At 38.2% G+C, this 251,975-nt stretch overlaps 1 protein-coding gene and 1 pseudogene across 1 annotated transcript; both read left to right on the plus strand.

Annotated features, from left to right (window-relative positions):
* The first annotated feature begins 36,376 nt into the window (after positions 1 to 36,376).
* Positions 36,377 to 243,590, plus strand: Frmd3 (FERM domain containing 3). The gene is made up of 14 exons (XM_052176669.1): positions 36,377 to 36,877; positions 88,425 to 88,529; positions 104,709 to 104,751; positions 140,068 to 140,146; positions 155,377 to 155,474; positions 168,806 to 168,929; positions 178,260 to 178,347; positions 184,663 to 184,751; positions 201,596 to 201,659; positions 203,117 to 203,205; positions 210,151 to 210,225; positions 210,495 to 210,563; positions 225,401 to 225,525; positions 241,492 to 243,590. The coding sequence occupies exons 1-14, from the start codon at positions 36,731 to 36,733 to the stop codon at positions 242,082 to 242,084; spliced, it is 1,788 nt and encodes a 595-aa protein (XP_052032629.1). The 5' UTR covers positions 36,377 to 36,730; the 3' UTR covers positions 242,085 to 243,590.
* Positions 243,591 to 251,468: 7,878 nt separating this feature from the next.
* The window catches only part of LOC127680268 (glyceraldehyde-3-phosphate dehydrogenase-like), a 17,661-nt pseudogene continuing 17,154 nt past the window's right edge, over positions 251,469 to 251,975 (plus strand).

Genomic DNA, 251,975 nt, shown 5'->3' on the forward strand with positions numbered 1-251,975 from the left:
TCTGCCTTTATATGTTACTTGCCCTTTTTACTTTGCTACTTTTAATATTCTTTCTTTGTTTAGTGCATTTGGTGTCTTGATTATTATGTGCTGGGAGGACTTTCTGGTCTAGTCAAGTCTGTTTTGAGTTCTTTAGGCTTCTTGTATGTTCATGGGCATCTCTTTCTCTAGGTTAGGGAAGTTTTCTTCTATAATTTTGTTGAAGATATTTACTGACCCTTTAAGTTGCAAATCTTCCCTCTCCTCTAAACCTACCATCCTTAGGTTTGGTCTTCTCATTGTGTCCTACATTTCCTGGATGTTTTGGGCTACAAGGTTTTTGAATTTTTCATTTTCTTTGACTGTTGAGTCAATGTTTTCTATGGTATCTTTAGCACCTGAGATTCTTTCTTCTTTCTCTTGTATTCTGTTGTTGATGTTTGCAACTATGACCCCTAAATTCTTTCCAAGGTTTTCTATCTCCAAAGATGTCTCACTTTGTGGTGTCTTTATTGTTTCTACTTCTACTTTTAGATCCTGGATGGCTTTGTTCAGTTCTTTTACCTGATTGTTTGTGTTTTCCTGAAATTCTTTAAGGGATTTTTGTATTTACTCTTCAAGGGCTTCTGCCTCTTGACTCTTGTTCTCCTGTATTTCTTTAAGGGACTTTTGTGTTTCCTCTTTAAAGGCCTTTATCTGTTGACCCGTGTTCTCCTGTATTTCTTTAAGGGAATTATTTAAGTCCTTCTTGAAGCCCTCTATCAGCATCATGAGATATGATTTTAAATCCAACTCTTGCTTTTCCTGTGTGTTGGTGTATCCAGAACTTGTTGTGGTGGGAGAACTGGATTCTGATGTTGCCATGTGGCCTTGGTTTCTGTTGGTAAGGCATGCCTTTCACCATCTGTCTATCTCTGGTGCTGGTTGGTCTTGCTGTCTCTGGCTGGAGCTTATCCTTCATGCGGGCCAGTAAGCCTCTGTCCATACTCCTGGGAAACCAACTCTCTTCTGGCAAGGTCTGTGCACAGAATTCTGTGGAGCCCCCTGACTCCCTGGTGCAAATGGCAGCCTGAAGACCTCTGTCCCACTTGCTCCACTGAGCATATATCCTGTGCACTCCTAGCTGTTCTCCTCCAGAGAGAAGTTAGAGATCTTACCTCCAAGCTCAGAAGTGAAAGGGCTGCTACAAGTTCACTCTCTCCTGGCAGGCCATGCACAGAAGGCTGTGGAGCACTCTTCACATTACTGTATGAGAAAGGTAATCATCAATATTTCCAAGTTTTAAATCTTGGGATGTACCACAGTGATCTATGGTATCCAAATGACTGGTAAAATTGACTGATAAAATTCTCAACCTGAGAATTGATAGATCATGGACCCTATCATTCTGCTCCTTTGTGTTAAATAATGGCCAGAGGAAAATAGGCACAATGCCAGGAGTAGACTCAGATCTCGTGATACCAAAAGACAACCTAGAAGAAAACCTACTATTACTATGCAAAAAGAACATACCAATAAAATTATTTCTAATAATGTACTGATGTACTCATATATCAGTGCATTGAGCAGCCCCCATCAGAAAAGCTTCATTTGCAGTAGATGATAATTAGCACAGAGGTCAACAATTGGACAATGTGCAAAGAGGGAGAGACTTTGGAACACTCTCTCCTAAATGAAATGTGTTTATCAAGTCCTTCTCAATGTTCAAAGGTCTAAGTGAAAGAGGAGGTAGAAATTTTTAAGATCAAAATATAGAGACAATAGGGTGGATAGACATACAAACTCAAAGAGACTATGAACATATGCACAAAACCTGCTCATGTTGAAACCAGACAAAGTCCCAGTACTGTGGAGTGAAAATGGACAGAATATCTTAGCCATAACTAGATTTTCTCCAATGGAGTATTACTGAGCATGCTTACGACAAATAAGAATGGACTCCATGCCCAGGGTAGTTGGTCAACACAAAATGAACTCAATTATGTTTTTGAAGTCTTTTTTTATCACTTTGCTTTGTTTTGCATTTTTTGTTATTTGCTTGCCTATTTTGATTTCCATTTTAGTGTTTTTGTGAGAGATTTTGTGTGTATATGTTTGTTAATTTATTTATTATTGGGATTTTTTGTTTGTTATTTTTAAAAAGAGATAAAGAGAACATAACATTGGGTAGGTAGGGAAATAGCACATATACAGGAGGAATTGGAGGAAAGGAAAAACATTATTAAAATATATTGTATATTTTTTAATATTAAAAAATATAGGAAATGGGAACAGAAAGCCAATGAATGCAGTGACACATGAACCAAAAGAAGAAAATAATGTTTTCTTCTAACTGGATCTGAGTTTCACTTGTACAGAATCATTCTGCTCCTTTGTGTTAAATAATGGCCAGAGGAAAATAGGCACAATGCCAGGGGTAGACTCAGATCTCATGATACCAAAAGACAATAACTCAGGTAGGACAAAGCAATAGGGCAGGCTGTTGAGTTTAATTATAATAAGCAATGAAGCAACAATTTACACTTTAGAACAAGAATGGGTTAAGAGTTGCAACCATCGGCCAATTCTAGAACCTATAAAGCTAATATTTTAGCTTCTTCTTCTTCTTACCTTCTTTATGGGCATTACCAAGTAAAGAAAAATTGAAAGCACCTAGTCACATCCAGAGTCCAGAGCAGACAAAATGAATAAGTGCTACTCTTATCTACATTTATATGGTCCAAGATCCCCTGCTGTTGGAATGGTGCCTCACACATTGACTCACAAGGACCAAGTCTTCCCAACTTCAATTAGTACATTCAATACAGTCTTCCATAGACATACTCCCAGGCCAAAGTGATACTGACAATCACTCATTGAAAGTTCCCAGTTAACCTTACCATCACAGAGCTAAATGGTAAGTGCCTCTTGCTGAAGATATTGCAGGCACTTTTTGGTTGATGTAAATAGAAATGCGATGCTGGAATTATCTTCTTTCCAGTTCATTAGCTTTCATAGTTCAGAAATATGCTATGTAGGGTGCTTAGGGAGGAAAGCCATCAACAGTTTAGTTTGACCTAGATTTGAATCATGTGACTTTTAAAACCAGCCTCCAAAGCAAGATGTGCTCAGAGGTGCTGTCAGGAATGGGACTTAAGTCTTACTTCTTATTATCCATTCATTTTTCTTTTTCTCCAAGAGTAGACCTTCCAAAAAAAAGTTATGTTTTTCTTCAAAGTCTATTCTGGATAGAATTTAGTCTATGTTGGTGTACAAGATCCAGGAATATGCATATTGTTTGTATCCTATTTGAGAGGCTCTGAACTGACCCATCTTGAAAGTCTATCACCAGATTCATTTGTTATTTTGGAAAATTTGAGATGGCTTCGTGAAAAAGATCACTGCCACCTATTATGTACTATTCACTATCAACCCATTAGTCAGTCCTTGTTAGAATTAGTCTTCTGCCTAATATAGTCAGGTTAGCACTATGGTAGTGAATTTGTGATAGACTTAGAAAGCTAAAGTGAATAGAATTTTATGAATACATTTGACAATTAAGCCCATAGCCAGTGGTCAATAGGAAGAGCTTAACTATGGGACTTGAAAATCTGACTTCTCTTCAGAATTGTCTGAACAGACTTCCTATATGAAGATAACATGACCCTGAAAGACAGAGGACAAAACAGAAGGCTAGGCAAGCTATCAATCACCGAGAAGAGGTAAGTCTCTGATAACAGTTCAACATCAGGAGCAAAACCCAACCCAGCAAGAAACAGTTAGTTACTGGGGCCCAGAACACTGGAGACCACAGAGAAATTAGGAACAAAAATGAGATGTTATGAGGGCTAGAAGACAGGACAGAACAATAAGAAAAGCTAGACTAAGATCATAATCTAAACAGGTTTGCTTGCCTGGATAAACCTTGTCCTGTGAATGTATGATTCATTCAAAATTTGCTGGACAGCCAGATCTGTATTCAGAGACCAAATGATACAGTCTATTAGTGACAATCTTTTTGGCACAAGACTTTTCATTGTCACTGGCTAGTAAAGGACTCACTACACTCTTAATTAGTTTACTAAGATCTATGACTTTCTCACATAGGTTATTTTATATCACCATGAAAAGTCAATATATTTCCCTTTAGACAAAGCAACTGGACATTGTCACACCTGTTCTGTTGAAATGGAGATTTTAATAAAGTTGTCAACCAAATTTCATTTAAGGAGTTCCTTCAGATGTTAAATCCAGCAAGTCATTAGTGAAACATCAGCCAGGCAGTAGAGCTGCTTTGGACACTATTTCAGTAACTATTATCCTTCACTAATACACTAGGTACACTGCCACCTAACCCAGGCATCATTCATCATTTTATAAAGGCACAAATCCAAACTATAGTTGTAGAACCACACCATAACTATCACCTTGGGTTTTCACAACATCAATATATTCTTTACTGGACCTAATTCTTATCAACTACATGCATTCATCCCATTAGCTCTAAAAGTTGAGGTTTATTCCAACATGAATTCAGAATGTAAGAGTCTCATCTAAATATAATCTAAATGAGGTATGTATGGAAGGCATAGCTCCACCTAAGGCAAACTGCTTTTTAGGTTTAAACTTACCAGAACAAATGTATGCTCCTAAAGCACAGGTAGACATGTAACAAAATAGTCCTTTTTGTGCCTACTTCTCACGAAGAATAAAATAACCAATACCAAAGAAACTAAAACCCCAATATTAAATTTTGAAGCATATGATTAAACTTTTTTGACTCCATGTACAGCTGTCTGAATACACTAGATGTAAGGTAGGGCCACCAAGGCTTCAGGCAGCTTCAATGAATGGTCTTGCAGATATGTTAAATTCATGTGACAATGACTCTTCCAGGATATCAGTGCATATGCCACTACAATTCTGACATTTCTGCATGGTTCCAATTCCTTGGGCCCCAGTGGCTTTGTTCAAGTTCCTTAGTACTACTCTGAGGCTAGAATTTTCAAAGGCATCTTTCAATACCTAGCTGGAAGTATCCATGTGATGAGATGTGCCCACAGAAGCAGAACAATGTAAACACTGTCACACTGTCACACTGTCACACTGCCTATGCCCTCAGAAGAGTAAAATGAACTGCATCTTGGCCCACTACAGTTTTGTCAGAGGTGGCCAAATAGTACTGTGTTGAATGAATAGAGCCAAGTTCAGATGTAGCACTGGCAGCAAAATCCAAAATGTTATGGAACCCTGCCCACAAAGCCCTGGCATGAGAGACGTGTGATGGAAGCAGAAGTTCCAAGGATCTCCAAACTGCCATTGGCATTAGTCTCTTACCATCAAGATAGATGATATGTTGCTTCTTTTTTTTTAATACTAATTTTGTCAAGTGATCCTTGTCTCTATCCTAAGTACTGTGTCAATTAGTTTAACACCATCACATGAAATTTTAAGCATATCTAGTGGCCTTCCCATTTATTTTTTGTATGTAGAATATTTAATATTTTATACATGTCAATTCCTAGCCTCTTTTTTCATTAAGTGCCTCTTTGGTCAACAGATGTGTTCTTGCATGCTTTATTACTATGACTTTGTAGTGAAGAATGAAAAAGTTCCTTTCTTTTTCTCTTCATTTTTTCTCTGCAGAGATGGTATGCATGATAGAAGGTCGAAGTCTAAGTAATGCTGTCCAAAGCTTGCATTTGGCAGAGACCTCATTGTGTACTAGAAGTTCTCTACTGGCAATCTGTGATGGAGGAGTTTGATCAGCTATATTTCATAGACACCTTCATTCCTATAAAGGATGCATGTTTATCTCCATTTGTAGATTCCAATGACTTCAGTCTTCCCTTCTTCAGCTCCCTTTTTCAGGTAATCCCACAAGTGTTTTTCATTCTAAGATTACTGCCTTTTGTGTGACCATGATGACACATAGACAGCACCAGTGTGTCTTCATTCTTTCAAGGTCCAAAGAGGTGAGAATACATAGGATATCCTGGCCTCTGAGTTTGACTGAAGTCTTTTATTCTCAGACTTTCATACTATATTGGACTTCAATATGAGATGGTTGACTTAGTAAAAGAAGAAAATATAGATCAATTTCCTCCTCTCATGGAACAAGAAAGGTGCTAAGTTAATGACCACACAGAGGTGGTCTTGGTAATATAAATATTAAAGAGGCCTTGATACATTTATGTGGAAATACAGCAAACAGACTCTATAACTAGAGAAGATTCACCTTTCGGTTCAAGAATTTGAGGTGTTCAAATTTTGAATAACGTCCCAGCAAAGCCATCATATTCCTCCCATTGGGCTGTAATGTCTAGCCATGATATGACTGAGGGTTTGTGCCCAGCCTTTTTTTTTAAGTTTCTTTTTAAATGTTTATTTTATTTATAAATTATTTTTTCTTTATTGATATATTTTTAATTTACATTTCAAATGATTTCCCCTTTTCTGGGTCCCCACTCCCCGCAAGTCCCATAAGCCCTCTTCCCTCCCCCTATTCCTCCATCTACCCTTTCCCATTTCCCTGTTCTGGTATTCCCCTATACTGTTGCATTGAGTCTTTCCAGAACCAGGGGCCACTCCTCTATTCTTTTTGGAAATCATTAAATATGTGGATTATGTCTTGGGTATTCAAAGTTTCTAGGCTAATATCCACTTATCAGTAAGTGCATACCATGATTGATCTTTTGAGACTGTGTTACCTCACTTAGTATGATGTTCTCCAGCTCCATACATTTGTCTAAGAATTTCATGAATTCATTGTTTCTAATGGCTGAATAGTACTCCATTGTGTAAATATACCACATTTTTTTGTATCCATTCCTCCGTTGAAGGACACCTGGGTTCTTTCCCGCTTCTGGCTACTACAAATAGGGCTGCTATGAACATAGTGGAGCATGTGTCCTTATTGCATGCTGAAGAATCCTCTGGGTATATGCCCAGGAGTGGTATAGCAGGGTCCTCAGGAAGTGTCATGACCAGTTTTCTGAGGAACCACCAGACTGATTTCCAAAGTGGTTGCACCATCTTGCAATCCCACCAGCAGTGATGGAGTGTTCCTCTTTCTCCACATCCTCGCCAACAACTGCTGTCTCCTGAGTTTTTGACCTTAGCCATTCTGACTGGTGTGAGGTAAAATCTCAGGGTTGTTTTGATTTGCAATTCCCTTAGATTAATGATGTTGAACATTTCTAAAGGTGTTTCTCATCCCTCCGAAGTTCTTCATGTGAAAATTCTTTGTTTAGCTCCACACCCCACTTTTTAATGGGGTTATTTGGTTCTCTGGATTCTACCTTCTTGAGTTCTTTGTATATATTAGATATTAGCCCTCTGTCGGATTTAGGATTGGTGAAGATCCTTCCCCAATCTGTTGGTTGACGTTTTGTCCTTTTAACAGTGTCCTTTGCCTTACAGAAACTTTGTAGTTTTATGAGGTCCCATTTGTCAATTCTTGATCTTAGAGCATAAGATATTGGTGTTCTATTCAGGAACTTTCCCCCTGTGCCCATGTCCTCAAGGGTCTTCCCCAGTTTCTTTTCTATTAGTTTCGGTGTGTCAGGTTTTATGTGGAGGTCCTTGATCCATTTGGAGTTGAGCTTGGTACAAGGAGATAAGAATGGATCAATTCACATTCTTCTGCATGCTGACCTCCAATTGAACCAGTACCATTTGTTGAAAAGACTATCTTTTTTCCACTGGATGCTTTCAGCTCCTTTGTCGAAGATCAAGCCATGCAGTTTTTATCACTATTGCTCTGTAGTAAAGTTTGAGGTCTGGGATACTGAATCCCCCTGAAGTTCTTTTATTGTTGAGAATAGTTTTAGCTATCCTGTGTTTTTTGTGATTCCAGATGAATTTGAGAATTGCTCTTTCTAGCTCTATGAAGAACTGCGTTGGGATTTTTATGGGAATAACATTGAATCTGTAGATTGCCTTTGGCAAGATAGCCATTTTAACTATATTAATCCTGCCAATCCACAAGCATGGAAGATTTTTCCATTTTCTGAGATCTTCTTCGATTTCCTTCTTCAGAGATCTGAAGTTCTTGTCATATAGGTCTTTCACTTGTTTAGTTAGAGTCACCCCAAGATACTTTTTGCTGTTTGCGGCTATTGTGAAGGGTGTCATTTCCCTAATTTCTTTCTCAGTCTGCTTATCCTTTGAGTATATAAAAGCTACTGATTTGCTTGCATTAATTTTGTAGCCAGCCACATTGCTGAAGTTGTTTATCAGCGGTAGGAGTTCTCTAGTAGAGTTTTGGGGGTCACTTAAGTATACTATCATATCATCTGCAAATAGTGATACTTTGACTTCTTCCTTTCCGATTTGTATCACTTTGACCTCCTTATGTTGTCTAATTGCTCTAGCTAGGACTTCAAGAACAATATTGAAAAGATATGGAGAGAGGGGTAGCCTTGTCTAGTCCCTGATTTTAGTGGGATTACTTCAAGTTTCTCTCCATTTAGTTTGATGTTGGCTACCGGTTTGCTGTATATTGCTTTTACTATGTTTAGATATGGGCCTTGAATTCCTGTCCTTTCCAAGACTTTTAGCATGAAAGGATGCTGAATTTTGTCAAATGCTTTTTCTGCATCTAATGAGATGATCATGTGGTTTTTTTTCTTTGAGTTTGTTTATGTAGTAGATAGCATTTAAGGATTTCCTTATATTGAACCATCCCTGAATCCCTGGGATGAAGCCTACTTGATCATGGTGGATGATCATTTTGATGTGTTCTTGGATTTGGTTGGCAAGAATTTTATTGAGTATTTTTGCAACGATGTTCATAAGCAAACAGACTCTATAACTAGAGAAGATTCACCTTTCAGTTGAAGAATTTGAGGTGTTCAAATTTTGAATAAAGTCCCAGCAAAGCCATCATATTCCTCCCATTGGGCTGTAATGTCTAGCCATGATATGACTAAGGGTTTGTGCCCAGTCTTATTGTTAGGTCATGTTTGGTGGATGTCCCTGTGAGATCTCTTTTTTTAAATTTCTTATTTTAGAGAAACATAGAAGGAGTTGATCTAGAAGAGAGAGGAGGTGGGGGCAAAGACTTGGAGAAGAGGAGTGAAGGGAATGTAATGTGTGAGTGAAGAATAAATGTTTTAAAAATAAAATAAAAAATTTCATCCTTGTTCCTCCTCACCTCGGCCATCAGGTTAGCCAACCTCACTAATCATTTACTAGGAAGACAGCAAGGCCTTTCTGACATGTCTTCCTTTTCTGTGAATTTCTATATAACTGGAAACATGAATATAATCTGATAATATTTGTTCTAGATTCATTTCTGTTGTTGCAATAAAATACTCTGACTTGAAAAGGTTAAAAAGAAAATGAAAAAAAAACCCATTACTTCTCATGTGTATAGAAAAATAAAATCCATAATTGTCAGGCTTACTGTTTTATTCCAATATGTGAAGAAAAAAAAGAATACATATACCAATACCAAATTTTGCACACTGTTGATGAAATGTTCCTGTCAACTATAGGATGCATCAAGAAACAAGAAAGATCTGCTCTAAAAGAAACAGGTCAATTGTGACACATACTAGTCTATAAGTTCTTCAGTGATGGGATTCTGATTCAAGGCTCCTCCTTTTCCCTGTGCATCCTGGCCCAGGACCCCACTACCTTGCCAAAATGAAGAATACATCCTTTCATTCTCAAAAACATGAATCCTTTACTTTGTAAAGCTAATTTTTAGGTGACATATTAGGAAACTGTGGTGAGATCCATGCAAACACCATAGATAGACATGTATTTTGGTTTTTTGGATTTGTTTTTTTTGTTGTTATTTTGGTTTTTTTTTTTGTTTGTTTGTTTGTTTTGAGACAGGGTTTCTTTGTATAGCCCTGGCTGTCCTGGAATTAACACTGTAGACCAGGATGGCCTCAAACTCAGAAATCCACCTGCCTCTGCCTCCCAGAGTGCTGGGACTAGAGGAGTGTGCCACCACCGCCCAGCTTGATAGACATGTATTTTTATTAAAATCCTTTACCTGGGCAAAGGGAGTTCATGGACTCCTTCAGCCTAGAAGGCACTCCAATAGTTTGTCATTTTGAAGGTTTATGCCTGTAACCTGTTATAAAATTCTTAGTTAATCTCCCTGGCAGAGAAATTTTGTTTGAGGATGTCTTGGTTTCTAATCCATGTTTTCATATTGTCTCCATCATTGCCTCCAAAATTGCTTATACAGATATTTTATCAAGAGACAGGTTTTCATACCCAAAGGATTCCCCGGCATGCAATAAAGACATATGCTCCATTATGTTCATAGCAGCCTTATTTATAACAGCCAGAAGCTGGGAAGAACCCAGATGTCCCTCAAAGGAGGAATGGATACAGAAAATGTGGTTTTACACAATGGAATACTACACAATGGAATACTACTCAGCAATTAGAAACAATGAATTCACAAAATTTTTAGGCAAATGGTTTGATCTGGAAAATATCATCCTAAGTGAGGTAACCCAATCACAAAAGAATACACATGGAATGCAATCTCTGATAAGGGGATATTAATTAGCCCAGAAGCCCTGAATACCCAAGGCACAAATCGCATAACAAATGACTCCCATGAAGAAGTATGGAGAGGATCCTGATCCTGGAAAGGATTGATCTAGCATTGGAGGAGAACATAAGGACAGAGAAAAAGGAGGGAGGTAATTGGAGAATGGGTGGAGAGAAGTAGATTTATGGGACATATGGTGAGGGGGGATCTGGGAAAGGGGAAATCATTTGGAATGTAAACAAAGAATATAGAAAATAAAAATATTTAAAAAAAGAAAGAGGTTTTCACTTGATTTTTTTTATTATTTGTAAGGACGGTATTAATTTTTATAGAAACCACCACTACCATTAGTTTTCTCCCTCCTTTCTTCCCTCCATCCCTCCTTTCTTCCTTCCATCCACCCTCCCCTTTTGACTACCTGTTTAGCTCCTTAGCAACTGCAAATAGTTCTGGTATATATAAGCTGTTGTCTAATGATTGTGGTATCAATTTATTTTCACCATATGGAACATTTTTGCTCTCTTGCATCAGTATCTCAGAAAGGTCTTCCCACATGGTATATGAAAAGATGATCAATACCACATATGTATACATCATCACTTTACTAACTTTTGGGAAAGTTGTTTTCTAGATCCATCCAGTGAGGTCTATGTCCATGTAAAATTCTTTACATCTACTCTGGGATGACAGTTTTCTATACTAGGCCTCTTCTACCCTGGGAAAGTACTTCTGTGCCAAGTATATATGACAGAATTATTAGTATTTACATAACTCTCACCAGAAATTCTGATGACTCAGTTTAAGCACCATTTCTTTATGAAAGTTATTTTAGGGACTACTAATTGCAGCCAGTTTCTTTTCTTTTCTTTTTTTTTTAATTAGATATTTTCTTTATTTACATTTTAGATGCTATCACCTTTCCTTGTTTCCCCTCTGAAAATCAGGTATCCCATTCCTACTCCCCCAACTCACTAACCCACCCACTCCAGCTTCCCTGTCCTGGCATTTCCCTACCGTGGGGCAATGAGCCTTCAAGGGTCCCAGGGCCTATCCTATCATTGGTTTCCAACCAGGCCATCCTCTGCTATTCATGTGGCTGGAGCCATGGGCCCCTCTGTGTGTACTCTGGTTGGTGGTTAAGTCCCTGGAAGCTCTGGGGGTACTGGTTGGTTCATATTGTTGTTCCTCCTAAGGTGCTATAAACCCCTTCAGCTCCTTGGGTCCTTTCTCTAGCTCCTCAGTTGGGGACCCTGTGCTCAGTTCAATGGTTGGCTGAGAGTATCTCCCTCTGTATTTGTCAGGTACTGGCAGGGCATCTCTGAAATCAGCTACATAAGGCTCCTGTCAGCAAGCCCTTGTTAGCATCCACAGAAGTGTCTGGGTTTGGTAACTGTGTATGGGGCCTTTTGTACCTTCTATACTACCTTTTGGTTTATGAGATCTCAAGGTTATGAATTTGGCTCTAGAGTTTTAGTTTCCTGGGAGAAAACAGGCATAGAAAATACTTTGGGCACATTCACTTTAGAAATGAAATAGATTGCATCTTTACAACCACCTCAATTGTTTAGTTCCTCAAAAACAAGCTGTAGCACAACCCAACATAGCAAGGATTGATGGATACTCACTATCAATGTGTCCCTTATTTCAAACTGTAATACACCAATTATCAAGATTTTTGTAGGCATATATAACTTCTTACTACAAGTATTGTAAAGACTTAATATTAAAATATTCTTTATTAATGCTTAAATTACATAGGATGAAACTTTAAAATGCAATTCAAAAACTATATTGCTACATCCTTACAACTGCTATTTATATCAAAATATGCTGTTTCTAGAACTCTACTTTGCTCTAATATTTCCTTGCTCTAAATTGATACTATGTGTGACAAAAGTTACCTGTTTTTTATAGAATGCAAAAGTAAACTTTTTATTGATTCTTTTATTTTGACCAACTTTATATCTATCAAAGTCATTCTACTTAATTTATGTTGTAGTAGTTTGTCTTTCATTGCTGTGCAGTATATCAGTGAATAACAATATTAGAATTTATTTATTCATATTCTTTTTTTGTGACTTTTTTATTCGATATAATTTATTTACATTTCAAATGATTTCCCCTTTTCTAGCCCCCCCCACTCCCCGAAAGTCCCGTAAGCCCCCTTCTCTTCCCCTGTCCTCCCACCCACCCCTTCCCACTTCCCCATTCTGGTTTTGCTGAATACTGTTTCACTGAGTCTTTCCAGAACCAGGGGCCACTCCTCCTTTCTTCTTGTACCTCATTTGATGTATGGATTATGTTTTGGGTATTCCAGTTTTCTAGGTTAATATCCACTTATTAGTGAGTGCATACCATGATTCACCTTTTGAGTCTGGGTTACCTCACTTAGTATGATATTCTCTAGCTCCATCCATTTGCCTAAGAATTTCATGAATTCATTGTTTCTAATGGCTGAATAGTACTCCATTGTGTATATATACCACATTTTTTGCATCCACTCTTCTGTTGAGGGATACCTGGGTTCTTTCCAGCATCTGGCAATTAAAAATAGGGCTGCTATGAACATAGTAGAACATGTATCCTTATTACATGTTGGGGAGTCTTCTGGGTATATGCCACAAACAGTATAAAGTATCTTGGGGTGACTCTTACCAAACATGTGAAAGATCTGTATGACAAGAACTTCAAGGCTCTGAAGAAGGAAATGGAAGAAGACCTCAAAAAATGGGAAAACCTCCCATGCTCATGGATCGGTAGAATCAATATAGTTAAAATGGCCATTTTGCCTAAAGCACTATACAGATTCAATGCAATACCCATCAAAATCCCAACTCAATTCTTCACAGAGTTAGAAAGAGCAATTATCAAATTCATCTGGAACAACAAAAAACCCAGGATAGCTAAAACTATTCTCAGCAACAAAAGAAAATCTGGGGGAATCAGTATCCCTGACCTCAAGCAATACTACAGAGCAATAGTGTTAAAAACTGCATGGTATTGGTACAGTGACAGGCAGGAGGATCAATGGAACAGGATTGAAGATCCAGAAATGAACCCACACACCTATGGCCACTTGATCCTCGACAAAGAGGCTGAAAACATCCAATGGAAAAAAGACAGCCTTTTCAACAAATGGTGCTGGTTCAACTGGAGGTCAGCATGCAGAAGAATGCGAATTGATCCATCCTTGTCTCCTTGTACTAAGCTCAAATCCAAATGGATCAAGGACCTCCACATAAAGCCAGACACTCTGAAGCTAATAGAAAAGAAACTGGGGAAGACCCTTGAGGACATCGGTACAGGGAGAAAGTTTCTGAACAGAACACCAATAGCGTATGCTCTAAGAGCAAGAATTGACAAATGGGACCTCATAAGGTTACAGAGTTTCTGTAAGGCAAAGGACACCATCAAGAGGACAAATCGGCAACCAACAAATTAGGAAAAGATCTTCACCAATCCTACATCAGATAGAGGGCTAATATCCAATATATATAAAGAACTCAAGAAGTTAGACTCCAGAAAACCAAACAACCCTATTAAAAATGGGGTACAGAGTTAAACAAAGAATTCACACCTGAAGAACTTCGGATGGCGGAGAAGCATCTTAAAAAATGTTCAACTTCATTAGTCATTAGGGAAATGCAAATCAAAACAACCCTAAGATTTCATCTTACACCAGTCAGAATGGCTAAGATTAAAAATTCAGGAGACAGCAGGTATTGGAGAGGGTGTGGAGAAAGAGGAACACTCCTCCACTGCTGGTGGGGTTGCAAATTGGTACAACCACTCTGGAAATCAGTCTGGCGGTTCCTCCGAAAACTGAGCACCTCACTTCCAGAAGATCATATTCTTATTTATGGACATTACAAATATGTTCTTGTTTCATTTTATTTGCTATCATAAAATACTTGGACAATAATAGGTTATGGAAATGTGGCTTATTTTAGCCTATAATTACTAGTTACAGTTCCTCCTTGTGGAGAAATCAAAGCAGGAACTTCAAACAACTAGATGACAGTCAAAAGCAGATAGAAACACATGCTTACTTAACTGCTTTTATGTACACCATTTTATTTTCTATTCATCTAAAATTGAAGAACTCTGCATATGGAATGAGTTGCTCTCAATGAGCTGGGTCTTCCCACTTCAATTTATGATGGCAACCTCCCAAAAATATACTCACAGCCCCACCCAATCTAGGTAATTCTAGATTGTGTCAAGTTGTCAGTTAAATATAATGAAGTTATTTATTATATTATCATTTCTTTTATGGGTACTATATTTAGCAAAATGAGTTGTTTTTTATTAGATTATATATTGTTGTTCAATACTGAAATAGTAATTCAGAACCAAGCTAATAATAAACACCTCATAGGAACATACTTGACTGCTTAAAAATATTTGCTATAAAGCATTAGTTTGTTTTAATGTGAGACTAATGTAGAATAAGTTTCATAGTTAAATTCTATCCTACAGAGGTGAGAATTGAACCCAGGGTTTTGTACATGGTTGACCTGTGCTCTACTAAGTTTATCCTATTTTAGGCTCCAAATATTTAAGAAATAAAATGAGCCTAAAGAATGATCTGTAAGTCCACACATTCCTGAAGTCAATCAATAATACCTAGCAGAATACTGCACTACTATATTATCTTCTCTATAAGCTAAGCAGAGAAACCACCCACTCCTGATGTCAGTAGCCATAATTTCATGGAACTCTGGTACCCAATACTTCATCACAATCCATGAAGAGAACTTGCCTGTATTTGAGATAATTAATAATAATAATAATAGTAATAATAATAAGAGTAATAATAATAATAGTAATAATAATCATAATAACGAAGGCACATAATTGGGAGACAGATGAGTTGTGGGACCTAAAGGAGTTAAAAGGAAGAAGTGATTTTTTATATATGAATATATATAAAAGCTTCAAAAACTTTTATGTTTTTTATAATTAATTAATACGTTTTTTAAGTAGCAGAATTAGATAATTAAATAAGGGAAAAATAGAATTCAAAATAAATGCATGAGTGGAACATGAGCACCTTTAGGTTATCTGTCCATTCTGGTCAAAGAAAGTGAAAAATCCCTTGCCAAAGACCCAGAAAATATTTTCAATAAAATCATAGAAGAAAAAGTTACAAATCAAGACAAGATACCCATCCAGGTACCTTTTTCTATCTCTTAGTGAATTCTATATGTTTTCTTGAAATGTGTTCAGCTTTTCTACTTAGAACATAAAATAGACAGAACCAAAAAAGAAACTTCCTGTATCATGTTGCACTCAAACACTAACGTACAACAACAACAAAAGAAAAATGTTAAAAGCTGCAAGAGATAAGGGCCAAGGCACAAGCCCATTAAACTAACAGCTGTGTTTTCAATAGACACTGTATAATTCAAAAGAGTTCAGGAGGATATTTTTCAAAATCTGAAATCCCTCAGCTGCCAACTTAGAGTACTATACCCAGTTAAATTATTCATTCTAATTTGAAAGAGAATTTTTTATAATTTCATAATTGAAACAGAGTGAAGGATATTATGACCATTAGTCTATCTCATAAAAGATTCTGGAAAGAATACAGCATATTAAAAAGAAAGATAAACTTATCCAAGAGGCTAAAGCAGGAATAAAAAAACAATTATTGTATAAAGGAACCCACCAAACAACACAAAATAATGCCATGACAGGTCTCAATCTCTCAGCTATATGGGAAATACAAAGTACACCCAATGGGAAAAGAAGAACAAACAAACAAACAAAACCCAGAAACTAATAATTGAAAATTAGTGAAAAGACACAAACTAGTATACTGGATTAGAAAACAAGATCCCTGTTTTTGTTCTTGTCCTTGCCTCTAGGAAAAATATCTTATGAACAAAGATAGGTAAATACTGCTTTACAAAGAGCAAGTATGTTTCAAGCAAACTGACAATCATTTCTCAGTATTCTAATATGTGACAAAATATATCCCAAATTAAAACTAGCCAGAGGAAGCAGGTCACTTCATACCTATCAAAAGGTCATTGCAATTCTAAAAATATATGTGCAGAACACAAATGTTATAAACTTTACAAAACAAATAGTGCAAGATATAAAGCCAGGAATAAATCACAACACAATGCTCATAGGTGACTTCATTACTCAACTCTTTTTTTAAAAAAGATTTATTTATTTATTTATTTAATGTATATAAGTACACTCTAACTGTCTTCAGACATACCAGAAGAGGGCATCGGATCCCATTACAAATGGTTGTGAGCCTCCATGTGGCTGCTGGGAATTGAGCTCAGGACTTCTGGAAGGGCAGTGAGTGCTCTTAACCACTGAGCCATCTCTCCAGCCCCATTATTCAACTCTGACTAAGAGACAAATAACCTCTTAGAAAAAACTATGTCAACAGAAGAACGTGGGAGGTAAATGACAGCAGAGAGCAAATTGAGTTCCCATACACCTCAAGAACATTCCACCCAAATACTACAGACATAAAACTCACTCTAAAAATATATCACATACTAGTAATGAAAGAAAGTTCAATAAATTCAGGAAAATTAAAATAACTACTTGTTATACATGACCATAGTAGAACAAAGTTAGAAATCAACTGCAAGAGAAATTCCAGAAAATATACAGACTCAAGGAGTTTAAGCAAGCACAACTGAAGAAATTTAGAAAGAATTTAAAATTAAATGAAAATAAAAATAACATATCAAAACCAAGTTCACTTTTAAAGCCACGCTATAGGAAAGTAGATACTTATAAGTATCTACTTTGTGAAATCAGAACTATAGCAAATAAATATTTTGTTTACTTGTTTTTGTTTGTTTGTTTTTCCAGACAGGTTTTCTCCATGTAGTCCTGGCTGTATGGAACTTACTCTGGCCTCAAACTCACAAGAGATCTGCTTGCCTCTGTCTCCCAAGTGCTGAGATTAATGGTGTGGCCAACCACTGCCTGGCCAAATAAATAACTTAATATAAGGAGCAGTCAGTGCTCTTAACCACTGTCAAGGCACTGGAACTTAAAAAGTACACACTGAATCCAAAATATTAGACATAAAAAAGAGCAGTAAGGCAAAAATTAATGAACTAGAAACAATGAACATAGAAAAAAATCTATATAGAAGATTTTTTTTAATGTAAAAAGAGTTTTTGGGAGGAGATAAATAAAATAAATAAACTATCATCTAAATTAAATGAAAAAGAAAAGAAATACAAATTAATAAGACTAGACATAGAAATGGAGTCATTACAATAGATAAAAGTGGAATTATGAAAATCATAAGGATATACATTTTGAACTCTATATTATACCAAATTGGAAACTCTGAAATAAATGAAGGTCTCAAAGCCTGTTATTATGAATGTTAGACTAAGATGAGGTAAACAATTTAAACAGAGCTATAAAAGCAACAAGACTGAAGCAGTAATGAAAACAAAATCCCTAGAGTAAAATGTAGGTTGTGTCCAGATCTATTCAGTACAGAATTCTGGTAGACATTTACAGAAGAACAAAAGCCAATGATTCTCAAATTATTCTAGAAGGATAACAACTTTTTTTTTTTTAGAAAGTTAACATTTCACCAAAACCAAAACCAAAACCAGACAAAGAAACAGTGAAACAATACATTAATTTATCTGGTGAGCATAGATATTAAAATTCCTCTAGGTGAGAGAAATTTTCTTCTACAATTTTGTTGAAGATATTTACTGAGCCTTTAAGATGTAAATCCTCACTCTCTTCCATAACTATAATCCTTAGGTATGGATTATAGGTCTTCTCATTGTGTCCTGGAGTTCCTGGATGTTTTGAGTTACCAGCTTTATGCATTTTGCATTTTCTTTGACTGTTGAGTCAATGTTTTCTATGGTCTCTTCAGCACCTGAGCTTCTTTCTTCTATCTCTTGTATTCTGTTGTTGATGCTTGCATCTATGACTCCTGAATTCTTTCCAGGGTTTTCTATCTCCAGAGACATCTCATTTTGTGATGTCTTTATTGTTTCTACTTCTACTTTTAGATCCTGAATGGTTTAGTTAAGTTCCTTCATTTGATTGTGTTTTCCTGAAATTCTTTAAGGGATTTTTGTGTTTCCTCTTTAAGGACTTTTACCTGTTGACTGATGTTCTCCTGTATTTCCTTGAGGGAGTTATTTAAGTCTTTCTTGAAGCCCTCTTTCAGCATCATGAGATATTTTAAATCCAACTCTTGATTTTCTGGTATGTTGGGGTATCCAGGACTTGTTGTGGTGGGAGAACTGGGTTCTGATGTTGCCATGTGGCCTTGGTTTGTATTGATAGGGTTCTTGTGCTTGCCTTTTGCCATCTGGTTATCTCTGGTGTTAGTTGGTATTGTCTCTGGCTGGAGTTTATTCTGAGAGACCCCAACTCAATGTTTTTAGACCCCTAAACAACTAGCCCAGCATTGAATAACTTGTTTTTCTGCTTTCAGCTTGAGAAAGATAGCCCACCCTATTCTAGTTCCAATGTTTAACTATACACTCACTGCCCCAAGGATGTTTGCGCCAGATAATCTCTAACCTTCGTTAAGGCATAAACTATTGCCTGACTTCCTCATTCTGTACTTTCCCCATTCCTTGCATGTTTTGTCCTCCACCCCTTACTTTGTGACTTTTTCCCTTTAAATACCCCTGACTTCAGTTGCACGGGGTCCCACAGTCCTCTGCCCCTGCGTGGTGTGTGACTATGTACCCCAGAGCTCTGGAATAAAAATCCTCTTGCTTATTGCATCGAGATCGCGGGTGTCACCTTCCGAGGCATGGGGCGCTGGGGCGCCCTCATTTTTTGGGTCTTACATTTTCTCCTGTGGGCCTGTAAGCCTGTGTCCTTACGCCTCTGAGTTCAAAAGTGAAAGCACTCCTGGGAGATCTCTCTCTCTCTCCTGGAGGGCTATTCACAGAAGGCTGTGGAGTTTCCCAGCTCCCTGGTACCAATGGCAGCAGGAAGACTTCAGTCCCAGCTGATCCACTGATCTTATGCCCTGTGTGCTCCTAGCTCTTCCCCTCCAGAGAGAAGGTGGAGGTCTCATCTCTGCTCTCAGAAGTGAAAGTGCTGCTGGAAGATCACTCTCTCCTGGTGAGCTATGCACAGAAGGCTGTGGAGATGCTCATGATCATAGAAGAAGCCTTCAGAACTCCAAACAGACTGGACCAGAATAGAAAGTTCTCCTATGAGAACCCTGTCAGAAACAGCAGGTCAGTTCCCTGTTACCCAGAATGGGGTCTCAAAGCTGGACCTAAAATTTGCAGTCTGCCCAGGATTGCCTCAGGGAGGATAAGGCCTAAACAGAACCACCCTGCCTTAGGTGAGGCCAGAGAGGGAAGTGACTAGTCAAAAAGAGACAATGCCAGGAAATACCACAAATACTTCAAGGTGGGCAGGACAGGGCCAAAAGGCAGAGGCAACCTCCTCATTCAGGTTGACCAATAATTTTGAATGTTGCACAGGGTAGTCAATCATAGTCATTCAACTCAGGTGACCTGCTAAACTTCCCACCAAAATGTTCATGAAAAGGGTGTGCTTTGTGAGCTCAGGGTCTCCTCTTGCCTATGTGCTGAGGGACCCCAGTATACATTAGAACAATAAACCTCTTGCAGATTGCCATGATTCCCATCTCTGTGGACTTATTGAGTGGGGGTCTTCCGACAGACTCTTATATCCCCGGCACATAATAATCAAAACATCAAATGCACTAAACAAAGAAAGAATATTAAAAGCAGTAAGGGAAAAAGGGCAAGAAACTTACATAGGCAGACCTATCAGAATCATACCAGACTTCTCACCAGAGATGATGAAAGATAGAAGATCTTGGGTAGACCTCATACAGACCCTAAGAGAACACAAATGCTAGCCCAGGCTACTATACCCAGCAAAACTCTCAATCATCATAAATGGAGAAACCAAGATATTCCATGATAAAGCCAAATTTACACAATATTTGTCCACAAATCCAGCCCTACAAAGGATAATTGATGGAAAATGCCAACACAAGGAGGGAAACTACACCCTAGAAAAAGAAAGTAATCTTCCTCCACAAACCCAAAAGAAGATACCCATACAAACATAAAAATAACACCAAAAATAACAGGAAGCAACACTCACTATTCCCTAATATCTCTTAACAACAATGGACTCAACTCCCCTATAAAAAGACATAGACTAACAAATATTTCTCATGTAAATTTTCAATTTTATCAGAAAATGTTTATAATTCCCCTTTTAATTAGTATTGTTTTTATGTCTACCATTTTATCTGCATTATTTTTCATGATACTCTTCATTTTAATGTCTTTCTATATACTTCCTCTATTTTATCAGAAATGTTTTCTATGTAAATCTTTGATTTTATCACAAATGTTTCTAATTCTACCTTCAATTAATTTAGAAAGAGTTTTTGGATGTACCATTTTATATGTAAAGTTTTCCATGGCATAGTCAATTTTAACATGTTTGTCTATTTATTTCTTGAATTTTACCAGAAATATTTTTCATCTAAATCTTCAATGTTATCTGAAAATGTTTATAATTCCACTTTCAATCAACTTAGAATTATCCTTATGTCTATCATTTTATCTATATAATTTCAATGATAATCTTTAATTTTAACATGTTTTTCTATATAGTTCTTTAATTTTATCAGAAATATTTTCCATTAAATCTTCAAGTTTATCAGAAATGTTTATAATTCCATTTTCAATCAACTTAGGAATACTTTTATACCTACCATTATTATATCTATATAAAATTTTCTATGATAATCTTCAATTCTAACATGTTTTTCTACATTTTTCTACAATTTTTATCAGAAATATTTTTACATAAATCTTCAATTCTATCATAAAATGTTTCTATCCCATATTTCAATTAATTTAACAATATGTCTACTACTTTACTCTTTAATTTTCCATGAAAATTGTCAATTTTAACTTGTTTATCTGAAATATTTTTCATGTAAATCTTTAATTTTATCATAAAGTGTTTTTTATTTCCCTTTACTTCCCTTTCTAATAAAAAATATTTTAAAAATCCAATAAAAAATAAAAAAATAAAATAAAATTCCTGCAAACTGAATTGGAGAACATACAAAAAACACCAGGAAAAAAATACCAGCATACACAACAAATGCTGTTGAGAAAAGTAGGCATCAAGTTGTAGAAAGATGAAATAAAATCCTTGTCTGTTGCATTACACAAAAATCAGCATCAAATGGTTTGGAGACCTCAATATAAAACACAAGCTGCTGTCATGGATAGCGAAAAGTGTGTGTTTGTGTGTGTGTGTGTGTGTGTGTGTGTGTGTGTGTGTGTGTTGGGGGTGGGCTCCCTACATAACACAGGTATACATAAAATACTTTCCAAATAGGACTGTTGATGCTAAGGAAATGGGACTTCATGGAATTGAAATTCTTCTGTACAGCAAAGGAAACTTAAAGAGAAGACAGCTTATGAAAAGTAAAAAAAAATGCAACTTGTCTTCTGTATTTCACTTACTGCTAGGCACACATTTGAGTTGGAAGTCTTGCTACATCTCATGGAATTCACAGATGGACAAAAAGTAGATACAGGATCACAAAAATTAAGGGAAATAGGGGCAGGTACAGACAGTTTGGAACAGTGCTGAGGCCAGAAGAAACAGAGTCAACCATTGACTTTTCCCATTCCTCTACTCAAAGCTGAACTTTAAATTGGCTTATTTAAATATCTAATCTTTTTCTCCTTAAAAATTGGTTACCTCGCTTATTATGGGCGGCGGCGGCGGCGGCGGCGGCGGCGGTAGCAGTGGCTGCTCCAGCTGAAGGGCCATCAGCGGTGGAACCAAGGCGACACAGGGTCCAGTTAGGCCCTGCGCCCACGACCACTGACCTTCGCTGACCAGCCGGGCGGCAAGCAACTGCGGTTCTGCGGAGCCTTTCGCTGCACGGAAGCCACTTCAGAACTCGGCTTCCCGCCAGTCAGGAGAGACTCACCTCCATCTTGATCCCGGGCTCCAGAGATCGGTCAGACTGAGGTACACAAACATAATCCTAGGCCCAACACCGCAGGGGTCTGAGCCAGACGGGCGTTGGCCTGCACCCAGGCCCTGGGCTGTTCGAGTAGCCATCGGGGCGCCAACCCAGCCAGGAGGTTTTTTTTGCCCCGGCCGGCGCACGCGCCGCCATTTTGCCTACAGGAGCCAGAGTGCTCGGGAGGGCAGAGACTGCTAACAAGCGTAGCCTGAGGCTAACAAAACGGGGGTCTAGGCCCCAAAAGGCACAGGACTGACCCCAAGAACTGGGCGGCTTGGTGGGCCATCTGTGTGGCAACCCGCCCAGGAGGTTATTAGCACAACAGACTCTCCCGGTGCTTTCGGGGAGCGCGGACGCGCACGCCCGCCATCCGGGTCACCTGGCGGACCCAAATAACAGCCATAGCCCTAGGGGAACTTTGCTCGGACCTTGGCCTCCCAGGCGTTTGCCTGGACTCAGGGCCCGGGCGACAAGGCTAACCTAGTGTGCGCCAGCCCAGTTGGGGAAATCGGCTGCCCAGCGGAGTGAGCGGAGCACAGGGGAGGTCACAGCAACATTCACCTTCGGAGCTCCCTGGGGGTGCACACGGGTTCCACCTGGTCCACAGACACAATCTGGGGCAAGGCCTCAGGCAGAAGCCCCCAGCTCAACTCTCTCCGCTTCAGATCAGCCTGGGTGGCCACCACATCTCCAGGTCCCTCAAGAGGCTAGTGGGGGCTTCCGGGCGGCCAGCTGGGAGAAGTCGGTGTGCTCCAATAAATCCTGCGGGCCCCAGCGGGAGCCTTCAGGTGCCTGCTTCGGGATCTGAACAGCCTGGACAACAGCACCCTGTCTACAGGCAGTGCAGAGTGTAAGCTGTGCACCAGAGGCCAACGGGGAAGGGGCAGCTTGCACTGGTGAGTCCAGCACTGACAAGACCAAGTAACACCAGTGAGAGCTAGATGGCAAAAGGCAAACGCAGGAACGTCACAAACAGAAATCAAGGCAATATGGCAACATCTGAACCAAATTCTCCTCTACCAGCAAGTCCTGGATACCCCATCACACCAGTAAAACAAGATTTGGATTTAAAATCACTGGTCATGATGCTGGTACAGGAACACATGAAGGACATTCAGGAGAAAATGGATCAAAAGTTAGAAGCCCTTGCAAGGGAAACACAGAAATCATTGAAAGAAATCCAGGAGAATACAAAAGCCAACAAGGAGGAAATGCAAAAAACACTTAAAGAAATACAGGAGAACTTTGGTCAACAGGCTGAGGTCATGAAAGACGAAACACAAAAATCTCTTAAAGAAATACAGGAGAACTTTGGTCAACAGGCTGAGGTCATGAAAGAAAAAACACAAAAATCTCTTAAAGAATTACAGGAAAGCACAAACAAGCAAGTGAAGGAGCTAAGCAAAACCATCCAGGATCTAAAAACAGAAGTAGAAACAACTAAGAAAACTCAAAAGGAGACAACTTTGGAGATAGAAAGCCTTGGGAAGAAATCAGGGGACAGAGATGCAAATATCAACAACAGAATACAAGAAATAGAAGAAAGAATCTCAGATGCTGAAGATTCCATAGAAACCATGGACTCAACAGTTAAAGAAAATGCAAAATGCAAAAAGCTTGTAACCCAAAATATCCAGGAAATCCAGGACACAATGAGAAAACCAAACCTAAGGATTATAGGCATAGATGAGAGTGAAGATTTAAAACTTAAAGGGCCAGCAAATATCTTCAATAAAATTATGGAAGAAAACTTCCCTAGCCTAAAGAGAGAGATGCCCATGAATATACAAGAAGCCTACAGAACTCCAAACAGACTGGACCAGAACAGAAATACTTCCCGTCACATAATAATCAAAACACCAAATGTTCTAAACAAAGAAAGAATATTAAAGGCAGTAAGAGAAAAAGGCCAAGTAACATATAAAGGAAGACCTATCAGAATCACAGCAGACTTTTCACCTGAGACTATGAAGGCTAGAAGGTCCTGGGCAGATCTCATGCAGACTCTAAGAGAACACAAATGCCAACCAAAACTACTATATCCAGCAAAACTCTCAATCACCATAGATGGAGAAACTAAGATATTTCACGACAAAACCAAGTTCACCCAATATCTATCCACAAACCCAGCCCTAAAAAGGATAATAGGAGGACAACACCAATACAAGGAGGGAAACTTCACCCTGAAAAAAGCAAGATAGTAACCTTTCATCAAACCCAAAAGAAGTTAAGCAATCAAATTTAAAAAATAACGTCAAAAATGATAGGAAGTAACAATCACTATTCCTTAATATCTCTTAACATCAATGGACTCAATGCCCCAATAAAAAGACACAGACTAACTGACTGGATACGTAAACAGGACCCTACATTTTGCTGCTTACAGGAAACACACCTCAGGGTCAAAGACAAACACTACCTTAGAGTAAAAGGCTGGAAGACAATTTTACAAGCAAATGGTCTCAGGAAACAAGCTGGAGTAGCCATTTTAATATCAGATAAAATTGACTTTCAACCCAAAGTCATCAAAAGAGACTCTGAGGGACACTTCTTGCTGGTCAAAGGAAAAATACAACAAGAAGAACTCTCAATCCTGAACATCTATGCTCCAAATGCAAGGGCACCCTCTTTCATAAAAGAAACTTTATTAAAACTCAAAGCACACATTGCACCTAACACAATAATTGTGGGTGACTTCAACACTGCACTTTCCTCAATGGACCGATCAGGAAAACAGAAACTAAACAAGGACACAATGAAACTAATTGAAGCTTTGGACCAATTAGATTTAACTGATATATATAGAACATTCTATCCTAAAACAAAAGAATATACCTTTTTTTCAGCACCTCATGGTACCTTCTCCAAAATCGACCATATAATTGGTCACAAGACAGACCTCAACAAATATAAGAAGATAGAACTAATCCCATGCCTCCTATCTGATCACTATGGAATAAAAGTGGTCTTCAATAGCAACAGAAACAACAGAAAACCCACATACACGTGGAAATTGAACAATACTCTACTCAATGACACCTTGGTCAAGGAAGAAATAAAGAAAGAAATTAAAGACTTTTTAGAACACAATGAAAATGAAAACACAACATACCCAAATCTATGGGACACAATGAAAGCAGTGCTAAGAGGAAAACTCATAGCCCTGAGTGCCTCCAAAAAGAAAATGGAGAGAGCATACATTACCAACTTAATGACACACCTGAAAGCCCTAGAACAAAAAGAAGCTATTTCACCCAGGAGGAGTAGAAGGCAGGAAATCATCAAACTCAGGGCCGAAATCAATCAAGTAGAAACAAAGAGAACCATACAAAAAATCAACAAAACCAGGAGCTGGTTCTTTGAGAAAATCAACAAGATAGATAAACCCTTAGCCAGACTGACCAAAGGGCACAGAGAAAGTATCCAAATTAACAAACTTAGAAATGAAAAGGGAGACATAACAACGGAAACTGAGGAAATCCAAAAAATCATCAGATCCTACTACAAGAGCCTGTACTCAACACAACTGGAGAATCTGGAGGAAATGGACAATTTCCTTGACAGATACCAAATACCAAAATTAAATCAGGACCAACTAGACCATCTAAACAGTCCCATAAAGCCTAAAGAAATAGAAGGAGTCATAGAAAGTCTTCCAACCAAAAAAAGCACAGGACCAGATGGTTTCAGTGCAGAATTCTACCAGACCTTCAAAGAAGAGTTAACACCAATACTCTTCAAACTATTCCACAAAATAGAAACAGAAGGAACACTACCCAGTTCCTTCTACGAAGCCACAATTACGCTGATACCAAAGCCACACAAAGATCCAACAAAGAAAGAGAACTTCAGACCAATTTCCCTTATGAACATCGATGCAAAAATACTCAATAAAATTCTTGCCATCCGAATCCAAGAACACATCAAAACGATCATCCACCATGATCAAGTAGGCTTTATCCCGGGAATGCAGGGTTGGTTCAATATACGGAAATCCATCAATACAATCCACTACATAAACAAACTCAAAGAACAAAACCACATGGTCATTTCATTGGATGCTGAAAAAGCATTTGACAAAATTCAGCATCCTTTCATGCTTAAAGTCTTGGAGAGAACAGGAATTCAAGGCCCATACCTAAACATAGTAAAAGCAATATACAGCAAACCGGTAGCTAGCATCAAACTAAACGGAGAGAAACTTGAAGCAATCCCACTGAAATCAGGGACCAGACAAGGCTGCCCCCTTTCTCCTTATCTTTTCAATATTGTACTTGAGGTACTAGCTCGGGCAATTCGACAACATAAGGAGGTCAAAGGGATACAAATTGGAAAGGAGGAAGTCAAACTATCATTATTTGCAGACGACATGATCGTCTACCTAAGTGACCCAAAGAACTCCACTAGAGAGCTCCTACAGCTGATAAACAACTTCAGCAAAGTGGCAGGTTACAAAATCAACTCAAGCAAATCAGTGGCCTTCCTATACTCAAAGGATAAGCAGGCTGAGAAAGAAATTAGGGAAATGACCCCCTTCACAATAGCCACAAACAGTATAAAGTATCTTGGGGTGACTCTTACCAAACATGCGAAAGATCTGTATGACAAGAACTTCAAGACTCTGAAGAAGGAAATGGAAGAAGACCTCAAAAAATGGGAAAACCTCCCATGCTCATGGATCGGTAGAATCAATATAGTTAAAATGGCCATTTTGCCTAAAGCACTATACAGATTCAATGCAATACCCATCAAAATCCCAACTCAATTCTTCACAGAGTTAGAAAGAGCAATTATCAAATTCATCTGGAACAACAAAAAACCCAGGATAGCTAAAACTATTCTCAGCAACAAAAGAAAATCTGGGGGAATCAGTATCCCTGACCTCAAGCAATACTACAGAACAATAGTGTTAAAAACTGCATGGTATTGGTACAGTGACAGGCAGGAGGATCAATGGAACAGGATGGAAGATCCAGGAAATGAACCCACACACCTATGGCCACTTGATCCTCGACAAAGAGGCTGAAAACATCCAATGGAAAAAAGATAGTCTTTTCAACAAATGGTGCTGGTTCAACTGGAGGTCAGCATGCAGAGGAATGCGAATTGATCCATCCTTGTCTCCTTGTACTAAGCTCAAATCCAAATGGATCAAGGACCTCCACATAAAGCCAGACACTCTGAAGCTAATAGAAAAGAACCTGGGGAAGACCCTTGAGGACATCGGTACAGGGAGAAAGTTTCTGAACAGAACACCAATAGCGTATGCTCTAAGAGCAAGAATTGACAAATGGGACCTCATAAGGTTACAGAGTTTCTGTAAGGCAAAGGACACCATCAAGAGGACAGATCGGCAACCAACAAATTGGGAAAAGATCTTCACCAATCCTACATCAGATAGAGGGCTAATATCCAATATATATAAAGAACTCAAGAAGTTAGACTCCAGAAAACCGAACAACCCTATTAAAAAATGGGGTACAGAGTTAAACAAAGAATTCTCACCTGAAGAACTTCGGATGGCGGAGAAGCATCTTAAAAAATGCTCAACTTCATTAGTCATTAGGGAAATGCAAATCAAAACAACACTAAGATTTCATCTTACACCAGTCAGAATGGCTAAGATTAAAAATTCAGGAGACAGCAGGTGTTGGAGAGGGTGTGGAGAAAGAGGAACACTCCTCCACTGCTGGTGGGGTTGCAAATTGGTACAACCACTCTGGAAAGCAGTCTGGCGGTTCCTTCGAAAACTGGGCACCTCACTTCCAGAAGATCCTGCTATACCACTCCTGGCCATATACCCAGAGGATTCCCCACCATGTAATAAGGATACATGCTCTACTATGTTCATAGCAGCCCTATTTATAATTGCCAAATGCTGGAAAGAACCCAGGTATCCCTCAACAGAAGAGTGGATACAAAAAATGTGGTATATCTACACAATGGAGTACTATTCAGCCATTAGAAACAATGAATTCATGAAATTCTTAGGCAAATGGATGGAGCTAGAGAACATCATACTAAGTGAGGTAACCCAGACTCAAAAGGTGAATCATGGTATGCACTCACTAATAAGTGGTTATTAACCTAGAAAACTGGAATACCCAAAACATAATCCACACATCAAATGAGATACAAGAAGAAAGCAGGAGTGGTCCCTGGTTCTGGAAAGACTCAGTGAAACAGTATTTGGCAAAACCAGAACGGGGAACTGGGAAGGGGTGGGAGGGAGGACAGGGGAAGAGAAGGGGGCTTACGGGACTTTCGGGGAGTGGGGGGGGGGCTAGAAAAGGGGAAATCATTTGAAATGTAAATAAATTATATCGAATAAAAAAAAAAAAGAATGTGGAGAAAGAGGAACACTCCTCCACTGCTGGTGGGGTTGCAAATTGGTACAACCACTCTGGAAATCAGTCTGGCGGTTCTTCAGAAATCTGGGAATGATACTTCCAGAGGACCCCACTATACCACTCCTGGGCATATATCCAGAGGATTCCCTAGCATGTAATAAGAATACATGCTCTACTATGTTCATAGCAGCCCTATTTATAATAGCCAGAAGCTGGAAAGAACCCAGATGTCCCTCAATGGAGGAATGGATACAGAAAATGTGGTGTGTTTACACTATGGAATATTACTCAGCTATTAAAAACAATGAATTCATTAAATTCTTAGGCAAGTGGGTGGAACTGGAGAACCTCATCCTGAGTGAGGTGACCCAATCACAAAAGAACACAGATGGTATGCACTCACTGATAAGCAGATATTAACTCAGAAGCTCGGAATCCCAAGAAACAATTCACATATCAAATGATGCCCAAGAAGAAGGAAGGAGAGGTCCCTGGTCCTGGAAATGTTCAGTGCAGCAGTGTAGGGGAATACCAGGACAGGGAAGCAGGAAGGGGGAGGGAAGAGTGCTTATGGGATTTTTGAGGAGCCGGGATCCAGGAAAGGGAAAATAATTTGAAATGGTACTAAGCTCAACTCCAAATGGATCAAGGACCTCCACATAAAGCCAGACACTCTGAAGCTAATAGAAAAGAAACTGGGGAAGACCCTTGAGGACATCGGTACAGGGGGAAAGTTCCTGAACAGAACACCAATAGCTTATGCTCTAAGATCAAGAATTGACAAATGGGACCTCATAAAATTACAAAGTTTCTGTAAGGCAAGGGACACCATCAAAAGGGCAAATCAGCAACCAACAAATTGGGAAAAGATCTTCACCAACCCTACATCAGATAGAGGGCTAATATCCAATATATATAAAGAACTCAAGAAGTTAGACTCCAGAAAACCAAACAACCCTATTTTAAAAATGGAGTACAGAGTTAAACAAAGAATTTTTACCTGAAGAACTTCAGATGGCAGAGAAGCATCTTAAAAAATGCTCAACTTCATTAGTCATTAGGGAAATGCAAATCAAAGAAACCCTGAGATTTCACCTTACTCCAGTCAGAATGGCTAAGATTAAAAATTCAGGAGACAGCAGATGTTGGCGAGGATGTGCAGAAAGAGGAACACTCCTCCACTGCTGGTGGGGTTGCAAATTGGTACAGCCCCTCTGGAAATCAGTCTGGCGGTTCCTCTGAAAACTGGGCACCTCTCTTCCAGAAGATCCTACTATACCACTCCTGGGCATATACTCAGAAGATTCCCCAGCATGTAATAAGGATACATGTTCCACTATGTTCATAGCAGCCCTATTTATAATTGCCAGAAGCTGGAAAGAATCCAGATATTCCTCAACAGAAGAGTGGATGCAAAAAATGTGGTATATCTACACAATAGAGTACTATTCAGCCATTAGAAACAATGAACTCATGAAATTCTTAAGCAAATGGATGGAGCTGGAGAATATCATACTAAGTGAGGTAACCCAGACTCAAAAGATGAATCATGGTATGCACTCACTAATAAGTGGGTGTTAACCTAGAAAACTGGGATACCCAAAATATAATCCACACATCAAATGAGGTACAAGAAGAACGGAGGAGTGGCCCCTTGTTTTGGAAAGACTCAGTGAAGCAGTATAGGGCAAAACCAGAACAGGGAAGTGGGAAGTGTTGGGTGGGAAAACAGGGGGAGGGAAGGGGGCTGATGGGATTTTCGGGGAGTGGGAGTCTAGAAAGGGGGAAATCATTTGAAATGTAAATAAAAAATTTATCGAATAAAAAAAAAAGAAAAAATAATACCTAAAAAAAGAATTTATTGAATAAAAAATTAAAATTAAAATTAAAAAGAAAGAGATTCCTCTGTTGAGAATTCTCTGTTTAGCTCTATACCCCATTTTAATTGGGTTATTTGGTTTGTTGGTGTCTTAAATTCTTTATATATTTTAGATATTTGCCCTCTGTTGGATATTCCCTGCCATTGGATCCCCTTTCCTCTTCCTGGACTGCTTGGTTGTGCCTCAGTGGGAGATGATGTGCCCAATCCTGCTGGGACTAGACATCACAGAATGGTGCGGTATACAAGAGAGATGTCCCCTTCTCTGAGGAGAACAGGAGGGGAGATTAGGGTGAGGGATTTGTAAGGGTGGGACTAGGAGGAAAAGAGGGAGGAGGGTCTGTGATCGAGATGCAAAATTAATTAAAAAATAAATTATTGTTAAAAAAGCATCTGGTAACCTGTTGAGCATTTCTGATCTAGATTGTTAGCAAAAGACCTGGCTACTGTCAACATGAGGAGCATCAGCTGCAGTGGAAGGACTGGTGGCTCCACGCCAGTAGCTGGAGCTCCAGCAGCAGGGAATCCTGACTCTGCTGTCCTAGCTGAAAAGAAGAAAGTTGGAACAAAGAATCTGAGGTGTCTGGCGAAGACATGGGTTTGGTCTTTTTCATGTCTAATCTCTTTACTCACTGAGATAGCTTGCCACCACTCCCCCCTTTCTTTTTTTATGTTCCACTAAAGAGAATTAACATAAGCAATATCTACAATACCCATGAAACCTTATAAAGGTAAAATATTGTAGCAGAGTAGAATACAGAAGAGTGTCTACTCATAGTGATGGCAGAGAGGAATACCACAACATGGTAGATTGTGTTCTTGTTTCAAAGCATATACTGTTCATCTTACAGGAATAAATTATGTTTCTCAGTTTGGTGGTTTAAATAGAATGACATTCATAGGCCAACAGATTAGAAAACCTAATTCCCAGTTGCTACTGTTTGGGAAGGATTGTGAGTTGTGGCTTTGCTTGAGGAAGCAAGTAATTGGGAGTGCTTTTAAGATTTCAGAAGCCTCCCCAAACCCCCAGTGCCTTTTCTTTGTCTTTTAGAGATAAATTTCAGCTATACCTGCCACCATGCCTTCATTCTGCCACTGTACTCTCTGAAACTGTAAGCACAATTAGATGTTCTACTTTATGTAGAACCTTGTACATAGTCATTTAACACAGAAATGGAAAACTAAGACAAAAATTGGTAGCAGGAAGTAGGCTGTTCATGGGAAGAAACTGACAAGCTGACAACGTTGTTTTTGAGGAACTGTAAAAGATGTTGGGAATTTAGATTACAAAAGCAGTTGAATGTTGTGGAAAGAGCTTAATAAAGGCATCCTAATAGGAGCTGGAAAGGGAGTAGCACTGAGAGCTATGTAGACAAGAGGTTTGAGAAGAGAAGAATATTGGCCATTGGCTGGGGAACATTCTTGTATTTTAACAACAACAACAAAAAAAAAAGTACTACTTGAAGAGAAAAAGAGCACCAGGAAATGTAAATTGGAGCCAAGGTTTGTTCTGACAGAGATGAGGAGATGAAGGATAGGCCTGACCTGCATTGGAATAAAGGGACAAGACATCACCTAACTAAAATTACAACTTCTGAAAGAAAAAGGCACAAGGAATTTTCTATTTGTTAAAAGCAATAATCAATTGGCTGCAAGTGTAATTGGATGGGACCAAGTTAGTAGCCAGACTTGACTGTGCCACACGTGTGGTGCTGGTTTCAGAGTCATGAAGGCTATCCAAGTGAAGGGGCCATGCTCCCTTCCTCCATGGTTACAGAGAACCACAGAGGCCGTGCCTGTGGCTGGGGAATCCCTGAATGGAGGCCCTGAGAAGACATTTTGTGAATCTGTGTAAGTGAAGCCTAGACTGGATCGGAGACCCGAAGCTTTTGGATATGCCGTAGTTGGGGAATATCTGCTGTGTACCGGGAGTTGAACCAGCCAAGAGAGGGAGAAAAGCCAGAAGAGTAAAGCTGTCTAAGCTCGTTGACTTTGTTCATTGCCCAAAGCAAATTGACAAATCCCATTGGGATTTGATGTCTGCTCTGCTGGTTTTCAGTACAGCTTTGATCCAGTATTTTCTTACTATGCCCCCCTCCTTTAGAATGGTAATGTACATTCTGTGCAATTGTATGCTGGATGTATGTGATTTTCTCTTTGATTTTACAGGAGTTTGCAATAAAGAGACTACTTTGAGTCTCAGAAGAAACTTTGGACTTTTAACTGTGTTAAGCATGTGAAAGGTTATAAAAATGTTTGAAGTTGAACCGAATGCATTTTGCATTAAGATGTGGCTGTGAGCATGTGGAGACCAGAGAGCTTTGAATGTGGTTGTTTGAATGAGAATTCCCTGATATGTTCATATGTTTGCATACTTGATTCCCTGTTTGTGGATCTGCTTGGGAAGTTTCTTCCTTAGGGTTTCTAATGCTGTGATGATGAAACACCTTGACTAAAAGAAAGTTGGGAACAAAAGCATTCATTTCACAGTTCCATAGTTCAGCAAAGGAAGTGAGGGCAAGAACTCAGACAGGGCAGGAACCTGGAAGCAGGAGCTGATGCAAAGGTCATGAACGGGTGCTTTTTACTGGTTTATTCACCTTGGGTGGTTCAGCCTGCTTTGTTATATAGCCAAGGCCAGGTAAAACCACCCACAATGGGACGGGCCATCCCAAATGAATCACTATGTTAAAACTTCCCTTCCATGTGTGTTCTTTTGTGAATGAGTTACCTCACTTAGGATGATATTTTCCAGTTCCAACAATTTGCCTAAGAATTTCATGAATTCATTGTTTTTAATTGCTGAGTAGTATTCCATAGTGTAAATATACCACATTTTCTGTATCCATTCCTCCACTGAGGGCCATCTGGGTTCTTTCCAGCTTCTGGCTATTATAAATAAGGCTGCTATAAACATAGTGGAGCATGTGTCCTTATTGCATGCCAGGGAATCCTTTGGGTATATACCTAGGAGTGGTATAGCAGGGTGCTCCAGAAATGTCATGCCCAGTTTTCTGAGGAAGTGCCAGACTGATTTCCAGAGTGGTTGTACCAGCTTGCAATCCCACCAGCAGTGGAGGAATGTTCTTCTTTCTCCACATCCTTGCCAACACCTGCTGTCTCCTGAGTTCTTAATCTTAGTCATTTTGACTGGTGTGAGGTGAAATCTCAGGGTTGTTTTGATTTGTGCAGTCACTGATAAATGGATATTAGCCCAGAAGCTCTGAATACCCAAGACACAACTCACATATCAAATTATTCCCACGAAGAAGGAAGGAGAGGGCCCTGGTCCTGGAAAGGCTTGATGCAACATTGTAAGGGATTACCAGGACAGAGAAGTGGGAGGCGGAGGGATTTATGGGACTTATGATGAGGGGGGAATTGGGAAAGGGAAAACCATTTGTAATGTAAGCAAAGAATATAGAAAATAAAAAAAAGAGTATTACCCACCACTGATATGCTTAAAATATTTAACAGATAGACCCACTGAGGTTGTACACTACTAAATTAGCATGTGAAAACTGGTTGTGTTTCTGTAAAGTACCAATGAACTATCTGAAAAAAAAAATCCCTTCCAGTTGGATCTTACAGAGAAATTTTCTCAACTGTGATTCTTTTCTATCAGATTATTTGAGATTCTATCAGGCTGACATAGGACTAGGCAGCACAGGAAGGATTAAGATGTATGTGTGCGACATTGTTGAAGGGGATGGAGGTAGGCTTTGAGGTTTAGTCTGGTGCTGTTGCCAGTGTACTCTATGCTTCCCAGTTGTGGTTCAGAGAAGTAAGCTTTAAGCTGTTCCTGCTGCCATGCTTTTACTCTGTCATCCTGGACTCTAACCTGCTCAAATTGTAAACCCGACTAAATACGTTCCTTTACTAGCTGCCTTGCCTGCAGTATTTTATCACGGTAATAAAGAAGTAACTAATACGTCATCTTCACCTGACTATATGTAGGAATGTATCATGGGCTCATATACCATTGCATTGACATCTATAATTTCTATCCTCCCATGATCCTCAAATCTGATCTATCAGATCCTAGTCTATGGTAGCTCATAAACAATTAACTAAATATTTCAAAGTCATAATTCAGCTATGATAATTTGTGTTGAGTTTTAAGAATGGCTTCTATAGGGTTTTTTGAATGCTCAGTTGCCACGGCATGACAGGGAGGCACATCATCTGTCTCTGTCTCTCTCTGTCTTTGTCTGTCTTTCTCTCTGCTACTTACAGATCAAGATGTGGGCTTCAACTGCTCCTGTGCCATTCATGTTGTCAATGCTCCCTCCGTGCTCCCTCCATGATAACAGACTACCCTCTGAAACTGCAAGCAAGCCCATAATTAAATGCTTCCTTTTGTAAGAGTTGCCTTTCTCATGCTGTGTCTTCATAGCAATAAAACAGTGACTAAGATATAATATACTAAATGCTTGCTCGCTCGCTCTCTCTCTCTCTCTCTCTCTCTCTCTCTCTCTCTCTCTCTCTCCTCTCCTTTCCTCTCCTCTCTTCCTTTTATTTGACACAGTCTCACTAAGCAATCCAGGCTGTCCCTCACACTCTCCATCCTCCTGCATCACCATCTCTAGTGCTCAGGTTCAGACAAGGAGCAGTCAGATTGATAGCTGTTGGAATTTGGAGGAATGAGGAGCAGATGCCTGACTGTAGGGTGATTTCTAGTGCTGGGCGAGCGGAGGAAATAGGGAATAGACAGAGGGAGAACTCCAAGTGCATTGCCAGCCACAACCAATCCCTTCCCAGCCTTTTTCCGTCTGTAGCACAGGGCATCCCTCCAGATGAAGAGGCTGCATATGTAGCAAACCATTAAAGAATCGACAGCTAACAAGTCTTCCTGGTGGCAACCATTCTTTCCTCGCTGAAAAAGAAACAACAGAGCAAAGCAGCTTTCATTTAATTCCTATTTTCTAATTTCCCTCCCTCCGTCTCGAAGTTCTTCCTACCTGTAACTGCTGCAACCTCTCTGCCAACCCTTGAACTTACTCAAGAAAAGCATATCACACAGGGACAGGAGCACGTTGGGATGACAATGAATTCCTGGAGAGCAACAGAGAATTGCAGGGTTTCCAGCACCCAGAGAGGAGACTAAAATAGGATGGGAGCCGTCTTTGTCATTAGACTCCTACTAGATTCCTATGCAGTTGGAGGTGGAGGAGACGCTCTAAAGAGGGTGGGGTACAGTAGGGCTTCTAGTTGTGGTCTAAGGCGATAGTGTCATAAAAAAAATCACACTACTTAAAAAAGGCAATTCCAATTAAAGACAGAAAAGGGGAGCTCATCTCAGTTAATATTAACTTTTAAATCGGCCAGGAATATCCGAGACTGTTACCAAGGCGGTGTGCAAGTGCAATGCTTGTGCCTCCTGCCATTGTTTGATAATCCCTACCAGCCCAACAGTCCTCTCCATCAGCGGAATTCCCTTGAGGGTGTGTGGGTTGTTCTCCACTCTTTGCTGGCCGCCAGGATCCGGGAATTCACAATGCAGGGCGCCTTTGAGTCCCAGGGAAGCAGGGCAGGGACCATCTAGCAACCGCGATGGGAGGAGGGAGGAGACGGCCAGCCTGAGGAAAGCATCAGGGCCTAGCCTGACGCAGCAGCAGCCCTGGAGGTGGCCCCGCCAGAGCTGCTGGGCGTCAGGACACAGTCGCCCCTGCGCTCCTCCAGCCACGAGCCCCCTGGGAGGGTCTCGGGCTCCCACCGCCCTCAGCCTCGAGCCCAAGCCAAGGGAGGTGCCCTCTGAGCTAGCTACTGAAGGAGGCGGGGATTGGAGCTTGTGAAGAGGAGAGGGAGGGACGGGCTCTCCTCGCTACTCGCCGCTGGTGGCCGCAGGCGCCCTGCGCTGTCGCTGCCGCCGTCTCCGGGCGGAGCAGCACCCGGAGCCGCGACTGTATTGAGAACGTGTGAATGTCCGCGTGGACCAGGGCCGCGCGGGCCCCGCGCCTCCCACGGCTGGCTCCCGCCTGCTGCTGTGTATGTTCGCTTCTTGTCACTGTGCGCCGAGGGGCAGAAGGACTATGAAAATGATTCACTTTCGGAGCTCCAGTATCAAATCGCTCAACCAGGAGATGAAATGCACCATCCGACTGCTGGACGACTCGGAGGTCTCCTGCCATATCCAGGTGCGGTGGCACCGGGGGAGGCTGCAGGGCGTGCGGTATTCGCAAGGTGCAGAGTGAATGAGAGGGCTCTGAGGGTAGGCACGCGCTGGTGGGAAACCCATCTCAGTAGAGAAGAGCGGCTAGGATGTGGGATTTGCTTCAGTCCTCGAGATAGGGGCTTTGGCCCTCTGTAGTCATCTGCTGTGTGTTAGCCTTACCTTAGCCCCCTACCCTGACTCCCTGGGCTGTTCCCTGGGCTCACTTCGTGTTGATCCTACACTGAGACTGTAAGCAAATGTCTCTTGCTTGGCGCTGTACTGGTCCCTTTGGAGCCTATCTCACCAGGACATAGAAGCCACAGAGTCAAGGAAGACCCTTGCATGCTACCCACTCGCCTTTTTTCTCATCCACCACGTGGAAAAGGACTTCACCAGCCAGGGTTCGCTCCTGTTTCCCGCTCCCAGGCGGTTTGGGAACCTGCTCCTTGTATCCTGCTGTCTCTCTAATGGGAGTCTGAGTGTGGCAATGGACTTCTCCAAGTTTCCTAGAAATCTTGGGCTCCAGCCTTGAGGGATGGGATGCACTTTGTATAGATTTGGAGCTACCTCAAAAGAAACATGAAATGTGTGTTTCAGAGAAAAGAGAAAGATTCATGAGGCTAGCAAACGGGTCCCGCAGGAAGCTGGGGCTTGGGTTAAAGGGCTTGGAATTCTGGTTACTATTCATGTGGCCAAATTGGAGGAGAAGGTGCATTACATAGTATTTTTATTGACTGCTCCTTTCCTTGGGAGATAATTGTCTTTGGCCTTGCAACTATATTTATAAATTGCTGCTGTTGCTGCTGCTGCCTCAGCTGCTGTTGTTGTTGGTTGTTCTTGTTGGTGATGGTGTGTCTTATGTGTTTCTGTGCACTCAAACAGGCCCTTCAGCTGCACTTGTTCAGATAGGTAGGTGTGAGCCCATGACCTCATATGACATGCACATTCTGCAAAGGTTGTATCAGAACCAAGCACTGTGAACATCAGAGTTTAAAATCTAATTATCTCTAGGATTCCCTCTTCCATCTTGAAGTTTTAAGACCCATGCTTATGGGATGTGAATGGACTAGCACTCAGAGAGGCAGGAATCTGCTTCTAGATTGTGCCTCAATTTTTAAAAAGACATTTCTTAATTAAAATATAATTATATCAGTTTCCTCCTTCCCTTTCCTCTTTCTAACCTCTCCCCCAAGTCTTCACTCTCCAACTTTTTTCATGTACCCCATACACAATCTCAACTGATGACTTTGATCTTTTATCATTATTGTCGTGTGTGTGTGTGTGTGTGTGTGTGTGTGTGTGTGTGTGTGTGCGTCTGTGTCTGTGAACATAAGAATATAAATACAACCTCCGGAGTCTGTTTTTATTGTTTGTGTGTATATGGTTTCAGGGTGGATCACTTCTGTTGAATAAGCAATAAGGGGACTCATCCCTAATTCTCCTTCTATTCCACGATCATAATTGTCCAACGTTCTTTATACAGGGTGAGGTTCTGTAAGGCTTTCGTTCTCCTCAGTTAATATGCATATTGATATTGCCACTGCTCAGGTCTTGTATGTACCCTTTCTATGAGAAATTGTTTCACAGTGGACTTCTGGTGTTCTGCATCTTCTAATTTTTCTGCAACCTTTTACCCAATATTTCCTTAGCAATAGATGCTTTTAAAAAGCTTTTAGGATGTACCCACTGAGGTTAAATTCCCCAAGATCCTTGATCTTTGCATTGTGTTCAATTGTGATTTTCTGTGAGGGTCTCCTTTTGCTTTAAAGAGTTGTTTCTTTAATGAAGGATGGTACCTACATTTGTCTGTGGGTAAATTTTAGAGTATAGGTAGGAGTTTTGTTGACCTAGCAAAGTGGTAGTCATAAATTCTTGTCTAAGATCCATGACCTCACTAGCTCTGGGAAGTTGGCTAGGTTTATAGTAGTGTTCATGATTACATTCCTGTTGAGTGAACTTTATTTACAACAAAACAGCTGTTGTTGCACGTTTGTGGATATCTGTCCTGCTGGTCATTATTATAATTCCTATGTGTTGCAGCTCATTGGGACCATTTTGTTTCCATCCTATAGTGGTTAGCTTTTATGTCAAACTTGAAACAAGATAGAATCATTTAGGAAGATGAAACCTAAATTGGGAAAATGTCTCATCTGATTGGCTTGTAGAAAAGCATGTTGAACATTTTCTTGATTGATGATTAATGTGGGAAGGCCTAGCTAGTTATGGGCAGTGCCACTTCTGGGATGTTCCTAGGTGCTGTAAGAAAGCAGGCTCAGAAAGCCATAAGGAGCAAGCCAGTAAGCCCTGCTATTTCATGGCCTCTACTTCAGTTCTTGCTTCCAGGTCCTTGACCTTCCTTCTTGTCCCTCAGTAATAGACCCTTACTTGGAAGTTTAAAAGATAAATCCTCTCCTCTCCAAGTTACTTCCGATCATGGTTTTACCACAATATTAGAAACTTTACTAAAACACTTCTTTAGAATTATTCCATTGTATTTTCTAGCCTTATGGAAGCTAGAACACAGGAAGGAGGATTTCAGGTCAGATCCAATTTAAATAAAAATAATCTGTGCTCCCTGTAATGAATGTATAGTGTCTTTAGGAATAGAGTGTTACCTTCAACCTCTGAAAGGCAACAGTAGCAACAGCAGTATTCTGACCAACCACTCAAAGAGAGATTTCTCATACCCAATACTGTGATTTTTGTTAGTCTGTAGCTCCCATTATGTATAATTGTATAATTATAGGTAAGTGAAAAGCAATAAGGTTTCTTCAGGCTTTATCAAACAATCTTGGTTTTGTCCATCACCTCTCATTCCTTCTGCTTCTATAATGGCCTCCCCCTGCCCTTCCCAGTTAGTGCCTCCTCTCATTTTTCTGTTTTTGACCTTTATTTTACCCATATCCTGCTATTTGCAGCCCCAACACCTCCTACCCTGTTGTACCATCACACTTTCCTAGATTCTATGTTGCATACTTGTTTCTAAAGATTTGGTGCTAGGGAGATCAAATGAGAGAAAACTTGTGATGTCTTTCTTTCTGGGTCTGAGCTAATTCATTCAATATAATCTTTCCTAAGTCCATTTACTTATCTTCAAATTTTATGACTTCATTTTTCTTTACTGCTGAATAGAATTGCTTAGTATATGTGTACTTCAATTCTATTACCCATTCATCCGTGAAAGGACAATTAAGTTGTTTTCATTTCTTGGCTCTTATAAATGGAGCCCCAGTAAACACAGCTGAGTAAGTATATGTGGAGAATATCAAGTCCTTTGGACATGTGGCAAGGAGTGGTATAGGTTTATGGTACGTGGCATATGGTGTTGTTTTATGAGGACTCACTCATTGATTATTTTAACTCCTGGATAAATGGAGTCCTATTCATAAAGTCCTCTCCCATGGCTATGCTTTATAGTGAACTGCCAATGTTTCAGGTTTCAAATTAAGGTGCTTGAGCAACTTGGAGTTAATTTTTGTGCATGGTGATACACAGATGTCTAACTTCATTCTTCTGCATGCTAATATCTACTTTTCCGAGCATCATTTGTTGAAGATGCTATCCTTTCTCTAGGCTTTTGGCCTCTGTTAAATACCAGATGGTTGTAGTTATGGGCAACTCATGTTTAGGTCTTGTGTATTTGATTCCATTTGTCTACATAACTGGTTTCTTGTACCAATACTTATAGTTTTTATTACTACAACTCTATAATATATCTTTCGAAATGGCAATCCTTCGAATATTACTTTTTGATCAGGATTGCTTGGTATATTTAGCTTCTTTTCTGCTTTCATATGAATTTTAGGAGGTATTTTTTTTTTTACTTCTGTCAAGAATGTTATGGGTATTTGTTAAGGTTTTGTTATTTTGTCCCAGCATGGGTGATCTATTGTAAAGAAGCTTCAATGTACTCCTGAGTAGAGTGTATATTCTTCAGTCTTTAGATAGAATTATCTGTATAGATCTGTTAGACTCATTTGATGTAAGATTTAATTTGCACGTTTCTGTTTATTTTCTAACCAGATGTCCTATCAGTTGGAGAAAGTGGGACACTGAAATAACCTACTATTATTGTGTTTGTTTGAAAATGTCTTTAATTCCATTAGTATGCTTTTTATGAAATTGGGTATACCTGAGTTTGGTGCTTATATGCTTGATATTGTCACATTTTCTTGATTAACTCATCCCTTGACTAGAGTGAAGTACCATTCTTTGTCAAGTTCTATTAGTATTAGTATGGTGTCTGTTCTATCATATGCCAACCACTACTTTCTTCTTTAACCTATTTGCTTGGAATATATATATATATATATATATATATATATATATATATCCTTTAACTTTGGGGTTGATTCCTGTAGACAATAGATACATTGACTTTTGTTTCTTAATACATTCAGCTAACCCATTTCTTTTCATTAGAGAGCTGAGACCATTATTTAGGAGTTATTAAATCATAGAAAGGTATATAGAGATTACATTTGTGTTTTTAGTTTTCTTTTCTCTTTCATGGAAATTTAGCTTCATTTATTTTCTCTCTAGAATTTCTTGAGTGTGCATATTCTTCTCTTCAGATCTAAGTATTGCTTTCAGGGTTCTATTTTCTTTGTTGTGTTTTTTTATATGAGTTGTTTTAACTTTGTAAAATGTTTTCTTCTCTCCTTCAAATATGGCAGACAGTTTTGCTGGGTATAATAGTTGACAGTCATGGTCATTTTGAACTTGTAGTACACTTTTCCAGGCTCTTACGGCTGTCAAAGTTCCCATTGAGAATCAGCTGGTGAACGGGGTGCAATGGTGCATTCTTTTAATTCTAGCACTCAGTAGGCAGATGCAGGAGAATCTCTGTTAGATAGAGGCCAGACTGATCTACATAATGAGACCCTGTCTCAAAACAACAATTATAGCCAAAAAAGAAGGATGAGGGGGAGGAAGAGGAGGAGGAAAAGGAGGAAAAGGAGAAGAAAGGAAGTAAGAAAGAAAGAAGAAAAAAGGAAAAAGATAAATCAGCTGCTATTCTGATGTGTTTGCAATTAGATGTGGCTCATATATTTTTCTCTTGTAGCCTTCAATATTTTTCTTTGTTCAATTTAAAGTAGGATATGTTGTGAGGTGTTACTTTTCTGATCTTGTCTAGTAGGGGTTCTGTTGGCTTCTTCTACCTGTATGAATATGTCTTTCCTTAGTTTATGAATTTTTTTCTATGATCTTGTTGTAAATATGGTCTCCACCATTCATGTGTGATCATCTTATTCATATATGCCTATAATTCAAAGATTTCATCTTTTGATAGTGTCTGTGCTGGTTAGTTTTATATCAACTCTACAAACAAACTAGAGTTGTCTGAAATGAGTGAAACTTAATTGAGAAAATGCTTCCATAAGGTCTGACTGCAAGGTATTTTCTTAATTAGTGATAGATGGGAAGAAAGGGCCCACTCATTGTGGGTGGTTCCATCCATGGGCTGGTGGTCTTCAGTTCTATAAAAAAGCCAACTGAGCAAGCCATGGTAAACAAACCAGTAAGAAGTAGCCCTCATGGCTACTGTCACCAGGTTCCTGCCCTATTTGAGTTCTTGTCCTGAATTCTGTTGGTGAACAACAATGTGGTTGTTTTTCAGGTATAAGCTAAATAAACCCTTTCCTATTCAATTTGCTTTTTTGTTATTTATTATAGCAATAGAAACCCTAAGTAAGACAGTGGCCCACATTTTCCACATGTTCCTTTCCTGGGCTTTAAAAACTTATTCTTTCCTATTTCACCTCAATCCTCTATTGTTGAGTCTTGATAATCTACCTTCTGTTTGATTCATTTTACTTGAAAGAATTTCCTCTGTTTTCTAATTGTAATACTGCATTTTTCAATTTCATCTTCATTTTAGCTTCTGCTCTCCTTAATGTTTCTATCTCCTTATTTAATTCAGCTTTCAAATCCCATATTATCTTTTTCATCTCATTCAGTAGTTTGTTCCATTTTGTTTGTTTTTAACAAAAGCATTTGTTGTTTTCCCCTTGAGGCTCAATGAAGTCTTTGCTTATGTTTTTTTAGCTCCTTGAATTCTTTGGTTCATCTTATGATTGTTTTTTTTTTTAAACTCTGCTTCCTGGGAACAGAGTTTTACATTTTGTCAGGGTAGTTGTTTTCATACTTTGACCTGAGAATATGGATTTCTTTGATTATCTGTCTGGCATGATAATCTAGCCTTCCTTACATTGAATCAGTATAGGAGCTGAATGACTTGAACTAAGACAGCTAAAGCTGATAGAAAAGCTGTTTAACTAACCTAGGCAAAGATGGCTCCCAAACCACAGATCTGGAGCTAGGTCTCTTGGTATGGAGTTGATCATGGGTAACCAGAAAGATGGGAGATCATGACAGTCAGGTGTGGAGCTAAGCTTGTGACAGTGGAGATCATTTGTGATAGGTCTGGAACTAGGCTTCTTGAACTTTTAGTTTCCTTATTTACTGGGGGTATTTATGACAAGAAATTAGTGAAATTTTTGTAAACTAACATCTGGGTATATTTCTGTGCAGGACTATGCTTCCCCATTACATGTCAGGAAAGGTTGCAGCAGCACCAGTGGCTTTGAGTATGTTTACTAACAGAGAGTGCTGCCTCCAGAATAAGTGGGAACACCCAGGTTACAAACGTGAGTTGCTCAGTAGTCTACTTGCCCTAAATCATCCCAGAGAGAAAAAAAATATAAGTTCTGTGAAAGGTTTCACTGCAAGGAGTCCTCAGGATTGTTGTATGAGATCATGTCAATGAATCCCATACCATTTGTCAGTATTTTCTATGTGTTATTATTCCCTTTTAACCTATAATATCCAATACATAATATAAATCTCTTGGGTAAACATTATTTTGATCTTATGAATAAGAAAACTGAGACACTAAATATTAACTTATTTGTCCATAAAAGTATGAGCTGTTGGCATGAAGATCTACAATTGTCTGGATCTGAAGCTTAAGTATGCCTTTGGCTTACTACTTCACATTCAAAATAGTTAGATTTCAGTGAGATTTCCAACACAGGAGCAGATGAATCCATGGAATCCTGCCTGAACTGACTTGAAGACCAGTAGGGAGTCTTGTCTCGCTAATTTGCATATGGATCAAGTTCAGAATTTGGCAGGAAATCTGGCATTCCAGAGCTGACTAGAATGCCTCAATCTAAATACCACTAGAAAACATTTCCACTTCCAGAAAATGCTGTATTTTTCCTCAAGAAAAATGCAGTTAGAGTCTACAAGCTGTATTTTTATGTTTCAGATGAAATAATCTTCAAATTATCTCTGTGAATCAAAAGATGAAGTGTGAACTAAGTTACCAAAGAGATTTCTTGCCTGTGTTCTAACATGTGACTGTGATGGTTAAGTAGCATGTGGGGTCCCAAATGTTTTCCCATGTAGCATTGCCTTTGGAGGGCACTACACAGTGTGTTTTTGTTGTAATGTGAGCTTTGTAGCTCATAAGATTGGTGACATAAGGATATAGGACAAAAGAAGAGGAAAATTTCAGAAAACATGTAGCTCTTTCATGAGATGATTTTTTTGTGTAGTTCTGAAAACTGTATTTTCAAAGATGAATTAATTTTAAAATCATAAATTTAATTTTATGCTAAATATCTTCTATATTTCAAGAAAAGGGCTAGACCTAAAGATTTTTTTAAAAAAAAAATTATATTCGTTAAGAGATCCTTGATCAAATTGAGACAGATAGACAAAATTTTTAATTTGAAAACAAAATGGCATATAGACATAATATAAACCAAGGGAACGTACCTATACAAGGCTGGTAAATTTCTCAGAATGTCTGGCTATACAGGAACTGGTGAATAACTAAAGGATCAGTGGACATCACTTGGAAGCAAGTTAGAAAGCCAAATCTAAAAGTCTTTTTGATTATCTGTTTTAGAATCTTCATTTGAATGGTATAGGCATTAGTCCACATTATTGGGCTCTTATATCTGCCACCCTTCTCCATGCCAATGCCTCCCTCCCACCAACACTAGGTAGGATAGAAAGAAGGTTAGAGAGAAAGGGGGCACAGAGCTCTTTAGACTATTTCCTGCTAATTAGGGGCATTGAGCTCCTTGGGGTAAGTCCTGTCTTTGCTGTCAGGATATCCAATTTCTTATTCTCTTTGATCACTACCATTCCACAAACAGCAGCAACAGAAACCAGCAGCAGGAACAGCAGCCTCCTTAGAGCATGCCTCTAGCCCTGACTAGGCTCAGGGCTCTGGCATTTATTCCCTCTAGAAAGTTCCCAGAATTCCAAATATCACATACTCTCAGAAACTATCTGCAGCTGGAAAAACCACACCTCTAGAGCATGAGGAAAATCATAATCACCCGCAGTGATTATGCTATTTTATCTCACACCTGGGATTAAAACAAAAATGCATTCATGTAACATAACTGGGTTTTTAAAGAAACCAAAATTCTCACTATAGAATGGGAACATAAAGCATTGCCAGTTGACTTCTCTTTATCTTTCTATATGATTTTTTTTTCTTAACACAGTACCATCTTAGGGTTTTATAGCCATGAAGAAACACTAAGGCCAAGACAACTCTTGTAAAGAAAAAAATTAAATTGGGGCTGGCTTCCACGTTCAGAGGTTTAGTCCATTATTGTCATGAGGGAAGCATGGCAGCATACAGGCAGACAGGGTGCTGAAGACAGAACTGAGATATCTACATTTTGATCCATAGGCAACAAAGAGAGACTGTGTACCATAATGGGTGTAGCTTGAAAATATATGACCTCAAAGCCCTCCTTCACAAATGACACACTTCCTCCAACAAGGTAACACCTACTCCCATAAGGTCAAATCTCCTAATATGTTATTCCCCATGATCCAATCATTCAAACACATGGGTCTATGGGAGCCATTTCTATACAAACCAACACAAGTACCATAGGGATAAATAGTATAACTGGATATGGAAATGAAGGCTGAATCTGAGTCCAAGATTGTTAAAATTAGTGACTAAAATATTGATAAAGCTCTTTTAAGGAGTACTCCATATAATGTTTTGTGCCCTTGTACTTATCCTATAGTTTGGAATATGCTTACTTGAAGGCAGGGAAGATAATCAGCATGTTAACAGATCATGACTAGGTTAATTAACTCTTATTCTAAAAGTATAAATAACTGCATTAAGAGAAAAAGATACAGATATCAATATATCAATACAATTCCTCTAAAATGCTTTAAGTTATAGACTTAAGAATGATCCTATAAGTCAGGTCAGTTCTTGTAATGTCAGGCTCTAGTATTTAGTGCCTTCTAGAAAATTAAGAGAACATACTTTTTCGGGGTTGAACATGAGGTACAACTTAGCTTGGCAGTTTCTTGAAGACTCGGGGAGAAAAATAATAAAGTCACTGAATCACTGAAGTTGGAAAAAAGAACAAAGAAAAAAAAAGAAAATTCCTTCATGTTCTTTCATACCACCTGGAACATTATCAGTTTTACCTTCACCTTTTGAATTCTGAAACCTCAAGGGAGATGTGTCTCTCCAGATGGGTGTCCTGCCACATGGTTGAGGGGCACCTTGAGCAATAGATTTTGCTTGCACTTTTGGAAAACATTTTTCCACCAGGTGTAGATAGTACCTCTTGTTCGGTTCTGATAATGAAGGGTAAAGAAAGGAAACGTTGCCCTGTAATTCAAGGACCACTAAAGAAGCTGAGTTTGCAGCTCCAGCTGCAATGTCACCACCCAAGAACAGTAAATTAGAAGAACAAAGCAAGTTTAAACATATGCCACAAAGAGGGTGGCTCAGGTTCCTCTCCAAATTGTGCCTTCATGAGATAGAGTGTGCCTTTTTATGCTAGTATCCAATCCATATATTGTTAAAATAATATAGCCTCACCAGGCTTTCTTCAATATAGTATACTTTGCCATGGTATGTTAAGTAACTATTAAATATGAACTTTTTTTGGGTGTTACTTGAAATAAAATGGGGAGAGGAGGCAGAATTTAGATTTGTAGCTTTCTTTATTCCATTATGAAGGCAAAATTCAACACCTAAGAAATACCTTCATTTATCCATACATCCATCTTTTCTAAAATCAAACACCTATCCCACCCCATCCCTCAGGTGAAGAACATTGGACTTTATAAGTTCTCAGCAAAGGTTTTAAATTTCTATGTGCTGTGTATGTGTGGTGGGGAGATGGTTCCTAAACTTGTGATCGCTGCAAAAGCAATAATTTTCAAATTGCAAATCAGAAAATTGGGAAGCCTTACTGCAGTTACATACCTCTTCGATCTATTAGGGAGGACCTGAGCATGGCTAGAATGTAGAAGTCCCAGGAAATGTGTGCTGACCAGAGTTACAACAGCCTGAAAGGCCTATTGGGTCTTTTCTGGGCATCAGAGATACAAGAAGACATTTTGAGTGTGTTCCATTCCATTCTCATAGGGAATACAGACACATAAACAAATTCAACATAGTACTATTGCTATAGGAAAATCCCAGATTGCTATTGGTATGGGGTGGGGGTGAAGCTAGTGAAGGTGTGAGCTGGAGACGGCATGGACTTTCCATTAAATGTTGTTCCTTTTGTTCAAAGCTACCACTTCTTAAAGGGAAATTTTGAAATAGATCACTGACATTTCTCACTGACATTTCCTTACATCTAACTTTGCTGTTTTTCTTGTAGACATCTCATCAAAACTTACAAGTTATTACTATGAGGACATCTTTAGTTTTTTTTCTGGTTTTCACCTCAACCTTAGTTTTTACTATTGTGTTTTTGAAATAGAAATAGTCCTAGAAGTTTAATTGAAACAAGCAAGAAGCATAAATATCTTTTTAGAAAAAGAAACGGTTGAGCAAAATAAAAACCTCTACACCCTAGCAAACATAAGGTTGTATAGTTCTTCTCTTCCTTTTATACCCTCCCTGTACTTCTACCAAGGTGGGAACTTCCAGAAAAGTGATCAGGATTGTTTTTTGAGCCAATTATACTCAGAATTTAGTTTGCTGTAAGTAGATGTATAAGATATAAGAACATGAATATGGTTTTTTTTTATAAGTATATCTAAGGTTGAAAAGTTTACTACCTGTCTTAGTCAGGGTTTCTATTCTTGCACAAACATCATGACCAAGAAGCAAGTTGGGGGAGGAAAGGGTTTATTGAGCTTACACTTCCATGCTGCTATTCATTACTAAAGGAAGTCAGGACTGGAACTCAAGTAGGTCAGGAAGCAGGAGTTAATGCAAAGGCCTTGAAGGGATGTTTCTTACTGGCTTGGTTTCCCTGGCTTGCTCAATCTGCTCTCTTATAGAACCGGAAGACTAACAGCTCACGGATGGTACCACCCACAAAGGACCTCCCCTCTTGATTACTAATTGAAAAAATGCCCCACAGCTGGATCTCATGGAGGCACTTCCCCAACTGAAGCTCCTTTCTCTGTGATAACTCTATCCTGTGTCAAGTTGACACACAAAAACCAGCCAGTATACTACCTAAAAGGTACAAATATGATCCACGGTCAGATTTTCCTGAAGATAATTTGAGGTTAACTATCTAGAGTTGATCATTACCACTTGTTTTTATTATGCCCTTTTGAGGACCCTGACGTGGCCCATCTGAAGGGACTACCATTACTTGTATTTAAATCCTGTTTGTAGACCACCACTATTCTTACAGCAATCTAGAACCATCCATGCCATCTGTTGTATTGGTTGTTTTGTTTTAGGCATTCTGTACTTCCTAGGCCTAAACTCTTGCCTCACAATATAAAATGTAATTTTAAAATGAAGCCCATGTGTCACTTTCTGCCGGAGTTTCACACTGCTATCATTATTGGAGCAGTGACTAGAATATATGCTCTTGTGTGACATGAAAAAGGACAAAAGAGCTTTTGGCAGAGATGCCAAGTGATACACATTTTGAAGAAAAAGTAGTCATTGTCCAAAATCTGGAGAGGTGGCATGTTGAAGAGGAATAGTTGGGATAACACTCTGGTAGAAGCCTGAGCATAAGGAAAAACATGGAATTTGTGGGGAATTGAAAGAATTGTGCTTCAATTTTATAAAATAGTATAGTCTTAAAAATTCTCAGTATAAATAGATAATGCAATATATTATTAGAATCTTGAATACATTATTGTCCATTTTTACTAGGCAAAAATTTAGACTATTCATCAAGGTATGGTTTGTTTGAGCCAAAGTAAACTGAAGAAGAGTTTCTTCTGAGTAGTTGTTGGGTGCTATTACACCTGGGGAGACAGGAACAAATGTTTGTTTACCACCGATAGGACCAGTGACAGAGCACAGAATATTACCAAAGTCCTACTTGGTAAACCAGTCAGTTTTATTGGGGTTACTTACAGGAACAGGAATGATACAAGCTTCATTACAAGATTTCTCCTACCTTTAGAGCATCCTATGTCTAACAAACTTCCCTCCAATATGAGGTATTTTATCTCAGAGGAAAGTGCTATATAACAGTTATGTAGCTCATATTTTTACAGATACAAGTAAGTTTTGTCTCAGGATTTGAATGTCTTAATGTTTTTTGAAAAGGATAATCTCAGGGCCACGAGAATTGGAAATTCTTAGCTAAGATTTTCAACTCTACCTCCACCATCAGTGAAGCAAGTCATTCTTAATTACTAATCATGAAATGAGTAGATCTTGCCAAAGCAACTTACCCCTCTCACCCCTGACTGATATATGCAATTGTAAGAGCTCCAGGAAATAAGTATCAAAGAGACAGAAGTATAAGAACTTCAAAAAGGCCTCCTTATGCACAGTTTTTCCACAAATAATATGTGAAAATGTTTTTCTACTCTTTCTGTCCTGGCTGGTAGGTACTAGCTCATGTGGGAACTGTGCAACTAGTCTGGAGCTGAATTTTCAAGGATAGTCATCCAAAGTTCCCTGAGGTTTAAGTAGCATCTGTAGCACCTGGTCAGCTCCACAACAGCAATTAATCTTGGAAGTGAAGAGGAAATGATAGTTTCTATACTTATATGTTATTTGGGTCACATTTTAAAACCATAGGAAATTATTCACCTTTAATCTCAGGAGTATTTGGTGTGTGGGGGGGGGGAGGGGGGAATTAGGTAGGATTTTTAGCCTTTCCAGTCCAGTCAATCTTTTTTAAAGTCTTGGAAAGGACAGATCCACTTAGCATGGGAATAACAAAGATTTCTAGAACCTGTTCTCCTTTTCATTGTTCTTTCTCCATTGTGATAGTTATTGTTCATGCATGCTTAGATAATGGGCTATATTTTCTCTTTGTACCTAAATATAAATGACCTACAGTGATTAGATGGAAGAAAATTCACCCTTGTAAATACTGGAAAATAAACAGCACTTTTCAAATTGGTTTTTATTCTCTTATTGATTTTGTAGAAAATACCTCTTATCATTAATTATTAAAGCATAGAGTAAAACTTCAAATAAATGTAGGAGATTATCCAGCAAAAAATGGATTCTCCTTCTGCATATGACACTGGCTGTACTCCTCAGGGGCCCCAATTTCCAGAGAAATGTTTCACAGGACTCAACAACTTAGCACCTGCAGATTCTGTTTTGTGAGATGTTTTGTTTTTTTCTATCAGGTTTTCAAAACCTTCAGTATTTTGGTGCCCATATATATGATATTTTCTTTGTGGACTTATATTTGTGTTAGCTGCTAATACTCATGTTCTGTTTTGATAGGTAATCTCTACTGCTTCAATTATTTTATTTCATTTCACTCCTTTGGAGTATAACTGGACAAGATGAGTAGTCTTTCATGCCCTTCTCTTTCTATTCTCATCTCCCTGTTCTAAAACCTTTGTATATCTTTAAAGAAAACTGCCTACCACCAATGGGCCCTGAATAAAATTCCACTTTTTCTGTGCAGTATGTAATATTGTAAAAGATCTGACTATCTGATGTGTGAGGATCTTCCCAAAGCAGAATGAATTAGTTCCGGCATGACCTGGGAGTAGTGGGAAAAGGAATATAAGCCTGCCCTTCAGAAGGAGGAGAACAGAAAGGAAAGTCCTGAAGATGTGTACCCGTATGCCACTGTACACATAACTCCAGCAGGCCCTGTGGCCTGCTTGTAATCAATTAGTTGATCAACCAGCAAACATTTACTGAAGTAATAATACTTTTGCATTTTGTCTGAATATATTTGCACCATGTGCATGCCTAGTACTCACAGATGTCATAAAAGGATTTGGATTCTCTAGAACTGGAGTTGCAGATGACTGTAAGCTGATCTGTGGGTCCTGGAATATGGACCCAAGTTTTCTAAGAGCAGCAAGAACCCTTACCCACTCCTGCTCCTGAACTAAGGATTTGCTATTAGTGTTTGTTCCTTGCACACAATGTGTATTTCCCCTTGCCACATATTTATAGCCCTCTACTTGTGATTGTTGACCTGCTTCTTTTTTGTGCCCATGCTCACTAACTCTAATCTACGTTGATTAGCAGTTTTGTAAAGGCTGTAATAGAACACTGTAGGGCTTCATACAAATATTGGTGAAATGAAAGAATAAATGAATCACTTGGAAAACTGTAACAACAAAATTAATAAGCACTCTACCACACATCAAACCTTATAGTAAACACCTTCCATCTCACTAAGCCTCAAAAGCTGCCTTGGGAAGTAGTAATTACTATCCTAACTTTACAAGTGCGAAAATGAAAAGACCCAATAAAAATGTTGGGTCTTTTGTCCTAAGACACACAGACAGTGGTAGACTGAGATTTGAACCAGGCTTGGCTAGAGACCCTGAAGTTTAAAAATTATTGTAAAAGTCCAAGAGATACCCAACACCTCAGAAAGTAGCCCTGCAGGGAAAGTTGAGTTTTGCTAGATGTCTGCGGCCGGGGGTAGACTAGGTTGCTGCTCCCACAGCGCTTACGTGGAGCCACTCAGGACATCAGTGTGCAGTGCAAAGTGGGTTTGTTCATGAGCTGGGTGGATATTTTAGCAGTTGTGAATTATTCAGGTGCTGAGACAGAGTGATTCCTTGCACTGAATCCTAAATGCAAACTGGGATGAAATTCAAGCCCAGAGGTACTGCCTCTATAGAGCTTTCTTTCATTTTCCTCCTATTAATAGAAAGAAGGAAGAGAAAGAGATAACCTTGAAGCTACTAAGTTCTCTTTGCGTATTATTTCCCCCTCTGTTTCTCACTCCTTGTGGTGGGAAAAACTATTGTGCATACTAAGCACTTTCTCTACCTCTGGGCCATGTCCTCCATCCCAAGTGCTTCTTTAAAAGTTAGTGCTGAGGGAACTCTTCCCATATCTTTAAAAAATAGCTTATTAGTATAGAATACAAGTAAACCACAAGCTAACATTTAATGTATACAATCCCACCGTTTTTTTACTTTTTATTACATTTACTTATTCATTTAATGTGTGTGCTTCTATGTATATGGGTGGGTGAGTTGGTAAATGTTGGGGAGTAGATATGTGTGGGTGTGGGTGTGTACTCATGCCATGGTATACATGAGGAGTTCAGAGGGCAACTTATGGGAGCCAATTTTCTCCTTCTACCATGTTGGACCTGAGGGTTCACCTCTGATGACAAACACTTTTATCTACTAATTCATCCCACCTGTTCCAGTTGCTTGTTTTTGAGGACAGACACAGAACTGTATGTCCATGACCACAGTCCATTCTAGAATATTTATCACTATTAAAAGTAGTAGAAGGCACTCTGCACACTACTGGAAGAAGATAATCATACATATCTCCTAGTTACAACTTCTGCAACCTGCATCAGTGATCTTCCTGAAAGATATATTAAAGCAATAATGACACAAAATTATGAAAATAACCAACCAGCTTTTTATTGGGCTTAAATCACATTCCATGAAATAGAACTTATGCCTGACATTGCTAATGTGTCTAAGAACCTAAGACTAGATAGTTAGTGGACCTAGAGCAAATAGTACTACTCTGATCAAGGACTATATCAATGAAATGTCTCCTCATGGGATACTAGTATACCCATAGGTCAGTGCCTCATTCAGCCCTCTTCAAAGAAAACTAACAAACACAGAACTGAATGATTTGCAGAGTGAGACACATTGGACTACTCAGCCATAAATGCTATATCTTTATCAAAGCTTAATCTTTAAGTCTCGGAGATATATACAGAAGATGATGTGAAAAAAATTGTAAGAGGCAGTGGTGACACATGACTCCAGTGAAAATGATTATTTGGAAACAACAGGTCTGATGAACACGTGAACTCAGACTGGCACAAGCACAGACCTTCGCTGGTTCTGGATTGATTGGATTCCATCACTGAGAGAAGGAAGAGGACATGGACTCCCAACAGTAACCTGTCTGCAACTGATACCTACTGGCAAAGGAAATAGTAGTTTTCTCCAGTGGAATCTTCCTGGGAATCTCTTCCATACCTCAGGACAGGCCCTGTGTCCACAAGTAGTTTAGTCAATAACATAATGGTACTGTTGTAGACTTTTGGCTGTGTTTTGTTTTGTTTGGGCATTTTTGTCTTGCTTTGTTTTATTGGTCATTTATATTGATTCTTGGGTATATTTTTATATGCATGTTTGTTTTAAGAGAGAAAAGTAGAAGAAAGAGAGAGAGAGACCATAAAGCTGTATGGGTAGGATCTGTGAAGAGTTGTAGAAGAGAAGATATGATCAAAATATATTGTATGAAAAAATTGTTTTTTAATAAAATAAATTAGAAGAAACACGTTTCTTGTAGCTTTGTAGGGCAGGTGTTGAGGGCTCTCAGGTTAATGGCAGCTATGTTATAGATTGCTTAGACCTTCAAGCCTGTAAAATATTCAACATTTGGCCACTTACACAGATGCTTGTTAAAGCCTTTTCTCCTGTATTTTCCCAGTGTGTACATTGCACCCTGTCTTTCAGTATAAAACTATGCCTCTTTAACACTTTTCATACAATATTATCTCAACAATGGACTTGATTTCCATAATGGGGATTGTCTAGGGAAACTGTGTATTGGCAGTTCTTTGGTTCTACAGCTTCATTGGATAGGAAGGTGTCTTTACTGTACCTACTAGTACATAGTTCTACTAGTACATAAACAAGACCCAGGCTTGGCTGCAAACTTGGAACCAAATCAATGGCTCACAGCTGCCTGTAATTCAAGCTCCAGGGGATTTGATGTCTTTCTATGACCTCTGCAGACAGCCACACACATGCAGCACCCTTTGTCATAGAGATGCACAAACAAAAACAAATCTTAAACAAATGTGTCAGTTGAGTCACTACAGAGCTTTGTTACAGGTGATTCTATAAATATTTTCAAGTTTCAAAACTAGAATTTTGTTTTGTTTAGGCAGTTTTGTCTTGTTTTGTTTAATTGGTCATTTTCTTGTTTATTTTGATTCTTGGGTTTTTTTTTTTATACGCATGTTTATATGCAGGTTTAGGATCGTGTACAGGAAGATTATATGATAGAATGATTATAGGAGAAGAAATACTGAAATTAGTTTCTTTTGCAAGCATAAGAACCCATCTTTACAAATTCTAACTAAAAGTAAATGGGGTATAAAACAAAACCCCCCAAAAGAAGTCTATACCTACAATTTATTTTTTTAATTGTATATTTTTATTTTCTCTATTCTTTGTTTACATTCCAAATGATTTCCCCTTTCCCAGTTCCCCCCTCCCCATATGTCCCATAAACCTTCTCTCTGCTCATTCTACAATCACCTCTCTCCTTTCTCTCTGTCCTGATACTCCCCTCCAATGCTAGATCAAGCCTTTCCAGGATCAGGACCCTCTCCTTACTTCTTCATGGGAGTCATTAGTTATGCTAATTGTGCCTTGGGTATTCAGAGCTTCTGGGCTAATTAATATCCACTTATCAGAGATTGCATTCCATATGTATTCTTTTGTGACTGGTGCCTCAGGATGATATTTTCCAGATCCAACCAGTTGCCTAAAAAATTGTGAATTCATTGTTTTTAATTGCTGAGTAGTATTCCATTGTGTAAATATACCACATTTTCTGTATCCATTCCTCCATTGAGGGACATCTGGGTTCTTTCCAGCTTCTGGCTATTATAAATAAGGCTTCTATGAACATAATGGAGCATGTGTCTTTATTGCATGCTGGGGAATGTTTTAGGTATATGCCCAGGACAGGTATAGCAGGGTCCTCCGGAAGTGTCATGTCCAGTTTTCTGAGGAACTGCCAAACTGATTTCCAAAGTGGTTGTACCATCTTACAACCATTTATATCATTATTTTCTTATATATTCAGGATGGTGCCCTTTGCCTTCTTGCTAAATATATTGACTACTACCCCTAATTCCTATCAATATCCAGAGAGGTTCATTAGTGACTTACCCCAACAAATACTAGTTTTCTTCTGTATTTATGGTGCTCTCATAGTTCAGTTAGGCTTTTGGTAGTCAACAAAATTTGTTTCATGCATATTAAAACCTGGGGACCTTTTGGTAGCATCACAGTGAGCTAAACAAGGCTCGAAGGAGGACTAGGAGGTGATAAGAAAGGTTTTTATCCAGACGTAATCTTTAACTTCTTATATTTTTTGTTGTATGCCTAGCCTTTAACAGCTGAGTCAACTCTCCAGCCCTTTCTTTTTACTTCTTGTAGCTCTACCAATAAAGTTGAATAGAATTTGAAGGAGAAGCTGCAAAACAGAGTGAAAGAGAGAGGGGAAAGGAGAGGAGAGAGAGAGAGAGAGAGAGAGAGAGAGAGAGAGAGAGAGAGAGAGAGAGAGAGAGAGAGAGAAAGAGAGAGAGAGAGAGAGAGAGAGGAGAGAAGAGAGAGAGATCGAGGTTAGGATTATTTAAATCACATTAGCCTAAGGGAAACGTGAAATTAAGAACTGATTCAAGCACTGTTTCATCATCTTGGTGAGTGGCTGAATAGTGGATCAAAAGCCTTGATTTACTTGAGTAATTATTATTTGAAGATGTTACAGGGTTTTCAGAATCTCACTGTGTGGTCACTTCCAGAAGGTTGCTAGTGTACCCCCTTGCCAAGTCTCTCTGGCACCATTTGAAGACCTAGGGTTTAATTGTTTAATTCCACAGTCAAAGGTATATCCCCTGGCACAGTAAGGTGGTTGGTTGCTATAAATCTCTGTGTTAAGTTTGATAGGGCATTGTGTACTTTTGTACCTCCTTTCTTGACTGAGTGTCTGCCTTCAGCTTGCTCTTAATCTCAGCTTGTATAGGAGTCTCAGACTGAGCTTTACACATGGCCAGTTAGGAAGATGTTATAGAGACAAGGCAAGAGTGAAGACACAGAGGAAGGCTGCAGGGGATGTGGACAGACTCCTCATCAGATGTTGTTTTCAGCTATGTAATAATTCTCTTAAACAAGTAAGTTTAGAATCATGTACAGGAAAATTATAAGATAGACTGATTACAGGAGAAGAAACACTGAAATTAGATTCTTTTGCAAGCTTAAGAACCCATCTTTACAAATTCTAACTAAAAGTAAATGGGGTATAAAACAAAACCCCCCAAAAGGAGTCTATACCTACAATTTATATTTAGCTTGAACATAGGGTATTTACAATTTCTGAGACAGTATGAAAAGTAAAAAACTATACTTGTCTACCTATTAATTGCAAGACAACATATTGACCTTTTCATAACTATTCTAAGATACAGACATTTTGTGAAGTAGGTTTCATGTCACTCAGTTTTGGTTACAGAGAGGACAAATGGTTTTCTTATGGTTACCCAGTGAAAATGCAGTGGCATGGGAAATTGACACCTTGACTTTTGTCCCTTAGTCCAGAAGCTGCCTCAGTGTCACTGGATACTTATAGTCATTTTCCAATTTTTGGACTCCTGCACTGCTAGTCTGAATGTTTCATTTCACTGGGACCAGTTGTCAGTTGTTACCCACCCCATAATTTCTGGAGGTTCAGCTGCATAGACCTCTGAGAGTTCTGACTATAGGTCTCCTTGCTGATTTCAGGGTAGGACTCACCTGACCCTGGAGTACTTACCCTTCTTGGCTCTACCTTCAGGTGGTGACATTTCAAGCTGGAGTAGATGATGACTAGGCCTGTGGTCAGATCCCTGTTGACTGAGCAACAGTGACATAACTGGAGTTGGAGTAGTAGCTGTCTTGATTCTTATTTATGTCTAACTTCCCTGACATGTTGGAAGGAAGAACTATATGGTTTGGAAGCTAAACTGTCTTAAGCGACAGAGGTATCATTTGCTATATAAGGTTCTATTTTTTTCCCTCATGATTATAAATAAATCAGAACATTTGGAATATAGTAAACTCAGGGCACTTAGAAATGCTGCTAGATATACAGGAGAAAATAAGAATAAATACCCACCCACCATGGACTTTCATAGTTTTCAGGTCATTCTGCTCTATGAATATTTGTGCAGAAGGTTAATTAATTTATTTATGGTTGTCTGTGACAGGATAAGCTGGATAGTTTTTTAACATCTTGACAAAAAAAAAAAAAACAGTATTATATGGGAAAAGGAAAGGTCAACTGAGAAAATCCCTGTATCAGATAGGCCTATATTCAAGTCCGTGGTGGCATTTTCTTGATTAGTGATTGATGTTGGAGGGTCCAATCTACTGTGGGACGTGCCACTCCTGAGCAGATGACCTGGGTATTAGGCCATAAAGAAAATTCCAGGAAGCAGGCCCTCCACTTCAGTTCTAACCGCTAGGTTCCTGCCCTGAGTTCCTACCTTTACTTTCCTTGGTAATGGACTCATGGAAATGTTAAGATAAAATGAGCACTTTACTCCTGGAATTGCTTTTGATTGTAGTGTTTATTAGAACAATAGAAGGGAAACTAAGATACAGGGTCTCATCTCAACATATATTCCAGCACACTCTGATTCTCTAGAGAAACAGAACTGATAGCACGAATCTTTCCTCTCTCTCATCCCTCTTCCCTCTCTCTCATTTATTCTATCCTGTCTATCATCTGTCTATCATCTATCTACCTATCATCTGTCATTCTATTTATCTATTATCTATATATCCTTCTTTTATTATCTAGTATTTATTAGTGTATCTTACAACCAGTGTCACATTCTAACAATGACTGACTCCCTACAGGAAGCCCAAGACTCCAATAGTTGTTTGGTCCAATGCTAGATGTCTAAGGTGGTCTTCTGTATATACCAGAGTTCATAAAAAAGAAGTCTTTAAGGCCAGTGAAGGAATGAAGTTGCCAGTGAAGGAATGAAGTTGCCAGTGAAGGTTAAGCACAATCAGCCAAAGAACAAGAACTTCCTTCCATGTCCTTTATGTAGTCTCCCATCAGAAGTCCTTGCCCAGATTTAAGGGTCTTCCTAACTCTAATAACCTAGATGTAGGGGTGTTCTTCCTTCCTCAAATGATCCAATCAAGAAAACTGTCTCAAGGGTGTACACAGTGTCTTGGAATTTAGTTCATTTCAGATGTGGTCAAAATGACAACCAAGAATAACTGTCACACCCTGGCTGGTCTTCAGTTAAGATCATGTAGACTCCTTACTACTGGCATCCTATACCTCTACTGCCATGCTGGCTAATCTTTGATGGAACAGCAAAAGAGATCATAAAATATTGACCTTGGGAAAAATATCAGTGAGAGGACTTATTTTACCCAGGTTTAAAGTTTTCAGCCATCAACCATCTGCTATGTAAGAGGAATGAGAAGTAGTCTTTGGATGTTTGGGATAAGCATGGAAAAAAATCAATTATCTGCTTGAGATCCAGTCTCCTCACCTAATATATTCTGAATATTTGCTTTCTAAAGAAAATATAATAGTGTAGATTACAGAAAAAAAGAAAAGAGGAACATATGCTAAGCATGTGTTATATTTATATCAGGACAGCAAAAGTGGTGGTAGTTATTCTATACACTGTGATTTCTTCTATGCCAGAAGTGACATACATCTTCAAAGATACAAAGCAGGTTATATTTACAAATATATATATGCACATGTGAATGTAATAATAATAAAATAGGCATGTATTTAAAAAAGAGTAATGAAGGAATATGGGAGGATTTGGGAAGGAAAAGAAAGGAAAAATTACTTCAATATATTATATTCTTAAAAGAAAAAAATGAATTTAGGCTTAGTGCAGCATGTGGTATGCAACCTTTAATTCCAGCACTCAGGAGGCAGAGACAGATCATTTTGTCATTTCAAGGCCAGCGTGATCTACACAGCAAGTTACCAGTGTGTGAGGGATACTCATTGAGGTTCCGTGTACACACGCACTCACACACTCACACACACACACACACATACACACACAGAGAGAGAGAGAAGGTGGATAGGGATAGACTTGAGTTATAAAAATCTGAATTTGTGTCTTGGACCTGGTTACCTTATTAAGACCTATAAAAATACTATACATTAGAATTATTGGGAATATGGAAATATTTGATGCACACAAAGCTTTATGCTTGGTAAATGGAAGCTCACAAATAGAATCTCTTATCATTAATCTTAATATAAGGAAACTCAGTCTCAAAGAAGATGATCAAGATCCCTCACCTTGGAGGTAAGCATAGGATTTGAACTACGATACACTGGAACGTGGAGCTCATGTTTGCTGTATTTGATTAGGTCTGACTAAGACAGTTGGGGTTTTTTTTGTTTGTTTCTTGTTTTGTTTTGTTTACCTTCAGTCCAGTGCCTTTCATGTCTTCTGTGCTAGATGTCTAATAAAGAAGAGGATGTTCACACTTTGAAATTGATGCTGGGCTTTTGGGAATGTGGTGCAGTATCCAGGAGAGTGAAGCATTTTTCTTTTTCTGGATGGAAAATGAGAACCACCATGCATCCTGTGGTGGCATCTACAGCTGAGACATCAACAGAAAAGGACAGTTTAATGTATTTGTTTGTCACAGCTAAGAAAAAAAGCAGGATATTTTTAAGGTGGCTCACCACTATTTAGTAACATGGCTTTATACTCTAGAACAGGAAACAGATGTTTTCTCATCTATTGATGGGCTTTAAGGCTGCAAATACTTAAATTCTATTTTTTTCTGGGCTGTTGACCTTGATTCCTTGGTTAGGGCTATTCTGGCTGATGTGCAGAACTCTTAAGCTTTTAATCTATAGATTATTTTGTGTTTATCCCATGAGGCTTAATGTGAACATTTAAATCCTCACTTTACAGAGGCACAGCACAGAGTCAGGAACTAGGATTTTTTGCCTTTTCCCTTTTTAAGCCCATGTAACTAACATACCAAGGTCCTTCCTTTGTGAACTACCTTGGTATTGGATACCATAGTCACAAAAGCATGTCCAATGTGTATCAGATTATCCTTTCAGCAATGTTTGTCTACACCATGCTATTATAATATCCTTTCCTCTAAATATCATTGGCTCTGTACAACATTTCTCTTTCTGCTTTTACCTCGTGTCCCATGGCAGTTGAAGGTGTATCTTGATCATCATATCACAGAGTGACCAGGTATGCTTGGAGGCTGCATCTCAAACAGTATCACAGTAATTAAAAGATATTGTCATGAATCCCGCAGTGGATCATTGGCCTAAACAAATCATACCTTAAGACACAAGGTTCAATCATATGCTTAGAAGTAAAGGAAAACTGGAATATATAAGTCTATCCCAAATGATCACCATATACCCTCAGACCAGATTCAGTATTCACTGCCACTTATGAACTTTACCCAGGGCACATGTTTATATTACTACATCAAAGGGAGATTTATAGAGGTAAGCCAGCTACTCCAGAACCTATTGGCTGAAAACTGTATCTGTTCTTTTTGATACTCTAAATAAGTTCATTTTCCTCTATTATACTGCCTGAAATAGTTTAGGTTTTCATCTTCTCCTCCAATCTATTAACAAGTTCTGTGCACTATAAACATCATTAAATATCACACACACACACACACACACACACACACACACACACACGCACACACACACATGTATACACACTCATGGAGGGAGAGAGACAGAGAGAGAGGGAGGAGGGATGGAGGAATGGAGGGAGGGAGAGTTTGAGTTCTTATTATGTTGTTGTCTTGACTTTACTAAAACTCATTATGAAGACCAGGCTGCCCTAAAATTTGTGGAGAATTTTCTGGCTCTGCATTCCAAGTACTGGAAATACAGGCATGGGCTGTCACATTGTATATGTTTTCTTCCTTAAGCATGGCAACATCTGGGTCAGTAGCACTGTCTTAAAGATACTTTTCCTAAGGAAGTCTATGCACATCTGGATTCTCAGGCTTTTAGATCTCCCCTGGCTTCCTTTTAAGAACTCCTTTTCTGGAGAGTATCTGTGGAGTCATACACTATGTAAGAGGCAAACAGGGTTGAGATAGAGCTGAGTCTTTGAACAACATTTTATGGCTCTCCCAACAGTGGCAGACAGAGAAAGGCAGAACAAGAAGACTGTTTATTTTTTTTGTTCCCATTGTGGTTGTTTGACCTACTTAGGGGCTGTGCTGTAGTTGTCCATGATGATGAATGCTCCCATTTGTGCAGAAAACAGTCCGTTCTGAAAATCATAGAACAAACAGGCAAAAATTACTTATATTCCTTACTGAACACTCACTTGTAATGGTCCTTTTAGGATGTCCTCTGTCAGTGACAAGCATAGCTATCTACAGATAGAATTTATTTTATCAGTTTAAAAATAGAACTTCTGGGTTTTGCCTATTTGGAGTAATATTATGTGAACGTATCTATCTCATACTCTTGCTTTTCTTTTTTTGGAAGATTCTGTCAGATTGTTTTCTTGATTCAGGCCTTTTCTTAGTATGGTTACTAGTAATTTAGAAAGAATTTTTAGACTTTTCCTGGCACGTCCAGCCTCTCTGTGAGTTTGCTTATAGTATCAGAACAGGCAGTGTGTGGGAGGTGACGCTGAAAGCAGAGGCTGATGCTGAAAAATGAAGCCCTCTTCCCTGTGCCCTCACATGCCCTCCTTATCTCCCACAAGCCTTTTGTGTTCTTGAGGATACCCTTTGCTTCACTTATTTAGCTTTGTTCAGTGACATAAACACTTATTTAAATATAGAAATATGATACAGACTTAATTTCTTGTAGCAATCTATCAATAGGATAGGACACTGGGCAGAATAAGATGTAGATGTGACTTCTGTCTTCTTTCTCTGTGGTGCTTTTTACTTATATAGAGGACTCAGTTCTAGGTATCCAGGTTACATGCCTCAGTTTCAGCCAGGTCAGAGTTGGGTAGACTCCATAAGAGAAACTAGTACCCAGGAAGATCCCAGTGACTGTTGTAAGTGGTGAGGATCTTAGGAAACTTATATGGGCTAAATGGAACCTTGGTTCAAGAATTTTAGAAATTCAGACTTCCATGATATCACAGAATTGGCCTTCATTATAGGGCCGAGATGACTGGGTCAAATGGCAAGGAAAACTCAATGAAAATGAAAATACTGTGTTAACATTTCATAAGATTATATAGTTCCATATATATATAGTGTACACACACACACACACACATATATATATATTCATCACCACTGGCCATGGCCACAGGGGCTCTTCAGCTAGCTATAACCAAACATCTTCTCCTATACAGACACAATTTAAATGCACCAAGGATTTGTTTAGCCCACTAATGAGGGAACTAGAAGGATGACCAAACCAGTTCGGAGCAACATGGTAAGCATACATTTCTCTGAAAGAGAATGATGCTAACCCAAGATGTCCCAAGGAAGAGCTGGGGTAGATCTTAGTGAGGTGATAAAATAATAAACTTTGAGATGCTTTTTCTTAGAAATTATTTGTGGCTTATAAATCTTCAATATGTAAGCAGCAAATTTCATAGTACTTATCCTAAAGGGGAGTTAACATGAAGTTTAGTCAAATGTATATTTCTAAAGAATGAAGTGGCCCTTATGTAGCTATGTTGGAACATCATTTATGTGTCATTGGGATGACACTTAATCATCTCATGCCTGATTTTCAACATTTGGACATTTTTCTTGACAACATGATATGATTATTGCAGAAACTGTTCTTGTACCCAACATTAAAACAACCTTCTTATTTCTCATTTTGATATTTATTCTTTTTATTGAAAAATTTTTTCATATATTTTCCTCCCTCAACTACTCCCAGATGATCCCCACTGATCTAGCTCTACGATTTTTTTCCCTATTTAAAAACAAAACAAACAACAAACAAACCATAATTTAAAAAAAAGAAACATATCCACACAAGCCCAAATTCACATCTAGGTTCAAGCCAAATGGGGCAAGAGGACAAAGGCTTCCATCACTAACCAAGAAGCTATCTCCCTTTGACATCTGTTTGTAAAGGAGAAGTTCATTTTAGCACTGGTCGTATTAACCCCATTTAAAAGTGGGCCTCATGTTCCACAATAGTTACTGGACACCAAATGAATTGAATTGTACTTTTTTGTTTCTTGAGAATGTCTGTCACTTTCTTTCAGTGGAATTAAATTCTAGGAACAAAACATAAGTTTTGTCTCAAGCCATGTTCTAGAGATTTTTTTTTTACCATGATTAAGCATTATACCTTTATTGACTCTAGTGATATAATTTAACCTGTCAAAATAATTATCTTAATTCAGTAAGGACAAAAAATATGGGTATGAGAGGTAGACAGATTGGTATTAAATGTAAATGTCTATAAATAATACATAATTGCAGCTTATATCCATTAAATTTTATTATCATTATTAGACTTCAAATGTACAATTTTATAATGTTCTAGAGATTTTTGAGCAAATAATCTATTCATGTCCTGTGTATTACAGTCTGAAAATCTCATTAAAATTAATAGGGCAACGGAATGCTCAAAAGGAGATTTATGAATTTTTTATTTAAGATTTACTGAATCAGGACCTAAGGATGAAGTAAGGAAACTCCCTTTGGGAGCCTTCCAGGACATCTTTTTAAAAATTGAGAATCCCTCAAATAGATGTTACATTAGTTCTACAGTTCTCCTGCCCTATGTCCAGAATAAAAAACATAGTAAAATATGTAAGAACAGATTCTCTCAGTATAGTCATTTAGACCTCTTGTTAAGCTATCTCGACATACAAAAAATACTATCTAAAGCATAGATATTTAAAAATAACCTTGCTAACAATGATGTTCATGGTTTCATAGTTTCACGGTGTTAGGAAGGACTCTTATTTCCTCCATGACTCTACAGTAAGACTATTGTTAGTGGGATACTTTTATCCTAGACCCTGGGTCTTCTCATTAACTTTCTGGTTTGCAGTGGATCTGACTTAAAGAGGCACAAACTTGTTTTGTACAAAATTACTTGAATTCCTCAGAATCTGACATTTGCAAATAAATAAACTAGACCAGAAGCTTTTCAGGACAGATCTCATTTATAAGGCTCTGAGGAAAAACTATGGAAGTCCCTATGTATATCACTGTCTCCCTAACATCTCTTTAGGTAGCTATAAAATTGAGACACTCTGAATAAGCAATCTTAACTAAGAAATCCCGATGATAGCATCTCAGTTGAAATACGTTAATGTGTTCTAAGGAGAAGCTGTAGACTTCTGACCATACTTTATATCTTATCTTCTTCCACACCTACTCCTTACTCCCCACTAGAAACTATTAAAATATCTAAATTGCAAATCTCTACATTGGGGGAGAACAATTCATTATCAATATTTTATTTGATATTATTTTTGATAATAGGACAGAGGCATAACTCAATATTTTGCTGACAGTCCTCTTGAGAACTTCCTTTCCCCTTAGAAATCCCTATTCACAGGTAAAATCAGAATTTCTTACTTCCAGGAAGAAAAATGAGCCTCTATCAAATATATTTGGAGATTTATTGAGAGATGATTTTTAAGTTCTATGTTAAGAGTAAAAGTTACCTGAAAAACACTCTGGGAAAGAATAAGACATCCAAGCATTAATATAAGTTTCTCAAGGGACAGTTAAAGTTATCTTGCTCTAAAATTAGTGAAGTATAATATAACTTTTGTGGCACTTAAAGTTGCTAAGAACACCTCCTCTTTTCTTTCTATTGTTGTCCAAAACCTGTAGTTTGTAAGATAACTTTATTTTATAAAGGATAATGGTTAGGTTTAAGAAAGAGGTAGAAATGTTCAAGGTTATGTAATGTTTGGCCCTAGGAAGCAGAGTTCATTGGCTGTCTTTGACATCTCTGACATCCTTTGCAAACCTCTCATGGTCAGCATTATTGTTGAGCACACAGGCTTTGACAATGTGACTAAGGGTAACTACTACCAAGCCCTTTATTAATATAGTTTTCATGTAGGACCCCTTCATTTGTTAGCCTTCTGCAGTGTTTGAAAATTAATCATTTTATTAAAAAGATTCCTCTCATATTATGCTTTATATTATTATATTGAACTTGCCAACAAATATTTCATTAGACTTTGGGTGGGTGTTCTCTGACCTTTGCTTTGAATATTGCTCTTTCTGGCCTTTGAAATTCCAGAGGACTTGGAGAAGTGGGTGGTACTTTCCATGGCACAGCAGTGGGTTTTACTGTAGTTCACATAGAAAATCTTGGAATGAGAGTGGGCTTTCTGGTAATAAAGGCAGGCAGACCGTGGGAAGAGAATGACATGAAAGACATATTCACATTCTTCCTGGCCCCTGGGTTATCCTGGTGGATCCTTACCATGTAGCAACTCTTCAGTCTTCTCCCAAAATTGATTCCTGAGTTTTGGAGTAACTCATTATCAGGGATGGTGTAAAAGTAGCTTGTAGGGGACGAGATTGTAGCCAGTAAATAAGTTAACCGGCTTCTATAGGAGGGAATAGACATGAGTTAGAAAAGTATTACCCATTTGATTCTTTTTAATATTTCACTGATTCATTTGTTTGCTTGTTTATTGTATGTATATACACCATGGCTTACATGTGGATTTAAGAGGACAACTTATGGGAGACAGTTCTTTCAACCATGTGAGTGAGTCCCCGAATTTAACTGAGGTACTTATACTTGACGGCATCCGCTTTGCCTGCTGAGTAATGTCACCAGGCTTATGTATTTTCTTTCCAATGCAACATTTATAACTATAATTCATTCATGTACATACAAAATGATCTGTGTAAACACATGACTACATATTTTTATATACACTAAAGTTCAAAATCAGTTCATCGTAATATTATCTGCTGTAATATTATATGTCTGTATTCTTCAGACATTTCATGTTTCCTGCCCATTTAAGAAGGAAACTGATCCCAGCAAACACTTGCTGATATTTTCAAATTCTAGTGTCTCAGAATAAAGAATTTGACCAAGGACACATGGACAGTAACCCGGATAGTTTTATGTCACCTTGATGATACAAGTGGTGTCATCTCACAAAGGTAAATTTAGTTGAAGAAATTCCTCTATCATATTATCTGTATGCAAGTGTGGAGGAAATTTTCTTGATCAGTAATTGATTTGGGAGGGATTAGCTAACTATGGGCAGTGCTACCCTTGGGCGGCTGGTTCTGTGTTATATTAAAAATCTGGATGAGCAACCCAGGAGAAGTAAGCCAATAAACAGTGTTCCTCTATGGGTTCTGCTTTAGTTCCTACCTTGAAATAATGCCTTTAGTTTGGTCAATGAACTCCATATATGTAATCCAAATAAACTCTTTTCTCCTGTAGTTGCCTGTGGTCAGTATCTTGTCATTACTTATAACTAATCTCAAAACCAGAAATCTATTTTTATGCCTTCTAATCTGCTGTTGAGGCTTACCTTCCTTATGAGTTTTCATTTGGGGTTTTGTTTCAGTTCACATTTTCTCTAGTGAGTCTATTTTTTGGGGTTCAATTCTACTTTAACGACATGAATTTTTTTTCCATTATTTCATTCGACTATTTTTACAGTCTTCACTGACACATTCATATTGTTCCTGAGACCCTTGGATATATTCATAATTGCTGTTTTGAATTTCCTTGTTCTGCTTTATATATGTATATGTGCATATACATATATATTCCTTTGTAGTTTGTACCCATGATTGCATGTAACATTTTCCTAACTTTTCTCTGCTAATTAGTAGTGGAAAACCCAAAACAAAGCAAGACAAAAAGCCCTAAAACAAACAAAATGCCAAGCTTCAAGAGGAAAGGGAAGATGATGATTTTCAGACTCTAAACAAATTTAGAGTCTAGTACCAACATTATGACTGTGATACTGTTATGTTCTCTAAGCCTAGACTGAAAGAGTCTGAAATTAAATTTTTGATATGTAAACCTAACTTTCACATCAATCTCCCATTGCAGGATTGATTAGAAATTTTCATGTTTCTCCTATACTTTCTTCTCTATTAGGCATGTGGTGACATGGTTTCCTCCATATGCATATACATGTACCGACACACACACACACACGCATACACACACACACACACACACACACACACACACACAGAGGAGGTGGAATATGCATGGCTACCAGAATGATTTGTTACATGTATTTAAAAACTAGAAGGCTGGACTCCCCAATTATACCTCCTCCTCATTTCAAGGGATTAGTCATGGACAAAGAAAAACATCTTGATTATACTTGTATCTGTTCTGACAACACAGCAACTGAAGCCAAGGTTGTTTTGTTTTTCAGAAACTAAAAATATTCAGAATGCCTGGTAGCACTTTAGTTATTGCTATCAGCTGTTACAAATCCTTTTTTGTTCATTAAGCCTCCTCTGCCTTTTTTACTCTGTGGCAGATGGGAGGTTCCTGGAAAAAAGAAAATATATCCACTCTGCCAGCTTTTTATTCTTGAAGATCTTGCTTGTTCATGTTTCAGCAAGGCGCAATGTAAAATTTACCAGGCTTCATGAATACTGAAAGCACTTTGGGTTCTATGGGCTAGTAATAACTGAGGTTGTACAAAATATCAAATGCAGGAAACATTTAGTTGAGGGATCATCTTGTGTATCCCTTGTTTTGAATCAAACAATTTCCTACAGGCCACTTACCATAAAATCATATGTGTGAAGCTTCTCTGTTTTATAAATATAGTTGTCTCAACTCAATGTTTATTATCTACACTATTTTGAAGTTTGTGATGACTGAGTGTTTGCACTATGTGGAATATTTATTATTAATTTTTTGAGTCTGTGAAATTTCCATGTTCCTGTAGGTCTTCAGTTCATCTGAGCAATTTTAATTGTGAATTAAAATTCTCTTTGATGAAGATGTTCACTAAGGAAAAAGTGAAGATCTTCCTCTTAGGATTCAATCTTCAGAGAGGTGCCTGGTCATGGAAAGGCTCGATGCAGCAGTGTAGGGAAATACCAGGACAGGGTTGACTGGGGAACAGGAGGAGGAAAGAGTGCTTATGGGACTTTCGGGGAGGGGGAACCAGGAAAGGGGAAATCATTTGAAATGTAAATAAAGAATATATCTAATAAAAAAGGATTCAATCTTCAGAAGGCATTCACAGATAAATATTCAAAATTGCACAATATACGTAAAAAGAATTATCTTTTAAAGTGCATGTTTTATACTTGTTATATCTTATATCCACATATAGACATATATACAAGAAAAACTTGTAGGCAATAAAGATAAATGTTGGTAGTGATACCAGTAGAACATAACAAGTTACTCCTACATTCTTGTGTGTTCATTCATATTTTTGAGTGTTCCTATAGCAAAACTAAAACTGAGTTGGTTATCAGTATATTGCATTTCTTTTTAACCATGTAGGGCAGTAGTATGTTTTTGGAAGGTAAAGTGCAGAAAATATTCTTTTAACACACTGTGAGAACACAACATACCCAAATCTATGGGACACAATGAAAGCAGTGCTAAGAGGAAAACTCATAGCCCTGAGTGCCTCCAAAAAGAAAAAGGAGAGATCATACACTAGCAGCTTAATGACACACCCGAAAACCCTGGAACAAAATATAAGAAGATCGAACTAATCCCATGCCTCCTATCAGAGCACTATGGAGTAAAAGTGGTTTTCAATAGCAAGAAAAACAACAGAAAACCCACATACACGTGGAAATTGAACAATATTCTACTCAATGATACCTTGGTCAAGGAAGAAATAAAGAAAGAAATTAAAGACTTTTTAGAACACAATGAAAATGAAGGCACAACATACCCAAATCTTTGGGACACAATGAAAGCAGTGCTAAGAGGAAAACTCATAGCCCTGAGTGCCTCCAAAAAGAAAAAGGAAAGATCATACACTAGCAGCTTAATGACACACCTGAAAGCCCTGGAACAAAAAGAAGCTATTTCACCCAGGAGGAGTAGAAGGCAGGAAATCATCAAACTCAGGGCCTAAATCAATCAAGTAGAAACAAAGAGAACCATACAAAGAATCAACAAAACCAGGAGCTGGTTCTTTGAGAAAATCAACTAGATAGATAAATCCTTAGCCAGACTAACCAAAGGGCACAGAGACAGTATACAGATTAACAAACTTAGAAATGAAAAGGGAGATATAACAACAGAAACTGAGGAAATTCAAAAAATCATTAGATCCTACTACAAAAGCCTATACTCAACACAACTGGAGAATCTAGAGGAAATGGACAGTTTCCTAGACAGATATCCGACACCAAAACTAAATCAGGATCAAATAGATCAACTAAACAGTCCCATAACACCTGAAGAAATAAAAAGGGTCATAGAAAGTCTCCCAACCAAAAAAAGCACAGGACCAGATGGCTTCAGTGCAGAATTCTATCAGACCTTCATAGAAGACCTAACACCAATACTCTTCAAACTCTTCCACAAAATAGAAACAGAAGGAACACTACCCAACTCGTTCTATGAAGCCACAATTATGCTGATACCAAAACCACACAAAGATCCAACAAAGAGAAAATCTCAAGTATTGTTAAAATTTGAAAGCCAGACTGCCAATTATCCTATTAGCTACACGACATCACTAGTTTCAAACAAGAACAAATAGAAGCAAGAGAGTAAGGCAAATGAGAATAACTCTGATCCTAAGGTCCATGATTTCTTACCTCTGCCAACCACTGACCTTGGAAGTTAATAACATCCTGGGGCTCCTCCCAAGTGCCCACATCCACACCAATAGCCTTAGACTGATGCAGGTGAAGGACGATCCCTGACCAAAGCTTTGGAATAGTTTTCTCACTATTCCTTTAGCATTGGGGTTGTTCACTGACTTCTGAATGCAGTTAACTGGGCTCCTTCCAAATTAATAAGGAAATTTGGAGAGATGGGCTTGAGGATGAATAAAAATGATTTTTAACATGTAGCTCAGGTCCAAGTGGATCAAGGACCTCCACATAAAACCAGACACACTGAAACTAATAGAAAAGAAACTGGGGAAGAGCCTTGAACAAATGGGCACAGAGGAAAATTTCCTGAACAGAACACCAATAGCTTGTGCTCTAAGATCAAGAATCAAAAAATGGGACCTCATAAAATTACAAAGTTTCTGTTAGGCAAAGGACATTGTCAATAGGACAAAATGGCAACCAACAGATTGGGAAAAGATCTTTGCCAATCCTACATCCAATAGAGGGCTAATATCCAATATATTCAAAGAAATAAAGAAGTTAGACTCCAGAGAACCAAATAATCCTATTAAAAATGGGGTACAGATCTAAACAAAGAATTTTCGCCTGAGAACTTCGAATGGCTGAGAAACACCTAAAGAAATGTTCAACATCCTTAGTCATCAGGGAAATACAAATTGAAATAACCCTGAGATTTCACCTCACACCAGTCAGAATGGCTAAGATCAAGGTGCTGGCAAGGATGTGGAGAAAGAGCAAATGCTGGAGAGGATGTGGAGAAAGAGGAATACTCCTCCATTGCTAGTGGGATTGCAAGCTGGTACAAACACTCTGAAAATCAATTTGGTGGTTCCTCAGAAAATTGGCCATAGCACTACCTGAGGACCCAGATATACCACTCCTAGGCATATACCCAGAGGATTCTCCAGCATTTAATAAGGACACATGCACCACTATGTTCATAGCAGCCTTATTTATAATAGCCAGAAGCTGGAAAGAACCCAGATGTCTCTCAACAGAGGATTGTATACAGAATGGATACAGTGGTATATTTAATAGCTGAAATACTACTCAGCTATTAAAAATAATGAATTCATGGAACTCTTAGGCAAATTGGTGGAACTGGAAAATATCATCCTGAGTGATGTATTCCAATCACAAAAGAACACACATGGTATGCACTCACTGATAAGTGAATATTAACCCAGAAGCTTGGAATACCCAAGACACAATTCACAGATCAAATGAAGCTCAAGAAGAAGGAAGAACAAAGTATGGATACTCTGGTCCTTCTTAGAAGGGGAACAGAATACCCACAGAAGGAGATACAGAGGCCAAGTGTGGAGCAGAATCTGAGGGAAAGACCATGCAGACTGTCCCACCTAGGAATCCATCCCATATACAGTTATAAAACCCAGACACTATTATGGATGCCCACAAGTGTTTGCTGACAGGAGCCTGATATAGCTGTTACCTTGGAGGCTTTGCTAGTGCAGGACAAATACAGAGGGGGATCTTCTCAGCCAGCCATTGAACTGAGCACCAGTTTCCCAATGGAGGAGCTAGAGAAAGGACTCAAGGAGCTGAAGGGGTTTACAGCACCATAGGAGGAACAACAATATGAGCCACCCAGTACCCTCAGAGCTACCAGGGACTAAACCATCAACCAAAGAGTACACATGGAGTTACCCATAGCTCCAGATGCATAGGCAGCAGAGGATGGCCTTGTTGGACATCAAAGGGACAAGAGGCTCTTAGTCCTGGGAAGGCTAGATGCTGCAGTGTAGGGGAATACCAGGACAGGGAAGTGGGAGGGGGTTGATTGGGGAACAGGGGGAGGAGAGAAGGAGCATGGGAGTTTTTTGGGTAAACCAGGAAAAGAGACACTATTTGAGATGTAAACAAAGAATATATCTAAATAAACAAGCAAACAAACAAGCAAAATGTATATTCTTCTTCCACTTAGAGTCCGGGGATAAAGGTAGACCAGAGACAACAGAGACTTTTAACCTGGCATGTTTGTTAGAATGGGTGCATCTGGATTTTGGTTTATATTTTTGGTTCAAATGAAAATGTTAATACTTGATAGATATGAAATCAAACACCAAATTATGTTTCATTGCACACCAACAACTTATTTTCTTTTCCAGCAATTCCATCCCAAATTCCCCATAAATAAATACTCCTCTATGTAAAAATTCTGAGAACATAACTTTAAGAACTAATGCACAGCTGCTCGGGCTAAGCATAAGAAAGCAAATACGTAGTATTGTTAACTGATTGGCTCTTTGGGTTTTCTAGAAAAACAAACACCGCCTCTACCAGGAGTTCACAACTTCCGTCCTCATAAAGGGCATCCCAATCCTTGTTCTCCATCCAACTTTAGAATATGTGAACAAAACAAGTCAAAGATTACCAAAACCAAAACTGTCACATTTTTAAGGGCACCTATATAAGAATTACTGCACTGCAGTTTATGGTTCTCCCTGGTCTCTTAGAAGGGAGGGGAATCTGCATAGGCTACAGGTATTGAAGGGTTTTCCAGGGCTTAGAAAGAAAGAGAGAAGGTAGTAATCATCTCTTACAAACTAAGAAAAAGGCCTTGGTAACCTTCCCTCAGCCTTCAGTACAGTTTCCCCAAGTTAGATGCTACTCTTCTGAAGGTTGGTTGTTTGGACTTTAAGACACCTACCTAAGGGTCTTCATATGGAGGTCAGTTAATGACACCTGTCTTAGTCAGGGTTTCTATTCCTGCACAAACAACATGACCAAGAAGCAAGTTGGGGAGGAAAGGGTTTATTGAGCTTACACTTCCACGTTTCAGTCCATCACTAAAGGAAGTCAGGACTGAAACTCAAGCAGGTCAGGAAGCAGGAGCTGATGCAGAGGCCATGGAGGGATGTTTCTTACTGGCTTGCTTTCCCTGGCTTGCTCAGCCTGTTCTCTTATAGAACCCAAGAACACCAGCCCAAAGGTGGTACCACCCACAAGGGGCCCTCCCCACTTGATCACTAATTGAGAAAATGCCCAACAACTGGATCTCATGGAGGCACTTCCCCAACTGAAACTCCTTTCTCTGTGATAACTCCAGCCTGTGTCAAGTTGACACATGAAACTAGCCAGTACAACACCCAATTTCTGTGAGAACACATTCCACTGAAGAAAATAGGCATATTCTGAATGTGAATAAATCTACTGCCTAACTTTTTGAGTTTCATTCTTCTGCTAATTCTAGCTTTGTTGTTTAATTTTGTTGTGAGTTTATTGTTAGGTTTTCTTTATTCTCTATACTTTCTTTTCAGTCACTCAATACACTCCACAAAAGTTCCCATCAAACTCTTTATACACTGTCTTTTGGGAACAAAGCCTTTTTCTTCCTGTTACAATTCTGCAATTGGTATGTTAATACATAACTGCAGGCTGGGCACAGTGGCCAGGCTTTTAATTCCAGCACTCAAGAGGCAGAGATCTCTGTGAGCTCAAGGCAAACTTGATCAACAGAGACTTCCAGGATGGCTGGTGCAACATAGAAAAACCTTGTCTGGAAAAACAAAAGCAACAGCAACAATCTTAATAGCAACAAGAAACCAACAACTTCTACAGGACCTGCTCTCATAGCAGAGTGCCCATGTCCAGAGGATAAGGGTCTCATCCCCTGACTTCACAAGCAGTTGGTGAGCCATCATGACCAGCTTCATATTGATCTGAAAGGTTCTGATCTCTTGGACAGAGGCTCACCCCTCTGTTTCTTGACTATAATACAGAAAATATAATATGGAAAAGCAATGGGAAACTTTTCATTTTGTATTTTCTAAGAGTCTCACAAACGAAGAAATAGTTTTTCTGACCATGTTGACCTTGAACAGCACTCAAAGCCACAGTCACATGTCATCCATCTGTATTCACATTTTGTTCTTAACGCTTTTTGGGAGGTGTTGCTGTTAACACCTCACTGTTTCCAGTAAATGGTCTTACAGCTAATCATCTTAGGAACACATAAGTTTCTCTGCATCAGGCCATGGATGGGCAACAAAGAAATAGGGGACATGGTTATAAACTGAAACCAAGCATCCAGCTTAATTTCGTTTATTATATCATGAATACAAATTTACATAAGACTGTTTACATTTTTATCTTCAAAGATTAGTAAATTCTGAAGAGTTCGAATACACAGAATGACACATAAAGTTTCAGCTAGCTCTTATAGTTAATCTTTCAAAAGCAGTCAGCAGCCATGTTGTTTGAACAGTTTCCAGCCACAAGTATCACAGTGTTTTGTGTACAAAACAGAACATGTTACTAAATTTGTTTTAGCAAATTTACCATCAGTTTTGCTGGCCCGCTTTTCAGCTATACCTGTGTGTTATTCCAGCCTGATTGGTTACTAATCAACTGTATTTGGCCTGAGGCTTTCTTTCATTGTTTTCCCTGGGTGAGAAGTTTGAGTACAATAAGCAGAAAAGCAAATTTGCATTAGCTTCAATAATAGTTGGACATCATGACATCTATTTACATTCATATTAATAGTTTAACAATGTGAACACAAAGCCTTCATTTCTCTGCACATTAGATTTTAGCCAATGTGTTTCAGATTGTGGCAGTAGTTATAGGCTGTATGTCCTTGTCTGTTACCTAGAGGCAAGAGAAAGTAAGAAAGTTTCGAGTCTCAGCTAGAACCCAGTACTGCCCCCATTGTTTTTTTTTTTTTGTCTGTCTGACCATGGAGACATACCTTAGCATTCACTGTATTAGTTGCCTTGCTCATAAGACAAAATTCTGATATAATATGACATAAAATTTGACTAAGAAGAGACTTACCCAATAAATGTAAAGTACTTAGTATTAAAAAAAAAAGTAAGAAAGTTTCAAGTTTGTTGAAACTCTTTGAGAAAGTAAACAAACTATACTTAAATCCCTAATAAGTAGCTTCATATGCTATGTTGTACGTGCTTTCTTGAACCCAACAGTCAAGAGAAGGAGAATTATCTTTAGATCAATATAGCCTGTGCCCTGGAGATAGGGATGGGTCCTAGTTCTTTTAGACTATAATGTGAGTTTGCATATCAGTAATCATGCACATAATTGCACAATAGTGGGATGCCATTAGCAGAGACATAGGAGTATTGGTTCCTGGGCAGCCATCCAATGACTTCCTTAGAGTACTTAGCATTTTTTGAAAACACAAAGTTTGCCTTTTCTAGATATTATGTTCTGTTTTGTAGCCCAGTGTTCATTCCTGTCTGTGTCCAAATTCTAATAGCTACCATGGAATAATATTAACTAAATCGGTAGATCATTAGGAGATTAAAGGTGTAGTCTGTGAAAGCAGTTAATGGCATATACTAAGTGCTTAATTAAATAAGTGTAGGATTCTATTATTGTATTTTTACCTTCATTCCTGATGGTAACTATTCCAAACTCTTAGCTTTGGGTTAGAATCATTCTTTTGAGTATTGTCCCTTTTTAGACTTAACCAACATTTAAAAAGTATCAAAATGCCTTAGATTGGAGCTTTAGGAATTGAAAATTAAGGAGTTTTTTGGAAAAAAAACATTGTTAATATAGGGCATTTTTTTATATTTATTTTATTTTTAGGCTAGAGCAATTAGACAACATAAGGAGGTCAAGGGGATACAAGTTGGAAAGAAAGAAGTCAAATTATCACTATTTGCAGATGACATAATATTATAATTAAGTGACCCAAAAAACTCCAACAGAGAACTCCTATAGCTGATAAACAACTTCAGCAAAGTGGCTGGTTACAAAATCAACTCAAGCAAATCAGTTGCCTTCCTATACTCAAAAGATAAGCAGGCTGAAAGGAAGTTAGGGAAATGACACCCTTCACAATAGCCACATGCAATAAAAAGTATCTTCGTGTGACTCTAACCAAACAAGTGAAAGATCTATAGGACAAGAACTTCAGGTCTCTGAAGAAGGACTCAGAAAATGGAAAAATCTTCCCTGCTTGTGGATTGGCAGGATTAATATAGTTAAAATGGCCATCTTGCCAAAAGCAATCTACAGATTCAATGCAATCCCCATCAAAATCCCAACTCAGTTCTTCACAGAGTTAGAAAAAGCAATTCTCAAATTTATCTGGAATAACAAAAATCCCAGGATAGCTAAAACTATTCTCAACAGTAAAAAACTTCTGGGGTAATCAGTATCCCACACCTCAAGCCATACTACAGAGAAATAGTGTTAAAAACTACATGGTATTGGCACAGTGACAGGCAAGTGGACCAGTGGAATAGAATTGAAGACCCAGAAATGAATCCACACATCTATGGTCACTTGATCTTCAACAAAGGAATGGAAAACATCCAATGAAAAAAAGATAGCTTTTTCAACAAATGGTGCTGGTTCAACTGGAGGTCAGCATGCAGAAGAATGCGAATTGATCCATTCTTATCTCCATGTACTAAACTCCACTCCAAGTGGATCAAGGACCTCCAGATAAAACCAGACACAGTGAAACTAATAGAAAAGAAACTGGGGAAAAATATGTAAATGAGCCTTAAAATAACCTGTTGGGTGTAGATCTGGAAATTATTATAATTGCTATCCATTTACCCAGGAAAAACTCAGCTTCAAGATTTCCTGATTTGATGAAAGCTTTTCAGCTAATAAGTGGCAGAAACAAGACTTGACTGAAGTAACTTGTTTATTTGTTTTTGATCTTATGTTTGGAATGGTGAGGTGATATGTAATTTTTTTGAGAAATAATCCAGTTTGTGTTCATAAAATTCAGCTTCTTTGAGGCATTGAGGAAGTAAAACTTAACCCATGAGAGAATAACAAGTTCTGTAGTCAATCTGTGTTCAATAGAAGTGTCTGCTTACTCTAGTCCATGTGAAGGGTGCTTCAAAAAACGACCATATCATCATAAGTAAATATCTTGCTATTACAGCTAGAGTGTTTTTGCAACAATTCATATGTTTCTGTTTTCTGCCTCCTGAGTCCTAAGATCATAGGCATTTACCACCACTCTTGAGTATAGAGTGGTGTACTCTATTTTATTTACTGAACATCTGCTTGTTACCCATCCTTAAATTTATTATTATAATTATTATTTGATTTCTGAATCAGAGACTTTGTATATAATGTAATCTAGTCTAGAGCTATGTAGTTCTGATGTTTCACTATGTAGTCCATGATGAGCCAGAATTTACAATCCTCTTGAGTAGAGGAGTTTTAATGCAGCAATATGGCTATATTGGCAAGGGATCACATACTAAGATATGATACAGCTAGGATGCACACAAGACATATACCTTTTATCCTAGATAGTGCATCTACTTGAGGGGCAGACAAAGTAATAATCAGAGAAAGATTTGATAGAATGAATCAGAGACAGGCTGTACACAACTCTCATGAGTGCAGACAGGAACGAGAGGCTACACACAGAGCAGTGATGGAAAGAGAATTCAGTTCAACTCTGCTCAATTCAGTTCAGAGAATTAAGGTCAGTGCAGTTGAGTACAATTCAGAGCAGAACAGTTGAGTCCACAGGCAGTCTTTCCAAGCAGAACAATTTGATCAGAAGTCAAGAGAAGACAGAGGGGAGCCTGAGCCAGAACAGCTGGGTTGAATCAGACAGCCAAAGTTTACAAAGAGCTTAGAAGAGTGAGATTATTCAGCAATAAGTCTCAGAGGCAGAAACATTCTAGGCCTACACTAGCAGATGGAAGGTACAGAAACTAGAAGTTTCTGGGCCTAGATCCTAGGAACAGTGAGATGGAAACCCTCTGGGCTCAGGCCAAGACATGTAGTCTCACAGCTTGGGCACAGCTCTAATCAACATCATCACATCATCTGAGAAAAATAAAAACAACATTTATATTTGCACTACTACATAAGCATCTGCCTCTGAACCACTGGGATGACAGGTAAACCCAAATTACCATAAAATAGGGAATAACTTACCAAACAGACTAGGTAATAAATTCAGAGAAACTAAGTGACTGTTTTCTTCTCTCAAGATGATTATCAAAAGAATCCAACTGGAATATTATTGCCATGTTAGAATGGGCTAGAAAGGGGAGCTAATTCATGGGCAGCCATTCTAAGTGAGATGTCCAATCGCGTATCATTAGCCATTGAGCTGTTATTTACCACCCTTGGACTGCAGAAAGGGATTCTGTTTACACTCTTGGTGCAAGGGCAAAAGAATTAGGCCTTTCATTAACAAAAGTTTCCTGTTTCTCTGCTCAAACACATATTCGTTTTATACAAGGACTAATTAATTGGCATTTCAATACCACACAGATAAAATTCGGACCCACTTTATTTTGTCTTTTAAGATACCCCAAATTGGTGTCACTGGCCTTGAAAACCAGTGAGGCCTCCCCACTTCCTGGTGCGTGTGGCAGGATACCATTAAGATGAGCAAATATGTTGTGTGAAGGTGGAAAAGAAAGAAAAACAGAGTGGAACATGCATTGAGGAGGGAAGCAGAACTGGAGACGAAGGATCAGGCTGATGCGCGTGGCCTCTGTTGCCATCTTAGGCCAAGGTGGTATCTGTATCCATGCTGCCACAGAGGGCCATGTCTGACTCTACAGTCCTCCTGCGGCCAGGAGCCATTTTCACAGCCTGTGCTGTCACCAGAAACCACATAGAAGCCCATGATCCATGCTCCCACTAACTGTAAAAAATAAGGAAGTTACTTCTTTTTTGTCATCTTTTATTAGATATTTTCTTTATTTACATTTCAAATGTTAGCCCCTTTTCCAGTTTCCCCTCCTAAAATCTCTATGTCACCCCTCCCCCTGCTTATATGTGGGTGTTCCCCCACCCATGCACCCATTTCTGCTTCCCCGTACTGGCATTCCCCTACACTGGGGCATCAAGCTGTCACAAGACCAAGGGTGTCTCCTCTCATTGATGTCTGACAAGACCATCCTTTGCTACATATGCGGATGGAATCGTGTGTACTCTTTGCTTGGTGGTTTAGTCCCTGGGAGCTCTGGGGAGTCTGGTTGGTTGATATTGTTGTTCCTCCTATGGGGTTGCAAACTCCCTTCAGCTCCTTCAATCCTTTCTCTAACTCCTCCATCAGGGACCCTGGGCTCAGTTCAATGGTTGGCTGTGAGCAACCTCCTCTGTATTTGTCAGACTCTGGCAGAGCCTCTCAGGAGACAGTTATATCAGGCTCCTGTCAGCAAGCACTTGGTACTTTAGCACACATAGTTGAGAAAAAGGGACATGGGAAGCTTCTGTGACAACGTCTACCTACTCCCCTTAAAAAAAAAAATAACAGCCTAAACAGTAAGCTATCGAAGAGAGTTAATTCTTTTAAACGTGTACTAAGGATGCTGAGTTAGTTCTCCACAATTGATGGTTTCTGTCAGGAGTACAGAAGGGAAGTAGTATTCAGTTCTATTTAAAGGGCAAGCCACTGAGGGTTTGACTATGTTCCTGTGAATATGCAGATAAAACAAATTGACCTTTTTTTTTTAACTTTCCTTAATTTAAACTTAATTTTTAAATTTATTTTAGTGGAGAGAGGCTATTAGCATTCAGGCAATTCTGCTTGCCTGCCTCAGGGACTTAGCAATTACTTACATCATGACCTGCCACAACCACCAGCTTCTCTAGGGGTGTGCAGACAGATAAAAGGGTTGCCTGGCACCCCAACTCTCCCTTTCTCTCCTTCTCACCACATACCTTTTTCTCTGCTCTCATGCCTCTGCCTGGTCAGTCTGCCTGTCTACATGTCCACTGGCCTGCTTCTACCCTTTCCCAGGTACCCACTGCTATCCATTCTCCCAGTAAACCCCCTTTATACCAGATCTGTTACACAGCATAATTACTCTGTGGCTTACACCACCAGGGCCCAAATTATATTTCATAACAAAAGTCACAAGAAAGTCAGGGTATGGACATGGAAGGACTTGAAAATGAGTATGAACAGGGTGTGCAATGTAAAATTCTGAAAGAATCAATAAAATATCATGTTGAGAAAAAGATACCCCAAATTAGGCCAAGTACTCTCCCATACTCAATGCAAGTTGCAGATCTGCATATATACACTGAGAGCTGTCCCACAGATCAGGAAGAGAATCTGGAAAAAACACCTAGTTCATTCACATTTGGAGGCTTTTGAATTAAAGTTCCAACATGAAACTAAATATGGTGCCACTTTGGATCAGAGTAAACATTTTCTGGAATGGGTTCTACAATGATTTTCCCCATCTGTTGTGAAGCAATTACAATAGAAAACACATTAAAAATAAATGTCTAATTTTACTGAGGATTATAAAAAGCAATTTGTATTATAACATAGACCATGGGAAACCTGTATAATAGCATTGCTTAAAGATTTTTTAAAACAATATTTTACTTGTATTTATATTGTTTTGGTACAATACACATGTCTTAAGGACCTTCAGCCCCACTGGGATGACCTGCTTTTATAGAAATTACTTCATTTAAACTATGCATTTATATTTATGAACTGAATTATATGTATATTAGGCAGTAAATAATATTATAGCTTATTATGAATTTTTTCAGGCATTCTTGCTGTTTTTTTACCTTCACCTCATCTTCTTCTGTATTAATCTATCTCCTTTTCCATATTTAGAGACCCCTACCCATTTTTCCCATTTCCCCCATCAGACCACTTGTACCCTGCTAGCCCCTTTTCTGTTACTCATCTATCTTCCCTCCCAGCAATGGCCCACTTTTATTTACCTGGTTTTTGTTGTTACTCCAGAATAGGTATTCACATGTGAAGATTTTGAAATCTAAATCTCAGGTGAAAAAACATGAAACACTTGTATTTCCCGGTCTGAGTTATATCATTCAATATATCACTCAATAGTTCCCTGATTTCAGTAGGATTGCTTTAAGTTTCCCTCCATTTAGGTTGGTGTGAGCATGTATTGTATAGGCATACATTTTTCAAAATATACTTTTAAGAAGGGCTCTTAAATGTTTTAACCTCCCATCTAGCCCACCACCTACCAGAAGTAGTGGAAAACAAAGGCCACTAGGACACAAGGAAGTAAATCTCTTTAGATGTAGTTCTTTGGAACAAATCTAATCTGCAGTGTCAGGATATCAGCAGTTCAGTTCACAGCAATCAGCAGCAGCAGCTTGATCCCCTTGCAAACACCATCAGGGTACCAGCAGTCCAGGTCAGTAGTGTGAGGATAGCAAACACAACTCAGCAGTGGTGGCACGACACAGAAGAAATGGCCAGCTTCAGCCAAATAAGCAGGAGTAACCAGGACTAGCAGGAACCTCATGAGCAGTTCTCTGCTGTGCCTCTCTCAATGAAGTGAAGATCAACAAAGACAAAGACCAGAGACCAATGAAGTAAAACTAGCTATGCAAGTTCCCTCCCCCATCACTGTCCAATGAGTTCTATTTATACTCTATTCAAACGCTACATGCCTTGCCTCAGCAAAACTCTATGTGAGTCTATCTTAGCAAAACTCTGTGTGTGTTTGTATCAGCTGAAATATCCAGAAACTTCCCCTTCACTCTGCCAATCAGCCCACGTCTGCAGAAGTGGCAAAAAGGCAGTAAAACACCTTCAGAAGTTTTTTTGTTGTGTTTCTTTCTATGAAGTTACAACAATAATGTAACAATGATGACCATTAAGAAATGGCAAGGTGTACAAATACCATCCAGCATCATCCACTGTCTATTGGGTTGTTTATATTCCTTAACATCATGTATCCTTTTACATGTTTCATTAGCAAAATATCCTTTTACTTGTGTCTACTTCAGGAAAACATTCTTACGTGTCTGCTTTGGCAAAACATCCTTTTACCTGTGTGCTCCATGAAAACATCATTTGACATAAGTGGCTCTACAAAGAAACAAGAAGTTTCCATTTCAATACTGTTCATATTACGTTGAACTGTGTTACCTCTACTCCTCTCTCCAGGAATTTTCTCCGGAAAGCATGCTGGATTCTCTCAAAGGTTTTTTTCCTGCATAAGTCCATTTATGTAGTGCGCTGATGCATTCATGGTAATTCCTAAATTTCAGGAATACAGACAACTTGTTCATAGTAAATAATCTTTTTATGTATGTCTCTATTTGGAAAGTATTTTATAAATAATATATGTTCATCAGGGATATTAGTCTATAGTATCATATTTATTGTGTCTTTATCAGATTTTTATATTAGACTTTTATAATCTTACTTTAATAGAAGGGTTTTGTGAGTCCCTCTCCCTCTCCTCTTTTTCCCTCTCCCTCTCCCTCTCCTCCCTCTCCCTCTCCCTCTCCTCCCTTCTCCCTCTCCTCCCTCTCCCTCTCCTCCCTCTCCCTCTCCCTCTCCTCCCTCTCCCTCTCCCTCTCCTCCCTCTCCCTCTCCCTCTCCTCCCTCTCCCTCTCCTCTTTTTCCCTCTCCCTCTCCCTCTCCTCCCTCTCCCTCTCCTCTTTTTCCCTCTCCCTCTCCCTCTCCTCCCTCTCCCTCTCCTCCCTTCTCCCTCTCCTCCCTTCTCCCTCTCCTCCCTCTCCCTCTCCTTCCCCTCCCTCTCCCTCTCCTCCCTCTCCCTCTCCTTCCCCTCCCTCTCCCTTCCCCCTCCCTCTCCCTTCCCTCTCCCCTCCCCCTCCCCTTCCTTTCCTCCTCCCTTTCCCTTTCCCTCTCCCTCTCCCTTTCTCTCTCCACATGAACCTAAAGCTTGTTTTGTAGCTGGAAGAATTTTTAATTATTATTTCAATCTCCAGATTTGTTATAGGTCTGTTTATGTTCTGTACTTCTTGGTTTAATTATATTGATTTAGCAGAATTTAAAAATTTATTCTCCTTTATTGTTTTCTAGCTTAATTGAATACAGGTTTATAAGGTATTTCATACTAATATTCTGAGTTTTCTTTTCGTCTCTTGTAGTGTTTTCCTGTTTAGTTCTCATTCTGATGACTGGTTCCTGTCTTTCATTCTTTCAGTTAATTCCTTTAAAAGTCTGTTAATCTTAAAGAGATAAATTGTAGATTCATTAATTCTTTGTTTTGTTTTCTTTTTTTTCCTATTTCACTAATTTCTACTCAATTTATTATTTAAACTGTCAATTTGGTTCAGACTTGTTTTTATTTTTGCAGATTCTTGAATTACCTCATTAAGTTATCTTATTTTGCTCTGTCTGGTATTTTTGTTGTTATTGTTGTCTGTTTGTTTGTTTTAATGCACACAGTCAAATGTTGTGTATATACCAACAGTTTGCTCAGGAGGACTTTTCCTGTGTTCCATGCCGGGGTTGTGGTGCTGTGTTTTCATTTTCATTTAGTTCCTGGAAAACTTTTCTTTTTTGTTTCTTCTTTGTTTCTTCTTCTTTTTTTTTTTTTTTGTTTCTTTCTGCTGTGCATCATTCACAACTGAATTATCTAATCTCAAAAAGCTATGTATTTACAAAAGATTTGTTTGCCGCTAATTTTGTGGGTTTTTTGGCATCATACTCAGATAGAAGACATTTACTTAATGTTTTTTTATTTTTAGAGATTTATTTCATGTCCCAATATGTAGTCTGTTTTAGGGAAGCTTCAATGTGTTTGGTTGGAAGGTTTCATAGCTTACTGTTAATTCCATTTTGTGTAAAATATCATTTAATTCCAAAGTTTCTGTATAACTTTTATCTAGATGAATTATCTATTAGGAAAAGTTGGAAATTGAAATCACTATTTCTGGTTGATATTACTGTGTGTTTTTAAATCCAGTAGTAGTACATGATTTATAAAATAGGGTACAGTTTGACTCATATTTACATTCATGTTTAGACAGTAAGGCTATCTTCATTAACTATTTCCTTGATTAGAATAACGTGGCTTTCTTTATCTATTCTGATTAGGGTGAGGTCTATTTTGTGAAACATTAGGATAAAGATTTCTCCTTGCTTTCTGGACCCATTTAACAGGAGTCTGTTGTTCCTCCTTCACCTCTAAGATGGTCCTTCTTTTTAAAGCTAAGATGTTTTTCTTATACACAATAGAGTAGATTTTATTTTGATCCATTTAGCTAAACTTGTCCTTTCACTGAACAATTGAGGCAATTGATACTTAATGTTGTTATGAAAATATGTGTGTTAACTGTGGTTATTGTGATATTATTCTCTATATTATGTAGTGTTTTAGTAAATGTAGATTAGTGATTCTTTATACGGTCTAAGTATCCCTTTCTTCAGCCTAAAATAATGCTTCCTGCATTTTCTTTAGTTGTTTCTTGTTGGATATAAATTCTTTTAGAGAATTTTTATCATGGAGAGGTTTTTTTTCTTCTTCAACCACATGGGATGGTTTCCTAATTTGGGGGACATTTTCTTCTATGACTCCTATTCATTAACTTGAGATTCTTGCCTCTCATATACACAAATAATTCACAAGTTTGGTCTTTTCATGGTGTTTTGCCATTCTTGTTTATTCTTTTTATAAATTTTTTCCATATTCTTTGCTTATTTAGTTTACATCTACTACTTATTTGCGTCTGGATATTCTATCTGGTACATAATGCATTTTACTTATTAGATTTCTTTTGAGTATTACAGTAGAGTTACTGGGTTTTTTAATTCCATCTTCATTTGAGATTGAATCCTTTTCTATGTTTCTGTCTTTGTTCTTTCTATGTATTTGTTCACTTAAAGTATTCTTTAATTTCATTGAACTGTTTCTTTGTTTCTTTTTTAAACTCTTTGAAATCTTTGATGAAGTTTATGTTTGTTCTCCTAAGTTTTGTGGTTCATGAAGATAATTCTCACTGGAAGAAATTTCTACAGGACTGACTGTCTTTTTGGTTGGTTGCTTAGCTAGTTGGCTCATTTATTGTGCATGGATTGGGACAGTAGTCCTGTGATGAGTCATGTAACTTGTGGTTTTCCAATGAGTATTGTGCATGTGTACTTCTTGTATAGTTCTGTGTCTGACATGAAAGCAGGTTTGTGTATAACAGAGGATGTACAGAATGAGTTTGACCTAAAGCTTAGATATACCTTAGCTAAAATGAAATAAGGTGTATTAATAGGTATCTGGACTCGTATGCAGAATGTGCATGCCAGTCTAAGCCTGTAGTGTGAAGACAGATCTGACGCTTGGGGAGGCTGTATGGTTTTTAGGAACACAAGGATTCACTCTCTAGACTCTAGAGTAGCAATTGGCTGTCTGACAGGGTGCATACAGTGTGAAATGGACTTGTTCAGGAGCAACCTACAGTTGGCTTGCAGTCTAGTCAAAGATGACTTTTCTAGTCTGTGGTACTGAAAGTGTGACCCTAGCTATCTGGGAGGCTTATGTGTGTGTTTGGAAGAGGGGATCAAAAGGATTTACCCAGCTAGATCCTAGAGAAACATATGCCGAATGTGGTTGGATGGAAATGTTAGAAGTGGTATGGGAGCTGCACATCAGGGTGGTCAGTGTAGGAGGACAGGATCTAGCAAAAGCCTAGAGGTTGGTTGTTACATAGGCAGGGTTAGTACAAAAAAAAAAAAAAAGGCTGGGGCACTGGATGACTGGATGTAAGAACTGGGCTGGCTCTGGGAGCATGGGATGAGTAGAGTATTTGAAGGAGAGAAATAAAAGGGTTTACCCAGCTAGATCCTGATGAATGATGTAAAGAATCTGCATCCCTTTTGGAATCTCAATATGTCAGCCTGGCTGGCCTAGAACTTGATATATACACGAGGCTGGCCTTGAACTAACAGAGAGCATCCTGCTTTGGTCCACAGATTGCTGTGATTGAAGGCACATGTCAAGGCTTGAGTGAGAATGGGGCTCACAGATTAGCAAATTTGAATGTTCGGTTCCTAGTTGGGGAATTGCTTAAGGAAGAATTAAGAGGTGTGTCCTTGTTGGAAGAGATATCATTTGGGGTGGGATTTGAGGTTACAAAAGTCTATACCATGCCGAGTCTCAAGTCTCAATCTCCTTCTCTGTCTCTGTCTCTGTGTGTCTGTCTCTCTGTCTCTTCTCTGTCACTGTCTCTCTCTGTCTCTGTCTAGAATAAGATAGAAGCTCTCAACTACTGCTTCCCTGACTGCTCGTTCGCTTTCCTTCTCCCTGCCATGATATTCATGTACTTACCCTCTGAAACTGTAAACAAGCTTTCTATTAAAGGCTTTCTTTTAGGAGTTGCCTCGGTCATTGTGTCTTTACACAATAGAAAAGGAACTAAGATGACATGTATTTCCATGCTCAACTTAAAACTAATCACTACTATCTTGGAACAATGACTCATTTATCAAATTTTAAAATTTTTATTTATAGGTCACATTGCCCCTAAAGTATTCCATAGATCTGTCAGTAAATAAAACAAATTATTTTTTTAATATTCATATTTTATATTTGCTTATATATTTTATTTATTTATCATCTATATGAATATATAGAAAAAAGAAAGGAACAGCATAATGAAATACATTGTATATGTAAATATATAATTACTTATATAAATATTCATTATTATTTTTTTATTTGATATAATTTATTTACATTTCAAGTGATTTCCCCTTTTCTAGCCCCCCCCCACTCCCCGAAAGTCCCGTAAGCCCCCTTCTCTTCCCCTGTCCTCCCTCCCACCCCTTCCCAGTTCCCCGTTCTGGTTTTGCTGAATACTGTTTCACTGAGTCTTTCCAGAACCAGGGACCACCTGGTTTCTTCTTGTATCTCATTTGATGTGTGGATTATGTTTTGGGTATTCCAGTTTTCTAGGTTAATAACCACTTATTAGTGAGTGCATACCATGATTCACCTTTTGAGTCTGGGTTACCTCACTTAGTATGATGTTCTCTAGCTCCATCCATTTGCCTAAGAATTTCATGAATTCATTGTTTCTAATGGCTGAATAGTACTCCATTGTGTAGATATACCACATTTTTTGCATCCACTCTTCTGTTGAGGGATACCTGGGTTCTTTCCAGCATCTGGCAATTATAAATAGGGCTGCTATGAACATAGTAGAGCATGTATCCTTATTACATGGTGGGGAATCCTCTGGGTATATGCCCAGGAGTGGTATAGCAGGATCTTCTGGAAGTGAGGTGCCCAGTTTTCGGAGGAACCGCCAGACTGATTTCCAGAGTGGTTGTACCAATTTGCAACCCCACCAGCAGTGGAGGAGTGTTCCTCTTTCTCCACATCCTCTCCAACACCTGCTGTCTCCTGAATTTTTAATCTTAGCCATTCTGACTGGTGTAAGATGAAATCTTAGGGTTGTTTTGATTTGCATTTCCCTAATGACTAATGAAGTTGAGCATTTTTATTTTATACATATACATATATATGATATATCCTTTATCTGCTTTTGTATCACATTTATCCCACTGCCAAAAGACACCACTGAGACCAAAAGGACAATGGTTTGCTGGGAACTGAAGTTACATATACTAATGAGCTACCATGTAGGTGCTGGGAGCCATCTCTGGGTCTTTTACAGGAGCAACGAACAATCTTTATTGCTGAGACATCCCTCCAGTCCCTTGTTAGATTGAAGCATGCCCTTCTCTCTTGATTTATCATTCTTCTCAAACCAAATACATTGATTTTCACATTACTAGTGAGAGCCAGGATATTCTAATGCCTTTCAATGTGCATCAATCCCATTCAAACCATGAGTAGTCTCAAAATATTCCAGAAAGACAATGTGGTTGGGCAGAAAGCCATATTCCAAACCCAAGTACTGTGACTGAGATTCAACCTTGATCCATGCAAGTTGAGTGATCTTAAACAACTCAATGAATTCTTTTATAACTCAGTTTTCTCAGAAACCTGAATAAGTAAATAACCGAGACCATTTAGAGCAAAGAGTCAAAGGCACTGTAAATTTGCAAATTGTGGGTTTCTGGATGGTAGTAAAATACGAAATGTTTGCTCAGTTATAAATATCATAAAGAAAATTAAATGACCTATGATAGAATGAAACAGAACACACAAGATCACATTGTACCAATGCAGGACATTGCTGTGTAGCCTATTTATTCCACTTTTGGCTATTCTTGTGATTTCAAGTGTGAATATGTGTGCGCACATCTACAAGCACACATATGCATTTTTGTTGGCTTACTCTTGTGGTTTGCATGTCAGATTTCTCCTGTTGGCTACTGTGTTTGAACATTTGCTTTCTAGATAGTAGTGCTATTTTGAGAGTTTGTGGAACCTTTAGGATTTGAGACTTCACTGGCAGACATGGGTTCTGTGTTTGGAATTTGAGGTAGTTTTAGTGTGTCTGTTTTCCATGGCTGATTTTGATTTTGTTACTGTTGTTGATGGTGACTATGTTTTATTTCACCCTTCCATTTTCTCATTTTCTTGCTTGTGTACAAGTAGACTCACACTCCCTTGCCAGAACATAATATATCCCATACAACCATGATGAAACATAAGCCTTTCCTACTTTAAGTTGCTGCTTGTCACTTCAGTGGTCACAACAACCTAAAAGTTACTAGACTGCTCACTTTATAAAGTTTCTTGCTTGCTGAGGTTGTAATTAATGATATTGGAGACATTTAGGCCAATGTTTGAAGTGACTAAACCCATTGTTCTAAATACAGATCCCACTGGGTAAGTAAGGCCAACTGGGAATACACTGGGAATGCATGTGTGAGCTTTAGCTGTAACTTAAATATGTTTCCTTTACAGAGGGAAACGAAAGGGCAGTTCCTCATTGAATACATCTGCAACTACTATAGCTTGCTGGAGAAGGACTACTTTGGAATTCGATATGTAGACCCAGAGAAGCAAAGGGTAAGAGCCAATCTTGACCTTCAACCTATGGGGGTAAGGGAAGGCCCAGAATGCTGGGTACTGTGGCATCCTTTCCAGAAACTTTATGGTACCTTTATTTTAATGAATTATTGACCTGAGAAATAAAGTATCTGCTGGGTGTGTGACTGGAAGCTATAGGAAAATGAAAAAGCCATTCGGAAAGCTGGGTTCACATGAAGAAAAGTGGGAATGGCCCCATGTTCTTTGAATTTAGACTTTGTAAACCTTCTCAGAGTAGTTGCATAGAATCCAATTATAAGGAAATTCCACCACCATAAGAACTTACTGGCAGGCGTAGAGGAGAGACTTGGTAGAAATTGTGTTTCCTTATGGCATGATGAAAATGTTTGGAGTCTGGCATAGGTGAAACTTAGTCAACACAGTCAATACCATTGAAATGTACTTTTAAAAATGGTTCATTTCACATTATTTATAAGAGACTTTTGGGAAGATGGTGAATTTCTATTTGGAAGCAGGCAAGATAAGCCTGGAAATTTTCTATCAGCAATACATGAGTTTATTGGGGGGGGGGGGCGTCACTAGAAATCACAAAGTGCTTCCCTTCATACTGAGCAACATTGCCACAATAGTAAGCTTTCCAATCATGAACTGTGTATACAGTTATGGATGACAAATAATAGCAGAAGGCATTGAGCTTGTAGACTCCAGAAAAATGTGACTTAGAAACCCTACCTCTTATGGTTAGTAAGCTATTTGACCCAGCAAGTTATTTTGCTTGGTCCTCTGTTCCAATGGAAACAGTAAATGTAATAATTTCTTTTTTGACTCTTAAGAGAATTAGAATAGGTATATAAATGCTTGACACAGTATATATTGACTCTAAGTTACATGTTGTTCTCACTATAAATCAATGCTATTGTTTTTACAATTACTTTGATCTGGCTCGGTCCAGGTAAGTAATTAGAGACATGCTTAGTGCCTGCATAACATTCAAATATTTGTAACGTCTGTTAAAGGCTACTGTTAACAGTCTTTGTGATGAGTTATTTATTTACAGAAGCTAACCAATGAAGAGAAATAGGTAAGCTAGAGAAACAAAGTGTAATTATCTCTATTGTGTAGTTAGTAGTGGGTTACCTGTACTTCTCAGCCTCATTGATGGTAAAACATTATGGAATATTATTTTACCATCTTAATTCCATCATTTTTCTCAGCTAATGAGGGGAAATTCTTTCTGGAATATATATTTTAAACAAGTAACTGAATTTCATAACTCAAAATTCTATTATTATGGTTTCAAATGTAAAGTGTACTGGATCTCCCTTCATATTTTTGTACCTCACCTTCTACTCCAAATATAAGCAAAGAATCATGATATTATTCACCAGAGTTAATGCATACTCCAGCCACCAGCACAACCAAAGAAGAATTCGCCCACACCTAGGTTTTAGATGATTGGTTTATATTCTGGGTACTGGTACTTCCCCTTAATGTAAGCTAACACAGTCCTGAGCTTTTTATATAGCAAGAGATAGTAAACCTATTGCTATCTTATTAATAATGGGAAAGTATCTTGTCTGTATCAGAACAATTCACATTTTTACAAGCACCTTCAGGAGGACACAGAATGGAATAAACTATTGGGATGGTGGCAGAAAGCCAGATGGTATTATGTCCCACCACCTGCTCCTGCTATTGAAAGACTGCTTCCTGCTGCTTTCCTCGGGATAATTGTTTCCCAGATGCTCATCACTGAGAACAGGAAAGAAACCAAAGATTTAGGACAGCCCTGAACAGAACAAGATTTACTGTAAGCAGAAGTCTCTTCCTATGGATTTGCCTGCTTGATACATTTTTAAAGGTCAATGCAGGTTAAATATCATTATTTCAGAAGCCGGAGAGATTGCTCAGTAGTTTCACGTGCTTGCTACCCTTACAGAGAACTTGGGTTTCCAGCACCCACACTGAGCAGGCTACACCTGCACACAAGTCCAGCTTGCGGACATCCTGTGCTCATTTATTGCCTCTACAGACACCTACACTTACATAAACATACACGCAGAGACGCGCACATAAACATAATTTAACTTACAATGAATTATTTTAAAAATTACATTGTCTTGGATGCCTTATGGGATACATACAGATATCGTGTTCTCCTAAGAAGTCTTAATCACTGAAGCCACATAGAACAGAGTGAAGCCTTCAGCTCTTTATGCCATCAAAGATGGATCGTACCAAAAGGTCTAGGTGTGGTTCAAAGAATTAACGTTGCTATATTTTAGAAAATGATCAGAATACTTCAGTAGATAGAAGAACTTCAGTTTAACCATTATTAGACACAATGTAGATATTGGAACACCTGTTAGTATAATTAAAGTGGTGAGACTCTGAAAATGTTTGAAAATTTGAGTCAGGAGGAGCTAAAAAATCAGTTTAGGCCTCTGATATAATTGTTTAGAACCAATAAAATATTTTATTTCCTCAAACTCTGAGATGTAATTGTAGAGCTAAGGAACCGACTTTAAATGGAAGCTAAAGGGCACTCATATTTTGTGATATGGTCTAGAAAACAAAATTAAGAAGACCTAATTAAAGCAGACAGAAAGTTGAGGAAAACATGGCTTCTATAGACTCAGCCCCCAAGAAGACTTGACAGGCTCAAGGGCTATGGCTAGGAAATTTACCAGGTAACACTGGAAGGACTCAGTGAGTAATTTGTCCATTCCATTTGCCTCGTGTACAGCATTCTATCCCATATTTTCCTCATCTATAGGACAAATAGTACCTCTGTTCTTTTAATTAATCATTCATATTATCAATCTTATATAATTAATTTTAGAGTCCAGGTTTTAGAGTTTAAGTAGACCCTTGGCGTTATCTGGCCTTAGAATACTTAAGTAAATCTTACTGAATTTATATGGCGTGACATCTAATGTAATGCATTTTTAAATCATAAACCTGAATGAATTCCACAAGTTCCCTTTTTTTAATTTTGATTTATTTTTATTTATGTGTATATGTGTGCCCCTGTATGTACATATATGTACTACTTATATACTTGGTTTCAGATTCCCTAGAACTGGAGTTATAAGAAGCTGTGAGACACCATGTGGGTGCTGGGAACCAGACCTGGGTCTGCTGTTAGAGGAGCAAGTGCTCTTACAGAAGAATCATTTCCTCAGCACCCATATTTCCATTTTGATTGCTTGTTATTATCCTAATATAGTTTGTAGTAATCACAGATAATTCTTTTACAAGATACTATATTATTATGAGTTTAATTTTTTAGTGTATACTGTGTTATTGACTAAAATGGAAGCTAGAATGAAAGTATGTTTTCACAAGTTATATTTTAATTGAATACAATTATGAATATGAATTGATATATCATATTTTGGCTGATTTGACACTTGAAAAACAGTAGTGTTACAGAGGCCATACCTATACTAAATATATTCTCCTTCTAACTTTCTTAGGTGAATTATAAGGATATAGAGCTGTGTAGACTATTCTGAGCACTGTAGGCATCCCCATAAAGATGGAATACAGACTTGACAAATATTTAAATGGAGGTTTATGTTTTCCTAGCTTACCCTCAACATTTTGTACAACATTTTTTCCCTTAATTACCACTCCTTTTTAAGTTATTCAAGACTGTATGGCTAAAATAGTAAAAACCACTGCACCAAAGCAGTTTAAGTTTTTTTCTGTAGACTTCCAAAGAAATGGACAGTAAGTGACTTCTTATTTGTTCCTGTTTTACATTTGTTCTCATATGTTTTACAGAAATGACTGCAATACTTTTTACTTGTAGGGAAATGACAGAATGTTCTCCATTGCTTTATAATCCAGAAATCTGTTAAGGCCATATCCACTCAGATATTTGTGCCTTTGCAGCAGAGAGCAAAGGGCCCATAAATGGCACAATTTATGTGTATAACACCAGGACTTAGCTGCTTTGGGCATTGCCCTGGTGACATGAGAATTGGGTAACATTTTTCAGGGCCATGGTGGTAACTGTTTAGACGTTTGGATCCCGTTTATATATTTTTTTAATTTATTGATTTATTTATTTACACTTCAAATGATTTCCCCTTTTCTGGACCCCCACTCCCCAAAAGTCCCATCAGTCCCCTTCCCTCCCCCTGTTTTCCCACCCAACCCTTCCCACTTCCATGTTCTGATTTTGCTCTATACTGCTTCACTGAGTCTTTTCAGAACAAGGGGCCACTCCTCCGTTCTTCTTGTACCTCATTTGATGTGTGGATTATGTTTTGGGTATTCCAGTTTTCTAGGTTAATATCCACTTATTAGTGAGTGCATACCATGATTCACCTTTTGAGTCTGGATCACCTCACTTATTAAGAAGAAAGATTTATGGATTGCTGAATGTATGTCCCTGGGTTATACTTTTTCTACTTTACAGCATTAAGATGCTTGAGTAAGATAAGAGATAAGAGTGTAATTTATTATGTAATCATGAGCTAAATCCATGTCAACAGAAACCAAACATTTGAAGATAAATATGTGTTATAATATTTACTTTCTAAGCTGTTTTTAAAATTTTAGGATTCAGCAATTACCAAGTTAAAAATCAAACTGCTTATAAATTAGTTGCCCCTTCACATACCATCTTCCTTCCTAATAATCCAGATTAAAATGCGAGATAAGTGGAGACGAAATGATCTTATTATGTAAAATTGGTTATGAAAGTTATAAAGAAAGAAAAATAGAAAGATTTGGTGACACACTTATACTCCAGGGTCAGAGTGTGGATTGCAGTAGCACAGGATTCCACACTCAGTCTCCTACTCCCCATCCTGCATCCTTTCCTTCTGTCAGTACAGATAAGAAAATTACAATGTAGAAAGTTTTGATATTCTATCTGTATTTTCTTTATTCCGTTTTCTTCTATTTTTCCTATTTTATTTAATCTGCTTTCTGTCAAAAAGAATGTGTTCTAAGAAAGTTTTATGATATTTTCAGGTTTGATTTTGCTGATTCAAAAATATCTTTAATATTGGGACCTCTCAACAAGGCTTTCTTGTGTGGCCTTAAAAGAAGGACGTAAAGTAATATCTTAATATCATAACATTGGGCAAATCCTTTCTTTTATTTCACAGAGGAGCTGAGGAATCAGAGATAAGGCAAAGACATTTATATTCTTGCCTGAATCAATCACTATTTTAAAAAAGAAAACTGGCTTGCAGAAGGTAGGGTAAACTCTAGAGGTTACCCTACAGTAGATTCCAACAAACTAAGAAATAACTTTCCTAAAATGAGATCACTATTGTCTTAGTTAGATATCTGTTATGTCACAAATGCTATTATTAAAAGCCACTTGGTGTGGAAAAAGTTTATTTTAACTTATACTTGTAGTCCATCCTGAAGGGAATTCAGGGAAGGAACTCAAGGCAGTAACCTGGAGGCAAGAACTGACGCAGAAGCCATGGAGGAGCACTGCTTACTGGCTTGCTGTGTAGGCTATGTTCAGCTACATGACCTTTACCTCTGAGGATCCCTTATTCAAAAATGGCAATGTCCACAATATGTGAGCCCTCCTACCTCACTCATTAATAAAGAAATGCCATATAGACTGGTCCTCTTCCCAGGTAACTCTTCCTAGTGTCAATGTCAAAAAGTGCCAATGAGGACAACTGTATAACCCTGATCTCATCTATTGCTGATGATTGATTGGTACTTTCAAGTAACACTAATCAATAATCCTCTGTATTCCCATGTTCCCTCAGTTCATCTTGTAAACCAGTGGTAGGAATTTAGCTTCTGGGCATTTTATCATGGCTTTTATTCTGTAAGAGAATTAAAGAAATGAGGACTTCACCAGCCATGAATTCACATAAGTTTGCAGCTATTACTTTCTGACTTTCTTAAGGAATACTAGTTTTTAGGTATGAAATGGAATTATATATTTTTAAAACCAAAGTGTCATAAATTCCAGATAGCTAATGAATTTAAACAAAATAGGAAAAGTATCTTGGTCCATATCTAACTTCCAAGCAGATCACATAGTACAATATACTTTTACACATCTAGACCTCTAGTAAAAATAGAAGTTGCTGACATTTTTGGCCAGCTCTTAACTCTATTGGAAAGAGCAAGCAAAGGAAGGAAACAAAAGAAGAGAATGGAGAGACAAATGGCTGAAAACTGCCTGGCAAATGCATAAATAATGCCCTTAGGTGGAGGAGAATGAAAAGTGAGACAGGAAGGGGAAAGGGATCAATAACAAATGGATTCACTGAAAGCCACCACTGTACCAGCCAAGGAGAAAGACTGACCCTGAGTGCTGAGCTGAGCTTGACATTTTCTATTATGAGGATTTACTTCTTCATGCAGAAAAAAAAAATCACATGAAATTCACTTTCATCCTCTTAGTAGTCCTTAGTTTTCTCCTTTTTACATCTTATTTTTAATTTTTCATGAGATGTGCCCATACATGGAAAAACGTTAAAATTGAACTATCTCAGATAAAATGCTACATAAAAAGGTGAAGTTCTAAATTCCTTTAACCAACACACTTAAATGTTTGTTCCTCGCCCAAACTATTTACTCATCCACTGATATTACTTTAGTGTACTGCTTCTAAACGTTAAAGAACTGGTTTAGATGCCTATATTTGATCTTCAAATTTTGCACTGTTTTGTACTTTTTATTTTCAAAACAAATCATGCCAATCATGTGATAGATTATTCAAGATTTTCCAAAGTTTTCTCGATGCATTGTTCTCTTAGTATCTTAGTCATTATAGCATTGTTGCCTATAGTCTAAAGAACATTTTCATATAAGTAAGACAAATCTAAACAATATACCACTTACATATTAACAACATAGTTGCACCCTGAAACATTTTTCACATATGTTTCAAGAAAAACACTTATTTTATTTCATTCTAAACAAGGACAATTATTTCATAATGGTAGTTTGTACACTCAAGATCCTAAACCAAACTCCATCAACTTCTTTGTATGTTCCATGCATAATTTTGGATATTATCTGCCTTTGATAACAACATGCAAACTAAACTGACAAAGGAAAGTAATAACAAAAGGAATCAAGTGCAAACTGTTAGCACTATAAGCTCTCTGGAATGGTGTCTGTGGTATTGACACATTTGTTATGGCTATATACCCTTGGGTTGCTAACGGCTGCTACAGTTATACATTTTACAGTTTACTATTTTCATCCCGCACTATTTATAAAATTTTTGTATATGTTAGACATAAGGTTTTATCATATCAACACTCATTTGGAATCATCTAGAATATTAGCAAACTACAGCTTATTTACCTAATTTACTAATGATTGCCTTTGGTGGTATTTGTAACCTTCTATTAATTTATATAAAATTGAAATGAAAATCCTTGCTATAATGGCACATGGTCCACTATGTTCATAGCAGTCTTATTTATAATATCCAGAAGCTGGAAGGAACCCAGTTGCCCCTCAACAGAGGAATGGATACAGAAAATGTGGTACATTTAAGCAATGGAGTACTACTCAGCTATTAAAAACAATGACTTCATGAAATTCTTAGGTAAATGGAGGGAACTAGAAAATATTATTCTGAGTGAGGTAACCAATCACAAAAGAACATAATGCTATGCACTCATTAATAAGTGGATATTAGCCCCAAAGCTCAGAATATTCAAGATACAATTCACAGACCACATAAAGCTCAAGAAGAAGGAAGACCAAAGTGTGGATACTTTGGTCCATCTTAGAAGGGGGAACAAAATACTCACAGGAGGAAGTATAAAGACAAAGTGTAGAGCAGAGACTGAAGGAAAGGCCAGTCAAAGACTGCCCATCTGGGTATTTATCCCATATACAGTCACCAAACCCAGACAATATTATGGATGCTTGCTGACAGGAACCTGATATAGCTGTCTCCTGAGTGGTTCTGCCAGTGCCTGGCAAATACAGATGTGGATGTTTACAGCCAACCTTTGGACTGAGCACAGGGTCCCCAATGGAGGAGCTAGACAAAGGAGCCAAAGAGCTGAAGGGATTTGCATCCCCATAGCGGGAGCAACAATATGAACCAATGAGTACCCCCAGAGCTCCCAGGGACTAAACCATCTATTAATTGATACACATGGAAGGACCCATGGCTCCAGCAGCATATGTCGCAGAGGATGGCATTGTCAGACATCAATGGGAGGAGAGGCCTTCTTGGTCCTGTGAGGCTCTAAGCCCCAGTATAGGGGGATGCAAGGGTAGGGAGGTAGGAGTGGCTGCATGATGGGTAGGGAACACTCTCATAGCAGCAGGGGAAGGGAATAGGGAGTTTGCCGGGGAGGGGGGGGGGAGGGGAAAGGGAGGGGAGGGAAACCAGGAAAGGGGATAACATTTGAAATGTAAATAAAGAAAATATGTAATAAAAAATTTTAAAAACAGAAATTCCTTGCTATGGACTTCTTCGTTTACATGCATGAATTAGAGAATAATGAAATTGCTTAGCCATTGTTTTAACCACTATTAACAGATTAAGCTTAGCCCTCTTTGAAAACATGGTTTCCTATAATCCTTTGTAAGATGATTATTATGTTATTTTCCCTAAGTCTCTCTACCTTGTGATCAACCTTTTTGGAAAGAATAGTTGCCCTAAAAAAGCAAATATATATAATCAGTATGTAATCAAATGTAATAAACAGAACCTGAAAGGAAAGAAAATAGGAACTGATAAGAAACTGTGAGGTGTATTTCTTAAAGCAATGAAGAAACCAGCTTATTTAGAATAAATAATTTATTTAGGGCACAGATGGTAAGTACCTTGAAGGCATTCCTTAAATATTTCCTCTCCTATCCTTGGCATACATAATCCATCCCAAATGACATTTCATTCTCTTTGAGCCTTCATCCAGTACTAGCACCAACTTCACAGTACACAAAAGGCAACAGATTTATCAGTTCACTGAGTAAGAGAGACTTCAGAGCAATGGAATCAAATTCAGGAAGGCAAGTCTGGTACTTCAAGGGATACTAAGGAAAGAGAACATGGAAAAGTTATTTATATTTCAGTCTGTCAAACTGAGTAGTGGTTATCTTTATGAAACAATAATATGGGTAGACCTCTGATTCTTCTTATTTTTCTCACAAGCACAATTCTAAATTAATCTGCTTATTTCTCCCAAAGTGATTTAATCATAATGAAGTCTGTTTATTATTCACTTTCATACAGTCCACTGAAAGATGGTGCCGACCAACTATGCAAATTATGCATAAACAATAAAATCAAGGGCAACCGCAGCAAACCTTTGAAAGATTCTACTTTCTGCTTGAGAAGACTTTACAGATCTGACATATTAGATTGGAAACTACTGCGGAGAAACATCTTAAAAAATGCTCAACTTCATTAGTCATTAGGGAAATGCAAATCAAAACAACCCTAAGATTTCATCTTACACCAGTCAGAATGGCTAAGATTAAAAATTCAGGAGACAGCAGGTGTTGGAGAGGGTGTGGAGAAAGAGGAACACTCCTCCACTGCTGGTGGGGTTGCAAATTGGTACAACCACTCTGGAAATCAGTCTGGCGGTTCCTCCGAAAAATGGGCACCTCACTTCCAGAAGATCCTGCTATACCACTCCTGGGCATATATCCAGAGGATTCCCCACCATGTAATAAGGATACATGCTCTACTATGTTCATAGCAGCCCTATTTATAATTGCCAGATGCTGGAAAGAACCCAGGTATCCCTCAACAGAAGAGTGGATGCAAAAAATGTGGTATATCTACACAATGGAGTACTATTCAGCCATTAGAAACAATGAATTCATGAAATTCTTAGGCAAATGGACGGAGCTAGAGAACATCATACTAAGTGAGGTAACCCAGGCTCAAAAGGTGAATCATGGTATGCACTCACTAATAAGTGGTTGTTAACCTAGAAAACTGGAATACTCAAAACATAATCCACATATCAAATGAGATACAAGAAGAAAGGAGGAGTGGCCCCTGGTTCTGGAAAGACTCAGTGAAACAGTATTCGGCAAAACCAGAATGGGGAAGTGGGAAGGGGTGGGAGGGAGGACAGGGGAAGAGAAGGGGGCTTACGGGACTTTCGGGGAGTGGGGGGGCTAGAAAAGGGGAAATCATTTGAAATGTAAATAAATTATATCGAATAAAAAAAAAGGAAAAAAAAGATTGGAAACTACTGATTTGGCCACTCATTTTTTTCAGTTCTTGAGAAAATAAGAAATATTTATCAAAGAGAATATTGTTTGTTATGGTTAGGAGTACTGATCAGTAGAATGCTAAATACCCTTTCTTTCTGGTATTCCATTATGGTTTAGCTAGGTAACATGAGGCAAATCTTTTCAGATTAAGATCCACAGATTTCTAATTAGCAAATAAGTAGTTGTGAGAACTGAATAAGACACCCTATAGAAGAAGAAATTCTTGAGAGGCACCTGGTATTCAATCAACGCTTTTATTTAATTTTATGAGTATGAATTTACATTAAACAATAAAGATAATGCAGAGCATAGATGTTTATGGAAGACAGAAAGTATTATGGAGAGTCCATCAAAAACTCAGAGACAATTTATAGACATTTGAAAGTCTTTATTCCCCAGCCATCTTGAACTACACTCAGTAGTTTGGGATCTGATTAATCCTAACCATTTAGAGCAAGGGGCTTTTAAAGGCAACATTTGCATTCTGATATCCCAGTTGGCAGCTGCACTGGGAGGTTTTGAAAAAGCAAGCAGTTTTAATGAGCTAAGATAAGTTATCAGAACCTCTTGATTCCAGATTCCTAGAATAGAGTTAGTTTTCCACAGGATTCTTCATCAAGGAGATCAAATTCCAACTAAACTTAAGTGGCCTCAGCAAACAATACAAGTGAGAGGAACCTCTGCACTGGAACAAAAGGAGGTAGAGTAAACTGTTAAACCTTGGTAAGTTTTCTCTGCTTTTTTTTTCTTTCTAATATGGGCAGGTGCCCCTAAAAAGGACTTTGCTGAACTCAAGATATTTTTGACATGGAAATGCAACTCTCACCACAAAAGGGCTAAACAAAATATGAATGACCCAAGAACATAGATTTAGCTTGCTCAAATCCTGTGTTACAACAGCAAAGAAATTAGATTGAGTGTTTATAGTAACAGAAAAAAATAGTCATAAATCAAAACACATTTAAATACATTAATGGAACCATCAGAAAGGCTGAGTTATAGCAAAACAGGGAATGCTCTGCTACAGTCTTTAGATTCTTAGTTCTTTGACTGGTGGAAAATAGAGTTTTGTTAAGTTAATGTATTTATAAAGCTTTTTACCTGTTAGTCACCAGATGTTAGATCCAACAATGGAATAGGAAATAAATAGCTATTTAGTAGTGGAAAGGTGGCCTTAGGTAAATTTTAATTAGGTTTTGGACATACTGTCTCAATCACTAAAGGTCTATCCATCTAATCAGCTTTGTAGAAGGTTTCAGATTGAAGGTATAGCTTTTTTTTTTTTTTGAGACTTTCATTTATCTGTATATTGTTGATGCAAAAATCAACAGTTCTCATCTTAACAAGAATAAGAAATGGTTTATTCTGGAGTTGTTTTGAGTGACCATGGTCTAGGAACACAAATTTAGGTTATCCCAAATTCCTATTGCAAAGTGGAAGCAGTTTCATGAAAACAACTCAAACCTAAACAGAAGCAAATTGTCTGTCTTTTCATTGAAACAATGCAGGGCAACAATCTTTCTGCAGGAATAGAGCTTGAGCCCTCAGGGTAACTTTGGGCAGGTTTATGTCAGGGAATTGAGGGTAGGGAAGTTTTGGGTGTTGAGTCTGGGCTGTCTGTAGCTTTTCTGAGAATATGTAGGGGTGCAGAGTTCCAGTAGGAGCAGAGCTGAATACTTCTGGGCTTCTATGTTTACTTCTATGAATACTTCTATGTTTATTCCAACATATCACAACTCTAAAGGAATAAAAAGTTGGACTGAAGGTTCAAAACAGGAAATTTTGTAAGATGATCGTCATTTAGAAATGGGTTTTTTGTTTGGGAGATGCTTCCAGATGAGTAGGGGGCAAAGACGAACTGTTCAAGGGTGGAGGGACTAATGTGTCCTTAAGTTGGATAGTGTTAATGTCCTTCTGGCCTGATGGAGTTTTTGACCCTCTAGGTGATGAAAATTTGTAATCTTTGTTGGAGGAACTTGGTGAAGCAACTTTGAATGTACGATCAAATAATGAAATTAGCAATTTCATAGCTATTGGGTTCCTGAGTCACCTAAGGATTTCTTTTTATAATAGCCCTAAAGCCCCACTTTGTTGACCAGGATGGCCTTGAACTCATAGATATCTATCTGACTGCATCTGCACTCTGAGTGCAGTGCCACCACTGCCCTGCTGGATTTTTTTTTCTTTAGTCAGATCTAGCTCTCTTTCATTTATCAAGTACAACAGTAACCAAAGAATTCAGTTGGTCCTGATGGATGTTAAGCTGGTATGGAATTTCTTTAAGGTTTTCTGATAGCTAATGTGACAGAGATGTTAACTGATTCAGGGAAGGCTTCAGGGAAGATGATTTGGTTCCGAGACCTGAAAAATAAATGTCCAGAAGAGGGAGTGAATTGAATACCACATTAGTCTCCTGTTTTACATGACTAGATATTCTTTTAGAGGTTTTGGGACACAAATCACTTTGTGATACATGATACCCCCATGATAACGGGGTCATGTAGAAACAGCAACAGCTAACGTGCTTCAGAGGAGGTACAATAATAACACTTAACAGATGGCAAAGATCCAGAACATAAAGCAGTAATCTGATGATATGTATTCTTGAACTGTGTTATGTGAGAAGGATAGTATCTGTAACACATGAAGAGTAAGATCAGTAAGTCTACTGCAATTCCTACTGAGGTCATAGTGAACAAAATATGTAGAATGTGTGTGTGTGTGTGTGTGTGTGTGTGTTGTATATATATATATATATATATGTATATATGTATATATAATCTATATTATATATAATATAAATAATATATATTATATATATGTATGTATGTATATATATACATATATATTCATGTGTATGAAATATACTTATCATTTTAATCTTTGTTATACCTTCCTGCAGGGTGTTTACCACCATGTAGACAAGCAAAATTAGTTTGTCTTTCTGTACTGTTAAGAGCAATTGAGGATCCAGTCCTGAGGAGTCACTTGGGATTGTGAGGAAGGTTTGAGTCCTAGAACCTTTCTTCACCAGTTGTTCATCTATGTGAGAACACACCAAAGCCTTTGCTGGGCCTGACTATGGTTTTCTCTGAAAACCACTGAAAAGTACTGAGGAAGGCTTTCTCATGTGTTGAGCCTCCTTTTTGTAGAGTGGATACTGGTTAGAATTAATTGAATGGGTTCTTCATGGCCTCCCTGAAAAAGAGAGTGAACATTTCCAGAAATTGCCCACAGTTCCCTGGGATCTCACTGATCTTAGAGGTGAAAATGTTCTCCCTCATAATTCCTCTGACCACATTAGACTAGCCCTCAGGTATGGATACCAAATACCCAGAAAGTCAATTCCAGCAATTTGGTACTTATAACTACTGTTTAATATTTTAATAGCTGAAAATGTCTAAATAAACTTTGATTGACTCAACATGCATTCTAGCCAGGTTTTTGTAATTTGTTAATCTTAGATCTTAAAAATTTTGATACATACACACACACACACATATATATATATATATATATATATATATATATATATATATATATATATATATATATATATATGAATTGTTTTCTTAATATTATAAGACATAATAACATTAACAAATGAAATACTATCTGCTTTGATAATATCCTCCAGGCATATGGTAAGGTCCCAATGGCAAACCAAAGTTTAATTTTATCAAAGTTCATCCTGGGAAACCAATGCGTTTCTTGAACTTGCTTATAAGGAGTTGGTAAGGAGTTACTGGTAGCAGTGTGAGTGTCCCTGAAACAATTAGACTGAAAACTCTTTGTATGGATAAGGATGTTTTATAGTCACAGAGATAACTATCACCTCGTCTTACTTTAACCCTTTATCCATATATAATTGACTGAGCTGGACTATTAAGCTCCCTTTTATGTGGAAGAGTATTAACATTTAGTATCTTATGTCAGCATAAACGAAAGTATGAAGATGATACTTAATTGTAACTTGCTATGTGTGTTTTTATATCCCTTTAAAGACTGCTCTTTTCTGAATAGAAACAGAGGAAGAGTGGACCTTGGGAAAGGGGAGGTGATGGTGGAGGGAACTGGGAGGAATGAAAGGAAGAGAAACTGTGGTCAGAATTAATGTATGAAAGAAAAATAAATATTTTTTTTAAATTGATAATCTCATATTTGAAATCAAATGAAAGATTTAGTACCATACTCATAAGTTAACTTGGCATTAAGGAATTATTATTATCATCATTTTCCATTATTATTACTTTTATTAATTGCAGTTTTACTATGAAAAAAATAGAAGTGGAACCATGTCAAAACTTTAGTTTACATGAACACTTATTTATAAATCAATTTTGTGCTATGTTCATGATGTATAAGAACAAACCATAACTACATGTGGTCAGTGTATGTGTGTGTGTGTGTGTGTTCACATACATAATCATATTTAAGACATGTATTAATAAACCAATATATGAACATTATTTTATTTGTTCCAATTGTATTTTCTACAATCCTCATGTGAAAGGGAAGCTTAACACAGATATCTTTGGCAAACACATTGTTAGATTGGGAAGAAGCAAAAGAAAGCATGTGAGGAATAACGGAGAACTGAGGTGGGGGACCTCTTCTTACCCCAGGGTATAATGGGTCTGGAGACCCCAGGCAGAAATGGCAAGCCTTAATACCCAGCAGAGCCTATTGTAGTGGCTCTTCACTGACAGCATCTTGTCCCTCTTAGGATTTATGAATCTTTGTTCCTTGGGCTCTTTTCTGGGTCACAGAATCAAAGCACCAGCATGACCCAGGACAGAGATTTGGAGACCATTCCAAGAAAAACATGCTTGGAGTCTTAAATGGGAGGGCCAGGCCCATAGTCAAGAGCCAGCTTCTCTGATTAAACAGCACAAGACAATTTGACAGTACTGGCTGCTCTACTTTGATAGGAAGGGGCCTATTAGCTAGATTAGCATATGAGAAAGTTTGAGGAATTAGGTTTAGAAGTTTACACTGGTAAAACTGTAGAAATCATGGAATAAAACAAAGGGTCTGAGGGAAGACAGAAAACAGACTTGAAAGTGAAACACTTCCCACCTGTCATTCTGTCACACAAAGTTTTCTGAGTCAGTGAGACGCTGAAGCTAGAAAGTATTATCCAAGTTGTATTGAGTCCAGACCTCAGTACAGTAACATCTTGAGGTTTGTTTCCATACAGTCCAAAGTATCTGAGAATGGAGATCTTGGACATCATTATGGGCAAAATATGAGGATTCTTCCCAGTAATAAGTATCACCTACAACCAGAAAGTGACTGCAAGTGAATGACTAAGGGCTAGAATGGGTTTTTAAAACTTGGTAGACAAAGCCAAATGTAGGAATCTGGAAGAACCCTTGAGGCTCAAAATTCTAGTTACTTTATAGGCAAAGCCAGAGGAACACATATGCCCAGCTATGGTGTCTGTCCAGAGTACCCTTATACTGAACCTGAGCCTTAACTTGTTGTTTGAATATGGGATGGATTCAGTGTAGACAAATGATAAAAAGCTCCTGTTCTGGAGGTGAGAGGGACAACCGAGCTAGATCAATAAGGGAAAGAAAGAAAAGAGCCAAAAACCAAGTTTAATCCTTAACCAATAAAAGTCTCCCAAATGAGAAAATTATTATGGCATTGGAATTTGCACTGTTCACATAGGGGGAGGCCAAAGGAGTTGCTCCTTTGTCATCTTAGCCCATAGGGAGTTTGTGCTGAGGAGATGAGGGCAAGAGAAAGGGAATTAAGGGAAATAAAGTAGTCAGCTGGGGAGGAGTCATTGAAGCCCCTCATTGTTTCCCAAAGTGTTAGATTGGAATGGACTGGGACAACTGGAAAGAAATGAGAGCTCAAGTCCGACCTCAACAGAAGCAGGCAAGAACTTCAGTTCTAATCAGTCAGTCTCTGCAGACACAGCTTTTATTTCATGAGTTTCCATTCATACCACCAATCTTTGTTTTGTTTTTGTTTTCTCCCTAGCACTGGCTTGAGCCTAACAAGTCAATCTTCAAGCAAATGAAATGTAAGTGTCAAGCTATGGTTTTACTTCTGCTTCAATATATTCAAAAATAAATTGTGTTTCCTAACAATGCTGCACCTCTCTAGAGATAAGGGTGGTGAGAAATATATGGGTGACTGGCAGCTTCTTTCTTTGAGAACTATGAATCTTCTCCCCTTTTTCTCTGACCGTGGCTCCCATACACTCATAAATTCAACTGTCCGCAGTACCTCTCTCTATCTGCCTTGCTTGTTCTCATATTTCTTGTTGGAATCGGAGCTTTGAAATTATGTGGTTAAATGTCTGTTTGCCATAAATACTTGCCTCTGGATTGTAGCAATTGGTAGTACAGTTTGTAGAATTGTATGTAGTCTCAAGTGGTGATGTGAGAAGTGGGTGTGTTTGGAAACTGAAATTACACTAACAACCTCACTGGATGGTACTAATTTTTTTCTTTTCCCCCCAACTCAAAAAATAAAAAAAAAGTAAAAAGATTTTCTTTCTGGTAATTATTTTAAAACTCTGGTTTTGTGAACATAACTTCTTTCTAGAATCCTTTGTCTCTCACTATAGGCATTGCGACTAAGTTATTGAATTTTATTCTTAAGGGACATGATTCTTTGTCTAAGTCACCCCATACACACACACACACACACACACACACACACACACACACGTACACACGCGCACACACGCGCACACACGCACACACAATTCCTAGCAGGTACCTCAAAAAACCATAGCCTGCTTTTAAAGTCTACCCCACCCTGTGCTGGCTGGCTGGATTTGTTGTTGTTGTTGTTGTTGTTATTGTTGTTGTTGTTGCTTCCTGTTGTTATTGATTTTTAAATTAACACAAGCTAGGATCATCCAGAAAGGGGAATTACAAATGAGGAAAATGCCTCTATCAGACTAGGCTATAACAAGATCGGTGGGAATTTGTGGGAGATTTTTGTGTGTGTGTGAATGATTAATGAGGGAAGACGCAGCTAACTGTGTGTGGTAACCACCTTCAGCAGGTGGCCTTAAGGTGTATAAGAAATCACACCAGGCAAGATACAGATATCAAGCCAGTAAGTAGAATGCCTCCATGGCCTCTAATTTAGTTTCTACCTTGAGTTCCTATACTGACTTTCCTTCAAGATAGACTATAAACTGTAAGCTGAAAGAAACCCTTTCCTCCCTAAGCTGATTTTGATGATGATGTATTGTCATAGGAATAGAAATCTAACAAAAGCAAAAAAATCAGGATAAGGATCACATGATAATGCTTTGAAGCAGGTGATTTAGTCAAGTTGTTTTTTTGTAGGATTGTGGAATTGTTTAGAAATTCGAGGTACTTAACAGATTGCTGTGGAAACTTAGAAGACAATGCTAGCAGTAATGCGCAGGAAGGGAGACCTGATTTGTTAGCTTTCAGGGGGAAATTTTAGAGTCTCCTAAAGAATATACTAATACTATTCATGTGATAATTTGAATGACAAGCCTGTGGTTTCCAGGCTTTTTAGTAAGGGTTGAAAAATCACATGTTTAAGAAAATTCTCGGACCACTGACATGTAATATTTGCTTTACTGAGAAATTGGAGGCTAATTAGATGAGATTGAAAAATTAGCTATGACTAAGAAGAAATTGGTAACATGATGAAATCTACAGTTTGTCCTCAGGGTCAGCACACAGACTTCTATGTTCCAGATGGTACATCTCATGCTGGCAGATGATCTTGGTAAGGTGTGAGAGTCTCCTTTGTGTTACTGATTTTGGAGGCATGAGAGTTGCCAGACTGAGGGAAAACATGGGGAGCAGTTGTGACATGGTAACAGGAGAGGCCATTGGTGAACATAGAACTATAGTTGCAATGAAGATGTCATGATTAAAAGAACCATTTTTAGGCAAATGGTTTGATCTGGAAAATATCATCCTAAGTGACGTAACCCAATCACAAAAGAATACACATGGAATGCAATCTCTGATAAGTGGATATTAATTAGCCCAGAAACCCTGAATACCCAAGGCACAAATTGCATAACAAATGACTCCCATGAAGAAGTATGGAGAGGGTCCTGATCCTGGAAAGGATTGATCTAGCATTGGAGGGGAATATAAGGACAGAGAAAAAGGAGGGAGGTGTTTGGAGAATGGATGGAGAGAAGAAGGTTTATGGGACATATGGGGAGGGGGGATCCGGGAAAGGGGAAATCATTTGGAATGTAAACAAAGAATATAGAAAATAAAAATATTAAAAAAAAAAAAATAAAAGAATCATGGAGAAAAGCTGAGGTATGGTACTATGAGAAAGACCAAAAGAGGACATGGCAAAATTAGGACCCTGGTTGCCATGGAAACCCAGTATAAAATAAATAAAGGAGAGAAATGGAGGCTTGGAACCATGTGACAGTCTACAGTCTCAGATGAAGGACAAGAAGGGCATTGGGGAATGCTAAATTGTAAGACAACAACTTAAGGAAGCTAGGTCCCTGAACAGCAGCGAAAGATTGTGGCAGCAGTAGTGCATCCAGGGGAGAGGGCTGCCACCAGCAGAACCGAGGCAACAGGGACCAGGCAGGCCCTGCCCCGGCTACCACTGGCCACCACTGGCCAACCAGGCTGCGTGCAGCGCAGTTGCAGCACTTTTTACAGCAGTGAAGCCCCATTAGAGCTCTGCCTACTGCCAGCCATTTATGAGAGGCGCTCCGCCATCTTGGCTCCCAGACACCAGAAAGATCTGACATTGCCAGATACGCAGACATAGTCTGAGGCTAACATCTGTTGGGTCTAAACCTGTCAGGCTTTTGGCTGTACCCAGGCCCTGGGCAGCTCAGTAGGCCATCTGTGTGCCAACCCAGCCAGAAGGTTGTTTGCCCTGCAGACTGCCCAGCACTTGCAGGGGCATGCCCACCATCTTGGCTTCAGGACACCAGAGAGATCTAACAGAAAAAGCCAGCTAGCAGACATAGCCTGAGGCTGACATCGCTTGGGTCTAAGCCTGCAGGCTTTTGCCTGCACCCAGGCCCTGGGCAGCTTGGTGGACCGTCTGTGCTCCAACCCGGTTGGGGGTCATTTGCCCTGCAGACTGCCCAGCACTTGCGGGGGCGTACCTTGCCATCTTGGCTACCTGACAGAACCAGTTATCAGGCATAGCCCGAGGCGAACATCGCACAGGCCTAAGCCTGTCAGGCTTTTACCTGGACTCAGGGCCTGGGCAGTTTGGCAGGCCATTTGTGCACCAACCTGGTTGAGGGATCTTTTGTCCTGCAGAGGGATCAGGACTTGGAAAAAGGTCCCCACAGCATCTGCCATCATCACCCCCTGACGGAAAACATGGGCAACACCAGGTTCACTGAGACAATTTGGGGTAGATCACACTAGGGCTTCAAGGGCACCCAAGAGGAGGGCAGCACATCAGTAGTCTGTGCCAGGGGAAACCCAGTCATCCAAAGGTGCTGAAATAGCCTTACAGCTCACAGGAGGTTCAAACACCAGCCAGTGACAACAAGACCAACTAAGGTCAGAGATGAAAAGATGGCAAAAGTCAAATGTAGGAACGTTACTAACAGAAATCTAGGCAATATGGCAGCATCTGAACCCAATTCTCCAACAATAGCAAGTCCCGGATGTCCCAACACACCAGAAAAACAAGATTTGGATTCAAAATCACTGGTCATGATGCTGCTAGAGGAACACAAAAAGGACATAAATAAATCTCTTAAAGAAATACAGGGGAACATGAATAAGTTAGAAGCCATTACAATGGAAACACAAAAATCACTTAAAGAAATTCAGGAGAATATGAGTCAACAGATAGAAGACAATAAAGAGGAAACACAAAAATCACTTAAAGAAAGGAAGGAGATATTGAGTCAACAGGCAAAAATCATGAAAGATGAAACACAAAAATCTCTTAAAGAATTACAGTAAAACACAAACAAGTGAAGGAACTGAGCAAAACCATCCAGGATCTAAGAACGGGAGTAGAAACAACTAAGAAATCACAAAGGGAGACAATTTTGGAGATAAAAAACCTTGGGAAGAAATCAGGGGCAATAGATGCAAATATCAACAACAGAATACAATAGATAGAAGAAAGAATCTCAGATGTGGAAGATACCATAGGAACCATTGACTCAACAGTGAAAGAAAATGCAAAAAGCAAAAAGCTTGTAACCCAAAACATCCAGGAAATCCAGGACACAATTAGAAGACCAAACCTAAGGATTATAGGAATAGATGAAAATGAAGATTTACAACTTAAAGGGACAGTAAATATCTTCAACAAAATTATGGAAGAACACTTCCGTAACCTAAAGAGGGAGATGTCCATGAATATGCAAGAAGCCTACAGAACTCCTAACAGACTGGGCCAGAACAGAAATACCTCCCGTCACATAATAATCAAAACCCCAAATGCACTAAACAAAGAAAAAATATTAAAGGCAATAAGAGAAAAAGGCCAAGTAACATATAAAGGAAGACCTATCAGAATTACACCAGACTCCTCACCAGAGACCATGAAAGCAAGAAGATCCTGGGCAGAGCTCATGCGGACTCTAAGAGAACACAAATGCCAGCCAAGACTACTATACCCAGCAAAACTCTTAATCACAATAGATGGAGAAACCAAGATATTCTATGACAAAACCAAGTTTACCCAATATCTTTCCACAAACCCAGCCCTACAATGGATAATAGGTAGAAAATGCCAGTACAAGGAGGAAAACTACACCCTGGAAAAAGCAAGATAGTAACCTTCTTTCATCAAACCCAAAAGAAGATAACCACTCAAATATAAAAATAACAACAAAATGACAGGAAGTAATAATCACTATTCCTTAATATCTCTTAACATCATTGGACTCAATAACCCAATAAAAAGGCATAGACTAACAGACTGGATAAGGAAACAGGACCCTACATTTTGCTGCATACAGGAGACACACCTCAGTGTCAAAGACAAAAACTACCTTAGAGTAAAAGGCTGGAAGACAATCTTTCAAGCCAATGGTCTCGGGAAACGAGCCAGAGTAGCCATTCTACTCAATATCAGACAAAATTGACTTTCAACCTAAAGTCATCAGAAGAGACACAGAGGGACACTTCTTGCAGGTCAAAGGAAAAATCTGCCAAGAAGAACTCTCAATTCTTAACATGTAGGCAGCAAATACAAGGGCACCCTCATTCATAAAAGAAACTTTACTAAAGCTCAAAGCACACATTGCACCTAACACAATAATTGTGGGAGACTTCAACACTCCATTCTCCTCAGTGGACCGATCAGGAAAACAGAAACTAAACAGGGACACAATAAAACTAATTGAAGCTTTGGACCAATTGGATTTAACAGATATTTATAGAACATTTCATCCTAAAGCAAAAGAATGTACCTTTTTCTCAGCACCTCATGGTACATTCTCCAAAATCGACCATATAATTGGTCACAAGACATACCTCAACAAATAAATATAAGAAGATAGAACTAATCCCATGCCTCCTATCAGATCACTATGGAGTAAAAGTGGTCTTCAATAGCAACAAAAACAACAGAAAGTCCACATACACATGGAGGCTGAACAATACGCTACTCAATGATATGTTGGCCAAAGAAGAAATAAAGAAACAAATCAAAGACTTTTTATAATTTAACGAAAATGAAGACACAACATATCCAAATCTATGGGACACAATGAAAGCAGTGCTAAGAGGAAAACTCATATCCACTACATAAACAAACTCAAAGAAAAGGACCACATGGTCATTTCATTGGATGCTGAAAACGCATTTGATAAAATTCAGCATCCTTTCATGCTCAATGTCTTGGAAAGAACAGGAATTCAAGGCCCATACCTAAACATAGTAAAAGCAATATGCAGCAAACTGGTAGCCAACATTGAACTAAATGGAGGGAAACTTGAAGCAATCCCACTAAAATCAGGGACTAGACAAGGCTGCCCCCTCTCTCCATATCTTTTCAATATTGGACTCGGAGGTACTAGCTAGGGCAATTAGACAATATAAAGAGCTGAAAGGGATACAAGTTGGAAAGGAAGAAGTCAAACTATCACTATTTGCAGAGATATGATAGTATACTTAAGTGACCCAAAATAACTCCACCAGAAAACTCCTACAGCTGATAAACAATTTAGCAAAGTGGCAGGTTATAAAATCAACTCAAGCAAATCAGTAGCCTTCCTATACTCAATAGTATCCTTCCTATACTCAAAGGATAAGCAGTCTGAGATAGAAATTAGGGAAATTACACATTTCACAATAGCCACAAACAATATAAGGTATCTAGGTGTGACTCTGACCAAACAAGTGAAAGACCTGTATGACAAGAACTTCAAGTCTCTGAAGAAGGAAATGGAAGACCTCAGAAAATGGAAAAATCTTCCATGCTCGTGGATTGGCAGGATTAATATAGTTAAAATGGCCGTCTTGCCAAAAAGCAGTCTACAGATTCAGTGCAATACCCCTAAAAATCCCAACTTAGTTCTTCATAGAGTTAGAAAGAGCAATTCTCAAATTCATCTGGAATAACAAAAAACCCGGGATAGCTAAAACTATTCTCAACAAGAAAAGAAATTGTGGGGGAATTTCAAAAGAAATCCAGAAACTTCTGCGAGGAAGTTTCCCAGACCTCAAGCAATACTACTGAGTAATAGTGTTAAAAACTGCATGGTATTGGTACAGTGACAGGCAGACAGACCAATGGAATAGGATTGAAGATCCAGAAATGAACCCACTCACCTATGGCCACTTGATCTTCGACAAAGGAGCTGAAAATATCCAGTGGAAAAGATAGCCTTTTCAACAAATGGTGCTGGTTCAACTGGAGGTCAGCATGCAGAAGAATGCAAATTGATCCATCCTTATCTCCTTGTACTAAGCTCAACTCCAAGTGGATCAAGGACCTCCACATAAAACCAGACACACTGAAACTAATAGAAAAGAAACTGGGGAAGACCCTTGAGGACATTGGCACAGGGGGAAAGTTCCTGAACAGAACACCAATAGCTTATGCTCTTAGATCAAGAATTGACAAATGGGACCTCATAAAATTACAAAGTTTCTGTAAGGCAAAGAACACCATCAAAAGGACAAATCGGCAACCAACAAATTGGGAAAAGATCTTCACCAACCCTACATCTGACAGAGGACTAATAGCCAATATATACAAAGAACTCAAGAAGTTAGACCCCAGAAAACCAAATAACCCTATTAAAAAATGAGGTACAGAACTAAACAAAGAATTTTCACCTGAAGAACTTCAGATGGCTGAGAAGCATCTTAACAAATGTTCAACATCATTAGTCATTAGAAAAATGCAAATCAAAACAATCCTGAGATTTCACCTCACACAAGTCAGAATGGCTAAGATTAAAAACTCAGGAGACAGCAGGTGTTGGCGAGGAAGTGGAGAAAGAGGAACACTCCTCCACTGCTGGTGGGGTTGCAAATTGGTACAACCACTCTGGAAATCAGACTGGCAGTTCCTCAGAAAACTGGGCATGACACTTCCGGAGGACCCTGCTATTCCACTCCTGGGCATATATCCAGAGGATTCCACAGCATGTAATAAGGATACAGGCTCTACCATGTTCATAGCAATCCTATTTATAATAGCCATAAGCTGGAAAGAACTCAGATGCCCCTCACCGGAGGAATGGATACCAAAAAATGTGGCATATATACACAATGAAGTACTATTCAGCCATTAGAAATAAATGAATTTATGAAATTCTTAGACAAATGGATGGAGCTGGAGAACATCATACTAAGTGAGGTAATCCAGCCTCAAAAGATCAATCATGGTATGCACTCACTGATAAGTGGATATTAGCCTAGGAACTTGGAACACCCAAGACATAATCCACATATCAAATGATGTCCAAGAAGAACGGAGGAGTGGCCCCTGGTTTTGGAAAGGCTCAGTGCTGCAATATAGGGCAATACCAGAACAGGGAAGTGGGAAAAGGTGGATGGGGGAACAGGGGGAGGGAAGAGGGCTTATGGGACTTTAGGGTAGTGGGCAGCCAGGAAAGGGGAAATCATTTGAAATGTAAATAAAAAATATATCGAATAAAAACAATTAAAAAAGACAACAACTTAGGCACAGCAGCAGGTGTGGAGACAGCCTGAGCTTATGATCACGTCTTTTTTATGCCAATACCTTGTGATTTTTTTGTTGTTGTTGTTATTACTATAGTTCTATAGAACGGCTTGAAATCAGAGATGGTAATACCTCCAGAAGTTCTTTACAGTACAGGATTGTTTTCGCTGTCCTGAGTTTTTTGTTTTTCTGTATAAACTTCAGAATTGTTTTTTCAAGTTATGTAAAGAATTGTGATGGAATTTTGATTGGATTCCATTGAATCTGCAGATTGATTTTAGGAGAATGGTCATTTTTGCTATGTTATTCCTACCAAAACATGAGCATAAAAGATCTTTCCATTTGCTGATATTTTCTTCAATTTCTGTTTTTCAAAGACTTGGAGCTTTTATTATTCCAGTTTTTCACTTGCTTTTGTTAGAGTTACCCTGAGATATTTTATATTATTTGAGACTATTGTGAAGGGTGTTTTATGCTGATTTCCCCCACTCCATTTGTTGTTTATATATAAATTGATATTGATATTTTTTGTTGTGGTTGCTGTTGTTGTTTTAGTTAATCTTATATCCAGACACTTTCCTAAAAGTATCTATTCATCAGCTATATGAGTTTCTTAGGAAAAATTTCAGGGTCACTTACATAGACTATATCACATCATCTGCAAATAATAATATGACTTCTTTGTTTCTTATGTATAACCCTCTGATGTCTTTCATTTGTTTTATTGCTCTAGCTACTATATTTAATAGAAATGGAGAGAGTGGACAGTCTTGTCTTGTTCCTGATTTTAGTGAAATTGCTTTGGGTTTTTCTCAAATTAATTTAATAGTGGCTATAAGCTCAGGGTAAATGACTTTATTATGTTTAGGTATGTATCTTTCATTCATTACCACTTCTAGATTTTTATCATGTAGGGGTGTTGGATTTTATCAAATAATTTTTAGCATCTCCTGAGATGATCATGAAGTTTTTCCTTTCATTTTCTTTATATGGTTAGTTGCATTGACTGATTTTCATATATTGAGTCATATCTGAATCTCTGGGTCAAAGTCTACTTGATCATGCTAAATGACCTTTTTGATGTGTTCTTGGGTTTGGTTTGTGAGGATTTTATTGAGTATCATTAGATCAATGTTCTTGAAGGAAATTGGTCTGTAATTCTCTTTGTGGAGTCTTCATGTGGTTTATTTGGTCTCATAAAATGAATTGGGTATATCCTTTCAGTTTCTATGTTGTGGAATAACTTGAGTATTGACATTAGCTCTTCTTTAAAAGCCTGATAGAATTCTTTGCCACAACCTTCTGGCCCTGGGCTTTTATTAGTTAGAATACTTTTAATGACTTCTTCTATTTTACTAGGTGTTTATAGCTCTATTTATATTGTTATTCTGATACTGATTTAACATTGGTTTTACCTGTCAAGAAAATTATCCATTTCTTTTAGAATTCCCTATTTTGTAGAATATAGGATTATTTATTTATTTGCATCCCAAATGTGCCCCTTCCCAGTCCCCCTTCACAGAGTTCCTCCCCCACTCCCTACCCTTCACCTCTGAGGGGGTGCTCCCCAGCATCCTGCTACCCTGGTGCATCAAGTCTCTACAGGATTAGGTACATCCTCTCCCACTAAGGTCAGACAAGGCAGCCCTCTGCAACATTTGTGTCAGGGGCCTCGGACTGTCAGCATTTGCTCTTTGCTCATTCTCTGTGAGCTCCCAGAGGTACAGTGAGTTGACACTATTGGCCTTCCTGTGGGGTTGCCATCGTTCAGGGCCTTCATTCCTTCCTTCCACTTCCATGGGGTCCTCGACCCCAATCCAATATTTGGCTATGGGTATCTGCATCTGTCTCAGACAGCTACTGGGTAGGGCCTCTCAGAGAAAAGCTATCCTAGGTTCTGTCTACAACGATAACATAACATCAGCAATAGTAATAGTGTCAGGTATTGGTGCTTGTTATGAGATGGGTCTCAAGTTTGGCAGGTCACTGATTGGCCATTCCTTCAGTGTCTGTCCCATTTTTGTCACTGTATCTCTTTTATACAGGACCAATTCTGGATCAAAAGTTTTGAAAGTAGGTTGGTGTCCCCATCCCCCCACTCGGGATACTGTATAACTACTGGAGGTGGTCTATTAAGGTTCCATATCCCCACTGTTGGTATTTTGACTAAGGTCACCTGCATTGACTCCTGGGAGCCTCCCCATCCCATGTCTCAAAGGCTTCCTAGAGATTCCCATATCCCCACAAGGGGTAGCTGCATTTTTCCATTCATTCCTTTGGCCACCTGGGCTTCTCCTGGCTCACCCCATACCTGATCCTGTCACCCCTTTCCTTCCTTTAGCTTCTCCTTCTCAGATACCTTGATGGCTTCCTTTCCAATTTGCATCCCTTTGATCTCCTTTTGTTGTCTTAGCTCTCTAGCTAGAACTTCAAGTACTATATTGGAAAGGGAGAAAGGGAGTAGTAGCCTTTTTAACACATTTTTACTGGCATTGTTTCAAATTTGTCTCCATTTAATTTGATGTCATCTATTGGTTTGCTTTATATTGCTTTAATTATGTTTATGCATGGGCCTTGAATCTCTACAAGACTTTTAACATGAAGGGGTGTTTGGATTTTGTCAAAGGCTTTTCACTATCTAGTAACATAAATCATGCGGATTTTTTATTTACTTTGTTTATATAGTAGATTACAATGGTAGATTTTTTTTTTTATATTGAACCATCCGCCTGCATCCCTAGGATAAAGCCTAAATGACTAAGGTGAGTGATATTTGGGATGTGTTCTTGGTTTCGGTTTGTAAGAATTTTATTGGTTATTTATGTATCAATGTTCATACAGGAAATTGGTATGAAGTTATTTTTCTTTGTTGGGTCTTTGTGTTTAGGTTTCAGGGTAACTGTGGCCTCATGGAGTAAATTAGGTAGTGTTCCTTCTGTGATGTTCCTTCCTCTTTTGTGGAATAGTTTAAGGAATAATGGTGTTAGCTCTTCTTGATAATCTGCTCTAAAACCATCTGATCTGGGCTTTTTGGGTTGGGAGATTTTTAATGAATGCTTCCATTTCCTTAGGGGTTATGTGACTGTGTAGGTAGATTATCTGATCTTGATTTATCTTTGGTAAGAAGTATCTGTCTAAAAATTATCTATTTTGTTTAGATTTTCCAATTTTGTTGAGTATAGGCTTTTTAAGTAAGACCTAATGATTTTTTTAAATGCCCTCAGTTTCCGTTGTTATATCTCCTTTTTCATTTCTGAGTTTGTTAATTTGGATACTGTCTTTGTGCCTTTTAGCTAGTTTGTCTAGGATTTGTCTATCTTGTTGATTTTCTCAAAGAACTAGCTTTTGGTTAGACGTGTTTTGTGCTTATTATATGGAGAGGGTTCCATGAGGTGTGAAAAGAAGGTATACTTGTTTCTGAAAAGAAGGTGTATTCATTCTGTTAGTTTCACTCCATCCCTGTTTAGTTTCTGTTTCAGTGACTGTCCATTGGCGAGAATGGTTTGGTGAAGCCTCTCACTATTATTGTGTTAGGCTCAATGGGTGTTTTGGGCTTTAGTAAAGTTTTTTAATGAATGTGGGTGCACTTGCATTTGAGAAACAGATGTTCAGAATTGAGGCATCATTTTAGTGGATTTTTTTTATGAATATGCAGTGTCCTTCTCTATCTATTTGGATTACTTTTGATTGAAAGTCTATTTTATTAGATATTAGAATGGGTGCTCTAGCTTGTGTTCTTCCTGCCAATTTTCTATCTTCTTTTAAAAGCTCTCTGCTCAGATCCATAGCCCAGATTTTGAATACTATTTTTAATAGTATTTACTCTTTGTTTATTCAATTCTTGATATAATCTGGATATTAACCCTGTATCTAACATACACATGGCAAAAGTATTCTCCTACTCTGAGACTTTTACTTTACTAAATTGATTGTTTCCTTAGCTGTACAAAAGTTTTTTAGTATTATGACATCTTACTTTTCATTTGTTTACCTTATATCTTTGGGCAAATGGATGAAATCTTATTCTAAACATACTTTCTTATACCTATATCTTTTCTTCTAGCAGTTTTCTTCCAGTAATTTCAGTGGTTTTGCTTTCACACTGAATTGTTTAAAATATTTGGAGTTTTTATTAAAATGGCTCTGTGATATATCTGAAGATCTGAAATGGAAATCCCCCAAGCAATGGTTTTATTCCCCCAATCAGCATTGCTTTAGCTATGTCAGGTGTTTTGTGAGTTCATGCTAATTTTAATGTGTTTTTCTTTATTCCTGTGAAGAATGTAATCGGGATTTCCATTGGTATACCATAGAATCTGTGAAATACTTTTTCATGAATGGTCATATTTCTCAATATTAATTCTACAATCAGGGCAAATTGGAGATCTTTTCATTGTTCTAACATCTTTCTCTAGTTCTCAAGGATTTAAAAAGTTTCTCTAGTTCTCAAGGATTTTAAAAGATTTGTAGTATTCTTTCACTTTCTTGATTAACTTTATTTCTAGATGTTTTTGAGTTTCTTTGGTTGCTATTGTTAATGTGGGTATATCTATAATCTCCTTGTCATAGTGTTTGTATGCAGAAAAATTACTGATTATTGTATCCTGATACTTTGCTGAAATTATTACTTTTATAATTTTTGTTGAGATCTTCAGATTCTCTTATGTATTTAATAAGATAAAAAATTAGTTTGACTGTGTTTTTTCTTGTTTATATCACTTTAATTTCTTTCTCTTGCTTTATTTCTCCAGCTAATGATTTGTGCACTATATGAAAAAGGACAGAGATAGGGAATGGAGAGATGGCTCAACAGTTAGGAGCACTGACTGCTCTTCCAGTAGTAGTTTCTGAGTTCAATTCCCAGCAACCACATGGTGACTAACAACCATCTGGAATGGGTTACAATGCCCTCTTTGGGTGTGTCTGAAGACAGCTACAGTGTATGCACATATATAAAATAAATTAATAATTTTTTTAAAAAAGGACAGAGATAATGTACAGTCTTTTCTTTTTCCCAACTTTAAAGAGAAAGTGTTTTGCTTCCATTTAGGATACTGTAATCTATGAATTTTGCACGTGGAACCTTTGTTATATTGCAATATAACAAAGTAATATATACAGTACTATATTCTGTGGGGCTTTTTTCATAAAGTCATGTGAGATATTGTCAAAGGGGTTTCTGCATTTGTAGAGATGACCATGCAATTTCAGTCTGTATGTCAATGTCTATGATTCATTACAATTCTTTACAAATACATGTTGTTTTTAAAAAAAAAAAATGCCTGTCTTACAGAGGAAAAAGCCAAAATGGTCGTGTTGAATATCTTTTTAATATATGCCCTTTTAGTTTGCATTTATTTGTTTCCATTGTTTGGGGACATTTGCATCTATGTGCATCAGGGATATTGGACTATACTTTTTGTTGTGACTTTAATGCTTTTGATACTAGGGTCATTATTTCCTCTGCTTCTATTTTTTCTATTTCTTTAATAATTAGGATTGGCTAATTATTTAAAGAAATAGAAAAGAATAGAAGTAGAAAATCTTCTATGAAATACCCATAAAATTCTGCTGTGAATCTATCTGCAAATGGAATTTTATTTTATGTCAGAAGGATTTTTCTTACTGTGCTGTTGTCATCATTAACATTATTGTTGTCTCTATTTCATTAATTTCTTCTCTGATTCTTCACATTTTTTGCAGTGTGACAGTTTCAGTTTCTTTTGCTGCTGAGTTTCCAAATTATTAATTTATATAATAAACTCAATTAAACTTTTTCTTTTAATGCATGTTGAGGTATAAACTTTTTCTCATGTAAAAGTTTTTTTTTAATTTAGAGATTTTAATTATATCTTTTCCCTACCCAAGCTCCCTACAAACTATTCCACAGGTTCCTCCTTGCTCTCATTCAAATTCATGGACGCCTTTAAAAAAACTTATTGTTATATGTATATACATATGCATTCATAAATATAACTTAATGAGATTAATTAATGTTACTTATATGTATGTTTTCAGGACTGACCATTTAGTAATTGGTGTACTATTCCCTAGAGATTACTTTTCTCACCGTCAGTATTCCTTACTCGCTATATAGTTCTTTAGGTTGAGGCATCATGGGCTTTCCTCCATCCAAGTTGGCATATCTATTGTTGTAATTTTGTTCAGTTGTTGTTTAAGCAATCATGTTGGAGGACATTATGGATGTAATTTGTGATATTACTAAGAACCCAATCTCACAGCAAGCCTCCTGATCCAGTGACACAATCTTTCCACACAATGCTCCCTGGGTACAGTTGTTGTTTTGTTTAGCACTTGTAACCTTTTGAAGGTCTATCACTTCAATAGCACTGAATGTTAGCTAGGTTTTCATTACCAAGCATAATGTCTCTCTTCCTGGTCATTGTTATGGTTTGTGGGTACCATAGTTGGGCTGCACTGTTGGTTGTTTCCACCTATGGAAGGTTCCATAATGCTTTTGGCACCATGAAAGCTAGTCCTGATAGAGGAAACTATTTCATTAATTTCTTCTCTGATTTTTCACATGTTTTGCAGTGTGACAGTTAAAATACCCCATTTGAGCTGAGAAGTATCTGGGTGCTATACCTGAAGTATATGAGGCCATCAGCAGTATGGACTTTTCTTCCACCTCTGTTGGGAGAGAGCAACCAAAAGCAACAATAACCTCAAATATTTTAGGAATTTCTTGAACAACCCTGACCAACAACTCAAAAAAAATACTTGACTTACTTAGTGTTGGGATCTTTGTTAGGTGGTTTTTGGTTCTGGGAAGTTGTATTGTTAGCCCATTTGGGAAATTTTCATGAAATTACACATGTATAGACACATGTGCACGTGAGCACACACACACACACACACAAACCTTACATTTTTAACCTTTTAGACAGATAACCAATGATTCCTTATGATTCAAACATTCTTCTTATTATTTTACCCTCCCTCTTGCTTCTTCTGTGTTTATATTTTTCCACCATCCCTAATGAAACTATTCCTATTCCTATTTCCCTAATCAGACCACTCATACACTATTCTCCTCTTTATTGTATTTCAACTATTCACCTCCAACAAGGTCTCTTTTAACATTCCTGGCTTGAGCAATTACTCCACAATACATACTTACATCTGAAAATGAGGAGCTAAGAGCCTCCAGTGAGAGTGAACATAAGATGTCTTGTCCATTTATCTGCAAAGTTCATAGATTCATTTTTCTTCACAATTTATTACAATATGCTGTGGTGTTTATGTACCATATTTTCATTATCCATTCATCAGTTAAAAGATATTTAGATTATTTTCATTTTCTTGCTATTGTGAATAGAGCAGGAATAAAAAAGGCTAAGAAAGTGTCTGAAGTGTAAGATGTCAAATTCCTTAGAAATAATTCAAGGAGTAGGATGTCTGGGTTTTGTGGTAGGTTTATTTGTTTGCTTGGTTACCTGCTTGTTTTTCAGGATTCTACACGCTGATGAGAATTCTAGAGTGCACAAGTTTATAATTGTACATAGTCTCTGATTTGCCTTTTCCCCACACCCCACCCTGCAATTGTTTTTGATATTTTTGTTCATAGCCATTCTGCAAGAAGTAAGATTTAACTTCAAATTTGCCTTCATTTGCATTTCCCTGATTGCACATTCTGAATATTACTTTTAAAGTGTTATGAGCCCCCAGAGAAGCTTGCTGATTTCTCCTTCCATTGCTAAAGCACCAGAATTAAAACTGAAACAAGGCCTCTAATTATCACTTAGAGCCTAAGTCTTTCCCTTTGAGAGAATGTTACAAAGCAGGACTCCATTTCCCTGATAAGTTAGAAGTAAATTGGAGAGGATGAAAGTAGGATGTAGAAATAGCACCAACAGAGAGCTAGCCTCCTGGGAGTGTAGACAAGCCTGTGAGCACAGGTAAAACCAACACTGCTGCTCAAAGGAACTTGTCTGGAATCCTCAAAGCACAGGAACCAAGGAGTGGCCTGAAACAGGAGCTTCCAGTTTTCATCCACAAGCACAGGTAAGACAACCACTTCTCTTCAAATTTCTGGCCCAAGAATGACCCTCCAAAAGCCATCAGGACACAGAAACCAAGAACCATTTGGTGACAGGATCCTTCTGGTTTCTATCTGTACCCCAGAGCTAATCCTGTACCACAGCTCTCCATATCTAAATTCCTCGAGGAGAAAACTGGTCTCCCAGAAGTACTGATACAGAGGCTTGAAGGAGGGACAAGCCACAGTCAGAGACAGCAGGACCAGCTAACAACAGAGATAACCAGATGGTGAAAGACAAACACAAGAACATAAGCAACAGAAACCAAGGCTACTTGGCATCATCAGAAGCCATTTCTTCCAACACAGTGAGTCCTGGTTACCGCAACACACCAGAAAAGCGAGACTTTGATATAAAATCACATCTCATGATGATGAGAAAGGACTTTTAAGAAGGAAATAAAAAATTCCTTTAAAGAAAAACAATAAAACACAGGTAAACAGGTAGAAGATCGTTAAAGAGGAAAAACAAAAATCCCTTAAAGAATTACAGGAAAACACAACCAAACAGGTGAAGGAACTTAATAAAACCAACCAGGATCTAAAAATGGAAATAGAAACAACGAAGAAATCACAAAGGGAGAAAACCCTGGAAATAGAAAACCTAGGACAGAGATCCAGAGTCATAGATGCAATCATTACCAACAGAATACAAGAGACAGAAGAGAGAATTTCAGGTGCAGAAGATACCATAGACAACAGTGGCATAGCAGTCAAAGAAAATGTAAAATGTGGAAAGGTCCTAACCCAAAATATCCAGGACATCCAGGACCCAATGAGAAGACCAAACGTAAGGATAATAAGTATAGAAGAGAGTGAACATTCCCTACTTAAGGGGACAATAAATATCTTCAACAGATTTATAATAGATAACTTCCCTAACCTAAAGAAAGAGATGTATATAAAGATATAAGAAACCAACAGAACTCCAAACAAACTGGTCCAGAAAAGAAATTACTCCCATTGCATAATAGTCAACTCATCAAATGCACAAAACAAAGAAAGAATATTAAAAGCAGTAAGGGAAAATGGCCAAGTAACATATAAAGGCAGACCTATCAGAATTACTCTTGACTTCTCACCAGAGAGTATGAAATCTAGAAAATCCTGGGCAGATATCATACAGACCCTCAGAGAACACAAATGCCAGCCCAGGCTACTATACCCAGCAAAATTCTCAGTTATCATAGATGGAAAAACCAAGATATTCCATGATGAAACCAAATCTACACAATATCTTTCTATAAATCCAGCCCTACAAAGAATAATAGATGGTAGATGGAAAACACCAACACAAGAAGGGAAACTATACTCTGGGGGGATGGGGGGGAGAAAGTAGTCTTCTTTCAACAAACCCAAAAGAAGATAGCCAGACTGTATTAAGGATACATGTTCCACTATGTTAATAGAAGCCCTATCTATAATAGCCAGAAGCTGAAAAGAACTCATGTCCCTCAATGGAGGAATGGATACAGAAAATGTGGTATATTTACATGATGGAATACTACTTAGCTATTAAAAACAATGAATTCATGAAATTCTTAGGCAAGTGAATGGAATTGGAGAATGTCATCCTGAGTAAGGTGACCCAATCACAAAAGAACACACATAGTATGCACTCACTGATAAGCAGATATTAGCCCAGAAGCTTGGAATACCCAAGAAACAATTCACATATCAAATGATTCCCAAGAAGAAGGAAGGAGAGGCCCCTGGTCCTAGAAAGGCTCAGTGCAGCAGTGTAAGGGAATACCAAGACAGGGAAGCAGGAAGGGGTTGATTGGGGAACAGGGGGAGGGAAGAGGGCTTATGGGATGTTTGGGAAGGGTGGATCCTCGAAAGGGGAAATCATTTGAAAAGTAAATAAAGAATACATCAAATAAAAAATAATTAAAAATAAATAATAAATAAATAAAATTAAAATTAAATAAATATAGTTCCTTTTGTCATACAAAACCATAAAAATAACATTAAAAATAACAAGAAACAGCAATCACTATTTTTTAATATTTCTTAACATCAATGGACTCAATTCCCCAATAAAAAGACAGACTAACAGACCGGATACAGAAACAGGACCCAGCATTTTGCTGCTTACAGAAAATGCACCTCAGTGTCAAAGACAAACACTATCTCAGAGTAAAGGGCTGGAAAGCAATTTTCCAAACAAATGGTTCCAAGAAGCAAGCTGGAGTAGCTATTCAATATCAGATAAAATCGACTTTAAAACAAAAGTCATCAAAAAAGATAAAGAAGAACACTTCATACTCAACGAAGGAAAAAATCTACCAAGAAGAACACTCAATTCTGAAAACCTATGCTCCAAATGCAAGGGCACCAACACACATAAAAAATTACTAAAGATCAAAGCACAAATCACACCTCACACAATAATAGTGGGAGACTTCAACACCCCACTCTAATCAATAGACAGATCATGGAACTGACAAACTAAACAGAGACACAGTGAAACTAACAGAAGTTACGAACTAAATGGATTTAACAGATCTATAGAACATTTCATCCTAAATCAAAAGAATATACCTTCTTCTCAGCACCTCACAGTATTTTCTCCAAAACTGACCATATAATCGGTCACAAAACAGACCTCAACAGTTACACGAAGATTGAAGTAATTCCATTCCTCCTATCAGATCACTAGAGATTATGGCTGGTCTTCAATAGCAACAAGAAAACACAGAAAGCCCATATACAAATGGCAGCTGAACAATGCCCTACTCAATGATAACTTGGCCAAGAAAGAAATAAAGAAAGAAATTAAAGACTTTTTAGAATTTAATGAAAATGACGCCACAACAAACCCAAACTTATGGGACACAAGGAAAGAAGTGCTAAGAGGAATACTCATAAAGCTGATAAACAACTTCAGCAAAGTGGCTGGATATAAAACTAACTCAAACTAATAATTAGCCTTCCAATACTCAAAGGATAAACAGACTGAGGAAGAAATTAGGAAAATGACACCCTCCACAAGAGTCACAAACAATATAAAGTATCTAGATGTGACTCTAAGCAAACAAGTGAAAGATCTGTCTCTGAAGAAAGAAATCGAAAAAGACCTCTGAAGATGGAAAGATCTACGAGGCTCATGGTCTGGCAGGATTAATAGAGTAGAAATGGCCATCTTGCCAAAAGCAATCTACATATTCAATGCAATCTCCATATCAAAATTCCAACTCAATTCTTCATAGAGTTAGAAAGAGAAATTCTCAAATTAATTTGAAATAACAAAAAAACCCAGGATATGGAAAACTATTACAGCAATAAAAGAATCTCTAGGGGAATCAGCATCTCTGACCTTAAGGTGTATTACAGAGCAATAGTGAAAAAAAAAGTTACAGTATTGGTACAGTGACAGGCAGATCAAAGGAATAGAATTGAAGACCCAGAAATGAAACCTAGGGCCACTTGATCTTTAACAAAGGAGCGAAAACCATCCAGTAGAAAAAAGATAGCCTTTTCAACAAATGGTTCAACTAGCAACCAACAAGGAGAATAATGCAAATTGATCTATTCTTATCTCCCAATACAAAGCACAAGTCCAAGTGGATCAAGGACCTCCACATAAAACCAGATATGCTGAATCTAATAGGAAAGAAAGTGGAGAAAAGTCTCAAATACTTGGGCACAGGGGAAACGTTCCTGAACAGAACACCAATAGATTATACTCTAAGATCAAGAATTGACAAATGGGACCTCATAAAATTGTAAAGTTTCTTTAAGGCAAAGGATACTGTCAATAAGACAAAATGGCAACCAACAGATTGGGAAAAAATCTTTACCAATCCTACATCTGAGAGAAGACTAATATCCAATATATACAAAGAACTCAAGAAGTTAGACTTCAGAGAACGAAATAATCCTAATAAAAAATTAGGAACAGAACTGAACAGAGAATTCTCATCTGAGGAAACAGGGCCAAGAAACATCTAAAGAAATGTTCGACATCCTTAGTCATCAAGGAAATGCAAATCAAAACAACCTTGAGATTGCACCTCACACCAGTCAGAATGGATAAGATGAAAAGCTCAGGTGACAGCAGATGCTGGAGGGGATATGGAAAAAAAGAAACACTCCTCCATTGCCGGTGGGATTGCATTCTGGTACAATCACTCTGGAAATCGATTTGGTGGTTCCTCAGAAAATTGGACATTGCACTACCTGAGGATCCTGCTATACCATTCCTTGGCATATACCCAGAAGATGCTCCAAAATGTTATAAGGACCCATGATTCTTGTGTTTATAGCAGCCATACTTATAATAGGTAGAAGCTGGAAACAACCTGGATATCCCTCAAATGAGGAATAGATACAGAAGATGTTGTACATTTACACAGTGGTATACCACTCTTGGTATGGAACTTGAGAATATCATTCTGAGTGTGGTGACTCCATTACAAAAGACCAAACATGGTATGTACTCAATGATAAGTAGTTACTTGCCCAAATGTTTGGAATACCCAAGATTCAATTCGCAGACTATATGAAGCCTAAGAAGAAGGAAGACCAAAATGTGGATGCATCAGTGCTTTTTAGAAGAGTGAACAAAATACTCACAGGAGGATATATGGAGACAAAGTGTGGAACAAACTGAAAGAAAGGCCATCGAAAGACTGCCCCACCTTGGGATCCATCTCATACAGAGCCACTAAACCCGGAGGTTATTGTGTATGGCGGGAAGTGCTTGCTGAGGGAAGCCTGATTGTGACCTGAGAGACTCTGCAAGATCCTTACAAATACAGAGGCGGATCCTCAAAGCCAACCATTTGACTGAGCTCTGAAGTTCCTGGTGGAGATGTTAGAAAAGGGACTGAAGGAGCTGAGGGGGTTTGCAGCTTCATGGAGGGAGCAACTGTGTCAATAGGCCAGACCACCCCTCACCCAGAACTGCCAGAGACTGGACCACAAGCCAAAGAATACACATAGTGAGACCCATGGCGGTGGCCACATATGTGGCAGAGAATGGCCTTGTTGGACATCAGTGGGAGAAGAGGCCCTTGGGCCTGAGGGTGTTCGATGCCCCAGTATAGGGTAATGCCAGGGTGGGAAGACAGGCATGGATGGGTGAGGAAACACCCTCATAGAGGCAGGGGTAGGGGTGATGAGGTAGGGGGTTTATGAAGGTGATACATTTGAAATATAAGGGGAAAACATTTGAAATGTAAATAAAGAAAAAATCCAATCCCTCCCCCACAAAAATAGAAGAAAGTAGGATGTAACTATGTGGAGTGGAAGAAGACAGTTTTTTTTAAAGTACCTGAGTCTTTTTTTTTTAAGTATCATTTCTTTATTGGACACATTCTTTATTTACATATCAAATGTCCCCCTTTCTGGTTACCCGCTCCCCCAAAAATCCCATAAAATTCAGGAGACAGCAAGTGTTGGAGAGGATGTGGAGAAAGAGGAACACTTCTTCACTGCTGGTGGGGTTGCAAATTGGTACAACCACTCTGGAAATCAGTCTGGCGGTTCCTCTGAAAACTGGGCACCTCACTTCCAGAAGATCCTGCTATACCACTCCTGGGCATATACCCAGAGGAATCCCCACCATGTAATAAGGATACATGCTCTACTATGTTCATAGCAGCCCTATTTATAATTGCTAGATGCTGGAAAGAACCCAGGTATCCCTCAACAGAAGAGTGGATGCAAAAAATGTGGTATATCTACACAATGGAGTACTATTCAGCCATTAGAAACAATGAATTCATGAAATTCTTAGGCAAATGGATGGAGCTAGAGAACATCATACTAAGTGAGGTAACCCAGACTCAAAAGGTGAATCATGGTATGCACTCACTAATAAGTGGATATTAACCTAGAAAACAGGAATACCCAAAACATAATCCACACATCAAATGAGGTACAAGAAGAAAGGAGGAGTGGCCCCTTGTTCTGGAAAGACTCAGTGAAGCAGTATTCGGCAAAACCAGAACGGGGAAGTGGGAAGGGGTGGGTGGGAGGACAGGGGGAGAGAAGGGGGCTTTATGGGACTTTCAGGGAGTGGGGGGCTAGAAAAGGGGAAATCATTTGAAATGTAAATAAAAAATATATCGAATAAAAAAAATATACATAAAATTTAAAAAAAAAAATCCCATAAGCAATCTCCCCTTCCCCAATCAACCCTTCCCATTTTCTCTGTCCTGGTATTCCTCAACACTATAGCATCAAGTCTTTCCAGGACCAAGAGCCTCTCCTCCCTTTGGTGTCCAGCAAGACCATCCATCCTCTGCTGCCTATGTGTCTGTAGCCATGGGTAGTATAGCCACAAAAACATGCTGGGGAATCCTCTGGGTATATGCCCAAGAGTGGTATTAGTTTGGCTACTCCAGCTTGTTTCCTGGGACCATTTGCTTGGAAAATTGTTTTCCAGCCTTTTACTCTGAAGTAGTATTTTTCTTTGACACTGAGGTGTGTTATTGCCTTTGTCACTCAGGGGGGTTTGTTGTATGCAGCAAAATGCTGGGTCCTGTTTACATATCCAGTCTGTTAGTCTATAACTTTTTTATAGGGGAATGGAATCCATTGATGTTAAGAGATATTAAAGAATAGTGACTGTTGCTTCCTGTTATTTTTGATTTTTTTAAATGTTTGAATGGTTATCTTCTTTTGGCTTTGCTGAAAGAAAATTACTATCTTGCTTTTTCTAGAGTGTAGTTGCCCTCCTTGTATTGGCAATTTCCATCTATTATCCTTTGTAGGGCTGGATTTGTGTAAAGATATTGTGTAAATTTTTTTTATCATGGAACATCTTGGTTTCTCCATCTACGGTGATTGAGAGTTTTGCTGGGTACAGTAGTCTTGGCTGTCATTTGTGTTCTCTTAGAGTCTGTATGAGGCCTGCCCAGGATCTTCTAGCTTTCATGGTCTCTGGTGAGAAGTGGTGCAATTCTGATAGGTCTTCCTTTACATGTTACTTGGCCTTTTTCTCTTACTGCCTTTAATATTCTTTCTTTGTTTAGTACATTTGGTGTTTTGATTATTATGTGACCGGAGGTATTTCTGTTCTGGCCCTGACTGCTTGCAGTTCTATAAGCTTCTTATATGTTCATGGGTATCTCTCTTTTTAGGTTGGGTAAGTTTTCTTCTATAATTTTGTTGAGGATATTTACTAGCTCTTTAAGTTATAAATCTTCACTCTCTTCTATACCTATAATTCTTAGGTTTGGTCTTCTCATTGTGTCCTGAATTTCCTAGATGTTTTGGATTACAAGCCTTTTGCATTTTGCATTTTCTTTGACTTTTGAGACAATGCTTTCTATGGTATTTTTCAGCACCTAAGATTCTTCTATCTTTTGTATTCTGTTGTTGATGTTTGCATCTATGACTCCTGATTTCTTTCCAAAATTTTCTATCTCCAAAGTTGTCTCTCTTTGTGATTTCATAGTTGTTTTTATTTCCGTTTTTTAGATCCTGGATGATTTTGCTCAGATCCTTCACTTGTTTATGTGTGCTTTCCTGTAATTCTTTAAGGTATTTTTGTTTTTCCTCTTTCAGGTCTTCAGCCTGTTGACCTATGTTTGCCTGTATTTCTTTAAGTGAATTTTGTGTTTCCTTTTTAAGGGCTTCTACCTATTGACTCATGTTCTCCTGTACTTCTTTAAGGGAGTTATTTATATCCTTGAAATCCTCTATCAGCATCATGAGATGTGATTTTAAATCCAGGTCATGCTTGTCTGGTGTGTTGGCGTATCCAGGACTTGCTGTTGTTGGAGAACTTGGTTCAGATGGTGTCATGTTGCCTTCATTTCTGTTGGTGATGTTCTTGCATTTGCCTTTTGCTATCTGGTTATTGCTGGTGGTAGCTAGTGTTGCTGTCTCTGACTGTGGCTTATCTTTGCTGCTGAGAGATCTGTTCTTTCTGTGTTCACCGGTATGTAGGTACTCCTGTGAAACCTGCTCTCTGTGTTTGTATTTGCGTATGTAGCTCTGTGGTACTGATCAACTCTGGGTGCAGGCAGTGATCAGAAGACTCCTGTCCTAGGCTGTTCCTAGGCTCTTGTGTACTCAGGGTTTCTGGCTGTTTCCTCTGAGCAGCAGGGGTGGTCCTAACTGTGCTGCCCAGCCTCTCTGCTCTCCTAAGTGTTTAGCTTAGGATATGCATCACTTGGATATGGTACATGGTGGCAAAGGGTGGTCCCAGGCCAGAGAAAGAGAAACCAAAGGATTTCAGCCAGAGAGCTCCGGGTTTGATCCTCTGGGAAGGGGGGTTCTACCTGTGCAGGCAGGCCCCTCCCCACTCCTGAATAGATAGCTAGCTTCCTGCACCACTTGGAGATGGCACGCTCTGGCAGAGCCATCTGAGTCTTATTGCCCATTGTTTTCTGTTTATAAAGGAGAGTATGGATGATAACAGGGCTCATTCAATATCTTACAAATTCTACTCTTTTCTTATATAATCCCTATCATGGTAAATGAATATGAAGGCCTTCAGATCATTTCTCTTTGATTCTTATGGAATAAATCCAACTGAAGGATGATGCTGTGGTTTAGTTTACAGCTGTTGGCCAGACTTCTCCCAACTGTTTTGGAGATTAGATGGTATTGCAGTGAAGTAGCAGGTTTTCTTTAAGGTTTTAAAGATCAAATTTCTGACTCTTGAGTCTGCATAATAGCAGGCATTCAAGGATATTGTACATGGGGTTCTTGTTAGTGAGAGATAACTGCTGAGGGTCTTTGAAATGAAAAAGGTATCTCTCTCATATATACTCAGTCTATTGAAGTGGAAATTTTTGGTTTCTCTGCAAACTCAGTTTTGTGCCCCAGTGTTGCTCAGGCAGACAGGTAAAGGATGTTTTTCAAGCAGACGCAGGTGAGAGGCTGTTTTGCTGAAGTAGACATGTGAGAGGACACATAAATGTTAGAAATAATATAAATAAGACTCACAGTCAGTGGAGGGTCTGGCTTGTCTTGCTATACCTCACTAGTTTTTGCTGACAACACTCTAGCATCAGTTGGCCTTGCCCTGTGTTGTAAATCTTCACTTTTTGCTACTTCACTAAGAGTAACTTGCTAAAGAACTTCTCATGACATTCCAATGGTTTCTTCCTACTTGCAAAAAGATCAAACCTATGAATAATAAGAATAGAGAAAGTAGAAGAAACCTTGGTCAAAGGTACAGAGAATATTTGTGACATGACCACTAAATAAGAATCCAACTCTAATAAAAGAGATGCCTGTCAATATGCAAGATGAAAGAGAAGACCAAACAGATCAGATCAGAAAATCCTACAACACAAAATAATAAAATGTATAAATGTAGCAAACCAAAAAGTATATTAAAAGCTGAAAAACATGAAGTAATGTATGAAGAAAAGCCAATTGGAATAAGACCTGATTTTTCAGTGAGACTGTGAAAGCCAGAATGTCAAGAATGAATGTCCTACAAACTCTGAAAGACCAAAAGTACTAATTTAATTTCTTTTCCATTTCACACATCAGCTTTCTTGCACCCTTGCTATATAACATATGAAAATAAAAACTGAATCACTAAAGAAAAGCAAAACAGTGCTAAAGCAGTATTCTTTTACTAGTCCCTTCTCTATTGTGTGCATGTGCACACACACACACACATGCAAACAATGGTCCATTTTTTAATGTACTGGTTTTTGTAATTGTTCCAGGGTATATACTTAAATCTGAAGATTTGGATCTATGAGCCTCAGAGGAAAGAAAACATGTCACAACTGTCTTTGTAGGTGTGATTTACCTTACCCAATATGATCCTTTCTCAGTCCATCAATTACTTGCAAAGATCATTATTTCATTTTTCTATACAACTTCAAAGTATGGCGATGTGCATATGTACCAATTTTTCATGATCCATTCAGTTGATGGAGATGATGTTCTTTTCATTCCCCACAGCAATGAATATGGCTGAGCAAGTATCTGTGCAGTCAGATGTTAAGCCTTTGGGCATATGCCAATGAAATATATATATGGGTTATGTGGTGGGGTATTTTTTAGTTTTGTCAGGAATCTTCATAATAATATCTGGAGTGGATGGAGTTGTTTGCAGCCTGGCAAAGAGAAAATGAGGTTTTACTTTTGTACAGCTCCCCTTGAGCACTTGTTTTCAGTTGGTTTGCTGATTTTTACCATTCTGATTAGAGGATCATAAATTCTCAACGATCTTTCAATAAGTGTTTTCATAATTTCTAGGGACAGCAAATACTTTTTGATATATTTCTTAGCCATTTTTTCTACTTTGAAAACCCTCTATTCTATTACCAGACTTATTTTTTAATTGATTTGTTTTGTTTTGTTTGAATTCTTTATATACTATGGGTATAATCCTCAGTGAGATGCACAGAAGGCAAAGATTCCAATTCTGTCGAATTTCTGTTCACCCATTTGACTCATTTGGTTGTTTCCTTAGATGTGCAGAAGCTTTTTAATGTTATTAAATTCCACTTGTCAACTGGTAACCTTAAATCTTGAGCAAATTAAGTCTTCTTGAGAAAGTCCTGTTCTAGATCTATCTCCTATGACGAAGCCTATTTCCCCTTCTAGCACTTTCAGGTCTCACATTTATGTGTTGGATCCACTTGCAGTTAGTTTTGGTGCAAGGTGATAAAACTCCAGTGTAATTTCATTCTTTTTTTTTTAATTCTTATATTCTTTATTTTTTTAAGACACATACTCTCCCCATGCTGCTCAGGTTAGCTTCCACATTCTGGAATCCCATCAGTTTCTTCTGGCTTTCTGAGCAGTCAGTATTAACAGGCAACACTGCTCTGGCTTTCGATCAATATTAGAGTTGCCAAAAATTATCACTTAAAAATTAATCTTAAAAACTCTATATTTCAAAATTATCAATAATTGAGAAAATAAATTGTCAGCACTCTGGCTTGACAGAAATAGCAAAACCAGTGACTTAGGCTGAAGGGAAACCAAGGGATGCTGGAATTATGCAACTAAATCCAGCAGACTGTATGTTTGTATTTCTTCTCCCTTCTTAGGTGATATAAAGTTGTAGTCCCATGATACCTCACTCAACTAGCCTCTACACACAAACACATTCATGTCAATGCACACCTCACACACCTGCATGATAGCATTATCACAGAAAGGAATCACCCATGCCCTGCAACCAGGAGAAGGACAGTTAAAATGGTTGTTTTGGAGCATGGAAGTAACATCATCAAATGGCTGCCAACTACAGAGGTTGAAATTAAGAACACAATATAAATGGCACATCAGCATGTGAATATAGCAGACCCTACAAATACACCCTCCCAGTCATTTATTCTGTCAGAGTTTATAAATGGTATGACATTATAACAATTTCTGAGTTGCCCACTCAATTCCAACAAGAACAGAAAGAGAACTATATAAGAGGCAGGATAGTGCAGCAATATCAATGAAGTTTGGAACATTAAACAATCCATAGGTTGTCAAATTAGATTAAAAATTCAGACCTCATGCTGCTTAGAGAGACCAACCATTTCAATATTTAAATACAACTAGTATAGTAAACAGATGGAGGGAAATTGCCACTTACATAGAAATTATAAGAACTATTCCAACTATACCATTACAAGACAAAATAGACTAGACATTTGTATCAAAACTATAACTAAGGATTCCTTAGTATGGCGGTTCCTCTGAAAACTGGGCACCTCACTTCCAGAAGATCCGGCTATACCACTCCTGGGCATATACCCAGAAGATTCCCCAGCATGTAATAAGGATACAGGTTCCACTATGTTCATAGCAGCCCTATTTATAATAGCCAGAAGCTGGAAAGAACCCAGGTATCCCTCAACAGAAGAGTGGATGCAAAAAATGTGGTATATCTACACAATGGAGTACTATTCAGCCATTAGAAACAATGAATTCATGAAATTCTTAGGCAAATGGATGGAGCTGGAGAACATTATACTAAGTGAGGTAACCCAGTCTCAAAAGGTGAATCATGGTATGCACTCACTAATAAGTGGATATTAACCTAGAAAACTGGAATACCAAAAACATAATCCACACATCAAATGAGGTACAAGGAGAATGGAGGAGTGGCCCCTTGTTCTGGAAATACTCAGTGAAGCAGTATAGGGCAAAACCAGAACAGAGAAGTGGGAAGGGTTGGGTGGGAAAACAGGGGGAGGGAAGGGGACTGATGGGACTTTCGGGGAGTAGGGGTCTAGAAAAGGGGAAATCATTTGAAATGTAAATAAAAAATATATCAAATTAAAAAAAAGAATGTGGATTTGGGGACTTTGGATTTGGAAAGCAGTGGAATGCTTTAAATGGGGCTTAATGAGCTATCCTATTGTTACTGAGAGTGATTTAAATGGTGTCGACCTGGCCCACGAGGTTTCTATGGAGAGTTTCAAATGTGGCCTAGAGACCGGTTTTGTGGTACTTTGGTGAAGAATGTGGCTACTTTATGCTCTTGTTGGAAGAGCTGAGGATAAGATGAAGAGATTCAGAATAAACCACATGAAGGAAGTCAGTATTCTGCTAGCAGCATTCAGATGAAATCTAGAACGCTCAGCTCCTCTGCACCATGCCTGTCTGAATGCTGCCATGCTCCTGCCTTGATGATAATGGCCTGTACCTCTGAACCTGTAAGACAGTCCCAATTGAATGTTGCCCTTTGTAAGACTTGCCATGGTCATGGTGTCTGTTTATGGCAGCAAAACTCTAAGATAGTCTTTTAAAGCTTTTTAGTTCACAAGTTGACAAAATATTTAAATTCTTATATTTATGTATATAAACAAATATAGACTACTAAAATCTCTCCTTTTGTTATAGTGTCTATTTCTCTCTTCATTGTTGTCAATTTTTACTTCTTGGGATCTGGGGTTATGTTATTATTTGCCTACATACTGATAATTGTTTCAAAGATTCATCTTTCTAATTTCATTCTTATAACTGTGGGTTCCTGGTTTTCTGAAGAAAGATACCTTTGTTTTTTCAGCATAAGTTTTTAGCATCTCTGTCATATATTAGGGGGCAGAAGTTATATGTTCTCATGATAGGGGCTTTACCAATCCATTAATGTGGGATATTTTTCAATTCCCTAGCATCTTACTTGTCTTTCCTCAGAGCTTTAAAATTTTTTACTAAGTTTATTTCTAGATAATTTTTTATAGTATTCTGGGTAGAAGTATTGATGGCTTCTTTCTGTTTACCAGTGCTGTGTAGAAAAACTACACATTGCTGAATGTTTCCTGATAGAAATTTGGGTGTCTTATGAAAATTTCATTCTTCTGCAAATAGAGATAGCTAAGCTTATATTTTTCCTGTTTGCGATCCTTTTATTCCCCTTGTTTGCTTTATTGTTTTAGATAGTACTTGAGCACAGTATTGAAAAAGGATGTAGACAGTAGAAGACCTGTGGCAGAGGATGGACTTGTAGGACATCAGTGGGAGGAAAGACTCTTGGGCCTGAGGGTACTCGATGCCCCAGTGTAGGGGAATGCCAGTATGGGAGGACAGAAGTTGGTGGGTGGATAGGGGAGCACCCTCATAGAGGCAAGGGGAGGGGGAATTGGATAGGGAGCTTCTGAAGAGGAGACCTGGAAAGGGAAAAACGTTTAAAATGTAAATACAAAAAATATCCAATCAAATAAATGAAAAGAAAAGAAAGGGGGTATGGAGAATAGAAACCCCTCTCTTCTTCCATGTTTCCACAGAATGGTTTCAAGAATACAGTCAAACTGCACTGTATGCATTTTTTTAAGAAACCAAAAAATACATAATAGAAGTCCTAATAATTCCAGAAAGGAATGATTTCCAAAAGAAGGGGACTTGGTGGAAAAGTGGCCAATGATCTACCTTAAGGGGACACTTGACCTGTCATCTGTCTGTGCATCAATCTGTCAGCCAGTAGAGACTCCTGCATTTCCCAGACAAGTTGCTTGATCCTGGCATCTAAAATTGGTGTTTCAGATTCTTCCTTTCACTGCTTCTTCTCAGTAGTAATTCCCACCAACACCACTCCCCAGCACCACACACACACACACACACACACATACACACACACACACACACACACACACACACCACACAATTTACATGACTTAGAACATGTTTTTGAGCTTTTGAGATAAGCAAAATGTATTCATCCCCTTCTATTAACTCCCATTTCTACCTGCTGTTTTTGTCCCTCTACTTAGATGAGTACTTTTCTTAACAAGGAAACCTTACATTAGCTAATGTCCCATGTAAATGTGCCAAAAACCCACTAGATCAATCTAAATACTTCTGGGGTCAACACGCTGGCTAACGTCCCATCTTTCAAAATAGGAAGCAGGAAATTTATATGGCTTGCTCAAGGAAAGTATTTAACAGGAGAATTATTTATTTAGATGGAAATTGAAGTCATTGGACATGTCTCAAGCAGTAAGTGCCAGATGCCATTTGGCACCTAGAAAGATTATGGTCATCACTGATACAGCTGCTATGAACAGATGTCAGAGCTCAACTGCTACCTTCTCACCCTAAGCCAGTGCCTAAGACACTTGAAAATATATAAATGACTCCCCTTTATCTCCTTGTTGAATGAAAAAAATGTTAAATAGCTTTATTTTTCATCTCGTTTTATTTCTCTATTAAAGTGAATTATAGAAACTATTATTTTGTCTACAAGAGACAAGTGATGTTGGTCCAATACTAGTAACATATGATAGGTTATATGATAATTGAAGAAAATTGAAACATTGGGCCTTGAAAAGTAACTCCTACTCTTTTATTCCTATTACCATGTATTACTTCATTTCTAATAAGGGGTCTAGTAAAAACCATCAGTACAACATTAGTTTTTAGGCTGGAGTGATGGCTTGGTAGTTCAGATCACTTTTTAATCTTGTTGCTTTTTCAGAAGACCTGGCATAGTTTCCTAGCATAGTTTCCTAGCATCCACATGCCAGCATAGTCTGTAACACCAGGTCCAGGGCACCCTATGTCCTCTTCTGGCCTCTGCAAGCACCAGCACAGAAGAGATGCACATATGTACATGAAGGCTAACTAGTCATGCACATAAAATAAATATTTTATAAAAAATTAAAAAGAGAAAAGACAATAATACTGGGAGCACTGTTTTCTAATAAAGCAGAATTCTTAGGTGACAGATGCAGCCTTTGCATTAGAGTGAGGGTGACTGGGTGGAAGTATTCCTCCACTCACATGTTTAATGTAGAGCTATGTGTCTCTTTGCAAAATCACTGTAGGCTTAGATTTTTCAAAGCCTATGTTATTTAGGGTTCTTAAATGCTTCAACCTCCTTTTTAGCCCACTGAATTAAAGTAAAGAAGAAAGAAGGTTAATAAGACAAGGGGGTGTAGACCTGCTAAGAAGTAGTTCTGTGGTAAGATTCCAATCTTTGTTGTCAGGAATTCAGTAGCAATGGCCCAATCCAGCAGAAACCTCAAGGCTTCACCAAATTGGCAAAAGTCAGCAGAAGTGGCAAGAATCAACCAAAATACCATGAGAAATTCTTTGGTGAGTTTCTCTCTATGAAGTGAAGACTAGTGAAGACCAGCAAAGATTCAGCAAAGACCAACAAAGACAAACAAAGTCCACTGAAACATTGCATAGATAGTGAATACCAGTGAAGCATTGCAAGGTGTAGCAAAAGCATCCTTTCACTGTCTGTGGGGTTCAATTTACACTCTATCCAAAATGCTATCAAGCACCTGCTCCAGGAAAACAAAACATGCCCTTTCATGTGTCTCCTCCAGCAAAACATCCTCTTACATGTCTATTTCAGGAAAACATACTCTCACAAGGCAGTTTCCAGAAAAACATCATTTGCCCTCTCACAAGACAGCTTCCATTAAAACATGACATGATACAACTGAGTCTCCAAAGAAATTTCCATTTCAGATTACTAGTTTTGATTTGTGTGTGATGTACTTAAATCTGTGCTACACCCAATTGTAGGGCATGGTAAGTTCATCTCATAGAAGATTGTGGCCCAACTTGTAAAAAAAAAAAAGAGAGAGAAAAAGAAAAGAAAGAAAGAAAGAAAGACAGACAGAAAGAAAGAAAGAAAGAAAGAAAGAAAGAAAGAAAGAAAGAAAGAAAGAAAGCATTTGTAATCACATTTTATGTAGTTGCTTCTAGTCAGATAACTTAGTTTTCTATATCTTTGAAGACATTTGCCAATACAATATTGGTCATTGCACTTTTGGACTGTATCATGACATATAAAATAATGCATACCACAAAATATTTTAATTGTAAAAATTTGAAATTAATGTAAATGAAAATTGAAGGCAAATACCTGAATAAACTTGGATTTACACACTATATGACTTATTGCTGCTTATGGGAGGTTGTATAAATATTATATATACTCTACTAGAGAGAGGGACAAATATATCTTTATATGATAAAAATTAAGAAATATGTACAGTTTGATTTAATTTTGACAGAAAAAATAAAAGATAACTCCACATATAATATATATTTATATGGTCATAAAATCTGTTGAAGAATGTAAAGAAATTTCTGATAAAGAGAGGAGAGGTGGCACTTGGTAATCTTGAACAGTGGCAGGTGAGGAACCAAGAAAAACTGAAGGAGGATGGTTGACCTATCATTCTGTTTATTGGCTATTATTCTATGTATTTATGTAAATTTTTAGAAAACATTAATAAAAGATAATTAAGGAAGAAATAGAGAAAATTATCCTCTTAAGTCTTTGGTTCAGTTTTTCTTCTTTAGTAAAAACAGCTTTCTGTTAATAAAGCGTTTGTATAAAAGAATGGGAAGGGAGAAATTATGTAATCATATCCTCAAAAAATGAAATTAAAAATACAACAACAAATGTTTTATAATAAAAAGTTTCATAATTTAAAAATGTTTTCAAAGAATCAAATAGTGATAATGTTCAATGATAAAATATTTTGGGTTCTAAATATGAAAGGGCAATGACTTGAGGCTCACTTGTACTTTTCTAAGCTGCAGTATTGCCATATGAAAAGTGTCCACTTTTCATAGTTCTTAAAAAATATACTACTTCTTATGGTACTTATTTGTGTCTATGGTATGTACAGTATGTGGACATAAATGGATTCCAGAGGAGAATGATGTCTTCTTTCATTGTTTTCTACCTTATTGGGGAACCTGAAGAATACCATTTGTCTATGCTGACTATGCAGAAGCCTCAGGAACCTCCAGTGTCTGCCTGTTGTGAGAAAAATCTGCCCTAGTGGCCTGACTAGCCACGCACTGGCAGGCAATGGCCTACTTGTTTATATCTCATAGAGATTCACTGTCCCAGAGCTCCTGAAATGTCTCCATCCAGCTTGCTAGATTCCCACTGGCAAGTCACTACCAACCCCATGCATCAAATCCCCTACTGCCTTTGTGGAGCACCTTGGGCAAACCCACGCTTGGCTGCCATATCTTTCTCTCTTGAACCCAGACAAGCTGCCATGTGAAAGAAAACACAAGAGAAACTTAGTTCAGAAACAATGGTAACTAAATCTCTGGGCACAACAACTAACACCCAATCTTGCAATCCTTATTAAAATCTGATCCCTCCAGTTTGCAGATCCACCATGATACCAGGAAATTATAGCAGCTACATCTTACCCCTCTGCTGTCACAGCTCCAAAGGAAAGTCCCTCTCTCCTACTTCCTCTCTTCCTCTTTCCAACCCGGAAGCCTCACCTACTCGCTCAGCGATTGGCTCCTTTTTTTTTTCTTATTCTTTTTTTTCTATATTCTTTGTTTACATTTCAAATGATTTTCCCTTTCCCAGTTCCCTCATAAGTCAGAAAAGCCCTCTTCCCTCCGTTCATTAGGGGATTGGTTCACAAGAGCAGCGCCAGGTTTATTCACATCTGCCTATCAGTGCAAGGTTACAGATTTGCCCAACCATGCCGACTTGTGTCTGTGTGTGTGTTGGGGGCGGCGGGGGCGGGGGGGAACGGGACTACTTGATCTCAGGTGTTCTTGCTTTCACAGTAAGTGCTCTTCTCAGTCTTTCTCTTCTTTTATTAGAATTTATTGTTTTAAAGACAGGGTCTCAGTATGTAGCTCTCCTACAAATGAAACTAATGTGGTCTCAAACTAATGGTGATTTTCCTGCCTCAATTTCTTGAGTACACGTAGGCCTCAATGCTTCAAGTCCTTTCTTTCTTAAATATAGTAACATGACCCAGTGTTGGTAGTAATGACTTAGGAAATTTGCTACCATGAAAACAACATACTGACTCCTGTGTGTCTGTAGTAGTAGTAGTAGTGTGTGTGTGTGTGTGTGTGTGTGTGTGTGCGCGCGCACACGCGCGCGTGTGCGCCCATGCTCAGAGTTTTTTAACATAAAGATATTGTTCTTATGATGGCTGTATTTTCTATTAAATTATTTTCATTATAATTATTTTTATAAGGTATAAGACATGTGATAATCAGACAATCACTTGCAGCAGTTGGTTCTCTACTTCACCATGCTAGTCTCAGGGACTGAACTCAGGTCATCAGATTCAGGAGTCAGTTTCTTCACTTGCCAAGCTATCTCACTAACCCAATGAAAACATGATGACAATTATTTCTCATATGAATATTCTTCATTATATAGTCAGACTAGTGCTTCTTTCTATGACACAGATTTGGTTTACATCCTGAATAGTTCAGATACTGTCAGCTCTTTGGTTAAAAGAAGAATTAGAGAATATAATTTCATCTAACCTCATATGTAGATAATAATAAAAAACCTACAAGTGTGCATATGATCGACTTCTTAAAAACAGCAATTGTGTTTCAAAGCCTTCATCTTTTTTATTTAAGAACACATATACAATGGCAATTTTCTAACTCACAGTCAATGGATCTTTCGTGGATCCCAAACCTGAATAGGGCTTCTGGCAGTTTGGCTTTTGCATGAGAGTGGGAAGTGTCAGAGGAGAAAATATTCCTTTGAGCTGTGATCTGGAGAGATGAAAGGGGGAAGATGAGTTGTGATGTAGAGTGATGAGGTTCTTCTTGCCTTGGGTGCTTATACATTTGCTCTGGGTATCCTGTTAAACATTTTCTTTGTTTTTGTCACCATCATGGTATTTTATTGAGCATTCTATTGGCTTCTTTCCTACACTACCCCTACCTTCCCTGCTGGTTGGTTCTTTCATGGCTGACGTCCCAATGTGTGTTTGAGTCTGTGATCTTTTGCCGCGTATCTCATGCCTTTTCTTTATGATGTTTCAGCTCATCCACCATATACCATGTGCTTTAGAGTGAAATTCTACCCACATGAACCCTTGAAGATAAAAGAAGAGCTCACAAGGTATTTTTTTCTTTTTGCATATTTATTCTACCACTTGCATTCAGGCAGAGCCTCTGCTATCTTATAGGCTAGACATTCCTATTTTCAAGATCAGAACACCTCCAGAAAGCAGACTTTGGAGTCAGCATTGTGCTCCTCATATTCTTGGGTTTGGAATACTTTATAGAGAACCAATCTCAGTATTATCTGTACAAGAAAGCAATGATTATGAAAGGGAAGCTTTCTAGAACATTCGACAGTGGAGTGGTAATAAAAGCAGAAGTTGACTATCTTTTTGGTATGGGAAAATGCAGAGAGTAGCCAGTCTGTCTTTTTGAATCAAAGACTTTCTTGAAGGACAAGATTTCTGGACAGAGAGGACAATTAGCTGTTTTGCTTTCCACTTGCTAAATGATAACTTCTGAGCACACTTTACTTCTCTTCTGGATTTATATTCAATTAATCTTAGAGTTTTGTTTCCCTGAAAAACTTGGTACAAGTTGCTGATCATGACCCCAGATGGCCTCCTACTGGATTGTTAGCTGAAGAAGTTGTCATGCACCTAGATTGTGATGAGGATCTAATTTGGTAACATCCAAATTGCCATATGTAATCATAATTGACAATTATCTCCTTAGGTCTGGATCCTATTAAAAGGCAAATACATGGCATCCTGATTGTTGACATGGGGAAAGTGAAGGACTTGGCCCATTCTGTATATGTATATACATGTGTGAATGTATATGAGTGTATATATGTATTTGTACATGTAAAGGTGTGTGCCTGTGTGAAATGTGGAGAAAAATAGTTGACAGATACATTGGATGGTATTGTTTTTAAATCTTTTTCTTCTCACTGAATAAAATTAATAAATGCATAAATTTCACAAGCATATTCATAATGTTATAAAACTAATGTCACTATTGAAGTCCAAAATTCACTACCACAATAAACACACACACACACACACACACACATACACACACAGTATTCAACAGCAGTAATGATCTGTCTCTCAACAGTTTTCCCTGACAACTATTAATTTGCTTTCTGTTTCTATAGATTCATATATTCCAGATATCTCATGTCAGTGAAATTATGGACAAATATGTAACTCTGACCTGATTTGGCCTAAAAATTTGAAATTTTTTTATAATTTATTTGTTTATTTTTTTCTCAGCTCAAGTTATCTACGTAAGTGGAAGAATACAATTAGTTAGAGGAAAATAAAAGTATAACAACAACAACAAATAACACCCATTGACACCACCCCAAACCTGAAATAACAATTGAAAAATAGAAAGAATACACACTCACAAAAAAAACAAAACACTAACAACAACAACAAAAACAACAAAAAGACATACCTAAGGTCACATCAAAACTCCAAGACAATTTTTTAATTGAAAAACTCCTTGAATGTACTAACAGCATACTTAGGAAAATACATAGATAAATATATACGTACATACATACACATTATTTTTGTCCCAGGGACAAAACCATGAACCAAAGGGTACACATGGAGTTACCCATGGCACCAGACATATTGGCAGCAGAGGATGAACTTGTTGAATACCAAATGGGGGAGAGGCCCTTGGTCCTGGAAAGACTTGATGCCATAGTGTGGAGGAATACCAGGACAGGGAAGCAGGGGTGGGTTACCTGGGGAAGGGTAGATGGCTTATGGAATTTTGGGGTGAGGGGGGAAACAGGAAAGGGGACAACATTTGAAGTGTAAATAAAGAATATACTTAATAATAATAAAAAAAGACACACCTAAGGACACATCAAAACTCCAAGACAAATTTTTAATTGAAAAACCATTTGCACCAGGGAGCCAGGAGACTCCACAGCCTTCTGTGCATAGCCCAACAAGAGAGAGAGAGATCTCCCAGCAGTGCTTTCACATCTCTGGAGCGGAACAGCTAGGAACACACAGGGCCTAAGATCAGTGGAGGAGCTGGGACAGAAGTCTTCCCACTGCCATTTTGTACCAGGAAGCCAGGAAACTCCACAGCCTTCTATGCATAGTCTGCTGGTAGAGAGTGATCTCACAGCAGGCTTTCACTTCTGAGCTCAGAGGAGTAAGGACACAGACTTACAGGCCAACAAGAGGAAAAAACTCCAGCCAGAGACAACAATGCCAACTAGTACCAGAGATAGCCAGATGGCGAAAGGCATGCACAAGAGCCCTGCCAACAGAAACAAGTCCTCATGGCAACACCAGAACCCAGTTCTCCTACCATAGCAAGTCCTGGATACCCCAACACACTGGAAAAGCAAAAGTTGGATTTAAAATCATATCTCATGATGCTTATAGAGGACTTCAAGAAAGATTTAAATAGCTCCCTTAAAGAAATACAGGAGAACATCAGTCAACAGGTAAAAGCCCTTAAAGAGGAAACACAAAAATCCCTTAAAGAAATACAGGAGATCATGGGTCAACAGGCAGAAGCCCTTAAAGAAAAGACACAAAAATCCCTTAAAGAATTACAGGAAACATAAACAATCAAGTGAAGGAACTGAACAAAACCATCCAGGATCTAAAGAGTGGAAGTAGAAACAATATAGAAATCACAAAGTGAGACATCTCTGGAGATAGGAAACCTTGGAAAGAATTCAGGAGTCATAGATGCAAGCATCAACAACAGAATACAAGAGATAGAAGAGAAAACCTCCGGTGCTGAAGATACCATAGAAAACATTGACTCAGCAGTCAAAGAAAATGCAAAATGCATAAAGCTGGCAACCCAAAACATCCAGGAACTCCAGGACACAATGAGAAGACCAAATCTAAGGATTATAGGTATAGACAAGAGTGAAGATTTCCAACGTAAAGGGCCAGTGAATATCTTCAACACAATTATAGAAGAAAACTTTCCTAACCTAGAGAAAGAGATGCCCATGAACATACAAGAAGCCTTCAGGACTCTAAACAGACTGGACCAGAACAGAAATTCCTCCCAGCACATAATAATCAAAACACCAAATTCACTAAACAAAGAAAGAATATTAAAAGCAGTAAGGGAAAAAGGGCAAATAACATATAAAGGCAGACCTATCAGAATTATACCAGACTTCTCACCAGAGATGATGAAAGCTAGAAGATCCTGGGCAGACCTCATACAGACCCTAAGAGAACACAAAGGCCAGCCCAGGCTACTATACTCAGCAAAACTCTCAATCACCATAGATGGAGAAACCAAGATATTCCATGATAAAAGCAAATTTACACACTATCTTCCCACAAATCCAGTCCTACAAAGGATAATAGATAGAAAATGCTAACGCAAGGAGGGAAACTACACTCTAGAAAAAACCAGAAAGTAATCTTCTGCCAACAAACCCAAAGGAAGATACCCACACAAACATAAAAATAACATCAAAAGTAACAGACAACAGTCACTATTCCTTAATATCTCAACAACAATGGACTCAACTCTCCAATAAAAAAACATAGAGTAACTGAAGTATTTCTCATGAAAATCTTCGGTTTCATCAGAAAATCTTTGTACTTCCCCTTTTTATTAATTTAGTAATTTTTTTATGTCTATCATTTTTATCTGCATTATTTTTCATCATAATCTTCAATTTTAATATGTCTTTCTATATATTTCTTCTATTTTATCAGAAATGTTTTCAATGTAAATCTTTTTATCACAAACATTTCTAATTCCACCTTCAATTAATTTAGAGTTTTTATATCTACCATTTTATATATAAATTTTTTCATAAAATAGTCAATTTAACGTGTTTGCCTATATATTTCTTGAATTTTAACAGAAATATTTCCATGTAAATCTTCAATTTGATCTGAAATTTTCATAATTCCACCCTCAATCAACTTAGAATCATCTTTATGCCTATCACTTTATCTGTATAATTTCCATGATAATCTTTCATTTTGACTTGTTTTTCTATATATTTCTTCAATTTTATCAGAAATATTTTCCATGTAAATCTCAAAGTTTATCAGAAAATGTTTATAATTCCACTTTCAATGAACTTAGGAATATTTTTATGCCTACCATTATTACATCTATATAAATTTTTGCATGATAATCTTCAATTTTAACATGTTTAAAATTTTTAACACCTAAAATTTTTCTACAATTTTATCAGAAATATTTTCCATGTAAATCTTCAATTCCATTATAAAATGTTTGTATTTCATATTTCAATTAATTTAGCTATGTTTTACATGTCTACCACTTTACTCTTTTATTTCCCATGAAAACTGTCAATTTTAACATGTTTTTCTATGTATCTCTTCTATTTTATCTGAAATATTTTTCATGTAAATCTTTAATTTTATCATAAAGTGTTTCTACTTTCCTTTTCAATAAAAAATAAATAAATAAATAAGAAAAACTCCTTGAATGTACTAACAACATACTTAGGAAAATAAATAGATAAATATATACATACACACACATTATTTTTGTATGCATGAATATATGTATGTATGTAACAATAATAATCAAAGAAAAAATAATATTGGGGAGGGAGGATGGGATAAGGGGTTTTCGTAGGGGAAACAGGGAAAGGGCATAACATTTGAAATGTAAATAAATAAAATATCCAATTTAAAAAAAGGAGAAAGAAAAAATACTATCATGGGAGGGCCATGGAAGGGCTTTGAGGGAAAGCATCAGGGAGGGGCAGGAAGGAGGAAATGGAAAGGGGACAGTGATATCGTATTTCAATTAAAACTGTATAAAATTTTAAAAGTGTATAAAATTTAATGAGTCACTTTTGCTATTTATTTTTTTTCCAAATGTAACCTATGAGCTTTATTGCAGGGTTAATACCATGACATATTAAACTCAATTTTATAAAAAGAAAAATAATTTAGTTTTTTAAAAATGATGATCATTCAGCAAGATTGTGTTAAGGAAGTGAGGTTTCAAGAGACATTTAATGCCTACTAGGAAAGTCAAAGAAGCATTTCTGTATGTAGACTGACTAGTGTTTATAAGACTTTAAAGTTTAACACAATGACAGCCATTCTGCTGTCACCAATCTTTTTTTTTTTTTGAGAATGTTATTAAATCTTTTTTAAATTGCTATTTTCTTTAAAATTATTTTTAGCTTAAATGATAATTACCTTTTGAGGTTGATCAGAAACTCATTGACAAACTAAAATGACTTTTTAGGGTGTTCTTTGAAACCATAGTCTTATATCTGGGGAATAAAATGGCATTAAACCTTAATAGACTAACTTGTATGTTTGTGTAGAAAAAGTTTTCCTTTCTTGATCAAGGTAATTGTTTGCTTTCTGGTGGTATTTGTGTAGAATTCTACACAGTGGTTGGATTTTTTAAAATAAGATTTAAGACAACCTAACTTCTCTTAGAAGTGGTTTTGTATTATTGTAATGCTGTTGGAATGTGATCCTGAGATATAGTACTTAAAATTAAGATTTTTATTTTGTTAATTACAGTATTGACTCTCAGAGATGCAGTATAATATTGATTCATAGCTGCTATCACCTTTCTGGGAGTTCAGAACATATGGCAGCTGTTTGTAAAGCTATTTTTTTTACTGACAAATTTTGATAAGTTTGGCTACTGTGATGGAAAGTAGGCTTTCTCAAGCACTGACTACCTTTGGATTCTTCTACTGTTTGGGTAATACATTCTCATATTACTGCTGGACTTTATGCATTTTGGAGGTACTGCACTATTTTGCACTCTGTTTAAGATTTTTCTGCGGCTTGTGTGTTTGCAACAACTCATTAAAAGAGGTGTGTAGAAAAAATTAAAAATAAATGAATTGGATACTTTATTTACATTTCAAATGTTATCCTCTCCCCAGGTCTCCCCTCCGGAGACCCCCCTGTTACACCTCCTCCTCCTCCTGCCTCTATGAGGGTGCTCCCCCACCCACCCACTCCTGCCTTTCTGCAGCATTCCCCTACACTGGGGCATCAATTTCCTACAGAACCAAGGGCCACTCTTCTCCCTGTTGTCCAACAAGGCCATCCTCTGCCACATATACAGCTGGAGCCATGGGTCTCTCCATGTGTACTTTTTCGTTAGTAGTCCAGTCCCCTGGAGATCCAGAGGGTCTGGCCGGTTAACACTGTTGCTCACACACACACACACACACACACACACACACAGGGCTGAAAACCCCCTCAGCTTCTCCAGTCCCTTCTCTAACTCCTCTATCAGGGACCCCACAACTCAGTCCAGTGGTTGGCTGAAAGCATCAGGCTCCTTTCAGTAAGCACTTCCCAGCATCCATAATAGAGTCTGGGTTCGGTGACTGTATATGGGATGGATCCTCAGGTGGGGCAGTCTCTGGATAGCCTTTCATTCAGTCTCTGCTCCACACTTTGTCTCTGTATTTGCTCCCATGAGTATTTTGTTCCCCCTTCTAAGAAGAACAAAATCAACACCTTGGTCTTCCTTCTTCTTGAACTTCATGTGGTCTGAGAATTGGATCTTGGGGTGTTCTAAGCTTTTGGGCTAATATTCACTTATCAGTGAGTTCTTTTGTGACTGGGTTACCTCACTCAGGATATTTTCAAATGCCATCCATTTGCCTGAGAATTTCGTGAAGTCATTGTTTTTAATAGCTTAGTAGTATTCCACTCACTTTTTTCATTTATTTATCTATATATTGAAGATGTTTTTTGTCTTTTATTTTATTTTACTTTTGAGATTATACTGAATGACTTTTCTCCCTTCTCTTTTCTTCACCTAAGCCATTTTCTATACTCCTTGCTGCTTTCATTCAGATTTATGACCTTATTTTTACTAATTGTTTTGTATGCATGAATATATCTATAGAGGTATATGAATATATATACTCCTAAATATAATAAATTCAGTCCATATAATGTTAATCATATATGTATTTTCAATGCTGACCACCTGATACTGAATAAAGCATTGGTGAAGAAAGTTTGAACATATGGCACAATCTTAAATAAAGGATGAATCTGTTGTTATTGGGAAAGTCTCATAAAATAGTAAAATAATACAAAACTATAGTAAATGACTCTAATTTCTATCAGTATCATATTTTTATACTTATGATATTTTATTGCATCTATATGCCACATTAGTTTTATCTATTCATCAGTTAGTGAGCATTTGAATTGCTAATGTTTTTAGTTATAATGATTAATACCACCATGAACATTTATGTACAAATTTTGATGGTATCCCAGATGCTGATTAGTTGGGTCCAGGTTACCATTTAGAAACAAATAGAATTTGTATTTTCTTTCATTTTAATTTTTAATTCTTTGAAAATTTTGTAAATGAATTTTCAGCATGTCCAACCTTCCTTCTCTAACTATTCCCAGAGCTGCTCCACTTCCCTCCCACCCAATTTTGAGTCTTTTTTTCCCACTTGAGACCAGTTGTGCTGCCTGATATATTCGTATGTATGGACTTTCACTAGAGCATGCTCACTATCCTTATCAGGGGCTACATTCTTAGAAAAAATAATAACCCATTCCCAGGAGATAGCAATTGTCAAAGGCTCTTTGTCTGGTAATTGTTCTTCATATCAATGCCCCCTTTCCATCCTGGAATTGACATGCATTTGGACTTAACATGTCTTATGCATCTTGTCACATTGACTTTGAGTTTGTATGTATAGCTGTGTTCGAAAGACAGTGCTTCTTTGTAGTCATCCACTAAATTTGACTCTGTCATCTTTGGAAGAGGAAGGAGTGATATACTCAATCCATTCAGAATTGAATAGTCTACAGTCTGTTTGTTTTGGCACTTTTGCCAGCTAAGGATCATGGTGACACCATTTACTGAAAAAACAAGCACCTTCTCTGATGAAAGTTGAGAGGTTCTTTAAACGGTGGGTATAATGATAAATCAAAAGGAGATGCCTCAGTTTGATATATATTTAGTGGTGTACAGGTAGTGGTTTCTCTCCTAGGACCTATAACCTGTCCAGTCATAGTTTTTCAATGCCATAACACTACCTAGTATGGATTCATCTTGTGTAGCAGACAATAAATCCAATCATAAAATGGTTCGTTTCTTTATGTTGTTTAAGCCACTATCTCTACAGTGGGAAGGTCTTGTTTGGCCAGTTAGTCTTAAGCAGTGAACAAGTGGCTATAATTAATGTTTATTCTGACCTCTGGTAGATTATACAGCTCTTCCCAGATAAAAGATAGTTAGTAGAGAGGTTTCCTGATCACTACCAGTTTGATTTTTCTGTGTTATAGGACTCAAGTATGTGGTGTTATCAACAGCAGACTCTTACTACCACATTCTGGAGCATACCCAAGAGCATTGTCAACAGCATGCAATGTTTGGGCAGTCTTTGTGACCTCTCTTGTCAACAAGTCCAAAATATATAACCTACTCCTGAGAATAAACTTTGTATTTGTTAGCCTGTCATGTCAGTAAGGGCTGTGTTGCCTTGTATAGGGTGTGCTTTAACTCTTTTTATGTATGTATAAGATATATGATATGAAGCTTCTACAATATTAGTTTTCCATATGATATTTTGGGAAAGTCTTCTTTTTATTGAATATCATCTTCATTTACATTGCCAATGGTAAAACCTTTCCTGATTCCCCCCCCTCCCTAAAGACTCCCAACCCCTCCTCCCTCCCCCTGCCTCCACATATATGCCCCTCCACCAAGCACACTCCCACCTCCCGCCCCCCTTAATTTCCCTTTGTTGGGGCCTCTGTTGAGCCTTTAGCTGACCAAGGACAATTCCTCCCACTGATGCCTAAGAAGGCCTTCCTCTGCCATATTTTTGGCTGGAACCATGTGTGCCCCTTGGTAGATGGTTCAGTCCCTGGGAGTCTTGGGGCATCTGGGTGGATGAAATCATTGTTCTTCCCATAGGGCTGTATACCCCTTCAGCTCGCCCAGACCACTCTCCAGCTTCTCCATTCGGAACCCCATGCCCAGTCCAATAGTTGGTTGCTAGTTTCTGCCTCTGTATTTGTAAGGCTCTGGCAGGGCCTCTCCAGAGACAACCATGTCATGCTTCTTTTGATATACACTTCTTGTCGCCCATAGTAGTGTCCAGGTTTGTTGACTGTTTATAGGATGAATCCCCAGGTAAGGCAGTCTCTGGGTAGCCTTTACTTCAGTCTCTGTTCCATACATAGTCTCCCATTACACCTATGAGTATTTTGTTCCCTTTTTTAGAGGAACCAAAGCACCCTCACTTAAGTCCTCCTTCTTGAGCTTCCTGTGCTGGGTAAATTGTAACTTATTTTTGAGCTTATTATTATTATCTGCTTATTAGTGAGTGCATACCATGTGTGTTCTTTTGTGGTTGGGTTGCCTTGCTCAGGATGACAATTTCTAGTTCCATCCATTTGCCTAAGAATTTCATGAATTCATTGTTTTTAAGAGTTGAATAGTACTCCATTGTGTATATATACCACTTTTCTGTATCTGTTCCTCTGTCGAGGGACATCTAGGTTCTTTCCAGCTTCTGCTATTATAAATAAGGCAGCTATGAACATAGTGGAGCATGTGTCCTTATTACATGTAGGAGCATCTTCTGGGTATATGCCCAGGAGTGGCATAGCTGGGCACATATGAACTATGTCTAATTTTCTGAGGAATCACCAAACTGATTTCCAGAGTGGTTTTACCAGCCTGCAATCTCACCAACAATGGAGAAGTGTTCCTTTTTCCCTACATCCTCTCCAGCATCTGCTGTCCCCTGAGTTTTTCATCTTAGCCATTCTGACTGGTGTAAGATGAAATCTCAGTGTTGTTTTGATTTGCATTTTCCTGATAACTAAGAATGCTGAACATTTGTTTAGGTGCTTTAGAGCCATTCAAGTTTCCTCAGTTGAGAAATCTTTGGGAAATTCTTTTTTTTTATTTATTATTATTATTATTATTATTATTATTATTATTATTATTATTTTGGTTTTACACAACTGCACTTTTCTTTTTTTTTCTTTTTTTTAATTGGATATATTTTTTATTTACATTTCAAATGATTTCCCCTTTTCTGGCCCCCCACTCCCCAAAAGTCCCATAAGCCAGCCCCCTTCCCTCCCCCTGTTCTCCCATCCACCCCTTCCCACTTCCCTCTTCTGGTTTTGCCCTATACTGCTACACTGAGTCTTTCCAGAACAAGGGGCCACTCCTCCTTTCTTCGTGTACCTCATTTGATGTATGGATTATGTTTTGGGTATTCCAGTTTTCTAGGTTACTATCCACTTTTTAGTGAGTGCATACCATGATTGATCTTTTGAGACTGGGTTACCTCACTTAGCATGATGTTCTCCAGCTCCATCCATTTGCCTAAGAATTTCATGAATTCATTGTTTCTAATGGCTGAATAGTACTCCATTGTGTATATATAAAACACATTTTCTGTATCCATTCTTCTATTGAGGGACACCTGGGTTCTTTCCAGCTTCTGGCTATTATACTTTGGGTAAGTCTTATACTCTACATTCATCTTCCTTGTGCCTACTTGACACTTCTCTTTCCATAATTCTCCATTAACTCTTTATACCAATGATTTTATCACAACTCCCTTGAAAGCCCCTTTCTATGAACACTTTAGTTTTCTAACTTCTGTGGATTACTCACACTAACAAAGGAAAAAAATATGTACATCTATAGATTCTAGGCTGATGTCTACATATGAGAGGGAAAATGTGATGTTTTTCTTTTGGGGACAGCTATATCCATTTATTTGTGAATTTTATAATAGCTAATTAATGCTCAACTGTGTAAATATACTATTTTTTATTGTCCATTCTATTCATCTGGGGTTTTTTGTTGTTTTTTGTTTTTGTTTTTTATTTTCTGCATTCTTTGTTTACATTCCGAATGATTTCCCCTTTCCTGGTTCCCCCCTCTCCCTAAGTCTCATAAGCCCTCTTCCCTTAGCCCATTTCCTGATAAAACCCCTCCCACTTCTCTGTCCTGGTAATCCCCTGCATTGTGCATCAAGACTTTCCAGGACCAGGGCCCTCTCCTTCCTTCTTCTTAGGAATCATTTGATATGTTAATTGTGTCTTGGGTATTCAGAGTTTCTGGGCTAATATCCACTTATCAGTGACTGTATTCCATGTGTGTTCTTTTGTGATTGGGTTACCTCACTTAGGATGATATTTTCCAGTTCCAACCATTTGCCTAAGAATTTCATGAATTCATTGTTTTTAATTGCTGAGTAGTATTCCATTGTGTAACTATACCAGATTTTCTGTATCCATTCCTTCATTGAGGGATATCTGGGTTCTTTCCAGGTTCTGGCTATTGTAAATAAGGCTGCTATGAACATAGTGGAGCATGTGTCCTTATTGCATGCTGGGGAATCCTCTGGGCCAGGAGTGGTATGGCAGGGTCCTCCAGAAGTGTCATGCCCAGTTTTCTGAGGAACTGCCATACTGATTTACAGACTGGTTGTACCAGTTTACAATCCCACCAGCAGTGGAGGAGTGTTCCTCTTTCTCCACATCCTCACCAACACCTGTTGTCTCCTGAGTTTTTAATCTTAGCCATTCTGACTAGTGTGAGGTGAAATCTCAGGGTTGTTTTGATTTGCATTTCCCTGATGACTAATGATGTTGAACATTTCTTCAGGTGCTTCTCAACCATTCGAAATTCTTCAGGTGAAAATTCTTTGTTTAGCTCTGTACACCATTTTTAATAAGGTTATTTGGCTCTCTGGAGTCTAACTTCTTGAGTTCTTTGTATATATTGGATATTAGCCCTCTGTTGGATGTAGGGTTAGTGAAGATCTTTTCCCAAAGGAGCTAAAACCATCCAGTGGAAAAAAGATAGCCTTTTCAACAAATGGTGCTGGTTCAACTGGAGGTCAGCATACAGAAGAATGCAATTTGATCCATTTTTATCCCCTTGTACTAAGCTCAACTCCAAGTGGATCAAGAACCTCCACATAAAACCAGACACACTGAAACTAATAGAAAAGTAACTGGGGAAGACCCTTGAGGGCATGGACACAGGGGAAAAGTTCCTGAACAGAACACCAATAGCTTATGCTCTAAGATCAAGAATTGACAAATGGGACCTCATAAAATTACAAAGTTTCTGTAAGGCAAAGGACACTGTCAATTGGACAAAACGGCATCCATTCAAGTGTTTATAAACATCTAGGCTGTTTCCATTCCTGGCTGCTATTAACAGTATGGCAGTGGACATATTTAAAAAGCATCTCTGTAACAGGATATAAGGTCTTTGAAATATATATCCAAGAGAAGTATAATGTGCCATGTATTAGATGTTTTTACAGTTCTTTTAGGAACAACCACAGATTTCTGTAGTGAGTGTGCCAGTTTGCTCCCATCCCCAGTGAGTCCTCATCCCACATCAAACCTGCCATCATTAGTTTTTTGTTTCTTATCCATTCCGAATGGAATAATATTAATTCTCAAAGTACCTCTTAATTTGCATTTGTGTGGTGGTTAATCATGAGTGCCCCCAGGTGGTTCTCCTATTCACTCAAGACTAAGAAACCAATTATTTAAAGTATGGCTCAAGACACAGCATCACCATGTAGCTACTGAATACACAAATATCCTACCTGGCTACTGAATCAGCATAACATTTTAATTTAACATTTAATATCTTGGGTTAATAAATGTGCTCACTAAAGTTTGCAGGCTTCAATGCAAAGATCTAGACTTTCAATTCAAACTGGGTAATAAACTTACTAGGGACTTTATCTCTTTAGTACAATTATGTACTAAAATGGAAAGAGATTGTCTTGTGTACCTGTCCTGTGTCCCTACTACCTTGATGGCTAACACGATGCATAGTGTAAGTATGTGAGATAAAGATCCACTGATCGTTCAGTCAAGTAGCCCCCAACACTGGTTGCTCCCATGTCCTGAACCAAGCCAAACTTTTATGATATTAGCACACAAATCTCCCTCTCTGGCTTTCCATTTCTTTTTCTTTAAAATGAGTAAGTAATACTTAGTATTATGCAAATTACTGAACAATAGAGGTATTAGTCAGGGTTTTTTCCAGAAAAACACACAGTAGGATTTGTGTGTGTGTGTGTGTGTGTGTGTGTGTGTATACACATGTATATATACAGGAGTGACTATGTACATATGTCTGCATAAAGTTTATTTTACTTGCATAATTATGAAGACTGAAAATCCCTACAATCTTCACGTTTAAGAGGCAAAGGGGGCCAGTGGATTCTAGTCCTTTTCTGAAGACCTACGGATGAGAAATTTTTTAAAAAGCAGAATACGTTAGCCCACATTATCAGACAGAATAAATTCATTCTCTCTCTGCATTTCTGTCCCATTCAGTCCTATAATACATTGCATAGTGTCAAGCTCAGATAAGGTAGTCAAGTGTTTTGTTGTATAAGTCATGTCCATACACATAAGAAAACTTTAAGAAACCCAGAAATTATATTTAACTGCATATCTGGTCATCCCATGGCCCAGTAAAACTGATGTCCAAAATTAATTATCTAAAAGTTGTAACTGACAGTTTGAAACATGTTATTAAAGGTTCTGCTAAGGAAGAAAGCAGAACTTTTAACATGGTTCTTTATCCTCTAACCTTTATCCTTCCTGCTATGTGGAAGGTAGGAAGATCTCCTGTGGGTAAACGTTAAAATTGGCATGAATAGAATATGTTACTTTGGTTAAGAAACAAAATAGACCTTAGGATGTGAGTGGGGTGGTGGGAGTTAATTTGGTTAACAAAGAACATGGAACCTGAAAATCATTTGGTCAGCATGTATTGACCCAAAGGACAGTGACAATGGAATAGAGGGCACAGTTAGCATCTAAAAGCTCTTGCCTCTGAGGTTTTGTTGTTTGGCTTTTGGTTTGGTTTGGTTTTGCAGGTCATCGGAAGAGGGAGTGTTGCACTATAATTTTTAAAGTGTCATGATAAAACTTATGAATGTAAAGGCTTTACATGTAAATACAGTCTCCTGAGTTTTCTCATAAGGTGGACACATTTTTTTCTGCTTTTCTACAACATAACACAGGCAGAGTTTCATAGTAGTTGATTCTGATATAATTTACCCCACCTTTCCCTCTGTTCCCCCAGCCCACTTTACCAGCCACATGTGATACAGATACCTGAGCTTGTCCAGGAGAAAAGTGGAGACCAAATACAATGACACAAGAGCCTGATTCAAGTGTTAGTCAACTGGATGTCTGAGCTCATAAGCAAGCTTCTTGCTGTTGTTTGGTTTTTACTGAGTAGTGACTATGATGCCCTGGCTTTTATGCCTCTTCTAGCCATAGAAGAGGATAAAGAGACCATTACATTCTTCAGGAACAATGAGTATATCTTCTTAAAGTAATTGACCCCAGTTCATGATTACATCTTTCAGAAAGAAATTAGAATATTGATGATAAGTTTTGGTTTTACTTGTTTAGGAGTGATAACTGCTAGGCAATGTCTTTCTTGGTTATTCTTGTTTCTTCAAAAGCCCAAAGCCGTTTACATTTAGAAATTCCCCTGGGCACCTCACTTCCAGAAGATCCTGCTATACCACTCCTGGGCATATACCCAGAGGATTCCCCACCATGTAATAAGGATACATGCTCTACTATGTTCATAGCAGCCCTATTTATAATTGCCAGATGCTGGAAAGAACCCAGGTATCCCTCAACAGAAGAGTGGATGCAAAAAATGTGGTATATCTACACAATGGAGTACTATTCAGCCATTAGAAACAATGAATTCATGAAATTCTTAGGCAAATGGATGGAGCTAGAGAACATCATACTAAGTGAGGTAACCCAGACTCAAAAGGTGAATCATGGTATGCACTCACTAATAAGTGGTTATTAACCTAGAAAACTGGAATACCCAAACCATAATCCACACATCAAATGAGATACAAGAAGAAAGCAGGAGTGGTCCCTGGTTCTGGAAAGACTCAGTGAAACAGTATTTGGCAAAACCAGAACGGGGAACTGGGAAGGGGTGGGAGGGAGGACAGGGGAAGAGAAGGGGGCTTACGGGACTTTCGGGGAGTGGGGGGGCTAGAAAAGGGGAAATCATTTGAAATGTAAATAAATTATATCGAATAAAAAAAATAACAATAAAAAAAACAAACAAAAAAAAAAGAAATTCCTATACACTTCTGGTTTCTAAATGCTGAAACTTCTCCACTTCTTTCTACATGTATTAAAGAGAAGCTTGGCATATCCAAGATACTGCATTGAGCTAGGCCTGACATTAGTGGTTCAAGACTATACAAACATTCCTACTTCTGAGCTTCAACTAAACCTTAGGATGATTATTTCTCCATTTGTGTTACAGGTACCTTTTATATTTGCAAATTAAAAGAGACATTTTTCATGGTCGCCTGCTGTGTTCCTTTTCTGATGCTGCCTATCTGGGTGCTTGTATCGTTCAAGGTGAGTCTAGCCCCAGCACACTCATGGGTTGTGGAGCTATATTCTGAGCCTCTTGTCTCGGCTACCAGCAACTATTTTGTCTTTGTTGATGGGGGGGGATCTAGATATGTCTAGATACCATGCAACAGATTTCTCTGTTCACTTTCCAAGCCATTCTTCCTGGCAGATGGTTGAGCTCCAGTGTTCATAGTGCTTCTGTTCACATGTGAAGACTTCCAAAACCCCAAAAAGTGTAGAGTTTTTTTTCAAGGATACAAAATATCATTTTAAAAGACTTTCTACATCGATATGGGTATCCTATATTCTGAGTTCCAACTGTTAAAGTGAGGCATAATACGCATATCAAGGGGGAAAATATCAAAGAAGTAAGTTTTAAATAACTATGGTCACTAAAGTCAAATTTAGTGTGTGCATGTATTTTCTGTAAATTCCTCAGATTTTCTAGTCATAGAAGAGGATGAAGAGACCATTACATTCACAAATCTATTCACTGAATCATTATTCACTTTTCCTAGTTATTTTGTCAGACATGAGTATCATGAGTTCTTTAAGTTTCAGGTTATCCTGAAAGAGTACTTTTTAAAACCTTAAAAATTCAAGAACTTTAAAAGTTCAGTTTTCCCAAGAGTCTCCCCATTCTCAGAGAATGGGACGGGGAGGGAGAAAGGATCTGTGGAGGGAGGTCCTAGGAGAAGGACTGATATTAGGATGTTAAGCAAAAGAATTAATTAATTTTAAAAGTTGTTTCTTTAAAACATTCAAAGTTTCTTTTAAAGTTAAAAGTCTCTCTTAAATATCTAAAATCTCTCCAAATTATCCAGTTTCTATAAAGCTCCAAAGTCTTTTAAACTTCCAATTCTCTTGACCATAGGCTCCTATAAAACATAATTTAAAAAAAAACTGAAATACCTTAACACAAGAAGGAACATTCAGTGTACAGTAAAACCAAATCAAAACTCAACAGTATAAAAAGTTGAGTGCTTATTGATTGAGACCCATTCACTATCTTTTGGGCTACAATGGCTTGGGAATTCTCTTTCTACATTGTTGCCATCTAGAGCACACATAGATTTTCTCCTATACTCAGGCTGGTTCTGCATCACAAATGCCACTGACCATGGCTGTCATCCCAGATACTGACATCTCCAAAATGCTGGAGTCTCTGGACAATTGGGCTGTCCCTTCAGCAAAACTTTCTCTTCAGCTCTCTTCTGGGACTGTAACTATGACACAGGATGCCATAGGAAGCCTTTATTTTCTTCCATGACTGCTTCAATCCTGGAGCTTCTACTGCAACTGAACTGTGTTTTCACCTATAGCCTCACCTGTCCTCACATAGTGCCAATGCTCAGATGTCCTCCATGATACTTTCATGTCCTCAAAACATGTACCATCTGGGTGTGACCAGCAGGAGGTTAAATGTTGGTTGCTTATGACCTAATTCTGTGTGCTGACCCTGAGGGAAATTTTCCCAAAATAATATACCTGAATGATAATTGCCTTTTCTCAAACACAGCTGATTATTCAGACTCTTTTTTTTAATTTTTAATATTAAATTTTTTATTAGATACATTCTTTATATTTCAAATGATTTTCCCTTTCCTGGTCCCCCCACCAAAAGTCCCATAAGCCATCTCCCCTCCCCCTGTTACCCAATCAACCCCTCTCTCACTTTCCTGTCCTGGTATTCCCCTACACTGTTGCAGTAAGCCTTTCTAGGACCAGTGGCTTCTCCTCCCTTTAATGTCCAAAAAGGCCGTCCTCTGCTGCCTATGCATCTGGAGACATGGATAACACCATGTGTACTATCTGGTTGATGTTTTTGTCTCTGAGAACTCTTGGAGTACGGGGTTGTGCATATTGTTGTCTCTCCTATGGTGCTGCAAACCCCTTCACCCCCTGAGGTCCTTTCTCTATTTCCCCTATTGGAGACCCTGTGCTCAGTTCAATGGCTGGCTGGGAGTGTCCCCCTCTGTATTTCATATGCACTGGTAGAACCTCCCAGGTGACAGCTATATCCAGCTCCAGTCAGCAAGTACTTGTGGGCATCCATAATAGTGTCTGGGTTTTGTAACTGTATATGGGATGGATCATTAGGTGGGGTAGTCTTCGGATGCTCTTTCCCTCAGACTCTGCATCACACTATGTCTCTGTATCTCCTTCTGTGAGTATTTTGTTCCCCCTTCTAAGAAGGACTAGAGTATCCATACTTTGTTCTTCCTTCTTCTTGGGCATCATTTGATATGTGAATTGTGTCTTGGGTATTCCAAACTTCTGGTCTAATTTCCACTTATCAGTGAGTGCATGCCATGTGTGTTCTTTTGTGATTGAGTTACCTCACTTAGGATGATATTTTCCAGTTCCACACATTTGCCTAAGGGCAATATACAAAATTTTCTGTATCCATTTCTCCATTGAAGGACATCTAGGTGCTTTCCAGCTACTCACTATTAAAAATAAGACTGCTATGAACATAGTGGACCATGTGTTTATCGCACATGCTGGCAAATCCTCTGGGTATATGCCCAGGAATGGTATAACAGGGTCCTCTGGTAGTATCATGCCCAGTTTTCTGAGGAACCACCAGGCTGATTTCCAGAGTGGTTGTACCAGCTTGCAATCCCACCAGTAGTGGAGGACTGTTCCTTTTCTCTACATCCTTGCCAGTACCTGCTGTCTCCTGAGTATTTTATCTTAGCCATTCTAACTAGTGTGAAATGGAGTCTCAGGGAGCAATAGCATTAAAAACTGCATGGTATTGGTACAGTGACAGGCAGGTAGATCAATGGAATAGAATTGAAGACCCATAAATGAACCCACACACCTATGGTCACTTGATCTTTGACAAAGGAGCTAATACCATCCAATGGAAAAAAGATAGCCTTTTTAACAAATGGTGCTGGTTCAACTGGAGGTCAGCATGCAGAAGAATGCAAATCAATCCATTCTTATCTCCTTGTACTAAGCTCAACTCCAAGTGGATCCACATAAAACCAGACACACTGAAACTAATAGAAAAGAAACTGGAGAAGATCCTTGAGGACATGGGCACAGGGGAAAAGTTCCTAAACAGAACACCAATAGATTATGCTCTAAGATCAAGAATTGACACATGGGACCTCATAAAATTACAAAGTTTCTGTAAGGCAAAGGACACTGTCAATCAGACAAAATGGCAACCAACAAATTGGGAAAAGATCTTTACCGACCCTACATCCAACAGAGGACTAATATCCAATATATACAAAGTGCTCAAGAAATTAGACTCCAGAGAGCCAAATAACCCTATTAAAAATGGGGTACAGAGCTAAACAAAGAGTTTTCGCCTGAAGAATTTTGAATGACTGAGAAGCACCTGAAGAAATGTTCAACACCCTTAGTCATCAGGGAAATGCAAATCAAAACGACCCTGAGATTTCACCTCACACCAATCAGAATGGCTAAGATCAAAAACTCAGGAGAAAACAGGTGCTGGCGAGGATGTGGAGAAAGAGGAACACTCCTCCTCTGCTGGTGGGGTTGCAGCTAGTACTATCACTCTGGAAATCAGTCTGGTGGTTCCTCAGAAACCTGGGAATGATATTTCCAGAGGACCCTGCTATACCACACTTGGGCATATACCCAGAGGATTCCCCAACATGTAATAAGGATAAAGGCTCCACTATGTTCACAGCAGCCCTATTTATAATAGCCAGAAGGTGGAAAGAACCCAAATGTCCCTCAACAGAGGAATGGATACAGAAAATGTGGTATATATACACAATGGAGTACTACTCAGCCATTAAAAACAATGAATTCATGAAATTCTTAGACAAATGGATAGAACTGGAGAATATCATCCTAAGTGAAGTTACCCAGTCTCAAATGAACACTCATGGTATGCACTCACTGATAAGTGGATATTAGCTTAGAAGTTTGGAATACCCAAAACACAATTCACATGTCAAATGATGCCCAAGAAGAAGGAAGGAGGGTCCCCTGGTCCTGGAAATGCTCAGGGCAGCAATGTAGAGGAATAACAAGACAGGGAAGTGGGAAGGGGTGGATTGGGGAACAGGGGGACAGAAGAGGGCTTATGGGACTTATGTGGGGGAGGGAATCCAGTAAAGGGGAAATCATTTGAAATGTAAATAAATAATATATCAAATAAAAAAAGAAGAGGGGAAAACACTACAATAACAAAATAATAGTAATCAACAAGCACTGCTCATCAATATCTCTTAGCATTAATGGTCTCAATTCCCAAATAAAAAGATAAAGCCTAACAGACTGTAGTAGAAAACAGGGTACATCTTTGCATGACATCTAAAAACCACAGTTTCACATGAAAGACAGAATCAAGGTAAAATAATAAAAAAAAAATGTTCCAAGAAAATAAACATAAGATAAGCTAGTGTTGCCTTTTTAATATCTGAAATAGGCATAGATTTCAAACAAAAAATAATATGAGAGATATAGAAAGACATTACATGCTCATCAAAGAAAAAAATTCAGCAAGAGGATATTTCAGTTCATAGCAACTACTCACCAAGCACAAAGGCCCCATGTTGATTATTACACAATCATTATTGCACATTATTATTGATGATTGTAATAATGTAGAAACATTATTACACAATCACATATTGATCCTCACAAATTGATAGTGGATGATTTCAATACATCACTCTTCCCTATAGATAGGTGTACTGGCTGGTTTTATGTGTCAACCTGACACAGGCTGGAGATATCACAGAGAAAGGAACTTCAGTTGGGGAAGTGCCTCCATGAGATCCAGCTGTGGGGCATTTTCTCAATTAGTGATCAAGGGGGAGGGCCCCTTGTGTGTGGTACCACCTTTGGGCTAGTGTTCTTGGATTCTATAAGAGAGCAGGCTGAGCAAGCCAGGGGAAGCAAGCCAGTAAGAAACATCCCTCCATGGCCTCTGCATCGGCTCCTGCTTCCTGACCTGCTTGAGCTCCAGCCCTGACTTCCTTTAGTGATGAACTACAATGTGGAAGTATAAGCTCAATAAAGCCTTTCCTCCACAACTTGCTTCTTGGTCATGATGTTTGTGCAGGAATAGAAACCCTGACTAAGCCAAATTGGTACCAGTGTAGTGTGGTATTCCTGTGACAACCTGAGCATGTTTTGGGGAGGACTGTGGAAGGACTTTGGAACTTTGAGCTAGAAAAGCCATTAGAATATTAAAAGCTCAGTGGAAAGTGCTGTAGGAGCTTGGAAGACAATGTTAAGAACAGTGCAAAAGATGGAGGCCTGGCTTGTGAAATTTCAGAAGGAAGATTAAAGACTCTTATAGTGGCCATGTTTTGATTGTGAAGATTCTGTGGTTTTGATTGGCTGGGGCTGAAGAATCAGCTGTGAGTAACAAGATACCAGAACCACAAAAGCAAACCTTTGTGTTACTGGGACTATTGATGCTGGTTAGCTGGAGCTAAGAAATTAGCAGTGATTAAAAAGAGACCAGCATCACTGAGATGAAATCTTCTTGGAAGTGTTTTCTGAGAGCACAGAGTGTGTGTTCCTGAGATAGCCACAGTTGTGCTTTGTGCTGTGTCTGGACTTGATACTGTGTAAGAATCACCCAGATGGTACTGGTTTTGAAGGCATGAAGGGGTCATGAAGAGCAGCTGAGGCTCTTGGCACAGTGAGAGGCCATGGAAGGCCATTGGTAAAGGTGCAGCCTCAGTTGCAATTGATGTCCCAGGACTTGAAGGGGTCATACATAGGAGCAGAGGCTTGTCACCCTGATGAGAGCCTATGAGAGGCTATTGGTAAAGCCTAATTACAGGGAAATCATTTGCAATGTAAATAAAAAAAAGGAAAAAAAATAAACATTTTTGAAATGTTAAAAAAAAAAAGCCTAATTACAGTGGAAGATAGCAGCATTTTGGCAATGCCAGTACCATGTGATAACCACCAAGAACAGCAGCAGCAGTGGAGTACAGGCAGCTGGAGCCTAGAAGACAAGCTGTGTGCTACAAAGGGCAGAGCTGGAGAAGTGACCCATGCCCTTGGAGGAGCCCGGAAGATTGTGAGTTGGATCCCAGACATTGGATGATTGGAGTTTTGAGTTTTGCTTTTGTTTGTGACTGTGCCCTGATATGTTTCGCTCTTGAAGGAAGAAAATATTTTAGTGGAGCCCACAGTTAAGAGACTTTGAACTTTTAAAAGACTTTGAATTTTAAAAGATATTGTACATTTTAAAGTGATTGAACTTTTAATATGTAAAGACTGTGAGACTTTTAAAGTAATTTAGATCTTGGGGATGAATAAGAAAGTAAGGTTTGAGGCTTAATAGTGATGTGTTTGTGTGTCAAGTTGACAAGGGGTCAAGTGTACTGGCTGGTTTTATGTGTCAACTTGACACAGGCTGGAGATATCACAGAGAAAGGAACTTCAGTTGGGGAAGTGCCTCCATGAGATCCAGCTGTGGGGCATTTTCTCAATTAGTGATCAAGGGGGAGGGCCCCTTGTGGGTGGTACCACCTTTGGGCTGGTGTTCTTGGATTCTATAAGAGAGCAGGCTGAGCAAGCCAGGGGAAGCAAGCCAGTAAGAAACATCCCTCCATGGCCTCTGCATCAGCTCCTGCTTCCTGACCTGCTTGAGTTCCAGTCCTGACTTCCTTTAGTAATGAACTGCAATGTGGAAGTGTAAGCTCAATAAACCCTTTCCTCCCCAACTTGCTTCTTGGTCATGATGTTTGTGCAGGAATAGAAACCCTGACTAAGACAATAGGTCATCCAGAGAAAACCAAACAGAGAAATACTGAATCTAACTGACATCATAAACCAAATAGATTTAACAGATAACTTTAAAAAATATTTCTTTCACCAAAACAGCAAAGAAAAATTATAACTTCTTCTTGCCAGGTTATGAAGCTTCCATAACTGACTTTATACTTGGACACAAACCAAGTATCAACAGATACCAAAAAATTAAATACAACCTTGCATCCTATCCAACCACCATATAGAAAGCTGGGTGTCAACAAAAACAAACAACATAAACCCTTCAAACTCATGAAAACTGAAGATCTCACTGCTGAATAAAAAAAAACAGTAAAGACAGAATTAACAAAGAAAATAAATAATTTTAAGATTAAATAAAAATGGAAATACAACATACCCAGTCTTATGATGGCAATCCAAAGAGGCAAGTTTATAGTACTAAGTGCCTACATAGAATAATTGGGGGATCTAATACTAGTAATTAAACAGCACACATGAAATCTCTAAAACAAAAAGAAGAAATAGCACCCAAAAGAAATAGAAGCCAAAACTCAGAGCTGTAATCAATATACTAGACGGAAACAAACAGAAAAACAATGCAAAGACTCAAAGAAATCAAGTGTTGGTTCTTTGGAAAAATCAGTAAGTTTGACAAATCCTTAACCAAAGTAACCAAAAGGATGACAGAGAATATTTATGTTTACAGAGTTAGAAATTACAAATGGGAACAAAATAACAGATACCAAGGAAGCTAAGAGATTCGTAAGGACATACTTTAAAAACCTGTACCCCAAATCGAAAAACTTGAAAGTAATAAATAATTTTCTCAAGAGGTACCACTTACCAAAGTTAAATCAAGCTTAGGCAAGAAGTTTACACAAAGTTATAACCACTGGTGAAATAGAAGCAGTCATTACAATTCTCCCACCCAAAAAAGAGCACGGAGTTACGTGGCTTTAATATAGAGTTCTACCAGATTTTCAAAGAAAAGCTAACCCCAATACTCTACAAAAGTAGTTGTCTATCTTCCTAATGCTATAACCCTTTAATATAGTTTCTCATGTTGTGTTGACCTCCAATTATATAATTATTTTCATTGCTACTTCATAACCGTAATTTTGCTATTGTTAAAACCATAATGTAAATATCTAATATGCCAGATATCTAATATGCAATTCCTATGTAAAGGTCATTTGACCTCCCCTCCAACAAAAAAATTGTGGCCCATGGGTTTAGAACTGCTACTGTACAAATTATTTCATAAAATAGAAACAGAAGGAAGATTGCCCAATTCTTTTTCAAGCCCTCAGTTCCCCTAATATCTAATTCACCTAATAATCCAACAAAGAAAGAGCAATCTCCCTTATGGACAAAAATGCTAAAATTTTTCAATAAAATACTTGCAGATCATCAACCTGAGGAAGTAAGTTTCATCCCAGAGATGCAGAAATAATTCAACATACATAAATATAATCCAGCATGAAAACAAACTGAAAGTCAAAAGCCAAGTGATCATCTCATTAAATACTACAAAGGTCTATGACAAAACCAACAACCCTTTATCATATCCTGGAGAAATGAGGGATACAGATCATAACTCACTGTAATAAAGGCCAAAGTGATCATCAACTTAAATGGAGAGAAACTCAAAATATGTCCACTAAAATTAAAAAGACAAAGTTGTTCATTCATTCCATACTTATTCAATATAGTACTTGACAGCTAGAGCAATAAGACACTGGAAGACATCAAGGGGTGTAAAAAGGAAGAGTAAAAGTTAAAGTATGTTTATTTTAAGATGATATGATAGTACATGTAAATGACCCTAAAAATTCTACCAGAAAACACTTTTAGAAAACTACCAGGATATAGAAGTAAGTCACAGAAATCAGTAGCTTTCCTCTGCTTCCTATATATAAATGACAGATGGACTGAGAAAACAATCACAGAAATTCCTTTTCACAATGTTGTTAAAATTATAAAATATCTTGGAGTAACTCTAATCAAGCAGTTGAAAAGTTTTAAGATAAAAACATTAAGACATTAAAGAGAGAGACTAAAGAAATTATTAGAACACAGAAAAGATCTCACATGCTCATGGATCACTAGCATTAATATTGTGAAAATGGCCATCCTACTAAAAGCAAACTAGAGATTCAATGCAATTCCCATCAAACATCTAACATAATTTCTTACAGAACTTAAAAGGACAATGTTCAGTTTCATATGGAGACAAAAATCCCAAGGTAGCTAAAACAATCCTGAATAATGAAAGAACTACTGGGGGTCTCACAATTCCTGATCTCTAATTGTACCACAAAGCTACAGTAATAAAACTACACAGAAAAACATTCCTGAGTCTCAAAGGACCAGTTTAGCAGGTATCTAGGCTTTTGTTCTTTCTTCCTGACAAGTTATGGGTAATAAAGTGCAAGTGGCTGGTGATGCTGTGTCATAAGACAGTCTTTAATCATCCTTTTCAACCCTTACTAAATATTAGATTCGCAAGGGGGAGCTCTCATCCTTATAATCCACTATATACACAAACTCAAAGGAAAAAAATACACACAAGATCATTTCATTAGGTGCTGAGAAAGCATTGACAAAACCCAATAACCCTTCACCATAAAAGTCTTGGAAAGATCAGGAATTGAAGGCCCATGCCTAAACATAGTAAAAACAATATACAGCAAATCAGTAGCCATCAAACTAAATGGAAAGAAACCTGAAGCAATCCTACTAAAATCAGGGACTAGACAAGGCTGCCCACTCTCTCCTTATCTATTTAATATAGTACTCAAGTCCTAGCCAGAGCAATTACACAATAAAAGAGAATTAAAGGGATACAAATTGGAAAGGAAGAAGTATACTTAAGTATAGTATATTTAAGTGACCCCAAAACTCTACCAGAGAACTCCTAAACCTGATAAACAACTTCAGCAAAGTGATTGGATATAAAATTAAGTCAAACAAAACTGTAGCCTTCCTAAACTCAAAGGATAAACAGGCTGAGAAAGAAATTAAGGAAATGACACCCTTCACAATAGCCAAAACAATATATAGTATCTTGGTATGACTAACCAAACAAGTGAAAGATCTGTATGAGAAAAACTTCAAGTCTTTGAAGAAAGAAATTGAAGAAAATCTTAGAAGATGGAAAGATTGCCCATGCTCATGGATTGCCAAGATTAATATAGTAAAAATGGCCATCTTGCTGAAAGCAATCTAGAGATTCAATGCAATCCCCATCAAAGTTCCAACTCAATTCTTCACAGAGTTAGAAAGAGCAATTTCCAAATTTATCTGAAATAACAAAAAAACCCAGGATAGCAAAAACTATTCTCAACAATGAAAGAACTTCTAGGGGAATCACCATCCCTGACCTCAAACTGTACTACAGAGCAAATGTGTTAAAACTGCATGGTATTGCTACAATGACAGGCAGGTAGATCAATGGAATAGAATTGAAACCTCAGAAATGAACCCACACGCCTACAGTCACTTGATCTTTGACAAAAGAGCTAAAACATCTAGTGGAAAAAAGACAGCATTTTCAACAAATGGTGCTGGTTCATTTGGCAATTAGCATGTAGAAGAATGCAAATTGATCCATTCTTTTTCATTTATTAGATATTTTCTTTATTTACATTTCAAATGTTTCCCCTCTCCTCTTTTCCTCACTGAAAAACCCTATCCCATCCCCCTCCCTTTGCTCACGAACACACCTACTCCCTGTTCCCTATACTGGCATTTCCCTACACTAGGGCAATGAGCCTTCACAGGTCCAAGGGCCTCTCCTCTCATTTATATCTGACAAGGCCATCCTCTGCTACACATGCATCTGATATCAACCAAGTAGAAACAAAAAAATTGATCCATTCTTATCTCCCTGTACAAAGCTCAAGTCCAAGTGTATCAAGGACCTCCACATAAAACCACATACACTGAATCTAATAGAAGAGAAACACATGGGAAAAGGGGAAAGTTCCTGAGCAGAACACCAGTAACTTATGCTCTAAGATCAAGAATCGACAAATGTGACCTCATAAAATTGCAAAGATCCTGTAAGGCAAAAGACACTGTCAATTGGACAAAACCACAACCAACAGATTGGGAAAAGACCTTTATCAACCCTACATCTGATAGAGGGCTAATATCCAATATAAACAAAGAACTCAAGAAGTTAGACTCCAGAGAACCAAATAACCCTATTGAAAAATGGGGAACAGAACTAAACAAAGAAATCTCAACTGAGGAAACTCAAAGGGCTGAGAAGCACCTAATGAAATGTTCAACCTCCTTAGTCATCAGGGAAATGCAAATCAAAACAACCCCGAGATTCCACCTCACACAAGTCAGAATGGCTAAGATGAAAAACTCAGGAGACAGCAGGAACACTCCTCAATTGCTGGTGGGATTACAAGCTGGAAATCAGTTTAGTGGTTCCTTAAAAACTGGATATAGTACTACCTGAGAACCCAGCTATACTACTCCTGGGAATATACACAGAAGATGCTCCAACATATCACAAGGACACATGCTCTACTATGTTCACAGAAGCCATATTTATAGTAGCCAGAAGCTGGAATGAACCCAGATGTCCCTCAGTAGAGGAATGGATACAGAAAATGTGGTATATTACTCAGCAATTAAAAACAATGAATTCATGAAATTCTTAGGCAAATGGTTGGATCTGGAAAATATCATCCTAAGTGAGGTAACCTAATCACAAAAGAATACACATGGAATGCAGTCACTCATAAGTGGCTATTAGCTCAGAAGCTCTGAATACCCAAGACACAATACATATATCAAATGATTCCCAAGGAGAATAAAGGAGAGGGCTCTGGTCCTGGAAAAGCTTGATGCAGCAATGTAGGGGATTACCAGGACAGAGAAATGGGAGGGAGTTGATTGGGGAATGGACAGAGGGAAGAGGGCTTATGGGACTTATGGGGAGGGAGGAACCAGGAAAGGGGAAATCATTTGGAATGTAAACAAAGAATGTAGAAAATAAAATAAAATAAAATAAAGACCTTCAGTAATGATTTTTTAAAAAAGAAGAAGAAGAAGGGCAACAAAATACCCATGGGAGGAGATTTAGAGACAAATTGTGGAGCAGAGACTGAAGGAAAGGCCATCCAGAGACTGCCCCTCCTGGGGATCCATCCCATATACAGTTACCAAACCCAGACCTTATTGTGGATGTCAACAAGTGCTTGCTGACAGGAGCCTGATATAGCTGGCTCCTGAGAGGCTCTGCCAGTGCCTGACAAATACAGAGGTAAATGTTCTCAGCCAACCATTGGACTGAGCACAGGGTTCCCAATGGACAAGTTAGAGGAAAGACTGAAGGAGCTGAAGGGGTTTGCAAACCAGAGGATGAACAATAATATCAACCAACCAGACCCCCAAACTCCCAGGGACTAAGCTACCAACTTAGGAGTACACATGTGGGACCCATGGCTCCAGCCACATATGTAGCAGAGGATGGCTTTGTTGATCATCAATGGGAGGAAAGGCCCTTGGTCCTGTGAAGGTTTGACGCTCCAGTGTAGGGGAATGTAAGGACAGGGAAGCAGGAATAGGTGAGTTGGTGAGCATGGGGAGGGAGGATGGGATGGGGGGTTTTTGGAGGGGGAATGAGAAAAGGGGATAACATTTGAAATGTAAATAAAGAAAATATCTAATAAAGAATAAATTACAAATACTTTGAGATATCATCATCTTATCGTGATTAGAATGGCTAATATTAAAAAAAAAAAAAAAAAAAAAAAGCAAGTGGTGTTGACCAATGCTGGGGAAAGGGGAACATTTAACTCACTGCTCATGAGGCTGCAAACTGCTGCAGCCAATATGGAAATCAGAGGAGGTTCCTCAAAGAGCTCTAAAAGGTCTATCTTAAAGCCTTATATAAATACCTTATGTAATAACAACATGGGGTTTTGATGTTTGGATTTTATTGTTTCCAAATTCAGGATGGGGGAGGTGGGGTGTGGGGGGGGGATGTGTGTGTCTGTGTCTGTCTGTGTATGTGTTTGTGTGTGTGTGTGTGTATGTGTTATGACCTTCATATATAATTTTATGAGAACACTCAAAATCTATTCTACTAAGTTTTAAAAATAGTATACATTCTTCTAAGTCTATTCACAATGTAGTGTAACAGATCTATTGACTATCTCTTGTACATGATTTTGTACCCTTTGACTAGTTCTGAAGGATGCTATTTTGAATAATAACTGATTTAACTACTAACATTTAGTGGCTAAAAAGTCCCGTGAATCTCAAGAAACATGAAAGAATAAAATGAATTACTCAGCATCCTAAGTGCCAATAGTGCCCTAATAAAAAACAACAATGATTTAAACTATTTTATGACATAGAAAATGAGGCACAGGAAGGATTAACCACCACCCACACTCACATAGCCAGATATGAATATGAATATGTCTCTGGAAACAGAGGCTGGTGCTTCTCCCATAAGTACAAATGAATGTAAGTTCAATTTATTTTATTGTGAATGGTGGAAGAGAGTGTATATGTTTGTGATTGCGTTGTTTTTCATTTCGCTCTTTTTCTCCCATTTTTGATGGTGACAGCGGAGTTTGGTGATTACTACCCTGATGAGCATCCAGAGAATTATCTCAGTGAGTTTGAGATTTTTCCCAAGCAGTCACAGAAGTTGGAAAGAAAAATCATGGAAATTCATAACAATGAACTCAGGTAATTTGAGTGAAAATCTAAAGATGAAAAGCATCCTTACAATGTAGAAAGTGGAAATCATGTGAACCCAAATTATTTGAACAGTGAAAAGGCAGCTTGAGATTACAGAGAAATGTTTCTGAGATGCTAAATGACGACTTTAGCTAAATGACGACTTTAGCTAAAGTCGTCATTTAGCATCTCAGTAGTATAAGACTTTTCCAAGATAGCCATCAGAAGTTAGAAAAGTCATATATTTTATTATATAAATACATTCCTAACTCGAGTTTTTGAAAATAATTCTGATGTTAATAAGCTATCTTTTTAATGTAAATTTTGTTTTTTCCTTTTTTTTATTGAATCTCATCTTCATTTACATTGCCAAAACCTTTCCCGATTTCCCCTCTTCCCAAAGACCCCCAACCCCTCCTATCTTCCCCTTGCCACCACATATATGCCCCTCCTCAAAGCACACTCCCACCTCCCCCCATTGGTTTCCCTTTGTTGGGGCCTCTGTTGAGCCTTTACCTGACCAAGGACCACGCCTCCCACTGATGCCTAAGAAAGCCTTCCTCTGCCATAGTTTTGACTGGAAACATGTGTACCCCTTGGTTCATGTTCAGTTCCTGGGAGTCCTTGGGCATCTGGGTGGATGAAATCGTTGTTCTTCCCATGGAGCTATAAGCTCCTCCTGACCATCCTCCAGCTCCTCCATTGGGGACCCCACACCCAGTCCAATAGTTGGCTGCTAGCATCTGCCTTTGTATTTGTAAGGCTCTGGCAGGGCTCCTCCAGAGACAACTATTGCATCCTCCTTTTGGTATGCACTTCTTGTCATCTATAGTAGTGTTTGGGTTTGGTGACTGTTTATAGGATGAATCCCCAAATAGGGCAGTTTCTGTGTGGTCTTTACTTCAGTCTCTGTTCCACACATTGTCTCCCTTATTGCTCTTGTGACTATTTTGTTCCCTTTCTTAGAGGAACTGAAGCACCCTCACTTAAGCCCTCCTTAAACTTCCTGGGCTGGGTGAATTGTAACTTGTATATTTTAAGCTTTTGGGCTAACATCTGCTTATTAGTGAGTGCACACCATGTGCATTCTTTTGTGATTGGGTTACCTCCATCAGAATGACACTTTCTAGTTCCATCCATTTGCCTAAGAATTTCATGAATTCATTGTTTTTAATAGCTGAATAGTACTCCATTGTGTATATATACCACATTTTCTGTATCCATTCCTCTGTTGAGGGACATCTGGGTTCTTTCCAGCTTCTGGCTATTATAAATAAGGCAGCTATGAACATAGTGGAGCGTGTGTACTTATTACATGTAGGAGCATCTTCTGGGTATATGCCCAGGAATAGTATAGCTGGGTCCTCAGGTAGTACATTGTCTAATTTTCTGAAGAATTTCAAAATTGATTTCCAGAGTTTTTAACCAGCTTAAAAGCCTACTAAAAATGGAGAAGAGTTCCTTTTTCCCCACATCCTCTCCAGCAGCTGCTGTCCTGGGTTTTTCACCTTAGCCATTCTGACCTATGTGAGGTGGAATCTCAATGTTGCTTTGGTTTTCATTTCCCTGATATCTAAGGATGTTGAACATTTCTTTAGGTGCTTTTGAGACATGTGAATTTCCTGAGTTGAGAATTCCCCGTTTAGCTCTGTACTCCATTTTAATAGGGTTATTGACTCTCTGGAGACTAACTTCTTGAGTTCTTTGTATACACTGAATATTAACCCTCTATCGGATGTAGGATTAGTAAAGATCTTTTTGCAATTTGTTGGTTGCCATTTTGTCCTACCGACCTTGTCCTTTGCCTTACAGAAGCTTTGCAGTTTTCTGTGGTCCCATTTGTCGATTCTTGTTCTTAGAGCATAAGCCATTGGTGTTCTGTTCAGGAACTTTCCCCCTGTGCCCATGTGTTCAAGATTCTTCCCCCACTTTCTCCTCTATAAGCTTCAGTGTGTCTGGTTTTATGTGTAGATCCTTGATCCACTTGGACTTGAGCTTAGTACAAGGAAATAAGAATGGGTCAATTTGCATTTTTCTGCATGCTGACATCCAGTTGATCCAGCAGCATTTGTTTAAAATGCTCTCGATTTTCCACTGGCTGTTTTTAGCTTCTTTGTCAAATATCAAGTGGCCTTATGTGTGTGGGTTCTTTTCTGGGTCTTCAATTCTATTCCATTGATCTTCCTGCCTGTCTGCATACCAATACCATTTTTTTTAATCACTATTGCTCTGAGGTAGAGCTTGACTTCAGGGATGATGATTCCCCCAGGAGATCTTTTGTTATGGAGAATAGTTTTTGCTATCCTAGGTTTTTTTTTGTTATTCCAGATGAATTTGAGAATTGCTCTTTCTAAATCTATGAAGAATTGATTTGGGACTTTGATGGGGATTGCATTGAATCTGTAGATTGCTTTCAGCAAGATGGCCATTTTTACTATATTGATCCTGCCAATCCATGAACATGGGAGATCTTTCCATCTTCTGAGACCTTCTTCAATTTCTTTCTTCAGAGGCTTGAAGTTCCGTCATATAGATCTTTCACTTGCTTCATTAGGGTCACACCTAGGTATGAAATATTATTTGTGTCTATTGTGAAGGGTTTCATTTCCCTAATTTCTTCCTCAGCCTGCTTATCCTTTGAGTAAAGGAAGGTTACTGATTTGCTTGAGTTACTTTTATATCAAGCCACTTTGATGAAGTTGTTTATCAGCTTTAGGAGTTCTCTGGTGGAGTCTTGGGGTCACTTAAGTATACTATCGTATCATCTTCAAATAGTGATACTTTGACTTCTTCCTTTCCAAATTGTACACCCTTGACCTCCTTTTGCTGCCTAATTGCTCTGGCTAGAACTTCAAGTACTATATTGAATAGATAGGGAGAGAGTGGGCAGCCTTGTCTGGTCCCCGATTTTAGTGGGATTGCTTCAAGTTTCTCTTCGTTTAACTTGATGCTGCCTACCGGTTTGCAGTATATTGCTTTCACTATGTTTAGGTATGGGCCTTGGATTCCTGATCTCTCCAAGACTTTTATCATGAAGGGATGCTACCTTTTGTCAAAAGCCTTTTCGGCATCTAATGAAATGACCATGTGGTTTTTTCCTTTAGTTTGTTTATGTTGTGGATTACATTGACGGATTTCTGTATATTGAACCATCCCTGCATCCCTGGGATGAAGCCTACCTGATGGTGATTAATTATAGTTTTGATGCATTCTTGGATTTGATTGGTCAGGATTTTGTTCAGTATTTTTACATCAATGTTCATGAGGGAGATTGTTCTGAAGTTCTCCTTCCTTGTATGGTCTTTGTTTGGTTTAGGTATAACCATTATTGTGGCTTCATAGAATGAGTTGGGTAGTGTTCCTTGAGTTTCTATTTCATTGAATAGTTTGAAGATTATCAGTATTAACTATTCTTTGAAGATCTGATAGAATTCCCCGCTAAACCCATCTGGTCCTGGGCTTTTTGTTGTTGTTGTTTGATGGGAGACTATTAATAACTGTTTCCTCAGGACTTATGGGACTATTTAGATGGTTTATCTGATCCTGTTTTAATTTTAGCACCTGGTATGTATCTAGAAAGATGTCCATTTTGTTCACATTTTCAAACTTTTATGAGTATAAACTCTTGTAGTAGGTTCTGATGATTTTTTGATTTTCCACAGTTTCTGTTGTTATGTCTCCCTTTTCATTTCTGATTTTATTAGTTTGGATACTATCTCTGTGCCCTCTGGTTAGTCTAGCTAAGGGTTTATCTATCCTGATGATTTTTTCAAAGAACCAGCTCCTTGTTTTGTTGTTTCTTTGTATAATTCTTCTTGTTTCTTTTTGGTTGATTTCGGCCTTAAGTTTGATTATTTCCTGCAGTCTACTCCTCTTGGGGGTATTTGCTTCCTTTTGTTCTAGAGCTTTCAAGTGCACTGTCAAGCTGTTAGTGTAAGTTCTCTCCATTCTCTTTTTGGAGGCACTCAGAGCTATGAGTTTTCCTCTTAGCACTACTTTCATTATGTCCCACAAATTTTGGTATGATATATCTTTATTTTAGTTCTTCATTAAGTTCTAAAAAGTCTTCAATTTATTTCTTTATTTCTTCCTTGACCAAGCTATCATTGAGAAGAGCACTGTTTAAAGTCCATGTGTATGTGTGTTTTCCATTGCTTTTTGTTTGAGCTTAAGACCAGCCTTAGGCCATGGTGATCTGATAAGATACATGGAATAATTTCAATATTTCTATATCTGTTGAGGCCTGTCTTATGACCAATTATATGGTCAGTTTTGGAGAAGGCACCATGAGGTGCTGAGAAGAAGGTATATTCTTTTTCATTAGGGTGGAATGTTCTATAAATATCTGTTAGATCTATTTGGTCCATAACTTCAGTTAGTTTCACTGTATATCTGTTTAGTTTCTGATTCCATAATTTCTCCATTTTTGAGAGTGGGATGTTGAAGTCTCCCACTATTATTGTGTGGGGTACAATGTGTGCTTTGAGCTTTATTAAACTTTCTTTTATGAATGTGAGTGCCCTTGTATTCAGAACATAGATGTTCAGAATTGAGAGTTCATCTTGGTAGACTTTACTTTGACCAGTATGTAGTATCCCTCCTTGTCTTTTTTGAAAACTGTTGATTGAAAGTCAATTTTATCCTATATAAGAATGACCACTCCAGCTTGTTTCTTGGGACCATTTGCTTGGAAAATTGTTTTCCAACCTTTGACTTAAATAGTGACTGTCTTTGACACTGAGGTGTGTTTCTTATATGCAGCAAAACGTTGGGTCCTATCTATGTATCCAGTCTGTTAGTCAATGTCTTTTTATAGGGGAATCAAGACCACTGATATAAAGAGAGATTAAGGAAAAGTGATTGTTGCTTACTGTTATCTTCTTAGTTAAAGGTGAAATTCTGGTTGTGAAGCTATCTTCTATTGGGTTTGTTGAAAGATTACCTTATTGATTTTTCTAAGGTGTGGTTTCCTGCCTTGTGTTGGTATTTTCCACCCGTTATCCTTTGCAGGACTGGATTTGTGGAAAGATATTGTGTAAATTTGCTTTTGTCATGGAATTTCTTGTTTTCTCCATCTATGGTAATTGAGAGTTTTGCTGGGTATAGTAGTCTGGGCTGACATTTATGCTCTCTTAGGTCTATAAGACAACTACCCAGGCTCTTCTGGCTTTCATAGTCTCTGGTGAGAAGTCTGGTGTAATTCTGATAGGTCTGCCTTTATATGTTACTTGACCTTTTTCTCTCACTGCTTTCAATATTCTTTGTTTAGTGCATTTGGTGTTTTGATTATTATGTGACGAGGGGAGTTTCTGCTCTGGTCCAATCTGTTTGGGGTTCTGTAGGCTTCCTGTATGTTCATGGGCATCTCTTTTTTTAGGTTAGGGAAGTTTTCTTCTATAATTTTGTTGAAGATATTTATTGGGCCTTTAAGATGTAAATCCTTGCCTTCTTCTATACCTACAATCCTTAGGTTTGGTCTTCTCATTGTGTCCTGGAGTTCCTGGATGTTTTGGGTTACAAGCTCTTTGCATTTTGTGTTTTCTTTGACTGTTGTCAATGTTTTCTATAGAATCATCAGCATCAGAGATTCTTTCTTTTATCTCTTGTATTCTGTTGTTGATGCTTGCATATATGACTTCTGAATTCTTTCCAAGGATTTCTATCTTCAGAGATGTCTCAATTTGTGATTTCTTTATTGTTTCTATTTCCATTTTTAGATCCTGGATAGTTTTTTTTCAGTTCCTTCACTTGTTTGTTTTTTTCCTGAAATTCTTTAAGGAATCTTTGTGTTTCCTCTTTAAGGGCTTCTACCTTTTGACCCATGTTCTCCTGTGTTTCTTTTAGGGATTTTTGTGTTTCCTCTTTAAGGATTTCTACATATCGGCCCACGTTCTCCCGTATTTCTTTAAGGGATTTTTGTGTTTCTTCTTTAATGGATTCTACCTTTTGATCCATATTCTCTTGTATTTCTTTAAGGGATCTTTGTGCTTCCTCTTTAATGGCTACTACCTGTTGACCAATGTTCTCCTGTATTTCTTTAAGGGAGTTATGTCCTTCTTGAAGTCCTCCATCAGCAATATGAGATGTGATTTTAAATCTAGCTCTTGCTTTTCTGATGTGATGGAGTATCCAGGATGTGCTGTTGTGGGAGAACTGGGTTCTGATTTTGCCGTGTTGCCTTGGTTTCTGTTGGTAATGATCTTGCATTTGCCTTTGGCCATCTCATTATCTCTGGTGTTAGCTAGTCTTGCTGTCTCTATCTTCTCTGTCCTGCAGGCTTATGCTTCTGTACTCATGGGGTTCCCTTTCTCTCCAATGCCCTGCAAACAGCTGGTTCTCCAGGAAGTATCAGGTGATGGGATCTCCCCTATGGCAGACTTGGCAAGGGTCAAATGTCCTGCAGGCTGCTAGTTCTCAAATGTTCTGCTGCTCCTGGATCTCTAATGCCCTGCTGATGCTGGTTCTCGAATGCCCTGCTCCTGCCAGTTCTCTAGAGACTATCAGGAAGCAGAAGTGGCACAGATCTACCACATCCAACAGAATGGGGCAGTGGTGGGGAAGGAAGGATGGGTAGAAGGGGACAGAAAGGGAGTGGTGATCTAGAGGTTGCTGGGTAGTGAGTCCCAGAGAGGCTCTGGGCCTCTAGGGGTTGGGGGGGGGGTGATTCTCACCGAATGCCCTGCTCCTGCCAGTTCTCTAAAGAGTATCAGGAAGTAGGATCCTCCCTGTGTCAGAAGTGGCAGGTCTGCCACATCCAACCAGAATGGGGCAGTGGCGGGAAACTTCATCTTTACACTTTACCATCAATGGAAGCCAGGAGAGGACCTTAAACAGAGCAGAACCTAGAGACAAGAGCTGATGCAGAGGCCATGGAGGAGTGCTGCTTACTTACTGGCTTGTAACTTGTGACTTTTCCAGTGTGTTTTCTTATAAAACATACAGCTACTAGCCCATGGATGGCCCCACCTGGATAGTCTGACCACTCCCCCACTGATCACTAAGTAAAAAATTTCCACACAGGCTTACCTACAGCCTATTTTCCTGGAGGTACTTTCTTAATTGAAGTGTCCTCCTCTCTGCTGACACTAGCTTGGTTCAACTTGGCATAAAGCTATCCAGGATAACTACATAAAAATAAATTCAAATCATATTAAATTTAAATTTAAGACCTGACACTATGATGCATATGGATTTTAATATTTTAGTTTTATCTTCAGTTTTCTTTTGTCTTAAACTTATGGAAACAGAGTCATTCAGTACTTAGTAGTGTGTCTAGGTTCTTTGGTTCTTTATACTTGTGATATTAACCCATTTTCTGTATGTCAGTTCTTTTGATTTATTTATTTTTATGGCTGTGCAATATTACATCTTATATCTACTCTACTCTTAATAGATGTACATTCACATTGCTTTCTCTATTTTTCTATTACAAATACTACAACATGAAGCATATATTTCTTAGAATAATGCATACAATTAATTGTGTTGCTTATAGAACTATAAGTGGAATTATAATAATTTATCATAAATATATTTTAGCAAATAATGCCAGAATTGTTTTTATGTTAGTTATACCAATTTGCTTTTCCTAATCAGCACAGGGAATTTGTTTTTGTTGTGTACCATCACCTGTGCTAGCTTTTGTAGTCATTTCAGTTTTAGTATGCTCAGATATGTTAATGGTTTCTTATAGTTGTAAGTTATGTTTTGTTTATTGTAAAGAGGCTGAGTATATTTTTATACAGTTGTTGACTATTTATACTGCCTACTTGTTTAGTGTTTGTCATGACATTGGTCCATTTTTCCTTCATTATTTGTATATTTTTTAATGCTTTTTATCATCATTAGGAGTTTTTAACGTGTTTTAGATACTAGTACAGATTGCTGATATTTTCTCCCATGCTGTGACGTGCCTGTTCATATGTTGGATATCAATCTCTGATTAGTAGAGATCCATGAGTTTAATATCCTCTGCAGTTGGGCAGCCCTGGAACTCACTGTCATTTAATATTAAGTTTGGTGGTTATAAATTAGGTATCCATCAGACATAAAAAGGGTGGAGGCATAGTCACAAAAATACCATGTAGGAAAGGGAAAGTTAATCACCTTCCATTTTAATCTATTTCATTTCCTATTGTTAATACAAAATACTAGAGGCTGGGTGCAATATTTAGAAATAGATTTAGCTCCCACTATTATAGATTCAAGAACATGGCGTGATCATGTTTACCTCTTGCTGTGTTGCCACACTAGAGATGTGCTAAGCACATGTCTGGGAGTGCAATGAAGCAGAACAAGAGGCAAGTTATTCAGGGGCTAGGCTCTCTGTTTCTGTCTCTCTGTATGTGTGTGAGAGTGGGGTGTGTGTGTGTGTGTGTGTGTGTGTGTGTGTTTCTTTGTGTGAGTATAGTTGCATGCTTGCAGAATGGCACAGAACTGTGCAGAAACAACACTGGTATCTCTACTTGCTTTCCAAATTATTTGAGAAAGAGTCTTATTTTTTCCCTGTTATGTACACCGTACTAGCTGTATGTCTGGGAGATTTTTCAGGGATTTTTCTCTCTCCACCACCCATGTTGCAATAGGTGCATACTATTATGTCTGTCTTTTACATGAGTTCTATGAATTCAAACTCAAGTCCTCATCCTTTAACAACAAGAAAATTATACAGAAAGCCATCATGCTTAGTGATGGGAGTAGCTTGGATTCTCTGTAGTACCTGTGAGACATTCGTGTGAGTCAGAACATAGTCCCAGTGGACAAGCCAATTCTTCCTGAATCTGTATTTTCTAACCCCACTTTCTCTGTAGCTTGTTTACCTAAATAGGGGACAGTTCTAGAATTAATATTTGAAATTTTCTCCTATGATTCTGGGCTCTTTGTATAATTGTTTATACTTTTTGTACCTAGAAGGTTCTGTTTAGAATCATTGACAGAAGAACAAGATTACCAACTTTTTAGTCTGAATAAGAAATATTCATCCTGAATAGTCTTTTGAAATATGTAGTAAAGAAGAGATTTTGAATTTTGTTTTATATTAGTATTTAATTTGTTTGGGACATCCTTACTGTTAACTTGATAACACTGACTAACTGTATACTCATTAGAGTGGAAAATATACAGCAGTATATTTTTGAACAATTAGCTACCAAATATGACATTCATAAAGGGTTCTACATGGTGAGAAATACTGATAGATGTACCCAGTGATATTGATGTAAGGGTCTTTATTCTATATTTAACTTATAAAATAGCATTTGATTGATTAAAGGGACTACTTGCTTCTATTGATTGTATTACACTTGAATTCTCTAATTTGTTTTGTGTGTGTCATTTTAGAGGGCAAAGCCCAGCAATGGCTGAATTCAACTTACTCCTGAAAGCTCACACATTGGAAACTTATGGGGTGGACCCTCACCCATGCAAGGTAACTGCATCACACAACAGGTTATACCATATAATCATCATTTTGTCCAAAAAGAAATTATTGGCATGTAGGCCTCGCAGAACACACTTAGGAAATTTATACAGCCATACCACAACAATAAGAATTATGGCTTATGGGACTTTCAGGGAGGACCAGGAAAGGGGAAATCATTTGAAATGTAAATAAAGAATATATCTAATAAAAAAAAGAATTAAACTATGGTCACATGTTTTAGAGATGATTGGAATCTATGCCAGAGACCTAGAAATGTTCACTAATTGTATTGAAGTATCCACATTTTTCAAAATATGTACCCATTTATTCATCTAATTGATGATTTCTATCATAATGCAAGCATATTCAAACAAGTTTACTTTTAAGGTCTTCACCAACAAAAAGTATAGTCTTAAAGTCACTCTACAGCCTTTCCATCAAGCCCATATCCACTCTTTTTTGTGTCCACCTATCTACAATGTCTCTCTGTACCATGGGACCCAATGAGTAGGGTAGACTAGCACTGAGGTAGGTAAATTTTATTATAAGTATAAGGAAGAATCCTGTCTTCCATTCTGGATTCTCCAGATGTACTCTTAGTACTACAGCAGCCTGCACACATGAGTTACTCCTCCAACCCCACCTTCATTCCATAGAAACTTTACCTCTTTATGCAGACCCAGGTTACTCCTAATGCAGTCCTACAGCCTTTTCACCTTTTCCTTCCAGCCCATCTCCATTTCTTTGTGATACCTACCCACTCACCAAAATATTCTCTTCCATGGATTCTACAGCAATTGCTTTCCTGAGTGGAAAACAGCACACACAGAATGAAATCCCCATTCAACAAAGATAGGACCATCTCTGCCAGGACCACTTCAGTGTTAGAATTCCAGATGTCTAGATCTCAACACCAGAACACAAACATGAACAGAAAAAATAATGTGCCTCTTCCAGAAGCCACCAACCTTATTGTGTTATGACTAGGAAAAGCAATTTAGTTGAAACATATGACATGGAACTCAAAATATCAATTATATGAATGACTTAATAAAGATTGTGAAAACAGGAACAGATGAATAAAATAATGAAAAACCTCAATAAATGAAAGTAGAATTTAACAAAGAAATATAAACATGCACATACACAACAAAAAATGAAAAAAGAGGATGTAAAAAATACAGGAAGTCAAAATGAAGCTCAGATGTAATGCTTACCAATAGATGGAAAGACAGAAGAGAGACTCAGATCTGAAGACAAGGTGGAAGAAATTGATAAGTTAGTCAAAGAAAATGTGAAATCTAGAAAATAAAAATAATCTTGGTACAAAGCATCCAGAAATGCTGGACAATAAAAATAACAAGTACAGAGGAAGGGAAACAAAACCAGGGCAGAGTCAAAGAAAAGACAATTTTTGAGAAAAATTACCCCAAGCTAAAGAAAGAGCTATCAAAATACAAGAAACATCCAGTACACCAAAATAGACAGTACTAGAAAATATATTTTCCATGACAAATAATAATCAGAACACTAAATGTATAGAACAAGAGGATGTTATAATCTGCAAAAAAAGAAAACAAAAGAAAGAAAGAAAAAAAGAAAGAAAAAGAAAGAAAGAAAGAGAAAGAAAGATAGAGAGAGAAAGATAGAGAGAGAAAGAAAGAAAGAAAGAAAGAAAGAAAGAAAGAAAGAAAGAAAGAAAGAAAGAAAGAAAGAAAGAAAGAAAGAAAGAAAGAAAAAGAAAGAAAGATGTAGAGGAAATTTCCTCTAATTGATTAAATAAAGACAACAAAAAGCCAATCACTGGGTGAAGAGGAGGCAGGATTTCCAGGTCTGGAGAGAAAGAGAAACTTGTTTTTGGACTGCAGGAACAAGGCAGACACAATGTAGGAGAATGGAAGCTATTAGTTCGGGTGGCGGATGCACCAGGATCTGTCACCGTAATATTTATGGAATAGTTGATAAATTTAGGATGTTAGATTCTGCGCCCATTGATTGTGTTATCTTTTGATTCCAAACTAAGATTGTCTGGTGTCTTCCTTCTTGCAGTGATTCAATTGAGCTCCAGGGAAAAATAACTACAGAAGAGCATGGGTTTCCAAGTGTGCACCCAAACTAGCTGTGCAGAAATTTGGGAGTGCTGAGTGGGTGTGGTAGTGCTCCCAGCTGTGGGGGAGGGGTAGAGGGAGCAATTTCATAGCTCTGGAGAGGCAGAGCCAGCCTTGGTGGGACAGGCTTTAGCAAAAGGGAAAACATGTGGTCTTGGGATCGGTGCCAGGCTGGGAAACAGACTGAGACCACTGGCTGATGTCTAGCCGGCGATAATATAGATTGATTTTTAATATTACATGTTGCAGAAAAAAAGAAAAGGAAAAGAAAAGGGGAAAGGGAAGGGAAGGGAATGGAAAGGAAGGGAAAGGAAGGGAAAGGAAGGGAAGGGAACATGGCTTTTAAAGGCAGGCCCACTGTAATAACACCTGACATTTCAGTGAAGTCTCTGAAAGCCAGAAGAGTCCAGATGGATAGTCTATAAGAGACCACAGTTAACACAACAGACTACCATACCCAACATTCCATAACAAAAACAAATATAAGCAATTTCTATCTACAAATCTAGTTCTACTGACAGAACTAGAAAGAAAAATTCAATTTGAAGGTATTGACTAGACCCAAGATGACACAAGTAATAAACAATCCCAGAAGTCAATCAAAAAAGAGAAAAATGCCTACAACACAATACCTGAATATTAATGGTCCCAATAACCCAATAAGCAAACTAACAGATTAGATTGCAAAACAGTATCTATCTTTCTACCAAGGACCAGCCTCAGCTTGGAGAAGGGTTCTGAGGAAAGAGTGGGAGTGGCAAGAAAAGAACAGCTCGAAGTCAATGGTGATGTGCAAGCTGACAACCTTGTGTTCTGCTCCTGCTGGCTTTCCAAAGTGCCCATTAAGATAGCTCACACAGAACAAGGCCTAGTCTTCTATTTATATATCAGTTTAATTGTCCACCCCAGCTTCCCTTTTGATTGTCCCATGAGTGAGCATTTTATGACCACTTGATTCTTACAAAAGGAGAGCAAGTACATATTTTTTTTATTTTCTATATTCTTTGTTTATATTCCAAATGCTTTCCCCTTTTCTGGTTCTTCCTCCCCATAAGCCCTCTTCCCTCTGCTCATTCCCTAATCACCCCCCTCCCATTTCTCTGTCCTGGTAATCCCCTACAATGCTGGATCAAGCTTTTCCAGGACCAGGGACCTCTCCTTCCTTCTTCCTGGGAATCATTTGATATGTTAATTATATCTTGAGTATTCAGAGCTTCTGGGCTAATTAATATCCACTTATCAGTGACTGTATTCCATGTGTATTCTTTTGTGATTGGGATACCTCATTTAGGATGATATTTTTCAGTTCCAACCATTTGCCTAAAAATTTCATTAATTCATTGTTTTTAATTGCTGAGTAGTATTCCATTGTGTAAATACACCACATTTTCTGTATCCATTCCTCCATTGAGGGACATGTAGGTTCTTTCCATCTTCTGGCTATTATAAATAAGGCTGCTATGAACATTAGTGGAACATGTGTCCTTATTGCATGCTGGGGAAACCCCTGGCTATATGCCTAGGAGTGGTATAACAGGGTCCTCTGAAAGTGTAATGCCCAGTTTTCTGAGGGACCGCCAGACTGATTTCCAGAGTGGTTGTACCAGCTTGCAATCCTACCAGCAGTGGAGGAGTGTTCCTCTTTCTCCACAGCAAGTACATATTTCTCCACAGCAAGTACATGGCAAATGAATTCAAAGATCTGCCTGCCTTTGTAAGCAGAGACAATAGGTTAGCATGGTGGGATCTTACTCTCAGATTGCCTTTGTCACTATGCATGTGCCTAACTTCTCTCTGTCCCAAACTGATATTGAATTTGGGAAGCTGCCTGCTCTTGTAAGCACAAACAATAAACTTACTTTGGTGGGATCTTGCCCTGAAATCACAACTCCTCAAATCTCTTCATCTCCTTCCTTAATATCTGACAAGCTGGCTCATAGTATAGCTGTCTCTGTTTCTTTAGGTTTGTGAAACCCTCATATAACTCATATTGGATCATTACATTTTGAGGGAAAAACTGTGTCTTGGGAGAGAGCTAAATTGGCAAAGTACCATCCATTCATAAAGATTTGAGTTCACATCCTCAAATCCACACTTAAAATTATCTAGACATAATAATGTGTACCTGTAACCCTAGTCTTGGTTATGGAATGAAGGAGGATTATTTGAAAATATCAGCCTAACCTAATCAAAAAGTTCCCAGTCCAGTGAGAGACAGGATATTAATATCCTTATATTTAATATCCTATTTATATATTTTCAAAATCATATTTTAGAGTTATTTCCCACAGCCTTAAGAGCTATCCTGAAGGTCACAGTGTTCATTATTTTGCTAAGGACATTAGATGTACCCTCACCTCCCAGAGTCATGCTGTCTCTGATTATCATGGAGTCACCAACCTTGACAGAGAGGACATTTTCCCAGGGACAAACATAAAGTAAAATATACAAATGGACCTTATGTTTAGCAACCATCCACATCAGTGGAGATCATGATCTGTTGGCATTTCTCCAGGGGCAGGAACTGTCATACCATCCTTTGCACTTGGCTCTATAGGGCTCAGCAGCTCCCCCTTTCTGTTTTAATTTGAAAGTGTAAACATTGACCATGAGTATGGTTACTGAATGTGTGACTTGATTGATATAGACTGCAAGAAGAAACAAAACCAGCAGGAATAAGTCAATGGTTTCTCAATTTATCAGTTATATTAACTGAACATATTTGTTAATTTTTTTCTTTTTCTTTTCCATATTATTTGGCAACATTTACAAGGGTGAAATATAAACAATTTTTATCAGAATCGCCTGTACTCTATCTTAGAGCTATAGATTCTTTTCTCTCTCCCTTCCTCCCTCTCTCTCTCTCTCATGTGATATATGTATGTGTGAATGTGTACTTATATGGGCTTACATATGAATACCTAAGGGTTAGTCTTTAGTGTCTCTCATTAATGTCTCTGCACCTTAATTTTATTAAAGTGTCTCTCAGTGAACTGGGAGCTTACTGATTTAGCTAGGCTGGTATTTTTAAAATAATTCTCCCTAGTTCTATATCCAAGGCTAGAGATACAGGTACACATTGTTATGTCTAGGTAATTTTAAGTGTGGATTTGAGGATATCAACTCAGATCTTTATACATGAATGGTACTTTGCCAATTTAGCTTTCTCACAATACATACAGTTTTTATCTTATTAATTTTATAATGTAGTGTTGTGTTTATATTCTCAAAATATTATTCATGTAATCAATATTTACTTCCATGAATTTTAATTGTAGATCAACAAAATAATAGCACTAATTCTATACTAAGAGTTCATGTCAATCAGGATATGAAAAATAAGTTTTGGACTTACTCTTTGAGCATATACATTTTCCCAGACCAAGACAGATTATTCACTAAGTTCTAGATCTATAGTACTCAGCTCAGTCTTCTCATCATAAGTACTTAGGAACTTCATAGATATCTGTTTTCCCAGAGCTTACCCAACCCTGATTACCTCAGGTACTGTGAGCATTTAGGTGAGGCCGCCACGTGACACTGGTGTGCACAAGGATACGTCTACTTGTCTATATTGACACATGCATCTTTTTCTGACTATACAATTGTTTTATGATATTTCTCAGATGCCTCTTGTAATGATATAAATATGTTTATTTCTTTTAGTGGCATGAATTCTTTATAGAAATATAATTACCTCTGTTTATTTTCTTGTTTGAAAAATGACTGGATTTTTCTGTTATGTTTTGACCTTATATTATCCATGAGTTGCTTAGAATTTCAGGTTTAGTCGGGAGATAAGTAGGCTTTTTCTGGTGATTTGTATATGGATATTGTTAGGAATTCTGCATATGGTTGAATTGGGTGGGCAAAATGCTTAAGGCATTGGTTTCTTTGTGTTAGAGGGATAATGGCAACCAAGAACAGTTTTCTGACAGTACAGAGAAGATGCAGAGCACAAGCAACTCAGAACCCTAGAAACTAGAGGGTTCCTGCTAGGATAAGATGTTGTTTTCTGGAGGAGAAACAATACATAACCCCAGATTTTGTCCAGAGTTTAGAAGTCATATTCTTTAGAATTCCATCTTAAAAACTTAATTTATGACTATAGTTGTTGGCCTTGATTCAAATTAGCCCAAGATGAAGGACAAAGAGCATGTCATTTATCATTATACTTCTCAACCCAAATACTTCTTTATTTTTATTTCTACAGGATTCAAGAGGTGCTACGGCATTTTTAGGATTCACTGCTGCAGGTTTTGTCGTATTCCAGGGAAATAAAAGAATCCATTTGAGAAAATGGTAAGTACATACTTCAAAAAAAAAATGACTTACCTTTTTCTTAATCTTATTCTTCTTTCTCTTTACCATTATTTTTCCTTCTGAAACTTTCATGTAATTTCCTGGGTAGATAGATTTAACTGTCAACTTGATACAACTTAAAAGTATCTAGTGTGCTTCTTAGCTTTTGTCAACTAGACACAAATCCTAGACACTCCTGTGAAGAGTGGATCTCAATTGAGGTACTTCATCAATTAAAACTGCATTAAAACACAGGCATACCTGTGGGTCATCTTCTTGATAACTAATTGTTGTAGCATGTCCTGTGCCCATTGTGGTTTGTAGCATGCCTGAGCTGGCAGGCTTGGGCGGAATAAGAAAGGTAGCAGGGCAAGCCTTTGGGACAAGCAAGCAATGGTCCTTCAGGTCCTGTGCTTCAGTCCCTGCCTCAAAAGAAGCATGTTATTTATTAAAAATATTGGTACCAGAAGTAGGGTCTTGCTGTGACAAACCTGGACATATTGGGTAATAGAAAAGATTGTTGCAGGATTTTGGAGCTTTGGGCCCCAAAGGAAATTAAGTGTTAGAGCTTAATGAACTATTCTGTGAAAAAATGGGATATAATGCTGAAAGCAATGTAAACAATGAGGGCTTGGCTTGTGAAGTTTTACAAGGAGGAAAAGCTTCTATCAGAGTTGTTTTTGTGATACTTTGTATTCAGACTTTGTGAAAGAGAAACCTTGTTTGCTTAAGTGGAACAATTAATAATGTTATCTAGGAGAGAAAAATCAATTATTATTTATTAGATCACCAGAACTGAGGTGAAATCTTCTAGGAAGTATTTCCTTAGAATCAGCACAGAGACACTATGGTCCAGAAAGAACCAAAATATCTCAACCTGAGAGCAAAACATGCTAATATGTAAGAGTCTCCCACATCATACTACTCTTGAAGTCGTAAAAATGTCATGATGAAGAGCTAAGGCTTGACACTATATGGTTGGTTGAGAGTTCCAGAAGAGCATCTAGGCATAGTCATTTATGATAGTGCAGCCTCGATTGCAGTAGAAATTCCAGGATTGAAAGGGTCATAGAAAAAAGCTGAAAATTTGTAGCATGTGATAGGACCAGTGTTCCTGGAGAGAATCTAGGCGTCTACTATGTAGATGTAGTCTCAGGTGCATGACCATGGGATGAGCACCAAGAACAGTGGTAGTTGTAGAGTGGAGCACACTGAGCCTCTGTGTGTACCATTGATCATGGAGCTGCAGTGGCGGGGTTGCTCAAGCCCTTTGGAGCCAAAAGATCATGAGTGAGTCCTAGACACTGGACAGTGTGGTATATTCACAGTTTGGTTTTGATTTGAGATGATTGTTCCTGTGCCCTGGTGATTTTTTTAAAAAAGATATTATACCATAACATATTTGGATTTTATAGAAACTGGCAGTATAACTACTGGACTTTTTAAGAGAATGTTGACTTTTAGTCTCTAAAATTTAAACTTTATTTTAATAATCGAGATGAAGCCTAGAACAGTTGCTGGCCCATAAATATGTCTCCTTTGAGCATTAAATTAGTCAGTCAACTCATTTGAATGTTGTTGTCCAGTAAAGAACTTGCAAAGCTGTCCGTGATGAAGAGAACGGACTTATGCTTTTTTATTTTTCATTCATCCATCTCAGTTCAATATATGATGAGTGTCTAATTATGTCTGATGTGCATGTAAATGATTGTTGCTAAGATATTTTATTCCAAAAGAAAATGTGACTTCAAATGAAAAGGATCTAAGACAGGTAACCTTGAGGTTTTAAAGTTAGAAGAAGACTTAAATCCTTTATGTCAGTTCATTTGACAGAGGGCAGGAAGATCATGATGTAGATTTGGGGGCTTTTAAAGAAAAATATTTTTCAAAATCCTGAGTCATAATCACAATGATCTCATGCCTTCCTAATGACAGTGGCAGATGAGGAGTGAAGGTATGATACAACTAGGAATTTTCAAGAAAGGAAAAGTCCAGCTTCTAGAGCTAAAAGCAAACAGTAGCAGATAATAAATGTAGAGTGTTCTGTCTGCTAAATTGGTATTAAGTGACTATGCAGCAATAGACAATACATGAACACACATGCACATACTCACACTAGAGAAAGGGAAAAAAGTAAGTTTTGAATTTTCCTTTTTTTCAAGTAACCTTTCCAACACTGTATTCCATCTATCAGTTTGGTCCTAGCATTGAATAACAAGAACAGAGAACATTAGCTAACGATGTGGGTAAATATCTAGGCTAATAATAGTTGTTAACAGAGTTGGTAGACTCTTTTACAAACATATTACAACTGTAAAGTCACTGAAGGAAAATAAAGGGAAAATACAAAGATACTCAAGGCTGGAGAGATGGCTCAACAGTTAAGTACTTACTAATCTAGCAGAGAACCTGAGTTTGGTTCTCAGCACAAGTGCTTATAGGTTCAACTCCACTGCCATTTTTAAAGACCATATGAGTTTGTTTTATTAAAAGTGGGATTGTATTTTATATTATGATGTGAACATGAGATCTTGGGCACAAAGTTTAAAAAAAAGTTATTGTTTAGCAATAATATGTTTGTTGCCAAGTTAAAAAAAGGGTAGATTCTACTATATAGCTTTGTCACTTGACCCAAACTTTTAGGCATACACAAAAAGAAAAAAAAAAACATGACTTGAGGAATTGTTTGTCTCAAACTAGCCACTGATCACATCTATAGGGACATTTTCTATGATTATTAATTAATGTAGAAGGGTCCAGCTTATTCTTGGTGGTACCATATCCAAATGATGAACTAGAGATATTAAGAAATGTAACTAAGCAAACCAGAGGAGTAAACCAGTAAATAGCATTCCTCTGTGTACTCTGCTTTCGTTTCTGCCTCCATGTCTTGCCTTCAGTTCCTGCCACACTGGTTTCCCTAAGCTCTTACCTATAATTATAGAATGAAATTAATCATTTCGCCCCTGCACGTTGACTTTTTATTTATTTTTAAATGATTTTTATCACAAAAACTGAAAAGAAGATCAAATTGGCCTGCAGACATTTCTGTGGGTAATTGACATGATTATTAATTGATATAGTAGGGCCAAGTGACTATGAACAACACCATTTCCTGAAACCATAAAAAAGCTATGGTCCCTGTGGTACCAATTAGCTGATAAGTAGTTTCCTTGGTTAGTGCTTGCTGTATGGAATAGGGCTGCCTTCAAGTTCCTACCTTGACTTCATGCCTTAATTTCTCTTCACAATGAATTTGTGCTGATGTTATAACCTGCGATAACCTTTTCTTCCCTTAAGTTCCTTTTTGTCAGAGTATTTTTCATATCAATGAAAATAAAAGTAAAACAAGTAGTAATCATTTACCTGGCTGGTTCATGATTGGTAGATTCATCACCTGTAAAGGAAAAGCAGAATTCTAATAGACTTCCAAAGAAGGTCTATAACCAATAGTGCTCTTTTTTTTCCTTCTTTTCTTTTATTGGGTTTTTTTTTTAATTTCAAATGTTATCCCCTTTCCTGGCTTCCCCTCCAGAAATCCTCTATCCCATATCCCCTCCCCCTGCTTCTATAAGGATGCACCGCCACCAAATAGTTCTTAAAGTATTCAAAAAATAGAAACATAAAGTATTTCTAAATTCTTTCTATAAAGCCCTTATTACTCTAATAGAAAAACCAGGAAACCACATACTTTCACACACTGGTGTGTGTATGTGTGTGTGTGTGTGTGTGTGTGTGTGTGTCTGTCTGTATCACTGATCTACATAGATTCAACACCCCCCTCAATAAAATACTTACAAATTGAAAGCAGGCAGGTATCAAAAAGTGTATAACTCATGATCAAGTTGGCCTCATCCCAGTGATAGGAGTGCAACATATATAAGAAATAAAGGTAATAAACCAAATAAATAAACAAAAAATGCAAGAATCATATGATCATCTCAATAGAAGCAAAAAATAAAGTCTTTGATAAGACTCAACATACCTTCATAATAAAAGCTCTAGAACAAACAAGCAGAACTGTAGGAACCATATTCCAACATAATAAAAGTTATATAACCATGCCCAAGTGGCATAGGAAGGTAGCTTAACCACCCAAGAGTTCGGAGAGGTCTGACTGCACAGGTAGAACCTACCCCGCTGCTCAAAGGATCAAGCCCTGAACCCTCTGGTGAAAGTCCTCTGGTTTCTGTCTCCCTCTTGGGACCACCATTTGCCACCATGCACCATATCCAAGTGGCACAAGGAGGTAACTAAACACTTAGGAATGCACGGAGGCCAGACAGCACAAGTAGGACCACCCCTGCTGCTCAAAAGAAACAGCCAGAAACCCTGAGGATACAAGAGTCTAGAAGCAGCCTGACACAGGAGTCTTCTGATTTCCTCCTGCACCCAGAGTTTATTGAGGCCATAGAGCTACATGCCCAAATTCAACCACAAGAGAGTGGGTCTCACAGGAGTACCTACATACCTGTGTACACAGAAAGATTGGGTCTCCCAGGAGCACAGATACAGAGGCTTGCCTGACAGATAAGCCACAGTCAGAGAAAACAATACCAACTAACACCAGAGATAACCAAATGGCAGAAGGCAAATGCAAGAACATTACCAACAGAAACCAAGGCATTATGGCACCATCTGAACCAAGTTTTCCCACAACAGCAAGTCCTGTATACGCCAACACACCAGAAAAGCAACATCTGGATTTAAAATCACATCTCAAGAGGCTGATAGAGGATTTCAAGAAGTACATAAGTAACTCCCTTAAAGAAGTACAGGAGAAAATGAGTCAACAGGCAGAAGCCCTTAAAAAGGAAACACAAAAATCCCTTAAAGAAATACAGGACAGCAGGGCAGTGGTGGCGCACACCTTTAGTCCCAGTACTTGGGAAGCAGAAGCAGGCAGATTTCTGAGTTCGAGGCCAGCCTGGTCTACAATGAGTTCCAGGTCAGCCAGGGCTACACAGAGAAACCCTGTCTCAAAAAAAAAACCAAAAAGAAAGAAAGAAAGAAAGAAAGAAAGAAAGAAAGAAAGAAAGAAAGAAAGAAAGAAAGAAAGAAAGAAAGAAAGAAAGAAAGAAAGAAAGAAAGAAAGAAAGACAGGAGAATATGAGTCAACAGGTAAGCCCATAATGAGGAAATAAAAAAACCAATTAAAGAAATGCAGAACAACATGGGTCAACAGGCAGAAGCCCTTAAAGAGGAAATGCAAAAATTCCTTAAAGAAATACAGGAAAACACAAGCAAACAAGTGAAGGAACTGAACTGAACCATCCAGGATCTAAAAAGGGAAGTAGAAACAACTAAGAAATCACAAATGGAAACAATTCTGGAGGTGAAAATTCTTTGTTTAACTCTGTACTCCATTTTTTCATATGGTTGTTTGGTTTTCTGGAGTCTAACTTCTTGAGTTTTTTATATATATTGGATATTAGCCCTCTATCTGATGTAGAGTTGGTGAAGATCTTTTCCCAATTTGTTGGTTGCCGATTTGCCCTTTTGATGGTGTCCTCTGCCTTACAGAAACTTTGTAATTTTATGAGGTCCCATTTGTCAATTCTTGATCTTAGAGCATAAGCTATTGGTGTTCTGTTCAGGAACTTTCCCCCTGTACCGATGTCCTCAAGGGTCTTCCCCAGTTTCTTTTCTATTAGCTTCAGAGTGTCTGGTTTTATGTTGAGCTTAGTACAAGGAGACAAGGATAGATCAATTCCCATTCTTCTGCATGCTGACCTCCAGTTGAACCAGCACCATTTGTTGAAAAGGCTATCTTTTTTCCATTGGATGTTTTCAGCCCCTTTGTCGAGGATCAAGTGGCCATAGGTGTGTGGGTTCATTTCTGGATCTTCAATCCTGTTCCATTGATCCACCTGCCTGTCACTGTACCAATACCATGCAGTTTTTGACACTATTGCTCTGTAGTATTGCTTGAGGTCAGGGATACTGATACCCCCAGAATTTCTTTTATTGTTGAGAATAGTTTTAGCTATCCTGGGTTTTTTGTTATTCCAGATGAATTTGAGGATTGCTCTTTCTAACTCTGTGAAGAATTGAGTTGGGATTTTGATGCGTATTGCATTGAATCTGTATATTGCTTTTGGCAAAATGGCCATTTTAACTATATTAATCCTGCCGATCCATGAGCATGGGAGGTTTTTCCATTTTTTGAGGTCTTCTTCCATTTCCTTCTTCATAGACTTGAAGTTCTTGTCATACAGATCTTTCACATGTTTGGTAAGAGTCACCCCAAGGTACTTTATACTGTTTGTGGCTATTGTGAAGGGGGTCATTTCCCTAATTTCTTTCTCAGCCTGCTTATCCTTTCAGTATAGGAAGGCCACTGATTTGCTTGAGTTGATTTTATAACCTGCCACTTTGCTGAAGCTGTTTATCAGCTGTAGGAGTTCTCTAGTGGAGTTTTTTGGGTCACTTAGGTAGACTATCATATCATCTGCAAATAATGATAGTTTGACTTCTTCCTTTCCAATCTGTATCCCTTTGACCTCCTTATGTTGTCTAATTGCCCGAGCTAGTACCTCAAGTACAATATTGAAAAGATAAGGAGAAAGTGGGCAGCCCTGTCTAGTCCCTGATTTTAGTGGGATCAAGTTTCCCACTTGCTTCAAGTTTCTCTCCATTTAGTTTGATGCTGGCTACCAGTTTGCTGTATATTGCTTTGACAATGTTTAGGTATGGGCCTTGAATTCCTGTTCTTTCCAAGACTTTAAGCATGAAAGGATGCTGAATTTTGTCAAATGCTTTTTCAGCATCCAATGAAAGAGAAGCATCTTAAAAAATGCTCAACTTCATTAGTCATTAGGGAAATGCAAATCAAAACAACCCTGAGATTTCACCTTACACTAGTCAGAATGGCTAAGATTGAAAATTCAGGAGACAGCAGATGTTGGCGAGGATATGGAGAAAGAGGAACGAACACTCCTCCACTGCTGGTGGGGTTGCAAATCGGTACAACCACTCTGGAAATCAGTCTGGCAGTTCCTCAGAAAACTTGGCACCTCACTTCCAGAAGATCCTGCTATACCATTCCTGGGCATATACCCAGTAGATTCCCCAGCATGTAATAAGGATACATGCTCCACTATGTTCATAGCAGCCCTATTTATAATTGCCAGAAGCTGGAAAGAACCCAGATATCCCTCAACAGAAGAGTGGATGCAAAAAATGTGGTATATCTACACAATGGAGTACTATTCAGCCATTAGAAACAATGAATTCATGAAATTCTTAGGCAAATGGATGGAGCTGGAGAACATCATACTAAGTGAGGTAACCCAGACTCAAAAGATGAATCATGGTATGCACTCACTAATAAGTGGGTGTTAACCTAGAAAACTGGAATACCCAAAACATAATCCACACATCAAATGAGGTACAAGAAGAACGGAGGAGTGGCCCTTGTTCTGGAAAGACTCAGTGAAGCAGTATAGGGCAAAACCAGAACAGGGAAGTGGGAAGGGTTGGGTGGGAAAACGGGGAGGGAAGGGGGCTGATGGGACTTTCGGGGAGTGGGGGTCCAGAAAAGGGGAAATCATTTGAAATGTAAATAAAAAATATATCAATTTAAAAAAAGATAGAATTCTGGAGATAGAAAACTTTGGCAAGAAATCATGAGTCATAGATGCAAGCATCAACAACAGAATACAAGAGATGGAAGAAAGAATCTCAGGTGCTGAAGACACCAGAGAAAGCATTGACTCAACAGTCAAAGAAAATGCAAACTGCAAAAAGCTTGTAACCCAAAACATCCAGGAAATCCAGAACACAATGAAAAGACCAAGCATAAGGATTATAGGTATAGAAGAGAGTGAAGATTTACAACTTAAAGAGCCAGTAAATATCTTAACAAAATTATAGAAAAAACTTCCCTAACCTAAAGAGAGAGATGCCCATGAATATAAAAGAAGCCTACAGCACTCCAAACAGAATGGACCAAAACAGAAATTCCTCCTGTCACATAATAATCAAAACACCAAATGTACGAAACAAAGAAAGAATATTAAAAGCAGTAAGGGGAAAAGGCCAAGTAACATATAAAGGAAGACCTATCAGAATTACACCAGACTTCTCACCAGAGACCAAGAAAGCAAGAAGATCCTGGACAAATCTCATACTGACCCTAAGAGAACACAAATGTCAATACAGACTACTATACCCAGCAAAACTCTCAGTCACCTTAGATGGAGAAACCAAGATATTCTATGATAAAACCAAATTTACACAATATCTTTTCACAAATACAGCCCTACAATGGATAATAGATGGCGAACACCATCAGAAGGACGGAAACTATACTCTAGAAAAAGCAAGAAAGTAATCTTCTTTCAACAAACCCAAAAGAAGATAACCACTCAAACATAAAAATAGCATCAAAAATAATAGGAAGCAACAATCACTATTCCTAAATATTTCTTAACATCAATAGACTCAATTCCCCAATAAAAAGACATAGACTAACATACTGGACATATAAACAGGACCCACCTTTTTACTGCATACAGGAAATGCACCTCAGTGTCAAAGACAAACACTACCTAAGAGTAAATGGCTGGAAAACAATTTTCTAAATAAATAGTTCCATGAAACAAGATGGAGTGCCATTCTTATAAGGGATAAAACTGACTTTCAACCAAAAGACATAAAAAAAGACACGGAAGAGCACTTGATACTCATGAAAGGAAATATCTACCAAGAAGAACTCTCAGTTCTGAACATCTATGCTCGAAATGAAAGGCATCCTCATTCCTAAAGGGAACTTTACTAAATCTCAAAGCACACATTGTACCTCACACAATAAGTGTGGATGACATCAACACCCCACTCTCCTCAATGGCCAAATCAGTGAAACACAAACTAAACAGAGACACGGTGAAGCTAACAGAAATTTTGGACCAAATGGGTTTAATAGATATCTATAAAATATTTCATCCTAAATCATAAAAATATATCTTCTTCTCAGCACATCATGGTACTGTCTCCAAAACTGACCATATAATTACTGACAAAACAGACCTCAACAGATACAAGAAGATTGGAATAATCCCATGCCTCCTAACAGATCACTACAGATTATGGTTCTTCTTCAATAGCAACAAAAACAACAGAAAGCCCACATACTCATGGAAGTTGAACAATGCTCTACTCAATGATACCTTGGTCAAGGGAGAAATAAGAAAGAAATCAAAACCTTTTTAGAATTTAATGAAAATGAAGGCACAACATATCCAAATGTATGGGACACAATGAAAGCAGTGCTAAGAGGAAAACTCATAGCCCTGAGTGCCTCCAAAAAGAAACTGGAGAGAGCATATACTAACAGCTTAACAGTACACGTAAAAGCCCTAGAACAGAAAGAAGCTAATACACCCAAGCAGAGTAGAAGCCAGGAAATCATCAAACTCAGGGCTAAAATCACCAAGTAAAGCCAGGCGGTGGTGGCACACACCTTTAATTCCAGCACTTGGGAGAAAGAGGCAGGCAGATTTCTGAGTTCAAGGCCAGCCTGGTCTATAGAGTGAGTTCCAGGACAGCCAGGGCTACACAGAGAAACCCTGTCTCGAAAAAAAAAAAAAACAAAAACAAAAAAAAACAAAAAAAAAAACAAAAAAAAAAACAAAAAAAAAACAGAGAGAGAGAGAGAGAGAGAGAGAGAGAGAGAGAGAGAGAGAGAGAGAGAGAGAGAAATCAACCAAGAAGCAACCAAGCAGAAACAAAAAGAACTATACAAAGGATCAACAAAACCACGAGCTGGTTCTTTGATAAAATCAACAAGATAGATAAACCCTTAGCTAGACTAACCAGAGGGCACAGAGACAGCATCCAAATGAACAAAATCATAAATGAAAAGGGAGATATAATAACAGAAACTGAGGAAATCATCAGATCCTACTACAAAAGCCTATACTCAACACAACTGAAAAATCTGGAAGAAATGGACAATTTCCTGCACAGATACCAAATACCAAAATTAAGTCAGGATCAAATAGACCATCTAAACAGTCCCAAACTGCTAAAGAAATAGAAGTTATCATTGAAAGACTTCCAATGAAAAAAAGCACAGGACCAGATGAGTTTAGTGCTGAATTCTATCACATCTTCAAAGAAGACCTAACACCAATACTCTTTAAACTATTCCACAAAACAGAAACAGAAGGAACACTACCCAACTCATTCTATGAAGCCACAATATGCTGATTCCAAAACCACACAAAGATCCAACAAAGAAAGAGAACTTCAGACGAATTTCCCTTATGAATATCGATGCAAAAAATGTTCAAAAAAGTCTTACCAACTGAATCCAAGAACGCATCAAAATGATCATTCAACAAAGTCAAGTAGGCTTCATCCAAGTGATGAAGGGATGGTTCAATATACAGAAATCCATCAATGTAATCCACTACATAAACAAACTCAAAGAAAAAAACCACATGGTCATTTCATTGGATGCTGAAAACGCATTTGACAAAATTCAGCATCCTTTCATGCTTAAAGTCTTGGAAAGAACAGGAATTCAAGGCCCATACCTAAACATAGTAAAAGCAATATACAGCAAACCGGTAGCCAGCATCAAACTAAATAGAGAGAAACTTGAAGCAATGCCACTAAAATCATGGACTAGACAAGGCTGCCCTCTCTATATTTATCTATTCAATATAGTATTTGAAGTTCTAACTAGAGCAGTAAGAAAACAAAAGGAGGCCAAAGGGATAGAAACTGGAAAGGAAGAAGTTAAATTATCACTTAAGCTACCCAAAAAACTCCACCAGGGAACTCCTACAACTGATAAACAACTTCACCAAAATGGCTGGATATAAAGTTAATTCAAGCAAATCAGTAGCCTTACTATACTCAAAGGATACATAGGCTGATAAAGAAATTAGGGAAACAACACCCTTCAAAATAGTCACAAACAATATAAAATATCTTGGTATGACTCTAACCAAACAAGTGAAAGATCTATATGATGAGTACTTGAAGTCTCTGAAGAAAGAAATCAAAGAAGACCTCAGAAGATGAAAAGATCTCCCATGCTTGTGGATTGGCAGGATTAATATAGTAAAAATGGCCATCTCACCAAAAGCAATATACAGATTCAACACAATCCCCATCAAAATCTCAACTTAATTCTTCATAGAGTTAGAAAGAGTAATTCTCAAATTCACCTGGAATAACAAAACATCCAGGATAGCTAAAACTATTCTCAACAGTAAAAGAACTTCTGGTGGAATCAGTATCCCAGACCTCAAACAGTACTATAGAGCAATAGTGATAAAAACCGCATGGTATAGTGACAGACAGGTAGATCAATGGAATAGAATTGAAGACCCAGAAATGAACCCACACACCTATGGTCACTTGATCTTTGACAAAGGAGCTAAAACCATCGGGGGGGGGGGGGAAGATAGCCTTTCAACAAATGGTGCTGGTTCAACTAGCAGCTAACATGCAGAAGAATTCAAATTGATCCATTCTTATCTTCTTATATTAACCTCAAGTCCAAGTGGATCAAGGACCTCCACATAAAACCAAACAAACTGAAACTAACAGAAAAGAAACTGGGGAATGGATGTAACTAGAAAGTGTCTTCCTAGAAAAGGGGAAATCATTTGAAATGTAAATAAATTATATCGAATAAAAAAATTAAAAAAAAAAAAGAAAGAAAGTGTCTTCCTGAGCAAGGCAACACAATCACAAAACAACACACATGGTATGCACTCACTAATAAGTGGATGTTAACCCAAAAGCTCAAAATAAACAAGTTACAAGTCACCCAGTACAGGAAGCTCAAGAAGGAGGATTTAAGTGAGAGTGCTTTGTTTCCTCTAAGAAAGGGAACAAAATACTCACAGGAGCAATAAGGGAGACAAAGTATGGAGCAGAGACTGAAGTAAAGGTCACCCAGAGTCTGCCCTACCTGGAGACTCATCCTATATACAGTCATCAAACCCCAACACTTTTATGGATGACAAGAAGTGCATACCAAAAGGAGCATGCCATGGTTGTCTCCAGAGTGGCTCCGCCAGAGCCTTCCAAATACAGAGGCAGATGCTAGCAACCAACTATTGGACTGGGCAGTGGGTCCCCAATGGAGGAACTGGAGGGTGGTCCAGAGGAGCTAAAGGGGTTTACAGCCCCATGGGAAGAACAGTGATTTTGGCCATCCAGACACCCCCAAAATCCCAGGGACTGAACCATCAATCAAAGGGTACGCATGGTTCCAGCGAAAAATGTGGCAGAGGCCTTGTTGAGTTTTTGATCTTAACCAGTGGGAGGAATGGTCTTTGGTCAGGTAAATGCTCAATAGAGGCCCCAACAAAGGGAAACCAAAGGGGGGTGGAGGGGCATATATGTGGAGGCAGGGGGAAGGAGGAGGGGGAGGGGGCATATCAGGAAAGGTTTTACCATTGGCAATGTAAATGAAGACGATATTCAATTTAAAAAAAAGAAGAAAAGAAACTGGGGATGAGCCTTGAGCACATGGACACAGGGGAAAATTTGCTGAACAGAACACCAATAGTTTATGCTCTAAGATCAAGAATTGACAAATGGAACCTCATAAAATTACAAAGTTTCTGTAAGGCAAAGGACACTGTCAATAGGACAAAATGGCAACCAACAAATTGGGAAAAGATCTTTACCAACCCTACATCCAAAAGAGGACTAATAACCAATATATACAAAGAACTCAAGAAGTTAAACTCCAAAGAACCAAATAACCCTATTTAAAAATGGGTATAGAGCTAAACAAAGAATTTTCACCTGAAGAATATTGAATGGCTGAGAAGCACCTAATGAAATTTTCAACATCCTTAGTCATTAGGGAAATGCAAATCAAAACAACGCTGAGATTTCACCTCACACCTGTCAGAATGGTTAAGATCAAAAACTCAGGAGACAGCAGGTGATGGCAAGGATGTGGAGAAAGAGGAACACTCCTCCACTGCTGTTGGGATTACAGGCTGGTACAACCACTCTGGAAATCAGTTTGGCGGTTCCACAGAAAACTGGTCATAATACTACAGGAGGACCCTGTTAAACCACTTCTTCGCATATACCCAGAAGATGCTCTAACATGTAATAAGGACACATGCTCCACTGTGTTCACTGCAGCCCTATTTATAATAGCCAGATACTGGAATAACCCAGATGTCCCTCAAGGAAGGAATAAATACAGAATATTAATACAATGGAATACTACTCAGCTATTAAAAATAATGAATTCATGAAATTCTTAGGCAAATGGATGGATCTGGAAATTTTCATCCTGAGTGAAGTAACCCAATCACGAACACACATGGTTGCACTTACTGATAAGTGGATATTAGCCCAGAAACTTGGAATACCCAAGACACAATTCACAGATCAAATGATGCCCAAGAAGAAGGAAGAACAAAGTATCGATACTCTGGTCCTTCTTAGAAGGGGGAACAAAATACCAACAGAAGAAAATACAGAGACAAAATGTGGAGCAGAGTCTGAGGGAAAGACCATTCAGAGAGGACCCCACCTAGTGATCCATCCCATATATGGTTACAAAACCATACACTATTATCTATGCCCTCAAGTGCTTTCTGACCAGAGATGGATATAGCTGTCACCTGGGAGGCTTGGCCAGTGCATGACAAATGCAGAGGGGGACACTCTCAGCCAGCCATTGAACTGAGCACAGGGTTCCCAATGAAGGAGCTAAGAAAGGACCCAAGGAGCTGAAGGGGTTAGCAGCACCATAGGAGGAACAACAATATGAGCCACCGAGTATTCTCAGAGCTCCCAGGGACAAAACTGTCAACCAAAGAGTACACATGGAGTTACCCATGTCTCCAAATGCTTAGGCAACAGATGATGACCTTGTTGGACATCAAAGAGAGGAGAGGCCCTTGGTCCTGGAAAGGCTCAATGCCACAGTGTAAGGGAATACCATGACAGGGAAGCAGGAGAGAGTTGGTTGGGGAACAGGCAGAGGGGAGATAGCTTATGGGATTTGGGGGAGCAGGGGCCAGAAAAAGGGGACAGCATTTGAAATGTAAATAAAGAATATATCTAATAAAAAAAAAAAAGAAAAGAAGAAAGAAATCCTGACAGGAGCCTGATATAGCTGTGTCCTGAGAAGCTCTGGCAGAGACAGACAAATACAGATGCAGATGCTCAGTCAACCATTGGATTGAGTACAGGGTTCCCGATGGGTTCCCTAATGGAGGAGTTAGAAAAGGACTGAAGGAACTGAAGGGGTCTGAAGCCCCATAGAAAGAACAATAATATCAACCAACCAGACCCCCCCAGAGCTCCCAGGGACTAAACCACCAACCAAAGAGTACACATGGAGGGACCCATGGCTCCAGCCACATATGTAGCAGAGCATGGCCTTGTCAGGCATCAATGGGAGTAGAAGCCTTTGGTCCTGTGAAGGCTAGATACTCCAGTGTAAGTGGATTCAAGGGTAGGAAGGCAGGAGTGAATGGGTAGCTGGGGGAACCCCCTCATTGAGCTGGAGGGAGAGAGCATGGGATAGGGTCTTGGGGGGGAGTAGACTGCTAAAGAGGATAACACTTGAAATGTAAATAAGGAAAATACCTTATTTTTTGAAAAGAAAAAAGAAAAATTATGTATGACAAACCCATGACCAACATCATCCTAAATGAATAAAACCATTAATAAGCCCCATCAAAATCAGGAATGGGAGTGGACTGTCCACTATCCCTACCCCTCATCCATAATGTGATTGGAGCATTAACTGGAGCAATAAGGCAAGAGAAAGGATACAAATGGGAAAATATTAAGTCAAATTATTTTTGATTGAATATTATATTATTTTATACCCAATGTTCCTAAAGTTTGACTACAAACGTTGTAGAAACTATCAATTTCAGCAAAGTATTATGATACATAATTGGCTTATAAAATTTACTAATATATATAAAATCTTTATACATATTAGTAACAAGCATGCTGAGAAAGAGATCATGGGCATACTCCTCTTCCCAGTTTCTCAAATAAAATAAAATATTTAGAATATACATAACGAAAGAGGTGAAAAGCCTCTACAATGAAAACTTTAAATGTGTGAAGAAAGAGAAAGAGAAACATACTAGAATTTGAAGACCTCCTAAGCGTATAGCTTGGTAGAATTAACAGAATGTGAAAAAGACCTTCCTACCAAAACAATTTACTAATTCAATGAAATCACAATCAACATCTGCATCTCATTCTTCACATAAATAGAAAGGAAATCCTAAAATTGATATGAAACAACAAAAGACCCAGATAGCCAATTAGTCCTAGATAAGTGTCTGTTTCTATGCATTCTGCTTGTTTTAAGTTCTAAGTGCATCTGTCTAAGACCCCAACTTTTATACATCTGTTTCTATTGTATCATTGATTTTTTTAGTCATACTTTCAGTCCTCCATTGTACCCATTTGTCCTCTTCTTCCACAGTTAGGAATCTCAGAATTCACTCTTAAATTCTTTGAGTCTCAATGTATTAATCCATAGAATGGGCATTGGTTGTATATGATTACCCTAAAGAAGGGTGAAGGAATTGCAGGAGAAACAAATGCAATGTTCAGGAGAGTGCTTTGAAAATCTGGTATAATTTGATAACTATAAATTGTTATATGATGTTGCTATTTGGTTTTCTTCTCTAGATTTTCAGCATCTGACAAAGAAGCTCCAATGTGTTTACTTCAGTCAATTCCAGGGTAGATACCATAGATATTCCAACATAGTTTGAGAAGCATGGGTAACTTGAAGACTGCCCTCATTCCATCCCAGGACTGCAAAAGTCTTGGAGGACATTATACACTCAGGTTTCCAAAATTACTTGAGACCTGAAATGTTTTGACTAGAAGCTGCCGCATCTAAATGCATACTGATATCATGTCTTTTCCACTTGAACACCATTTTGTGGAGGGGTCATTTGACATACTGAGGTGAATAGTCTGGAGTATTTGGTTTTGTTTTCATTTCTTCAGGTTGCCTATGTTACTGGTATTGTGTTTATGGGGATCCCATTTTTACTTCTTCTTAAACATATTTGTTATAACCGTGCATCTCTTGCTTTTAAATCAGTTTCTTCTCATGTAAATCATAGTTGTATTTTTTTAACCAGCTTTGTTATCATTTCACATTTCTCTTCCTACATTGAAACAAATGAAGTATCACTGTTTTTAGTCTCATGGGAAAATATACATGCAATATAATTATTCTAAAAATTAAATACAAGGGATAATTAAAATCCTTCTTTTCACTCATCAAGGAAATGACCATGTATCTACATTCCAAGCAAGTTTACATCAAATAACCTTTTGAGATAAAAGCAAAGTCGCCTTTGACCATACTTTTTTTTGAGAATTTCTATGTGGACAGGAATGATTCTCTTGAAAATCGGTAATGTGGTATATGTTCTTCCTAGAGGTGGTTGGAGAATAATGGAAAAAATAGATACTTTGAATCCATATTATCTTACTAACATTCTTTTTACTTTGCAAAAATGTGCTTACCAATTGATGTTTTGATTGCTAATGTTTACAAATAAACATTGTCTCTTAATAAACAGAAGCTCTTAAATGAAAGATGTATCCTAATTATATAAAAGTGAAATAATTCTGAGATTGCACTATATTAACTCTTGGGAAGAAAATTGCTACATAATTGACTTAAAGACTCCCATTCTCAATAGACCATTACTGACGATTAAAAATAATATTTTGATTCATTGTAGTTTCCTTGACATTTGTAAGTCAGATAGATTTATATGGAAAAGCCAGGCATCTGATTTAGCTATAAAGATTTTTTTTTTCCTTTTCACCCAGAGACTCTCTTTTCTTAGGTCAGATGTCAGCAAATTGAAGTTTGAAGGGAAGACATTTTACGTGATTGGGTCCCAGAAAGAGGTCAGATACTGATTTTCTAATTCGTTGTGTGTATGTGTACAAGTATGTTTGTGCTTAGGAAAGTTCCAAGAATTAAAATGCTTTTGGTATGTTTGCCCCCAAAGAGAGTGGCATTGAAGAGTGGGGATAATGAAAGCTATTTGCTGAAAGCAGTGTAGAGCTAGAGAATTTACTGGCAACCCACCCAAAAAACTAAGGTAAGTGAGCAGTGTTAGCTGGAGAGAGCTACGTTAAAAAGACAGATTAGGGTAAACTTTATTCATTAAATATAAAACATAAACTCTATAAGTCTTTGTCTAAGTTATGGATAAATGAAACAAAAGAAAAATACTTATAAAACTAGACATAGATCAACACTAAAGTGTTATGACAACATTATATAGCCCTAAGTGGTTCTCCCCAATAGTTTTGGGGTTCACCAGGGAATGGACTTGGTGGCAGACTATTAGCAAAATATTGAACTTTAAAGGTAGACCTGAAGTTTGCTGGTTTTCTTGACCTTTGACACTTGTTCTCAAATATTCTTCCAGTGTAGTAATTTTTTAAATTAATCAAAAATTGAGAGTGTGGTGGGTGATACCTAAAGTATTGGTAAGGAATTGTGAATCAATCAGCTTTTTATCACATTTAAATGGATTAGTGATATCTAACAAATAAGGAAAAACCCATACCATTTCAGGTTTCTTTTTAAAAGATTTATTTTTTTTATTATATGTAAGTACACTGTAGCTGTCTTCAGACACTCCAGAAGAGGGAGTCAGATCTTGTTATAGATGGTTGTGAGCCACCATGTGTTTGCTGGAATTTGAACTCAGGACCTTTGGAAGAGCAGTCAGTGCTCTTACTGCTGAGTCATATCTCCAGCCTCCCAACCCACACCATTTCAGTTTTAATGGGAATAGTAATATTGGATGGGTTCTTAGAGAGAAGGCTCAATGGGTAAAGTACTACGATGATTTTAGTTAGAATATCCAGCTCCCACATAAAACCCCTACCACTAGCTGTGTATGAAGGAGAGCTATCTCTAGAGTGCCACTCTAGAATGGTGCACACCAGGTTCAGTAAGAGACTGTCTCAAAAAATATGTTAAAGAGTGGTAAAGGAAGACACCCAACATTAATCTCTTGCCTCCATACAAGAATGTATATGGACCCATATGCCTAAAACAACACCCATGTACAATTAAAAAAAAAAACGTGTAGGATACAAATACCTATTGAAAAAGCATAGCCAGGCGGTGGTCGTGCACGCCTATAATTCCAGCACTCTGGGAGGCAGAGACAGGTGGATTTCTGAGTTTGTGGACAGCCTGGTCTACAGAGTGAGTTCCAGGACATCCAGGGCTATACAGAGAAACCCTGTCTCAGAAAAACCAAAAAGTCAAAAAAAAAAAAAGCATATATAATATAAACTGGTTTTAACATTCCATTTCTTGTTTTTTTTTTTTTTTTTACTAGAAAAACGCTGTTTTGGCATTCCATACTTCAACACCAGCTGCCTGCAAGCATTTATGGAAATGTGGGGTAGAAAACCAAGCCTTTTATAAGTAAGACTCTTGTGTTTCTTTGATTATAGGTTTATAAAGTACTGATGGAGCCCTTTATGCCTTACCAGTGACTACATATTTATTTGTTTAGTATACCTCTTTACAGTCTATTTAAATGTAATATGGCATTACATTTAAATACTTTACATTATGAATGAGGGACATAATTATTTACCACACACATCCGATAGTGTATTAGTGTCTAGAATGTCCAAAGAACTGAAAAAATAAACAAAAAGAAAATGAACAACCCAATTAAAACTGTGCTATCAAACCAGAGAGGGCTCAAAAAAATTCAAAGACTAAAAAGTATTTTTCTCTTTTTAAAAATTGTATTCTTTTCTCTTATACTACAACCCTACCACAGCCGTCCCTCCTTCCACTCCTCCCAGTCTTCTCCCCTTCTTTCTCCACCAGATTGACTAAACCACCATTTCCCTTCAGAAAAGAGCAAGCCTCCCGGGAATAGCACCTGAACACTACTGCAAATCACACGATGCAATAATCCAAAGCACCGAGCCTCATTAAAGTCTGATAAGGCAACCCAGTAGGAGAAAAAGGGTGCTCAGAGCAGGCAAGAGTCAGAAACCAACCCTATTCCCACTGATAGGAGTCACACAAACACTCTAATCTAAAACTCCACATGTATGCTTAGGACCTAGTACAGACCCATTCAGGCTCTGTGATTGCTACTGCAGACCCTTATGAGCCCCTATGACTCCTACTTAGTTAATTCTGTGGCCCTTGTTCTTCTCATGTCGTTGACATCTTTGGCTCCTACAGGTCTTCCTCTCACTTTTTCTTGAGGTTTCCCGAGATCTACCCAATATTTGGTAGTGGATATGTGCATCTGCTCCCATCAGAAGTTGGAAGAAATCTCTCTGATGACAATTGCACATGAATGTGCAATCTAGCATCTGATTCTTGACAGTCAAGATAGTAGAGACGTGGGCTCCCTCTTGTGGCCTGGCCTTCAAGTTAGACCAGTCATTGGTTGGCCACTTCTCCCAACTCATCTACCAGTGCTCCATAGATCTAGCACATCTTTTACACAAGATAGGTTGTAGATTAAAGATTTTGTGGCTAGGTTAGTGTCCCAGTCCTACTACTGGAAGCCTCATATAATTATAGACGACCACTTCAGCTAAGAATTAAGTGATCAACATCTTTAACCTGTAGAGAAATTTAAATGAAAACTACTTTGAGATTCCATCTCATCCCTGTCAGAATGGCTAAGATCACAAAATCAGAGACAACAAATTCTATGGAGAATATAGAATAAGAATAATCCTTAATCATTCTCGGTGATAGTGCAACTTCATGCAGCTACTGTGGAAATAGATGAGTGAGTTCCTCAGAAAGTTAGGAATAGATCTACCATATAATCCAGCTACATCATTCTTGGCCATGTACCCAAAGGAGTCTTTTCTATTACACTCACTCAGCCATGATCATTCCTACTTTATTTTTTTTGCTAGGAATTAAAAACAGCTTAGATGTTCATCAATTGATGAATAGATGAAGAAGATGTAGCACCTATAAATAATGACATTTTATTCAGCTCTAAAAAAATGAAGTATGAAATTCAGGTAAGTAAATGGAACTAGAAATACATACTGAGTGATATCACTGAGAACCAGAAAGACAAACACTGTATGATCTCCTTCATTTGTTGATCCTAACATCAAATCTTCAGACTTTTTTTACTGTGCACATTTTTTATTCGATATATTTTTATTTACATTTCAAATGATTTCCCCTTTTCTAGCCCCCCACTCCCTGAAAGTCACATAAGCCCCCTTCCCTCCCTCTGTTCTCCCACCCACCCCTTCCCACTTCCCTGTTCTGGTTTTGCCTTATACTGCTACACTGAGTCTTTCCAGAACCAGGGGCCACTTCTCCATTCTTCTTGTACCTCATTTGATGTGTGGATTATGTTTTGGGTATTCCAGCTTTTCAGGCTAATATCCACTTATTAATGAGTGCATACCATGATTGATCTTTTGAGACTAGGTTACCTCATTTAGTATGATGTTCTCCAGCTCCATCCATTTGCCTACGAATTTCATGAATTCATTGTTTCTAATGGCTGAATAGTACTCCATTGTGTATATATACCACATTTTTTTTTTTGCATCCATTCTTCTGTTGAGGGATACCTGGGTTCTTTCCATCTTCTGGCCATTATAAATAGGGCTGCTATGAACATACTGGAGCATATATCCTTATTACATGCTGGGGAATCCTCTGGGTATATGCCCAGGAGTGGTATAGCAGGATCTTTCGGAAGTGACATGCCCAGTTTTCTGAGGAACTGCCAAACTGATTTCCAGAGTGGTTGTACCAATTTGCAACCCCACCAGCAATGGAGGAGTGTTCCTCTTTTCCACATCCTCTCCAACACCTGCTGTCTCCTGAGTTTTTAATCTTAGCCATTCTGACTGGTATAAGGTGAAATCTCAGGGTTGTTTTGATTTGCATTTCCCTGATGACTAATGAAGTTGAGCATTTTTTAAGATGCCATCCGAAGTTCTTCAGGTGAGAATTCTTTGTTTAACTCTGTACCCCATTTTTAATAGGGTTATTTGGTTTTCTGGGGTCCAACTTCTTGAGTTCTTTGTATATATTGGATATTAGCCCTCTATCTGATGTAGGGTTGGTGAAGATCTTTTCCCAATTTGTTGGTTGCCAATCAAATCTTCAGATTTATGTGTTTAACTTGGAATACCTGTTTATACAGTTAACAAGAAATTGGCCAGTATTGGGAGAGGGAAAAAGATCTTACTTGGTTATAGCAAAATCTAAATTATATGAAAGGGAAATCACAATAATGGAGAAGAAATTAAGGCACAATAGGAAGGAAGGACAGAGAAGGGAGAATAACTAATATTAAGAATGGTTTGAAAAACCACAAGGAAACACACTACTTTATAAGTTCACACACACACACATTTATAACATATATGTATATTTCATATAATATAGTAGAAACACAACTGTTCAAAATGCAGAGAATAAGTTCCTGTGTAATGCTTACACATTCATGTGACATATATATCACACCCCTCTCCTCCCAAGTCTCTGGTAACATTGTAAAGGAAAGGGAAGACATACTGTAAGAGCCAGAAGTTAGAGGGACCAAAGCAACATGGTGTCTTCTGGACATGACAGGAGAGCTGTGTTCCTGAAGCCACAATATTTATAGTTGCATACAAAAAGTCAGCCTGATCTCCAACCAGTCAGTGAGGGGTAAGGGAATTATGAGTCCCCATACTTTAATGAGACCTATTGACAGCTTTGGGCTGCTAGAGGTTAGAGAGTCAGGATTGGCTAGGGGAGTGTTTCATGATATATGTTTCATGAGGTTGGTATGCTTATGCACTATGAATTGTACTTAGCAGGTTATTAAAATAAACATGGCATGATGTTGTAAGAGAGAGAGGAGTGAAACGAGACTCTAGAAGACTTACAGGAAGGAATGTGAGAGTGAATATAACTAAGCTGCACTGGATGTATATGAATGTCTTAAAGAATTAATTTAAACTATTTTAATTCTTTCTCTTATTCTTTTGACATTTTAATATAATTATAACATTTCCCCTTCCCTTCCTCCAAATCCTCTATTATGCCACCCCTTACTGTCATTCAAGTTCAAGTTCTTTTTTTAATTGTTATAAACCTATATGAAGATGTATAGACATAAGTAAATAAATAGAACCCACTCATTCAGTATGGTGTTACTTCTATCTATGTTTTCAGGGATCACTATACTGTATTTCATAGCCAATTGATGTGCCCCAGGAAATATATTTCTCCCTTTTTCAGATGTCTTAATTGCCTATAATTCTTTGTTTGGGAGACTTCTTGGATTCTCCCCAATCTATTGCTGTTCTTCTTGTTGCACACATGCATAGACAATCATTTTTGTGGCACTTTATGGGTGTAACTTCTTTTTTTAAAAAATTTTAGTGTGTGGTGTGTGTGTGTGTGTGTGTGTGTGTGTGTGTGTGTGTGATGAGTACACAGTGACTGCCTTCAGAAAAAGGCATCAGATCCCATTATGGATGGTTGTGAGCCACCATGTGGTTGCTGGGACTTGAACTCAGGACCTCTGTAAGAACGGCCAGTGCTCTTAACTGCTGAACCACCTGTCCAGCCCTGGGGGTAACTTCTGATACTGCAAAGGGAAACAATCTCCTAACAAACTTCCTGATCCTCTGGCTCTTACAATTTTCCATACTTTCTTCTGAAATGATTCCTAATCCTTACATATGTAATTTGTTTATAGATGTATCTTGCTGCATTTTAATTGCTTATGATTTTCTGTAATGATCTCCACGTTTTTCAAAGAGAAGTTTTCGTGGAAAGATTCTCTCCCATTGTGGGCTTCCCTTTCATCTGGTTGTTTCCTTAGCTATTAGTAGCTTTTATTTTATGAAATCTCATTTTCATTAATTGGCCTTAATTCCTGGGGTAATAGAGTTCTATTCAGAAAGTCCTTTCTTATATATTATGTAGGATACTGCCTATGTTTTCTTTGAATGGCTTCAGTGTATCAGGTTTTTAATGCTTAAGTATTTGCTTCATTAAAATTAGTTTAGAGACAATGTGATCGATACATTTCTAATTTAGTTTAAAATTAATCTTTTAATTAGAGACTACCAGTTATGCACAACAGCAAGTTAGGTTCATTTGAACTAATAGACTTCTGTCTTATTGCCTGTGCTGTTACTAGGTTTGTATTAGGCAAATATTCATTGTCTATAATAGATATCTTAGACCTCTCTTAGTCTCTCCTCTGCCTAGTTATGCTTCTTTTAACTTTATCTGTTCAGGAACCACTTCTTAGACAGAGGTGTCACTCACAGTGGCCTGGGTCTTCTTATATCAATAAAAAAGGCAGTCCCACATAGTCATGACCACAAGCCACCCATATGTAGATAATTCCTCAGTAAGACTCCTTCCAGGTTTGTCTAGGTTGTGTCAAGTTGACAATTGGCTAATGTACTAATAGAAGTATATCTTCCAAATGCATTGAAAGAATAGAAAGTTCTAAGATCTCAGAGTTCCACTTTCATTCCTACAAAATCTCCTTAGCACTAATCATCCTGTTGAGGACATACAGCTATAAGTAGTGAATACCGATTTGGATCTTTTAGTTCTTCTGTTTCACACAGTAAACAACAGAAATGTGTTTCTAGACATTGATCCTCTTTCTGACATCAAGAATAGAGTTATTCGATGTCAACATTATTCTCAGTTGAGGAGATCTGCTCCTGACCACTAAGAATAGGTCTCTCACTATGGATTTCTGGGCCAGAGCAGGCCATAGGCCATCTGCACCCTTTGGCATTTTTGTTGTCTGCCCCTCCTGCTCTGCATAACTGTTCTGAGCATTACCTTACCCTAGTACTGTGCTGAGCAAAATTAACATTTTCTTATTTGTGATTGGTTCCCATTCTCAGTTTATCTCAAGTATCTCAGTTTTTATCAATATTCTCTTTCTTGAGATGGATCGTAATTATTGCCTTCCAGATCCTTTACAGTGACACAATGGAAATTCTTTATACCTCTGACCCATCCACCTGAGAAATCCTATAACATTTAAGTAAGAAACTGGATGGGAGGCTAGTAAGGGCTGTGGGCTTGTTCGAAAGGTAGGACTGCCAGTTTCTTGTTTGACTTGGGAAGCGGCGTGTTTTTCTCTCTGCAAAATGAAGTTATACTGCTTACGCTGATTTGTATGCCTTATTTTTTCTTAATTTTATACATGTGTAATATATACACATATGTATGAAATCATATCTTCTCTCTCACTCTTCTTTCAAACTCCTGTTTCCCATCCACCCTCTCAAATTCATGACATCTTGTTTTTTAATTTTTATAATTAATATATATGATTAACTACAGAAATATTTATACATATACATATTTATTCATATACATTGCATATATACATACATACACACACACACACACACACACACACACGTACACTTTTTTAGGGCTGACTACCTGGTATTGGATAACCCACTAGGCAGATTATTCATTGGGAAAGACTGAGTCTCTCTTTTTCCACTGTCAGTAATTGCTTATATTTCTTCATCTAGGCATGGGGTTGGTCTGGTGTGTTTTTTTTTTGTTTGTTTTTTTTTTTTTGTATTATCAGCATTTTAAACCATTCTCATTTGTGAAACACTAGTTCTTTCTAATTTCTTTTTATGTAAATGGATAAAGCTCAGAAGCATAGAGACCTATACTCTACTCTGAGGCAGCCCATGATCTTGAGTTATTTCCAGAGTATTACTGGTTTTGTTCATATTTATGGGTAAGAGTTGAGTCAGTGTTAGGCTGATCTTCTCCTCCTTATGTATCCTGGTACCTGTCTTTTCAAGGGCACTGTATCAAGGTAAGATAAAAACTAGCATCTATGCTGTGGTGTCATGGACCCATTTACCTTGATAAAGCAGCACATGATGAGTTTTTGTAAAACAAAGAGTGATCTTTCTGGCTAGAAAGCTATTTTCTCTTCTAATTTTTACATAGGTTCAACTTACAAAACTAATAAATTTGACTATGATTTTGTATAATCTTTATATATCTTAAATATAAATGAGGGAACAATACCTTCTCTTCATCAACATGCATGAAATTTTTGCAGGCCTAAACTAGAAATGGAGTATAAAATTCAATGTATGGGTTATGACCAGTGCTCACAAACAAAAAAAAAGGAAATAGCATTGGTCACAGAACATATCAAATGATAATGTACATAAAAAAATATTCTATTTTTTGAGAATATCCTCAATGTCATGTATGTGTATAAGCTTGGTCATGATGTAAACTTAATTTCTTCCTAGAAGTTAAAGTGGGTAATTACCACAGTTGTACTACACATCCTGCTTGAATATTTTCCTACCACCTCTGCTGTGCTTTTTCTTGAAGGTATGCAAAGTCCAGTCAGATCAAGACTGTGTCAAGCAGCAAGATATTTTTTAAAGGAAGTAGATTTCGATACAGGTGGGTAACAATGGGCCCATTGCAGTGATGGGTTGAGGTAGGGCATTCATTTACATTTGAATTTTTGTTTATACTTATTGTACCTTCAATTAGTCTGTTTCCCATTCCATCAAGTTATCCTTCTTACAGGCACCCTAAACCTCCATATACATTTTTCCCATGAGAGAAGGGAAAGAATAGGCTCTTAGAGCCACCTTGGGAACATGTATACACCCTTCCACATTATTTGGAGGGCTTACTTACCTACATTGTATTTGTATATTTTGTAGTGGTAAAGTTGCTAAAGAGGTGGTAGAGGCAAGCTCCAAAATCCAGCGGGATCCTCCTGAGGTGCACAGGTGAGTAGAGTGATCTCTTTTGGTTTGTGCGGATGCTGCTTCAATGACTGACAAAGGCACTTAAAAGCTAGATCACCACACATGAGACTCTAGGTTCATCCTTCAACAACTACAAAAAATACATAACTATTACCCTAACTTTTAATACCACTCATATGTCTCTATGGATAGGGACATGCAGCATAAAGTCAAATGATTCATTTTTCTAGAAATCGCCCTCACATTGTCAGGGCTGTGACCTCAAGGCAGCTTGGGTCCCTCCTACATCACATAGCATTCAGATAGATATTGAGTTAGCATGCTACATGACTAAGCAGGACATATGCTATTGGATGGTTCCTGCTAGCTCTGTCTGCTCCACCACCCTTTCACACTTCCCTCATAGACCAGCATTAGCCATACCTTTCTTCTTATTTGGCCAGGCTTACTTCTCAGAGTCTTTCTCTATGACTGAACAGCTGATGGGTCCTAGGTTCTTTTGTATCTGGGAAGTGAATTTTCCAGAGGCATGGAGTTATAATAGAGCAGTGACAATTTATTAATCAATGATAAAGAGTTCCAAAGGAAGAAGGAGGATGGGGAAAGGAAAGGGAATAACAGTTCCAAAAGGCAACCTTATACAAACGATTGAGGGGTTTGTATCAATAAGATATTATTTATTGTATACCATGATCTTTCTCACACATGTTGTGCTGCATGCAGTTCTACATAAAACCTCATGCATTTCATGTCTCATTAGGCTCCTATGATTCCACCTCGGAGTATGTGTTTTCATATAAAGAACCACAAGTTGCCTCAGATACTTTGGGTTACATCTATACCTGATCAAAGGGTTAATTTACTTGGCTTTATGGAGAAGTGAGGGGTTATTGCAGTCCTTTTGCCAGTTTGCTTTTCCATTTGGTAATTTTATAACACTTACATAGCCTCTATAGTCCAAATGCCAAACCATGGAATGAGAGGCATGACCATTATTAGATTCATATTACACATTTTTTGAGACAAGATCTTCTGTAACCCAAGTTAACCTTAAAATATTCATTCTCCTCCCTACATCTTGCACATCTTTTCTAAAGTAACAATCTACAATTTGTTCTTAGAAATTAAGTCTTTTCTCTGACAAACTGACTTTATATGACTACAATTTACAAAAACAAATATATATCCTAATGTTCAAACATACTGAATGCCTTAAGGTGAACACTCTCCTCATAACACTGCACCCTCTAAAATAAAATCATAACCTAAATTATTTTATAATTTTTTAAATCATTATATGCCATATTGACCTTCATTATAGCATTTACATATATATGTGTGTATATGTATATATATTTATATATATACATATATATATGTGTGTGTATATATGTATATATATATATATATATATATATATATGTAGAATCCTTCTACTTTATACTTATTCACCTTCGCCTTCCACTGCCATTCCAAGTCCTACCCCCAAAACTTTCTTGCATAGCTGCCATTCTTCCCCATAAGGCCTCCACTCCTGATAAATTATTTAGGGAATTTCTCACAGGATAGTGGGCACCTGCCTTTCCTTCTTCAACTTTCGAACCCAAATGCATTTCCTTTATGTCAGATTTGCTGAGGTTCCTCAATTTTCAAGAATCTTGGATGAGCTCAGTGGTACTCTTCCTTATTTCAGTGGTTATAGGGAAAAGAAAGCTGTGTCCTCTCAAAAAGTAGGCTAAGCCAGACATTCAAGGGCAACCTGATACCACCAGTCTCCCAAAAAGCTGAGTAGAGCTAAACTCTTCAGGAGAACTAATGCAGATATATACAGTTTATGATTCATCTCTGCTTTTGGATAGTTCTATGGGGAGTTCTCATATACAAAAAGCTGTCTCTTGAACTTTAAAAAGTAGAAGAAACCTGAAGGGTTGGAGAGTGTAGGAACTATTGATTGATGGTGCCTTGGTGCAATATCTAACTGTGTGACAGACTGTTCAGAGATCAGAAGGCAATTTAGAGCACTCTCCCTTCTCATAAGCTGTGAAAGATTAGCATAGCGGAAATGAAGACCGGGAAAATAAAATATACCATTTTCACTTTATCAGAAACTTTGGATAGGAAATAGCCTTAAGGATATATTTGTTCCTTCTATTAAACTAATATGAGATTTAACCATTTTCTTTTTTTTTAATTTTTTTATTCGATATAATTTATTTACATTTCAAATGATTTCCCTTTTCTAGCCCCCCCACTCCCCGAAAGTCCCGTAAGCCCCCTTCTTAGACACGCTTTGTGTCCAAGATGCTAGTCTGAAAGCCCTTAACCTCTCCAAGGCACCACATTGATCAGAGAAGTAGTAATCTGTGACACTTTCATGCAATTTCTACTTTCTTAGAATTCATATTACATGGAAAAACATGTTCCTTTTCTACCATTATCTTAATATACATACATAAATATATATAGCATATATATGCATATATATGCCTCTTTGACGTAGTTATCAGAAATAAAAAATGTAGTAATGAGGTTACATTTTGTGGGGACTCTTCAGGAAAAAAATGTTAGTCTATAATGGCAATGATAATTTATTTATCATCTGTCCTCACACCTGAGACTCTACTCCTCAGGGGGAAAAAAATGACAGGCTAATAGATTCTTGATTCTGAAAAAAAAAATGCATGTATAAAGAGACAGAAACCAACAAAATGAGAATATTTTAGGACTATTCTTTCCTTCAGAAAGAGAAGCTCGTTCTGACATTAGTTCACTGGCCTTGATGGTATGGGAAGACCATGGGGCAAGCTCTCCTGGGCTGGTTGCTGGGGAAGAATACCTGAACATAGCAGAGGGCCACAGCAGATGGAGGGCTGCAGCTAGGAGCATAGCATCCACCACCAGGGGACACACAGAACACCCAGAACCAGCAAGATCCAAGAACGTTCTGATACACAAATGAATAGATTTTAATCTTTGCTACATTGCCTGCCAGCCCTGTGGCCTTGGGTAGGTCACTGAATTTCCTAGTTTATTGGTTTACCCATCTACAAAATGAGATTCATATATTGCCTTGACCTACTTCTAAATATTGCTGGAGGCTTTATAAAAGCATTCTAAGATGTAAAGTGGACACACATACATGTAAGAGCAATGATATTATTATCATTAATTTAGAACAGGGCAGCTAGATCTGGGCATTAGGTCAATAAAGTACTTGCTCAGCCTTGTAAGGCCTGTGGTTCAAACCACAACACTGTAGAAACAGGGAGGTAGAGTCTGGAGGATACATTTGTATTGAAATCCATTTGGATGGTACTCCAACAGTACTTTCTTTGATTATAGAGTGGTGAATGACTGTCTTAAATATCATTGTACTCATTCTGCCTTGCCACCATTTTCATGTCTTATACCGACCTATCATCAGTTTACTATCAAGTTCTGTAATTTCACTTTGCTCATTTTTCAGTCCAAGCTTTTATCATGCTAAGAAGAAAATCATCAGTACTCTGAAGTCCACATAAATTCTAATGTTAAAATCTATTTTAATTTGCCAAACCAACCTCCCTCCTGCAACAGAATTCTTAGTGACAGTTTTATTCAGATATGATTGAACAGGAGTAGCTGGTGAAACCAGGAATTCATTTGTACAGAGAGTTACTGGGTGAGATCTGTAAGTATAGAAACTTAGCACATGTTCTAGAGTGGCATAGGAATCAGTTCCTTCATGACAAGGTGTGGGGTGTCCACCAAGGCTTCAATTCCAGAACCTTGATTCTGATAGAGTACTTGTGAGGAGGTGAGAAAATTAAGAGTAAGGCTAAAGGAAATGTGTTTGAATCATGAAGGCACTGCCCTCACGGATGGAGTCCATCTCTTGATGATACTGAGTTCTTCTGTTAGAACCAAATTGTTAATTTTCTTGAGGATGTTGCCGCCTCACATTTGCCTTTGTAAACGTTCCAGTTTGTCTTTCCACATTGTCTGCCATGAGCTAAGCCAACGTAACTCTTGGCTTTCACCAAGAGTTAAGACAATGACGACACAATGCTTTCAGGACTTTTCCGGTATCTAGATCTACAGTCTAAATCATTCATTTTACTTGTACACTACAACCATTCCATATTTGCTATAGCATCTCAAAAGTGGGCCCTCCCCAACTGATCATTAGCTGAGAAAATACCAGCTGGATTTCATGAAGGCACTTCCCTAAGTACAGCTCCTTTCTCTGTGATAACTTCAGCCTGTGTCAAGTTAGCACACCAGCCCAGTACAGTGCCACTTAGGAAAATGGTAATAATAGGTTCTTCTAGGATACATGGCATTACTTGCCATGAGTAGTTAGCTAAGTTTACAGAACTAGACATAAATTCCCTCCTGTTAATCAATCTTGAAGTACAATTAGTCAGCATACCCCTAAGAGAAAAATGCCATAGTTACCAAATTAGGAGTATCTCACTAGATTATTTTCCTGTTCACAGGCTTTAGGGATGGGTAGGATCATTGATTTTTTTTTTCCTCCTTGGCATTTTCTTTTCCCTTCTGACACTTTGACAGCTATTCCTCCAGGAAGAGGCTTCAGGTCAATTTAAACTCAATCCCTCCAAATCTCACGTCTAAAGTATGTTTACTACACTGAGATATTGCCTTCAAGTTTTAGGAGACAAAAAGGGCAATGCATTAACCTATATTTTTGTGAGTATTTTGAACCCCCACAGAGGTGTTAATCACTTGTCTGATCAACAATTAGAAGGGAAGCTATCTATGCCTAGCTCTAGGGTTTTTCCAGATAGCCTTGGAATTTATAAAGGAGAGAGCATTACTTCTTTTAATCAAGTTATATGATATCACTGAATCTCAATTAGTCTTATCAGTAAAAATATAATATTTACCTTACCTGACTTATGGGCACTCTGAAAACTGAAAGATGAACAGTGTGGATAAGCCAGTATGTAAAATGAGCTGGCTATTCAGGTTTTGTTCTATTAGGAACTCGTCCTCATTGTTCCAATGAGCAGTTGTTTCAAATGAACATCTTGTTAGTGTTCCTCTTTGTAGCCTTTCCAGATAGGTAAATAGAGACAATTTTTAGTCTAAAGGAAATAGACACTACAGTATATTTAAGTTTCTATAGTGTAATACCACAGACTGGGTAGTTTGTACACAACACTATTTTATTTCTCACAGTTCTAAAGGATGGAAACTCCATGACTGAAACACTGAAAGGCTTGATGTCTTGTGCGGGCTTCTCCATAAGCAGAAATGTATTACTTGTCGGCCACTGAAGGAAGAAGAAAACAAACTGCCCTGGAGTTCTATTCCTGAAAGGCTTGATGTCTTGTGAGGGCTGATTAGTACAATAAAAATTGCAGACTGACCGATGTAATGAATGTAATGAATTGTCAAAGAAAAGAAAGTAGTATATGAAAAGGAGGAAATAAAAGGAACAAACAGGGAAGGCTTCAAGAAAGAGACGTTTGACTCAATTTCTTTTCTTTTAAAAATATTTTATTTATATGAGTACATTGAAGCTGTCTTCAGAGACACCAGAAGAGGGCATTGGATTCTATTATAGATGATGTGAGCCACCATGTGATTGCTAGGAATTGAACTCAGAACCTTTGGAAAACAGTCAGTGCTCTTTTTTTATTATTATTTGATATATTTTTATTTACATTTCAAATGATATCCCATTTTCTGGCCCCCCACTCCCCAAAAGTCCCAAAAGCCCCCCTCCCTTCCCCTGTTCTCCGACCCACCCCTCCCACTTCTCTGTTCTTGTTTGGCCCTATACTGCTACACGGAGTCTTTCCTGAACAAGGGGCCACTCCTCCATTCTTCTTGTACCTCATTTGATGTGTGGATTATGTGTTGGGTGTTCCAGTTTTCTAGGCTAATATCCACTTATTAGTGAGTGAATACCATGATTGATCATTTTTTTATTTTTTTATTCGATATAATTTATTTACATTTCAAATGATTTCCCCTTTTCTAGCCTCCCACTCCCCGAAAGTCCCGTAAGCCCCCTTCTCTTTCCCTGTCCTCCCACCCACCCCTTCCCACTTCCCCGTTCTGGTTTTGCCGAATACTGTTTCACTGAGTCTTTCCAGAACCAAGGGCCACTCCTCCTTTTTTCTTGTACCTGATGTGTGGATTATGTTTTGGGCATTCCAGTTTTCTAGGTTAATAACCACTTATTAGTGAGTGCATACCATGATTCACCTTTTGAGTCTGGGTTACCTCACTTAGTATGATGTTCTCCAGCTCCATCCATTTGCCTAAGAATTTCATGAATTCATTGTTTCTAATGGCTGAATAGTACTCCATTGTGTATATATACCACATTTTTTGTATCCACTCTTCTGTTGAGGGATACCTGGGTTCTTTCCAGCATCTGGCAATTATAAATAGGGCTGCTATGAACATAGTGGAGCATGTATCCTTATTACATGGTGGGGAATCCTCTGGGTATATGCCCAGGAGTGGTATAGCAGGATCTTTCGGAAGTGAGGTGCCCAGTTTTTTGAGGAACCGCCAAACTGATTTCCAGTGTGGTTGTACCAATTTGCAACCTCACCAGCAGTGGAGAAGTGTTCCTCTTTCTCCACATCCTCGCCAACATCTGCTGTCTCCTGAATTTTTAATCTTAGCCATTCTGACTAGTATAAGGTGAAATCACAGGGTTGTTTTGATTTGCATTTCCCTAATGACTAATGAAATTGATCATTTTTTAAGATGCTTCTCTGCCATCCGAAGTTCTTCAGGTGAAAATTCTTTGTTTAACTCTGTACCCCATTTTTAATAGGGTTATTTGTTTTTCTGGGGTCTAACTTCTTGAGTTCTTTGTATATTTTGGATATAAGCCCACTACCTGATGTAGGGTTGGTGAAGATCTTTTCCCAATTTGTTGGTTGCCAATTTGTCCTTTTGATGGTGTGCTTTGCCTTACAGAAACTTTGTAATTTTATGAGGTCCCATTTGTCAATTCTTGCTCTTAGAGCATACGCTATTGGTGATCTGTTCAGAAACTTTCCCCCTGTACCGATGTCCTCAAGGGATTCCCCAGTTTCTTTTCTATTAGCTTCAGAGTGTCTGGCTTTATGTGGAGGTCCTTGATCCACTTGGAGTTGAGCTTAGTACAAGGAGACAAGGATAAATCAATTCCCATTCTTCTGCATGCTGACCTCCAGTTGAACCAGCACCATTTGTTGAAAAGGCTATCTTTTTTCCATTGGATGTTTTCAGCCCCTTTGTCGAGGATCAAGTGGCCATAGGTGTGTGGGTTCATTTCTGGATCTTCAATCCTGTTCCATTGATCCACCTGCCTGTCACTGTACCAATACCATGAAGTTTTTTTTTTTTTTCATTGTACATTTTTATTATTTTCTATATTCTTTGTTTACATTCCAAATGATTTTCCCTTTCCTGGTTCCCCCTCCCCATAAGTCCCATAAACCCTCTTCCCTCCGCCCATTCCCCAATCAACCCCCTCCCACTTCTCTGTCCTGGCAATTCCCTACAATGCTGCATCAAGCCTTTCCAGGACCAGGGCCCTCTCCTTCCTTCTTCTTGGGTATGATTTGATATGTCAGTTGTGTCTTGGGTTGGAACTGGAAAATATCATACTAAGTGAGGTAACTCATTCACAAAAGAACACACATGGAATGCAGTTACTGATAAGTGGATATTAGCCCAGAAGCTCTGAATACCCGAGACACAACTCGCATATATATTCTTTTTTTTTTTTTTTTTTTTTTTTGTCTTTTTTTTTTTTTGTCTTTTTTTTTTATTTGATATAATTTATTTACATTTCAAATGATTTCCCCTTTTCTAGCCCCCCCCACTCCCCGAAAGTCCCGTAAGCCCCCTTCTCTTCCCCTGTCCTCCCTCCCACCCCTTCCCAGTTCCCGGTTCTGGTTTTGCCAAATACTGTTTCACTGAGTCTTTCCAGAACCAGGGACCACTCCTGCTTTCTTCTTGTATCTCATTTGATGTGTGGATTATGTTTTGGGTATTCCAGTTTTCTAGGTTAATAACCACTTATCAGTGAGTGCATACCATGATTCACCTTTTGAGTCTGGGTTACCTCACTTAGTATGATGTTCTCCAGCTCCATCCATTTGCCTAAGAATTTCATGAATTCATTGTTTCTAATGGCTGAATAGTACTCCATTGTGTAGATATACCACATTTTTTGTATCCACTCTTCTGTTGAGGGATACCTGGGTTCTTTCCAGCATCTGGCAATTATAAATAGGGCTGCTATGAACATAGTAGAGCATGTATCCTTATTACATGGTGGGGAATCCTCTGGGTATATGCCCAGGAGTGGTATAGCAGGATCTTCTGGAAGTGAGGTGCCCAGTTTTCGGAGGAACCGCCAGACTGCTTTCCAGAGTGGTTGTACCAATTTGCAACCCCACCAGCAGTGGAGGAGTGTTCCTCTTTCTCCGCACCCTCTCCAACACCTGCTGTCTCCTGAATTTTTAATCTTAGCCATTCTGACTGGTGTAAGATGAAATCTTAGGGTTGTTTTGATTTGCATTTCCCTAATGACTAATGAAGTGGAGCATTTTTTAAGATGCTTCTCCGCCATCCGAAGTTCTTCAGGTGAGAATTCTTTGTTTAACTCTGTACCCCATTTTTTAATAGGGTTGTTCGGTTTTCTGGAGTCTAACTTCTTGAGTTCTTTATATATATTGGATATTAGCCCTCTATCTGATGTAGGATTGGTGAAGATCTTTTCCCAATTTGTTGGTTGCCGATCTGTCCTCTTGACCATGAAGTTTTAAACACCATTGCTCTGTAGTGTTGCTTGAGGTCAGGGATAATGATTCCTCCAAAATTTCTTTTGTTGTTGAGAATAGTTTTAGCTATCCTGGGTTTTTTGTTATTCCAGATGAATTTGAGAATTGCTCTTTCTAACTCTATAAAGAATTGAGTTGTGATTTTGATGGGTATTGCATTGAATCTGTATATTGCTTTTGGCAAAATGGCCATTTTAACTATATTAATCCTACCGATGCATGAGCATGGGAGATTTTTCCATTTTTTTGAAGTCTTCTTCCATTTCCTTCTTCAGAGTCTTGAAGTTCTTGTCATACAGATCTTTCACATGTTTGGTAAGAGTCACCCCAAGGTACGTTATACTGTTTGTGGCTATTGTGAAGGGTGTCATTTCCCTAATTTCTTTCTCAGCCTGCTTATCCTTTGAGTATAAGAAGGCTACTGATTTGTTTGAGTTGATTTTATAACCTGCCACTTTGCTGAAGTTGTTTATCAGCTGTAGGAGTTCTTTAGTGGAGTTTTTTGGGTCACTTAGGTAGACTATCATATCGTCTGCAAATAATGATAGTTTGACTTCTTCCTTTCCAATTTATATCCCTTTGACCTCCTTATGTTGTCTAATTGTCCAAGCTAGTACCTCAAGTACAATATTGAAAAGATAAGGAGAAAAGGGGCAGCCCTGTCTAGTGCCTGATTTTAGTGGGATTGCTTCAAGTTTCTCTCCATTTAGTTTGATGCTGGCTACCGGTTTGCTTTATATTGCTTTTACTATGTTTAGGTATGGGCCTTGAATTCCTGTTCTTTCCAAGACTTTAAGCATGAAAGGATGCTGAATTTGTCAAATGCTTTTTCAGCATCCAATGAAATGACCATGTGGTTTTTTTCTTTGAGTTTGTTTATGTAGTGAATTGCATTGATGGATTTCTGTATATTGAACCAACCCTGCATCCCTGGGATAAAGCCTACTTGATCATGGTGGATGATCGTTTTTATGTGTTCTTGGATTGGGTTGGCAAGAATTTTATTGAGTATTTTTGCATCGATGTTCATAAGGGAAATTGGTCTGAAGTTCTCTTTCTTTGTTGGATCTTTATGTGGTTTTGGTATCAGCGTAATTGTGGCTTCATAGAAGGAACTGGATAGCGTTCCTTCTGTTTCTATTTTGTGGAATAGTTTAAGGAGTATTGGTGTTAGGTCTTCTTTGAAGGTCTGATAGAATTCTGCACTGAAACCATCTGGTCCTGTGGTTTTTTTTTTTTTTTTTTTTTTTTTTTTTTTTGGTTGGAAGACTTTCTATGACACCTTCTATTTCTTTAGGGGTTATGGGACTGTTTAGATGATCTATTTGTCCTGATTTAATTTTGGTATTTGGTATCTGTCTAGGAAATTGTCCATTTCCTCCAGATTCTCCAGTTGTGTTGAGTATAGACTTTTGTAGTAGGATCTGATGATTCTTTGGATTTCCTCAGTTTCTGTTGTTATATCCCTCTTTTCATTTCTAATTTTGTTAATTTGGATACTTTCTCTGTGCCCTTTGGTCAGTCTGGCTAAGGGTTTATCTATCTTGTTAATTTTCTCAAAGAACCAGCTCCTGGATTCGTTGATTCTTTGTATGGTTCTCTTGCTTCCACTTGATTGATTTCAGCCCTGAGTTTGATGATTTCCTGTCTACTCCTCCTCGGTGAATTGGCTTCTCTTTGTTCCAGGGCTTTCAGGTGTGTTGTTAAGCTGCTAGTGTATGCTCTCTCCTTTTTCTTTTTGGAGGCACTCAGGGCTATGAGTTTTCCTCTTAGCACTGCTTTCATTGTGTCCCAAAGATTTGGGTATGTTGTGCCTTCATTTTCATTAAATTCTTAAAAGTCTCTGATTTCTTTCTTTATTTCTTCTTTGGCCAAGGTGTCGTTGAGTAGACAGTATTGTTCAGCCTCCATGTGTATGTGAGCTTTCTGTTGTTTTTGTTGCTATTGAAAACCACTCTTACTCCATAGTGATCTAATAGGAGGCGTGGGTTTAGTTCGATCTTCTTGTATTTGTTGAGGTCTGTCTTGTGACCAATTATATGGTCGATTTTGGAGAAGGTACCATGAGGTGCTGAGAAAAAGGTATATTCTTTTGCTTTAGGGTGAAATGTTCTATAAATATCAGTCAAATCCAATTGGTCCAAAACTTCAATTAGTTTTACTGTGTCCCTGTTTAATTTCTGTTTTCCTGATGGGTCCATTGAGGAAAGTGGAGTGTTGAAGTCCCCCACAGTTATTGTGTTGGGTGCAATGTGTGCTTTGAGCTTTAATAAAGTTTCTTTTATGAATGAAGGTGCCCATGCATTTGGCATATAGATGGTCAGGATTGAAAGTTCTTCTTGGTGGATTTTTCCTTTGACCAGCAAGAAGTGTCCTTCTGTGTCTCCTTTGATGACTTTAGGTTGAAAGTCAATTTTATCTGATATTAGAATGGCTACTCCAGGTCGTTTCCCGAGACCATTGGCTTGTAAAATTGTCTTCCAGCCTTTTACTCTAAGGTAGTTTTTGTCTTTGACACTGAGGTGTGTCTCCTGTATGCAGCAAAATGTAGGGTCCTGTTTCCTTATCCAGTCTGTTATTCTATGTCTTTTTATTGGGGAATTGAGTCCATTGATGTTAAGCGATATTAAAGAATAGTGATTATTACTTCCTGTCATTTTTGATGTTATTTTTATATGTGAGTGGTTATCTTCTTTTGGGTTTGATGAAAGAAGGTAACTATCTTGCTTTTTCCAGGGTGTAGTTTCCCTCCTTGTATTGAAGTTTCCCTCCTATTATTCTTTGCAGAGCTGGGTTTGTGGAAAAATATTGTGTAAATTTGGTTTTGTCATGGAATATCTTGCTTTCTCCATCTATGGTGATTGAAAGTTTTGCTGGGTATAGTAGTCTTGGCTGACATTTGTGTTCTCTTAGAGTCTGCATGAGATCTGCCCAGGGTCTTCTACCTTTCATGGTCTCTGCTGAGAAGTCTGGTGTGATTCTGATAGGTCTTCCTTTATATGCTACTTGGCCTTTTTCTCTTACTGCCTTTAATATTCTTTCTTTGTTTAGTGCATTTGGGGTTTTGATTATGATGTGACAGGAGGTATTTCTGCTCAGGTCCAGTCTGTTTGGAGTTCTGTGGGCTTCTTGTATATTCATGGGCATCTCTCTCTCTTTAAGTTAGGAAAGTTGTCTTCCATAGTTTTGTTGAAGATATTTGCTGACCCTTTCAGTTGTAAATCTTCACCCTCATCTATACCTATAATCCTTAGGTTTGGTCTTATCATTGTGTCCTGGATTTCCTGGATGTTCTGGGAAACAAGCTTTTTGCATTTTGCATTTTCTTTGACTGTTGAATCAATGGTTTCTATGGTATCTTCAGCATTTGAGATTCTTTCTTCCATCTCTTATATTCTGTTGTTGATATTTGCATCTATGGCCCCTGATTTCTTCTCAAGGTTTTCTATCTCCAAAGTTGTCTCCCTTTGTGATTTCTTAGTTGTTTCTACTTCTGTTTTTAGATCCAGGATGCTTTTGCTCAGTTCCATCATTTGTTTGTTTGTGTTTTCCTTTAATTCTTTAAGAGATTTTTGTGTTTCCTCTTTCATGACTTCTGCCTGTTGACTCAAGTTCTCCTGCATTTCTTTAAGGGTTTTTTTGTTTTGTTTTGTTTTGTTTTGTTTGCGTTTCTTCTTTATTGGATTCTATCTCTTGAGCCTTATTCTCCTGAATTTCTTTAAGTGATTTTTGTGTTTCCATTATACGGGTTTCTAGCTTATTCATGTTCCCCTGTATTTCTTTAAGAGATTCATTTATGTCATTTTTGTGTTCTTCTAGCAGCATCATGACCAGTGATTTTAAATCCAAATCTTGTTTTTCTGGTGTGTTGGCATAACCAGAACTTGCTGATGTTGAGAGTTTGGTTCAGACGCTTCCATATTGCCTAGATTTCTGTTAGTGGTGTTCCTGCATTTGCCCTTTGCCATCTTGTTCTCTGGCGTTATTTGGTCTTGTCTCTGGCTGGTGTTTGAGCCTCCAGTGAGACTGTAGGGCTATTTCCGCAACACTGGATGCGTGGGTTTCTCCTGTCGCAGATTGCTGATGTGCTGTCCTCCTCTTGGGTGCCCTTGCAGCCCTAGTGTGCCTTGCCCCAGATTGTGTCTATGAACCAGATGGTACCCTTTTGCTCCTTCAGGGAGTGCTGATGGTGTATGCTGCGGGACCTTTTCTGAGTGACGATCACTCTGCTGGGCAGTCGATCTCCCAACCAGGTTGGTTTGGTGCACACAAGGGGAGCCTAGCTGCTGAGGCAAAAGCCTGGCAGGCCAAGGTCCGAGGAAAGTTCCCCTCAGGCTATGAGTGTTAACTGGTTCTGTCAGGTGGCCAGAATGGTGGTGTGCTCGTTTTCCCTGAAAGTGCAGGGAGAGTCTGCTGGGCTAACAACCTCCTGGCAGGGTTGGCACCCAGATGGCCCACTGAGCAGCCCAGGTCCTGGGGACAGTCCAGGGCCTGTGGGGCAGTCCAGGGCCTGTGGGGTCTAAACCCCTGCTATGTTAGCCTCAGGCTATGATTGTTAGCCGGCTTTGCCTGCTAGAATTCTCTGGCATCCTGTCATCAAAATGGCGGCGCATGTGCTGTGCCGGGCAAACAACCTCCTGGCTGGGTTTGCACACCGATGGCCCCCGAACAGTCTAGGGCTTGGGTGCAGGCCAACGCCCCTGGGGCTTAGACCTGGGCGATGTTGGCCTCGGGTTATGTTTTTGTACCTCAGGCTGTCTGATCTCTCCGGAGTCTGAGAACAAAGATGGAGGTGAGTCTCTCGTAACTGACTGGCAGGAGGCAAAGTTCTGTTGTGGCTTCTGTGTGGTGAAAGGTGCTGTAAATCCACTGCCGCCTGCAACCTGGCTGGCCAGCAACGGTCAGTGGTAGTGTGCGCAGGGTCTGCCTGGACCCTATCACCTTGGTTTCACTGCTGACGGCCCTTCCTCTGGACCAGCTGCTGCTGCTGTTGCCTTTGCCACAGTCAGTACTCTTAACCTCTGGGCCATCTCTCCAGCCCCCGACTCCATTTCAGAAGACTGGTTGCTATGGTTTTGACAGGAAACTAGATAAAGTTAAGCACATAATGGGTATCTTCAGGTCTTCACTTCCCTTATTCTGGGCTTCACAGCTGGTCTCCCTGCAACAGGCAATGAAAAGGGACTTCCAGCTGCCAAACTATAGTTTTAATAAAATAGCACCAGATTTTTGGCCACCTGCTACTTGTCATAGCTCCTATGTGTAGATGCCTTTCCAAAAGAGAACCAGAACTGGATTTCATGGCTGTCTGATGAGCAGGGCATGAATGGAAATCTTAAATACCAAACATCTGAAGACAGCTCACAGTTGCAGATCATCTGTGTTCTCTGTCTAAGCAGGATTTATGGTAGTGGTTCAATGGCTCTGAGCTACTGGCACTTACCTTTCTACCTGTCTGATTGGTACTAGCAGACTTCATGGTGTGTTACCTGTGTCTACTTAAAGATTTTGTGCTGTTGCCCAGCATATCATTGTCTGATATGAAGCTCTGAATACCCAAGACACAATTCACATATCAAATCATTCCCAAGAAGAAGGAAGGAGAGGGCCCTGGTCCTAGAAATGCTTGATGTAGCAATGTAGGGGATTACCAAGACAGAGAAGTGGGAGTGGGCTGATTGGGGAATGGGTGGAGGGAAGAGGGCTTATTGGACTTACGGGGATGGGGGAACGGGGAAAGGGGAAATCATTTGGAAAGTAAACAAAGAATATAGAAAATAAATTTAAAAAATTGTGTGTTGTCGCCCAGCATATCATTGTCTGATGGCATCTGGGAAACTTCAATTTACAGCGTTGAATGCATAGTTAAATATAGACTTTTGTCAGGAATTGAATGACAAGGAGAGCCAGATATCTAAAAAGTCAGGACTTTTTGACTCTTGGCCTCAATCTCTTTATGTGTCTGGAGGTAGTTCTCATTTAGGTAGCCACTGAGAAGGAGGGGCCAGTCTTTGTAGCAGACACTACATTTATTTGGCTTATGTCTGTTTTTAGAGTCAACATTACTCAGAGTCGCAGCTTTCACTCCTTGAACAAACAGCTCATCATCAACATGGAGCCTTTGCAGCCTCTGCTCCCTTCCCCCATTGAACAGGAAGAAGAAGTTCCTTTGGGTGAGGGTAAGTTCATCACTTCATTCCAGAAGCTAGCTTGCTGAGGAATGTAGACATTTTGTGACTTCAAAATGTTTCTAAAATTATTTATGAAAAAATGTAATGGTAGCAGTTGGAGAAGAGACTGAAGTAGCTGAGGGGGGTTGCAGCCCCATAGCAGGGAGCAACAGTGTCAACCAGCCAGACCCCACAGAGCTGCTTGGGACTGGACCACCAACTAAAGAGTATGCATGGAGGGGCCCATGGCTCAGGCTGCATATGTGGGAGAGGATGGCCTTGTTGGACACCAGTGGGAGGAGCAACACTTTGGCCTGAGGGTGTTCAATGCCCCAGTGTAGGGGAATGCAAGGGTGGGAAGATGGGGGTGGGTGGGTGGAGAACACCCTCATAGAGATGGCATAGGGGGTTTCCAAAGGTGAAAAGATTTGAAATGTAAATAAAGAGAATATCCAATATAAATAGAAAAGAAAGAGAAAAAAGAAAAATGTAATGGTACAACACATGTACAGTTAAGCAAGGCAATTATATTTAATGGCTCTTTGAAACTCAGCTATATTCATTAAAATTAAAACCCAGTCTCCCTGTCATGATAGCTAGATTCTAGTACTCAGTAGCCAGCAGTGTTTGGTGACAACTATATCCATCAGAAACTAAGAACGTATTCATCATTGCAGAACATCCTGATGGAAAGAATTATTTTTATACTACATAAAATTAAATTGATGATTATAAACAAGTCTTCCCAAGTAATCTACATGAGTCCTCCTTTTTTGGTCTCTTAATTCCCACACCTGTTGATTCTACATGTATTTTGATAGCTCTCTAATCAGTTTGATCAGTTTGACTTGGTTTAGCTTTGAGAGTCTCATGTATGGGGCTGGAGAGATGGCTCAGTGGTTAAGAGCAATGACTGCTCTTCCAGAAGCCCTGAGTTCAATTCCCAGCAATGACATGGTGGCTCACAACCATCTGTAATGGGGATCCAATGCCCCCTTCTGATCTGTCTGAAGACAGCTACAGTGTACTCACATACATGAAATAAATAAATAAATCTTTTTAAAAAAAAAGAGCATTAAAAAGAAAAAAAGACAGATCTCTTGTATGCCAGGTTACTTACAGATGCCATATGTACCAGGAATAGCTTTGAACATCTCTTCTTCCTGCCTCCAGCTCCCAAACAATGGAATGACTAGCATGCACCACAATAGTGTTTTATGCAGTGATTAGGATCTAACCAATACATGCTAGACAAGCACTCAACTGAGCTACACTCCCACCCTGCATGTTAGTTTAGATGAAGGCTAAGTACTTTCTACTTCAACTCAACAGTTTTTGTATTATTAAGTGATAGTAAATGTTCACGCATCACCACTAAGGCTCAACTTGCTATTTCCACTTCTCCTCCTCTTCATCATCATCCTCCTTTCTTTTTTACTTTTGACTTATTTTCATATTTCTTCTTCATATATTCTCACTTTATAAAGATTTACTTCAAGGACGAATCTCACCACACTGCTTGTTTAAGACACCAAGTGAAGCAAAGTCACACTACTCATATCAAAGTCATTTAAATGTATGTAAATTAAGTAATTGAAACCTGGAATTCAAACAAGTTTCCCCTTAAGTTTTGTTCTGTTTTGTTTTGTTTTGTTTGGGGGGGTGTTGTTTTTTGGTTTTGTTTGGTTGGTTTTGGTTTTATTTTTGTTTTTCCAGACAGGGTTTCTCTGTGTAGCCCTGGCTGTCCTGAAACTCACCCTGTAGACCAGGCTGACCTCTGAACTCAGAAATCCACCTGCCTCTGCCTCTCAAGTGCTGGGATTAAAAGCGGTCCCCACCATTGCCCGGATCTCCATAATATTTTTATGTGAGATATGGTTGCTCTCAGAAACTCTAGATATCAGACAGTATCAAGAAGGCAGATGTTCCTGTCAATTTAACCTCAGCCTCAAGCTAAGAATTCCTTCCATAGAAAGGAAATTTTCTTTCTTTTTTCTATCAGACTATTTAAATAATAGACTATACAGTTGAAATTTATCCAGGAATTTTCATGCTTGGAAAAAGAAATATCTGAAGGCTGTTTGCAGCAGAGGGAAAGTTTAATTCTCTGAAGGAGATTCCATGTACTGCTATCAACTTGTTGAGCATTTTGCCCAGAAGAGTGGAGATGATGCAATGATGGTGCAGATACCATACACTTGATGATACCATACACTAGACTACTCAGTTGCATCAATATGTGGTCCTCTAGGTAAATGCAAACCTCATGTTATAGACACAATAGTGGACCTGTGGGCATGTGTCCTGGGTCTCCTTGTTTCTCTTCCCAATGTGGCATCATTGAATAATTCCCCTTGTAGGTTTTACTATTATTTGTTTGTATATTTGGCCTCTTGAGAGTGTGTGGCTGAGTGTGGCTTACTAAGAGCTGTAAGGTCCCAGACTATTACCGTAAAATTTCTACTAGTAGGATCCCTTTTATATCCTTATTGATGAATGTCCCAAAGCAATGATGACTTCTTGCACACTGTCTAGGTCTTAGGTTTGCTTTTTTATCTAGGTTCCACCTGTATAGAAATCTAGAATCATAATCCCATGTATAATTTGTCTTCTCTCCACAAGTGAGTCAGATCTTTCTCATTCTTCTTCAATCAACTTTGATAACCATGACCATTACAAAACTTAGTTTCACTCAAAGAAGTACTGCAGACACATGAAATGAAGCTCATAAATTATCCATGGAAGGGGTATGTGCGTGTGACTATGTGTGTGTGTGTGTGTGTGTGTGTGTGTGTGTGTGTGTATGAATCAACCATTCCTAGGAATGGGGCTAGCCCTGGAGTGCCATTGATGTACCCAGTGACACTCCACTGGAATTAGAAGAAAAAAAACTGGCTTTGTCTTTGCTAGTAGTTTTCAGTTGTAAAAACCTTTTTGGTTAGCAGTGAAACCCTGTGTCCACTTCTTCCTCTCAGTGCTGAGACTCTATCTAACTTAAACCACACAGGCTCTATGCTTACTCTCATCATCTCTGTGAGTCCATATGTGCATGAGTCCTGTTGTGTCTGGAGGGGAGTGTTTCCTTGAAGTCATTCATCATTTCTACCTCATAAACTTTTTAATTTTTTTTTCCAAATTGATCCCCATGCTTTAGGGGAGTGGTCCTATTTAGGACTGGGTGCTCCATAGTCCCTCACTCTGTTACATTGTCCAGTTGTGGGTCTTTGTGGTAATTATCATCTACTTCAAGAAGAAACTTCTATGATAAGAGTTTAGCAATACACTAATCTGTGAGTATAGATGGATGGAGATGAGGACAGAAATTAACTAGTCAGTTTAGTTGGTCCATCTGATGTACACAGGTATCTCTTGTGTTTGATAATGTCCTTGTTTTCATTAGAAGGTCTTAATTTGATTCATTTTCTAAGCCAATTAAAGAATTAAAAGGCAAGAAGAATCTCAGACACAGCAAGCAGCAACAGATTGCCTTTATGATACTTTTATGATATTTAAAGATGCATGCATGCATACATAAACACATACACACACACACACATGGGGATATGTAGCGGACATACGCACAGATGAGAGAGTAGACCAAAAATTTCTTTTTTACATGGAGAGCCAGGGGTTATAAGTGGTTTTAGCAGCATGACGATGGATCTTATTTCCATTTATTTGGGGTTTATCTACATAAACTAAGAAAGGAAAACTGGTAGGTCAACAGTGTCAGGAAAATACATGTTCATGGTGATATAGGTCAGGTCCCCCTTCACAATTCAGATTGGTCACTTAAACACTGGACAAGTGATGGGCACACAGCTTCTGTTAAACATGTTCAGATCCTGCCTTGAACATATCTGAGCAGCCTGAACTTGTCATCTGGAAAAGGAAGAGTCCTACTAGCTGAAGAAAAAGCCCTTCCAGTCTTTGTCTCATGTCCAGGTGTTGACAAAGATGCTGGACTTTTGTCATATTTAGTATCTAGCTATGGGACCATTTCCTATCTATCTATCTAGGTCCTAGAATATGGACCAAGACCCTCATCCTCTTTAGTTTCCAACTCATTTAGGGGAATAGAATTAAATGAAAGACCTTTTGGCCATCTCTTACCTCTGGTAAGGACAGAATTCCCAACAGGTTCAAGGTCATCTAAAGCTTTAGTCATGGAAAAAATTAGTAATTCTATTTTTTGGGTGAGGTATGTATCTCCTACACAAAACTCACTGGTCAGTTTCTATATCCTATTCTTATTAATTAACCCACAAAAGACAGCCATAATTATTATTAAATAATTTAGAGAATGACCAATCTCTATTATGAGATAAATTAGTTCATTAGATGTGGAAGTTGGGATACCACTCCACTGAGTGTTTCTAAAAAATTTGACACTGTATCAGTGGTTCTATTTGTGTCATAACTAAGTATGGCAAGATATAAAAGTCTTTGGTACCTTCAAAGAGTTCTGAGGGGAAATGAATAAAATCAATAGGAATCAGATAAATGAGCATTAAATAATTTGAACACAGAGGGATTTTAGGATTCCTGTTCAAGCCTTGAAGAACGATCAAGGAGTCTTAGATGGAATTAGATTGTCAAAGGACCATCTGCATGTAGATTGACTCTAAATGCTAGGAGATAAAAATTAAAACAGCTCTTTAGTATAAAAGATCCCTATATTAATAGAATCACTACTAACACTATAATACAGATAAACCCTTTCCACCATAAAAAAACAGAAATATATCTCCAGAGATTTCCACCTAATTGCATAATGATGTCTGACATGTTCTGAATCTGTTTCTTGTAAATATTATAGATCAGATGAAACATTAGCAAAATTATTAGGAATTGAATCTGGATGATAGCACAAATACTGGCTTAAGTTGCTATAAGTAGATCTAAAGGCAAGTGGTTTTAAATATGAACATATTTAATGAGGGTTTTTTTATTAAGTCACATGATGTACTTTAGTTATATAAATGAAGTAGAAATGTAAGGTATATAATCTTATCACTGGACACCACTTCAAGTTGAGCAACGTCATAATGTAAGTTTGGCAGGCTAATCTAGAGTTTTTATTTGTCACTCTTACAACTAAGAAAATTCTCAAGTATGTCTGTCGATCTATTCTTAGGGTGGTCTGAGCCAAAGGTTGTGCCACAGAATCAGTAGATGTCATTATATCAATCCCAGTTGGAAAATATCCATCCTAATACGCATGATTTCTTATGTTCATGAAGCCAGAATAGAAAGTGAAAGCTTAAGATACTTCTGTAAGGCTTTATCAGTTCTACTGTGTCCCTGTTGACTCCACCATGAATAAACAATACATTTAAAGGCATCCCATCTAAGAACTGGTTTAAGGCAGGGAAGTTAGCTCTGGCCTAGTTATATACTGATGTGATAGATTCCAATAATCCCCTTGATGAAGAAATAACCCTGTAAAAATCTGCAATAAAAATAGGAAACAACCATTTTTCCTTTTTGCTAGGTTCTTAGCCCATTACTGTAGTCATAAGGACTATCTTTTTCCAGCATTGTTCACTGCTTTTTAAACAGTGGTCATGCTCATGGTCATAAAAGATTTTAGTATCAGCTTTAAGGAGATAGTCTATAGTGGTTCAAAGTGTAAAGGGATCCTTTTCATTTTCTGCCTGTTTGGAGTGGATTGAGTTATAAAGCAATCTCAAGATCAAGAGGAGGGGTTTATGTTCCTATATTTAATCAAATCACTCTCAGTCTTTCTACAAGGGTTGAAGGTGACTCTTTAAGAGCCTCCCAGTAACCTGAGAAGAACTGGAATAATTTAAGGGCTTATAGTGAATTCTCTTGAGCCTCTCTAAGAGACATAAAGGAAAGTCTGTCTTTAGTACCCCACAGGGTAATTTAGGTCACACTGAGGGTCATCCTATAAGACTGCTCCTGTCCCAGTTAAGAAATTATTTTCTACTTGTGATTTGTACCTCACCTGTACTAGGCTTCTCTTTCTATTCACTTCATGTATCTGGGCTGTATGTCTATAGAAGTCTTTTCCGTGAGGATCAGTTACTGATTTGGGAGTAAGATCACAGTCTTCTAGACTATGTTAGATTGAGTGAGTCCCTGGAAGACCTAAATATATTTCTCACAGTCTTATGAAAATTTTCCAAGATTACCTTTTCTCAATCTCAGCTATTGGAAGGAACAGAAAGTACACACCGTGGCTAGTGTCCATCTCTGGTCAAGGCCTATCTCCTGCAATGGGAGAAAGGAGGAATATACTCGAGAGAACCCTGGGATCCTGAGGCTGAGGCCTTCTCCTATCATTAAGAATAATTAACCTAAGTGCTGGCTGACAGGAGCCTGATATAGCTGTCTCCTGAGAGGCTGTGCCAGAGCCTGACAAATACAGAGGCCGATGCTTGCAGCCAACTATTGGACTGAGCACATGGTCCCCAATGGAGGAGTTAGAGAAAGGACTGAAGGAGCTGGAGGGGTTTGCAACCCCATAGGAAGAACAACAATATCAATTAACCAGAACCCCCAGAGCTTCCAGGGACTAAACCACCAACCATGGAGTACACATGGAACAACCCATATCTCCATATGTAGCAGAGGATGGACTTGTCAGACATAATGGGAGGAGAGGCCCTTGGTCTTGTTAAGGCTAGATGCCCCAATATAGGGGAATGTGAGGGAGGGGAGGTGGGAGTGGGTGAGTGGGTGGGGAAGTACCCTCATAGAAGCAGGGGAAGGGAGAAGGGATAGGGGGTTTCTAGAGGGGAGACCAGGAAAGGGGATAATATTCGAAATGTAAATCAAGAAAATATCCAATAAAAGCAGAGTGGTTAACCCTGTAAGAGGCCATTAACATCTTGGGAGTTCCCCTGGAATGGAGGTATGTTGGAATCCTGGGTCAATATATAACTCCTGTGTATGTCTGGGTTGAGCAAATAATACATAGGGAACTTCAAACCATTTGCAATTTTTTGGTACCTTGAAAAACATATATTATTATAAAATGATATTAAAAATAACACTTCCATATACAGGCCATTTTTCTCTTTTGTCTGATTTATAGTCAAGCCATGCTCAAGTACAAAAAAAAAAAATCAGGCATTTCTTTTCCAACATTTGTGGATTAAAGAGCTACCAGTGCACAAGGATTCGGTCTGAAGGAATCTTTGTTAAAGATAAACTGCTACCTATCTGTAGGACAAAAAAAGATATATTGCAGAGTTCTTATCTTCTTTGCCTTGTTTTCCGAAGCATCATCTGGAAAGTTTCCCTTTTCTCTCCTTGCCTCTTAAGCAACCATGATGAGAAGCCTGTCAAGCTAGCTAGCTGCTATCGGCGATGAGACCTTGATTCTTGTATCCTCTTTTCTTTGATATGCCATCATGAGACAAAGAAGCCTAGCAGACTAAAGACATCATTCTAATCACCTGTAGCCATCCTCATCGAAATCATTCTGATTCTAATACTTATCTACCATAAGTTTTAAATGTTTGGAGCAAACATTTCTGAAAAAAAAACTTTCTGAAGATTATGTAACTTGTGGGGATCTTGACTGGGTTGTATGTCTAATATTGTCTTTAGACATTCACTCTCGACCTCTTTTTCTTCAAAGTTTTAATCAGCTAATTCATTTGACATTCCCTAGTCTAGATAAGTGGAAAGCATCATAGTGCTAAGGGGGATTTTCTCACTTAAAGAGAGCACCTTGATTTTTTTTTAAAGCCACACTTTTATTTATCACATTGCTTGAATTTGAGTGCCCATAATCTGTAGCTGCCCGCAGCCACATATAAACCGGGTTACCTGTTGAGAGAATTTTGGGGTTATAGGGAAGAGGGGCGAAAAGAAAGCGCGGCCAAGTCAATGTTCACTGATCAAAGCCGTAAACTTTAATGGCGCCGGACCTTTTAACAGTTTGGGCAAACCCTTCCCCCCAGACTCTAGGCTGAGTTCCGGTGGAAGTTGTCTAGCTTCTCTTGGAGGTCTTCGTCTTGACTGCTCCGGCAGCTGGGTGGGTCACCTGTTTAATTCAGGGATTAACCTTTACTACGAGCGCTCCACCCTAGGTGGAGCAGGATCCTGGCTAACAGGGAGAAGTTAACCTTGACCAAAGTCAAACTCTGACCAAGTGCAAGACTGCCCCAATATGGCTCTGTACATGTCCTCCCTTTTTTTATTAATTTGAGCACGAGGAGGTAGAAAACAAGTGGATAAATATCCTTCATAAGAAGGCGGGCCTTAACCAGGAGGGGAAGCATTGACCGTAATTCCTCTTAAATATTGTATAACGTCTTTTTCAGAGGAGGGGTAATAGGCTCCCTTATTATTTTAAGGACAGCCTCTCGACGTTAACCCCTATGCAATTAGGTGTACTTCCTGGGGACTCAGAAGCAGAAATTCACCTCCCCATGCAGTGCTTTGCCTCGCACGTCTCGCTGGTACCCATAGTGCTAAGGGGGATTTTCTCACTTAAAGAGAGCACCTTGATTTTTTTTTAAAGCCACACTTTTATTTATCACATTGCTTGAATTTGAGTGCCCATAATCTAGAAAATACAGAACACAGTGGGGAAAGATGTCTAAATGAACTTAGAAATAGTGTGCAGATGCACTTTTCCCTAACCCTGTCCATGTCACAGCCCCTGGAAAGTGAAAGCCAGCACAGGGGACAACCAGAGCACCGTGTGGCAGAAGTAAGGAAAAAGTGGGGGACAATTTTGAAAGTGCAAATAGCACTCTGTCCCAGCCAAAGAATAAAACCAGCCTGCAGATGTTGGACAAAGAACAGGCACTAGGGCACTGCAGAACCAGAGTCCCCAGCACCAGCACCTACAGCATTCCAGATGTCCACAACAGTTAGGTAATTTCTACACAGCTACAAAGGCCTACTTCCCACTTCCATCTATAATTTGTCCAACATACAGCAATTTATTTTTTGGATCCTGGTGGATCTGTGCAATGGTTCCAGACACAATGGTGGGCTGCCATGGATTCACATGGTCCAGCCATCTCAGGTGCTAGCCCTCTTTGGAAGCTGGTCAGTTCCTGTTTCTTTACTTAGGCACAAAATCAAACTCCATGGTGCAGGAACGGTCTTCCAACACATACTTCATCCTGGACTCACAAAAAGTAGTAAGGGGAAAAACAAAAAGAAGAATGAGGCATAAGTTAAAGGGGGCCAAAGGGAAAAAGAACTATTTGCAAGTTTGGGTGTGAATTTAGAGGGCAGAAAAGTGTGTGTGTGTGTGTGTGTGTGTGTGTGTGTGTGTGTGTGCGCGCGCGCGCACGCGCACGCACGCACATGTGGTGTGAAGGGAGGAATGGTAAATTTAAAGCAGAGAACAAATATAGTATGTGTTCCTGTATTCTCTCCCCTTCACTTCCTGGTCTAACATACCGATGATGTGGGGAAAGTTGGGCATTCTTGAGAATGACTGTGTCTGTAACTTAGGGAAGGGAAGGTTTTGGTCCTGGAAATTCAATGACTAACCAAACCATTTCATGACATTGCCTATACATATCAGACTTATAAATTTAAAAAATTCATAGACCAAAGGGAAGCTAGGTTTCTAAAGGAGTTTTAGAGAGCTTAAGAGAAAAAAGGCAGTGTGCCTGTCTAGCAGGAGTGGATTCTGGAAATGTTGTACCATTTATGGTCTTCTCAGGCTTTGTTACATGAAGGTGTAGAGAAGTTGGGTTGGCATGTCTGTAAGATATTCAGAAACCTTAGTTTTATCCACATGCTCATAGTTTTCTGATAATGAAAAACAAGACATCCCTTCTGGCATTTGTGAGAACAGGAGATAGAAATTGGCTAGCTGTGGGTTTTTTTTAAGGTTTTTTTTTATTTCATTCGATATATATATATATATATATATATAGGCATTTATGGAGGTCTCTTGTCTCATAATATCTTGTCAGAGCTTTTCTTTTTTTATCGATATATTTTTATTTACATTTCAAATGATTTCCCCTTTTCTGGGTCCCCACTCCCTGCAAGTCCCATAAGCCCTCTTCCCTCCCCCGTTCCTCCATCTACCCCTTCCCACTTCCCTTTTCTGGAATTCCCCTATACTGTTGCACTGAGTCTTTCCAGAACCAGGGGCCACTCCTCCATTCTTTTTGGACATCATTTAATATGTGGATTATATCTTGGGTATTCAAAGTTTCTAGGCTAATATCCACTTATAACGAAACAAATCAAAGACTTTTTAGAATTTAATGAAAATGAAGATACAACATATCGAAATCTATGGGACACAATGAAAGCAGTGCTAAGAGGAAAATTCATATCCCCTACATATAGTAAAAGCAATATACAGCAAACCGGTAGCCAGCATCAAACTAAATGGAGAGAAACTTGAAGCAATCCCACTAAAATCAGGGACCAGACAGGGCTGCCCCCTTTCTCCTTATCTTTTCAATATTGTACTTGAGGTACTAGCTCGGGCAATTCGACAACATAAGGAGGTCAAAAGGATACAAATTGGAAAGGAAGAAGTCAAACTATCATTATTTGCAGACAACATGATAGTCTACCTAAGTGACCCAAAAAACTCCACTAGAGAACTCCTACAGCTGATAAACAACTTCAGCAAAGTGGCAGGTTATAAAATCAACACAAGCAAATCAGTGGCCTTCCTATACTCAAAGGATAAGCAGGCTGAGAAAGAAATTAGGGAAATGACCCCCTTCACAATAGCCACAAACAGTATAAAGTATCTTGGGGTGACTCTTACCAAACATGTGAAAGATCTTTATGACAAGAACTTCAAGACTCTGAAGAAGGAAATGGAAGAAGACCTCAAAAAATGGGAAAACCTCCCATGCTCATGGATCGGTAGAATCAATATAGTTAAAATGGCCATTTTGCCAAAAGCAATATACAGATTCAATGCAATACCCATCAAAATCCCAACTCAGTTCTTCACAGAGTTAGAAAGAGCAATTCTCAAATTCATCTGGAATAACAAAAAACCCAGGATAGCTAAAACTATTCTCAGCAACAAAAGAAATTTTGGGGGAATCAGTATCCCTGACCTCAAGCAATACTACAGAGCAATAGTGTTAAAAACTGCATGGTATTGGTACAGTGACAGGCAAGTGGATCAATGGAACAGGATTGAAGATCCAGAAATGAACCCATACACCTATGGCCACTTGATCCTCGACAAAGGGGCTGAAAACATCCAATGGAAAAAAGATAGCCTTTTCAACAAATGGTGCTGGTTCAACTGGAGGTCAGCATGCAGAAGAATGAGAATTGATCCATCCTTGTCTCCTTGTACTAAGCGCAAATCCAAATGGATCAAGGACCTCCACATAAAGCCAGACACTCTGAAGCTAATAGAAAAGAAACTGGGGAAGACCCTTGAGGACATCGGTACAGGGAGAAAGTTTCTGAACAGAACACCAATAGCGTATGCTCTAAGATCAAGAATTGACAAATGGGACCTCATAAAATTACAAAGTTTCTGTACGGCAAAGGACACTCTCAAAAGGACAAATCGGCAACCAAAAAAATTAGGAAAAGATCTTCACCAATCCTACATCAGATAGAGGGCTAATATCCAATATATATAAAGAACTCAAGAAGTTAGACTCCAGAAAACCAAACATCCCTATTAAAAAATGGGGTACAGAGTTAAAGAATTCTCACCTGAAGAACTTCGGATGGCAGAGAAGCATCTTAAAAAATGCTCAACTTCATTAGTCATTAGGGAAATGCAAATCAAAACAACCCTGAGATTTCACCTTATACCAGTCAGAATGGCTAAGATTAAAAATTCAGGAGACAGCAGGTGTTGGAGAGAATGTGGAGAAAGAGGAACACTCCTTCACTGTGGAGTTGCAAATTGGTACAACCACTCTGGAAATCAGTCTGGCAGTTCCTTTGAAAACTGGGCACCTTACTTCCAGAAGATCCTGCTATACCACTCCTGGGCATATACCCAGAGGATTCCCCACCATGTAATAAGGATACATGCTCTACTATGTTCATAGCAGCCCTATTTATAATTGCCAGATGCTGGAAAGAACCCAGGTATCTCTCAACGGAAGAGTGGATGCAAAAAATGTGGTATATCTACACAATGGAGTACTATTCAGCCATTAGAAACAATGAATTCATGAAATTCTTAGGCAAATGGATGGAGCTAGAGAACATCATACTAAGTGAGGTAACCCTGACTCAAAAGGTGAATCATGGTATGCACTCACTAATAAGTGGATATTAACCTAGAAAACTGGAATACCCAAAACATAATCCACACATCAATTGAGAAGAAAGGAGGAGTGGCCCCTTGTTCTGGAAAGACTCCGTGAAGCAGTATTCGGCAAAACCAGAATGGGGAAGTGGGAAGGGGTGGGTGGGAGGACAGGGGGAGAGAAGGGGGCTTACGGGACTTTCGGGGAGTGGGGGGCTAGAAAAGGGGAAATCATTCGAAATGTAAATAAAAAATATATCGAATAAAAAAATTAAAAAAAAGAAAAAAAAGAATGTTATGTTTAACTCTTTAATTTAAAATCCATTGACTAGGGATGAAAGCAGTATTTGTTGTTATTCTGAGGGTTAGACATTACTCATCTGATGTTAATGGAATTAGAAAGTGCACCATGCCCTTGCCACTGAACAAATTTTATTAAGCCATCCAATTTAATATCTTCTCCCAAGTTTTATATATAAAGTAGAGGAAGTGTCCGCATGGCAATGGGCATGAAGATGCAGCAGGCAAAGAACTCACCACCTTGGTGACAGCTATACAGTCCATCATGCTTGCCTCATACAGCTGCTAAGCACCAACAGCAGCATGGCTGGTCTGAACTAAAACTTCCTATACATGTGCAACACACAGAAATCTCAAATTTGTGCTTTCATTGAAGAAGGCGAACTTATTATTTCATGTAGCTATATGTTAAACTGATGTTATTTCTGATACCTGGCCTTCATTATTTAAACTAGTTCTAATACAGTTTATTGTTTTAAAGGCATAAAAGTATAAAGGGTTATATATGGGTTATTCCAACCTTCTTATTTGGAACCAATGCTTTAAACTATAATAAAGGCTCAAAAGTATTTTTAAATAAAATCAAGTTGAGTTGTTTCTTCATTCTGGAGACATGATGCTGTTTTTTGATAAAGTCTTCACTGAAGTAAAATTGTTTTGTTTTTCTGTCTGCTGAGATAACACTGAAGGTCACAATTTAAAATTCTGGTGTGTACATATTTCAACATTCTGGTATGAACTGTGTTCTTGACTGTCATCCTTTGCCTAAAGAAACGGGATCAATTCCAGTTATGCACTCTCACTAAAACTTTAGAGAACAGCTAAGGATGGATATGGCATCCATTTTTTATATGAAGAAGGGAAGAGTAATAAGGATGGCAAAAAATGGGAGAGAAGCCAAAATCTAAGTGAAAAATAAAAAAAGACATATTCTTCATATGCTTAAGTGAACATATTACTCTATATTCAGAAGAGGTGAGAGAAGGCATAGTAGTGTTCCTCTGTATTTCTTCATAGTAAGAGAAGATGAAATTATTTCTCATCTTCACATTATTTAAAGCATGAGTGTTCCATTTATCAATAGCAGATCTCAGGAGTCTTAACTATACTTCAACATTAAATTATAACATACTTAAAAATTATGAGAATTTTCATGATTTTTATAACTAGATTATAGTTTCTTGAATTAGAACTTTATAGCTGACATTATGCCTTGTAATGCAAACTAAATGTATGCATATTCTTATTATTTGTTTATATACATGGTATCAGTTTTGTGGTGGTCTGTGGCTTAAAGTATGTTATATTCCAAGGGCAGACAGTAGAATTGGAAAAATATAGTGGTTATTAAATACATTTGAACATACCATTGCAAATGATATAAATTTTCTCTTATTGAAAAGATTGAGAGAACTGGAGGAGCCAAGGGCAGCACAAGGAGAACTAGAGTCAACTAACCTGGGGCTGACAAAGACTGAACCACCAGCTAAAGAGCATGCAGGTGCTGGACCTAGGCTCCCTACATATTTGCAGGAGAAGAGCAGCTTGGTCTTCATGTTGGTCTCTTAACAATTGGAATGGGCCTCTCTCTGACCTGTTGCCTTGCATTGAATCCCCTTCCCCTAGCTGGATGGACTTAATGGGCCTCAGTGGGAGGTGTGCCTAGTCCTTCTGGTATTTGCTGTCCCAGCACATAGTGCTGCCTTCCCTGAGGAGAAGGGGAGAGATTAATAGGCAATGGGGCCTGTGAATGTGGAACTGGGAACAGACAAGGTGGGGCTAGCTGCATTTGGGATATAAAGAGAATAAATAAATTCATCAATGAAAAAGCTAGGCCTTAGAGGAGAATCTATTATTATTCTGTTAAGTGGACATAGTACTAAAGAAGTAGCTACTAATATATAATTAAACCTATAGATGAATGCATCTCTCAATCCTCATCAGAGAAGTCCCTATTTGCAGTAGGTTATGATTAACACATACACCAACAACTGTATGTGGGTTACTTGCATGATATTTTCCATTTAAACTATTTAATGCTCTTTGGATGGAGCTACCAGAAAATATTGGGTGATTTTTTGAATGATAATAAAGTGGAGGAATTATGAATGATATTCTGTTTTACATTTGACATATTAATTTACCTGATTGCAAGTTTTATGTTGGATTATCTATGTTCCATCATCGAGAACACTTCTTTGATGTTTTTATCATTTCCCATTATTCACTCGTGACTCATAATTAACAGTTTTTAGCCTAGATTAAAAAGTGGCAAAAAAGGGGAGGCCAGGCAGTGGTGGTGCGTGCCTGTAATCCCAGCACTCTGGGAGGCAGAGGCAGATGGATTTCTGAGTTCGAGGTCAACCTGATCTACAGAATGAGTCCCAGGACAGCCAGGGCTACACAGAGAAACCCTGTCTCGAAAAAACAAATCAAAAAAAAAAGTGGCTAGATATCATATATATAAAAAAGTAATATTAAGAAAGACATGTTTCTCAATACACATTTTTGAAATTCCAAGCACTTTAATTAATTTGTCTTCTGAACATGTAGAAATAAACTGATATGAAAGGAAGTAAAAAGCTGTAGGTTATAAGAGCAACACTTAAAAATGTCTTCATTCTTCCAAAATATTTTCAATAGATAACTAAAGTTTCTTGGAAAATTTAGCCATATTTATAAATAATAGCAATGAAAATACTCTATTTGAAGGTAAAAAATTTTGTATTAAAATGCTAAAAAGAGAAGAAAATGAAAGTTTGTACAACCCACATGGTTGCAATTACAGGTGAGCATTATCTACTCCAAAAGCTTTGAACCAAAAATATATCAGACTTCATATTTTTTTCATCTGATTTTGGAGCACATTTGAGTTCACTTTAATGCTTGAGTATTACTAACCTCAAGATCTGAAATCCCAATGTTCATAGACTAAAATCTTTAATTTCGTTTTGCTTTAAATGTTCTGGGTATAAAAACTTTTCATACTTTGGACATGTGAATTAGATAATAATCCAGTATGCTAATACAGAAATCCTAAAACTGTGCCTTGATGGAAGAGTAGACAGCACTACTTCAGAATGATTACTCAATTCTCCCTGTTAGGCAAATTTACGTAATACTTAATTGTGTCATAATGTTAACTCTGAAAGATCTTATTTGTAATTTTCATGTACTACTGGATCATTTTCACAGGTCAAACACTAGTTAGAGATTTGCAGACCAGAATAATATGCTTAAATGTTGTATATTCTTCAAAACTTTAAACAGTGTTGTTTATATTAGCCTTATTTTTTTGATCTGAGAACTTACGAAATAACATCGGTTATTAACATGATTATATTTTCTAATAACAGAATGCTACTGCACGGTTTTACACATTCCTTGTACTTTCTTTGATTCTACATACAGACTTTTGTGAAAGAAAAACATCTGAAATTTAAGCTTTATACAATAACGTCTCTTTCCAGGTGCCCCTTTGCCTAAAATGGATGTGTCTGAGCCACTTATTGCCAGCTCCCCAGTGAAGGGAGCTCAGAGTGCAGATCCTCCAGATGAAGAGGAAGACAGGGTGAAAGAAGATCCCTTGACCATCTCGGAACTAGCATACAGTCCCAGCGCCAGCCTGCTCCCCACCCCAGTGGATGATGAGGAAATCAACATGCTCTTTGACTGTCCGTCCAGGCTCGAGTTAGAAAGAGAAGACACAGATTCGTTTGAGGAACTTGAAGCAGATGAAAATGCTTTTTTGATCGCTGAAGAGGAAGAGCTGAAGGAAGCTCGCCAAGCTTTGTCATGGAGCTATTCCATCCTGACCGGCCGTGTCTGGGTCAACCCCCTGGTCAAGAGTTTCTCCAGGCTCCTTGTGGTGGGCCTGGGACTGCTGCTGTTTGTCTTTCCCCTGCTCCTTCTCCTTTTGGAGTCAGGTATCGATCTCTCCTTCTTATGCGAAATCCGTCAGACACCAGAGTTTGAGCAGTTTCACTATGAATACTATTGTCCCCTGAAGGAGTGGGTGGCTGGGAAGGTCAACATCGTCCTCTACATGCTGGGTTGTTCATAAAATTCATATCCGATAAGAGGAAGGGCTATCTTCAATACTAGTAGTATCATTTTCAGTAGATGCTAGGTTTTGAATGGCCTTGAGTTGTCAAGAGGTAGTCTTACCTCCTGACTTTTAACTCCCTTAACTGACTGCTCAAACCTTGAAATAAGTTTTCTGTACTTCATTGAATTTAAGTCAGTTTAAATCAAATATAGTGCTTTGAGTTATTCTTCAAAAATTCAGTCATGAAATTAAAAAAATTTCTCTCCTTATCATACCATAATAATTTAATACATCGGAGTTAGGTATTCCTATTTCTTTATTGTGAACTATAATCAAGATCAGAATTTTAGTAAAAATACAAGGGGAATCTTTTTACTATACCTTTGGCGAAAATAATGTCCTCTTATTGATGCCTATACAAATAAGTTGATGCTGAGTTTTTCTTTCAGTTTTTTTAAAAAAAAAATATTTTTACGCATTCTAACTATTTTGGTAAATTTTTAGCAAAAAAAAGCAGCTTTCTGGAATTATTTAAGTATACCTACTGTAAAACCAATGCACATGGAATTTTTTAATGTTTTGGCACCTAATTTTTTTAAAGATATTTTTTGGCTAACTAATCCATAATTTATTACCTGCATATAACTTTGAAAAACTGATAGTAAAAAACTATAGTACATTCTCAAAACAGATGATTAAACTAGAAGATGTAAGCATGAAGAACATTGAGTTGACATTGTCTGGTCTAGTTTTCAGAGTTTTGGACATGATAATCTTATAATTTTGTGTTTTGTCCATATATTTGGACTGGGAAAGCAGAGTGGTTTTAAAAGAAATTAAAACTAATTGTAACAGTAAAGTTAAAAAGAAGATCAACTAGTTAATTGTTATTGTTTACTAATCTGAGTGAAAGCAAGCAGAAGTTTGGCAAGTAGAAGGCAGCAAAGAAGAGTTGTGATGAGATTGCTAGGCAAGTGGTGCTAAGCGTGAGGTTGCCTTTATGGAAGTGATGCTGATATATGGCACTCTATGTAAAGACATGTGCACTCACTCTCTGAGTTCACAAAATCATGTTTAGTTAATAAAAGTGGACAAATTTTTAAGGTGAATTTTTGGGACCCCCTCATGATTTCCATTTAATTCTCTGGGTAAAATGTCAGGGTGTGTGTGTGTGTGTGTGTGTGTGTGTGTGTGTGTGTGTGTGTATGTGTAAGGCAGTGAAGGTGCATGAGGAAAGACAGACAGACAGACAGACAGACAAAGACAGAGATGGAGAGAGAATGATGAGAGAGAGAGAAATTTTCCTTTATGAATTTCTTTGAGTTCTGAAATCTTGTTTAATTGAGGCTTCTATTGAAACAATGAATCATCAGATAATACACCAATTCTGTTTGGGTAAAGTCAACAATGGAGCCGGTAGGTGGTGGTGCACGCCTGTAATCCCAGCACTCTGGGAAGCAGAGGCAGGCAGATTTCTGAGTTCAAGGCCAGCCTGGTCTACAGAGTGAGCTCCAGGACAGCCAGGGCTATACAGAGAAACCCTCTCTCGAAAAAAACAAATCCAAAAAAAACAAAAAAACAAAAAAACAAAACAAAAAAAAAACAAAAAAAACAATGGAAGATAAAAAGAGACAAAAGAAAAAAAAAGAAATAATAAACCCTGAGACACATTCCTTCATATGAACCCAAGACAGAAAAAGATCTGGTGCTTTCCATCGCTGGCCACTTACCAATACTGTGTGATAAGTAAGAAACAAAGGAGTATGGATGGAGTTTACAACATAGTTTGTCCTATGATGAAAATATCTAATTATCTTTAGTTGTTAAGACTGGGCACACAAGTTGAGCACTACAGTCAGGCTTACTTGGCACAGCTCTGATTGTCTTATTAGATAATAGTTCAGAAAGTAAGCATTGAAAGCCAGCTCTTGGGACTTTGAGTTGAAGCCATCATAATGTATACTTGTTATTACACCCATCATTTATATAACATGGAAATGAAACCACTTATTTTGGAAGTTTTTTAATTGATCAACATCTTAATTGAAGTTTGAACTTTGAAGTCATACTATCTGACATGGGTCCTTCATATTTTCTTTGAAGTGCTGACAACTCATCTAGCCTTCATCTTTTTTTTAGTCAATATATTTTTTATTTACATTTCAAATTAGCCTTCATCTTTTAAAAATAATGTATGAGTTAAATAATATGCTTAAATTATAGAGATAGCATATTTATATTTAAAAATATAAAATGAGAATAATGTGTAATTAATGGCTGCAGATTTGTAATGAGGAGCTAAATGCAGATAATTTTTCCATTTATAGCTTGCATCACCCTTCTCTTGAGGAACAATTTATTGTGAAGTCAAAATAGTTTTAGGAAAAGAGAGAATAGGACTCTTAAATTAAAAGAACAACAATAAAGCCTAACACTAGCATATTTTTAACATTTTTAAATTTGTTTTTATTTGTTTTTTGTTTCTTTTATGTATTTATTTTCTCGGTAAGTACTCTGCTGCATGTACACTTGCCTGTCAGAAGAGGGTATCAGATCCTTTTATGGATGTCCTTGAATCACCACATGGATGCCGGGAATTGAACTCAGGACCTCTAGATCAACAGCTGGTACTCTTAACCATTGAGCCATCTCCCCAGCCTCACAAATATATATTTTAAAAACTAGTAGTTTAGCCAAAAAAAAAAAAAAAAAGGCATGACATCATAGACAAGAAAGGCATGCTTGTGAAAGAAGTTAGGGTCTTTAAAAAAAAAGAAAAACAATGAATTTGCATTGAGGCAATAAAAAAGATACCTTGAGGGCATCTTAAGTATCATATTAGAGCACACCTAGAGCAGACTTCTGGGAGTCAAAGCGAAAAGATTCTGAGCAGAAAGATTTGGTGGACCCTGCTTTTCTCTCTCTCTCTCTCTCTCTCTCTTTTTTAGGGGGGGGGGAGGGGATTTGCTTTTTTCAAGACAGGGTTTCTCTGTATAGCCTTGGCTGTCCTGGAACTCACTCTGTAGACCAGGCTGGCCTCGAACTCAGAAATCCACCTGCTTCTGCCTCCCAAGTGGTGGGATTACAGGTGTGCGCCATCACCGCCTGGTTTTGGACCCTGCTTTTCTCAAGGTTTTATCACTTGGGCACTCAGACATAACTCCAGTCAAGGTCCAAAGGAAGATTGTCAGGCTATCGTATCACACATATAATGCTCATTTTGCAAACATGCAAAATTCATGAGTTAAGAAGTTATGGAGATTTTAGTTCTATTTCAGAGAAAGGTCTGAAGGTCAGGCAGCAAGTGACAGAGTTAGGATCCTACAGGCAATCCCCATGAGAAGATGTAGAGCTGTGGATATGAAGACTTAGCTGAAATGGAGACTTGGTTGCCATTACACTTATCCACCCTTATTTCCTTGAGGCAGACTCTCTCAATGAACCTCGAGTTAAATTAGCAAGTCCTGAACTACTTTTCTAAGCAGCCCCAGCCCTAAAGTTACAGATGCGCAACCACAGCTGGCTTTCTACATGGGCACTGGAGATTTGAACTCAGGTCCTCATGCTTATGCAGCCACCAAGCCTTCTCAGCCCCCAACAAACATTTCTGAATGAAGTTCTTTTTATTGTTCTTTTTATTTTCTTCTGTTATTTGTGAATGCTGGCATCATATTGAAACTATTTCCTAATATAAAATTACAAATATTTATTTCTATTACTTTTGTAAGAGTTTTATTATCATACTAACAATTCAACTTATGATTGGGATGACAGGGTGTACTGTGACTTAGTTGTTCTCAGAGCTGGTAAACAAAGTCCTCTATTGAAGATGGAAAAGAGGTATAGCATAAATGAGGAGAGGAGAGGAAAGAAGAAGAGGGCACTGGGGAGAGGAGAAGAGAGGAAAGGAAAGGAGAGGAGAGGAGAGGAGAGGGTCTTGGGAGTGCAGAAATATAATGGATCAGAGAAATTCTGTGTAACTTTTTTATGAACTGAATCAAACGCTGGACATAATCCCAAATCAAAAGCTTAAAGGAGATAGGTGAGTATAGAGTTGTGGTTCCCTAGCTGCAGGCAGCTTGCCTGATGGCAGTGTAAGAAAAGCATTGGGCATGTTTCCTCAAGGCTGGCTATTTGCCCATGAAATAAACCATGAAACCAATCAAATTAGAATAGCATACTTGGGAAGATGGAGAAATGAGGGCATGAGGTTAGTGACTGTCTATAGAAGGATAAGTTTAGGTCCTACTGGGTCTGAGATGGTTGGTAGTAGAAATAGTGTCTACAGCTTCCTGTGGTGGCCTCAAGGTAGAGAGGGAGGCCAACAGTGGGTAAGGATGCTTGTTCCAACATGAGGGCTTGAGCTTGAATCCTCAGCATCCGTGGAAAACATTTAACATAACTATGTATCCCAGTAACCCTAGGGGAGTGGAGATAAGCAGATCTCAGTGAGGCCCAGGCCAGCCAGCCTAACTGACACAGTAGACTTTTGGTTCAGTAAGAGACCATATCAAGGCCATAATCTGGAGAATGACAGAGGAATGCATCCAATGTCCTGCTCTAGTTCTGTATGCATATGCAACACTCACATGCACCACACACATATGTCATACACACACCACACATTTAAAAAAAAAAGTCAAGAAAATCAAAGTTATGAGCTGAAGAGTGGGGAAAGGGAGAGTAAACAGGTTAACAGCTCTGCTCATTGAGAATGTAGAAGCAAATATTGAGCTGTAACATGAACGTTTCAGTACTTCAGTCCTGGCTCTCCAAACATTGCCTACAAAAACAGTCCTAGATACACCCACTTTGTTTTTTCTTTCTTTTTTTTTTCTTTTTATTTTGCCATGCTTTTAAAAATTTTATACTGGGTTGATATTTTTGAGATGGGGTATGGCTTTTCCTAACTCAGTACTCAGATCTGAGGGGCCTCCTGTCTTCACAATTTTCCTGAGAGGTCTATTTAACCTTCCACATGACAGCCAACAAAGATAGTTAAAGTGTCCAAATTCATGAATGATAAACATGCATTAGGTTTATACCAGGACAGATTCAGGATCTCCCAAAAGAAGAAAAGAAAGGAAGGAAGGTGGGAATAAGAGATGAGGAAAAAAATCAAGAGCTAAAAGAGTGACTTTGTTCACTACTAAGTGTGAATACCTCACTGGGTTTTATTTTATTCCTTGGGAAATATCAGGGGGCAGCTTATTGGTTACTTCTGAATCCTGTGACCAAAGTACCCAACATAAACAATTTAAGAGAGGGGACAGACCTTATTTTGATTTATGGTTTCAGTGGTGAAACAGAGAATTATATATCACAGCATTTTCCCTGATTTTCTGCATTCTTTTCAAGATGCTCGAGTTGACAGTAAGACCAACCATCACTGGTCCTTTTATAAGTTTGATATTCAAATGTAATACTGGGATTTTAAAATGTCATTTAGTCACTATAAAATTAAAGCCTTTAAAAGCTATCCATTTTTATTAGAAAATCAAATGAAGAGGGAATTTGTCAACACATAGTATATAAAATAGTGAGATTGATGTTTCAAAGCAAGTACACAAGTATGTGAATATTCCATGTTATTGGTGTATGTATATTTATAAAAGATATGTATGTGTGTGTTTGTATAGATTTATCCCACATGCCTTTCACACATACTTACTTGTACTTATTTTGCCCCAGGTGAGGAATTTGTGGAACCCTATTGTTATTTTCTCTCTCAGATACCATGAAATGTAGAGTCTCAAGTAATTATTTTATGAAAGTTTTGTGTACATTTGTGAATTTGTGTATACCCAGAGAGCGAGAGGGCAAGCAAGTAAGTGTTTTTAGTTTATCAGCACTTGTCCTTAGTGCTAATATAGAGCTAATATGAGCTTTATAATGACAATGATATAGGCAAAGGATCATATATTTCTATATGAGTTTGGAACATGTGTATTATGTATTTACAGTATATTTTGTAGTTTGCCTGATATTTATGAACATAACTCTGAAAAGAATTTATAAGAGTTAATTTCTTTGCAATATCAAGAGATATGGGGGCAATATTATGGTTATTGGAGCTGTATCTTTGTATAGTGAAATTAGCATTACTATGTCAACATCCAGATTGCTTGTCTGTTAATATGGTAGCAGGAATCTCTAATAAAATACTCTGGGGCAAATTTTTCCATCATTCAGTTTTATTTTATGTAAAGTAATAGTTGTAAATTATAAGAGAATGTGATAGGTAATAAAGAAGATTACCTAACATTCTACTGAAGTTACTAAGGCCCAAGCAGAGATGTAAGCACTAGAAACACATTCCAATATAAAAGAAATCATTGGTCAAATTAAAGTATTAAGATAGGGATATATATACTTGGGATGCAGCTGTTTTGTGTAGAACCATGATGCAAGTCCTCCTTAGCCTGTCACCACTATCATTTTTAGCCATTTCTTCTAAGCAATCTCCATTTCTCTGTGACTCATTCAGATTGGGCAACATCAACCAAAGAAAAGAACACCTACACAGCAAAGGCAAGACTCCGAAATCACTCTAAATGTTATAACCCCAGATGCCTGTATCTCAGAAAGACAAAAACAAAAACATAAATAGTAAAGGAAATATGTATTGAATATATCCTGAAGGAAGAAATTTAGCTGAAACACAATACAAGGACTTCAAAATAGCAAGTATGCATATGTTCAAGGACCTGAAAGATGATATAAATAAATCCCTTAATGAAGGCCATGATGACAAGCACCTGAATGAGAAAAATGAAAATAATTCCAGACATGAAATTATAAGGGAATAGAATCATTAAAGAAAATGCAAACTGAAATAAACCTTGAGGTGAAAAACTCAGAATGCTAAAGAAAACGCTCACAGGTAAGCCTCACCAACATATTAAAGAAGGAAGAAGAAATGAATAGCTCAATTAAAAAAATGTTAAATCTTTTTAAAACTCCAAGCATAGAACAATCAAGAAATGGGGACAATACGAAAAGACTAAAATTAAGAAGAATAGAGACACAAAACTGTGAAGAAACCCAAGTCAAAGCCACAGATAATGCTTTAAACAGGATAACAGAAGAAAAATTCCCAATCTAAAGAAAGAGATCAAAGTACAAAAATCATAGACAACATTAAATAAGCAAGAACAGAACAACAAAATCCCGATAACAGATACTATTCAAAACACTAAATGTACAGAACAAAGGATACTGAAAGCTGCAAGGGGAAAAGACCAGGTGACATATAAAAGAAGAGGCATTAGAATAACACTGATTTTTCAATAAATATTCTGAAAATCATAAGGACCAGATGGATGTTATGCAAACTCTGAGTGACCACAGATGACGGGCCAGACTATTATACCCAACAAAACTGTCCATTATAACCAACAGATAAAGAAAAACATTCCATGGTGAAAGCACATTTAAACAATTTCTACTAATATAGCTCTACAGAAGGCATAGAAGGAAAACTTCAGTCTGAAAGCTAACTGCATCCAAGGTGACAATGTAATAATTGATCCCAATCCCAGAACAATCAAAAGAGAGGGACAATGTCCATACCATAACAACAAATTCGCTAATAACTCAATATCAATGTTCTCATTTCCCAAATTAAAGAATACATTAAGGGCTGGAGAGATAGCTCAGAGATTAATAGCAATGACCCTGAGTTCAATTTCCAGCATCAACATGGTGGCTCACAACCATCTATAATGAGATCTAATGCCCTCTTCTGGTGTGTCTGAAGACAGCAACCATATACTCCAAATAAATAAAATAAATAAATCTTTACTTTTCAAAAAGATACATTAAAAGTGTGTTTTTGTAATGAACATAAAAATGTATATAAAAATCCCAGAGTAAATAAATTAACATCATGAACCAAATGATTATTGCAGGCATCTATAGAACATTTTACTTAAAACTAAAGAAAATACTTGCTTATCAGAAATCATGGAACTTTCTCCAAAACTGAGCACATATTAAGAAACAAAGCAAGTTTAAACATATATAAAAAAGTGAAATGCCACCCATCATTTGAACTGACATCTATAAACTAAAGCTGGCAATCTACAAAAAGCAGAAAGTATACATACTCACAGAAACTGAATAACTCTTTTTCTGAATAAAAAATAGGTCTAGACAGAAATCTAGAAGGAAATTAAAACTTTACAAACTGAGTGAAAATGAAAACACACCATAGCAAAACCTAAAGGATACAAAGAAGACAGTTCTAAGAGACAAGCTCTTAACACTAAATCCCTACATCAAACTATTGGAGAAATCTTACATTACTAAATCAATCACATGTCTAAAATTTCTATAAAAACAAGAAGAAATAATACCCAAAAAGAATAGATGGGAATAGCCAGGCAGTGGTGGCCCGTGCCTTTAATCTTAGCACTTGGGAAGAAGAGACAGGAGGATGAATTTCTGAGTTCAAGGCCAGCCTGATCTACAGAGTGAGTTCCAGACAGCCAGGGCTACAGAGAAACCCTGTCTCAAAGAAAAAAAGAAAGGAAAAGAATAGATGGGAATAAATAATCAAATTCAGGGCCAAAATTATAAAACAGAAACAAGTGAGCAACCAAAAACACTTCAAAAAAATCAATGAAGCAAAAAATTGCTTCACAAAACAAAAAACAAAGAAAAACCATCAACAAGATTGACAAACCCTTAGCCCAATTATTGAAAAAATGGAGAAAGAAGATACAAATGCATAAAATTAGAGATGAAAATTGAGACATTACAATAGTCACCAAGGCAATTTAGAAGACCAATGACATATTTTAATATTTTTAATTTATAAGACCTACAAAAGCTAAATCAAGGTAAAATAAATGATTTAAATAATCCCAAAATCATAGTGAGTTGCAAGTAGTAATTAAAATCTCCCAACCAGAAAAGCTCAGGGCCAGAAGTATTCAGTATAGATTCTGTCTAGTTTAGACATTCAAAGAACTAATGCTAGTGGATCTCAAATTATTCCAAAATATAGGAACTGGAGGAACATTTCCAAATTCTTTTGATGAAGCTATACTAATCACTGCTAATTACAAAATAATATTTCTTTTTCTCTTTCTTGTTTGTTTGTTTGTTTGTTTGTTTTTTGAGGCAGGGTTTCTCTGTATAACCCTGGCTATCCTGGAACTCACTCTGTAGACCAGGCTGGCCTCCAACTCAGAAATTTGCCTGCCTCTGCCTCCTCCTCTGCTGGGATTAAAGGTGTGTGCCAACACTGCCCGGATAGAATAATATTTCTTATGAAGATATTTTTTGTTTCTATTTTTTGTTCCAATTTTATTTCTAGAAAAGTTTCTAACTTTTCCATGAGGAGACACCATGACCAAGGCAACTTAAAAAGCAAAGCATTTAATTGCCGGCTTGATGACTAGTTCAGAGAATGAGTTCATGATCATTACCATTGTGGGACGTAGGCAGCACACAGGTAGGCTTGGTGTTGGAGCAGTAGCTGAGAGCTTACATCTTATCTGCAATTTGCAGAGAGAGAGAGAGAGAGAGAGAGAGAGAGAGAGAGAGAGAGAGAGAGAGAGAGACTCAGTCTGACATAAACAATTGAAGCTTCAAATACCATCCCCAGTGACATACCTCCCCAAACAAGGCCACATCTTGTAAGACTTCCTGTGGTAGTTTGAATAAAAATGGCTCCCATAGGTTTATTTAGATGGATGTTTAGTCACTAGGGATGGGAATATTTGAAAGGATGACAAGGGTTAGAAGATGTGGTATTGTTGAACTATGTGTAGCCTTTTAGAGGGAAACTTATCATGGAGATTAATTAGCTTTGAGTTTTCAAAAGCCCATGTTAGGCCCAGCTCTCTTGCTCTCTGGTGCTCTCTCCCCTCACTCCCTTGCTTCTTCTCTCCTCGCTCA

Source organism: Apodemus sylvaticus, chromosome 3 (genome assembly GCF_947179515.1).
Source record: "Apodemus sylvaticus chromosome 3, mApoSyl1.1, whole genome shotgun sequence".
Classification (NCBI taxonomy): Eukaryota; Metazoa; Chordata; class Mammalia; order Rodentia; family Muridae; genus Apodemus; species Apodemus sylvaticus.

Coding starts and splice junctions, on each gene's coding strand:
- Frmd3 (XM_052176669.1), top strand. CDS start 36,731: ATGTTCGCTTCTTGTCACTGTGCGCCGAGGGGCAGAAGGACTATGAAA. Junction 210,226..210,494: donor GGAAGTAGATTTCGATACAG/GTGGGTAACAAT, acceptor TATATTTTGTAG/TGGTAAAGTTGCTAAAGAGG. Junction 210,564..225,400: donor GATCCTCCTGAGGTGCACAG/GTGAGTAGAGTG, acceptor GTCTGTTTTTAG/AGTCAACATTACTCAGAGTC.